The sequence below is a fragment of the Echiichthys vipera genome (genome assembly GCF_963691815.1).
Source record: "Echiichthys vipera genome assembly, chromosome: 20".
NCBI classification, from domain to species: Eukaryota; Metazoa; Chordata; class Actinopteri; order Perciformes; family Trachinidae; genus Echiichthys; species Echiichthys vipera.
In genome coordinates this window covers 19,995,072-20,283,429 of record NC_139845.1, presented here as the reverse complement: position 1 = coordinate 20,283,429, position 288,358 = coordinate 19,995,072, and the positions used below count along the sequence as shown (strand labels likewise).

Below are 288,358 nucleotides of genomic sequence, written 5' to 3'. Positions count from 1 at the left end.
GTTATAAAAAAAACCCTGCAGATACGGCAGTGGTATAGCCACAGTTAATATTCTGTCAAATTACCAACAATAAAAACAGACTTCATGAGGGCCTGACGTCTTGCTGTTTTCCACCAGGGACACAATGGAACATTCCCATCAATGTGTGGGTATGTACTGTCACATTATGTCTCCACTTACCATTCATCATTCATCAATATTTAGGTAAAAAGTACAGAATTATTAGACTTAACCAATATCACCTAGAAGTAAATGTAAGAAAATTAACTTTAAAGGGAACTTGCATGCAGACAGTCATCAGACACTACTGCAAGGTTATGGTATCCTCTTTTTGCAAACTCGGCTTCGACCACATTCACAAGTGAAAAATCAAATGCAAAACAAAGGGACGTGCCTCAGTGCTGCTGCTCAAGTTGAATTTAAAATTGTGGTTCATGACAACAAAACATGCAAAGCTAATAACACACCAACACAAGCTGTGACATTAAAGTGTAATTCCGGCGTAAAACTCATCCCGTGGTCTCTTGCGACACTTGCATACATCAAATAAGCCATCGAGCCAGTTTTTTTCGTGTATGAATTATTTACAGAGATATCCCAGAGAGTCGCTAACAGTGGACTTTACTTTGAGAGGAGCTGGTACAGGGGCCAGTAGGTAAGTCTTTAAGGGCGCGCTCACACTGTCCTTCTGGCCGGGGCCAAAACCGGTTTTGGCCAAGTACCCTAAAGCCCGGGTCATGTTGCGGAAGGACAGTGTGAGTACGCCCTAAAACACTCTTTTAATAAACTCTGGGTTCTCTAACTACGTAGTTGGTGTTTTGTTTTATGTGTAGGGACTCTTCTCATGCTACTGCAGAGGTTTACTGTTTTGAGCAGCATTAGTGGTTGAAAAAGATGTTTTAATGCCTTCACCGTACTGCCCCGAGCTAATCAGTGTTAGCCAGATTTGGCCCCTAGCAGCTGTTACACAAAAAAACTGTCTCCATGGCTTATTTGATGTATGTAAGTGTCGAAAAAGACCATGGGATGATTACAAGCATAGCTGCCTTTTTTAATATTTCATAATCTAGCCTGCAATTTGCTGTTCTGGTAACCATAAGCCAGTATACTGCATGTTCACATGCTAACGTCTTTACTTAAAGTCTGTGATGCCTGAGCTCCCTAAGTCAACCTGACTACTGGCAAATAACAGTGTGAACAGTAAAAATAGTAAATTCCTGTGAATGTGGTCAAAGACAGTCGTTCAGCCCACCGTTGATGTTCAGGGGTGGACAGTCCATTCCTCTCTTCTTCATCAGGTACCGGATGGTCTGGAGTTGGGACATGATCTCGTTCTTTTGATCCTGGGCCACTGTCTTCACACTGAAGAGAAATGAGAAGTGAAAACGATACCTATTGTAATGTGGTGTAAACAACTCAGAGTGCATGCTGTGTTGCTTGCTAATAATTAATGATAATAATAAAGAGGATAGTATAGCTTTACGTGGTGTTAGCCAGGGATATTTCACAACCACAACTTAACAAAAGGCGTGGCGCAGACAAAGGGCGTAAAAAACAAACACTGCTCATTACTCACCAGTTAGTGAGAGGGTCCAGCTGTGTGAGGATGGAATTGAGCATCCTCTCTGTTTGAGCTAGCCTTTGTTCCAGCTCGTTCAACTGGTTCTCTGCACATAAACAAATACGCACACACACACACACACACAAGAGAATAGAAACCCATATCTGAGTTATTCAATATTCACGATAACCAAATATAAGTTGGACCAAAGAAAACACAGACATGCAAACAGGGATCCCAGTGCATACAAGACATACCTGCTTCCACTGATTTTTTTGCTCCTTTTGCAAAGTTGACCTTTTGTACCTGGTCATCTGCTGACTTGATCTGTGAGTTGAGAAGAATGATGCGATACAGATTTTTTGCACTTGTGCCATTCAAAATTGGAAATTATCTAGATGTTGTTTGGCGTTGTACGTATCTTCACTTACCTTCAAAAACTTGTAGGCTGCAAACACTCCCACTCCGATGGCGTAGAGAGGCATCAGTGTGAACACGTAGCCCTTGTTGCTGTTGGATTTGTACTTGTCATTCTTTAGCTCTTGCTCCATCAGCTTCTTCATCTGCTGCATGTTCTCCGTCGTCTGAGATGAACCAGGAGCGTTCGCATTGTTGGACTGACCTCTCACTGCGCCGGGGCCAGAACCTGCTGCTACAAATGCAACATGATGGGGACAAACATGGGGGACGGAGGTGAGGCTTTTTAGAAAAAACTAAGCCTGATCGTGTCCTGAGGAAAGTTTCATAAAAACAAGATCATCAATTAAATCAGGTTCAATTCAGTAATTACGAATTGTTTTCAAGAAATGATCTAGGAAATAAGTGGGTTTAAATTAATCTTACTTAGAGCTGGACGATACGGCCAAAATGCATTTATCCCGAAATACAGTGGGTTCGGAAAGTATTCAGACACCCCAGCAACTGGAGTCATGAAAAAGTGTGTGAAAAGAATGACAATGCAAGGGTGTCTAGGTTCATGTGATGTCATTAAAGCATATCATTGGTTACCACCAGGTTCTAGCATGAATTTAAAGCCCAGTTCAGACCAAAGATTCGCAATGGGACGAAACTGTTTTAGTACATTGCAGTGGTGTGAACTGGCCCGTCTCGGCTGTTGTCGCCCTCAATTCAGCTTGTCAAATCGCCAGCAGCTGGTTTTAGAACGTAACACACGTCACTTGTTCCAACAGACAATTAAGTCTACAGAGAAGCGTTGCCATGGAGATGATGCACCATCTTGCCTCGTCTCACTGGTTTGAACTGGCAGGTTTCAGAACATTGCAGACCTGCACGTTACAAGTAGCTGCAAGTTTCAACTTGTCTCTGTGTAAATCTTTGGTCTGAACAACTTATTTTCAAATTTCAAGACATGCCCAAAGAAAGGGTATGTTGCCATATGGCTGTCACTGTTATTTTGCAGCCATTTGCTAAAATCATTTAAGTTGATTTTTTCCTTATTAATCTAAACACAGCACCCCATTTTGACAGAAAACACAGAATTGTAGACATTTTTGCAAATTTATTTAAAAAAACAAAAACTGAAACATGCCATGGCCATGGGTATTCAGACCCTTTGCTGTGACACCTGTATATTTAACTCAGGTGCTGTCCATTTCTTAATTGGAGTCCAGCACATACCTGTCTATACAAGACCTTACAGTTTACAGTGTTTGGGGATGTTTTCTGCAGCACAAGTTGGGCCTCTTGTATAGCTTCATAGCTGGGTCAATGCAAATGTTTATGTGAACCTCCTTCGGCAACATGTAATACATTCACTGCAATTCTCTTCTAATCAGCTGCAATTTTCATGCAAGACAATGCCCCCTGTTAAACTGCAAAACTGGTGAAGCCGTTCTTAGAAGCTAAGAATATTGTATATTGTAATGTAATATTGTAATATAACAATGAAATGGCCAGCCCAGAGTCCAGATCTAAACCTCATAGAGGATCTCTGGAAAATCCTAGGCAATAAAAGTAATGTCTAAGAAACCCACTCCAGTTAGTGAAGTGTGGAAGAGAGTGAGTCAGAATGGACCAAGATCAAAGCAGAGCAGTGTGAGAAACTAGTGATGCCCTGTGGGCGCAGGTGTGCTGAAGTCATTCAAAGCTGTACACTAGCTCCACACTTCCTGTTCATTTTTGAATCCTAGAGACGAAAACATTCTTGAAATCTTCTCTTCTGACACAATGAACACTGATCTCTCATTTTGATCACTGTTTTTATTTCTCTTTTACTTTTCACAAAATAAAAGCTTTTTGTGCCTTGGTTATTTATATATAATAACGCTAGTACAGCAGTGGTACAGCTGATATTCTATTCAATTCTGAACAATAAAAAAAACAGTATTTCAGAATAAATAAAGTATTTTAAATGTGTTCTCTAATGTTGATCTCCGGTGTATATAGTTTATTGGACTTTAATGGCACTAAATAGCACACGTTGAGGTGTGTGTGTGTGTGTGTGTGTGTGTGTGTGTGTGTGTGTGTGTGTGTGTGTGTGTAAAACAACCTGTCTTGACCATAAACTCTGCATGCGGTCTTCTGTCATGACCTTTATTTTGAGAAACTTGTCAGTGCACGCGATATCTAATGCAAACTGCAGAGACTAGTCCGCTCGAGGCATAACTACTATTACCCAGGAACCATGCTACTGCTGTGTGTCCTTTCTTTCTGCGACAAAAGTGAGCTCTCCCCATAAGGCTCTCCTACCTTTTCTGGTGTAGCGAGGGTCAAATCTAGATTCCTTCGCCCCGGCTCCTCCGCCGACGCCAAACATCCTGGGCAGCACGATGAACGTGAAAAGCACGGCCGTGAAAGCCAGGGCGACTTGTTGTGATGTTGACAAAACCATCCTCTCGTGAACATACAAACAGCACGAGACACCCACCGAAAAGGCTGCAACACCAGCCGCTGAAAGACGTGGCTGAAAAGACGGGAGACGACTGTCAAGCTAACACACAACGAAATATTGCGATATTTGCATGGACTTCGGGATATTTGAGACCGAGAGCCAGACTGTTCTGCTAACAGCTGCTCTGATCCGCTGCAATAACATAACCAGGATTTCCGGGAAACGCGGTTTCAGAATAAAAGCGTCTTCTTTTGGTTTTATGGCGGGTTGTAACGGTTGCAACAGTTGTAACCACGATTGTTACCATAGACATACTGTAATCTCTACAAAATCAATCTATCTCTTTTTATGAGTAGCATTCAGCTGCAGACCCGAAGAACAAGCCCCTGACTTGACACAGAGCCCCTGACTTGACACAGAGCCCCTGACTTGACACAGAGCCCCTGACTTGACACAGAGCCCCTGACTTGACACAGAGCCCCTGACTTGACACAGAGCCCCTGACTTGACACAAGCCCCTGGCTTGACGAAAGTGACGTAATACCAGAAAGTACGCGGGAATTTGAGGCCTGTCACTGTCAAATGATGGAGCTAGTGGAGACGTTTAAAAACAACGTACGCTTTGCTATGTTGATAATGCTGCTAACTACGAGCTAACTAGCAATCTTTGATACGCGGGAATTTGAATGTGGTGCTCCACCTCATCACATCCAGCAATACTAAATCAAGGTTGTCATGTTTTTTCTCCATGAGTATACGAAGAAAGTGGAGGGAGTTAAATATTAGTAACATCAGCTCAGACTTCTGTAACTCTGTTGCAGGAGAACCTGCTCAAAAAATGTAGAAGGTGTATTTTGACTAGCTGGAGAAACAGGGCTTTTATATTTCAGCAGGGTTATGTTAAACCACCTCATCTCCATTTCAACAAAACATTAAAAGCAACTTTTGTTGCAAAGCCACTGCCTTAATAAATGACATGCAAACGGTTATTTTCAGATCAGATGTTTTATGTATTCAGTTATATTTGACCTTTCTAGAGGATGCATCTTTATTGGCAGTCACAGGACTGTTGTGTGGACTGAGACCTGACTGAGGGGAATTGTATGTACTTTTTTCAATAAAGTAAAATAAAAAACTTATTTTTGAAAAAAGGCAATCGATAAAATGATTTCGATAAAATGATTTCAATAAAGTGAAAAGAAAACAAAAACTATTGCGTCACTTCCGTCCAGCCAGCGGCTTGTATCCATAGACATAAAGAGTAGACGCCTCATCGAACGTTGGGCCTATTGGCGCTGACGAGCGGTGGGGCCGCCATCTTGGACCGGTCGCCCGCTCCACTCAGTGTAAGGACAGGACACGGTTCAGCGTATTTTAATATTCACAGTGGGATTAACAGTAATAGAATATTCTGATATATTATATATGTGATGTATGATAGGTGTTTTACAAACACTATAAATATAAACACAACAATAGAAATAATTTATAGAGTATTAATAGGCTATATTTCATACATGAATACATACATCTCTCTCTCACTCTCTCTCTCTCTCTCTCTTTCTCTCTCTCTCACACACACACACACACACACACTCACACACACACAGAGAAAATTAAAATACATATAAATCAAGAGTATCAATACAATTAGGTCAGAGAGAGAGATGACATTTTGGACACATCTAAATACAAGTCAAACAGACACATTTCCATTTAAAGCACTAAAAAAAAAGCAAGAGCCGAACCCTATATGTTTATAAATATTCAGAAATGATCCATGCTCTGCCAGTCGCATAGTCGTGGTAGTGGAGAGGAGAGGGAGCGAGTGTGTGTGTGGTATAAAAATATATATAACATTTAGTTAAATCGATCATTTTCACACTGTTTTGTTCTTGCACAATTACCAATTAGAGTGTAGCTCTATTTATTTATATTTTAATGATGTAGTAATTGTATTTAATGTGCAAACAAAAACACGGGGCATAGTTCAGTAATATCCATTTTAAATTATACAAACCATTTCAGATTTTTCCTTAGTTAAATAAATTTATGATTTTTTTAACTTCTGTGGTACAACTGAACTAAAAAAGCCTGGACTCATCAGTTCTGGTTTACAAACATGTGACGTTCGTCCTGCTTTAAGTGGAGATGTGGAGAACCAAGTAAAAATGTATGGAACATTTTGTTGAGCTGTGAGAATATCGGGCACAGAGTGGAAATACATGTTAAATCTCTAATTCATTCTTTATAATAAAGCCCACATCATGTTGCTCCTGTTTGATGAAACAGTTTAACAGCAAAGGATATTGATCAGATTCTGTCACTTCTCCTTTGATAGTCTAAACTTTAAAAAAAAAAGTGACATGACATGAAAAATTATCTCATAATTCATGTCAATGTCATGTTCAATATTTAAAAAAACAAAACTGAGAATATCTGAGGTGACCTGAGATGAACTGTCTCTGAAGTGTCTTCCTCTCATGAAACCACAGCACATCCTCCGCTGACCTACTGCTGGAAATGTGCAATCCATTTACACTAGACCACATGTACGACAACCCCTCTCCTCCCTGCTTCTCCTTTCATATCTACACAGGCATACACACACACACATCTAAATTAACTAACATTCCCACAGAGGCTAATCTCCACGCCTCTACTGTGACAAGATAATAATAATAAAATAAGGGACAGCAGCTTCTCTGGCAGCTAAATATGTATCTACCTGCCACAGCCTGAGGGACTCACTATAACATTCAAAAATGCATGGATTTATGTATAATTGTTTAAAATTGTACTGTACCGTACTGATTATGAATTGTAATATTGTAATATTAGATTAGAGCAGGAATACGCTGCACAGTGCTCTGGCATCTTGTTCCTTCTGCTGCTCAACTCATAGGCTCAACGAGTCACTCATAGAACTGATCTGGGAGAAGGACCGGTCCAAGATGGCGGCCGCATTTCTCGCGGCCAAACGTTCGATGCGGCGTCTACTCTTTATATGTCTATGCTTGTATCAAGTGAGGGGCTTGTGCTCCGGGGCTGCAGCTGGATAGTATTGCTTTTTATGTCTATGGTTGAAACCAAGTCAGGTGCGCTCATCGTATGCCACCTAGCGTCCAAGAGCGGTACTGCGGCACTCGCCTGTTTGTGTGGCGGTCCTGTGCCCTCATGCACATTCGCCCATTCACTCCCACACATGCGGGGAAGAGGAGATCACCTCCGAAAAAAAGATCTGCATACAAATCGGAAAGCTCATAATTATTTTGAGACCCTCAACTAAAAAACTGTAGGTGGACATCATTTTAGACCCTACCAAAGTCGAGTTATGGGCTGGAGGAGGAGGGTGCGCGGATTAAAAGAGCCGTAGAGAAACACATTCAGCAGCTTAGGTCCTGTCTCCGTAAAGGCCGAGAGGGTTATATTTTTCAAACTTTATTCCATATCACAATTTTCCGTACATTTCAATTTGACATACAATACAAATAAAATTTACAAAAACTCATTTGAGGAAACATTAGCTTGCATTCGAAACAGTACAAGCTTTCAACACATTAACAGGATTAAATAAAATAACCACGGGTTGACATTACAACAAAGGTACTTTAAGCGTGTTAAAATAATACTGGATTGTAACTTAAAGAGCAAGAGACTTCGGCATTGTTTCATATAATTCATTAATAGACTGATTTTCTTCCGATAATACCTTTGTTGTATAGTTTTAATTTCATTTAAAAAAAAGTTTATGTTGGGTTTGCTGTTATTCCATTTATTCTTGTGTATATGATATATTCCCATCATGAGAATTATGTTCACCATTTTGGATAGCTTTTTTGACCGACCATCTATATAAATCATCACTGGAAATTTGTTAAACAAAGAGTTGTTAGTTCCAATAATTAACCATCCATAAACATCTTTCCAGAACATCATTGTAAACGAACAAGAGAAGAATAGGTGTTTGTTGTTTTGCATTCTGTCAAACAGAAAACACACAGACTTACTTCAAGATGAAACCATCATTATAGTTCCAGCAGCATAAATATTGTTTATTAATTAGAACTGAATTTATCTACCTTGCGTGAAACTGGCCATTTAAGATAGCTACAATAAGTCTTTGTTAATGTCACTTCATTATCTGTAATCTTTATTTTCGTTGACTTTTTGATATCTTCAAACCTCAAAACTCTGCAGCACAAAGAAGGATGTAATTGTGGATGCACAAGATTTGTACTACCACTAGTATTGCCTTAACCTTACCACATATTTTATTGCCTAAACCTAATCAACAAAAATTAATTTGTGTGAATTCACAGTGTGACCCAGACTATTAAAAAGTGAAGCCCAGGGATCTGTTATCATTTGAATAGATAACAGCCTTATGAAGCTGCTGGGAGGCGTAGCTGGAATCTTCAAACCAATTACTATGGGCGCACTTACACTGCCCATTCGCACTGTGCCACTGTACCGCACTGTGCCCAAGCAAGCTCCTTGGCTAAAGTCTAGTTTGTTTGACCAGTGTAAGTAAGACTGTACCAAGCCAAGGCACGGCACACTTGCTGGCCGCAGCCTGGTTAAGAGAGGTGGGCTTTTGTAAAGCGCCAATGCACATAGGTTGAAAACACATTGAATTACCATTCATTGAGCCCTTGTCTTTAAACCAAGAGCTCCATCTAGTGGGGTCAACAAATACAACTAATGCTTCATGATGCTTCAATTGGACATCATTACCTTGAAGGCCTATGTTCACTCCATGCTCCACTGCCTGGGCCAACTGTCGGTGTCCAAGCAGCTCCTCCATTAAATCCCGGTGTGGGCAGATTACAGTAATTCTAATCTGATTAGCTCTCCTACAGTGGGAAAGGCCTTCTTTAAATGCTTCCAACGATGGGAAATTTGTTTGATGGTGCGGTTTTGACCTGTTTCGTTCCATTTGTAGGTGACTTTTTAAAAAAAGGCCCGGAATCCCTGGTCTTCCTGCCATTCATGCTCGTAAGAATATTTAGGTCCTTTAATTAACACAAGACATTTCCTCGTTGTCCAGAAATTGGTTGAGTTGCTTCCTGGTTTATTCTATTTCAAGGGCAAAAGACATAAACATCCTCAACTTAATTAACATGATCACAACATACTCATCATTGAAAACATACAGTTCTGTGCTTAACCATTCAAATACAGTCTTGTAACATGTAATTAATGCCCAGTTGCAGTTTCAGGCAATATTTAAGGCCTACGGACACGGGGCAGCCGGTCCCTGGATGATGAGCGATTCAGTCAGCACGATCCAGAGGAGTTGAGGAGTAAGAAGAAAGGAGAGGCTGAAAAATAAGAGGCAAGAAGAATGGCTTTCCTCTAGTTTTAAGCCCAGTTCAGACCAATGATTCACAATGCAACAAAACTGTTTAGAACATGGGTGTCAAAGTGATCCAGTAAAGGGCCGTGTGGCTGCAGGTTTTCATTCCAACCAAGCAAAAACACACCTGACTCGACTTACTCAATCACCTGAACTGTCTTCACACAGTTGATTTGTTGGACCAGGTGTGTTTTTGATTGGTTGGAATGAAAACCTGCAGCCACACGGCCCTTTACTGGATCAGTTTGACACCCATGGTTTAGAACAATGCAGGTAAGAGTAGAAGCAGTGTGAACTGACCCGTCTCGTCTGGACTCAAACCGACTGATGGTGTCGCCAGTGATTTAGCTTGTCAAATCGCAGGCAGCTGGTTTTAGAACGTAACATATGTAACCTGTTGCAACAGCCAGCAGTCAAGTCACTTAAACTGTCATCTGGTTGAAAAGGCCCTTATGGATGGAGGCGCAACAAGTGTGTGTGAGAGAGAGAACAAGAGATGGAGAGAGAGGGTCGAGCGAGCAATACATTAAAGAATGAGAGCAAGCGCTGTAATCCAGAACAAAGCAGTGAATCAGGGAAATAAATGGTATTTAACAATTTCCTCCTGGGATTATAAAAGTATTTCAGATTCAGATTTTGATTTTCGCTGTTTCATCCTGACTAGAAATGCAGCTGTAGCAAGTATCTCACTCTCTCTGTTCTCATTTATATTTTATAATGCTAAAAATTATATCCATCTAGAGAAAAAAAGCCTGAAAAGTCAGATGTTAGAACAGAAGAACAGAGAGGCGTTGCTATGGAGATGATCGTTTCATCTTGTCTCACTGGTGTGAACTGGCAGGTTTCAGAACGTTGCAGACCTGCATGTGGCAAGTAGCTTTACATTAACTTCTCTCCTTCGGCTCTACTGACTTCCTCTCTGTTGCTGACTCAGTGGATTCCTATAACTAGTCCCTGAGCAGTCTTCTGGACCTCCACGCCCCCTTAAAACGAGGTTAGGCTCCTTCTCACGCTCAGCACCCTGGTACACCAGCGAGCTGCAAAAGTTAAAGGCGGCCGGGCTTATCCTTGACCGCCAGCTCAAGGCCTCTGGACTAATTGTTCACATACAGGCATACAGAGAGCTCAAGAAGGCATATGCAGAGGCTCTGAGAGATCCAGGTCCAGGTTTTATTCCAACATCGTCAACAATACCCCTGCATCAATATATGCCCATTCAGAATATTTCCCTCTTGAACGTCCCGGCAGGGCTGAATTCTAGGGACCTATCAGGTTATAAGTTGAATATTCAGAAGAGTGAGTTATTTTTTGTCAACAATTTAATGAGATCACTCCCACAATCCATATTCCCCTTTAAAACAGCTGACAAGGTGTTCAAATATTTGGGGTGTATCACCAGCTCCTTCAAGGACCTTTTCCAAAAGAACTTCTAGTTGCTATTAGATAAAGGCAAGTCAGACTTGTCTAGATGGGCAGGCCTCCCCCTGTCCCTTGCAGGCCGGGTTAATTTTATTGAGATGGTCATTTTACCAAAGTTTCTGTATCTTTTTCAAGTCCTCACAATTTGTCCTAACAAATCATGTTTTACTGGGGCTGCCAGTGGCTGAGCGGTTAGAGCATGTCGCCCCATGTAAAGAGGCTGAAGGTCCTCGAGGCAGCGGCCGTGGGTTTGACTCCACCTGTGGCCCTTTGCTGCATGCCCCCCCCCCTCTCTCACCCCATTTCCTGTCTGTCCTATATAATAAAAGGTTTGGTAAACTGCCCAAAAAAACTTGTTTTTTGAAAAACCTGAAGGGGGACTAGCACTCCCTGATTTCCGCCACTACTTCTGGGCTTGCAACATTAATAAACTTTTCTATTTGCCCGGTCGGTGGAGTTGCAGACGTCTGCCCGCCCTGGGATCATACTGAGATAACATCTTCTTCCTGCTCATTGCACTCTACGATTTGCTCACAGATCCTCATAACTGCCCACAAGGTCTCACCCAATCCGGTTGTCATCAATACCATTCAAATTTGGATCCAGTTTAGGAAGCAGTACAGCTTGCAAAGGGCTTCGATCTTTGCCCCAGTTTTGAGTAACTATGCTTTTCTCCAGTCGTCCACTGACCCTGCATTCCACATATGGTCAGATAAGGGCCTCACAACACTCAATGACCTATATGACGAAGGTGTTCTTGCGTCCTTTGCATTTATGTCAGACAAATACAGCCTGCCTAATAGTCACTTTTTCGGTACCTTCAAATGAGACTTATCCAGATTTGTCCAAAAGCAATACCCACATTTTCCGAACCGCCCCCCTGAAGCTGAGATGGACCAATTTCTGTCTCTCAACTTACAACACAAACGACTGATATCTCATCTCATCTATATCCGCTTATCCGGGGTCAGGTCGCGTGGCAGCAGCTTTAGCAGGGGACCCCAAACTTCCCTTTCCCTGGCCACATTAACCAGCTCTAACTGCCGAGGCGTTCCCAGGCCAGTGTGGAGATATAATCTCTCCACCCAGTCCTGGGTCTTCCCCGAGGCCTCCTCCCAGATGGACGTGCCTGGAACACCTCCCTAGGGAGGTGCCCAGGGGGCATTCTTACTAGATGCCCGAACCACCTCAACTGGCTCCTTTCAATGCAAAGGAGCAGCGGCTCTACTCCGAGTTCCTCACGGATGGCTGAACTTCTCACCCTATCTCTAAGGGAGACTCCAGCCATTCTCATGAGAAAACCCATTTCGGCTGCTTGTACCCGCTACCTCGTTCTTTCGGTCATGACCCAGCTTTCATGAACATAGGTGAGGGTAGGAACGAAGATTGACCGGTAGATCGAGAGCTTTGCCTACCGGCTCAGCTCTCCTTTCTTCACAACGGTGCGGTAAAGCGACTGCAACACCGCCCCCGTTGCTCCAATTCTCCGGCCAAACTCACGCTCCATCCTCCCCTCACTCCTGAACATGATCCAGGGGTACTTGAACTCCTTCACTTGGGGTAAGGACTCATTCCCTACCCGGAGTAAGCAATCCACCGGTTTCCTGCTGATAGCCATGGCCTCAGATTTACAGGTGCTGATCCTCATCCCAGCCATTTCACACTTGGCTGCAAATCGATCCAGTGAGTGTTGAAGGTCACTGACAGACGATGCCATCATGACCACATCATTTGCAAAAAGCAGAGACGAGATCCTCAGCCCACCAAACAGCAACCCCTCCCCACCACGACTACGCCTCGATATCCTGTCCTTGAAAATAACGAACAGGATTAGTGACAAAGCGCACACCTGGCGGAGGCCAACCCCCAACCGGGAACGAATCCGACTTACTGCCGGGGATCCGGGCACAACTCTCGCTTTGGGTGTACAGACATTGGATGGCCCACAGAAATGACCCCCTCACCACAGTATCTCCCGAGGGACCAGGTCATATGCCTTTTCCAGATCCACAAAACACATGTAGACTGGATGAGCATACTCCAAGGCCCCCTCCAGGATCCTTCCGAGAGTGAAGAGCTGGGGCCTCATGTATCAATGTTGCGTACGCACAAAAACGTGGCGTACGCCATTTTCCACGCCAACGTTCAGATGTATCAGAAGTGAAATGACCGTGGAAATGTGCGGTGCGCCACGCAAACTTCATGGCTGGCGTACGCACGTTTCTACAGCTATTGTTTCATTGGCGACACTTAGAGGTGATGCTGGGAAACTGTTAGTTATGTGAAAACAATTCATCCTCAGTGTAATGTGCGCATCAGAGACACATTAATGGAAAATTAACACACACGTGTTTGCAATCATAAGGATGGATATAAAAGCATGCGCAATTTAATGAAAAATGGCATTAACAATGGCAGCCTTGGCCTTGTTAGAAGACATCGCAAAGGGTAATGTCAGCCGTGAGAGGGTGTTTAGAGAGCGGGAAGGTCTGTTGGCAAATGACGACAACTGGCTCATGAGTTGTTTCAGGTTGCCGAGGCCAGTGTTACTGGAGCTGTGCGCGGAGCTGCGGCCAGCTCTAGAACGACACGCAGCCAGGAGCCAGGGGTTGTCCTGTACTACACAGGTGCTGACCACTCTGGGGTTTCTGGCAATGCATGACTCGTTCAATCTAAACAATAGCATGGTTGGTAACAGATTGGAAGCTGGCATGGTGCGCGATGGTGGGCTTCTCGGTGAGTAAATAATTTATCCGTTTAATGCGCCCCCAATTTAAACCAGCACAATGCCCATTTGGACACGCGCATTCAAATATGTGTATTTGTTTTTTTCCTTGGTGAAAAAAGAATGGCAGAGCTATCTTGTCTCCTTGTGTTCAGTATTTGTCTCACTAAACGCGTGCGTAAAGTAAACTTCAGTAGCCACGGCGCACCTCTGCAGTCATTAATATAAGTGTGATCAGTCTTATCAATCCTTGTAATGAAGTTGTTTTGTCCTGTTTGTTTTCCCGCGAACAGTAGTGTGATTTTTATTTATTTATATATATATATATATACATATATATAGAGGGGGTATATATAGGGGGTACCCTCTATATATAGGGGGTAACTATATATATATATATATATAGTTACCCCCTGAGAACGTGGCTTTTGACCCCTCTCACTAACCCCGGCACCGACCAAGAGGGGAGGTACAACGACCACCATTGCCGAACTCGGGCAGTGGTGGAAAGGGCAATTGGCCTATTGAAGGGGCGGTGGCGCTGTCTAGACCGGTAGGGCGGGGTGCTGCTGTACACACCTGAGAAGGTGTGCCGCATCGTGCTGGTCTATGGTGTCCTGCACAACTTGGCACACCGCCATGGCATACCACTGCCAGGGCACAGCCCCCCACCAGAGGAACAGACCCGTCAACCTCGACCCACCCCGTGAAGCGATACGGGCCCAGCAGCGTCTGATTTCAACGATGTAAAGAGGCAAGGACACAATTTACTTTGTAAGTGCATTTATTGCATGATAAATATCTCCCAGTGCATTGACAATTTGATCTGGACGATCACTGACGCCACGGATTGCTCTCACTATTTCCTCCTGTGATTCCAGCACAGCTTGTGAAAGGACACGGCCAGTCGGGCGGACGTCAGTTGGCGTGGAGTCGCCGGGGTGCGTGGTGCTGGAGATGCCAGTGGAGTCACCGGGGCGCGTGGTGCTGGAGGTGCCGGTGGAGACGCCAGGGCGCGTGGTGCTGGAGGTTCCGGCGGAGACGCCAGGGCGCACGGTGCAGAGGGAGGAGCCCTCTCCTGTCTCATCGTCTATTGAGAAATAATAATAAAAAAATGAAGTAATTAAACATGAGTCAATGTGTTTATATCCTAGCAACTTAACGCACGAGCATGTGTAATGTGAGCAGCCTATTGTACGACCAGTATAATGACATTTACACATTTACCTTGAGGATGATCTGTGTCGCCTTCATGGGCCCCCACAACTCCGCTTAGAGTTGTGTCCTCCACAATAGCCGCCACTCTCTGATCAAAAGGGGTTCAGTTCCTCCCCTCCTGTCCCCCCGCCCGTTGCGGTGATACTTCGGCGGTGGGCCGAAATCCTCCGCTTCACCTCCACCTTCACTTCGGACCATTTTTTTTTATTTCAGTGGTTTTGCGCTGCTCCGACCCCACAGCGTTCACTGCCTCACACACACACTCCCACTCAAATGTCTTTTTTTCATGTTTATCCCTCAAAAGAGGCTACCAAATAACACAGCTCTTCGGGTCTCCACTTCATTTAATAAAATTTCGAGCTTAGACTCGTTGAAGTTGCGCTTCTTACCTTTACTCATCGTTTAAATCTGATGGTGCAGAGAGGGAATCCCCGGTGCAGGCCCTATTTACATTGATTTGCATATTTAAATGGGGGCGTGGACAGGGAGGAGTTCAGCACTTCTACATGTGCGCTCAATTCCACGTTGATTGGGATGTACAAAGGAAAAGTGCTTGGATCCATGCGTACGCACACTTTGATACATCTGAATTTTTTTGTGCTTACGCCAGTTTCTGGATTCTAGCGTACACCATGTTTTAGTAAGAAAGCCACGCAAGTCTTAGTACATGAGGCCCCTGGTCTGTTGTTCCACGTCCAGGACGGAATCCACATTGTTCCTCTTCAATCTGAGGTTCGACTATAGGATGAACCCTCCTTTCCAGCACTTTGGAGTAGACTTTGCCAGGGAGGCTGAGTAGTGTGCTACCCCTGTAATTGGCACACACCCTCTGGTCCCCCTTTTTAAACAGAGGAACCACCACCCCAGTCTGCCACACCCTTGCACTGCACTATCCCAGACTTCTACGCAATGTTGAAGAGATGTGTCAACCAAGACAGCCCCTCCAAACCCAAAGCTTTCAGCATTTCTGGACGAATCTCATCAATCCCACGGGCTCAGTTCTCAGTTCAGCGAAATGAGCCAGAAGAAAATTAACCTCCTCTGTCACTGAACTGGCTGCACTGCACATTATTGACTGTGGGTACATCATCCTCGTCATAGTGCAAATCCCTCCCCTCCCAACCCTCGAATAATTTCTGTTATGTGGCAGGACGGTCTCATCTTTGTCACACCCCCCACCCCTCCTTTTTCCATCCACATCAGGTGTGGATTGACGCACTGATTGATGGGCGGCGCTGCGCACCGGCGTGGAAAAGCAGTGCACGTGTTTGAGCCTTTGTGGCGTGGCAGAGTGTGGGGGAGCCCGGTTTGGCGTGGCGGATCATCTTGGCGCACGTTTCCTCTCGTTGCACAACAGGTATGCGCAGCGCTGTCCTCCTTCCAACTGTGGAGTAGTTTGACTACCTCTGATATCTGTCATTTATAATAAGATTGCTCTTCTGAGCACAGTCCCCACTGTATCACCTAAATGTGCACGGGAAAATGAATTGGTGGTAGACATTACTAAGGTCTAGTGGAGGGACATTCTAATACTAGTCCACTCATCTTCGATTTGTGCCAGGCAAGGCCTATCACAGTGGTAGGTGATTAATAGAGCCCATTTCACCAACGCTAAACACATGTTCTGAACATGCACAAAGCTTGCTGAATTTTGGTCTGATATATTCCAAACCCTCAAACTGGCTCTTAACACAAATTTAGAACCAAATCCCCTGACTGCTCTTTTTGGGCTCCCTCATTCTAAAAATCTGCCCATTACTGCGCAACGTGTGAAAATGGCTCTTCTGGAATTACTTAATTCCCAGAAATGTCTATAGAAATTGGCAGTAAGACCATCACTACCTGGAGATTTGTCTAAATACAAACTCACCAGCTTTATCCAGCTCATCTGAACCAAGCTTGCTAGTTGTACCTGTTACAAGACTGAAATCACGAGGGGATTGTGCGTTTCAAGTCCTGGTTCCAGGCTGGAAAAATCTACCCCTGGGTATCATGTCAACAACTCACTCTGGTTCTTAGGTGTCATAGTTGAAGAGCTATCTTTTTTCTAAATGTTTTTGTGTGTGAGTCATATACTGTCTTGTACTTCTCTGTTAAGTACTAAATTATCAGAGAAAGAACTGATAAATACATTAAGTACACTGAAAGCATAGTTGTTGTTTTTTAGCACACTTGAATTAACTTTTGTAGGGAAGCCCTGCCTCTGTGCCTGTAGGCGGGTGCATGTCTAATTACCAACCACCATAGACAGGTAGCATTGCAGTACATCAGCCAGATATGACACAGCTTCATCCTCAGTTACAGATCCGGTTCCACTGCTCCTCCTATGCCTAATAGTTCCAATTACTATTATTGAAAGTCATGAGGCTGAAAACCTTACCATCAGTCAGACCATATCTAAAAAAAAAAAACACGCTCATTAAGACACGTCTATTGAATCTGGGATCAACTTGATATTCTGGATCATTTTCTCAGCTCAGTAGAAGTCTTCTGTGTTGTGTTCACACTGTTTCATTGGTGCACATATTTTTCTCACCCTTTTTGTAAACCGTCAACACAGATCTCATGGAAAGATACAAAACTCTATTGGATTAACTTTGTTGAATAAAAGGAAAACATCTATTCACAACTGATAGAAATGAGTCTTTATTTTGTTTTGTAGATATCCATGGGCTATGTTGCTTTTGTGTTTATTTTATGTTTCTTTATTTGTCTAGAAGGAAGTTAAGGACAGCTACAGGCGAAAGGTGGAGAAGAAGCTAAGGGAGAACAAATGAGGGAGGTCTGGGAAGGTGTGAGGACCATCACAGGTCACAACACAAAGACCAGAGCTACAGCGTGGTTCCGGCGCTGTGTAAAGCGGCAGCCAGCAACAGTTGCTCCCTCTCCTTTCCGCACTTTTTTGCTATTTTATCTTATTTTACTGTCTTTTTATTAGTGCTTTTTCCTTTAAGTCGTCGTGCTAACCTTAGCCAACTATGTCCGTGAACTTTCTTACGTGTTTTTTGTCCGTTTGTCTCATTCTTGGGACTATTTTTGCCGACCGCGTCTCCGTCTGGACACAACAGTGCGGCGGCTCCATTCTTTACACCCGTGAACAGCTGTTGTCGCTAGCACCAACGGCGCTAATGCGGGAGAGGCCTGAAATCCCCACAGAACTGAGGAGAAAGTACAGGGGATGTAAGGCTGGACGTAAACAACGGGAAAAGAAGAGGAGACACAAACCATCTCTCCCTTCCATCACCATGGGAAACGTGAGGTCGCTGGCTAACAAGATGGACGAGCTGGCAGGCCTGGTGAAGACTCAGTGGATGTATCGTGTGAGCAGTGTGCTGTGTTTCACGGAGACATGGCTCCACGAGGACATCCTAGACTCTAACGTAACTGTGGGCGGCTTTCAGACTGTTCGGGCGGACAGGAGTCACCGTGAGAGTGGCAAGAGGAAAGGTGGGGGACTTGCTATTCTTATTAACAACAAGTGGTGTCATCCTGGACACGTGACTGTAAAGGAGCGTGTGTGTAGCCCGGACATTGAGCTGCTTGCCGTGAGTCTGAGGCCATAATATTTGCCGAGGGAGTTTTCACACGTGATCGTTCTGGTTGTTTAAATTCCTCCGACTGCAAATGCGGCGCGAGAGACACTGGACCTGCTGTATGCTAACGTTAAGGAGGCTTACAGCTCCACTGCCCTTCCTCCTCTTGGAAGATCAGACCACAACCTCATTCACCTGCAGCCCCTGTATAAGCCCCAAGTCCAGCGGCGGGAGACTGACGAAGCTTTACAGGGTTGCTTTGAACTCACAGACTGGGATTTGCTCTGTAATTCACATGGGGAGGACCTTGATGATCTCACGGGCTGCATAACAGAGTATATCAATTTCTGTGTGGACAGCGTTGTTCCTACAGTGACTGTACGCTGTTTCCCAAATAACAAGCGTGGGTCACCAGAGACATCAAGGTCCTGCTGAATGAGAAGAAGAGGGCCTTCAGAGACGGGGACAGAGAGCGGATGAGGCAGGTCCAGAGGGAGCTGAAGGAGAGGATTCAACAGGGCAAAGACACCTACAGGAGGAAGCTGGAGCACAAACTCCAGCAGAACAATTTAAAGGACGTGTGGAGCGGCATGAGGAGCATCACTGGCTACAAACCATCTGGTAGCCAGACAGTGGGAGGTGGTACTGAACGTGCAAATGAGCTGAATCTGTTCTTCAACAGATTTGATGAAAGGGCTCTTTCATCAAATCAGTACCAAAGAAGGTGCGTCCCAGCGCCTCCGAAGACTACAGACTGGTGGCGCTGACGTCGCACCTGATGAAGTCCCTGGAGAGGCTGGTTCTTTCACTTCTTCGGCCCCTGGTCAGCTCATCACTGGACCCTCTACAGTTTGCCTACCAGCCAAGTCTAGGTGTGGAGGACGCTATCATCTTCCTGCTCAACCATGCCTGCACCCACCTTGACAGAGCGGGAACCACTGTGAGAATCTTTTTCATGGACTTCTCCAGTGCGTTCGATACCATCCGGCCTGCTCTGCTGGGACGTAAGCTGACGGCGATGCAGGTGGACCTTCCCCTGGTTTCCTGGATTACGGATTACTTGACTGGTGGACCACAGTATGTCAGACTGCAGGACGGAGTGTCTGACACTGTGGTCAGCAGTACTGGAGCTCCACAGGGAACTGTTCTTTCCCCATTTCTGTTCACCCTGTTGTGACGAAGAGCACATCGTCACCAGTTTTGCACACATGGCACCACGCACTTTAGACCGAGTATGAATACAGATGCACTTTAATAATTGCACAGACACTTTAAGAAGAGCAACAGCACTTTATTAGAGATTTGCACAATACATTTTAACACTATTTTTGGATTTGTAGCCATGTGATTGATGTTTGGCGGGTCTTGATCTGGCTGATAGGTGCTGTGTAGGCCACGCAGTTTACCTAGAGCAGAGGGACATGGGGTTAAATGTGCCTATTAAGTTGTTAATTGATCAAACAAGGAGCTAAGTTAAAAATGTATTGTGTTGCTTAATGAGTGTGCAGTGGATAAATCAAGAGTGTTGTGTACTCACCAGTCTTTTGTCTTCCGGGTGTGCAGGCAAAAGGCTTCCCCAGGAAACGGACGCCACTTATATAGTTCCGGGGGCAGCCAAGTGTAAATTGGTGTGGGGGTGGTAAATGTGTGTATTGTATTTTAGTGGAGGTAATATGAAGTGTATTGGTGTATTTTCTCTGTCAGTGGATGTAGAGTAGGATATATATAAGTCACAGATGATGGGGTGCAGATACAGAAATAAAAACAATGGTGGGTTAAAAATGTTTTAGGCCAGGGATCCTGGAGAATGGATTCTTCCAGGGTAATAGGTTGACACCCTATAAATAGGCGCCATTTTGGCAACCTGGGGTTCTCTTTTGTTTGGTGATCGTGATGTGCCTATACGGTTTGCCAAGGGCAATGAATAAAGAATCGCCTTGATGACCCACCTCAAACCTTGCCTATGGATCATTTTTTTGCTGTATCATCCGGCTGTAATTGTCGTCATTCTCACAAGTGGTGTCAGAAGTGGGATCCACGTTACAGTAAATGATGCCAAGGAAGGGGAAGAGCAAGGCCAAGAAGAACCAGATGAGGGGCCAAGCGGGCCAGACACCATGACAGATCCTAAGACAGAAGGCAAGCTGGATGAATTAGCAGGTCTGGTGAAATCACTCATGCGAGCACAAACAGAGAGAGACCACCAAAGAGAGAAAGAGTCCTCTCTTCAAGAACAGCGATGGAGACTCATGCAGTCTCAAGTCTCCCAAATGCAGCAACAAGTAAACATGAGGAGAGAAGAACAAAGAACAGAGCCGGACACTATGGATGGGAGTCGGCACCGACAAATAGATGACGAAAATTATGATTTTGATGACCCAGATGAAATGATGAGCCAGGCAAGTTGGGTTGTCAGACAGAGGGAACCCAAACTACTTCCATTATCTCCAGATGATGACATTGAGCATTTCTTAACAACGTTTGAAAGGATGGCCCAGGTTTGTCACTGGCCTAAAGATGGATGGGCTGTGCGTCTGGTCCCTCTGCTCACTGGCAAAGCACGCAGTGCTTATGTTCTGATGGACATGAAAGAATCTGAAAGATATGAAAAAGTTAAAGCAGCAATTCTGGCAAAATATGAAATTACACCGGATACTTACCGAAGAAGATTCCGGTCCCTCAAGATTGAGTCTGGTGACACTCCAAGAGAGCTGTATGTGCGTCTAAAAGACCTTTTTTGCAAATGGGTTAAGCCAGAGAAATCAACAGTTAAAGAACTAGTAGAGACTATGATACTTGAACAGTACCTCAGGATGGTCCATCCAGAGCTGGAGATCTGGATCAGAGAGCATGACCCCAAGACAGCAGAGGAAGCTGCACGACTGGCCGACGTCTTCACATCAGCCAGAAACGGAAGCCGAGCTGCCACCTTTGGCTGGGAGAACCACCGGGACCATTCAAGTAAGTCCTCTGGGGGTGAACAGGGGTTTGGTCAGCCACGAGGTAGAGGGTTTTCAAGTGATAGGCAGTTTACTCCCCAGGCCACAAGCTATGCTAAAAAGTCTCCCCCCCGAGCCTCGAAAAATGATGTCAGGTGTTACCACTGTAATAGTTTAGGGCACACAAAACCATTTTGTCCGGTCTTGAGCCACACTAAACCATCTTTCCTTTGTTCTGCCCCGAGACCAGCCACAGTAGGTACAGTGAGGGATGCAGGCCGTACAGCCCCAGTTCTGGTCAATGGAAAGCGTGAAGTGGCATTACTTGACTCTGCATGTTTTCAGACTGTGGTTTTGTCAGGTTTAGTCCCCAGAGATAAATGGAGTGAAGACAGATCACGTATAAGCTGTATTCATGGAGATGAGCATGTTTAGAAGAAGAAGAAGAAGAATTCAATTTTCACTCTTATTATCATACATGTTACACACACAGGCCCGAAATACACACATGCACAACCAGGACCTATACATGCAATTGAGGAGAGATGTTAGAGCGAGGGGACTGCCAGTGACCAGCGCCCCGAGCAGTTGGGGGTTCGGTGCCTTGCTCAACAGCACCTCGGCAGTGCCCAGGAGATGAACTGGCACCTCTCCAGCCACCAGTACACGCTCCATATATGGTCCACACAGGGACTTGAACCAGCGACCCTACGGTTCCCAGCCAAGTCACCTATGGACTGAGCTACTGCCGCCCCTACAGCTGAAGTTTATCTGACGGTGGCGGGACAGACTTTTCTGTTGTCTGTGGCATTAGCGCCAACATTGCCATATGCTGTAATTTTAGGCAATGATGTACCCACAATCTATGACCTTATGACCCAGCCAATATGCAAACTTGACAGGAGCAGTGATGGTCAGAGTTCAGTAGCCGATTTCAGTGGGCCACTGAGTGATTCAGTCACGTTGCCTGTAAAACAATGTAATGTCACCACCAGAGCACAGAGGGGAGAGAGGGAGTCCTCAGAGAGCTGCCTTTCTTTGGGGTAGACTGGGAAGCAGGGCCAGTGAAACCTCACAAGTCAAGAGCACAGAGAAGGCAGGAGAAGCTAAAAGGTTCACTTAGACAAGGAGCACAAAGCCCTCCTAAACCACCAGAACTGCTTGATTTTGAGTTTCCCCCAGATCTGAGCTCACTGCAAAAGCAAGATGTGACACTGAAGCACTGGTTTGAAAGGGTGACAGATGTAGAGGGTGTTCAGCAAAATAACCCAAGCTGTTTAGATGATGCCACCTACATGGTGAAGGAGGGTCTTCTCTATCAGAAAAAGGGAAAAACTGAGACTTTAGCGCTGCCACAACAGTTTAGGCAGAGAGTTATGGAGATGGGTCATTCAATTCCATGGGCAGGCCACATGGCTTTCCAGAAAACTCTATACAGGATTGCAAGCCGTTTTGTTTGGCCAGGGATGTACACTCAAGTCTTTCATTTCTGTGCTTCATGTGAAACCTGCCAACTAACCTCTGCTAAAGGAGTCGTACGTGCCCACTTACAGTCGTTACCCATCATTGATACACCCTTTGAGAGGATAGGCATGGACATTGTAGGCCCAATAGAGAAAAGTTCCTCAGGCCACCGTTATATTTTGGTTGTCTGCGACTATGCCACACGGTACCCTGAAGCCTTCCCCCTCAGATCTTTCAAAGCTAGACAAGTAGCAGATTGCCTTGTGCAACTTTTTTCTAGAGTGGGCATACCCAAGGAGATTTTAACAGACTGTGGGACTAATTTTTTGTCCAAACTGTTGCAGCAGGTTTATCAAGTGTTAGGAGTAAAGGGCATTAAGACCACCCCTTACCACCCCCAGACGGATGGACTGGTGGAGCGCTATAACCAGACACTGAAAAACATGCTGCGCAAGTTTGTATCCCACACAGGCTCCGATTGGGACCGCTGGCTGCCATACCTTCTGTTTGCCTACAGAGAGGTCCCACAGGCATCTACAGGTTTCTCTCCGTTTGAACTGTTGTATGGGCGCCAGGTGAGAGGACCACTGGACCTGCTGAAAGACTACTGGGAGAGTTCGAAGCCAGAAGGAGAAAATGTGGTGGCATATGTGGTAAAAATGAGGGAGAGACTGGAGGAGATGACGGCGCTTGCACATGAACACATGGAGTCAGCTCAACGAAACCAGAAGGTGTGGTATGATCAAAAGGCCAGAGAGCGGGTCTTTCACCCAGGTCAAAAAGTGCTGTTACTGCTGCCAACCAGTGAAAGCAAGTTACTGACTAAATGGCATGGGCCATATGAAATCAGCAAACGCATGGGCACGGTCACATATGAACTTTTTATGCACAACAGGTTTAAAAAATATCAGACTTTTCATGTTAACCTGCTTAAGGAGTTCCAGGTGCGTTCAGAGCCTGTGCACCAGCAGCTTTTGGTCCGTGCGGTTCAGGAGGAGGATACTGTTGACAAGTTCTTCCCAGTTACTGCCACAACAGCCGAGGGCCCAGAAGTGGACCTGTCACATCTGTCCCTCACCCGGCAGGCAGAGGTGAAGCCCCTGCTTGACCCAGAGCTCTTCAGAGAGACACCAGGTTTCACCTCACTGGTGCAACATAGGATTCGGCTGAAGGGAGAGGCCCCAGTGCGTCAGAAAAGCTATAGGATTCCTGAGCGGTTGATTCCTCTGCTGCAGAAGGAAATTAAGCTGATGTTGGAGCTGGGAATAATAGAGATTTCCTGCAGTGAGTGGTGCAGTCCCATTGTGTTGGTCCCAAAGAAGGATGGTACACTCCGATTTTGTATTGATTTCAGATACCTGAATACAGTGTCCAACTTTGACCCATACCCAATGCCTCGGATTGATGATCTGGTGGAGCGAGTTGGAAGAGCTCGGTACATCACCAAACTGGACCTCAGCAAGGGCTACTGGCAGGTCGCCTTGGCACCAGATGCCAAGGAGATGACAGCTTTCAGAACACCATTCGGTATGTATCAGTTTAAGGTCATGCCATTTGGTCTCCAGGGGGCGCCAGCCACATTTCAAAGACTAATGGACCATGTTTTGAGGGTTTTGTCTGACTGTGTGGCTGCATATTTGGATGATGTAGTTATCTTCAGCCAATCATGGGAGGAGCATATGGTTCATCTGCAGCAGGTGCTGCAGAAAATAGGGGCAGCCGGCCTCACCATTAACCCTCACAAGTGTGCTGTTGCCCAAAGAGAAGTGGAGTACTTGGGTTACGTCATTGGTTTTGGACAAATTAGACCACAGCTTGGGAAAATGGAGGCCATCCAATCCTTTCCTGTTCCCACTACCAAAAAGAGGTTGAGGGGATTCCTTGGTCTGGTGGGCTGGTATCGTAAGTTTGTGCCTCATTTTGCGGATAAAGCTGTTTTGTTGAATGATCTAACCAAAGCCTCTGCTCCAAACAAGATTCAATGGACTGATGAATGTGACAGAGCCTTCAGGGACCTCAAGGAATCCATCTGCACTCACCCAGTCCTACACAGTCCTGATTTTGAGAAGCCTTTCATCCTGCAGACGGACGCTTCCGGAGTGGGCCTGGGAGCAGTGTTGCTGCAGGAGGTGGAAGGAGAGAGAAGACCCGTGGTGTTTCTAAGTCGGAAGCTGCTGGACAGAGAGACAAGGTACTCTACAGTAGAAAAGGAGTGCTTAGCGATGAAGTGGGCCGTCGACACCCTCAGATATTATCTGCTGGGACGGCACTTCCTCCTGGAAACTGATCATCGGGCTCTACAGTGGCTGCATCGCATGAGGGATGCCAACATGCGCATCGCTGGATGCACTTTAATAATTGCACAGACACTTTAAGAAGAGCAACAGCGCTTTATTAGAGATTTGCACAATACATTTTAATACTATTTTTGGATTTGTAGCCATGTGATTGATGTTTGGCGGGTCTTGATCTGGCTGATAGGTGCTGTGTAGGCCACGCAGTTTACCTAGAGCAGAGGGACATGGGGTTAAATGTGCCTATTAAGTTGTTAATTGATCAAACAAGGAGCTAAGTTAAAAATGTATTGTGTTGCTTAATGAGTGTGCAGTGGATAAATCAAGAGTGTTGTGTACTCACCAGTCTTTTGTCTTCCGGGTGTGCAGGCAAAAGGCTTCCCCAGGAAACGGACGCCACTTATATAGTTCCGGGGGCAGCCAAGTGTAAATTGGTGTGGGGGTGGTAAATGTGTGTATTGTATTTTAGTGGAGGTAATATGAAGTGTATTGGTGTATTTTCTCTGTCAGTGGATGTAGAGTAGGATATATATAAGTCACAGATGATGGGGTGCAGATACAGAAATAAAAACAATGGTGGGTTAAAAATGTTTTAGGCCAGGGATCCTGGAGAATGGATTCTTCCAGGGTAATAGGTTGACACCCTATAAATAGGCGCCATTTTGGCAACCTGGGGTTCTCTTTTGTTTGGTGATCGTGATGTGCCTATACGGTTTGCCAAGGGCAATGAATAAAGAATCGCCTTGATGACCCACCTCAAACCTTGCCTATGGATCATTTTTTTGCTGTATCATCCGGCTGTAATTGTCGTCATTCTCACACCTGTACAGCTCAGACTTTCAGTTCCTCTCTGAGTCCTGCCACCTGCAGAAGTTTGCTGACGATTCTGCAATTGTTGGCTGTGTCAGTGAGGGAAAGGAGGAGGAATACAGGGGTGTTGTGGACTCCTTCGTCGACTGGTGTGCAGCTAATCACCTGATTCTAAACGCCACCAGGACTAAGGAGCTAGTGGTGGATTTCCGCAGGAGTAAATCTGCCCCCACACCCATCTCCATCAACGGCGTGACTGTGGATGTTGTCCAGGATTACAAATACCTTGGAGTATACCTGGACAACAAACTGGACTGGTCCAAGAACACTGAGGCTGTCTACAAGAAGGGCCAGAGTTGTCTCTATTTCCTGAGGAGGCTCCGGTCATTCAATGTATGTAACACCATGCTGCGGATGTTCTACCAGTCAGTGGTAGCCAGTGCCATCTTCTTTGCTGTTGTGTGCTGGGGCAGCAGACTGAGGGCAGCAGACACAAAGAGGATCAGTAAGATCATCAGGAAGGCTGACTCCGTCCTGGGGGTCAAACTGGACTCTTTGGTGGCGGGGTCTGAGAGGCGGATGCTGTCTAAACTGCACAGCACCAGCTGCTGACCTCCAGCAGAAGCACCTTCAGCCACGGACTCATTCTCCCCCGGTGTAATACTGAATGCCGGAGGAAGTCTTTTTTTCCGGCGTTCAATTCATCTCCCCCTGGTCAGGTAAGGAACAGTGGAGACACTGTATCCTGAAAATGTCACTTTGTCACTTTTTATCATCACTGCACCACTTTATTCAGTTGTACCGTCACTTACTTAAGTGAGAAATGCTGCTATACTACACTGTCATTTTATACCACCACTACATCACTTATTTTTGTGGTACTGTAACTTACTGCTGCTACACTTTACACTGTCTCTTTATATCACCACTACATCACTTTATTTATTTATTAATGGTACTGTAACTATCTGCTGCTACATTTACTGTGCTTAGGACATGCTGCTACATTTCACTGTGGTTTACTGTAACTTACTGTAACTTACTTCATTACGAAATGCTGCTACACTCCACTGTGCCATACTGTCACTTAGTTATGTAGGAAATGCTGCTACATTTTTAACATTTTTAACACTTATAACTTATCGCTCCTTCTCACTTATTAGTTTGTACTTATTTCATTTCAATCTGCTGCTAAACTGCACAGCGCGTATTGTTGTGTATTGTATATACCTACGCTTAACCACAATGTCTGTTGCACTCTGTCACACTTAGTTCATTGCTTGATTTATCTGATGTTAGCTTTATTTTGATTTGATTTATGTTTATGCTTATTGTTACTCTGATCCTTTTCCACCTTTGTATTGAAACTGTTGCAAAATAATTTCCCTCGGGATAAATAAAGCTTCTTGAATCTTGAATCTTGAATCTACATGGGGGACAATGGAGAGGGCGAACGAGCTGAATGACTTCTTCATGATTCAACCAGCCAAGAGTTTATTGGATCTCTTATAGTGTATTTTGTATACCTCCCTTGTGTTTTTGTAAGCTGCTGGAAACTTAATTTCCTTGCAGGAGTTCATCCCGAAGGATCATTCTAGAAACCTTCAGTTTAGGTCAGTGAGAGAACTGTTTTAAAAAAGGAAACTTCTGAGTGGATCGATGAGTCATGAGTGCCCCTTATTGAAAATTGGCAATCCACACCTCACACTTAATAAACAGTTAAATTAATACCTTGCCCCTTTCAGTCTCTTAACCTACCATGTTAAGCAAACAGTAATTTGACTCCCTTTTTTCAGTTTGCAGGAAAAAAGTTAACTAAAGAAAACCATCCCTCATCTTCAACCACTTTTCCGGGATCACAGGGGGGCTTGAGGCCATCCAAGATGACATTGGGCGTGAGGCTGGGTACACCCTGGACGCCAGTCTATCGTAGGGTACATATAAATAGACAAGAGACAGACAACCATTGCATTGGAAGCCGGATATGAACCAGGAACCTGCGTTGCTGTGTGGTGACAAGGCTAATCAGCCATCCACCGTACTGCCCTTACTAAACAAACTAAATGTATCCTGGAGATTGTATAAGCCTGCATAACTGGTTCACTTCATCTCAGTTCAGCGAAATGAGCCAGAAGAAAATTAACCTCCTCTGTCACTGAACTGGCTGCACTGCACATTATTGACTGTGGGTACATCATCCTCGTCATAGTGCAAATCCCTCCCCTCCCAACCCTCGAATAATTTCTGTTATGTGGCAGGACGGTCTCATCTTTGTCACACCCCCCACCCTCCCCCCACCCCTCCTTTTTCCATCCACATCAGGTGTGGATTGACGCACTGATTGATGGGCGGCGCTGCGCACCGGCGTGGAAAAGCAGGTGCACGTGTTTGAACCTTTGTGGCGTGGCAGAGTGTGGGGGAGCCCGGTTTGGCGTGGCGGATCATCTTGGCGCACGTTTCCTCTCGTTGCACAACAGGTATGCGCAGCGCTGTCCTCCTTCCAACTGTGGAGTAGTTTGACTACCTCTGATATCTGTCATTTATAATAAGATTGCTCTTCTGAGCACAGTCCCCACTGTATCACCTAAATGTGCACGGGAAAAGGAATTGGGGGTAGACATTACTAAGGTCCAGAGGAGGGACATTCTAATACTAGTCCACTCATCTTCGATTTGTGCCAGGCACGGCGTATTACAGTGGTAGGTGATTAATAGAGCCCATTTCACCAATGCTAAACACATGTTCTGGACATGCTTAAAGCTTGCTGAATTTTGGTCTGATATATTTCAAACCCTCAAACTGGCTCTTAACACAAATTTAGAACCAAATCCCCTGACTGCTCTTTTTGGGCTCCCTCATTCTAAAAATCTGCCCTTACTAAACAAACTAAATGTATCCTGGAGATTGTATAAGCCTGCATAACTGGTTCACTTCATCTCAGTTCAGCGAAATGAGCCAGAAGAAAATTAACCTCCTCTGTCACTGAACTGGCTGCACTGCACATTATTGACTGTGGGTACATCATCCTCGTCATAGTGCAAATCCCTCCCCTCCCAACCCTCGAATAATTTCTGTTATGTGGCAGGACGGTCTCATCTTTGTCACACCCCCCACCCTCCCCCCACCCCTCCTTTTTCCATCCACATCAGGTGTGGATTGACGCACCGATTGATGGGCGGCGCTGCGCACCGGCGTGGAAAAGCAGGTGCACGTGTTTGAGCCTTTGTGGCGTGGCAGAGTGTGGGGGAGCCCGGTTTGGCGTGGCGGATCATCTTGGCGCACGTTTCCTCTCGTTGCACAACAGGTATGCGCAGCGCTGTCCTCCTTCCAACTGTGGAGTAGTTTGACTACCTCTGATATCTGTCATTTATAATAAGGTTGCTCTTCTGAGCACAGTCCCCACTGTATCACCTAAAAGTGCACGGGAAAAGGAATTGGGGGTAGACATTACTAAGGTCCAGAGGAGGGACATTCTAATACTAGTCCACTCAATCTTCGATTTGTGCCAGGCACGGCGTATTACAGTGGTAGGTGATTAATAGAGCCCATTTCACCAATGCTAAACACATGTTCTGGACATGCTTAAAGCTTGCTGAATTTTGGTCTGATATATTTCAAACCCTCAAACTGGCTCTTAACTCAAATTTAGAACCAAATCCCCTGACTGCTCTTTTTGGGCTCCCTCGTTCTAGAAATCTGCCCATTACTGCGCAACGTGTCGTGGTCTTTACCACCCTGCTCACCAGACGTAACATTCTCCTTAAATAGAAACATGTTTCTCCACCAACTCATACCAGTTGGATGCATGACATTTTACAATGTCTAACGTTAGAGAAGTTAAGGTTTTCACAGAGGGGATCTTTGACGGCATTCTACCAAACCTGGAACCCACTGCTGGCTCTTATTAGTAACAGTCTTACTGTTACTCCTGATGATGCTGAGGACACTTCCTAGTGCTTAGAAGGAGAGAGCCCCTAACCCCCCTTTCCCTTTGTTAAGTTTTTTTGTTTTGTTTTGTTTTCCTCCTTCTTGAATTACTTTATTTTTGCTATTTGTTTTAGTTGGTTTTTTTTTTTCTCACTTTACCTATCTACTAATGTATATGTTGTTTGGTTGCTTGGTTGGTTATTGTGACCGGGTCTGACATGGGCTGTTGGGAGGGATGGCAGGATTCGTGCTTGTTTTTTTTGTCTCTTTTCACTTTAAAGCAGACACACTGTATGCCGTAATTGTAAAATATATATATATAACTGGTCAAAGATTATGTAAAGTTTTGGGGTCCTTACTAGGCTTTGGGATTACAGTGATTATACCTTGTTTCATAGTGGAAAGACATGTCAAATTATTAATTATTTCTTTAAACATAAGAGAAAATGGCTCTTCTGGAATTACTTAATTCCCAGAAATGTCTATAGAAATTGGCAGTAAGACCATCACTACCTGGAGATTTGTCTAAATACAAACTCACCAGCTTTATCCAGCTCATCTGAACCAAGCTTGCTAGTTGTACCTGTTACAAGACTGAAATCACGAGGGGATTGTGCGTTTCCAGTCCTGGTTCCAGGCTGGAAAAATCTACCCCTGGGTATCAGGTCAACAACTCTCTCTGGTTCTTAGGTGTCATAGTTGAAGAGCTATCTTTTTTCTAAATGTTTTTGTGTGTGAGTCATATACTGTCATGTACTTCTCTTTTAAGTATTAAATAATCAGAGAAGAACTGATAAATACATTAAGTACACTGAAAGCATTGTTGTTGTTTTTTAGCACACTTGAATTAACTTTTGTAGGGAAGCCCTGCCTCTGTGCCTGTAGGCGGAAGCAGGTCTAATTACCAACCACCACAGACAGGTAGCATTGCAGTACATCAGCCAGATATGACACAGCTTCTTCCTCAGTTACAGATCCGGTTCCACTGCTCCTCCTATGCCTAATAGTTCCAATTACTATTATTGCAAGTCATGAGGCTGAAAACCTTACCATCAGTCAGACCATATCTAAAAAAAAACAAGCTCATTAAGACACGTCTATTGAATCTGGGATCAACTTGATATTCTGGATCATTTTCTCAGCTCAGCAGAAGTCTTCTGTGTTGTGTTCACACTGTTTCATTGGTGCACATATTTTTCTCACCCTTTTTGTAAACCGTCAACACAGATCTCATGGAAAGACACAAAACTCTATTGGTTTAACTTTGTTGAATAAAAGGAAAACATCTATTCACAACTAGAAATAAGTCTTTATTTTGTTTTGTAGATATCCGTAGGCTATGTTGCTTTTGTGTTTATTTTTTGTTTCTTTATTTGTCTAGAAGGAAGTTAAGGACAGCTACAGGAGAAAGCTGGAGAAGAAGCTAAGGGAGAACAAATGAGGGAGGTCTGGGAAGGTGTGAGGACCATCACAGGTCACAACACAAAGACCAGAGCTACAGGGGGGGACAATGGAGAGGGCGAACGAGCTGAATGACTTCTTCATAATTCAAACAACCAAGAGTTTATTGGATCTCTTATAGTGTATTTTGTATACCTCCCTTGTGTTTTTGTAAGCTGCTGGAAACTTAATTTCCTTGCAGGAGTTCATCCCAAAGGATCAATCTAGAAACCTTCAGTTTAGGTCAGTGAGAGAACTGTTTTAAAAAAGGAAACTTCTGAGTGGATCGATGTGTTAAAGCAAATGAGAAAAAACTAAGCAAACAGTAATTTGACTCCCTTTTTTTAGTTTGCAGGAAAAAAGTTAACTAAAGAAAACCATCCCTCATCTTCAACCACTTTTCCCTAACGGGATCACAGGGGGCTTGAGGCGATCCAAGCTGACATTGGGCGTGAGGCTGGGTACACCCTGGACGCCAGTCTATCGTAGGGTACATATAAATAGACAAGAGACAGACAACCATTGCATTGGAAGCCGGATATGAACCAGGAACCTGCGTTGCTGTGTGGTGACAAGGCTAATCAGCCATCCACCGTACTGCCCTTACTAAACAAACTAAATGTATCCTGGAGATTGTATAAGCCTGCATAACTGGTTCACTTCATCTCAGTTCAGCGAAATGAGCCAGAAGAAAATTAACCTCCTCTGTCACTGAACTGGCTGCACTGCACATTATTGACTGTGGGTACATCATCCTCGTCATAGTGCAAATCCCTCCCCTCCCAACCCTCGAATAATTTCTGTTATGTGGCAGGACGGTCTCATCTTTGTCACACCCCCCACCCCTCCTTTTTCCATCCACATCAGGTGTGGATTGACGCACTGATTGATGGGCGGCGCTGCGCACCGGCGTGGAAAAGCAGGTGCACGTGTTTGAGCCTTTGTGGCGTGGCAGAGTGTGGGGGAGCCCGGTTTGGCGTGGCGGATCATCTTGGCGCACGTTTCCTCTCGTTGCACAACAGGTATGCGCAGCGCTGTCCTCCTTCCAACTGTGGAGTAGTTTGACTACCTCTGATATCTGTCATTTATAATAAGATTGCTCTTCTGAGCACAGTCCCCACTGCATCACCTAAAAGTGCACGGGAAAAGGAATTGGGGGTAGACATTACTAAGGTCCAGAGGAGGGACAATCTAATACTAGTCCACTCAATCTTCGATTTGTGCCAGGCACGGCGTATTACAGTGGTAGGTGATTAATAGAGCCCATTTCACCAATGCTAAACACATGTTCTGGACATGCTTAAAGCTTGCTGAATTTTGGTCTGATATATTTCAAACCCTCAAACTGGCTCTTAACACAAATTTAGAACCAAATCCCCTGACCGCTCTTTTTGGGCTCCCTCATTCTAAAAATCTGCCCATTACTGCGCAACGTGTCGTGGTCTTTACCACCCTGCTCACCAGACGTAACATTCTCCTTAAATGGAAACATGTTTCTCCACCAACTCATACCAGTTGGATACATGAAATTTTACAATGTCTAACGTTAGAGAAGTTAAGGTTTTCACAGAGGGGATCTTTGACGGCATTCTACCAAACCTGGAACCCACTGCTGGCTCTTATTAGTAACAGTCTTACTGTTACTCCTGATGATGCTGAGGACACTTCCTAGTGCTTAGGAGAGAGCCCCTAACCCCCCTTTCCCTTTGTTAAGTTTTTTTGTTTTGTTTTGTTTTCCTCCTTCTTGAATTACTTTATTTTTGCTATTTGTTTTAGTTGGGTTTTTTTTCTCACTTTACCTATCTACTAATGTATATGTTGTTTGGTTGCTTGGTTGGTTATTGTGACCGGGTCTGACATGGGCTGTTGGGAGGGATGGCAGGATTCGTGCTTGTTTTTTTTGTCTCTTTTCACTTTAAAGCAGACACACTGTATGCCGTAATTGTAAAATATATATATATAACTGGTCAAAGATTATGTAAAGTTTTGGGGTCCTTACTAGGCTTTGGGATTACAGTGATTATACCTTGTTTCATAGTGGAAGGACATGTCAAATTATTAATTATTTCTTTAAACATAAGAGAAAATGGCTCTTCTGGAATTACTTAATTCCCAGAAATGTCTATAGAAATTGGCAGTAAGACCATCACTACCTGGAGATTTGTCTAAATACAAACTCACCAGCTTTATCCAGCTCATCTGAACCAAGCTTGCTAGTTGTACCTGTTACAAGACTGAACAAGCCTAGTAAGGACTGAACTTCTGTGGGTACATCATCCTCGTCATAGTGCAAATTCCTCCCCTCCCAACACTCAAATAATTTCTGTTATGTGGCAGGACGGTCTCATCTTTGTGCTGTCGCCGTGGGGACCACGTTGCTCCGCTGGAAGCCCTCCTGGGTGTGGTTGTGCGTCCTCGTGGTAAGTCGGCGTTGTCTGCCCTACTCTTTTCCTTCTAACCGCTGCTCGACCCACGGCTAATTGTAACATTCTGTGCCACAGTTTGGATCAGGCAGAAGACGCGTAATAATTCTACCTGGCCTGCTGTGCTTTATTTGGGTTTTTCTAAATTGAGTTTGGGTCCAGCATCCCCCTCACAGAGCTGTCATCAGAGCCCTAATGCTGGGCTCTCTGGGGACTGCTGCAGGGGTTATTGACTTGAGGAGAAGCTTGATTTATTAATTTGTTTATGTTAAGTGTAAATTTGAGTTCTTTGTGTTATTTTTTCATCGTTTTGGTTTAATTGTATTTGATGTAATTGGTTATTTTGGGTTCCTTTTTATAATATTTTTTGTGTGTGTGTGTGTGTGTGTGTGCGTGTGTGAGAGAGATACCAGCCAGACTGTGAGGCCATTTTAATTCTCCCTCTCCCCTTGTGGACAGGTGCTGGAGCTCAGAGCGGCGACCCAATCCCTGGTGGCAGGTTCTTCATTTCTCAGTTGCGTGGGTGTGCAGTGTCACGGGTGATATTATTATTTTTGGTATGTTTCTCCCTCCTCTTTGGTTTCAGGTCAGCATTTTGTAATCGGTCCAGCTTGTCTGCGAGTCCTTTAACAAAAAGTTTGACCACTCGTTGGCTTATCCGTGCGCCGCTACTGCCGGCCAAAGGGTCCTGTCTGCCGCCAGCAACCGACGCACCGACGCACCGACACCCGACGAAGTGTCCACGTTAGTTTCCAAGTCCTCCATTTAAAGTCCGACAGTCCACAAAATGTTGATCAACCCAGTCAAATGTTTTTCCGCTTCAGCAACCAATGCATTGGAATTATGCCCTTGTGTCTTATGTCTGCACACTTTTAGATTTAGATGGCCATCTTTTATTAGTGGTTGCGCTACCTTACCTATTTTTGAAGATTAAGGCTGTGGCCATACGAAGTTCCTTGGTGCCCTCACCGGCGTCTCTGGCCCGCACCTCCTCGCGGTCCTCTGCTCACCAGCATCTCCTCACCGGCGTCCCCTCGGCCGCTCCTCCTCACCAGAGTCTCCAGTCGACAGGTGAGCTGCTGAGACTCAGGTGCTGAAGCGCCGGTCATCACACACAGCCATCATGATGGCCATGGCTCTTTTCCTCGCTTCCCCCACCAAACGCAACGAAAGTCCAACTTCAAACTTTTTCTTCGTGTTTTGACACCAATATCATGACGCGACAAAAGTCCAACTTGAAACTCCAGCAGTTGTTGTCGACTATTCAGACAGCTTTTGACTTTGATTGTAGAAGCTAAGCCAATGCTTTAAACCACTGAGGCATTTCAACAGGAAACCTAATTGACGCGCTTTTACTATACCATGACGGATGAATGAGAGTCCTGTTGAGATGCAAACGAGTCCATTTATTTGACTTCTCATGTCCTCAAAGCAATTTCAGTCAAAAACAACTGGACTGGTTGTTTGTCTAGGAAGACGTTTCACCTCTCATCCAAGAGGCTTCATCAGTTCATGTACGCATCTGACCAGGCTGGGACTGGTCCAACTAACTGGTGTGGAGATCCAAGTATTTAACCTCTCACAAGGCCGATGATGTCACTGGAACCCTTTGTGCTCCAAGTGCCCACGCCCGTCGTTAGAGTGACAGTCGGTGGTGGGCAGTTGGTTTCGACGTCGTTAGTGCTCTATTGAGTCTGAACGACAGTCGTTGGGGTCACCCGGGCCATGTGTGAACAGTTATCCTTTGAGGTTAGATTGTTGAATCTCCTGGGAAGGGACGAAAGGGCGGCATTGTAAATTGGAGATAAGTGGTGTCTCAGACCCCCTCCTCTGTTTAGCGATGGTTTCTCCACTTTAACATAGATGGCTTCTTTTACTCCTCTTTCAAACCATCTGTCCTCTCTGTCCAAGATTTGGACATTGCTGTCATCAAAGGAGTGGGCTTTCTCCTTGAGGTGTAAGTGGACAGCCGAGTCCAGGCCTGAGGAGTTAGCTCTCCTGTGTTGGGCCATGCGTTTATGCAGTGGTTGTTTTGTTTCTCCAATGTAAAGATCTTTGCATTCCTCGTTGCATTGGACAGCATAAACCAGATTGCTTTTGTGGTGGTGTGGTGTTCTGTCCTTCGGATGTACTAGTCTCTGTCTGAGTGTGTTACTGGGTTTGAAATGCACAGGGATGCAGTGTTTGTTGAAAATCCTCCTGAGTTTCTCCGATACCCCAGCCACATATGGGATGACTATGTTGTTTCTCCTGTTATCTTTTTCTTTCTGAACCACTTTGGTTTTCTTTCTGGAGGCAGCTGCCGTTTTAACAAAGGTCCAGCTGGGGTAGCCACAAGTTGTGAGGGCGCCTCTCAGGTGCTTGCGTTCTTCCCCTTGAGACTGTGAGCTAGTGGGTACGTTATCAGCTCTGTGCTGCAGTGTTCTGATAACGCCAAGCTTGTGTTCCAAAGGGTGGTGAGAGTCGAAAAGTAGATATTGATCCGTGTGAGTGGGTTTTCTGTATACCCCTATGTGGAGGCTCCTGTCATTCTCCATATGGACGTCACAGTCCAAGAAGGGCAAGCTGTTGTCTTTAACTTCCTCTCTGGTGAACTTGATGTTTCTGTCCACTGAGTTGATATGTTCAGTAAAAGTTTGCACCTCTTTGGATTTGATATTAACCCATGTGTCGTCCACATATCTGAACCAATGGCTTGGGGTTACTCCTTTGAAGGAGTTCAACGCCTTGCCCTCTACCTCCTCCATGTACAGATTTGCCACAATCGGGGACACTGGTGAACCCATGGCACAGCCGTGTTTCTGTCTGTAAAAAATGCCATTAAACTGGAAATATGTGGTATTCAGGCACAAATCCAGCAGTTGGCAAATGTGGTCTGGTTTGAGATTTGTTCGGTCTTGTAAGGAAATGTCCTGTGTGAGCCGCTCTCTTACCGTGGCCAAGGCCTCCATGGTTGGAATACAGGTGAACAAGGAAGTCACATCGTAGGACACCATGGTTTCATCTGGATCCATTTTTAGGTCTCGGATGAGAGGTGAAACGTCTTCCTAGACAAACAACCAGTCCAGTTGTTTTTGACTGAAATTGCTTTGAGGATAACGATGACCTGGACGAATGAGAACATTCACAGGCTTATTGCACAAGAATTTGGGTCGGAAACCCTGAAAACGGTGCGGGAACATGAAAGGTTGGCTCGGAAAATTGCAGATTACAGAAACCACCTACGGTTCAGTCTGAGATGCAAACAACAAAGGCTTACACCAACTAGCCTATGTTTGAATTCCACTATGAGAGGGCATAGAGTGGAGAAAATCATAGAAAAGGCTCAAAACCAACTCCTCGGTGAGCGAATAAGGCAGGTCAATTTCACCATTGAAGGGCTTAAAGAGAAAGCGGACCTCTCACTCCAGAAACTCACATCAATCCTACCTGTCTCTATCATGGAAAGAGTTGTGGATTTCACCCAGAAAGCCCAACTATCTCAGCACAACAAGAGCAAAGAGAGACAAACCAAGAAATTTCACAATTTGCAATCCCGGGACACTGGCAAAAACACAGAAATACTCACTTGGAGGCAAAAAAATGACTTTCCAGCAAAGGAAGAAACACAAAACCGATGGGTTAAGAATTTGTCGGACAGAGATCTTTCCCACCCAGAGAAGGAGGTCTTAGCCAAGGGCTTGAACTTTGCCATGACACCAAAAGAGGTACCCGTTGTGGAGTTGATTACGGCTACGGAATCAGCTATAAAGAAAAACAACCTTAATGGAACTGAGGCTGAACAGCTAAGGTTGAAAGTGTCAGCAGCGTTGTCCCAGGCTAAGGTCCCCCCATCCAACCTCACCATTGAGGAGAGAAAAGCAGTAACGGCACTGAGCAAAGACCACAGCATCACTATCCTTCCAGCAGACAAGGGTAGATGCACAGTTGTTCTCAATACAACTGATTATCAGGCAAAGATCTCTGCATTACTCAGTGACTCTAACACTTATGAAACTCTGAAACGAGACCCTACCAGCGGTTACAAAAAGAAGGTGATAGAATGTCTACAGCAACTACAAAAAGAAGGAGTCATTAGCAAACCACAGTATTACAGGCTTTACCCCCAGGACTCAACCCCCTGTTTATATGGACTCCCAAAAATCCATAAAGAAGGGGCCCCGCTCAGGCCCATTGTCAGCAGCATAAACTCGGTCACTTATAACATTGCCAAGCATGTTGCCAATATTCTGGCACCACTGGAGGGAAACACCCCACGCCACATCCAAAACTCCATGGACTTTGTGAACAAAGTCCGAGACCTAAAAATGGATCCAGATGAAACCATGGTGTCCTACGATGTGACTTCCTTGTTCACCTGTATTCCAACCATGGAGGCCTTGGCCACGGTAAGAGAGCGGCTCACACAGGACATTTCCTTACAAGACCGAACAAATCTCAAACCAGACCACATTTGCCAACTGCTGGATTTGTGCCTGAATACCACATATTTCCAGTTTAATGGCATTTTTTACAGACAGAAACACGGCTGTGCCATGGGTTCACCAGTGTCCCCGATTGTGGCAAATCTGTACATGGAGGAGGTAGAGGGCAAGGCGTTGAACTCCTTCAAAGGAGTAACCCCAAGCCATTGGTTCAGATATGTGGACGACACATGGGTTAATATCAAATCCAAAGAGGTGCAAACTTTTACTGAACATATCAACTCAGTGGACAGAAACATCAAGTTCACCAGAGAGGAAGTTAAAGACAACAGCTTGCCCTTCTTGGACTGTGACGTCCATATGGAGAATGACAGGAGCCTCCACATAGGGGTATACAGAAAACCCACTCACACGGATCAATATCTACTTTTCGACTCTCACCACCCTTTGGAACACAAGCTTGGCGTTATCAGAACACTGCAGCACAGAGCTGATAACGTACCCACTAGCTCACAGGCTCAAGGGGAAGAACGCAAGCACCTGAGAGGCGCCCTCACAACTTGTGGCTACCCCAGCTGGACCTTTGTTAAAACGGCAGCTGCCTCCAGAAAGAAAACCAAAGTGGTTGAGAAAGAAAAAGATAACAGGAGAAACAACATAGTCATCCCATATGTGGCTGGGGTATCGGAGAAACTCAGGAGGATTTTCAACAAACACTGCATCCCTGTGCATTTCAAACCCAGTAACACACTCAGACAGAGACTAGTACATCCGAAGGACAGAACACCACACCACCACAAAAGCAATCTGGTTTATGCTGTCCAATGCAACGAGGAATGCAAAGATCTTTACATTGGAGAAACAAAACAACCACTGCATAAACGCATGGCCCAACACAGGAGAGCTAACTCCTCAGGCCTGGACTCGGCTGTCCACTTACACCTCAAGGAGAAAGCCCACTCCTTTGATGACAGCAATGTCCAAATCTTGGACAGAGAGGACAGATGGTTTGAAAGAGGAGTAAAAGAAGCCATCTATGTTAAAGTGGAGAAACCATCGCTAAACAGAGGAGGGGGTCTGAGACACCACTTATCTCCAATTTACAATGCCGCCCTTTCGTCCCTTCCCAGGAGATTCAACAATCTAACCTCAAAGGATAACTGTTCACACATGGCCCGGGTGACCCCAACGACTGTCGTTCAGACTCAATAGAGCACTAACGACGTCGAAACCAACTGCCCACCACCGACTGTCACTCTAACGACGGGCGTGGGCACTTGGAGCACAAAGGGTTTCAGTGACATCATCGGCCTTGTGAGAGGTTAAATACTTGGATCTCCACACCAGTTAGTTGGACCAGTCCCAGCCTGGTCAGATGCGTACATGAACTGATGAAGCCTCTTGGATGAGAGGTGAAACGTCTTCCTAGACAAACAACCAGTCCAGTTGTTTTTGACTGAAATTGCTTTGAGGATAACGATGACCTGGACGAATGAGAACATTCACAGGCTTGACTTCTCATGCTTTAAAGCACACATCCACACGGAGCATACTGCACATTGCAGCGTAGCGTAGCGGTCAAAAACTGTTTTTCCTTTCCGGTTGGAAACACCTGACGAGCCCCCAAAGGTTCCTACACTATGTAGGATGACCCGCAAGTTACAATCAGACCATACACACACAACAATTAACATAAATCTGCTCATACAGTCATAGTTTGTGCCAAAAAACAGAACAAAAAAAGCAAGCATATCACAACATGACCTGTTTTATTTCCTACAAGGATGATTTTACCAAGTTTTAGTATGTGTAACACCCGTCTCGTGTACCCATGGGCGGGGCCTGGGTTACTCTTATGATATTCCCTTTGTTTTTAATGCTTATAATTAAAATATGAATTACTTCAATGAACACCTAACAACGATTTGAATGCAAATACTCATTTAGTTATAGGTATTTAGGTTCAAAATAATGAATAAAATAAGAAGTATGAAATAGCACTTGCGTTCAATGAAAAGTACTAATTCCTAAACAGGAATGATACCCATGTTAAGTACTGTTCAGTCACTTGTAAGTATCACATTTATAGCATGAACCATGAGGAAAAACCAATGATATAATGGTCCCATGCACACACGCACACACGCACACACACACACACACACACACACACACACACACACACACACACACACACACACACACACACACACACACACACACACACACACACACACACACACACACACACACACACACACACACACACACACACACACACACACACACACACACACACACACACACACACACACACACACACACACACACACACACACACACACACACACACGTGTTCCACAACAGTCTGTATTTAATCATCCAAAACCCCTGTTTCAGGGCTGTGTCGTTGCTTGGGTGCGTTGGGGCCTAAAACAAACTGGCCGGTTCATTTTCAGTAAGCAAAACAAAATGAAAATAATGTACTGTAAGGGGGGACCGGGTGCAGCAGAATCTCCAGTCCCCTTGCGCCACAGCTCTCACACACGCAGGAGGGATGCAGACTCTTCACAGGAGCTTTGCTTCTCTCTGTAATGCTGTCTAAATGTCCATCTTTCTCTCCTGAATTAAATACACATTCCATGTCCATAAGCTGTAACAGCCCGATTTAGCATGGGCTAAACCAGGGGTAGGCAACCCGTGGCTCCCGGGCCCCATGTGGCTCTTCAGCCTCCTTGTAGTGGGTCCAATAGGTTTTGACAAAAAAAAGTAACATGAATAAAGGTGATTTTTTAATTGAATTTTTAGTTATATATTATTTTATTTTTGTTTATTTTGTTGCACAGTTATTTTTGGGAGTTCAAGATGATACCTAAACATTTAATTTTATAAAAGCTTTTATAATTTGTCAACTTAAATATGCGTTAGATCTACGTCTTTACTTACAGGCAGCTTCTTGACTGTGCCACCCCCGCGGTAAGCTAACCATGAAAAAATTAAAAAAAGAAAAGTCTTAGAAGAAAATAGATAGTTTAATACTGCATGGACTGATGTATATGCCTTCACTGCCACCGATGGATGCTGGCTTACCTGTGTGCTTGATATGTGGCAAAAAATTAGTACACAACAAAAAATGTAACGTTGAAAGACTTTTTCAAATCAAGCACGCATTTGCTGAAAAGTACCCAAGTGAAGTTGAAGGAAAGAGAGCGATTTCTGAACTGCTACGAAAAGCTGAGCAGAGCAAACTTACTTTCAAGAAGTGGATCAAGTCTCCAAACTCAACTACAGCTGCAAGTTTTGTGGCAGCTCAGGAGATCGCAAGGAGGGGGAAGCCATTCACAGACAGAGAATACGTGAAAGAAGCAGGAACATCTATTCTCTGATTTCAAAAATAAAGAGTAAAGTGTTCAGAAAATTAGAGAAATGCCTCTCTCTGCAAAGACCGTCAAGGACAGCAAGCAGATTGATGACATCAATTCAGCCCAGGCATATTCAATCGCAAGTGATGTAAAGGATATTGAGCGGACAGCACTGTTATGCAGATATGTGAACTCTGACGGGGCGCAGGAAGAACTGATTGAACTCATACAGCTAAAAGGCCAAACGCGGGGACAGGACATTTGTGAGGCTGTTGTGAGTTGTCTTAAAGCAAAACAAATAAACACCACTCACCTGTTGTCAGTGTCTATTGATGGGGCACCCAGTATGAGAGGAGCACAGAAGGGATTTGTCAATTTTCTTCAGAAGTCGCCGGATTGAGAGACATTCCCACCTGAATGTGTGGAAGTGATGAACATCGTTATTGAGATGGTGAACAAAATTTTTTAAAACGGGTTAAACCACCGACAGTTTTGTTTATTGTTGGATGAAGTCGACAGCGCATATACAAATCTCTTGCTGCACAACAGAGTTCGGTGGCTGTCCAGAGGAGAGGTGCTGAAACGCTTGGCTGCTTGTCTTGAACACGTGAAAACTTTCTTGGAAAGCAAAGGCATCAGCCATTCCAAACTAGGAGACCTCGATTGGCTGGAGAACTTTTACTTCATGGTGGATATGACAAGTCACTTAAACATGCTGAATAAAAGTCTCCAGGGAAAGGGAAGCCCGGCCCTGCAGATGTTGGAGGATGTTTTGGCATTTGAGTGCAAGATGACAGTCCTGCCAGAGATGTGCAGAGAGGCACGCTCTCTCACTTCCCCTCCCTGAGGGAATTCAAAGAAAGGCACTAGCTACAGTGGCCCTGAGGGGCAAATCACTACAGCAAATAGAAAACCACAACGACAAATCCAAAACCACAACGACAAATCCCAAACCACAACAACAAATCCAAAACCACAATGACAAATCCTAAACCACAACGACAAATCCCAAACCACAACAACAAATCCAAAACCACAATGACAAATCCTAAACCACAACGACAAATCCAAAACCACAACGACAAATCCTAAACCACAACGACAAATCCCAAACCACAACAACAAATCCCAAACCACAACAACAAATCCAAAACCACAACGACAAATCCAAAACCACAACGACAAATCTGAAACCCCAACGACAAATTGGAAATCACAACAACATTAACTTTAACCGGAAAGGGTAGGTCTCTCTGATCAGAGGATGGACCCTCCTGATTGGACAGACGGACTGTCTGTCTTTTAACAGAGAGAGAGAGATGGAAAACCCAGAAACGAGCCTATTTTCAAAGAATGAGTATTTCCGAAGATACTTTCGCTATTATTAAGGATTATTTTTGATGCAGGGCATCCGTACGGCTTGACAGATGATATGTTGTCAACCAACCTAAACATCAGGATGAGTATATAGGACTATGTGGGAAGTACTTCAGCAAAAACACCAGCTGCGCGTTAGCAGATAGCCGAGTAGCTGCCCTGGTCTACGCAGCTCCGTGAGGACGGCACGTCTCACCTCATCTGGATGTGAACAGTCTTCTTCTGTACAACCCTGCTTCTCTCAAACGTGACTTTCATTATGTACCGCTACACTACATGAATGGGGCTGTAACGAACAGCAGGAGAGCGAGGACAGAGAGAGAACTCATTTATTATTTTTACTTTATCACATTTTCTAGACCAAGTGAAGCTAACAAACACTGATGCTGAGTGCCCAGCAGCTTTTAAACCGAGATTTTGTAACAAACCTCATGTTTTATATGAAATGTTGACTTATCTCTGAACTTGCAAATACGACTAAATAGATGAATAGTAACATTAAAAAAGGGTATCCTATAAATAAAAAAGTAAATTTAAGACCATTTTAAAACTGAATCTGTGATATTTTCTGTACTATTTTTTAAGTATGAGATCATCATTACATATATCTACCTTTGAAATGTTTCTCTCATTAACTGTAGATATTGTGTCCATATAACCACGCACTATTATTACACAGCTAGGATGCAGGTCGTCTGCTCGGCCTGTGGCCGGCACAGAAAGCCCTTACCTTCACTAGGTCCATCATCAGGAGACAGTTTCCAGAATGAGGACTTTAGATTATGAAATGTCCCGTTTAGGTGACAGTCTACAAAAATACTCAGTGTCATACTGTATAAAAACATTTTATGCAGTTAAGATCAGCTACAGCATTAATGTTAGGTCTGCATACAGAAGTGAAACTATTTACCTACATCCCAAAATATACAAACTATTCATGTACTTTTATATTCAGAAACTACAGTTGAAACAATAAGAAACATTCTGCAATACAAATGTGCAATAAGTATAACTGCACCAACAAAACTTAAAACACAAGACTGGATCTTTTTGAAATATGAATGTGGATGTGCCAAATGGTCAAAAGTAAAAAAAATGTATCCATTTAAAACCAGAAAGCACTCATTAGATTTGTACGATCCTAAATTAACTATTTTATTATTAGAAAAATGTTTTGATTGATCAAAATACAGAGACAATCATGAGTTATATGGAACATTTTTTCTCAATGTAGTAAAATATGCAAACGTGAATAGTGACAAAGGTAAAAACAAACATCTGGCAATGATTCAGTAAACATTTTTTTTATTCATATGAATTTTAGACTTTGGTCTGACTTTTTCTTGACAAATAATAATCTTAATCAGTAAACTTTCACACTGATGTCCTGTGTTAAACTGCAAATGTTGTGTGAGAGACAGGCTGTCCAGCTGTCCCCGGTGATGTTCTGGATGTGGAAAGGGCAGGCAGCACGGCTCTCTGGTACAGCAGTCTTTGATGATGTGATGATGTGATGAAGACCTCTCTGGGACTCTGTTAGGGCCGACCTGAAGGCTGAGGAATCAAACACATGCTTTTAGATCACATTCAGGGATTCAGCTTCTCCTTGATAGGGCGATCAGACGTCAACATCACTGGTCCATCGACCTCTCACCTGCCATCATGGTTTAAAAGAGAAGAGAAGCCTGGAGAAAAAGCACATAATGCAGTTCACAATGTGATCCTTTGTGAAGAAATACAGAAGTAAAGAAAATATCGTATACCAATCAAATCTAGTATGTAGAACAAAACACATTTTTAAAGGTCACCTCTGTTTTGGTCATATTTACTCATATTTATTTATTCAATACTATATTATTACAAAACAAACAAAACAAGAACAACTGCACTATATCATGTGAATATGTTAATATGTCTATTTCTTCCCTTTTTAAATTTAACTGTATTGCTTATTTTTGGTATTTTTTATCTTTTATCTTATTTTGTATTATGTTGCTGCTGTGACAAACAAATTTCCCCGTCTGCGGGACATTAAAGGTTTTCTGATTCTGATTCTGATAAGGGGATCACTACCACTCTGATAAAACTGTTGTATTAAACACTGACAGTAAATAAATAATGTAGTCAAACACAAGGGCCCTGCAATGAATTCAATATGCATGACGTTTATAATGTGTTTGTTCAAACTGTTATACAGATGATTTAACTTAATTGTTTTTTATGAGTCTGCAGTTGAATTTATATTTAGTTTAAGTCCAGCTTTACTGAGATGAGGTCATCACATTATGTCATTAAGATTATCATATAATATTATCATTGAGGTCAGAGGGACTAGTAGAGTTGTGTCGGGACTGCATTATACTCAGTGGTGTTACTTTACACAGCATCATGTCAGTGGAGTGGATACATCTGTTTACTATAGAACATGTACAGAGAAACAGTTCATGCTAGATAGCAGAGTAAATGCACATGTTTTTGTTCTGAATCTACAACACTAACAGCTCTGTAACTGTAGGTGCATCTGTCCCTACATAAACGTTACCGACAGTCTCTCCATTAAACTTAGAAACTGACGCTAACACACCAACATCGCTGTTAACGTTACGTGCCTGATAGCTCCGTTTTAACTGTCCGTGGGCTGTCTGGGCCCAGGCAATAACAGTCCTTACAACCGTTAATTATAAATACATTAACTGTGCAAACATACCCTCAAACTAACGCTCTGTAACTACACTTCGGGGTTTTAACATTAGCGAACTGATGTTACAGATTTCGCCGGGTTAACCTGTAACGTTAGGTTTGATAAAATCTGATGCTAAACGCTAATGCGGGCTAACAATAGCGTTAGCTTGTTAGCTGGTGTGTTTTGGCTGCTTTACAGCAAGAGTACTAACCACACTTCGGTTCTTATGACTGAAACACTTATGCTGGTGTATACGCCGACAATACGCTGACAAACATAAAGAAATTAAGCTTACGATGCACAGTTCATGTTTCTGTCCAGCTGAATCTTCACGGCCATTGCCATCCCTCCCACCAGGGTGTCGACAGCATCGGAGGCTGAGGAGCTGCTGCACTGAAGGAGGTGCAGCAGCTGTCTGCCTCACATGTGTGTCGGTGTCGGCTTCAATATCTCACTCTGAAACCCGTCATATCACCGGGAAAATCAGAACGCCCTAACGTTACACGGCCATGTAGAGCTGCAGCGGGTTTCCATCGCTCTCTCCATGTTAAAAGACAGACAGTCCGTCTGTCCAATCAGGAGGGTTCATCCTCTGATCAGAGAGACCTACCCTTTCTGGTAAAAGTTAATGTTGTTGTGATTTCCAATTTGTCGTTGTGGTTTTGGGATTTTCGTTGTGGTTTGGGATTTGTTGTTGTGGTTTCAGATTTGTCGTTGTGGTTTTGGATTTGTTGTTGTGGTTTGGGATTTGTCGTTGTGGTTTGAGATTTGTCGTTGTGGTTTGGGATTTGTTGTTGTGGTTTCAGATTTGTCGTTGTGGTTTTGGATTTGACATTGTGGTTTCGGATTTGTCGTTGTGGTTTTTATATTTGCTGTAGTGATTTGCCCCTCAGGGCCACCGTAACGATCACATCAATTGTGATTATTTACACCGTGCCATTTTGGCAATGCAAGCTGCATTTGGATAAAGATTCAGCCAGTTCAGAAAGGAAAAAACACCTTCCCTGTCAAGCCGCTGGACATCGGCCCATCCCTGCTGAACATATCCGCATTCACAGGAGTAAGACAACCCGATCTTGAGATTGAACTGGCCAACATAGCAGATAAAGAATTATGGGTGTCTTAAGTTCAAAAGCCTGAGAGCAGATCTCTAAGAAGTCGCCCGTCAGAAGGCCACTCTCGCTAAAGAGCACAAATGGAGTGATATCGAAAACCCCCTAAACCCGACAAACTTGTGTTTGAAACATGGAGTGCCATTCCCGATACTTACATGAACGTGAAAATGAAAAACTATGCATTTGGAATCCTGTCCGTCTTTGGCTCAACATACTTATGTGGACAAGTTTTCTCAACCATAAACTTCATATAGTGCAAACATCGTGCCCGTCTCACAGATGAGAGCCTACAGTCCTAGGATCTATTTTTTGCAAGAAAGCAAATTGGCACTGATATGTAAGCAGCACTGATTCACATTGAGAGATGAATGTTGTATTTTGATGCCCCTTGTCTAATGACTGATTGGAAGCGCTTATGCACTTGTGTGCAAGTTGTGTTGTTTGCGGGCAAAATTTGCTTTTGGTCCATATTTTAAATGTTTGGCAGAGGTAGAGCCTTTTGAAGGCAATTTGAGTCATTTTGACCATTGATGCCACTGTTTAGGCGTTTGTGTTAACAGTTTTGAAAAATGTGGATTTTGAGTCGACTACTGCGTCAAAGCAATCAAAAAAAACTGTAAACAGGTGAGAACACTAGCATTTAATAAACTATTATTTTCAGGAAAAAAAAAACATTTATTTCAGACCTGAAGCTGATGTAGTTTTTTTCATGTGTGTCACAAACGTTCCTAATGTTATGTTTACTTTTTTAAAGCTGCTAAACTACAGCTACATGTTTTATTTATATTAAAGTGGGGTGTTTTTTATTTTAAAGACTCAAATAGGACTGCAAAGTTCAGTGTTTAATTTCTTTAAAAGGAAGCCTACACATGCACACTGCACTTCTGTTGGATGTATTCTGTTGTTTTAACAGGTAAAACTGAAAAAAGAAATTAAAACGTTTAAAAATGTATAATCTGTGTTATGTTTTGCGGCTCCAGACTATTTTTCTTTAGTGGATAGGGGCCAAAATGGCTCTTTTAATAAAAAAGGTTGCAGACCCCTGGGCTTAACAAACACATTTACAAACAGTAGAGGGTAAGCAAAGCAAAAACGAAGCTAGACTAAAGCTAACGGCTAGCTGTGGTTAGCGATAAAAGTCCGTTGTTCCACTGTACAGCTTAGTCACAGTTTACTAAACACTCATGTGCTCGGGTTTACCTCTCAGCAGTTCACAACAGTTCTCCCGTTCTGCATGCTCCGAACCACAACATGCCGGTTAGACCCGCCCCCTCACCTAAAACTGCTCTGTGATTGGCCAGAGTCACTAAAGCTTCACACATGCCAGTCTTATAAAAGAAGATTAGTGACTGACATCTCTCGAAACAAGTAATCATCATACACCTCAAAACATTATATCAGCATCAACTTACTATTTGTTTATATGCCATGAAATTAAATTACATTAACTTATATTTTTTACAAATGCTTAACTTACATTTTTACCTTGTTCTGTATTTTAACCATATGTATAATATTTGAAACATTTAAATACGCAATGAACTTCTATGAATCATGAATCTGTGGATTGTTTATATATTCTATCATAAAAATACATTCATTATTTTAGCAGGGGCTACATATGTTTTTAGTTATCCTTTTGAAATACTTTACAAAACTGAAGAATTTATATTATTTTTGTGTGCAGGTCTTTCTCTGCCCATGAGCGGTTGTTTCCATGTCAGACCAGCAGTAAGCACTCATACAAGTTCAGACATTCAAAGACCACAACAGCCCTTTTCAAGGTTTCAAGACCCAGAGTCTTGTTTTGATCCTTTTAAACCTCAGAAAGGCTGAAACTGTAAAAAAAATTAAAAAAATAATACCAAATGAAACTTGTGGATAGAAATATCGTCAAAACTACTTCAAGAGTTGAAATACTCAGGAATTCACAATACAGTTGGACTTTCTCAGCACAGCAAAAGTCTGTTTTTGCAAATATGTTCACACTTTTCATGTGGAATTCAAACAGTTTTGGACAGTTTGGGTGTGTTGAACTGAGCCAAAGCCTGAGCCTGAAAGAAGCCACTCAGCCAGTTCCTGTCAAAGACGGTGTTTTTCTTCATTAAATTGTCTGAAAACAACAGTGGTCTGCTACATTTAAAGCACACAGATCTCTACACACACATACACACACACACACACACACAAGCACACGCACACGCACACGCACACGCACACGCACACGCACACACACACACGCACACACACACACCAGGTGGCTCAGTTATAACATAACTTAACTCAGCCTGCATGCACTTCTTTTAAGCCTATATTGTTAAAACGGAGCAGCTAATGTAGGTAATCGAACAACAACTTAGTGAATTTAACCCAAGAATATGATTGACGTTCTCTTGTCCTACACGTGCCCTCAAAAGGGCAGCTAGATGTTTAATGTTGGTTAAGTTGCCATGTTATCACTGTGTGCAGCCCATGCACAGACGATAATAACTTCAATGTTTGTCATGTTTTTATATCAGAGGATGTTGAGTGAACACAAACACAAAAGAACTAGATGGAAAGAAACTGCAAGCCAACATGGGGTTGGGCAGGGGCAGAGTGGGACACAAAAATCCACCGGGACAATTCTAACTGCACCGGCCCACAACGGGCCCAACCCATCCCCTCCACCAGGAGTGTGTGTGTGTGTGTGTGTGTGTGTGTGTGTAAAACTCGTGGTGCAAACCGTGATATGACGACACAGCCCCACTGAGGAGGAACTATGATGAGCTCAGCTCAAATGTTTTGCTAATTAGCAACAATGTCAAAGCTTGAGCTAATCGTTTTCCTGTGAACTCACCTGCATCGCTAGTTGATGCCTGGTTGTTTCGGAATAAATCCGTGATTTTTGACCATTATATCTGTGGTCAAGGAAGTTTTTTATATCTGAATAAAAATAATTAGATTGAGATTGGAGGTTAAGAAAAAATCAGTAGGCTGGATTAATGAGAGTGATCGTGACACTGTAGCAACCATGAGCGAGATGTAAAGACACAACAAGTAGATTATCTGCATCTACGGTCTATAGAGATTTCTGAGATTTTCACAGGAACGTGCTTGATTCTGAAGAGTTTTAACTCAATGGGCCGGTCATGAGCATCACACGGCTGCGCAAGGCAGTCTGCCGGCCAGTTCATTTGAGCTTATTGGCCACCGGCCGACAGGGAAATCTCCCGGTTGTCCCTATAGCCACTCCGCCCCTGGGTTTGGGTATTACAAACTAATGCTGAATGATCACACTTTACACATCCAACCTCATTTTGTCCCCTGTCTCTTTGGATGGTCAAGCAGCATTTCAGGAGATGCAGAAAATCACTTTTGGAACAGCTAACCTTTCTTTGTTGGAAGGTAACAAAATCCACCTACCAGCACCTCTAAAGATCACTGATAACATTTTATATCATGTTTGATTCAATACGAAAACGTGAGTGTAAAAATTACAATTTGTGGCAATGTGCTGGACTATGTCTCGGCTGGGAACAGTGATTTTCTTTACTTAAGCTTTTTAAGAACTTTATATGTATTGAGAGTATTGATTCAACACTATTAAAGATGATGTTATATAATTACGAATACTAAATTAAATGTTAAGTGAGTTATTTATTTGGTTGTGGGTTGAACATGTTTTGTATTTTTTATGTTATATACTGTCTGGTGGAAGTAACAAATTACATTTACATTCTAAAAGTTGTGTTTTGTGTACATAAAAAGCTGTAATTTTACTTTAATTTGAGTACTAATCACTGATAATGGTACACGTTACATCAAACACTCCTGAAAACCTGAATTGAACAAAGGAGGAGGGTAAACCTCCATGGAGGTTAAGCTGAAAGTGTTTGAGAACCTTGAGGAGCGCATTGGCATAGAGAGGCTTAGTAGACTGGTATTATCAGCCCAGTCAGAAAAAAACATTGGCATTGTACGGGGTGAAAGTCTGGAGTGTGTATGACCCAACCATCCACACTGACCTCCTCACTAAGCAGAGTGTGAGGCTTATTTTACTTACTTAACTTCCAAAGTGCTTGCTATCAGTTCAAAGCTCCTTGTTTGTCATACAGATGCTAGAGTGTGCCAAAAACATTTCATATCAGTGTTTCTGTGGTTTGCAGAAAACAAACTTTTTTTCTTTCTGGTAACCAGGCTGTCTCCTAAAAAATACATTGCTATACAACTAAACTGCATTCTTAATTTCCTTTCATAGGAAAGCCACAGACGCACATTGTGAAAATGTGGTCAACGTTGTGAATTGAAAGAAAACGAATTAAAAAAGGAGAGACTTATTTAGAGGGAATAATATTTTAATTACATGGTGCACAATATAGTGAATTGTAAAGAGGCAGTTAAACACCATCAGTAATATATTAAAGCTGAAGTCGTTAACTTTCTGTATATTAAAAAAAAAAATCACATTTGCTGTAACTGTCACTATATCTTGAAAGCACCATGAGACAGATGTCTGATTTCTCTTTCGCTCTACCTGCTGTTCCTGTCTGCTCCTAAAGCCATCTATGTGCTCCTAATTGCATCTATTAGGTTCCACTGAGTCTGGAGAAAAACAACCAATCAGAGCAGTGAAGTCTCTGACGCAGAGTCAATAACTGCTCCGAACTCTAATCAAACTGTGAAACCAGGCAGCGTTGATCAAATCACAATCATTTCTTTACTGTATTGCCTATTGCTTGCATTACGTGTTTTCAGAAACATGTTTGAGTGTACCATTTAGCTGTAAAATGAGAACATTTGTCCTGCGCACAAGCCAACTGGCTGGGAAAACTCTGATTTAACAGCTCAATTGTACATTCAAATATGTTTCCCTATTTCCTGTTTTTCAAAGGGGTCAAGATGTGTCACTGTGTTTGTATTTGAAAATAAAAACAAACCTTTAAAATTATTATAAATAATAATAATTGTCAATAATAATTACAATAATAAGTATGCCTGTTACATAACTTAAGCTACATATACATTTAATACATTATGTAGGTCAAGTAAAGGGCTGCCCCTCCCTAAATGCAGAACATGCGCTGCACATAGGGCGTCATAGTATATTGTGATGGGTGCCTCATATTATGTAAAAATGTGGCGCTACTATACGTGCCACGGTGCCAAGGCTGCGACCATTTCACAAGACCCACAAATAGTTAGATGCGGTGCCCGCAGAAAGGAGGTCCGTCATCTATTGCAGGCATTGCTGCAATGATTGACAGCCAAAAACCGACCAATCACTGCTCAGAACTGGGCACTAGTGATGTTCAAATGAAGCTTCATGAAGCATTTTCATTTTTTACTGAGTTTCTTCCACAAAGGGTTGAAAACACACCGAATCACCATTCATAAAGACCTTTTCTTTAAACCAAGAGCTCCATCTAGTGGGGTCAACAAATCCAACTAGTGCTTCATGAAGCTTTATTTGGACATCACTAGTGAGATCAAGTGGATCGATGGTCACTAAAGTGGTGGATATCACCCACAATGCATTGCAGTTATGCATTTTATGCAAGAAAATACATCCATGGGTAAGTGGCAGGAAAATACATAAAGCTCTGCAATTACTCACCACTAAAGAAAACACTATGCATTAATAAAGGATCTAAAGGTCATAGCTGCATTATTGGACTCATAAATAAAATGCATAATAGATCATCCAAACTGCATCTTCATTTTCTTCTTCAAGACTGCTCTTTTTATGACAACTAAAAAGGATACAATGAGGACATTGCTTTTTCGTTTTCATGCCTTTTTTTCAGTCCATACAGTAATTCAATATGAATTCACAATCCCAAGTGACGCAAGAGGTACGTGAGTGGCCCCTCTTCTTCAGCCCCCAATGTGATACTCATCTAATACGTTAAGGGGCGGTGCGCATGTTTGACGCTGGGCCAAGATAAGGGCTCTCAAGTTTTAAAGACAGGTAAAAGTGACATTCTCCCCTCGACGGGGGTTAGGGGGTGCTTTCATCTGCAATCAGAGATACTGTTCAGCAAACCTCTCTACCAGAGCTTTATATAAGAAACTCACATCCTTTTTTCAGTATAAAACTAATAATATATGTATAAGGCAATTAATGCAAAGATGTACAATTAGTAAACCTGCTTCTATATGTTTTTGGAGTAATCTGTATTTTAAAATAGGAAAAAAACATGGTTATTCCCCAGAGGTGTCTCTGAAATGATTGCACAGCTGTTATCCTGTTTATTCTGTTATTGTAAGATATCTGTTAAATGTTGAGCCTCTCTTCTCCTTTTGTCACATCACAGATGAAACACAGCATTTTTTTTAGGGAATGCTCTTTGAGTCAAACACTGTGGCATGAAATTAGCCTATTTTTAAACAGAAAGTTAGGTATACGACTCAAACTCAAATTTATATATTTATTTATTTTTTGGTATTTTTGAAAATATATTTCCCATCAAAAAGTTGTATGTAATGATCATTTTCTTATTATTAGGTAGATTCTATATGAATACCACTAAATTTGCAAACCAGAAACTTAATTTTATTGATTTCAGTTCTTACTTTAACTCCTACCTTGACACACTAAAGTACTGCCTGAAGCACCAACATCATAGTTAGTGAACCCGGAGTTTATTAGAAGAGCGTTTTAAAGACTGACCTACTGGCCCCTGTAGCAGTATTAGGGGTTTAAAAAGCTGTTTTAATGCGTTCACCATAGTGCCCCGCATTCGGCTGACTCTACGTTTCTCCGTTAATCGTTGTTACACAAAAAAAAAATGTCTCAGTGGCTTATTTAATGAGTGTATTTGCCAAAAAAGACCCTGGGATGATTTTTGACCGGAATTTCACTTTAACAGTGAAACAGTTTCACAGTGATTAAGGGTTTTCATGTGTGTTCCAATTTTTTTTTTTGGAGTATTTCAAGTATATTTAGAGTATTTCGAGGGGGCTGAAAATGCGTTCGAGTGCAACAGTTTTGTGCATGTTTGTGCATCCTAAAGGCCTCAAACATGTTCGTAAAATGAAAATAAAGCAAAAATTCAAGATGGTTGATTTTCTGTTAGGTGAAAAAGAATCAAAAATGTCAATATGTTCTTCAAGATGAGAGCAATGATCTTACCAAATTTCGTGAACATCAGGATAACTTTTTCCTAACCATGGCCTGTGTTTTGGGGTGCTATGAGGGCCACCTGCCACACCAAAGCTCTATTACTGCCGCCCTTTGCAATTCTTGTCACTTCTGACATGTGTGCCAATTTTGGTGGGTTTTCAAGAGTCCCAAGCCCCTCAAAATGCGATTATGTATGACACATAAAGCTGACTTCCTGTTGTCAGTCGTGGCACTATGACTATCACTCAATCAGGGGACACATGAACAGCCAAATAACAGAGCTGACTCTAGCCTGTTTAGTGTATAGTTTAAACAAAGAGGTTTTAATGTTATATAATTATTATAACCTCATTGTTGTTAATATGGGAATATTTTTTATATGTAAAATCATTTTCTCAGATAGGATTTTTTGCTTTTTGTATAGATACTTTACATACTATACTTTCAAACATGTAAACTGTTAAACAGTCAAGCACTGTTAAAGATTTTTAAAAAAGTAATTGTCTTATGTTTCCTTATCATTCATAGTAAACAAAGAACAGGGGACATATCCTAATGGACGTTAGCAATTGGTAATCATTCTATCAAAGTTACCATGCACAGCTTGAAAAATGCACAAAATGTTGATACATGTCATCACTGAGTATAAAGGTGTAGCAGTACAGTTTCCAACCACTTAATAAAAGTAAATAATGCTTCAGTTGTTCAACTGAATAATGCCTCTGCATGTTTTCAAAAAAATGATGCGTCTACAAAATATAAACTGAAATTCCTGGAGAAAGTGAAGGCTTTTGAGTTTAAACAAGTCTTATGTACCCATGTATCTAATTATAAATTTCCTTCTGTATTTTCATTTGAGACACTCGCATAAATATGTTCAGACTTTTTAGGAGGATTTCACACATTTTTGGACAGTTTGGGTGCGTTGAACTGAGCCAAAGCCTGAACCTGGAAGCAGCCATTCAGCCAGTTCCCCTGTCGTAGATGGTGTTTTTATTCATTCAATCGCCCGAGAACAACAGTGGTCTGCTACATTTAAAGTACACAGACCTCTACACACACACACACACACACACACACACACACACACACACACACACACACACACACACACACACACACACACACACACACACACACACAACAACTTTACTCCATGTCGCCGACATCAACAAGCTGCAGTGTTTCAGTGGAATTCATGAATCTGCGGCTGATAAGTGGTTAATGCTCCAAACATCGCAGTGAATTTCAGCCTGCATGCACTTCTTTAAAGCCTATTTTGTTAAAACGGAGCCGCTAATGTTGGTAACAATAACTTAGTGAATTTATTGCAGCTTCTCTCTACTAAGCACACAATAACCAAGCATGAGGACAGAAAAGAGAAAAAAGAGCGAGCATGAATGAATTTAAACCATAATTTTTTGAAGGAATGTGAAAAAAAAAACAAAGCCGAATACTCAAATTGAAAACCGAATATCTACGTTATGATTGAACATCCGGATATCCAGATATTTGATTATTTGGGCCAATCCTTAATGTGAAGTTCTGTGTATTTGACCTGGAAAATCTGAACTAGGGCACTTGCTTTGGTTAAATTCTTTATCGTGTTTTTGGTGAAGAATGAATGCAGTACAAAATCTGTACCATAATGAATAATATAATTATAATAAATATAATAATAATATCATAATATAATATATTACAATATAATATATATATATTAATAATATAATATAATAATAATTTGTCCAGTCAAGGTGCGTACAGTTATGGGTGATAAATGCTCTTATGCTGTGCTTAATTAAAACAGTTGTACTGCATGTCACAGTCGGGTCAGTAAACAACACAACAGCAGCAGGTCATGACTCTCTGTCCCCCTGTATGACTGCAAAACAGCTGCATTGATAACACTCCTTCAAGGACAAAGGGAGACTAAACAAAACACACACCAACATATGATAGAGTGAACTCTGCCTCTCATCTGATCAGACTGTCTGACCCTAGAGATGTGTTGAATGTGTCTGCAGCAATTTTGTTTAAGTAAACATGAATTGTGTTTAGGCTCCAGTAATATCGTTGCATGTACAGTAGATGGATAAGGAAGGACCATATTCGGTTATTCCTAACGTTAGTTTAAGTAAGACAGGAAGTAAGAGGAGTTGGCAAGGCGCTATACGAGGTCACACACTGGTCGACTTTTACAGCTTAATCATAATTCTCCTGGATCGAGTGTCACTGAATGTTTCAATGTAACTCATCAAGTCTCCCGGACCATCCTTTTGTCCAAGTTAGTCAACAATAGGATTTTACCAACAGTTTGTGTGAGAAGTCCACAAAAAGACATCAGCTTGGGTAAGTATAAAATCTTAAAGTTTTCTTTCTTTTTTCTTTTGCCTTAACATGTCTGAGCTTTGACGGAATACAAAAGAATCTGTGTGAAGTTTATAGTTCAGCACTGAACATCGAAAACTCAAGGTAAAATCAGAGACCACAGTATGGAGGCATAAGAGTGCTACGTAGCCAAGCTGATCTCTCCAAAAAGACAGTTTTCAGATGTTCAAACCAATCTAAATTAACAAGGAAATCTAAATCTTAAAGTAATCACGACATAAGCTGAATATGTTCTTTTACATTTGTTGAATGATTGTAAGAGCATGAATAAAAAATAAATAAAAGGCTGGAAGAGTGCTTTAACAAGAGGCTGAAAGAGTGCGTTAGCAGTGATGGGAGTATTTAGATAACCACGCCATTTCTAGTGGTTAATATTTTATCACTACTGGGTCAACTTCGGGTTGAGCTCCACACAGGGACCCGTGGTGAGGGGAGCAATATAAGCTCTATGATTTGCGCTTTAGTGGCTGTCTAAAAAATTAGCCAAAATCTGCACCATTCCTTTTTGTAGAGTATGCTTCCAAAAATTCCATCCAGGCATAATAAAGACTCTGCAGTGGAAGTGTGTTCTTTGGAAATGGGGGCGTCTGTATTGCTACTTGCAGAGATGGACCATGGATTATTGTGTACACAAGATGTTAAAGTTTTGGATTTAGTGGTATTTACCGAATCACCATCGCTGTAATATGAATTCAACATCTAAAGCCTACAAAATGTGGAGACTGTGGATGCTGCTGCAGTGTTTATTGATGTGTATGTCTGTGTGTTGAATGTGTTGCACTTTTTTCAGATGTCTGGTTGAAATGTTGTAGAAAACTATATGTGTCTATGCGTTTAATGTTTTAATAATATGTAAAAAAAATAATAAAATAAAATAAAAAACACAATCTTCTGATACCAAATTTTCTAATAAAAAACACACAGGACCAGGGTGTCCAACCCTGCCCCTGGAGAGCTACTGTTCTGCGTGTTTTAGGTTTCTCTCTGCTCCAACACACCTGATTATAATGATATATAATGATGTGCTCATTATCATGCAGCTCAAGCTTGTCACACATTTGAAAATACCTTAAGTATCTGGTTTGACAAGAAAAATAGCCTAAGGTGTGAACTCAAGGTGTGAAAAAACGTGTTTGTTCTTTCATAAGAGTAGGAAGAGTTTTTGTTTTTTTATCCATCTTAGTGTCAATAGGTGTTTTTACACTGGACAGGCAGACGTTAATTTAGCTGCCTTTTTTGCAGCCTGGTCCGCAAGTTCCCAAGGAGAGCCCATGGTATATTGCCTTAGGACCTTAATGTGTCGGCTCAGACCCTACACTTATTGGCAGCGCGATTTCCATGTAAAAAGAGTTGATACGGGATGGCAGCACAGGCGTGACTTGGGCTGAGGTGTCGATGACGTAAACTGTTGTCCAACCCTCAGCCAGAGTTTTAAAAGCAGAAAACAGTTGATCAACTACAGGGCTAACTTCAGGGCTAACTTGTTCAGATGCATATGTTGTACATCACTGTACGTCCAACTTTGAGCTTCACGTCACGTCACGTTTATGCCTTTTCCAGAAAGCCGTCTTTTGGAAAGGAGTAATAATACGCCTCGGTTTTACATAGACAGGACGTCAAATTCAGCCTTTCCCTGGCCACAAATGTGACACATTTTCTATATAAAAATCCTTACAGATGTGGAAGAACTGGACATTGGGTAGAGACTTTTTTGCCTCCAAGTGAGTATTTCTGTGGTTTTGCCAATATCCCGGGATTGCAAATTGTGAAATTTCTTTGTTTGTCTCTCTTTGCTCTTGTTGTGCTGAGTGGTTGGGCTTTCTGGCTGAAATCCAAAACTCTTTCCATGATAAAAACAGGTAGGATGGATGTCAGTTTCCGTAGTGAGAGGTCCGCTTTCTCTTTAAGCCCTTCAATGGTGAAATTGACTGTCTTATTCGCTCACCAAGGAGTTGGTTTTGAGCCTTTTCTATAATTTTCTCCACTCTATGCCCTCTCATAGTGGAATTCAAACATAGGCTAGTTGGTGTAAGCCTTTGTTGTTTGCATCTCAGACTGAACCGTAGGTGGTTTCTGTAATCTGCAATTTTCCGAGCCAACCTTTCATGTTCCCGCACCATTTTTAGGGTTGCCAACCCAAATTCTTGTGCAATAAGCCTGTGAATGTTCTCATTCATCTAGGTCATTGTTATCCTCAAAGCAATTTCAGTCAAAAGCAACTGGACTGGTTGTTTGAGCTTGTTCATTTTTCATGAATGGTCTAACATGTTTCTGTATCAGGCTCCGAATCACATAACTTGACAGAGGTTTTCCCTTCCCAAACCAGGCCTAAAACTCATGAATCAAAATTCATGACAGTGCTTTGTGTTGCAAGCCAATTTTTAAATGTCTAAGTCAACTGAGTTGAGTTGTTGCTTGAGACTGTATTGAAGCCAGTTTAGGCTGATATCTCAGTTTGCAGTTAATTTTAACAACAGGGACTTTATTGTATTTCTATATTTTGAGTAGTTTAATGGGAAAATGTTACAAGCCATTTAAGTTGATGTTGCAAAATTTAATGTGTATTTTTGGCCACTTTTGATCTGATCAGTCGTCATTTTTGTTCACTGTGGGTGAAAACTTTGGCCAAGATGGCACCAGCTTCATCTGCAACTCACATCTGTTTTGTTTTTTTTAATTTTATGTCAGCCCCACACACACACACACACACACACACACACACACACACACACACACACACACACACACACACACACACACACACACACACACACACACACACACACACACACACACACACACACACTTAATACTCCTATGGGTCGCTTACATCCAATATAATGAGTGGCTGTTGGTGTCTCCTGCTTCTGAGCCTGTTAACAACGTTTATTTATGAGCATTAAATAGCAGCCTCTGCCTGAGGCCCATGTAACACACCTATCGGCACTATCCATGCTAAGATCTGGATGACTGGTGCTTTGCAGTGTGTAAATAGATCTAGTTTCAGAAGCATGTGCCTTATTCACCTACAGGGGAGGTGGTTCAGTGTTAACTTTTCTGTGCTTAAATTTCATCTCAACTCAAAACTGAATTTGTATTTCATCTGGTGTCTATGTAGGTAAAATGACGGGACAAAGAGCGAAGATGTTGCTGTCACTAGACGCGGAAGCAGTCGGCTCACTCAAAGAGGGAGTTAATTTCAAGAAAAGCTCAGAAAATGGAAAATGTTACATCATATACAAGAACAAGAATGATCTAAAAGCATGCAAGAACCAATGCAAACACCAAGGAGGGCTGTTCATCAAAGACATCGAAGACCTGGACGGCAGGTGAGATTGTTCTAGCAAAAGCACAGAGAAGGAATTATGATGTTTGTCATGACTGACAGGCTGCTTTTTTTCCCTAAAGGACGGTTAAATGCACTAAGCACAACTGGAAGTTAAATGTCTCCAACATGAAATATGTGAACCCACCAGACAGCTTCTTGCAGGACGAGCTCGGTAAGTTTGTGTTGTCTGATGTTGTGAGTCTAAAATAAATTACTATTTTTATGTTTGGTCTGTGTATTATGGAGCCCCTTAGGGGTCACATGTGAGACAAATACTACACTGAGTATGGAGTGGACCATTCTACTAAAGCTCGCCAGGGATTTCTGCTTGGCCCTTAGGGTGTATGGCGGTTGATAGCAGCACCATAAGGCAAACACATATAGACTGTATGGTGGGGCCCTTTTGGACAATGAGTCTGTGGGGGTATACTTTACGGGCGTGGTTCATAGTTGTAACTGGTTTTCTTTAACAATGCAGAATTGTAATTGTTTGGCTTATTGTTGTCTTGAAGTTAACCAGGTGGCCCTTGTTGCCATAGCAATGGTTAACTTTCAGGTAACATTAGTGGGCTGAAGGAACATATTCAGAGTGTGTGATCAAACTACATTATATGGATAAAATACATTGTATGCAGTATATTGAAAACCCATAATTAATTTTGATATACTGATATCTATAAATTCTAATGTATTACATTACCTATTTATTTTGAATGGTAATAGCTTGTGTATGTTTGTCATTCACATACAGAAATAGAGATTTTGGATGATGGGGGCCTTCAGTTGATTGAGTTGAGCCCCATCGACCCCTGGCTGGCTGACCCTCGAGAGCCTCTGGAGCTCCAGGAAGGAGAGGTTAAAGTATGTATTCTGCTTTAAGCCTGTGAATGTTCTCATTTTTTATATTATTATATTTAAATCTAAAGCAACTGGATTAGGGAGACGTTTCACCTCTCATCCAAGAGGCTTCATCAGTTCATTTATGCATCTGACCAGACTGGGACTGGTCCAAAAAAGATCCAGGTATTTAACCTCTAGTGCGGGCATGCACAAGGCTGATCATGTCACTGGAAACCTTTGTGCTCCATGTGCCAACGACAGCCGTTGGTTTCGACTATGTTAGTGCTCTACTGGGTTATAACGACAGTAGTTGGAGTCACAGGAGGCCATTTGTCAACAGTTGTTCTTTGAGGTTAGATTGTTGAATCTCCTGGGAAGGGATGAAAGGGCAGCATTGTAAATTGGAGATAAGTGGTGTCTCAGACCTCCTCCTCTGTTAAGGGATGGTTTCTCTACTTTTGCATAGATTGCTTCTTCTACTCCTCTTTCAAACCATCTGTCCTTTCGGTCCAGGATTTGGTCATTGTTGTCCTCAAAGGAGTGGGCTTTCTCCTTGAGATGTAAGTGGACAGCAGAGTCCAGGCCTGAGGAGTTAGCTCTCCTGTGTTGGGTCATGCGTTTATGCAGTGGTTGCTTTGTTTCTCCAATGTAGAGATCTTTGCATTCCTCTTTATTGCAATGTGACAACAAAATAGTGTTACTGTATAACATATAAAATTCATGAATTATTCTGCATTTAAAAGAGAAACACTTTGAATCTCATTGGCTGCACACTAACTTGGGTGTGTTCACCCCCGAAAAGATATAGCCAAGATATTTAAACTGAAAAGGTGTAGTGTTAAACATTTTGTGTACGCAAGCTCTTATGTTATGTTACGTTAGCTATATGCTAACTTAAATAAGGGTAAATTAATTCAATCGTGTGGCTATTCTTGATTTTATAAAATGTTTTTGAACCAAATCGATCAGATAGTGAAACAAGTCATGCAAACAGCGTTCAAGTCAAGGGGGTTTATCGATTTCTGATATGAAATAGTGATACAGTATAACATATAAATTCATGAACGATTCTGCATTTAAAAGAGAAACACTCCTGCCTGACAAATCTTTTTCATGAAAAATCACATCACAGCAAAAGTGATGATTTTATGTGTCCTCATTTGGACTGTCATTACCCTACATGGGAGGAATGGAAGAAAAATTGTACAATTACAAATTACTATAAGTTCTATGCAGCCAAAGTATCGAAACTTTCAACGGACAGAGAAAAAAAAAACTCCAAATGAGTTTTTAAAAGAGGATACTGAGGTTGTCTGTCTGATTCCAAAAGGAAGGTTATCCCACAATTGTAGAGCCCTTTTGGCAAATTGATGACTGCCCTCTGACTCAAGCCTTGCCCCGGGGACAGAGAGCAACAGCTAGCCTGAAGATCTGAGTAAGAATGGGCAAGGCTGCTCATAAGTAAAAACAATAACATTTTTAAATCAACATGGGTAACCAGAAGTGATGTTCATATAAAACTTCATGAAACCTTTTTATTATCTTTGACCCCACTAGATGGAGCTATGTTCAACAAAGGACTGAAAACACACTGAATTACCATTTGAGCCCTTCTCTTTAAACCTCAATCTAGTGGGGTACAGAAATATAACTTATGCTTCATGATGCTTCATTTTGACATCACTAGTAACCAATGCAAATAGGTGAGAATAGAGGAACTATGCTCATATTTCCAAGTTCTTGAAAGTAGCTAGCTGCTGTGTTTTGCAAGCGGATATCAGACCGAATTATCAAGGTAAACTACGTTTCCGTCTTCAGTTTGACTGACATTGGCTGCACAATAACTGGGGTGTGTTCACCCCCGAAAAGACATAGCAAAACGTTTATTTTAACTGAAAGGGTTGGAGTGTTAAACATTTTGTGTCTTATGCTATATTACGTTAGCTATATGCTAACTTGAATAAGTGTTTTTAGAAAATGTTATTGAACCAAATCGATTAGATAGTGAAACAAGTCATGCATACAGCGTTCAAGTCCGAGTCCTGTTAGTTCCTATGAAAGTTGCTCAGTGGCCCATGAAGCCAACATTTGGCCACTATTTCAAATCAGTTTCAAGTCTGGCGCACTTCCTGGGGGTCCGGTAGAAACGGACTAGGCTACAGTGGATCATAGCGACTCCTAGGACCTTGACACGTTTTACTGACTTGGTTGTGATTGGCCAGTGATGTAAACACACAGCTTTACGACAGTGTTAGTTTCGGCCATGGAGCTGATTGGCTAATGACTCGTCTCCTTGCGCTGCTCATTGGTCTGTTTTGTACGCAGCTTCATGTCACAATACCTGATGAATCCATCCACTTTATGAAGTGGGTGGATTCTAACATCTGGACCCAGGCAAGTGTTTTCCACAAGTTGAAGGGGGTTTATCGATTTTGGGGCAGTTCAGCAAAAAGGTGTATATGTGTATATATACACTTTATATATACATATTTATATCAGGTGTTTATGTCTATATTTGTTTAGCATGCTGACTTTGTTACATATGTACATTGGGAGCAACAACAAACTGGAGTCAAATTCCTTGTGTGTGTGCATGTACTTGGCCATTAAAGATAATTCTGAATCTGGAAGAAAATATCTAATATTGACAACGCTCTTGGTTTGACCAATAACTGATTTGGTAATGTTGCTTAAATGTTAAGAAAAGTTAACATTCAAAATAAAAATGACTTCTGGCCTCATGGATGCACAGCAACCCTGAGAAACTAACATCTGTCCTATCCAGTCCCTGTCACCATCACTTCAGTTTTATCATTGATCAACAATAGAAAGATTACTCATCATCCAGGACCTTATATTTGCCCGGCAGGCTGAGAGGGAGGTGAGATTTAATAGATTTCTTGTATTGTCAGCAAAAAACTTAATAACTTGACCCAATGGTAAAATGTAAGAACAGAACAGTAAAGGGCCAAGACTTGACCTTTGAGTAACCCTGCAGGAGATATTTGCATAACTAGAAGAGATATTCCCAGGTGATACAAGAATGTTCTGTCACTCCCATTGGACTTCTACTACTAGTAGAGCAGTCCTAGTCATGCCTATCCAGTTTTTTAGGTAATCAATTCATGAACCATGATAAACTGTTTCAAACTTTACATCAGAAGTAATATTTTATGTGACCTCACTTAGACTGTAGCCACCTCTTATCACAGGTTTTTAGGGTTGTCAGATCTGTCCATTGTGACACGACAGAATTGTGAACTTCCCACCCAGGTGATGTACTTGACCCATGCCTGCATGGAGCTGCAGCTGGGAAAGAGACGGTTCATGTTCGACCCATGGTTGAAGGGTCCTGCATTCGCCAGAGGGTGGTGGCTTCTCCATGAGCCTCCAGCAGACTCCATGGACAGGCTGTGTGCAGCAGATCTCATCTACATCAGCCATATGCACTCTGACCACCTCAGGTAAACTATCTGGTGATAAATAAGATATGTTACCCCCTTTAATAATATCTTTTCATCCATATCACCACAGCAACATTGTGCATTGTCAACTCTTCCCTGCATAGCAGACACCTGACTAACATGTTTTGTCTGTTGAGTTAGGATTCTCAAATATGAGGGCAAATATGAGGGTGTACTCACACTTGACATGATCTGTGCCATGCTTTAAGCTGGATTGTTCCTCCTCCCTTCTCCCCCACGGCCCAGGTCCGGCCTGTACTCACGCTATTCTAAAGATTCGAGCCTCGGCTCGATTGCTTCTTGATTATAAGTCAGCTTGGATTTAAATATTTTCTTCTGACCAAATCTGCAGTAAACACTCCACCTTCACATCAGACCTCCACGAACCCTTCTGCTGCATCTTTTTAAATGTCCGTCACAGGGAACAGTCTCATGTAAATAGACATCAGGACCGCTGTCAATGCTCATGCTCGTACATGTGCAATCGAGCTATGCCACAACTGTGCCATGGCTGGGAAGTGTACTGTGCATGAACTAGACTTATGCTGTGATTCGCATTTGGGCACGATACGGATGGTAAGTATAAGTAGCCCCTTACTAACATTTTCCAAGACTCAGCTGACAATATGATGTTAACACTGCCATTTTTAGCAGAGACCAAATCTTTAGACAAGCCCATGTTATATGAATCCGATGGCAATTTGACATTTGGTCTCACGTATGAATGAGTGCTTGAGTAACTCTAGCATAAAAGTCACAAAATAATTATTTCTTTAGGCCATTAAATATGGCTAAATACCATTACTGATGAAGCCTGTGAGAGAAAATAAAACGTTCATATCTTAAAGCGATAGTCCACCTTTTTGAGAGTGGGGTATAGTCAGTGTATAACCTACAGTAGATGACAGTTAGCATGCTCTTAGTTTAGAGAGGCAGGCTGGAGTACCAAGATGGTAACTAATCAATGTGCTGCACGGAGACAGCAACTTTATGCTTGGGAGACACCTAAAAAAAGACCAAAAGACCAACCTAAAAAAGTTTTAGTGTAAGCCATATTTAGAATATTCTGTCATGAATGGTACTGATAACAACACAGAGAACTGGACCCAAATGCAGACACGGAAACAGAGTCAGGTTATATAAGTACTTAATCAAGTGGCACTCTTGTCTTCGACTGTCATTTACTGTAGGAAATACACTGACTATGGATAAGTACTTCATGCAGCCCCACTTCAAGAAAGCCTAACCATCCCTTTAACTTTTCAAATCGCCCATATTCTCAGCAGTGCTTCCCCCTATTATGCAGCTGGTGACAAATATCACTTATTCACTCTACAAACATTGGTACTCCCACTGTTAATGTCAAGTCTAAACAAAGGGGACATTTTTTTTACCAAATCGCCAAAACTACACACACACACACACTTCTTATTGGTACATGGATGTGTAACCTCATCAATTCCCATCAAAGCTCCGTCCACATTGAACCCAAGCAGAGGTCTAATCAGCCAGAATAACTGAAAACACCTGTGTGGGTGTTCAAAGGCTTGATGTATGGAGAGATGTCAGATTGAGAAAGCTGCCTCATAGGATGGTGCATCAAGAGGCTGGTGTGCCTAATGGTGTTTAGGGAATTTAATTTACTTTTGAGTTTTAAGAGAGCTGACATTTAGACAGTTTGTAAAAGAATGTATAGTGCCCTGCAGCTGATCTGTCCTGTGTCTTTTCCAGTTACCCCACACTGAAAGACTTGTCAGAGAGGAGGCCTGATATCCCCATTTATGTTGGTGACACATCAAGACCGGTCTTTTGGTTAGTAAAGTGATGGAGCTCTGTTTAATCCTTTTACATCTATTATTTTAAAACCGATTATTTCAATATGTTTCAAGTAGCTATTACTCACATGTCCCTTTCTTTGTCTTGATGCAAAAGGTATCTGGAGCAAAGCCAAGTCAAGCTGACCAACATCAATGTTGTTCCCTTTGGTGTCTGGCAAAATGTAACTCACTGCTACTCACATCTGGTCAAAGGGCAATGACAAACAACTCTTTCATGAAATGTGTATTTTGAATATAGACTGTTATTATGAAATGTAATTGAGTTCTGATCCAGTAAAAATCACAGGACTGTAATTAGTCACTAGCCTCTCCCTTGGTCTCCATCAGATTGACGAAGACCTGAGATTCATGATCCTGATGGATGGTGTGCATCCCGAAATGGACACGTGCATCATTGTTGAATATAAAGGTGCATGCTTTTTTTAAATGCTTTTCAATTTTTAAATACCATTACTAGACTTGCGGACTGCTGCTCATAATAACACCAAACTCTGCAGTAGATTGATAAGAGTCCCTACATATTAACTGAAGCAACTTATCTTGCTCTGTCATAAGCATGAGCCTCTCATCCATCAGTATGCTTCCTGATAAGGTTTGTGGCTGTAGTTCAGTAGAAAGTAAATAGTTTCTACATGAAACTGCTCACAGCAGGTTTGTGGATGATCCTCAGTAGCATGGTCATGATTCCTGGAGAGAGACAATGCTGTTGACTTTTTCAAATGTATTGTTTTTGGCGCTTTAAACACAAGAAGAGTGCCATCTAGTTACATTATACTGAAGAGAAGTCAGACAGCTAATATCTACAACTCGGAGCAACTCACACCACAACTGTCTAAACTGATAAATAGCTCTACAGGTAAGAGGAAAATGTAGTTTTGGTGTGGATTGTCTCTTTAAATATTTCAATTGCAGGTCACAAGATCCTGAACACTGTAGACTGCACCAGGCCAAATGGGGGCAGGCTACCGGAGAATGTGGACTTAATGATGAGTGACTTCGCCGGAGGTGCATCTGGATTCCCTATGACCTTCTGTGGAGGGAAATACAGTGGTGAGGCTCACCCCATTGGTTGGGAATTTCACCTCATTGCAAACCAGTGTAAAGTTTGAACATTTGAGTCATCCCAAAAGTAATTTTGTATTTGATAGTTAAGTATATCCATTTACTCTAACTTTCAACTGAAACAGAAAGTTTGAAATTACATTTTTTGAAGTCAGTGAGTAATATAGAGAACAGCACCTTTTATATTATAAATGATCTTTTAATTTCTAAAATGCTGTCATGCTAAATCTTAATGCATAGACGGTACTGTTATTAATTTATTATTCCACATATTCATGTTTACACATTTCTAAAAACGAGAGAATCTTGTAAATAAGCTGAAGATGAATGTTCCCTTTTAAGTGTTGCTGCAGGCAATTCAACTCTGAACTGAACTAAACTGAAATGCAAAGCACAATTCTCTGCCTAGTATGAGTAAAGTACACCCCCTGTCAGGTTTGTGTGGTATGTGCCACACTGCTGACATATAGATGATGGTTTATGTCTGTGTCCAGATTCCTGGAAGGCAGAGTTTATCAAGAACGAAAGGAAGAAGTTGCTGAATTACAAAGCTCTGCTGATAAAGTCCCTGCAGCCGGCGATCTACTGCCCGTTTGCTGGCTATTTTGTGGAGGCTCATCCATCAGACAGGTAGAGATTGTGCAGAGAGGTTGACCAGGATCTGTTTAATATCAATTAATCATAAATAAATTACAGCCAAGGATAAATGGGTTTGAATGGCTTTTATATTTCAATTACAGTTGATGCAGCTGATACGTGTAGCTCTATCAGACTTTGTTAAAAGTTAATATGCAGTTTGTCTATAAAAATTATTTATAATGTGAAGAAGTTGTAATAGCTAGAGAGTAACTACATGCACAAACTTAGCTTAGTTGTATTCTGTCTGTGTGTGTAGATACATTAAGGATACAAATGTGAAGAACAGTGCAGAGGGCCTCAATGCGCTCATCAATAAGCTCGCACCAGACATCAAGACATGGACACCCAAGCCAGGCACTGTGCTGGACCTGGGCCTCGCTCTGAAAGACCCCACTAACAGGTTGACCAGTGTGTGTGTGTGTGTGTGTGTGTGTGTGTGTGTGTGTGTGTGTGTGTGTGTGTGTGTGTGTGTGTGTGTGTGTGTTTTATCTCGTGTCTGACTGGAAATACTTTATTCAGTGAGTACATTACTACAACGTCACTAAGAGAATTGTGTTAACACTTTATAATAATAATAAGTATTATTAATAATAGTCTTTTATGAGCCTTTAATTAATAATAAAATAATTATAAATATTGCGTGGAACAAAAAACATATAACAAATGTGTTGTAAGACAAATCTTTTTAAATCATGAACAAATCATTTGTAAAAGATTTAGAAGTAACAGTGGCGGATCTAGAAAATTGTACATGGCGGTGGCAAAGGTGTGGCAAGTCTTGGCAGGGTGGCATATGTATGCTGCTGTACCACACTTTATATGGAAGGAGAATAAAAACATGACATGGGGTCCAGGGGGAACTGCAGTAGTATCCTTTTCCTCCCTGTCATCTTCATCTGCCTCCTCCTGTCACTCCCTGCCTCTGTCTGCCTCTTTCTGAATGTACAGCCATATATTCATCCCTCACATTCAATACTTATTTTCTTCTTCTCCTTCACTTATTTCTTCAACTCCTTCTGTAGCCTTCTCCTGCTCTGACCCTCCTGGTCTCTCCAGTGTACGGCCTTCTCCATCTTCGGCCCTGGCCGCACGATCGAAAACAACCCTTTTTTTCCCCCTCCGTTCTTGAAAAGTGTTCTGGCTCAAGAAATATCTGCGTCCACCAAAACCAGTGAATCCAGCTGGAAACACTGTAATACACATGCCAGGCCTGGATGTGGCGCTGTAACTGCCACAGAAATACACCAAAAAGGAGAAGAAGAGACGGAGCTCCGCTGTTGTGTAGAATCAGAATACAAACACTTCAGAGTTTGTCGCCGATCTGGCGACTTCCCAAATCCTCCTCCATCCTAGAGAGAAATGTGTCCACTGTTTCTGGTGTTAGTGGAGACTTTTGTGCTGTTTTGGACTCAGATGCACCAATCACTCTGCAGTTAGTGTCCTCAACGAGCAGAGGGTGCTGCTGGGAGCCCCTTCCCCGTCCCAAAGCACTCACAGGCGGGCACTGTCTGGCTACTTTTAAAACCTTCTTGGCAACTTTATTTATAAAAAGCTACTAGCGACCAATTTAGCATCAGAGCATCAAGGAAAAGGGAGAAATATATGGTCGGCCTAATTCATTACCATGCGGCTCAGAGTACAGTTCGGTCTGTAGGTCCGTGTCTCTCTCAACGCAGCAGCACTGTTGTTATGTGACGCCATGGGGTTAGCGCTCTGAGGTGTGGAGATGACAGCGTCATTAACAAAGAATGCGTTGTTGTTGGCCAGACGACCATGCCACGGGGGCCTTCTCAAATATTCCCACTCTGGGACCAGGTTACAGAAAAGACCATTTGTAACGCCGGTGTAGGAGAATGACCTACACGTTTTTTGGCTAGAATTTAGTAGTCGCTGAATTAATTATGAATTAACTTGACTCGTTAAAATTTAGGATTTAATTTACCTCGAAGTAGGGAAGCACACCAAAATAAGACAGGATGTTTATTAAACTTTGGTGAAGGTTTTATACCTTTTAGTAACTTAGAGTAATTGGTTATTTAAATTTTATCAGTCTCGTCTCTAACTCGTTAGTTTGTACCACAGCCATATCAGGGACCATCAATTTCTGCACAGAAGGGAAGACTCTCAAAATGACGTAAAGTTATAAACATTTATTTGGTTTATTAGCAAGGATAATACAGAATAGTGCAATACTGAATAGATGCGTGACAAAGGGTTAAATGTGGATATAAAAAGTTTAAGACCAGACTGATTCAGACCTACGGGGCTGGTTTGTAATATTATTGGCGGACTTAAACTGGCTCTTATTAGCCTGCCAACAGAACTCAGGTCAGAACTTAATTACCACCAATGTTTTTAACCAGGAGTTGTATTAAAAGGCTAACCTTACTTTGCCGTTGATATTAAAGTCGCCCTGGCATCTTACAGTACCGATGCATGTTCCGTAGGTCCGAGTCCCGGTGTTTGGCAGACCTGAGTTCTGGTCTGTAGACTGGGTCGGCTGCGCAGTTGGATCGGCAGGGCATGTCTGCTTCCGTCCCGGCTTGGATTCAGCTCTTCAGGTGGCTGCGGCACAGCACGTGGCTTTTGTTTAGTGGTCAAGGAAGTTCTGACCGGTTCTGTTGTGCTGGTGTTGTACAATGCAATTTGTTGGCCGGACAAAAAGGCAAAGACAGCACGAGGATTTGCGTTTGTAGGAAAACGCCATGTCGTGTGGCCAGGGCCTTCATTTCCCTCCTTCTCTATCTCAATGTGTACTTCTTTTCGTAGCAAGAAATGTTGAATGAAATGAAAGAAAGATGTGAAAAGCATCCTTGTATAACATTACACCTACTGTCAATGTCATGCCTAAACAAGGTGTGTTACAAGGTGTGTAACATTTATCAAATCACCAAAACCACACACATGCACTCAGGCCCTGAAGTTAACTTTTTTGGCCACCAGCCACAGTGGTTTTTTACCAGCCAATTTTTTTGTCCCTAAAATCAAGGTCGGTAACGACTCAGATAATGCACAAGAATGGTTTTTGAACTTGTACAGAATCCACATTAAAGTGCTGTTGAGTTATTAACCAACTTAATCTGATTAATGACTAGAATGACTTACAACTGTGTCTGACCTGGTGTGGCAGGCATTTACAATAGAAAATAACTGAAATAAAAACAGCCAATAATCTCACTGATAGCCTCATTTATTTAGTTAACACCCAACTGCAATCCATTAGTCAATGTTATTTTGTTACTGTAGTGTAATTAGATATCCAGGTTTAACTTTTTTTTATTTATTTTAGATTAACAATATACATTACATTTATAACAAATTACTTATAGGTTTCTGTTGCTTTTCAAGACAAGACATATTTTGACTATTTTGATTGAATAACACTTAGATAAACAACAATAACAATCATAATAATAAACAGAAAACCAAACTACTTACACTGTAATATTGAGGTCAGACACTGATTAAAAACCCTTTCACAGAGCACAGACTGAGGGCTCTGAGGACGTACTCACACTGTCCTGCCGCGACCCAGGCTTTAGGGTACTTGTCCCCCCTCCCTCTCCCCCCGCGCCCCAGCCCCGTTTGTACTCACACTGCCAGGGCCGGCCAATGCTTCTTGCTGTCCATACGCCATCACGCCGTAACACGTCACACGCATTGATGCGTGTGTGGCTTTGTTTACAAATATTTCCACAGACCTCGGAGTTTTTGTGCGTCTTGTCGACTGTTTTTGAATATTTTCATCCGACCAAATCTGCAGTAAACACTCCTCTGCATCACACCACGTGAACCTTTCACCGCCATTGTTGTTGTTGTTAAATGTCCGCGCATGGTCCGTCCTTCTATTTACATGTCCGAACAGGCGGACATAACGCTACTGCCGTAGGGCTCGTGCTCGTGCTTGTACACGTGCGCGCGCTCGTGCTCGTACATGTGCAAACGGCTCCGCTAAAGCACACCTCTTTCAAGCGGGCCGTGGACGGCTGGCTGGCCGCAGTTATGCACGGAACGGGTGCACTCACACTGCTTAAAGGTACTAGGCTTTAGCTGAAAAAACGGTTTTGGCCCCGGCCAGAAGGACAGTGTGAGTACGCCCTGAGTCCCCAAAGAGGAGGAGCAAACACTCCCCTCTGCTTCCTCCACTTGCCATACATACGCCGAACAGTCTCCTCTGTTGTGGCGTCGTACACAAGCCAGTCGCAAACCTTGCCATCCCTTTCCACTTTCCACTTTGTATTAAAACATCTTTTTTTAGTCGCCCCCCCCCTCATCCTCTCTTTGTTCTGTTGCAGCCTGTGGCCCTTTCACGCCAGCAATATGGTGCCACTTTTTTATTTTTCTTCTTCTTCGTCTCGTTTTATATTCTGAAAAACAAAGAAATCGGTGGGTCTTGCTTAGCAACACTAGTCTATCTGATTGGTCAACAACACACAACACTTGCTCAGTGTTATGTTGTCTTATTGGCTACACGCCAACGTGGCGGGTAGATTGACAGTTTTGACAATCACAAAAGTTAACCGCATTTGGCGTGTGGGCGGGTGCCAATTACATGCCCTGCATGCACTAACAGAACATTAACATGTGACTCTGAACACCGAGACAGGTGTTTCCAGTTAATCTGGCTGATTACGTAGATCTCTTCTCAGTGTTTCAGAATGGTATTGGCCTAGTTATTTATTAGAGCGGCTTTTACCATATGAACTCTTTGGAACCCTCACATCCTGTGGTACTTCACCTGTGGAAAAGTCTGCCAGTGGATCTGAGGGCGGCAGAGGGTTTTTAAAATTTGGCTTTTAATTCAATCTTAGTTACTATACTATACTTCATCCCACTATTTTATTCAGTCATTCATTAGTTCTGTTGTATTGTTGATTTTAAATTTTCTTAAAAAAACTCGGAGGAGAGCCGCTGCTCCTTTGCGATGAAAGTAGCCAGTTTAGGTGGTTCGGGCATCTAGTAAGAATGCCCCCTGGGCGCCTCCTTAGGCAGGTGTTCCAGGAACGTCCAGCTGGGAGGAGGCCTCTGGGAAGACCCAGGACTTGGTGGAGAGATAATATCTCCACACTGGCCTAGGAACACCTTGGGATCCCCCAGTTACAGCTGGTTAATGTGGCCCGGGAAAGGGAAGTTCGGGGTGCCCTGCTGGAGCTGCTGCGCCTGAGACCCGACCCCGGATAAGCGGTTGAAGAGTAGATGAGATGAGATGTCTGTCAGTCGTCTGTCCATTTTCTGTTTGTTCTCATTTTATTTGGGGAAGAACTTTGTGTCCCCATTAAGAGTGCTGCAGTGTTGGGAAAGTTCACTTTCTTCATGAACTAGCTTAAAGTTCAGTTCACAAATTTTAAAATGAACTAGTTCATAATTCAAAATTACGAACTAGTTCAAAGTTCTTTTTTTCAATATGTTGCTGCAAGCTATTTTTCAAAATGATTGTAAGGAGGTGCTGAGGCGCGCACTAATGTGCATAACCAAGATGGTGTTAGAGGCTGGTCGGTGCTTCTTAACTAAATCTGTCAAATTTCAGCTTGAAGCTAAAGTGCATCATGGAATCAACCCCCCATAGACTAGGTGGGTGTTACACATTGGTGGTGGTTGAGGGGAGTTTCCCACTTAGTCCATTATTAGTGAATGATGACCCAATGAAAGACGGCAAGACACTGAGACTGGTATCATTTCTAAACCTGAGTGAACATTTATTCTTCATAGATTAACACACGTGGCTTTTAATAAGCCCTATGTTGTGCGGGCAATATGCGTCTCAAATGCACATGACTTCTGCTCACTCTGGGTCTGACTCAGAGGCGGACGCATTGTCTCCATCCTCCCTCTCTCCGGCAAAGCTCGCCTCTCCTGCTCCACTCTCATCTGCCGACTGACTCTCTCCTCTCTGTCTCTCTCTATCCACCTGCTCTGACACTTTCTCTATCCCTCCAGCGCAGCTCGCCTTAACAGCTGTGCTATCTGCATCTGCAGCCTGGCTCCCTCTGACATTCGCACAACGGACATCGGTACAATTGGTCGCTAAAGGATCTAACGTCTGCTTGGGCCCCTCCCAATTCCAGGGCCAACTGTACGGGGGTCCCCCCCTTGACTGCGGACCTGGCTAGCAATGATAATAATTAACATGTTTTTATGCTATAGAATGAATTGAATTAGCTAGCTAGCTACAACTGATAAAATATGCCATAAACAGTTGTCTTATGCTGTGATCACACCGCACGCGATAGAAGCATCAATCATGCGTTTGGAACGTCAATGTAGTTAGGTAGCATCCGGCGGCCTACTCTGTTGTTGTGTTGAACGGGAAGTGATGCTAGTGCTAACCAGGAATCTGAATGCTCAAAAGAACAGAATGAGCTCCCAGATGAGGTGAGTGGATCTTAAAAGAGCCGTTGTGTCTCTGTGAGATCAGGCTGTCAGTGATTTAACCTCCTGAGGGTGCTGACCTGCCTCTGCGGCTCTCCTGTTGATCAGACCGGGATACACTCATGGAATACGCTTTAAATATTTTCAACTGGCACGTTGAATGCAAAGATGGATAGACTTTCACGCCTATTGCGCTGCAGGTAATGCGAATAAAGCCTCAAATCTTGAAAAGTGAAAATACAAAAACATCCAAATGGTTGTACATGTACATACTATACTTTCATTTGAACTGCACATATGAAGACTTGTAAGTTCTTAGTTTCACCTCAATTTTCTGTGACTATATCCTTCACTACATTACCTTACATAGTGAGACCATCACCAATCTTCCAGCCAGTGCCAAAATCTACAAGGACTGTTGGGATTTCGACCTGTATGTGGATGAACTGAACAGTGCCATCAGCTGTGAGATATTTAAACATCAAAGCTGGATCCAGTTTTATTACACTTGGGCAGGCTTTCAAAACTACAACCTTGTTGTGCGGGTAAATATAACTGTCAAGCCAGATCCTCTCTGTTCTTTTGAAACATCTATCGCAGACACTTTTGGCTCTTCATTTGCAGAACCTTTCCTGATTTCCCTTCTACTTTCTGCTATCAAACTAAAAGTCAGTGTGTAGATTGGGAATCCTATACAAATCTATTTTAAAAGGTCAGTTCACCCAAATTACGTAAGTTCTCTCAAAACTTTTAGCTATGCAGATCAGCAGCTTCTGAGTATTCATGTGCCACTCTGAATAGAATGGAAGACATTTGGATGATATTTGTAGTGCTTCAAGCAAAAACGTGAATGAATCAAAGACAATTTCACAAGAACACTTCACTCTAACTGCATTGGGGTGGGAGCATATCTTTCTGAATAGATTCAGAAACCTTATTGTAATTTGGGTGAAGTGACCATTTTTAAAGTGCAAAGTAAAAAGACCAACACAGAACGATGTATTCCCCTCTAAAGGCACTTGACCACAACAGACAAACTCACTGTGAAACTGATTCTTTACCCCCAAATAATGGCCTCGGCACTTGATGACGTGATGCTGGTCTGCAGGTTCAGGTTTTTATCAAAATGTTATTTTGTTTAAAATGAAGTTGGAGATAACTAAGTAGCCTGGAATGGTTTAAAAACAGCTTCCTTTCAGCTTACTTGATTAAACTTGTCCAATATCTGTATGGTATACTTTTCTTTGAAAGTACAGATATTACAAGACTAAGAGTCTACAGACACGCACATCTCTATAAACAGATTTTGCATTTGAATCAGTCTCTTTAGGCAAAAAAAGACTAGATTTGTGTTAGAGAAGCGGTCTGGTTTCTATTTTTTAAAGCTCAGGTGCATGCAGGTAAACAGTCTGTGTCAAAACAAAAGAGGCATTTTAGCCAAAATCAAATCTTGGAACCCACTGGCAATCTTCTGATGAAGATTAAGCTTTTCATTTGCTTTTTGTTATTATTTACCTGCATTCATATTCAGATATCTATTAATAGAGATACCGTCTTTGAACTCCATTCTCATGTCTAAGGACGCACTCACACTGTCTACCCATACCGTGCCCCATGCTTTAGGGTACTTGCCCCCCCCCCCTTCCCCTGCGACCCAGGCCCGCGAATGCTTCTTGCTGTCTATACGTCATCAGGCCATAAAACGTCACACGCATTGATTGACGTCATTGCAATGTGTCTTGTCCAACTGTTTTTAAATATTTTCATCTGACCAAATCTGCAGTAAAAAATCCACCTCCGCATCACACCAAGGTGAACCTTTCACCGCCATTGTTTTAAATGTCCGCGCACGGTCCGTCCGCGCACGGTCCGTCCTTCTTGGCCGGCAAGCGTAACGTGCCTAGGCGCGGTACTGTTGCACTCACACTGGTCAAACGAACTAGACTTTAGCTGTGAAACATCAAAACGTCAAACCCAACGTCAGTGTGAGTGCGCCCTAAAGTTCCAAATCGGATTGTAAACAATGATTAGCTTAATCGTCGCCAGACCGATAGACAATGGGTTCCATGATAGCAGACTTTTATGGCTCTGTGAGCCTGTACTTAGGCACAGCGGTGATTTGAGCTAAATGTTAACAACATCATGCTATCTGCTGATGTTTAGCAGGAATAATGTTTACCATGTTCATCATTTTAGTGTAGCATGTTAGCCTGCTTACTTTTTCTATTTAACACTAACCTAAAGTTATAAAGATTCCTATTCCAGAGACCATAAACATGTGCCAAGAATTCCACTGAAATCTCTGAAAAATTCATTCTGGACTAAAGTGGTGGACCGGCTGATCGATCGACCAACATTGCTAGTCCCAAATCCACACTAGCCATATCATGCAACATTGAGATTTTGAAAGCTATCAATCTGCTCAATTTCTTCATCTCGTCTTTTCTTTCCTTTCAGCTTTGACGGTTTCCTGGCCGCCTTCTTTCAAAAGCCCCAGTCTGTGGGCAGTGAGTTTATTATGAGTTGAAAACTGGTTCTGTTAGTTGACTCTCTTCCTTTCTTTTTCCATATGTCCCAACATGTATATTCAAGGTGATTGAGACGGATGACACATTTGAGTCCCTTAGTGATGGCTATGACTACTTTGTGGACTTCATGGATCTGTCATTCCCCACCGAGAGGCCTGACAGAGAGCACTCCTACATAGAGGTTAGACACTGTAGAGAACCATGCAAACAACACACAACAGTATAATAGAGCTTTTGGAAATATTTATTATTTATATATATAAATATATTATTTATATATATTTACCAGCAAAAAAACATATATATATATATATATAAAAAACAACAATAATAACAAAATGGGTAAAATATCTTACAATCAATCTGATATTCTGTATATTTGGATATTATATGGCTGGCATTATCAAAGCACAAAATTAAAAGAGTCAGATGATACTTTTTGCTTTCCTCTCTAAAGATTAAAAACAGGATTGGGGTGATGAGATACGTGGTGCTGCACGGTCGTCTCTGGGATGATCTGTACATCGGCTTTCAGAACCGCATAAACCGGGACCCGGATGTTTATCACCACAGGTAAATGCACGCACACACACACACACACACACACACACACACGTTTGTACTTGTTATACTTTATTTAAATTATATCAACTACATATAGTGCTCATTCTAAATGAGGAGCTGCAAATATGTAGTTAATATACAGTTTGCCATTTATGTCATAGAGGCCTGGGTTTGAATCCAGCCCTTTATGCTTTTCAGTCTTTCTCTCTTAAAAATACCTTTAAAAAATATGTAGTGCATAAATAAGGATTTATTAATTCTATCAAGGCATTGCTCTCATTTAGATCAGCTCCAAAAGATTCAATTTAGCTGCTTAAAGCATAGTTAACTGCTAATAAATGCATAATGTGTCAGTCCTCATCTTGCCCGTCTTAAAATCTATTGATAAATGTGTTTATGATGCTAGTTTTTCATTTGATCCAAGTTTGCTTAATCATTCTTTGATAATAAGGAACACATAACAGAGATGGAAGAACAATGAACCTCATGTATGAAACATTTGTATGTACCGATTTGGTCTTAAATGTCTACGAACAAATTAAATACTTCTGTGGCATTCATCTGTACTTATTAACTTGCTGTTTGTTCTTGAGCCAATAAGAACAAAAGCTGACATATTATTAATGTGAATATTAATAATTATGATGTAAAAGCAATTTATAAGAAAATTTAATATTTATAAGAAAATAACACTACAGAAAAGATATAAAATGATTTACTTAATCATGTAAGAATTGTGAATGTTTACTCTGGTTAGAGTGTATTCTAAAAAGATTCTAATGTATAAAATTATTCATAAGTCTGCATAATTATTACCTTTCAACATACATCCAACTTTTAATTCACTTAATAACCAGAAACTGATGCACTCACGCAGTGGTGGAGCGCACTCTCATATACTGAAAGAAAGGCTGGTGGCAAAAGGGTGTAAAATAGTCACAATCTGGTGTGTCCTGTACACTATGCATGGTGTCAAATTTAAAGTCAAAGTCAGCTTTATTGTCAATTCTTCACATGAACAAGACATACAAGGAATCGAAATTTCGTTTCTCACTATCCCATGCGTAGACTAGAAAAGACAAAGACAAGACACAATAAGTAAAGTGAAAAGACAAAATGGTAAGTGACACAACATAAATTAACTAAGTGCTATAGTAACAACAATACAATAGTAATAAAAAATAATAATAAAGTGCGGATGGTGGCATAATAGTGCAAAACGATTGATAGCAACAGGTCCATATGTGCAATATGCATAGTCATTCTCTGTGTGTCTGTTATGAGTTCAGAATGTCTCTTGGTGGGAGGATTTTTATCTTCCTGACGTCTTGCTGGGTCGGGCTGAGGGTAGAGAGGGGAGAGAGTTCCGCAGCCTAACAGCCTGGTGGACAAGGCTGTTATTTAGTCTAGTGGTGCGGGAGCGGAGGCTCCTGTACCTCTTTCCAGAGGGCAGGAGGCTGAACAGTTTGTGTGTGGGATGGCTTGGATCGCTCACTATTGTGACCGCTTTCCAGGTGAGGTGGGTGGTTTACAAGTCTTTGAGGGATGGGAGTGGGGCACCAATGATTTCCCCCCGTGTATTCACTATGTGCTGCAGGGTTCTTCTGTTGTCCCGCCCCATACAGTAATACAGCTGGAAATGATGCTCTCAGTGGTGCCTCTGTAGAATGTCATCAGGATGGTTGGTGGAGCACTTAACCTTTTAAGTTCCTGCAGAAAGTAGACATGCTGTTGTGCCTTCTTTGTCAATGATATAGTGTTTGTAGTCCATGACAGGTCCTCACTGATGTGCACCCCCAGTAATTTGGTGCTACTCACTCTCTCCACAGCAGCACCGTCGATGGTTAGTGTTGGGTGGTCGGTGTGGCCTCTCTGGAAGTTAACAACAATCTCCTTTGTCTTGCTGACATTTAGCAGGAGGTTGTTGTTCCTACACCAGGTGGTCAGAAGCTCTACCTCTTTCCTTTAGTGTGTCTCGTCGCCCTTGATGATGAGACCTACCAGAGTTGTGACACTAGAGTTATGAGGTAATTGGTGCTGTAAGTTTGTGTGCAGTCGTGTGTCAATAGGGTGAAGAGCAGAGGACTGAGCATGCAGCCTTGTGGGGCCCTCGTGCTCAGGATGATGGTGCTGGAGGTGTTGTTCCCAACACGTACTGCTTGTGGCCTCTCACTGAGAAAGTCGAGCAGTCAGTTGCAGAGTGAAGTGCTGAGGCCCAGCTTGTCCAGTTTGCAGATGAGCTGTTGTGGTATTACGGTATTGAATGCTGAGCTGAAGTCTATGAACATCATTCTCACATATGAGTCTTTCTGTTCCAGGTGGGTGAGAGCCGGTTGGAGGGCAGAGCAAATTGCATCCTCTGGGGATCGTTTCGCCCTGTATGCAAAGGTGGGAGGGAGGATGGATTTGATGTGTGGTAGTCGTAGCATGATGGGGATGATGTCTTTGGCACAGGTATAATGGTGGCGGATTTGAAAGAAGGGGACAATGGCTTGCTTCAAGGAGGTGTTAAAGATGTTAGTGAAGACATCCTTCAGTTCCTCTGCACATTCTTTCAGCACCCTACCAGGGATGTTGTCTCGGCCTGTTGCTTTCCGGGCGTTGATGGTAGAGTGTGTCTTCTTTACGCTGGCGGCAGACAGGCACAGAGTCTGGTCATGGGGAGGTGACGGGGTTTTCTGTGGGCGAGTGTTGTTTTGTGCATCGAAGCGTGCAAAGAAGCTGTTCAGGTTGTTGAGCAGAAAGGTGTCACTCTCGCAGCTCTTTGGTGCGGGCTTATAGTCTGTGATAGCTTGAATGCCTTGCCATAGGCTCTGTGCATTTTTGCTGTCGTTGAAGTGGGATGCTATTCTGTGTGTGATCCTGTTTTGCTTTTCTGATGCCCCGGGAAAGATTGGCTCTTACTGTTCTCAAGCCAGATTCCTCTCCAGCTCTGAAGGCCTTGTCTCTGGCCCTCAACAGCCTGTGGATGTCCCCCGTCAACCGTGGCTTCTGGTTTGCCCGAGTGACAATGTCCTTGGTGTGGGTCACATCATCAGTGCACTTGGCTATGTAGAATGTAACAGTGTTTGTGTACTCCTCAATGTCTGTGTTGTTGTTGTAAGTGGCTGCCTGTTTGAACATCTCCCAGTCTGTGGTGTCAAAGCAGTCTTGGGGCGCACTCACACTGTCCATCCGTACCGTGCCTAAACAGGTTTTACGGGTAAAGCTTAGTTCGTTTGACCAGTGTGAGTGCAACCGCACCGCGCCTAACTGTGGCCAGCTTGACGGCCACGGGCAGTTTGGGAGAGGTGGGTTTTTGGAGCACAAGCGTGTGCACATTTACGAGCACGAGCACGAGGCACACGGCGGCTCTGACGTCATTTTATGTGCGCCTGTTCGGACATAGAAAGAAAAAAAAAAGAGGGACCATGCGCGGACATTTAAAGCAATGGCGGCGAAGGTTCACGTTGGTGTGATGCGGAGGTGGAGTGTTTACTGTAGATTTGATTGGATGAAAATATTCAAAAACAGTCGGACAAGACGCACAAAAACTCTCAGGTCTATGGAAAGATCTGTAAACAAAGTGACGCATCGCCATGACGTCAATCAATGCGTGTGATGTGACGGCGTGATGACATATGGACAGGCAAGAAGCATTCGCACGAGGCCCAGGTGTGAGTATCAACGGGCCTGGCCAGCAGGGAGAGAGGGAGGGGGGGACAAGTACCCTAAAGCACGGGGCACGGCACGGACGGACAGTGTGAGTGCGCCCTTGAAGAGCTGAGGAGGCTCCCTCTGGCCACACTCTAATCTGCTTCAGAACCTGTTTGGTGGCTTTCACTGTTTGTCTGTATGCTGGCATTAGCATTACAGTGAGGTGGTCAGATAGGCCAATGTGGTGGAGGGGGGTTGGCTTTGTACACTTTTTTGTGTGTGGTGTAGACAAGATCCAAGGTGTTAACTCCCAAGTTAACGTGCTGGTGAAATTTCGGCAGTACAGTCTTGAAATCAGCATGGTTAAAATCTCCTGCGAGGATCATGAAACCAACTGGATGTTCTGTTTGTTGTTCACGGATGGCTTGTTACAGTTCATCAAGTGCAGCGTTACTATCACTGTTGTTGTTATTGGGAGGGATGTAGACTGCAGATAGTAGAATCACAGTCATTTCTTTGGGCAGATAGAAAGGACAACACTTAATGATCTTTAACTCCGCCAGTGGAGAACAGTGTTTGCACACCACCGTCGCCTCCTGGCATCACGCATCTCAGATGTAAACACAGAACCCTTCGCCACGGGTCTTCCTTCCTTCTACAAGGGCTCTGTCCGCTCGGTAGCATGCTAGCTGCTCCAGTTGTACAGCAGAGTCGGGAATGTTGTCATTAAGTCATGTTTCAGTGAATACAAGCACACAGCAGTTACTCGTCGGATGTGGTCCATTTTATTGTCCAATGATCGTACATTTGTCAGGAGGATAGATGGAATGCCTGGGTGAGCTGGAGTAGCCTGGCTCCTACCTCCTACCTCCATGCTTGCCCCTCTTCGTTGTCCTCCAACACCGCTTCCAATGACTCCTTTCTTGGGGAGGGGTAGCAGGCGAGTCCAGTGTGAGAGCAGGCCGACGGAGCAATCCGAGCTCTTTTAGCGTCTCTGTTGTTGTTACCGAAACTTTGCAGATCTTGCTATTTTGGATGTCTAACAAAGCCTGTCGACTGTACTTGTATACCGACGTAGACTGACAAGAAAAACATTCAGACAAACATTGTTTAAACGAACAAAACATTGCATGATCAGGAGAGCGAGAGGTCGTTGCGTCTACATGCGCAGCCATCTTGAGTCCTTGTGACCCCCCTACCCCCACCACCACCTGAAGACATGGGTAACTGTTTTCCATTAACCTGAACACGGACATGGTGTACCCAAATCATTTTATGTTTTTAACATTCAGCAGAATATTTTTTTCATAGTACTATTTATTTTTGAAAAAGCGGATTAAATATGCTGAAGTTTTCTTAAACAAACAAGATAAAGTAAAGTTTGTATCTCTGCAGAAGAAAATATTTTTCCCTTTTTGTTGCCCTCAGGTATTTCTTATTCTTATTAGGCATTTCCATTTCTTTTGGTTCCTTTTCTTCTATCAATTCAATTCAATTCAATTCAATTCAAAAAACTTTATTTGTCCCCGGGGGGCAATTCAGGGCACACAGAGCAGCAAATAACAACAGTGCAATTATACAAAAACATTTTAACCTAACACAAGAATAAAGTGTAAGAGAAGAGTAAGTGTCAGGATGTTAGTGTGTTAGTACAGGTTAGAATAAGTGTCAGGATGTTAGTGTGTTAGTACAGGTAGAATAAGTGTCAGGATGTTAGTGTGTTAGTACAGGTAGAATAAGTGTCAGGATGTTAGTGTGTTAGTACAGGTTAGAATAAGTGTCAGGATGTTAGTGTGTTAGTACAGGTTAGAATAAGTGTCAGGATGTTAGTGTGTTAGTACAGGTAGAATAAGTGTCAGGATGTTAGTGTGTTAGTACAGGTTAAAATAAGTGTCAGGATGTTAGTGTGTTAGTACAGGTTAGAATAAGTGTCAGGATGTTAGTGTGTTAGTACAGGTTAAAATAAGTGTCAGGATGTAAGTGTGTTAGTACAGGTTAGATACGGAGAACATCGTCGGCGTGAGATGTAGAAAGACATGTGTGTATCAGATGTAAGCAGACATGTGAGCGGGTGTATATGATGTAAACAATGTAAACATGCAGTAGACTGTTAAAACAGGTATAAACAGAACTGTAGTGCAGAAAAGATATAAGTGGACAGTGATCGGATTCAGATGAGGTCAGACATGATACATGTGTGTAATGAGCAGACGTAACAGAACTATAGTGTAGTAATAGAGTATAAATATAATATATAACTATAAGCTAGATAATAAAATGATAGTGGTGCATGGCAGGAAAACAGCAGTCTAGTATATGCTAGCTCTGTGTAACAGATGAATACTGAAAAATAAAGTGACCATAGTGCTGTGATGGATACAATATAAGACCTGATAGACAGAATAAAGTGGAGTAGTGCATTAATACCATAAATTAACATAACTAACAGAATCAAGTGGACCAGTTAGAACATAGTAACTATTGTCTAAGTTTAACGTTACCTGTCAAATGTCAGTGACTTGTTGCTTTGTGGTTTGCACACAGTACTCCAGTCTTCTGCCCTTTTATGACTTTATGGGGAGTTTCCCTGAGCTAATTCCACATTGCCTAGCAGGGGAGACTAAATGTGATTCATCAACATACCCAGGAGGCACGTTTCATGAATCCCATGCAGGATTAGAAAAAAATACAAACTTTCATGCATGAGGCCCAATGTTTACTGTTGCTTTGATTAGTAAATGTTCTAAACTTTAATTTGTCCTGTCGTTGTCCAGGTTTTGGAACCACTTCCAAACAGAGCTACCAGTTTGCAGGCCAGACTGGGACCATTTCCTGCAGCAGGAGACTTCCATCCAGGAGCGTGGCACACCACAACAGCAGTCAAAGATATGGAGCTATTGTGTAGTGTTGTGAATATGGATAACTGGTATGTGAAGATCAAGTTATTGATTTTTCTTTCTGTTATGTTTACAACTTCCAGGCCAGCCGGGTAATTCCAACTTCTTTTGATTAGATTGTACTGTCCTAAAGAAGTAAAGAAAAGAATAAATGAAATGATGAGTACATCTGTCTTTAAAGGAACACACAACTAATTTTGGATGTTTTATCATATTTACAACAAACTGGTTTCCATCAATCTGGCATAGTATAAAAATCACATAGTAGAACCCTGGAACTACTGTGAGTCATGTTATCTATCACAGTCTGTCAAGTCAGGTCTAAGTTATTCAGATGAGTGTGCGTTTACGGCTCTCAAGAAGAGACGACGAGGTCGACCAAAGATTTACTGATACAGAAACTAAAGAGATGTGTGCAGTGTCATTCTATGCATTGGAAACAGCAGGTCCTAATAAAAAACACATGACCCCGTGTCCTAACGGCATGCGAACATCAGACTTCACATCAAAGCTCTGTGTCCACACTTAGTCATAGAATGTGTGGAAGAAACTGTAAAATATGCCCCAGGAAAAACAGGTAAATGTTCTGTGCATGAGCGAACAAGTGTCACTTAACAGGCAAGTCATTCAAGTCATCAAGTCACAAATCTTTGATGCTCACGTCAAGTCAAGTCTTTTGTTTTCTGTCAGAACCTGTGTGTGGACCACAATCATTCAAATAACATTCAAGATATGAACTCAATGCGCAAAATAAAAGTATGACACTTCCAGATCAAGTTCACAGTCCAAATGTGAGTTCACGTTTCAGTTCAATGAAAAGCTTCAGTTCGATTCAGTCCAAAAATAAATCAGTTCTCAGTTCAGTTCAAACCCATAGGTGATACTCCTACCGCTCTGGTAGCGAGTCACCATTCGCAGAGGACTTCCTCACTGGAGAAGATGAGTTGATGGTCTGGGTCTGGCTCGCCATCTTGAATCCCGTCTATGCATGTGCACGCCGCACATGGCAGACCAATCCGCGCTCCGACCGAGCTCCAAACCAAGCATAAAACCTGACCTGTGTAACAGGTCATAAATACAAACATAAATCTCTTTAAATCTTCAAATTACACAAATAAATATTTCACAGTCTGAGTTTGTAACATTACTGCTACGGTGCTTTTTCATCTCAAAATGGCGGCGGAGCGGTCTCTTTGAACTCACGGCTCCATCTCACACATCAAATACTGCAAGCGCCTTTCATTTACACAGCATACAGTCACTTTTATGACATTCACAGTCTTCATAAACCCAAAATATTACTGGTAAACAGTACAACATAGTAAAAATGAAAATAAAATCAACACAAGACTCACCAAAACCGGTGTGGCTTAGTACACATAAAATCCCAGTCAGTTCCCGACCAGGCAAGTTCTGTTTTTCCGACTGCAAAATCCACCTTTTCACTCCGTTTTCTGCTTATTGATCTCCACTCATTCGCTCCGATTTCCTCCTCTGCTCCGGTCTCTGCTGCTAGTCCCTTAAAGGGCAGCGATATGAATTTCCTGTCGGCATTCTTTTCATCTTCAACATTAAGTTATTGTTGTATTAACTTTAACTCTGATTAATTCATCTACATTAGATTAACCACGTTTGACTTTTAAACTGATTCATGCAGCTTTTAAAGTACTTATTCTTATTTATACCATATTTTAACATAGTTACAATGTAACTAAAAATGGTATGGTCCTTAATTCATAACAGGTAGCAAACCCTCTATACTGGTACATTTATGTACAGTTCAATCATCCCAAATTAGTCCATTGTTAACTTTATGGAAGATTATGGGGCAATGTTCTGGCTTCAGTGTTTGTAGTAGCATGGAAATGTTAGAACTTACTAATTTAATAATAATTGCATTAATCATAGGATTTGATTTATGTTATTTGAGTGAAGTTTTTATTCGTAAAAGTCCACTTTTACATTAAATGTCTCAACATGTTTTACAGGACCAAAAAATGAAGGGTTGCTGACACGGCAGAAGTTCAAGAAGAATTATAAGAAGACAAGTTTCAGAAGAGTAAAAATTCATCTATTTTATGGGCAGGTGGTTTGTTTTTTCTGTGTTATGATATGTAAACCTCTAAAGTGATGTTTTGGTATAGATTATGTATTAGGTATGATTAGGTTATGATGTGAATGTGCCACTAGTCCATATGTTATAAGTACTGTATGTGGATTTCCATGTTCATCTGCTAAATATGAAAAAGAACATGAATAACAATAATAATGACAGATAACTAAAGTACAACAGCTGACGTGGTGTTTGCTAACTCCCCGTCACCTGTGGTGGTGGTATGGATTATGCACTATACATGATTAGGTGCTGGGTGTGTATGGACCACTCGTCCATCTTTTATAAGTACTATATGTGGTGTTAAGTCTGAGCATATCTTGAGTTTACAGCAGTCGAGGAGGATAATGGGTTGAGTGACATCACAAATTTAACCTGGAAATGAAAAAATAAATTCTTGTCTATTACCATATACTACAATACTTTATTTTGTTGGAAGTCTTGGTGCAAGGCTCGCGTTAATCAAGTGACAGAGATTTACTGTGTACTGCTAATCGATATTTCCACATTTTTGCATACAGTGTCATCCATGAAGTGCACCATATACAGTCACCAAAGCCATGTGACAATAAAGTTACTTACTCTAGATTGTAATGTGCCTTTCTCTTTCCTGTTATCTAAATCACTCCGCTGTTCATTTATTAGAGGCACTTGGGTGTACAGTGGGTTAATCAGAGCATCTTTGCTAAAACAGCTGCTGGCTGAGAAACAAAACTTCAGCTCAGTTGTCATGGTGTATATCAGTCAGACCTAACTTATATTGTTTCTCACCTATATCTGACATACAGAATCTACCATCTACTACCAATCTGGCCCCTAATTAGTAACTAAGTCACACTCAGCTGAATGAAGCACCCTTCATTAAGGGGTTGGCACCAACATCCCTCCCCATGACCAAAACAGTAACTGTCGTAACTACTACAACTACTACTACTAATAATAATAATGATAATACTACTAGTACTAATAATAATAATAATAATACCGGTTACGTTTAGAATAATTTTAACCTTGGTGCTATCTAGGGAAAAAGCTAAGATTTCCATCAGAATCACTGTAATGAAGAATGTGTCAGCAACTGAGGGTGATGCACAATGCACAACAGCAGTAAATGTTATTTTGTGTGCAGTGAGCCTGATGTGTTGTGTGTGTTATTGGGGTGGTGACCTGAATGTTGTAATTGTGCAGCACCATTAATGTGGAGTGCTACTTATTATTTAGTTCCATGTAAAAGTTCTTATTTCAAATGTTGGCCGATTTACGCTCTCATCAACCAATCGAATTGTGGTGTTTACTTCAGAGGATCATAAGACAACAGAGGTCTGCTGTGTGCAGACGGAAAACTGTTTCACTATTTTAATGTGGCAACAGCAGTGCAGATAGCTTCCTTCTTCTGTTCTTACCTTTTATAATAAAAGCTCTAGACACACACTACACAGTTAACTGTTTACCGAAGGGAACTCAGATTTATTCAGAACATTTCTCTTAAAGAAATTTCAATAAAATATCTGACAGTAGTTCAGTGTTAGCTGTTCCTGGTCAGAAATCACAGGAGGAGACACTTTTATTTTGTCTGTCTGGAGTCTCCGAAGCTAACCTCCATCACCTCACTCAGAGGCAGAAACAACACGCGGGACTCCTCCGCGGGTCTTTATTTGTTCTGAAAACTGTAGCTGCTGTAAATTCACATCTTTACACATATCTTGATAAACTTTTTTTCTCTGCTCTGATCGATCTCTCATCCACTGAGAACACATCTCCTTTCACATTTTTGTGTCCTTATTGGTCACGTCCCCGGAGAAGAAGTCTGCGTTGCTCTATCTTTTGAATGACACACCTGCTGATGTTGTCAAAGTTGAACCAGTTCGGACTAAAAAAAAAGCTATTTTCAAGTTTCAGTTTGTAAGAAACTTTTCAGGTTCTGCACCAAGTTATTTTTGATCAAAATGCTCCAGACTTTGGTGCACACTGGAAAGCAAACTGGTCCCTGTCAGTCAAAAAACACTAACAGGGAGAGACAGACAAAGAGGTGCTGGATATGTGACATGGTCAATTAAAGTGTGCATATTTTTTAGCTGCTGTGATTTTATGGATTATTGCATGTTGTGTTGTGTGTTATTTTGCAGTTGTTGTGTTGCTTTTGTGTTTAGGATCCCTGTCCATTCAGGCCTCTCCCTCTTCCTTTTGTGTAGGTTTGTCTTTCCAACATGTTTGTCTGTCGGAGCTGGTAGACGTGGTTTCGCCCAGCTGTGGCTCATTCCCTCATCAACGCCTGCAGGATAAAAAGCCAGATGTTGCTCATATCCGGCGCCAGACTGTTTACGCATTTAGAATAGAATAGAATAGAATAGAATTACTTTAATGATCCCAGACTGGGAAATTTTGTAACAGCAGTAGTGGGTCAGCAAACTTTGTACATAACATGAATAGAATCCAATATATGTATACAGCACAGTTTGCTATAAATAACAAACATTAATAATATATACAACAAAATATGCAAAATATACTATAACAATAATACTATGTACAAAACAAACTAAAAAAAACAGTAGAGAGAGCAGAGTTCTCTGTCAGGCAGAGGTGAGAGAGTTATTATAAAAAGTGATGGATTGTGGCAGGAAAGATTTCCTGAATCTGTTGCTACGACAGCGAAGCTGAAGCAGCCTTCTGGAGAAGGTGCTCCGCTGTCTGACCAGTGTGAGTTGGAGAGGGTGGAGAGGATTATCCATGATGGACAACCGTTTTTTCAGTGTCCTTCTCTCCACCACAGCCTCCAGAGTGTCCTGTTTGCAGCCAATCACAGAGCCAGCCTTCCTGATCAGTTTGTTGAGTCTGTTGGTGTCGCTGGCTCCGATGCTGCTTCCCCAACAAACCACAGCAAAGAAAAGTACACTGGCCACCACAGACTGATCAAAGATCTCCAACATCTTGCTGCACACGTTGAAGGATCTCAGCCTCCTCAGGAAGTAAAGTCTGCTCATCCCCTTATTGTAAACAGCTTCAGTGTTAGATTTCCAGTCCAGTCTGTGGTCGATGGTAACACCCAGGTACTTGTAATCCTCCACCGCCTCCACATCCTTTCCCAGAATGCACATATTTACGTGGTATCGTGTCTCTCTTGGTTCGGCTCCCATTTACCAATGCTTGTTTTCTCGAACCGTGTGTCTTTGTTCTTCGTTGATTGTTTTTTTTTTTTTTGTTTTTTTTTAGTTTCCCGAGATCCTGCTTCCCTGTCTGAACCCTCGCCTGCTTGTCTACCACCTGTTCGTGTTTTTCCCCTGATTCCCGCATTTGCTTCACCTGCACCTGCACCTGGACCCCATTTCGTTTTTCCCCGTTCCCTGGACACTGTTTATTTATTGTTTTGTTAATAATCACTCGTTTACATTTTACTCTGTGTCCATGTCTGCATTTGGGTCCCGCTCCCCAGAGTTATTCCCCGCACCGTTCGTTGTATTTGATGACCCCACTAGATGGAGCTCTTGGTTTAAAGAAAAGGGCTCAATGAATGGCGATTGAGGGTGTTTTCAACCCATTGTTGAACAGAGAGCTCCATCTAGTGGGAATCACTACTCTTCAGGCAATTCCTGATACCTCATAATTCTCATTTGCTCTAAAATGCACTGTGAGATCTAAAGTCTTTTATAGACAGGTCTGTGCCTTTCCTAAGTCCAGTAAATTGAATTTTTCAATTTTAGCTGGACTCCAATAATGAGCAGCAAAGGGTCTGAATATTTTTGGCCATGAGACACTTCGTTTTTTGTAAATTTGCAATAAATCTACAATTCTCTGTTTTTCTGTCAAAATTGGGTGCTGTTTGTACATTGAAGGGAAAAAAAATCTTAAATGGTTTTAGCAAATGGCTGCAAATGAACAAAGAGTGATAACATTAATGAAGTATGAATACCTAACCTAAGACCTAACCTGCAAGACAATGCCAGACCACATGCTGTATGTATTACAACAGCATGGCTCTGTAGTAAGAGAGTCCAGGTGCTAAACTGGCCTGCCTGCAGTCCAGACTTGTCATCTATTGAAAATGCTTGCCACAGGTCTGTATAGGCTGTTGATGTATTCCTCATCAGATCTCAACCTGCAGAGTCAGTCGCAATGGGAACAAGAATTAACTGTTTCAAACACCTCTGCAGAGTGAAAGTCATAAATTCATATTTTCACATGTTGTATCATGTTTATTTCTCTTACGTAACTGTTTTTTTCCCTGTGTCTGAGCGAGCAGCTCTTATTGACTTTTCTACTCACATTCAATGCAGCTCAGGAGCTTTTTTTCCTAAAATGATATAACTCATTTTCTCCCAGGGGTCTTTAAAAAAGAATACAATCAAGAAAGCTTTCGATCACAGGTCAATCTCTGGAGCCTATGAATTTTGGATCTAACACAGGTTTACCTAGTTTCCCTTATACAAAGATTCACAATTTGATAATGGTATTTTTATATAGTTTTACTTATTCATGATTAGATTATAGAATTACTATTATTTTACCTTTATTTTGTTTATCTATATTTTGATATAGAGAAAAGTACACAAATGGGTCTTGACAAACATACATACATACATAAACATACACTACATTTAGTATGTATAAGAAAAAAAGAGGAAGTTAGGGAAAATCAAGCTAACAAAGAATAACAAGCATCTACATATCTACAAGATATTTGGACATTTCCAGTACTTGAAAATGAATATATTCTACAAATAATTTGTCAACAAAAAAATTTAGGAAAGAAAATTGACAACCGGGCCTAGAATTTGATACAGTGGAGATCAAAATTAGAGAACAAATTATAAATACTTTATTTATTCTGAAATACTGACGTAGGAAACATTGCCCCATATGTCATCAAAAAAATGGGGACACAATTTGTGATGACGCCCCTAGATGCCAGTCTGATCAGAAATCCCTGATGCCTTATCAGACGTCTCATCTCTCTCCCTCCCTGCACCACTCTCATCCTTTGACCTTTTAGGTGAAGCTGAAACGCCCTGAAGAGTGAACAAAATGACGTCAAGGTCATTAAATGAAGAACCATGTAAGACTTATTTATGTTAGACAAACGGATGCTGTCGATAAGGGAAATTTATCCGTTAACTAATGGAGAAAAGATTTTTATAAGAGATAAGTTTATTGCACCCTGAATCTAACTCAAGACCCCGCATTTCCTCACTGAAACCTTTGACACTTTTTTACAGCTCAGAGAAACCCACAGACAACCTTCTCTGATAAGAAGAGACAGAGACTCCCACTTTAATATGTTCTTAAAGAAAACTATTATAGGAAGTATAAACTGTTGTAATGTGTATATTATTCATCTGTAAAGAAATTTGTGTTGTTTGGTCGTTCTAGGATCAAGATTGACAGAGTTCCAGAAATGTGGTGATATTTAACATGATCATGTAAGTATTGACATTAAGGATCCAGCAAGGAATAATTTCTAAGTTTGTCCCAGTCTGTATGCATGTATCATTCAGTCATACATTCATTCATACCGCATATTATCATTGAGGATTTTATTTTAACACATTATCAAAATACATTTAGACTAATATCAAAGAATGATTATTTTGACATATGAGAATGTTATTTGATGTTATTGTGTCACTGACACTTCCACAGGATTAATTAACTGGGAGAAAGCTAACATTATGTGGTAATGTATGTGTATTCACTGTAGGATCAGAAGAAAACTGATCCTTGTCTTTGGAGACAAAAGAAAGAAGGAGTTTCTCCCACTTTAGGCGGGAAAATGAATGCATCTCATTATCCAGGCCCCACCTTTGGACTTACAGATAGCAGACCCAAGCTGTCTACTCAGATATCTAGAATATTTCCTCAGATGGTTTCCTCAGACTTCTCGCTTTTCACTTCTTAGTCTTGTTTATTGTATAGTCTTTTATTTTGTAACATCTATCTATCTATTTTTATAAGTTACTTTCTGCCTGTCTTTGTATTAGCAAAGTTCCGTGTTTTATTTGATAAATAACATTTTATCAATCAGTCAAACTTAATTTTAAGTTATGTGCTCGTGTTTTTGAGAACATGCTTATTTTATCTTAGCCTGAGAAATCAGGCTTTAGTCACCAGTGCGAAGTTATCCTTTAAAGTTTATATCAAAATCCAGTATTCACCAGGAGCTTGAAAGTGACTACCTGACTCTCTCATCCACCTAACTCGAAGCTGTTGAAGCTGTTGAAGCTGAAGACTCAGCCACCACATTATCCTTCCCCCTCTTGTGCTGGATCAGCAGGTCAGCTTGTGGTTATGATTGTACATTCAGGCCAGGAAAACAAGAGGGTTATGGTCAGTGTACACAATAACCGGAGACACGGTGGAACCGAGGTACACATGAAAATGCTGGAGAGCCAGGAGCATTGCCAGGGTCTTCTTTTCAAGAGTTGAATAATGCAGCTGATGACACTTGAACTTCGCAGAGAAGTAACAGACTGGATGACATATTGCCTTCTTATCTTTCTGCAGCAGAACATCACCGGCTCCAGATGCACTCGCATCTACTTCCAACAGGAAGGGTTCAGAGAAGTCAGGAGCCACTAGAACAGGAGCACTCGCATCTACTTCCAACAGAGTAGGGATTTTTCTGCATTTTTCTGATTTTTCTGCATCAAAAGCATGCTGACATTCCTCAGTCCAGACCATAAGGCACAGCAGGACTGCAAAGCTTGATGAGGGGTGCAGCTAAAATAGAAAAGTTCTTGCGAAAACATCTGTAATAGCCAGATAACCAGTTCCCCGACCCACCTCCTTCCCCAGATACGTGACAGTAGCTTTCCTGAACTCACATTTGGCGAGGGTGAGGTTCGGGCATATTGTAAGGATGCCCCCTGGATTCGCTAAGGAGGTGTTCCAAGTACAGGGCCTTTGGGAAGACCCAGGACTAGGTGGAGAGATTATATCTTCACACTTGCTTGGAAAAACCTTGGGATCACCCAGTTGGAGCTGGTTAATGTGGTCACTTTGACCATCTGCACAAAGTTAGGCACAGTTTTCTTTTGGCTGCTGCTCTTGGATAAAAGTTGGTATTCGATTAAATTCTGAATAAAACATTTATCTGTTAAATTTAAGGCAAATTAGTTCCCCTAGTGTAGCGTATAAACTCCTGTTAGTTTAACGACTCAGGTCGTCCCTGAATTTCCATCCTCAGACCTCTGTTTCCTGGTTATTAATGAATGTTGCATTATTCTTGAATCTCTCTGTATTGTTATTCTTACTTCATAAATGTATATCATATTGCTTTAAGAGTGTTCTGTCCCTGAAGAGTCTCTGGTATCTGCTTTTTAAAATGATGATTGAGTTTCAGATTGAGATTGATAATAGCTAAAGTTTCATAACATTCTCTAGAAATCCGCATGGTGTACAAGGGCATTTTAAATTCTTAAAATGTATTCATAATTAATAAGGTGATTAATTTATTTAAATCTTAATAAGTGTAGTTCTACACATCTTTTTAAACTGTGTGATCTTTAACTTTGTTATATTCCTTCATTCTGTCCATTCCACAAAATCACACATATCGAATCCCCATTCTTCCCCCCAATCAAACATATCTAGCTGCCCTTTTGAGGGCATGTGTAGGACAAGAGTACATCAATCATATTCTTGATAATGGGAGGTTGAGGGTGGAGGCTGTGTGGCAGGTGGTGGGCAACGACCATCTCCCAGGCATCAATCCAATGAACATTCAGTCCTTTGAACATGGCTCTTAGTACCTTATCACGCTGCAGTGAAAACCAGTCGCTGTTGGTAATTGTTTCATAAAGTGCCAAAAATTTGGGGTTCCCGGTCCGTATGATCACCAGCGTGCCTGGAGCTCTGTCCAGCAGCCGCACCACCGCCCTGCGGATCCTCTGCAGCCTCCGGATGTAGACCTCAATGGGGAAAGTGCTGAAGTGAGACCAGACGCCAAGAACTACGACAGTGTTGGTGCCTCCATTTAAGCCATCCAATTCATTGGCAATGTAAATAATGTCACTGGCTGATATAGGGGCTATACGGATAGGTGGAGCATGCGCGTGGAATGTCACCAAGATGTTGTTTGCATAGTCTAAAGCCATGAAAGGTCCAGTGTTCCTCCGACTGTGCAGGTTAAACTCCTTCAGATCTAAACATATTACAGAAGGAACAGATTAAGCTGCAGAATTAACAAAAAACAACTACTTTTAATTTCCAGAAATCCTGGTGGATCAGGTACCTGGTAGTGCTTCATCGAGGAATTCAAACCATTGCCTGATGGTGGAGTCTCCATACATACGGACCACCTTGCCTTTCAGACACTGACTGATGGTAGAGGAGGTGTTGAATTGGTGAACTGTGGTGCCATCAAGTGCTCCCCACACTCCCTGGTAGTAATAACCAGAGGGTCCAGACTTCACACTGCTATTTTTTACCTCTGATTCACCTGAGAGGAAGTTAAAGAACAAAGGTGGGTTTATTTCATGGTTTTCTTTAATCAATCAATCATGGAAAATCATATGAAATACAGTTTGAGTGTGGTCCTCTCAGTTGATTTAATGTATGCATTAAGACAGTAATAATGAGTACATACTGTATGTTGGGAACAGGTGGGGGCAGGTTCGGTTATTAGAAATTGCCAAAGATACTTATACATTTTTAATAACAAATATCTAAACTCATTTAGAATAACGAGGGGACAGTGCATTCAGTATAAAAAGTGTTAAAATGTTAATATCGAAGGAACATTTACATTTATGAAGTGATTGCTATACACAGACACACAATACTCTTTGAAGTAATAAAGGAGTTTATTACACTTTTATACACGTGGTGTAGTGGTTGTTGGTTGGTGTAGTGTTTAGCAGTGCTAACTTAACACTGCTGTCTCATAGCAAGACGGTTCCGGGTTAGAACCCAGGTTGGGGCAATTTTGTTTGCGGCATCCTCCCATAGTCCAAAGACATGCAAGTCCTGGCAAAAGTTTACCCTGCCTCTCGCCCAGTATCAGCTGGGATCAGCTCAAACCACCGAATACAGAATATAGATGTTTTACAGCTGAACAAACAGATGTCTATCACTATTCCATAAAAGGGATAGTGTTTTGATATTTCACCTCCTTCCTCTCCATCCTGTGGGCCCACCACTCACAGGAGGAACCACTTGGGTCGGGTGCGCTGCTCTTGGGACGTGGAATGTCACCTCTCTGTCGGGGGAGGAGCCGGAGCTTGTGCGGGAGTTGGAGCGCTACCAGTCAGATCTGGTGGGGCTTACCTCCACACACAGTCCGAGCGCTTGTGGGGATACTCACAAACCCCCGGCTGAGCGCCGCTGTGTTGGAGTTCACCCCGATGGGCGAGAGGGTCGCCTCCTCACGCCTGCGAGTGGTATGGGGGAAAACTCTGACTGTTGTTTGTGCATATGCACAGTTCAGAGTATTCGGCCTTCTTGGAGACCCTGAATGGAGTCCTGCACGGGGCTCCGGTAGGGGACTCCATAGTTCTCCTTGGAGACTTCAAAGCCCACGTGGGCAATGATGGAGACACATGGAGAGGCGTGATTGGGAGGAACTGCCTCCCTGATCTAAATCCGAGTGGTCGTAAGTTATTAGACTTCTGTGCTAGTCACGGATTATCTATAACTAACACCATGTTCAAACATAAGGATGCTCATAAGTGCAAGTGGTACCAGAGCACCCTAGGCAAAGGTTGATGATTGATTTTGTAATCGTATCATCTGATATGTTTTGGACACTCGAGTAAAGAGAGGGGCAGAGCTGTCAACTGATCACCATCTGGTGATGAGTTGGATCAGAAGATGGGGGAAGATTCTTGACAGACCAGGTAAACCCAAACGAGTAGTGCGTGTGAACTGGGAACGTCTGGAGGAGGCCCCTGTCTGAGAGATCTTCAACTCACACTTCCGGCGGAGCTTTTCTGGCATCCCTGTGGAGGTTGGGGGCATTGAACCGGAGTGGCAGACCGGGGTGGTGGTTCCTCTGTTTAAAAAGGGGGACCAGAGGGTGTGTGCCAATTACAGGGGTATCACACTACTCAGCCTCTCTGGTAAAGTCTACACTAAGTGCTGGAAAGGAGGGTTCATCCTATAGTCGAACCTCAGATTGAAGAGGAACAATGTGGATTCCGTCCTGGACGTGGAACAACAGACCAGCTCTTCATTCGCGCAAGGATCCTGAAAGGGGGCCTGGGAGCATGCTCATCCAGTCTCCATGTGTTTTGTTGATCTGGAGGAGGCATATGATCGGGTCCCTCGGGAGATACTGTGGGAGGTGCTGCGGGAGTATGGGGTGAGGGGGTCACTTCTGTGGGCCATCCAATCTCTGTACACCCAAAGCAAGCGCTGTGTCCGGATCCTCGGCAGTAAGTCTGATTCGTCCCCGGTGGGGGTTGGCCTCCGCCAGGGGTGCGCTCTGTCACCATCGGCTTTTTGCAGATGATGTGGTCCTGATGGCATCGTCGGTCAGTGACCTTCAGCACTCACTGGAACGGTTCGCAGCCGAGTGTGAAACGGCTGGGATGAGGATCAGCACCTCTAAATCTGAGGCCATGGCTCTCAGCAGGAAACCGTTGGATTGCTTACTCCAGGTAGGGAATGAGTCCTTACCCCAAGTGAAGGAGTTCAAGTACCTCGGGATCATGTTCACGAGTGAGGGGACGATGGAGCGTGAGTTTGGCTGGAGAATCGGAGCAACGGGGGCGGTGTTGCAGTCGCTCTACCGCACCGTTTTGACGAAAAGAGAGCTGAGCCGGAAGGCAAAGCTCTCGATCTACTGGTCAGTCTTCGTTCCTACCCTCACCTATGGTCATGAAAGCTGGGTCATGACTGAAAGAACGAGGTCATGGGTACAAGCGTCCGAAATGGGTTTTCTCAGGAGGGTGGCTGGAGTTTCCCTTAGAGATAGGGTGAGAAGTTCAGCCATCCGTGAGTAACTCGGAGTAGAGTCGCTGCTCCTTTGCGTTGAAAGGAGCCAGTTGAGGTGGTTCGGGCATCTAGTAAGGATGCCCCCTGGACGCCTCCCTAGGGAGGTGTTCCAGGCACACCCAGCTGGGAGGAGGCCTTGGGAAAGACCCAGGACTAGGGGGAGAGATTATATCTCCACGCTGGCCTGGGAACGCCTTGGGATCCACCAGTTAGAGCTAGTTAATGTGGCCCGGGAAAGGGAAGTTTGGGGTCCCCTGCTAAAGCTGCTGCCCCCGTGACCCGACCCCGGATAAGCGGATGAAGATGAGATGAGATGAGATGAGACAAAGACAACATTTCAATGAAATTGTTTTTGAAAATGATATCCTCATTAAGAACAGGACAGGATCATGTTTCCACACTGTTGCATCAACTCTTCTTTTAAAAACACTCTGTAAGCGTTATTTGACATTTTATAATCCAAACATTTAAGTGGATGACAAGTCTGGACTTGACTACAGAGCCATGCTGTTGTAATATGTTTGGCGTTGTCTTGCTGAAATAAGCAAGGCCTTCAGTGAAAAAGACAGAATTTACTTGGCTGCATATGTTGCTTAAAACCTGTATTACCAACATTAATTGTGCCTTTACAAATGTGCAGGTGACCTATACCATGTGCACTAATGGACCCCACACCTTTACGGATTCTGGCTTTTGAACTGTGTAATGATAACAAGCTGGATGGACCCTCATCCCTTTAGTCCACTTCTTGCACCTCACCAGCAATGAGGATGAAAGGAGATCCAATGTGTCAATGAATCCGGGCAAGTGGCCTCCCTTTTCAACTCCAGGCAAACAAGGTGGAAATGCAGGACCAGCAGGACACACTGGGGCAGGTGATACACATTGGCTAACACTTGTACTCTAACCTGTCTGACAAAGAGATCTCAGCCTTGAATGAACTTTCTATCAATCAAGGTATCATCATTCGTCCAGTGGACAAAGGACTTGCTGTGGTTGTGTTGTCCAAGAACAAATGTATTGAAAAGGCCTGTCACCATTTTGACATCACCAATACTACGAGACTATATAAAAATCCCCTGTTGACATGAGAAAATGTTTTGATGCTCTACTGAAAAAGGCACATGATGAGAGCTGTATCAATGATAATCAATGTGGTTTCTTAAAGGTTAAACATCCTGTTATTGCAACCTTTTACCTGCTAATAAAAGTACACATGGGGGCCTATGGGCAACCCTCCTGATCATACTATCATATCACATAATGGTACCTTAAAGCAGTTCACACGTGTTAAAACAGTTAAGTTTCTATAATCTTCGGTCTTAACTGGGCTCTTGTTTTTCTCCAAGTTATGCTTTTGAACTTGTGGTGAAAGGAACATGTTTTAAATACAGTTCACCTATTCCATCATTGTATTACTTGGTATGGCCGTTACATTGATGATGCGTCTTTTATGGCAGTGAGACTCAACTAGAATACCATAAATATTTGAAATCCATAAATCACAACAGTAAGCTATCTACTGACTATTCTGAGGACAGAATACATTTTTGGGATCTAAGTATTTTTAAGGGATTGAGGGGAAGCTACACTCTTCAGGAAGAGTACCTCTTGAAATGCAATTATCAAAGTGGACTCTTTCCACTAACCACTTTTTTGTCACCGTGTATAGCACACATGCCAAATAAATCAAACGCATAGGAGAGATTATAGAGTACTTCTCCATTGAAATAAGAAAACGGCACTGAAGTCTTTTTTTTTTATCATTTTCTCGAAAAACCATACCATGATGTCAGGTATGTTTTGAAGGGAAACCGTTTCCAATGACGGTTCTCAGATGATTCTGTCTAACAAACCATCTGACAATGGGTCAGGTTAAGTATAAAGTGACTCAATGAACATCTGTCCTTACTCCTGAAAGACTAGATACACGCCTAACAGGCGGTGCAACGTTCATTAATTACTTTTGCCGAATGCTCCATGCTCCCATCACTCTACCTGCCTGTTTTAAACATTAGTTTTGAATTATCACCATCATTATAGGCAGTAGTGGCAGAAGTGAAAATAATACATTACCTTCTTTTTTTGGTAACACAGTGACATTGGCAGGCCCTGAAGCCTGAATGTAGACTTTCATGTTGACACCACTGAAGAAAAGCACACATTAAACATAAATACAAAAAAGGAAGATACAAATCTGGAATCATTTTGTGAAGCAAAAACAAAAAAAAACATTTGTTAGCAACTAACAGGTGAACATAGCAGAACATTAACACACATATTTCCCTGTGGAGTTGTTGGAGACCTAGTGTGAGTCACCAGATGTAGACTGTTGGGATAAAGTCTGCCATTTCAGGTCTGGCTATGTGAGACTAGTGGAGACCAAACAAGAGCTAAAACGAGAATGAATATCAGACTTAAATTACAACTGCCTTTAACACAACTCCAAATGAATGTTAATGTCCACATCTAATGGATGTTGCAATCATACTTCAAAGTATATAAGGGGATATGTGTCAATGTCATGAGACAGATTACTGTGCAAATGAAGCATCTTTAAGTTTTTTAAAATACCACATTGAAAATAAAATGCATGGATTTGCAGTAAAACATGAACAAATCACAGAAAACACTTTTCAGTTTTCTGTATAATAAAAGTAAACTGGTAGACAACTAGATTGTTTTGTTTTTGTATTTTCTCAGACTCAACTCCTCTGAGATTCAATCATACATGAACTAACTAGTAAAGCCTGGATGTACGCATTTATCAGGAATCACAATCAATGCCAGTTGTGTCTCTTTACTTCCTCACTTTTTAAAGAGCTTCACCTCCTTGATCTTGAGGGTGCATTTTGTCGTTAGGTGGTTGATCCTAGCATCACAGCTCAGGTTCTTTGGTTTGTAGCAGAACCAAGGCTCGCCTGTACGGAGGTCAGTGTAGTTGCAAAGTGGCTGAGTTTGACGTAAGCAGACGTTACAGATGGTAGTTTGAGAGAGTGAGCCTGAGCGGAAGAGACTCTTGAAGTTAATCCTGTCAGGGTGTTCGCTGGTCAACCTGTTCAGTACTGTGACAGCCTCACTAGAGTGAACCAGCATCACCTGATTGGACAGAGAACCAGAGTTTCCACTAAATCCAATAATGTTCATTCATATCAAGAAAGACAAAGTGAAAACTACTTGGTGCTGTAAGCGCAAGCTTTGGAGAGGTACTAGAGTTCTCTCTTTTAGCCTTTCCTAAAACAAAAACCGTAACATGTACAAACTGAGATCTATCTGATAAATAATACTTAAAGGAGCTAAATGTGGTTCCTTTCAAAGCCAATTAGATGCTCCCTGTCTCTGTAGCAGGATGTGATGGTCAATAGTGTCGAAGGCAGCACTAAAATCTAGTTAAACAAGTACAGAGACAAGTCCTTTGTCTGAAGCTATTAGAAGGTCGTTAGTAATTTTGACCAGTGCTGTCTCAGTGCTATGATTCATTCTAAATCCTGACTGGAAGTCCTCAAATAACTCATCACTATGTAAAAAGTCACACAGCTGATTGGCGACTAATTTCTCGAAGATTTTAGACAGAAAAGGAAGGTTAGCTATAGGTCTATAGTCCGCTCGAATCTCTGGATCAAGACTGGTCTATATTCTTTTTGACTTTTTTGCCAAACTTAGTGAGATTCCTCTAATTTAGAGTAACGCCATTTATTTTCCAATTTTCGCGATACTTGTTATAAGTTTCAGGTTTGTGAGTTATATAACTTCCCCTGTTTAATTAGCTTCTTTTTTAAACGAGCAACAGAGTCAAGTGTTGTTCGTAGTGAGCCTGAAACACTGTCAACAAGGTCATAAATTTCAGAGAAACTTAGGTTAGTACAAGAATCTTGAATATAAGGATAAGGCATTCAAATAAATGCAGATGGAATTGCTTTCTTTAATTTACTTACAGCACTATCAGAAACTTTTTAGTGTAGAAACTTTTGCCCAGAGGTGAGTAGTCCTGTAATATGAATTCAAAAGTTATTAAATAGTGGTCTGATAAAATAGGATTCTGTGGAAAAACTAGTAAGTCTTTAATTTTCACACCATAAGCCAAAACAAGGTTGAGGGTGTGAGTAAAACAGTGAGTAGGTTTATGTACACTCTGACTAAAACCAATCGAATCTAATAGAGAGATAAACGCATTGCTAAGGCTATTATCCATGTCCACGTGAATTTTAATATCTCCTACATTGAATACTTTATCAGATTTAAGGACTAAATTTGACAGAAACTCTGAGAATTCAGACAGAAATTCAGAGTATGGCCCAGGAGCATGGTACACTATAACAAGTATTATTGGCTGCACAGTTTTCCAGGTTGAATGTGAAAGACAAAGAACAAGAGTTTCAAATGAATTATAATTTAGTTTAGGTTTAGGGTTGATTAATAAGCCTGAGTCATAAATAGCTGCAACGCCTCCTCCTCGGCCACTGCCCCGAGGAATATGGGTATTATTATGACTGGGAGGAGTGGATTCATTTAGGCTAACATATTCTTCATGACACAGACAGGTTTCCGTCAGAAAGAGTAAATCAATATGGTTGTCTGATATCAGATCATTTACTAATACAGCTTTAGATGGCAGAGATCTGATGTTTAAAAGTCCAAATTTTTTTGGGGGGATTTTGTTGCATTATCTCAGATTTTTCAAGTTTTTCTGTATTGCTCCTCTTCTGTTAATTTTCAAAAAAGTGCTCCACAGGGAGTGCAGAGAGGTGTGTAAGATTGCAACCCTGCTTCCTGTGTGTCTGAGGTAGGGGCAGCACAGAGAGGTGTATTAAACTGTGACTCTGCATCCTGATCCCAACACTGGGTTGTTGTCAGGAGGTGGTGGTAGTGGAGGACCGGACAGTCAGGTCAGTGTAGATGGATAAAAGTCTTGACACCTTCGGGTGCAGGCCGTCATGTTTAAAAAGACCGGGTCTGTTTAAAAAGATTCAAAGTTGTCCACAAATGGAATACTTTTCCCCAGGCAGTATCATTTAAGCCACAGGTGCAGCTGGCGGAGGCAGCTGGTTATGATGTCACCAAAACGCGGCGGGGGAAGCAGCCAGAAATAATAAGTCGCTTCCCCGTGTCTAGCAGGCGGTTCACCATGGACCTGAAGTCCTGCTTGAGGACCTCGGACTGGTGGTTCTCTATAAAGTTGGTACCAGCCTGCAGGACCAGCGTGGCGGCCGAGCTGTGCAAACACAGCCGGAGGGTGGAGGGCGGCAGAAGGTCTGGCTGCGTACCAGCACAGAGGGAATGCGCTGTTCCACGGGCTGCCTGGAGGTGCGCCAGCCTGCGACTGCTCCTAACCGAGACTGAACCTCGTCTCATTCTTGCTTGTTAACGACTGAGCCTTTCAGGGGTGCTTCATTCTTATTCTTTATACCCAATCATGACACTCACTTGTTTCCATTAACCTGTTCATCTGTGGAATGTTCTAAAACAGTGTTTTTATGAGCATTATTCCACTCTGTCTTTTGTTGTCCCAGTTTTTTTGTAATGTGTTGCAGGCATGAAATTCAAAATTAGTTTATATTTGCAAATCAATTTCAAAATTCTATATTTTGTCTTTGTAGAGCATTCAATTGAATAAAGATTGGAAAGGATGTATATATCATTGTTTTCTACTTTCAAATTTGGGGAATAACCCCATGGAGAACTGAATACGAGGCATGGGCAAGAGTAGTTAATTCCAAGTTTGAGGGATCGCATCAATTCCACAAGGGCCAATTGACCACTTTTTTTTCCAAATCCGTTTTAGAGTGCAACGGAATAGTGATGCACAGCAATACAGCCTAACCAACACCTAATGCCACCGTAGTCAATGGGGGAATTTTTGGGTCTATGTAGATCACAAATAAATCATAGAGTGTGGTCTGTATCTACTCTGTAAAGTGTCCTGAGATAACTTTTGTTATGATTTGGCACTGTAAATAAAATTTAATTTAATATATTAATATTAAAATGTTCTTTGGGTGTGGTTTTATACAAGATCACATATGCACTTTTATTATATTTATATTGTTTATATGTGAAATGGAAACTAAACTAAACTTAAAAAAACTTTTGCGGCGCAACAGCCAGCACTGAGATTTTAAGAGCCACACACTTCCTCTAAAAGCTCATTTCTGTTCTTTTAGAAGCATTCAGATACCTGGTTAGCACTAGTGTAGCTACTCATTTAGTACAACAGCAGAGCTGCAGCTAGCTAGCAGCCTCAGTCTGGCTAAAGGCAGCTACGTCCATTGCGTCCGGTCTGCAGCTTTCATATATCTTCCTAGTGATGTCCAAATTAAGCTTGTCTGAAGCATAGTAATGGTGAATCTGCTAACATGAATAAACATTTTTAAAAGTAACGTTAATCTTACTTTAATACATTCCCTTCCTGTTTGTCTGTCACTTCAGCAACCGTCCTCGTTAAACCGAACAGCGGCGCTCGGTGAAGTGGCGTTAACAACTGGCTGTTTTCGGCTTAGGCACTGAATCATTGATGTTGTGCTGTTGTGGTAGAACAGTTGTAGGTTGCAGTGGGAACATTGCACCTTTTTGGCTTCTTTTTTTATGTGTGAAATGATTCCAAACTCATTCTCTGCCTTTTTTGGATGTAGTGGTGTGCATCCGCAAAAACAGTCCGTGTGGAACAGTGATCCCTGCGCTGAACAGGCCGCATAACGTGCAAGATAAGAATGAAACGAATCATAGAGGCAGAGATTTTGCCTCGATAAACTTTTGCAATCAAGCCCTAATAACAATGCAATGCAACAATGGGACTTCTGGACTCTGGTCTAATTGGGGCCCTACAGGACAATCTCATTTAACATGATAGTCTATTTAGCATTACCTCAACATGTGCGTCTCCTTCCCACAGTAAAGAGAATAGAGCAGAGTAGCTGCCATTGAGATGATCCACCACTTGCCCAACCACACCTGCACCAAGCTTCTGGTTGTACAGCCGGGCGAGTAAGAAGTCCCCCCCAGACTTCTTGGGATGGCCCTGGAAGTCAGACATGTTGATCATAACATGAAGCTGATCCCCTACGTGCCACTGTCCTCCTCCCCTCCTTGAAAGAATGGTGAAGGAGCTGTGAGCTGGATGACTTGTCCGCCCCAGGGAAAGAGGAGATGGCAAAAGTGGAGTTTCAGGCCAAGCAATGGAGTCTAGTAGGAGGTGTTCCTCCAGTGCATCATTAGGGGCCGGTAGCTGGAAGGGGCAGAAGCCTTGATGCCTGTCAGGGCCAGTGGAAACAGTCTGGACGATGATGGTGGAGTTTACTTTATGCTGAGACTGACAAGGGGTTAAGAGAGATGAGAACAAAGATGCATCAAACAAATGTACTGAGAGCAAATTAACTTCTTCTAGTTCTAATGAACACCTCACTTCCGGGGACCAAGCAATAATCCCACTCCAATTGGACACATGCTTGAAAGGGGCACTGCCCTAGTAAAGCAAGAGGGTCAAGAATGAAGGTTTTATACTCCCCCAAAGCACCAAATGATTTGGGGTATCAATAAGAACTGTTAATCTTTAAGCTGCAGGATTTATTTTTTCAAACTTGACCTTCAGGTCCTTACTCTGTTAACATTTACCCATAGACACAATTCTTTACACAAGTAAATAATCTTAATGTGATTGAATTTGAAGATGTTCTTGTGCATTCACTGAAATTCATGTTTTGGGATATAGAGGCTGTTTCAAGACTGATGATTTGCCATGGCTGAAAGATGCATTGGATTTTGATGCATACACATTGGACTGAATCACACTAAAGGGACATAATGCTTTAGTCTTTTCACAAACTCCACTGATGAGAGAATCAAAGTAAAAATGGTAAACTACAGACATTGTGGAGAGTTTAAAACATGACATGTTTATTTTGTCACAATATGATTAAAGTTTACTGTTGCTCATTGCGCACATATAGAATTGATAGAAAACATATGTTCCCACAGCCTTTTGTTCCCACAGCCCTATGTTCCCACAGCCTTACGTTCCCACAGCCCTATGTTCCCACAGCCTTTTGTTCCTACAGCCCTTTGTTCCCACAGCCTTATGTTCCTACAGCCCTATGATCCCAAAGCCCTATGTTCCCACAGCCTTATGTTCCCACAGCCCTATGTTCCCACAGCCTTATGTTCCCACAGCCCTATGTTCCCACAGCCTTTTGTTCCCACAGGCCTATGTTCCCACAGCCTTATGTTCCCACAGCCCTATGTTCCCACGGCCTTATGTTCCCACAGCCCTTTGTTCCCACAGCCTTATGTTCCCACAGCCCTATGTTCCCACAGCTTTGTCCCCACAATCCTATGTTCCCACAGCCCTATGTTCCCACACCCTTATGTTCCCACAGCCCTGCATTCCCACAGCCTTATGTTCCCACAGCCTTATGTTCCCACAACCGTATGTTCCCACAGTCCTATGTTCCCACATTTGAGATTGATCACACAGTGTGACAGATTGGGAATACTTTTTAACCCTAACCCTAACATAGAGCCTAATTTTGAAAAGAAATCTTATGATGTAGGAATGTAGGGCTGTGGGACCTAATTTTTAGTGGGAAAAAAATGTTAGAAATGTGGGAACATAGGGCTTTGGGAACAAAGGAATGAACCTGTGACAGCCAACCTCAAGTTAGGCAGAAAAACAATAGTATTGGGAGTAGAAATCTGACACTGAAGGAATGTGAGAGTTGGAAAAAGAGCAGTCAGATAGCATAACCTGAGTAGGGAGGGTTTTTTTTCTATTTCAGAAATATGTGGCTGATTAGAGAATCGCCCCTGCACCACCAGTGAACATGAGAATGTGTGGGCGTGTGTCTGTGTGTATTCAAGAGTGTGTGTGTGTGTGTGTGTGTGTGTGTGTGTGTGTGTGTGTGTGTGTGTGTGTGTGTGTGTGTGTGTGTGTGTGTTAGTGTATGTGTGGGATGGACAAGACCTAATTGTGATGATGATGCAAAAGACCTCCTCCTTAGAACATACATACATACTGCTCATTGTTGCTGCACCCTCCTTCTGAGATGCTTTGATGTAGCTCCTATCTAATTTAAGCTCCTCTGTTCCTTGTTTTATACAAAACACGATCAACTTGTTGTAGTAGGCTTGGGCTCTCATATTAGGTAGTAATTAAAGCAGCAAATACTAAAGCTTTGTCTGCGGCTGGCATGTAGCTACATGTAAACAGCAGCATGTTCTACCAGGATATCTCCAGATAGAGATATAAACTGGGTACAGCCTTTAAGTGGGCCCACTAAAATCAAGTTCTCACCTCCAGAATGCCCATGTTACGTAGAACAAAGAGTAGCACAGCCACAGCCAGAAAGAGGAAACAGACACTGTACTTCTTTCTAACACTCCATCTGGCCTCTGGGACAGTCTTCATCTCTGGCTGCAGCAAGGGCCCACTTCCTCTGGTAGTGGATTAAAAGCTATTAAAAAAAAAAAACAAAGGGGTAAGTGACACCTTATCATGCTAAATAATATTACTTGCTAAAATTCAGTTTAGATAAAATGATAATAATAGTGTGATGTGTCTGTGTAATGGCCACAGCAATGGTCACACAAACATCTTAAAAAGTGGAAACCATACCTTGATTTCTTTTGCTCATGCAGTTTATCTTGTTGAGATATCATATAATTTCTCGGATTCGTTATTCATATATGGTGTTTGTACAAATAATTTACAGGACACATTGATTTTGTTTCACATACACATTATTTATTTAGTGTGAGAGTATCAAGGTTTTGTAGCATGCACATTCAGTTACTTTTGTACAGTCTATTCTTTCTAAACTTTTTCATTGAGCTCCTTCGTGTCTGAGATTCTGCACTCCTGGGCAAAAGGGTGACACCCAGAGCAAGAGTTGTTTTATCAAGTTTTAAAGAAGAGGTGGAACAATTGGACTCTACCACTCCTCACAATGTCATGGGGTCCTTCCTGCTGCCGTCTCGAAGTGGAGCCGGACCAAACACGCATCTGGAGGAATTTAGCATTAAGCCTGAACTCTAAGTTTATTTATCCTATGATGGGAAACTTATAATGATTGTAAGATCATTACAAGTTTCCCATCTCATATGAACATGCCGTTGCTCTCTAATATTAAAATAATTAATTATCATTGTGAATCAGTATCAGAAATATTTTAATAATCCCAGGGGGAAATTATTAGTGACTGATAACATCACAAGTGATACAAATAATTATTCATTGATCCTAGTCTCTGAGGCTGTCCGCAGAGTCAGTGTTAATTAAAAAAAAGGACATGCAGATCAAGGTTTCATTCAGAGTGTAAGAATATTTGAATGTGAGTGCAAATACTGCAGTTCAAAGAAATTATGCATAGAAATTACTAATTAACAAATTATCTAAATTACTATTTAACATTAGATAGTCCTGGGTTATCAACTAATATCCAACCAGGAAGCTGAAGCTAAAATATTCCTTCAGATATAACACAAGCTTCCTATTTTCACTTCACAATCAGGCACACTATCAAGTTATGTGCCATTTTGTTTTAATTGAGTCATTTTTATTAATTCTCAACACTTTTCAGCAGTGGCAAACACTTTGCGGTAATGCACACTAGGTGGCAGCTGCGCAGCACTGATGTCGTTCTTTCTGGCAGGCATTTAGCTCCTCAAAAAAAAAGGGAATAACATCATGATATGTGATTCCTTTTCTTTTCTTTTGATGGTGGTGTCTGAAACTTTTATCTGTTAACATAGATAAGCCCATGAGCTTTGTTTATTCCTAACTGTTATCCTGTACAAGTTTAAAGCTGTGATGTTACTGTACAGTTGAAATGAGGGAGGCATGACCACAATGGCCGCTTTACTAGTTCTGGGGGGAACGTGGGTCTTGTTTCAATGTCAATGTAGATGCTAAACTGTTTATAATGTTTAATGCATATTATTAGTTGAGACTGATGTAACCCATGTTAAAATATGGTATAAATAAGAATAAGTACTTTAAAAGCTGCATAAATAAGTTTAAAAGTCAAACGTGATTAATTTAATGTAAATTAATTAATCAGAGTTAAAGTTAATACAACAATAACTTAATGTTGAAGATGAAAATAATGCCGACAGGAAGTTCATATCGCTGCCCTTTAAGGGACTAGCAGCAGAGACCGGAGCAGAGGAGGAAATCGGAGCGAATGAGTGGAGATCAATAAGCAGAAAACGGAGTGAAAAAGTGGATTTTGCAGTCGGAAAAACAGAATTTGCCTGGTCGGGAACTGACGGGATTTCATGTGTACTAAGCCACACCGGTTTTGGTGAGTCTTGTGTTGATTTTATTTTCATTTTTACTATGTTGTACCTTTTTTTTCCCTGGCGAGAGCTAACGCTAAAAAGTAGCTGTTTATAAGGAAATGCTCCGTCATAAACTGTTTACCAGTAATATTTTGGGTTTATGAAGACTGTGAATGTCATAAAAGTGACTGTATGCTGTGTAAATGAAAGGCGCTTGCAGTATTTGATGTGTGAGACGGAGCCGTGAGTTCAAAGAGACCGCTCCGCCGCCATTTTGAGATGAAAAAGCAACGTAGCAGTAATGTTACAAACTCAGAGACTGTGAAATATTTATTTGTGTAATTTGAAGATTTAAAGAGATTTATGTTTGTATTTATGACCTGTTACACAGGTCAGGTTTTATGCTTGGTTTGGAGCTCGGTCGGAGCGAGGATTGGTCTGCCGTGTGCGGCGTGCACATGCATAGACGGGATTCAAGATGGCGAGCCAGAACCAGACCATCAACTCATCTTCTCCATCGCATCAGTGAGGAAGTCTTCTGCGAATGGTGACTCGCTACCAGAGCGGTAGGAGTATCAGATATGGGTTTGAACTGAACTGAGAACTGATTTATTTTTGGACTGAATCGAACTGAAGCTTTTCATTGAACTGAAACGTGAACTCACATTTGGACTGTGAACTTGATCTGGAAGTGTCATACTTTTATTTTGAGTTCATATTTTGAATGTTATTTGAATGATTGTGGTCCACTATGACCTGATTGTGTAATTGAAGGTATTTTCTTACCTGTAAAAGAAAGGGAAAAAGAGTTAACTCAAGAAGAAAAAATAGTAATTCTAAATTCAGAAAAGACCGCTCTAATTAACTTAAATTAGCCTGACTTAAATAAACAGGTGAACTAAAGACCCAAAAGAAAAAGTGAAATACTTTTTTTGTTATACTCAACTCAATTTCAGGAACCTGCAGGATATTTTATTTTATGTACTGTTTTGTATGTGTTTTTGAATCCAGTAAATTACCAGCATTTTATATTTTAAGCAACGGCCTCTGGTGTAATTATTTTGCTCCCCACTCCTTAGAACGTAGAACTGGTCCAGTGGCGCAGTTTGTAGTGTGACACCGGTGCTACACTGACAACTTATGTTGCCAATGCTAAATAACTTTTGCTGTTAGTTCGTAATGTGCCTGGGTGTGAAGCAGCCACATTATGAATGTCTAAAGGTTTAAATAATTACAATCTGAGTTTCTTTTTTTTCCTCTCACCTCGTTGTGAGCAGATGAAAAATGATCCAGGTCGTCAGGTGGGGATCCAGGATCCTGCAGCAGTGGAGCAAATCTGTTCTCCAGTTGTACACATTGTTGTTGGGTAGGTTTGTTGTTATTCCTCCCTTTGGCAGCTGTCCGGGGCTCTGTCAGCAGGGGTTGATGAGACGCTATGCCGGGAGGGTAGAGCAGGCCAGCCAGTCGCATCACAAATCCCAATGCCCTGGGCACTGCCTGTTAGTCTCCCACGCGTTCCCCAGGGAGAGGATTTACTATTAGGCTTAGCACCAATAGAGTTCTAGCAAGAACTTGTGGATTTATTACCTTGTACATGGTTCTCCTGTATCTTCGTAGTGATAAAACTAGCCGTGTGTTAGAATTTTCTTGTCCACTGTTTTGGGGCCATGGTAAAGTTGTATCATTCCCACATTGTCCATTTACTTCTAACCTGTGGATTTTGGTTTCCAGTACTGCAATCTTCTGGAGAAGTTTGTGGTAGTCGTCTTCAGAAAAGGGAGGCATCTTGCTGCTAATTAGCTTTGGCTCTGTTTCACTGCAGGCTTTTGCTATGGGTCGGCCTAGGTTGAGCAGTACTCAGGTCGCACAAATATTTACGTAATTATGGCAGTAGTCTTTTATCCACAAAAAGTGTATAGTCCCATTGATTTATCAGTATACAGGAGCCACTCTACGTAATTTAACTTAGAAGAAAGCATGAATATCAGCACAGAATTGCAAGCAGAGGCGAGAGCAGAGACAAAAGTGCCTGAACTGCGAGAAAGCCGCAAGAAAACTGGGAAGACTATTACTGATAAGAGCTAGCAGTGGGTCCCAGGTTTGGTGAAATGCCGTCAAAGATCCCCTCTGTTAAAACCTTAACTTCTCTAACCGTAGACATTGTAAAATGTCACGTACCCAACTGTTATGAGTCGGTGGAGAAACCGGTTTCCATTCAAGGAGAATGTTACGTCTGGTGAGCAGGGTGGTAAAGGCCACGACACGTTAATGGGCAGATTTTTAGAATGAGGGAGCCCAAAAAGAGCAGTCAGGGGATTTGGTTCCAAATTTGTGTTAAGAGCCAGTTTTAGGGTTTGAAATATATCAGACCGAAATTCAGCAAGCTTTAAGCATGTCCAGAACATGTGTGCGTGGTCGACTGAGTTTACGTGCACCACTGTGACTAGGGTATATCTTAGCCAGTTTGTGAAAGCTCTATAAATGGGCTCTATTAATCACCTACCACTGTAATAGGCCCTGACTGACACAAATCAAGGTTGAATGGACCAGTTTTAAAATGTCCCTCCACTGGACCTCAGTAACGTCTACCCCCAAATAATTTACCTGTGCACTTTTAGGTGATACAGTGGGGACTGGGATCAGAAGAGGAATCTTATTATAAATGACAGACATCAGTCATTTGTGTTGTACGTTGAGAGACAGGAATTGGTCCATCTCATCTTCACGGAGGTGGTTCTGAAAATGTGGGAATTGCTTTTATCGAAAAATAGGCAGGCTGTTTTTGTACGACATAGGTGCAAAGGATGCAAAACACCTTCCTCATACAGGTCATCAAGCATTTTGAGGCCCTTATCCAACCATATGCGAAACATAGGATCTGTTCAGGAAGGGAGAAATGCATAATTGTTTAAAACTTGGGCACGGGTTGAAGCCCTGTTAGAGCCGTGCTGCTTCCTGAACTGGATCCAGATTTTAATGGTATTGGTGATGACCATTTTAGGTGAAGCCTTATGGGCAATTATTGGGAGCTGTGAGCAAATCGTGTGCAAAGAGCAGTAAGCAGATGTTATCTTAGTATGAGCCCAGGGTGGGCAGACGTCTGCAACTTAAACGCAGAGCCAATATAAAAGTTTCTTAATGTTGTAGGCCCAGAAGTCGTGGCGGAAATTAGGGAGTTCCAGTCCCCCTTCAGGTTTAGGGATTTGAAGAATATGTTTTTTGATACGGGATGGTTTATTCGGCCAAATAAAGGCGTTAAGTTGTTGGGCTAGATAAGCAAAAAAGACAGGGGGAGGGCCACCCATCTAGACAAGTCCGACTTATCTAGATGGGTGGCACTCCCCCTGTCCCTTGCAGGAGCGAGAGTCAACACTCCTCTACTCCATCTCAGCCAAACCGGAAAACCCCCTATCAACTGAACTTTTGTATAATGTCTTGTGTATTTTAAATTAAACCTTCAGAACATTGATGGACTAAAGCCAGCATGGTCTCACTTTGTTCTCTATGTGCTCATAACTCTTTTAGAATCAAATCACTACAAGATCAAGCCAGTTGAATGTTCCAAAACATAACCAAAACCAAACTGATCATATGGTTTTAACTGCATGTAAATCTAAATCAACAAAATAAATCCAACATATCCAGTAACTACAGTGAAAGTACGAAGTACAATATTTTGCTTTGAAATATCGTGGAGCAGAAGTAAAGTGTAGCATAACATAGAGGTACGTTAAGTTTTCACTCTTTAATGAATAAGAGGAGGTGAACGATAGTGGTGGGCTGGTGGCCAGGCAGGAGCTGAAAACGCACCAACCTAACTTTTAGCTTTGCCCTCATCTGCACCATCCAAACCAGCAAAAAAGAACCAGGATCTTACTCGTTCCACCAATGCAACATATTGGCAGACACATGCAGACTTTACAGCGTTATCTGTAATTGTAGTATGCAGTACGCTGCAATTATATTTTTCCTCTTAGTCCGCCAATTCACATCATATTAGCACTATATTACCAGCTGGCCGATTAACTGCACCATATGAACGAACCAACAGCGAAGGATAAAGCTTCACAAACACAAGGAAAACTGCTTGCTGACCTGTTAACCATTCTTCTCGCTGGCAAAGTGCAGCTGAACCTGGGGCCTGATTCTGCACACTGCTGCACATTCAGCAGTAATGATCTCCAATCAAGGTAATATCCCTCAACCGGGACTTTCATCCCGAAACTCACAATACACCTTAAAATTGGTCTTTTCCAAACTATCCAACATTCCAAAATCATCTGGGATCCGCACACTAAACCAAGAGGCCTCCTCAGTTGGAAAGCGTTTTTTCCGACGCAAATCTAGGCTTTCTGTGTTTATCTGAGACATGGCTGACCATATCGTGGCCTGTTGCATCATTTACAATGCCCTGCTAAAATGTTTTTAGAAAGAATAAAATATAAAGGAAGGGTCGGTGGGCTGCTAACGTATGTGAAAGATGACATTAAATGTAAACAAATTGACCTGGTGTGCACAAATGACAATGAATGTATTGCCTTAACCATTACCCTTTCCCAGCAAATGCCATTTAACGTGATTGGAGTATACATACCCCCATCATCCGACGTTAAGTTTTATAAATATTTTAAAATCCTGCTTAAGGAATTAAATACAAAGAATGTATAGTTCAAGGGGATTTTACTCTGAACTTAATCAGGAAAAGACACTAGTAAAAAGCTTAAGGCACTTACAATTTGAATGAACTCAATTAATAGATATACCTACTAGGCATGAGCGAGTACAGCATTATCTGTATCTGTTTACCATATGACTTATCTGTATCCGTATCCGTACTCGGAATGGTTGCGGCCTAACCCGGAAAGGGGTTGAGATTTTTTGAAATGGTAAGGGCTTTAACCAGTATGTTATTTTTAGCATGCAATTGATATGGTTGATCAGAAATAGTTCTCTCTCTCTCTGTGTGTGTGTGTGTGTGTGTGTGTGTGTGTGTGTGTGTGTGTGTGTGTGTGTGTGTGTGTGTGTGTGTGTGTGTGTGTGTGTGTGTGTGTGTGTGTGTGTGTGTGTGTGTGTGTGTGTGTGTGTGTGTGTGTGTGTGTGTGTGTGTGTGTGTGTGTGTGTGTGTGTGTGTGTGTGTGTGTGTGTGTGTGTGTGTGTGTGTGTGTGTGTGTGTGTGTGTGTGGCGCTCCAACATATCACAGATGCAGACACAGTCCGATAATGAGGATTTTTCATGTAATCCGAGATATTACTCGTATTCGGCAATAGTGCGTTATCCGCTGACGCTCGTTTACTCCGCTACCCGAGTATCCGGCTCATCTCATACTACTAGAATGACAGATATCTCAAAGACTCAAACCTATCTCATTTTCAGTAATAAGTCTGAGAGAATCACTAAATAATTTAATCTCTTTACTTGTCTGCCAGATCACAATATGATGCTTATTGCTAGTTAATGAACAAAAAACAGGTTTATGTATTAAAAAGACACCAATAAGCACTCCCATGGAATTGGACAACAAGATATGAACACATTTAAAGAAGAACTAGGCCGGGTTGATTGTAAATGAACAGCAGCAATGATACAAATTTTGATGTGCCTGTCTGACACTCAACATCAGCAAAATGTATGTATTTTTATAATTAAAAAAATGGAATTCAGCCCGATATCATAGTTAAGGGAGAAAGGATCCAGACTCTGTCACGTTTTAAATATTTGGGAATAAAAGTTGACTCACAGTTGTCACTTAAAAACGTGTGAAACAGGTTTGTAAAATTGTTAAATTCCAACAACACTTGCTCTACTACAGACACTGGACAAAAAGCAATCACATTATCACCATTGTGTCTTTTTCTGATGTTAGTTTAGTAAAATAATCAATGATTTAGCCGCTCCTCTATTAAATGAGTTTTTATTCCTGTTAGAGCCTCTAAGTGTTGGAACTCAGTACCAAGAGAGATTAGAGAGTGGAACCGCTTTGCTGGTTTTAAATGCAAGATAAAAATCCAAGTTAAAATCATCATCATGTTCTCATCATTAGTTATAAACTCAGACAGTTGATTTTACATGTGATGTTGTGTAGTTCTGTCATAAATGTTGGTCCTATGTTATAATTTTAGTGTTCGTATTGTTGCCAAGCTGATACTTTTTAATTCTGTGGAATTGTATTGTTGTTGTAGTGGCGTCTTCATGTCGTTGCTTTTATTATTGTTCCTGTGGCATTTTAAATGTTGTGAAATTGTGTTGTTGTAGTTGCTGTATGTGGTTTACTATTGTGTAATAGCGTGATGTTTTTTATATTCTAGTGTTAGGGACTACAGCTGAAAATTAGCTGCTAACTCTGGTACTGCTAAGCAGTTGTGCATCGTCCCTGTCAAATAAGCTAATAAAATAAAAAATTAATAAAAACATATCATGTGTCTTACCTCAGCAGGGATCAGAACAGTGATGCAGCAAGTGTCCCTTGTTCTTGTTTGGTATATAAAGTTAATTGTGACTGGCATGACTCAGAACATCTTCAGGTGTGGTCTGAAGGTGGGGTGACAAGCATTCATGGTGTACTAAAAAAATAATCAATGGATCATTTCAGAAGTGGACAGGTTCAACCAGTTCTGTAAGTGAGGGAAAATGTTCATCACTTCTGCAACTCAAACTGTCTGTGCGGAAGTTAGAAGACTATCGGAGTTAACAGCAAGACAGTATTTGATCAAAAGCGTGCGGGGGGGGGAGGGGGGGTTATCCACAATGTAAAGTGTAAAGTATTTTTAATAAAACTGCAATCACAAATTATGAAATTAAGATGGACCAGATCTATCCTGCTTTGTGGTAGCCTGAGCGTCTGTCATTCAATCTGACTGCATCTTCCCAGTAGGATTGGGTATAGTTTGGGTTTTTCTGGTACCTGTGCTAAAATACAAAATAATATAGATGCTTTTAAAATTAAAAAGAAACAACGGCCAACAGCATTAAAGAACAGCTTCTTTATAGAAGCCCTTTAAAGTTGAAATGGATAAATCTTTATCTTTTTATTTCTAAGTTTCTTCTTCTGATACTTCTTTTTGTTATCAGACTTTTATTATTAGGGCTCGAGCACCAACAAAGTCGTTGGAGAGGGACCTATAGTTTTAGCAGGAATTGTCGTTTGTTATTATTATTATTATTCTGACAATAGGATTGCCTTTTTGGGGGGCTATTGTCAGGATCCCAGTCCTGCCAGGCCTACCTTTCTACCTTCTATTGCTTGTTTTGTCTCCCCCTGTCTGTTTTGACCTGCATGTGTCTTCTCTCTCTGTGTTGCATGTCTGGACCTGGAAGGTGTGGTTCTGCCCAGCTGTTGCTGATTCCCCTAATCACTGCCTGCAGTATAAAGAGCCAGATGTGGGACACACTCGGTGCCAGACCCTTTTCCTCATTTACGTCATATCTCATACCTCATTACACACCCAAAAAACATTTAAATATTAATATACAGCATAAAAAATAAAAACAAATACAAAACAATCAAATTAAACTTTTCAACTTGTGATATGGACTGGATGGAAGCGTGGATACTTGTGCTTTGACTTAAGTATTGTTTTCAAGTACTTTATACAAGACTGCTCCACAGCTTGACTGATCATTAACAGAATGCAAATGCAAATTTGAGAACGTTTGTGTAAAAAACAAGTATTAAAGTTGTGGTTGTGAAAAAATATATCCTTAAAGCGTAACTTTGACTGTTTTGATTCAGATGAAGCATTAGGTGTTGGGTAGGCTGTATTGCTGTATTGCTGTGCATTAGTATTACTGCAGGAAGATGCGTTGCTTTCTGAAAACAATTTGGAAAAAACGAGTACTGGATTGGCCCTTGAGGAATTGATGTGATACCTGATCTTGGAATAATTAACTATTCCTGTTATCTGGTTCTCTATGGGGTTATTTCCTAAATCTGCAATCCCACTTCCAATGAAGTTGGGACGTGGTGTAAAATGTAAATAAAAACAGAAAGCAATGATATGAAAATCCTTTCCAACCTATATTCAATTGAATACACTCCGAAGACAAGATATAGAATTTTGAATTTGCAAATGTTCACTGATTTTTAATGTGATGCCTGCAACACATTCCATTAACGCTGGGACAGAGGCAACAAAAACTGTGAAAGTTGAATAATGAACATTCCACAGGTGAACAGGTTAAATAGAAACAGGTGAGGGTCATGATTTGGTATAAAAGGAGCATCCCTGAAAGGCTCAGTCGTTAAAAAGCAAGAATGTGATGAGGTTCAGAACTCTGTGAACTACTGTGTGAGCAAATAATCCAAGACTTGAAAAACGTTTCTCAACGTACTACAGCCAGGGATTAAGGTATTTTATCATCTACAGTCCATAATATCCAGTGTTGGGCACATTACTTTAAAAATAATTAGTTACAGTTAACAATTACTTCTCCCAAAAAGTACCTGAATTAGTTGCTGAGTTACAAATTATAAAAGTAACTAGTTACGATGGAAAGTAACAATCACTTTACTTTCAAGGAAATTTTTAAAATGCTCAGATGTGTCAAAGAATTTGGACCCCACCTCCACCCTTCTTAAACAGAACTTAAAATACATGTGCAAGTTCAAATATTCATGATAAATCTGAATATTATAATGAAATGGACACATCATAAATGATTACCAGTGTACACAAATCTTAAATATTTTAATGTTTCTGTGGGACAAAGTGAGACTAGCATCCAACCAAATTGCATTTATTGTTGTAGATATAATAATAACTATGTTTAAATCGTGCAGAAATAAAAATAACACAATAGATGTTTTGAAAACATTGATATTAAATTGTGAGGCCCAGGTGGGAATGAGGACTCAGATGCGAAGGTTCGCGCACAGGAACGTGGCACAGAACAAAAGTCACAAACAAAAAAATCACTCCGCACAGGAGGAACAAAACAAAATTCGCCAGTAATAAAACAAAGTACAAAATAAAGACGCTTCGTCCAGGAGGAAAAAACAAAAAGCAAAGTGAACAATATGAATAATTAAATAAGGACGCTCCAACCAGGAGGGAAAAACGATGGAAAAACGAGAATTCAAAAACGCTACACTTACTTTGACAAAACAAGAAATACTATCACCAGAACATGGAAACAATAAACTCGAGGGCATGAACAAATCTGTAGGAACAGACGCTGGACACATTTGACACAAGGTAGAAAATCATCTGGCACGGAACAGGGGGAAAGACATGGACTTTATACCCATGAGGGGAGGGGAACCACAGGTGGAAACAATCGGGAATCAGGGAATGACGTCAGACTGGTGACACGAGAGGAAGGGCAAGTGACCTTTCAAAATAAAACAGGAAATGCACAAGACAAAAACCCAAAGACAGGACAGACCTCACCGCGGCGTGACATAAATAAATTATATTGAGAGAAGTCGCAATGGAATTGCTTGACACAGACGTGGAGAAACACTTTTGTACAGGGCATAATGTGCATTTCATGTATGCATTCATTCCTTAAATTCCAGGTAAGGAAAATTATTTGCTTCTAATGCCATTTACTTCCAGTTAAAGAAGTTTACTTTGGGATTACCTGGGTTTGCTGATTCTGTTGCTCTTTCACTGACTTTTGTCATGTGTTTGAAACTGCGCCTGCTTTCGATTTTGTGAAAACAACACCTGCCTAACTCTGCCTCTAAATGGTTTACCGTGAAATATTACTCTACCACAGCCAATCCTCATTTGTGGTTGCCTCGCCCCATTAAAAAACAAATCTTCGCCTCTTGCCTTAGAGATTTAGATAAAAAACAGCTTCAATTAGCTAATAATTATAGTAATGCGCCACATTTTTGCGGTAACAGTTATAGCGTTATAATGACGGGAAGAGTAATCAATTAGATTACTCGTAACTGACATAAGTAAAGCCATTTGTAACATCATTAATCCTGCTTAATGAATTAAATACAAAGAAAGAATGAATAGTTCAAGGTGATTTTAATCTGAATTTAATCAGGAAAAGACACTGGTAAAAAGTTTAAGGCACTTACAAATTGAAGTAAAAACAAACCTGAAACTATAGAAACTTAAAAGTTAAAGGAAAAGATCCACGAGTCTGAGTGAGGGAGAGACAGATTGTGTGTGTGAAGCTGAGGGGAACGCAGCAGGCCAGCGGCGCTGTGACAAACATATCACAGATGCAGACACAGTCCGATAATGAGGATTTTCATTCAATCCGAGGTATTACTCGTATATTACTCGTATTCGGCAATAGTGCGTTGTCCGCTGACACTCGATTACTCCGCTACCCGAGTATCCGGCTCATCTCATACTACTAGAATGACAGATATCTCAAAGACTCGAACTTATCTCATTTTCAGTAATATGTCTGAGAGAATCACTAAATAATTTAATCTCTTTACTTGTCTGCCAGATCACAATATGATGCTTGTTGCTAGTTAATGAACAAAAAACAGGTTTATGTATTAAAAAGACACCAATAAGCACTCCCATGGAATTGGACAACAAGATATGAACACATTTAAAGAAGAACTAGGCCGGGTTGATTGGAAATGAACAGCAGCAATGATACAAATTTTGATGTGCCTGTCTGACACTCAACATCAGCAAAATGTATGTATTTTTATAATTAAAAAAATGGAATTCAGCCCGATATCATAGTTAAGGGAGAAAGGATCCAGACTCTGTCACGTTTTAAATATTTGGGAATAAAAGTTGACTCACAGTTGTCACTTAAAAACGTGTGAAACAGGTTTGTAAAATTGTTAAATTCCAACAACACTTGCTCTACTACAGACACTGGACAAAAAGCAATCACATTATCACCATTGTGTCTTTTTCTGATGTTAGTTTAGTAAAGTAATCAATGATTTAGCCGCTCCTCTATTAAATGAGTTTTTATTCCTGTTAGAGCCTCTAAGTGTTGGAACTCAGTACCAAGAGAGATTAGAGAGTGGAACCGCTTTGCTGGTTTTAAATGCAAGATAAAAATCCAAGTTAAAATCATCATCATGTTCTCATCATTAGTTATAAACTCAGACAGTTGATTTTACATGTGATGTTGTGTAGTTCTGTCATAAATGTTGGTCCTATGTTATAATTTTAGTGTTCGTATTGTTGCCAAGCTGATACTTTTTAATTCTGTGGAATTGTATTGTTGTTGTAGTGGCGTCTTCATGTCGTTGCTTTTATTATTGTTCCTGTGGCATTTTAAATGTTGTGAAATTGTGTTGTTGTAGTTGCTGTATGTGGTTTACTATTGTGTAATAGCGTGATGTTTTTTATATTCTAGTGTTAGGGACTACAGCTGAAAATTAGCTGCTAACTCTGGTACTGCTAAGCAGTTGTGCATCGTCCCTGTCAAATAAGCTAATAAAATAAAAAAATAATAAAAACATATCATGTGTCTTACCTCAGCAGGGATCAGAACAGTGATGCAGCAAGTGTCCCTTGTTCTTGTTTGGTATATAAAGTTAATTGTGACCGGCATGACTCAGAACATTTTCAGGTGTGGTCTGAAGGTGGGGTGACAAGCATTCATGGTGTACTAAAAAAATAATCAATGGATCATTTCAGAAGTGGACAGGTTCAACCAGTTCTGTAAGTGAGGGAAAATGTTCATCACTTCTGCAACTCAAACTGTCTGTGTGGCAGTTAGAAGACTATCGGAGTTAACAGCGAGACAGTGTTTGATCAAAAGCGTGCGGGGGGGGGGGGGTTATCCACAATGTAAAGTGTAAAGTATTTCCAATAAAACTGCAGTCACAAATTATGAAATTAAGATGGACCAGATCTATCCTGCTTTGTGGTAGCCTGAGCGTCTGTCATTCAATCTGACTGCATCTTCCCAGTAGGATTGGGTATAGTTTGGGTTTTTCTGGTACCTGTGCTAAAATACAAAATAATATAGATGCTTTTAAAATAAAAAGAAACAACGGCCAACAGCATTAAAGAACAGCTTCTTTATAGAAGCCCTTTAAAGTTGAAATGGATAAATCTTTATCTTTTTATTTCTAAGTTTCTTCTTCTGATACTTCTTTTTGTTATCAGACTTTTATTATTAGGGCTCGAGCACCAACAAAGTCGTTGGAGAGGGACCTATAGTTTTAGCAGGAATTGTCGTTTGTTATTATTATTATTATTCTGACAATAGGATTGCCTTTTTGGGGGGCTATTGTCAGGATCCCAGTCCTGCCAGGCCTACCTTTCTACCTTCTATTGCTTGGTTTGTCTCCCCCTGTCTGTTTTGACCTGCATGTGTCTTCTCTCTCTGTGTTGCATGTCTGGACCTGGAAGGTGTGGTTCTGCCCAGCTGTTGCTGATTCCCCTAATCACTGCCTGCAGTATAAAGAGCCAGATGTGGGACACACTCGGCGCCAGACCCTTTTCCTCATTTACGTCATATCTCATACCTCATTACACACCCAAAAAACATTTAAATATTAATATACAGCATAAAAAATAAAAACAAATACAAAACAATCAAATTAAACTTTTCAACTTGTGATATGGACTGGATGGAAGCGTGGATACTTGTGCTTTGACTTAAGTATTGTTTTCAAGTACTTTATACAAGACTGCTCCACAGCTTGACTGATCATTAACAGAATGCAAATGCAAATTTGAGAACGTTTGTGTAAAAAACAAGTATTAAAGTTGTGGTTGTGAAAAAATATATCCTTAAAGCGTAACTTTGACTGTTTTGATTCAGATGAAGCATTAGGTGTTGGGTAGGCTGTATTGCTGTATTGCTGTGCATTAGTATTACTGCAGGAAGATGCGTTGCTTTCTGAAAACGATTTGGAAAAAACGAGTACTGGATTGGCCCTTGAGGAATTGATGTGATACCTGGATCTTGGAATAATTAACTATTCCTGTTATCTGGTTCTCTATGGGGTTATTTCCTAAATCTGCAATCCCACTTCCAATGAAGTTGGGACGTGGTGTAAAATGTAAATAAAAACAGAAAGCAATGATATGAAAATCCTTTCCAACCTATATTCAATTGAATACACTCCGAAGACAAGATATAGAATTTTGAATTTGCAAATGTTCACTGATTTTTAATGTGATGCCTGCAACACATTCCATTAACGCTGGGACAGAGGCAACAAAAACTGTGAAAGTTGAATAATGCTCAAAAAACGCTGATTTGGAACATTCCACAGGTGAACAGGTTAAATAGAAACAGGTGAGGGTCATGATTTGGTATAAAAGGAGCATCCCTGAAAGGCTCAGTCGTTAAAAAGCAAGAATGTGATGAGGTTCAGAACTCTGTGAACTACTGTGTGAGCAAATAATCCAAGACTTTAAAAATGTTTCTCAGCGTACTACAGCCAGGGATTAAGGTATTTTATCATCTACAGTCCATAATATCCAGTGTTGGGCACATTACTTTAAAAATAATTAGTTACAGTTAACAATTACTTCTCCCAAAAAGTACCTGAATTAGTTGCTGAGTTACAAATTATAAAAGTAACTAGTTACGATGGAAAGTAACAATCACTTTACTTTCAAGGAAATTTTTAAAATGCTCAGATGTGTCAAAGAATTTGGACCCCACCTCCACCCTTCTTAAACAGAACTTAAAATACATGTGCAAGTTCAAATATTCATGATAAATCTGAATATTATAATGAAATGGACACATCATAAATGATTACCAGTGTACACAAATCTTAAATATTTTAATGTTTCTGTGGGACAAAGTGAGACTAGCATCCAACCAAATTGCATTTATTGTTGTAGATATAATAATAACTATGTTTAAATCGTGCGGAAATAAAAATAACACAATAGATGTTTTGAAAACATTGATATTAAATTGTGAGGCCCAGGTGGGAATGAGGACTCAGATGCGGAGGTTCGCGTTCCAGGAGGAAAAAACAAAAAGCAAAGTGAACAAAATAACTAATTAAATAAGGACGCTCCAACCAGGAGGGAAAAACGATGGAAAAACGAGAATTCAAAAACGCTACACTTACTTTGACAAAACAAGAAATACTATCACCAGAACATGGAAACAATAAACTCGAGGGCATGAACAAGACTGTAGGAACAGACGCTGGATACATTTGACACAAGGTAGAAAATCATCTGGCACGGAACAGGGGGAAAGACATGGACTTTATACCCATGAGGGGAGGGGAACCACAGGTGGAAACAATCGGGAATCAGGGAATGACGTCAGACTGGTGACACGAGAGGAAGGGCAAGTGACCTTTCAAAATAAAACAGGAAATGCACAAGACAAAAACCCAAAGACAGGACAGACCTCACCGCGGCGTGACATAAATAAATTATATTGAGAGAAGTCGCAATGGAATTGCTTGACACAGACGTGGAGAGACACGTTAGTACAGGGCATAATGTGCATTTCACATGCATTCATTCCTTTATTTTCAGGTAAGGAAAAGTAATTGCTTCTAATGTATATACTTCCAGTTAAATAAGTTTACTTTGGGATTACCTGGGTTTGCTGATTCTGTTGCTCTTTCACTGACTTTTGTCATGTGTTTGAAACTGCGCCTGCTTTCGATTTTGTGAAAACAACACCTGCCTAACTCTGCCTCTAAATGGTTTACCGTGAAATATTACTCTACCACAGCCAATCCTCATTTGTGGTTGCCTCGCCCCATTAAAAAACAAATCTTCGCCTCTTGGCTTAGGGCTTTAGATAAAATCAGCTTCAATTAGCTAATAATTATAGTAATGCGCCAATGTTGTGAAATTGTGTTGTTGTAGTTGCTGTATGTGGTTTACTATTGTGTAATAGCGTGATGTTTTTTATATTCTAGTGTTAGGGACTACAGCTGAAAATTAGCATATAGCTAACTCTGGTACTGCTAAGCAGTTGTGCATTGTCCCTGTCAAATAAGCTAATAAAATAAAAAATAAATAAAAACATATCATGTGTCTTACCTCAGCAGAGATCAGAACAGTGATGCGATGTTCATCAGATCCTTTATCTTGCTGGTGCAACAAGTGTCCCTTGTTCTTGTTTGGTATGTAAAGTTAATTGTGACCGGCATGACTCATCATTTTCAGGTGTGGTCTGAAGGTGGGGTGACCAGCATTCATGGTGTGCTAAAAGATAATCCTATGGATCTTTTCAGAAGTAGACAGGTTCAACCAGTTCTGTAAGTGAGGGAAAATGTTCATCACTTCTGCAACTCGAACTGTCTGTGTGGCAGTTAGAAGACTATCGGAGTTAACAGCGAGACAGTGTTTGCGTAGACCAAAAGCAGGGGGGGTGAAGAATTAAAAATCAATGTGTGAAGTATCATAATCATGTGTTAGTGTGTGTATTAGTAATGATTAATGAGAGTGTGATAATCAATGATTGAAGAATTAATAATCATGTGTTAGCGTGTGCATTAGTAATGATTAATAAGAATGTGATAGTATGTGCCTCTGCTATTATTTGACCAGGCTCAAGCTTTTCTGCTTTCTCCAAAAGCACACAAACTTTTGACTCACAGAAACTTTTGGCAGTCAGTCGAGGTCATAAAGACAATGAACTAGCCATGTTGCAAATATGCACCTGGCAACTAGGTTGAGATTAGGAGAATTGTACGTGCTGTGCTTCCTTGACAGATAAAGAATAAGACTCCTGCTATACAGAGGATACTCTGTCGCGCAGGGAGGAAGATGGAGGCTGGAGCAACTGCTACTTCTGAAATACACATATGCACGCACAAGCAGACACATAACCATGCCTTTGTAACAAGTTTATATGCTGGAGCAGATAGAATAGAGATCAGGAACTTCTTGACTCTGATCACGGGTACTGTGTTGTACACAGTTACTCTAGATAGAGAATAGAACATTTCTCCAGACGTCTGTATCATCTGATGTCCTCCTGCTAATAAATGCCTGCTGGCGCACTAAACTGCCAACGACTCTGCTGACTCCAGGAAGCCTCCTGTAGAATTTGAATTACGCAATATATACTCTATGAGGTCCTTCTGATTTGCCTTAAGTATAGTGTGTAAAATTCCTACAGGGGTGACCCACAATGTAAAGTGTAAAGTGTTTCCAATAAAACTGCAGTCACAAAGTATGAAATTAAGAAGGACCAGATCTATCCTGCTTTGTGGTAGCCTGAGCGTCCGTCATTCAATCTGACTGCATCTTCCCAGTAGGATTGGGTATAGTTTGGGTTTTTCCGGTACCTGTGCTAAAATAAAGAATAATATAGATGCTTTTAAAATAAAAAGAAACAACGGCCAACAGCATTAAAGAACAGTTAAAGTTAAAGAACTTCTTGGCAACTTTATTAAAAAAAACTACTTGTGACCAATTTAGCAACATATTCAGACCATTAGGGAAAAGGGTGAAATATATGGTCGGCCTAATTCATTCCCATGCATGTGGCTCAGAGTACAGTTCAGTATATAGTCTATAGGTCCTTGTCTCTCCTCTTGCAGCAGCACTGTTGTTGTTGTTATGTGACGCCATGGGATAAGAGGTCCGAGGTGGGGAGATGACGGCATTGTTTAACAAAGCAGTAGGTTTCACCGTCCAGACGACAACTCCACGGGGGGCGTTTTCAAATCTTCCCACTCTGGGACCAGGTTACAAAAAATACTGTTTTCAGGCTCTGATAACGCCGCCTGCGTGTGGATGGTCGGCCAAAACGATACTAAAGTTGTGAGGTTACAGATAAACGCGTTTCCGTGTGGACGGGCCCTAACACTCCTTCTCAGCAGCACAGGTGTGACTCCGACATGCGGCTCTGTGTTTCAGTTCCAGCCATGTTCTACGTGTTTTATCCATATTTCTGTAGTTATTCCCTCACCTTCACATACCGCATACACAGGAAACGTGGCTCAGATCTTAGCCCTTAGACTATGGATGACTTTTGCTGTTGATGATCTTCAGGTTATTTTTTTAAGTTATTTTGCAAATGTCATTCAGCTACTAAATCATGTGTACTCTCCTCACACTACAGAGGCAGGGTTATTTCAACAACTGTGGGATGTTTGTGTTGATGGTAAGATAATGGGCGTTGAGTACATATTGATTTTGGCGTATCGGTTTACTGGTGCATTATGTCTTCTCTTTTCAAAAATATTATCCTTTGGAGTTTGTTGTTTTTATTCTTATAATAAAAATAAACCACTTCTCTTAATTTACAGTACGCAATGTACATTGTAATGGATGGAAATGGGACTTTGTTGAGGTATGTATAAATAAGTAATTATATCATCACTAGTAGATGCAAGGTTTTTTTTTTTACACTGCTGATTTTTGATTTTGGTTAACCTGTTTGACTTAATTTCTTGTCGTCACTCAAACATGATGCAACTAAGGCGATGGTGGGGCCTCGTTCTCCGTAAGAACTTCCCCGTGCCGTAAACAATTGTTTCACTGCAACAGACTTACCAGAATAGACTTTGAAACATTGTAAGTATGGAATGTTTGCTATCTACTCACCAAGGTCTGCAGAGGATTTTTTGCAAAGTAGAAAGAGTCGATGCTAAGAAAAAAGCTACAGGTAGGTGTCATATAATGTGTGGTATTGTCTTAAACCAAGTGTTAAAGACTATTGTCTTACCAACCTCCCACCACTATTGAAAGACGTCTCCCTAAAAAGGTCTCGAGTTGCCACATCCAGTTCTTAAGGATCAGGTACTGTGTAGACTCTTAGTAAGGTGAACGTTTGTACACTGATCCTTATCATTTGGGAGATCTCATTGATTGTATTTGACTGCCACTTCCCGATTTAATTGTATCTCATCATAATTATACAAGTTGTAGCCTACTCCATTGCTGACCTCTTGCACTACTTTTATTATTCCCTTAAATTACTTGACGTTTCAGAAGCTTCATTTGGACAGCACTATCTTCTTCTTCTACTTCTTGAATTTGCGGCACACTTGACATCAGAGAGGGAGGAGCTCAACGTGGTAGGTGTCAAGCACTTCTTCTGTTTACTCCACTCTCCAGTCTGGAGCTGCCGCGCCCCAGGTATGGGCGCCCATGCAGCCCTCCGGCCAGCTTGGGTTTCCCCATAGACTGTATTAAAAAGGTTTCTCCCCGCTTCCTCTTCGTCCCTCAATTCTACTTCTGAATAAAAAAGGGTTTTATAGGCTACCTGGGTCTGCCACCCCTGTGGCTCGTTTCACTGTTTAGTGTAGAGTTCAGGGTCAGTGCTTAAAACAGAAAGACTACATGCAAACATACATACATACTGGCAGATAAATTAACACAAAAGGAACACAACCACTGCAAAATAACACAGAACACAACATGCAATAATCAATAAACAATAAAATCACAGCAGCAAAAATAAATAACTGAACTAAAACTGAACATGTCACATATCCAGGACCTCTTTGCCTGTCTCTCCCTGTTCGTCTTTTTTTGACTGACAGGCAACGGTTTGCTTTCCAGTGTGCACCAAAGTCTGGAGCATTTTGATCAAAAATAACTTTTGTTCCAAACTGAAACTTGAACATAGCTTTTTTTTTTTTGTCCGAACTGGTTCAACCCTGACAACATCAGCAGGTGTGTTCTCAGTGGATGAGAGATCGATCAGAGCAGAGGAGAATTAAAGTTTATCAAGATATGTGTGAAGATATCAAGGGAATGTACAGCAGCTACAGTTTTCAGAACAAATAAAGACCCATGGAGGAGTCCCGCGTGTTGTTTCTGCTGCTGAGTGAAGTGATGGAGGTTAGCACCGGAGACTCCAGACAGACAAAATGAAAGTGTCTCCTCCTGTGATTTCTGACCAGGAACAGCTAACACTGAACTACTGTCAGATATTTTATTGAAATTTCTTTAAGAGAAATGCTCTGAATGAATCTGACTTCCCTTCGGTAAACAGTTAACTGTGTAGTGTGTGTCTAGAGCTTTTATCATAAAAGGTAAGAACGGAAGAAGGAAGCTATCTGCACTGCTGTTGCCAAATTAAAATAGTGAAACAGTTTTCCGTCTGCACACAGCAGACCTCTGTTGTCTTATGATCCTCTGAAGTAAACACCACAATTCGATTGGTTGATGAGAGCGTAAATCGGCCAACATTTGAAATAAGAACTTTTACATGGAACTAAATAATAAGCAGCACTCCACATTAATGGTGCTGCATTATGGCAAATTTCAGGCTCACTGTGTACTATATTACATTTACTGCTGTTGTGCATTGTGCATCACCCTCAGTTGCCGACACATTCTTCATTACAATGATACAATGATTTATATTCTTATTTTTGATAGAGAATATTTTATTATTATCATTATTATTATTATTATTTACTAATTATTTATTAGTTACAGTTTTGGAAGGTGGAAACCCTTAATGAAGGGTGCTTCATTCAGCTGAGTGTGACTCAGTTATTAAATAGGGGCCAGATTGGTAGTAGATGGTAGATTCTGTATGTCAGATATAGGTGTGAAACAATATAAGTTAGGTCTGACTGATATACACCATGACAACTGAGCTGAAGTTTTGTTTCTCAGCCAGCAGCTGTTTTAGCAAACATGCTCTGATTCACCCACTGTACACCCAAGTGCCTCTAATAAATGAACAGCGGAGTGATTTAGATAACAGGAAAGACAAAGGCACATTACAATCTAGAGTAAGTAACTTTATTGTCACATGGCTTCGGTTGACTGCATAAGGTACACTTCATGGATGACACTGTATGCAAAAATGTGGAAATATCGATTAGCAGTACACAGTAAATCTCTTTCACTTGATTAACGCGGGCCTTGCACCAAGACTTCCAACAAAATAAAGTATTGTAGTATATGGTAATAGACAAGAATTTATTTTTTCATTTCCAGGTTAAATTTGTGATGTCACTCAACCCATTATCCTCCTCGACTGCTGTAAACTCAAGATATGCTCAGACTAAACACCACATACAGTACTTATAAAAGATGGACGAGTGGTCCATACACACCCAGCACCTAATCATGTATAGTGCATAATCCATACTACCACCACAGGTGACGGGGAGTTAGCAAACACCACGTCAGCTGTTGTACTTGTATACTTGTTATACATACAGATGAACATGGAAATCCACATACAGTACTTATAACACATGGACTAGTGGCACATTCACATCATAACCTAATCATACCTAATACATAATCTATACCAACACATCACTTTAGAGGTTTACATATCATAACACAGAAAAAAACAAACCACCTGCCCATAAAATAGATGAATTTTTACTCTTCTGAAACTTGTCTTCTTATAATTCTTCTTGAACTTCTGCCGTGTCAGCAACCCTTAATTTTTTGGTCCTGTAAAGCCTGTTGAGACATTTAATGTAAAAGTGGACTTTTACGAATAAAAACTTCACTCAAATAACATAAATCAAATCGTATGATTAATGCAATTATTATTAAATTAGTAAGTTCTAACATTTACATGCTACTACAAACACTGAAGCCAGAACATTGCCCCATAATCTTTTTACTTATCCATAAAGTTAACAATCGACTAATTTGGGATGATTGAACTGTACATAAATGTACCAGTATGGAGGGTTTGCTACCTGTTATGCATTAAGGACCATACCATTTTTAGTTCCAATGTAACTATGTAACCAGAGATGTGGACTTGAGACTGAGACTTGTGACTCAAATCACAGTTTTGATGACTTGAAACTTGAGCTAACAGATAATAAAAGACTTGACTTGCCGTAAACATCAAAAATTTGTGACTTAATGACTTGAATGACTTGCCTGTTAAGTGACACTTGTTCGCTCATGCACAGAACATTTACCTGTTTTTCCTGGGGCATATTTTACAGTTTCTTCCACACATTCTATGACTAAGTGTGGACACAGAGCTTTGATGTGAAGTCTGATGTTTGCATGCCGTTAGGACACGGGGTCATGTGTTTTTTATTAGGACCTGCTGTTCAGACGCATAGAATGACACTGCACGCATCTCTCCAGTTTCTGTATCAGTAAATCTTTGGTCGACCTCGTCGTCTCTTCTTGAGAGCCGTAAACGCACACTCATCTGAATTACTTAGACCTGACTTGACAGACTGTGATAGATAACATGACTCACAGTAGTTCCAGGGTTCTACTATGTGATTTTTATACTATGCCAGATTGATGGAAACCAGTTTGTTGTAAATATGATAAAACATCCAAAATTAGTTGTGTGTTCCTTTAAAGACAAATTTACTCATTATTTCATTTATTCTTTTCTTTACTTCTTTATGACAGTACAATCTAATCAAAAGAAGTTGGAATTACCCGGCTGGCCTTGAAGTTGTAAACATAACAGAAATAAAAATCAATAACTTGATCTTCACATACCAGTTATCCATATTCACAACACAACACAATAGCTCCATATCTTTGACTGCTGTTGTGGTGTGCCATGCTCCTGGATGGAAGTCTCCTGCTGCAGGAAATGGTCCCAGTCTGGCCTGCAAACTGGTAGCTCTGTTTGGAAGTGGTTCCAAAAACCTGGACACCGACAGGACAAATTAAAGTTTAGAACATTTACTAATCAAAGCAACAGTAAACTTTGGGCCTCATGCATGAATGTTTGTATTTTTTCTTATATTTGTGCTCGCACAAAGCAGAGGAGGAAAATAAGAAAATCCTGCATGGGATTCATGAAACGTGCACAGACAGACAATCTGTTCTTACCCTCCTGAGTATGTTGATGAATCACATTTGATCTTAAATTCCTATTCTAGGCAATGTGGAGTTAGCTTAGGGAAACTCCCCATGAAGTCATATAAGGGCAGCAGACTGGAGTACTGTGTGCAAACCACAAAGCAACAAGTCACTGACATTTGATATTTAACGTTCAACTTAGACAAGAGAAGAAAAGGAAGCAAAAGAAATGGAAATGCCTAATAAGCATAAGAAATACCTGAGGGCAACAAAAAGGGAAAAATATTTTCTTCTGCAGAGATACAAACTTTACTTTATGTTGTTTGTTTAAGAAAACTCTTCATCATATTTAATCCGCTTTTTCAAAAATGAATAGTACTATGAAAAAAATATTCTTCTTAATGTTAAAAACATAAAATGATTTGGGTTTCAACACCATGTCCGTATTCAGGTTCATGGAAAACCGTCATCCAAGTCTTCAGGTGGTGGTGGGTGTAGTGGGGTCTCACCATGATGCATAATGTGTCGAACACACCAGCTTGTGACTATTTCACACCCTTTTTCAGGTGTGTTTTAGAGCATGCCACCTGCCACCAGCCTTTCTTTCAGTATACTGAGAGTGCGCTCCACCACTGAAGGAGTTCATCAGTTTCTGGTTATCACGTGAACTAAAGGTTGGATGTATGTTGAAAGGTAATAATTATGCAGACTTATGAATAATTTTATACATTAGAATATTTAAAAAAAAACACTAATCAGTGTAAACATGTTTCATACATAAGGCCCATTGTGTTCATTGTTCCTCCATCTCTGTTATGTGTTCCTTATTATCGAAGAATGATTTAGCAAAATTGGATCAAATGAAAAACTAGCATCATAAACACATTTATCAATAGATTTTAAGACGGGCAAGATGAGGACTGACACATTATGCATTTATTAGCAGTTAACTATGCTTTAAGCAGCTAAATTGAATCTTTTGGAGCTGATCTAAACGAGAGCAATGCCTTGATAGAATTAATAAATCCTAATTTATGCACTAAACATTTTTTAAAGGTATTTTTAAGAGAGAAAGACTGAAAAGCATAAAGGGCAGGATTCAAACCCAGGCCTCTATGACATAAATGGCAAACTGTATATATTAACTACATATTTGCAGCTCCTCATTTAGAATGAGCACTTTATGTGGTTGATATAATTCAAATAAGGTAACACAAGTACAAACATCTGTGCGTGCGTGTGTGTGTGTGTGTGTGTGTGTGTGTGTGCTATATTTACCTATGGTGGTAAATATCCGGGTCCCGGCTTATGCGGTTCTGGAAGCCGTAGTACAGATCATCCCAGAGACGACCGTGCAGCACCACGTATCTCATCACCCCAATCCTGTTTTTAATCTTTAGAGAGGAAAGCAAAAAGTATCATCTGACTCTTTTAATTTTGTGCTTTGACAATGTCAGCCATATAATATCCAAATATACAGAATATCAGATTGATTGTAAGATATTTTACCCATCTTGTTATTATTTTCTAATATATGATCTTTTGCTGGTAAATATATATAAATAATATTTATATATATATAAATAATAAATATTTCCAAAAGCTCTATTATACTGTTGTGTGTTGTTTGCATGGTTCACTACAGTGTCTCACCTCTATGTAGGAGTGTTCTCTGTCAGGCCTCTCGGTGGGGAATGACAGATCCATGAAGTCCACAAAGTAGTCATAGCCATCACTAAGGGGTTCAAATGCGTCATCCGTCTCAATCACCTTGAATATACATGTTGGGACATATGGAAAAAGAAAGGAAGAGAGTCAACTAACCGAACCAGTTTTCAACTCATAATAAACTCACTGCCCACAGACTGGGGCTTTTGAAAGAAGGCGGCCAGGAAACCGTCAAAGCTGAAAGGAAAGAAAAGACGAGATGAAGAAATTGAGCAGATTGATAGCTTTTAAAATCTCAATGTTGCATGATATGGCTAGTTTGGATTTGGGACTAGCAATGTTGGTCAATCGATCAGCCGGTCCACCACTTTAGTCCAGAATGAATTTTTCAGAGATTTCAGTGGAATTCTTGGCACATGTTTATGGTCTCTGGAGGAGGAATCTTTATAACTTTAGGTTGGTGTTAAATAGAAAATGTAAGCAGGCTAACATGCTACACTAAAATGATGAACATGGTAAACATTATTCCTGCTAAACATCAGCAGAAAACATGATGTTGTTAACATTTAGCTCAAATCACGGCTGTGCCTAAGTACAGGCTCACAGAGCCGTAAAAGTCTGCTATCATGGAACCCATTGTCTATCGGTCTGGCGATGATTTAGCTAATCATTGTTTATAATCCGATTAGGAACTTAAGACATGAGAATGGCGTTGGAGTTGAAAGACGGTATCTCTATTAATAGATAACTGAATATGAATGCAGGTAAATAATAACAAAAAGCAAATGAAAAGCTTAATCTTCATCAGAAGATTGCCAGTTGGTTCCAAGATTTTATTTTGGCTAAAATGCCTCTTTGTTTTGACACAGACTGTTTACCTGCATGCACTTGAGCTTTAAAAAATAGAAACCAGACCGCTTCTCTAACACAAATCTAGTCTTTTTTGCCTAAAGACTCTGCTTCATATGCAAAATCTGTTTATAGAGATGTGCGTGTTTGTAGACTCTTAGTCTTGTAATATCTGTACTTTCAAAGAAAGGTATACCATACAGATATTGCACAAGTTTAATCAAGGAAGCTGAAAGGAAGCTGTTTTTAAACCATTCCAGGCTACTTAGTTATCTCCAACTTCATTTTAAACAAAATAACATTTTGATAAAAACCTGAACCTGCAGACCAGCATCACGTCATCAAGTGCCGAGGCCATTATTTGGGGGTAAAGAATCAGTTTCACAGTGAGTTTGTCTGTTGTGGTCAAGTGCCTTTAGAGGGGAATACATCGTTCTGTGTTGGTCTTTTTACTTTGCACTTTAAAAATGGTCACTTCACCCAAATTACAATAAGTTTTCTGAATCTATTCAGAAAGATATGCTCCCACCCCAATGCAGTTAGAGTGAAGTGTTCTTGTGAAATTGTCTTTGATTCATTCACGTTTTTTCTTGAAGCATTACAAATATCATCCAAATGTCTTCCATGCTATTCAGAGTGGCACATGAATACTCAGAAGCTGCTGATCTGCAAAGGTCAAAGGCTGGAATTGAAGTGGCGATGTTGTTTTTAAAGCAGGCCAGGACTCTCACACGCCACAACTCTTCAGTAGAACAAAGTACCAGAACAAAGTTTGTGCTACCAAAGGTCCGCCCACATTAATATGCTACAGTGGTCGGGAGAGGTTCTGGAAATGAAGAGCCAAAAGAGAGGATCTGGCTTGTCAATTATATTTACCCGCACAACAAGGTTGTAGTTTTGAAAGCCTGCCCAAGTGTAATAAAACTGGATCCAGCTGTGATGTTTAAATATCTCACAGCTGATGGCACTGTTCAGTTCATCCACATACAGGTCGAAATCCCAACAGTCCTTGTAGATTTTGGCACTGGCTGGAAGATTGGTGATGGTCTCACTATGTAAGGTAATGTAGTGAAGGAAATAGTCACAGAAAATTGAGGTGAAACTTAGAACTAACAAGTCTTCATATGTGCAGTTCAAATGACAATATAGTATGTACATTTATTACCATTTGGATGTTTTTGTATTTTCACCACCATTCCTCGTAGATTTGAGGATCACCCAGAATCCCTTGCCATTACTATTTACTTGTGATGTTCAAATGAAGCTTCATGAAGCATTTTTATTCTTTCCACTAGAAAGAGCTCTGTTCAGGGTTAAAAACAAATTGAATCACCATTCATTGAGCCCTTTTCTTTAAACCAAGAGCTCCATCTAGTGGGTTCAACAAATAATAATAGAAATAATAATAATAATAATAATAATGCTTCATGAAGCTTCATTTTGACATCAATAATATTTACTACTCAATATAGGAAAACATTTACAACATCAGGTGGTGTAGTCGGCCTTTTTAGCAGTCTTTAACCTGAATCTTATTAACTATGTCTCACAACACTGAACATTGTACTCACCAACCTTTCACTACATGTTACAGTATATATTTGTTTCTGTTGCTACGTCCGTGAAACTTTCTATTCTCACGTGGCTCTCATGGCTTCCCACGGCTCTGGTAGATTCGCCACTCAAAACATTGTAGTTTTTTTTTTTTTTTTCATTTACTTCAGGTAGACAAAACTTCCCCTAATGCTGCAATCACACCGCATGTGATAGAAGTGATAGAAGCAGCATGATTACATACAAAGTCAATCTACAGATGCCATTTGAACGTAGGTGGCGAGTTCCTCGCTTTACGTACGTTACGCGATAGGTGCGAAAATCGATCGATCTTTGCGTCGAACGTGACAGTTGAAAATATTCAAAGCGTATCCCATGAGTGTATAGCGGTCTGATAGACAGGAGAGCCGCAGAGGCAGGTCAGCACCCACAGTTACAGAGATTAAATCACAGCTGATCTCACTGCAACACAACAGCTCTATAAAGATCCACACACCTCATCTGGGAGCTCATTCTGTTCTTCTGAGCATTCAGATCCCTGGTTAGCATCACTACCCGTTCAACACAAAAACAGAGTAGGCTGAGCCTGGGGCTAGCTGCAGCTAGCCGCCAGGTGCTACCTAACTACATTGACGCTCCAAACACATGATTGCGTTTGGAGCGTGATCACACCGTATCGCATACGGTTTGATCACAGCATAAGACGACTGTTTATGGCATATTTTATTAGCTGAAGCTAGCTAGCTAATTCAATTCATTCTAAAGTGTAAAAACTGGTTATTGCTAGGCAGGCCCGCGGTCAAGGGGGGGACACCTGTACAGTTGTTCAAGGGCCCTGGAGGTGGTAGGGGCCCAAGCTTTTTCTCCAAAGGTCTCCTTGGCCCCTGCCACCTCAAGGGTGATTACCATTACTCAAAAAAGAATAAAACATAAGATCCTTTAGCGACCAATTGTACCAATGTCCGTTGTACGAATGTCAGAGGGAGCCAGGCTGCAGATGCAGATAGCACAGCTGTTAAGGCGAGCTGCGCTGGAGGGATAGAGAAAGTGTCAGAGCTGGTGGATAGAGAGAGACAGAGAGGAGAGAGTCAGTCGGCAGATGAGAGCGGAGCAGGAGAGGCGAGCTGTGCCGGAGAGAGGGAGGAGGGAGACAATGCGTCCGCCTCTGAGTCAGACCCAGAGTGAGCATAAGTCATGTGCATTTGAGCCGAATATTGCCCGCACAACATAGGGCCTAATTAAAGCCACGTGTGTTAATCTATGAAGAATAAATGTTCACTCAGGTTTAGAAATGATACCAGTCTCAGTGTGTTGCCGTCTTTCATTGGGTCATCATTCACTAATAATGGACTAAGTGGGAAACTCCCCTCAACCACCACCAATGTGTAACACCCACCTAGTCTATGGGGGGTTGATTCCATGATGCACTTTAGCTTCAAGCTGAAATTTGACAGATTTAGTTAAGAAGCACCGACCAGCCTCTAACACCATCTTGGTTATGCACATTAGTGCGCGCCTCAGCACCTCCTTACAATCATTTTGAAAAATAGCTTGCAGCAACATATTGAAAAAAAGAACTTTGAACTAGTTCGTATTTTGAATTATGAACAATGAACTGAACTAGTTCATTTTAAAATTTGTGAACTGAACTTTAAACTAGTTCATGTAGAACATAACACTGCAGCACTATCCGGCTGTTAAGTCTGACGTGACACCCTTTCAAAATATGATTTTTCGGGTCCAACCGCTCCGTTGAAACAAAACAGACACAACAGCCGAACATGTGAACAATTATGATCACCTCTTTTGTCTTTCATCGATAAGAAAGAGGTAAAATGACAATTATGTTGTTTTCAGATAAGTTTAAACAACGGGGAACACAGCGTTCGGTGTTGTAGAAATACGAGGCCCGGAACGTGTGCGTTACGTCACAACTTAACAGCCGGATTCATGGCAACACAAAGTGCTTCACCAAAACAAACAGAAAATGGACAGACAACTGACAGACATCTCATCTCATCTCATCTCATCTTCAGCCTCTTATCCAGGGTCGGGTCGCGGGGGCAGCAGCTCTAAAACTTCCCTTCCCTCTCTCCAAACTTCCCTTTCCCGGGCCACATTAACCAGCTCTAACTGGGGGATCCCGAGGCGTTCCCAGGCCAGTGTGGAGATATTATCTTCCCAGAGGCCTCCTCCCGGTTGGACTTGCCTGGATCACAGCAACACAATGAGACTGCCCAGGGGGCATTCTTACTAGATTATCCGGAACCACTTCAACTTTCAACGCAAAGGAGCAGCGGCTCTACTCCGAGTTCCTCAGGGATGACTGAACTTCTCATCCTATCTCCAAGGGACACTCCAGCCACTCTCCTGAGAAAACCCATTTCAGCCGCTTCTACCCGCGACCTTGTTCTTTCTGTCATGACCCAGCTTTCATGACCATAGGTGAGGGTAGGAACGAAGATTGACCTGTAGATCTTTGCCTTCCGGCTCAGCTCTCTTTTCTTTACAACGTTGTGGTAGAGCGACTGCAACAATTGAAAGACAGAGCAGCAAATTATTTTAAGAAAATTAAAAGTCTTCAATACAACAGAACTAATGAATGACTGAATAAAATAGTAGGATGAAGTATAGTACAGTGAATAAGACTGAATTAAAAGCCAAATTTTAAAAACCCTCTGCTGCCCTCAGATCCACCGGCAGACTTTTCCACAGGTGAAGTGCCAGAGGATGTGAGGGTCCCAAAGGGTTCATATGGTAAAAGCCGCTCTAATAAATAACTAGGCCAATACCATTCTCTTAACACAATTAAGAGCTCTAAAACCCAATACAAGGTTTTTAATAATAATGGATTGGATCTATATAGCGCCTTCCTCAGTACTCATTGATTCTGAAGCAAACAGGTGGCCGGTGCAGAAACGTGAAAATTGGCTTAATGTGGGCTCTCTTTCTGGTTCTTGTTAAAATCTGTGCAGCTAAATTCTGCAACAGTTGTAGGAGATCTGCGCTCTTTTCAGGGAAGAAGAGCGTTGCAGTAATTGATTCTGGAAGTAATAAAAGCATAAGTGTCTCTGTACTGGCTTGAGAGAGAGAGAGACACGGTCTGACTTTGGCGATATCTTTCAAATGATAAATCCCATTTAAATAGTGTTTCTATTGTGTGGTTCAAAACTCAGCTCAGAATCGAATATGACACCTAGGGTTTTTACTTTGATACAGCAACTTTTTAGCAACTTGAGCACATTGGGGGCCAAATCCGGCCGGCAATTTGCCGTGAATCTGTCTGAATACGACGACCAGGCCGGTAAAAGGAAGCCAAATGCTGTCCAGTGTAAAAACACTTTAGGGTTACTGATTTATTTAGTTGCCACACAAACATTACAGATGCCCTTCCTCAGTGTGCTAGAGATCTAATCAGCCATATCAACCTAGCCATGGTTGAAGCACAAAGTTCACAGGAAAAGTGACCTTTTATTTGTTTACTGTTCTCTTTATACGTTCATGACTGATTATCGCGTGATCTGATGTTTGTTGGAATTGGACACTGTGACACACTGAGAAGAGATCTACGTAATCAGCCAGATTAACTGGAAACACCTGTTTCGGTGTTCAGAGTCACATGTAAATGTTCTGTTAGTGCATGCAGGGCATGAAATTGGCACCCGCCCACACGCGTAATGCGGTAAACTTTTGTGATTGCCAAAACTGTCAATCTACCGCCACGTTGGCGTGTAGCCAATAAGACAACATAACACTAAGCAAGTGACGCCACAACAGAGGAGACTGTTCGGCGTATGTATGGCAAGTGGAGGAAGCAGAGGGGAGTGTCTGCTCCTCCTCTTTGAGGACTCAGAGTCCTCAGTCTGTGCTCTGTGAAAGGGTTTTTAATCAGTGTCTGACCTCGATATTACAGAGTAAGTAGTTTGGTTTTCTGTTTATTATTATGATTGTTATTGTTGTTTATCTAAGTGAAATTCAGTCAAAATAGTCAAAATAGTCAAAATATGTCTTGTCTTGAAAAGCAACAGAAACGTATAAGTAATTTGTTATAAATGTAATGTATATTGTTAATCTAAAATAAAAAACTCCGGTATTGTACCATTCTCCGGTAGCCTGCCCCCATTTGGCCTGGTGCAGTCTACAGTGTTCAGGATCTTGTGACCTGCAATTGAAATATTTTAAAAGAGACAATCCACACCAAAACTACATTTTCCTCTTACCAGTAGAGCTATTTATCAGTTCAGACAGTTGTGAGTTGCTCGGTGTTGAAGATATTGGCTGTAGATATGTCTGACTTCTTTATAATATAATAGAACTAGATAGGACTCTTGTGTAGTGCTCAAAGCACCATACATTTGAAAAAGTCAACAGCAATGTCTCTTTCCAAAAATCATGACTTTGCTACACTGACCTGTTGTGAGCAGTTTCATGTAGAAACTATTTACTTTCTACTGAACTTCAGCCACAAACCTTATCAGGAAGCATACTGATGGATGAGAGGCTCATGCTTTATCACAGCGCAAGATGAAAACTTTCCTCGGTTGAACTGTAATGTTGCATCGGTTACCTATAAACTAATCTCTACAAGCTAGCCATGTTGGACCAAAAGCCTCTTGTGGATGTATACACTCAGTGTGTCGTTAAGTGAAAAGAAAATTGTATGGAAGTTAATCTGTCATCGGATTTTGAAATTAATAAGCCACTGAATAAAACATCTGGGAACGCAGAAAAAATCTATATTCTACAACACACCTAGGTCTAACGGTTATTAAACCACTGACAAGCTTCAGCTGCTTTAAACGAGCAGAGCATTCAAATCAGGTGTGTCAGCGGAGAGAAACCTAAAACATGCAGGGCAGTGGCCCTCCAGTAGTGGGGTCCCCCACCCCTGGATTAGATGATACGTGATACTATGAGTGACAACTTCACATGACAGTGCTTCCATGAGTATCGCGTCATAAAAACGTCACATTTCTGAGGAGTTTCTGGTGAAAAGTTAAGTTTACAGTCTGAATGAGTCAGACTGAAACACTGACTCCAGCAGCAGGTGTCTGTCAGCTCCCGGCTCCCACTGGTGGTAGCTATAGCTGCAGATAGACACAGCTGCTCGGGTTACTTTCATCAGCAGGAACCTGTGTGTGTTTCCCCTTTGAATATGATTTACAATGTTATCATATTCCATGTAGAAAAACATAACAAGTACCACTGGTGACAGTACCCAGGGCAGCTGCGTTTATCTATGGCTGCTGTCTGGTTCGATGCTCTACTCATCAGGAGCCGATCTGCTCCTTACCAGAGCAGTTAGCAGCTACAGGGGTCTCCCCCTGGAGCTGCAACTGCAGTTTAAGGTGGTGGTCTGACTTTAAACATCACTTTAAATCAGGAAGTAACCAGTGTATCACTAAAGCATAGATTATTACTGTTGTGATTGGTTCTGGACAGTCTCTCCCTCTCCTCTTTAATCGTTGTTTTTTGTCTCCCTCTGTCTGTGTTTTTCTGTATGTGCTTTCTTTCTGTTTTCTGGTTTGAGTTTGTTTTCTTTGCAGGTGATTCTTGTTGGCACTAATCACCTGCCAATCTGGATATCAATCCGGTACTGAGCCTCACTCAGTGCCGGATCATCCCCTCTACTTACCCTGATGTCTCCCTGTGTACCTGTTCCTCTTGTGTCCATTCATCTCGTCAGTTTGTATCTAGTTCTTTTTGTTTTTCCTTTGTGTTAGTGCACCTTTTTATAAATAAGTTTCATTAAATTTGTTAATACCGTCTCCTGAGTTCTGTCTCTGCATTTGGGTCCCCTCCTCTGTCGTCACACATGACGATTGCATTTATATTTCCATAGTATGTGGTTGAATTAGCAAAATAGCTACTTTTGCTGCTGAATTTGGCCTATTGAATTTTTTTACATTGAATTTTTTAACAAAGAGTTAAATTCCGATGCTAAACATTAGGACACATAATTCCAATTCATAAATATTCAGTGCTAGAACTTCAATTACTTTTAATTTCAAGATCAGATTTACTTCCATAAAATTGTTCCTACATGAATCTGTTCACAACAAGTCTGTGGATTATCTTGAGTAACAGATCATGATTTCTGGAAAGAAAAGTTTTTGAGTTGTATAATGTATTTTTGTTGTTTTGAGCACTACAAGCCAAGTGCAATCTAGTTCCATTATATACAGAGAAGGCAGAAGTCCCTATGGTGGATATCTCCAACACTGGCCTTGTCATGGCTAAGGAACCAGAGGGGCGCTGGTTCAAATCCCACATCTGGACCAAGTATGTAGGTGGACTGGTTGCTGGAGAGGTGTCAGTTCAATTCTTGGGAGAGCTACTGCCCTGCATTTTTTAGGTTTCTCCCTGCCCCAACACACCTGACACTATTGATTATCAAACCTGTGACAAGCTTTGGAATTGGACACTGTTATCTTGAACAGTACTAGTGGTTAAAAAAGCTGTTTGAACGTGTTCACTGTGCTGCCCCAAGCTTATCAGTATTAGATGCATTCAGCTGTTAGCGACTGTCCGACATATCTGCGTTAATAGTTGTTACACAAAAAAATTGTCTCGATGGCCTTTTTGAAGATTTGCCGAAAAAAGACCCCGGTATGATTTTACGCCGGAATTTCACCTCAGTAATCCAATCATATTTATTCATATTTATTTAAGTCATCAACAATATTTAAAAAATTAAAAGCATTAAAACATGCACCTTTATATTCAACAATGATGCATGTGTCCATTTCGGGATGCACACCATCCATCAGGATCATGAATCTCAGGTCTTCGTCAATCTGATGGAGACCAAGGGAGAGGATAGTGACTATTTACAGTACTGTGATTTTTACTGGTCCAGATCTCAAGTACATTTCATTATAACAGTCTATATTCAAAATACACATTTCATGAAAGAGTTGTTTGTCATTGCCCTTTGACCAGATGTGAGAAGCAGTGAGTTGCATTTTGCCAGACACCAAAGGGAACAACATTGATGTTGGTCAGCTTGACTTGGCTTTGCTCCAGATACCTTTTGCATCAAGACAAAGAAAGGGACATGTGAGTAATAGCTACTTGAAATATATTGAAATAATCGGTTTTAAAATAATAGATGTAAAAGGATTAAACAGAGCTCCATCACTTTACTAACCAAAAGACCGGTCTTGATGTGTCACCAACATAAATGGGGATATCAGGCCTCCTCTCTGACAAGTCTTTCAGTGTGGGGTAACTGGAAAAGACACAGGACAGATCAGCTGCAGGGAACTATACATTCTTTTACAAACTGTCTAAATGTCAACTCTCTTAAGTCAAAACTCAAAAGTAAATTAAATTCCCTAAACACCATTAGGCACACCAGCCTCTTGATGCACCATCCTATGAGGCAGCTTTCTCAATCTGACATCTCTCCATACATCAAAGCCTTTGAACACCCACACAGGTGTTTTCAGTTACTCTGGCTGATTAGACCTCTGCTTGGGTTCAATGTGGATGGAGCTTTCATGGGAATTGATGAGGTCACATATCCGTGTACCATTAAGAATGATAAAGCTGTCATTTGTGCTTCCTTAACAGGTCTAACAAAGCTAACAGGAGACTGAGGAAGATTTTCCCCCTAAATTCCACTGAGCGTGTGTATGCCATGTTCTGGCAGCACCGTGCCTTCCTGAGCAAGTCATTAGCCATTTCAGTCAGTGCTTGTGGTTACACCAGGCACACAGGGGTGTAGGTGCAACCGGCACCCAAAGCCTGGCTGCCTTTGTCTCTGAAACAAAGCCCTGCCATGCCTTCTCCCCCACAAATCACACCCAGGTGTGATTCTCCAAGGGACCCCCAAACCGTTCATTGGCTGACTTGACCTCTGGCGATGACATCACCAGGGCCTATATTAAGTGTAACACACAACCTGCACTTCCTCTTTTCTCTCGGCCTCTCTTCCTTCGCACTCAACTCAACGCGCTCCTGCGGATCCAGGAGACCAGCTGCCCGCTGTCCCCTCGGCCCTGGACCTGGCCTATGGCGTAGGATCACCAGCAAAGGTTAACCAACCGGTTATCCTTAACTGAGCATAGCAAAGAGCAATCTGAGCTTCCTCTTTTGCCTAAGAGCAACAACCAAGACAAGAACCTTTCTTCAACCAGCCACTGGCATCAAGCAACGCAAAACATCTCCCATCTCATGGACTGGTAACTAATCACCAACTGGGCATTACTACATGTTATAGGACTTCATGAACGGCTAGATACAGTTGTAACTTTGTCATAACCTGAATAAGAATTGAGATCTCCAGGTTGCAGGCCTTGGTGTAACTTAAATGTTCACACCTTCTCTGCAAGGGTCCAAGCCCCCACCTCTCCTCTTTGTTTTACACACACACACACACACACACACACACACACACACACACACACACACACACACACACACACACACACATTTGCTGTTAGCTTTAGTTAGTTTATTGTCTGTTTTGTTTGTTGCATTTATTAATTTGTTAATAAATGTTTGTGTTTACCATATGTCTGTTTTTTCAATATTACACAAAGATGAATGAGCCTCTACTAAGAAAAGAACTTTTAAATCCTTCAACTGATTAAACTATGACATTTATCGGTGTTCAACCCTTAATTAGTAGTTTAATATATTTAATGAGAATTTAATATTAGTTGTCACTCCGTCTATGACTGTGGTGCCCCAAGGAACTCTGGTTTGACTAGAATCATTTTTAATATTATCTTTGATAATTATTGGTGATTACTAATATTTACTTGATTAACGATAAGTTTATTGAGAATACTCAATCTCATAATCTGAACGTGAGTCAAGACCCTACATTTAATTGGTTCTCCGTGTGAAGTTTTTAATAAATTAAAGTTATTAATTTTTAGTAATTTTTCTTTATTAATTTACTTTATCAAATATTTCATTTGATAATCACACTATTGATCCAATTTAAACCTAAAGTACCTACAGTGGCATGTCTAAGAAATGTCCATGTCTACCTACAGTAGATGACAGTAGAAGACAAGAGTACCAACACAGAAGCTGCTGTAGATGGGGGGAATATTCTAAATATGGCTTACACTAAAACTATTTTTAGGTGTCTCCCATGCATTAAGTTGCTGCCTCCATCCACTGCAGCAAATTGATTAGTTACCATCTTGGTACTCCAGTCTGCCTCTCTAAACTAAGAGCATGCTAACTGTCATCTACTGTAGGTTATACACGGACTATACCCCACTCTCAAAAAGCTGGACTATCACTTTAAGATATGAAGTGTTTTATGTTCTCTCACAGACTTCATCAGTAGTTGTATTAAGTTGCCTTATTTAATGGCCTAAAGAAAGAATTACTTTGTGACTTTTATGTTAGAGTTATTCAAGCACTTATTCACACATGAGACCAAATGTCAAATTGCCATCGGATTCATATAACATGGGCTTGTCTAAAGATTTGGTCTCTGCTAAAAATGGCAGTGTTAACATCATATTGTCAGCTGAGTCTTGGAAAATGTCACTAAGGGGCTATTTATACTTACCATCCGTACTGTGCCCAAAAACGATTCACAGAACAAGAGTAGTTCAAGCACAGTACACTTCCCGGCCATGGCACAGTTGTGGCATAGCTCGATTGCACATGTACGAGCATGAGCATTGACAGCGGTCCTGATGTCTATTTATATGAGACTGTTCACTGTAACCGACATGTGTGTTTACTGCAGATTTGGTCAGATGAAAATATTCAAAAACAGTTGGACAAAACAAAAACTCTGAGGGGTGAGGACGTATAAGCAAGGAGCAATTGAGCCGAGGCCTGGACTCTAGAATAGTGTGAGTACAGGCCGGACCTGAGCTGCGAGGGAGGAGGGAGGAGGAACAATCCAGCTTAAAGCATGGCACGGATCATATGAGCCAAGTGTGAGTACACCCTCATATATGAGGTTCCTAACTCAACAGAAAAGACATGTTAGTCAGGTGTCTGCTTTGCAGGGAAGAGTTGACAATACACAATGTTGCTGTGGTGATATGGATGAAAAGATATTATTAAAGGGGGCAACATAACTTATTTATCACCAGATAGTTTACCTGAGGTGGTCAGAGTGCATATGGCTGATGTAGATGAGATCTGCTGCACACAGCCTGTCCATGGAGTCTGCTGGAGGTTCATGGAGATGCCACCACCCTCTGGCGAATGCAGGACCCTTCAACCATGGGTCGAACATGAACCGCCTCTTTCCCAGCTGCAGCTCCATGCAGGCATGGGTCAAGTACGTCACCTGGGTGGGAAGTTCACAATTCTGTCGTGCCACAATGGACAGATCTTACAACCCTAAAAACCTTTGATAAGAGGTGGCTACAGTCCAAGTGAGGTCTCATAAAATCATCACTTCTGATGTGAAGTTTGAAACAGTTTATCATGGTTAACTAAAAAACTGGAGAAGTCCAATGGGAGTGACAGAACATTCTTGTATCATCTGGGAATATCTCTTCTAGTTATACAAATATCTTCTGCAGGGTTACTCAAAGGTCAATTCTTGGTCCTTTACTGTTCTGTACTTACATGTTACCATTGGGTCAAGTTATTAAGTTTTTTGCTGACAATACAAGAATTGATTCATAAATCTATTAAATCTCACCTCCCTCTCAGCCTGCCGGGCAAATATAAGGTCCTGGATGATGAGTAATGTTTCAAATGTTGAACAATGATAAAACTGAAGTGATGGTGACAGGGACTGGATAGGACAGATGTTAGTTTCTCAGGGTTGCTGCGCACCCATGAGACCAGAAGCCATTTTTAATTATAATGTTAACTTTTCTAAAAATTTTAGCAAACCATTACCAAATCAGTTATTGGTCAAATCAAAAACGTTGTCAATATTAGATATTTTCTTCCAGAATCAGATTTATCTTTAATGGCCAAGTACATGTACAGACACAAGGAATTTGACTCCAGTTTGTTGTTGCTCCCAATGTACATATGTAACAAAGTCAGCATGCTAAACAAAGATAGACATAAACATCTGATATAAATATTTATATATAAAGTATATATATAAATTTACACATTTTTGCTGGACTGCCCCAGAAATCGATAAACCCCCTTCAACTTGTGGAAAACACTTGCCTGGGTCCAGATGTTAGAATCCACCCACTTCATAAAGTGGATGGATTCATCAGGTATTGTGACATGAAGCTGCCATTTCTTGGCATACAAAACAGACCAATGAGCAGCGCAGGGAGACTGGTCATTAGCCAATCAGCTCCATGGACGGGAATAACACTGTTGTAAAGCTGTGTGTTTACATCACTGGCCAATCACAACCAAGTTAATGAAACGTGTCTAGGTCATAGGGGTCGCTATGATCCACTGTAGCCTAGTCCGTTTCTACCGGACCCCCAGGAAGCGTGTGCTTCTTGAGCCACTTAGCAACTTTCATAGGAACTAACAGGACTCCGACTTGAACGCTGTATGCATGACTTGTTTCACTATCTGATCGATTTGGTTCAAAAACATTTTATAAAATCAAGAATAGCCACACGATTGAATTAATTTACCCTTATTCAAGTTAGCATATAGCTAACGTAACATAACATAAGAGCTTGCGTACACAAAATGTTTAACACTACACCTTTTCAGTTTAAATATCTTCTGAGCTTTTCTTGAAATTAACTCCCTCTTTGAGTGAGCCGACTGCTTCAGCATCTAGTGACAGCAACATCTTCGCTCTTTGTCCCGTCATTTTTACCTACATAGACACCAGATGAAATACAAATTCAGTTCTGAGTTGAGCTGAAATTTAAGCACAGAAAAGTTAGCACTGAACCACCTCCCCTGTAGGTGAATAAGGCACATGCTTCTGAAACTAGATATATTTAAACACTGCAAAGCACCAGTCATCCAGATCTTAGCGTGGATTGTGCCGATATGTGTGTAACATGAGCCTCAGGGAGATGCTGCTATTTAAAGGTAAAGTTTAAATTGATTTGAATATCGTTAACAATTAATTCACTCATTAACAGTATTGGTAATAATGTTAAAGAGGTCCTATTATGTTAGTTTTCAGAATCATATTTGTATTATATGCGTCATCTACAAAAGGTTTACATGCTTCAATCTTTAAAAAGCACATTATATTTCTCATATTGTCCATTGCTGCAGCACCCATGCAGCATCTCTGTGTGAAAGGCTCTGTCTGAGTTTCAAGTGACACCAACAGCCACTCAGTATCTTGGATGGAAACAATCCATAGGAGTATTAAGTGTGTGTGTGTGTGTGTGTGTGTGTGTGTGTGTGTGTGTGTGTGTGTGTGTGTGTGTGTGTGTGTGTGTGTGTGTGTGTGTGTGTGTGTGTGTGTGTGTTTTATCAGCCTGCACAATGAGTTCCAGATCTGAAGGCTAACATCTGAGAGACGGGAGAGAAGAGAGTATGAGGGGCCTGAATTAAAAAAACAATTTGTTCATTAGACTTGTATTGAGCCCATGGACCAAGATAAATGTGGGGCTGACATAAAAAAAAAAACAGATGTGAAGTGCAGACGAAGCTTGTGCCATCTTGGCCAAAGTTTTCACCCACAGTGAACAATAAAGACGACCAATCAGATCAAAAGTGGCCAAAAATACACATTAAATTTTGCAACATCAACTTAAATGGCTTGTAACATTTTCCCATTAAACTACTCAAAATATAGAAATAAAATAAAGTCCCTGTTGTTAAAATTAACTGCAAACTGAGATATCAGCCTAAACTGGCTTCAATACAGTCTCAAGCAACAACTCAACTCAGTTGACTTAGACATTTAAAAATTGGCTTGCAACACAAAGGACTGTCATGAATTTTGATTCATGAGTTTTAGGCCTGGTTTGGGAAGGGAAAACCTCTGCCAAGTTATGTGATTCGGAGCCTGATACAGAAACATTCATGAAAAATGAACAAGCTCAAATCATTACTGCCCTTACAGACCCTAACCCAATGTCCAGTTCTTCCACATCTGTAGAGATTTTCATATAGAAAATGTGTCACATTTGTGGCCATGGAAAGGCTGCAATTTGACGTCCTGTCTATGTGAAACCGAGGCGTATTATTACTCCTTTCCAAAAGACGGCTTTCTGAGGTAGGCATAAACGTGATGTGAAGTGAAGGTCAAAGTTGGACGTACAGTTATGTACAACATATGTGTCTGAAGAAGTTAGCCCTGTGGTCTGATAAGTCAGGACTTTCTCTGCCGTGGTGATCAGAATCTCAAGGATTTCACAGGCTTTCCTGTTGCTCATCACGTCAGTCTCTTGTTCCTGTGGTGAACTGTTTCCTGCTTTCACCTTCACATCATCGACACCTCTGCCCAAGTCACACCTGTGATGCCGACCCGTATCAACTCTCTTTACATTGAAATCAAGCTGCCAATGAGTGTAGGGTCTGAGCCGACACATTAGGGTCCAAAATCAGGCTGGCAATATACTTTGGGCTGTCTGAAATTGCAGACCAGGCTGCAAAAAAGGCAGCTAAATTACCGTCTTCCTGTCCAGTGCAAAAACACCGAATGACACTAAGATGGATAAAAAAACAGAAACTCTTTCTACTCTTATGAAAGAACAAACAAGTTTTTTCACACCTTGAGTTCACACCTTTTCGACCAACCCAGACCTAGTGCTGTACTGGTGCTGGTTCACTGTTGGTTCAACTTGGGACACTTCTCAGAACCTGTTTTCAACAGGCTACAGAGCCTAATGCCCACTTGAAGCAGAACAGCAATATACTTTTATATACATGTTTATGTTTGCTTGCCGAGTTGTTAATAATTCTAAAAACTTAACTTCTGTTAATCTGTTACTTACTTACTTTATTACTTAATCTGTTGATTAAGCATACTTAAAAAGACGTGTCTCTTTAGAAAAGTTGTTGATTTTGACAAAAAAAAAGTACTAAAATACACAAATTTTAAAATCACAACATTTGTGCCGGTTCAAGACCAGCAGAGAGTTGGTTCCACTGTGGAACCAGCTTTCCTGACGAGAGCCGGTTCTTTGGCTGTCGAAAAAGGAAGAACCGGTTCAAGATTGGGCACCGGCTCTGAACCAGCCCTCAAAATGTCTTGGTCGAAAAGGGGTATGGTTGTGCCTGCAGAGTAATGTGAGCAAGTAGCTCCTGGACTCTCAGCTTGGGGCTGTGTTCTTGTGTCTTTTACTAGCAAATGTGGTATAGCAGATTGACCTTTTGTTTTTCATGTTTACATTTTTCATTTATTTTAGTTTATTCTGTTACAGCTTAATTGTAAGCCTCTACCTTGGACTCGTTTTTTTTTTTTTTTTTTTTTTTTTTACATATTTGCAGCATGGACATTAAAACATTAAACACACAGACACATATTGTTTTCTACAATATTTCAACAAGACATCTAAAAAAAGTGCAACATATTCAACACACAGACATACACATCAATAAACACTGCAGCAGCATCCACAGTCTCCACATTAGGCTTTAGATGTTGAATTCATATTACAGCTGTGGTGATTCGGTAAATACCGCTAAATCCAAAACTTTAACATCTTGTGTACACAATAATCCATGGTCCATCTCTGCAAGTAGCAATACAGACGCCCCCATTTCCAAAGAACACACTTCCACTGCAGAGTCTTTATTATGCCTGGATGGAATTTTTGGAAGCATACTCTACAAAAAGGAATGGTGCAGATTTTGTTCTAATTTTTTAGACAGCCACTAGAGCGCAAATCATAGAGCTTATATTGCACCCCTCACCACGGGTCCCTGTGTGGAGCTCAACCCGAAGTTGACCCAGTAGTGATAAAATAATAACCACTAGAAATGGCGTGGTTATCTAAATACTCCCATCACTGCTAAGGCACTCTTTCAGCCTCTTGTTAAAGCACTCTTCCAGCCTTTTATTCATTTTTTATTCATGCTCTTACAATCATTCAACAAATGTAAAAGAACACATTCAGCTTATGTCTTGATTACTTTTAGGTCTTGATTTCCTTGTTAATTTAGATTGGTTTGAACATCTGAAAACTGTCTTTTTGGAGAGATCAGCTTGGTTACGTAGCACTCTTATGCCTCCATACTGTGGTCTCTGGTTTTACCTTGAGTTTTCGATGTTCAGTGCTGAACTATAAACTTCACACAGATTCTTTTGTATTCCGTCAAAGCTCAGACATGTTAAGGCAAAAGAAAAAAGAAGGAAAACTTTAAGATTTATACATACCCAAGCTGATGTCTTTTTGTGGACTTCTCACACAAACTGTTGGTAAAATCTTATTGTTGACTAACTTGGAGAAAAGGATGGTCCGGGAGACTTGATGACTTATGCTGAACCATTTATTGACACTAGATCCAGGAGAATTATGATTAAGCTGTAAAAGTCGACCAGTGTGTGACCTCGTATAGCGCCATGCCAACTCCTCTTACTTCCTGTCTTACTTAAACTAACGTTAGGAATAACCGAATATGGTCCTTCCTTATCCATCTACTGTACATGCAACGATATTACTGGAGCCTAAACACAATTCATGTTTACTTAAACAAAATTGCTGCAGACACATTCAACACATCTCTAGGGTCAGACAGTCTGATCAGATGAGAGGCAGAGTTCACTCTATCATATGTTGGTGTGTGTTGTGTTTAGTCTCCCATTGTCCTTGAAGGAGTCTTATCAATGCAGCTGTTTTGCAGTCATACAGGGGGACAGAGAGTCATGACCTGCTGCTGTTGTGTTGTTTACTGACCCGACTGTGACATGCAGTACAACTGTTTTAATTAAGCACAGCATAAGAGCATTTATCACCCATAACTGTACGCACCTTGACTGGACAAATTATTATTATATTATATTATTAATATATATATATATATTATATGATAATATATTATATTATGATATTATTATTATATTTATTATAAGTATATTATTCATTATGGTACAGATTTTGTACTGCATTCATTCTTCACCAAAAACACGATAAAGAATTTAACCAAAGCAAGTGCCCTAGTTCAGATTTTCCAGGTCAAATACACAGAACTTCACATTAAGGATTGGCCCAAATTATCAAACATCTGGATATCCGGATGTTCAATCATAACGTAGATATTCGGTTTTCAATTTGAGTATTCGGCTTTGTTTTTCTTTTCACATTCCTTCAAAAAATAATGGTTTAAATTCATTCATGCTCGCTCTTTTTTCTCTTTTCTGTCCTCATGCTTGGTTATTGTGTGCTTAGTAGAGAGAAGCTGCAATAAATTCACTAAGTTATTGTTCCCAACATTAGCTGCTCCGTTTTAACAAAATAGGCTTTAAAGAAGTGCATGCAGGCTGAAATTCACTGCGATTTTTGGAGCATTAACCACTTATCAGCCGCAGATTCATGAATTCCACTGAAACACTGCAGCTTGTTGATGTCGGCGAAATGGAGTAAAGTTGTTGTGTGTGTGTGTGTGTGTGTGTGTGTGTGTGTGTGTGTGTGTGTGTGTGTGTGTGTGTGTGTGTGTGTGTGTGTAGAGGTCTGTGTACTTTAAATGTAGCAGACCACTGTTGTTCTCGGGCGATTGAATGAATTAAAACACCATCCACGACAGGGGAACTGGCTGAATGGCTGCTTCCAGGTTCAGGCTTTGGCTCAGTTCAACGCACCCAAACTGTCCAAAAATATGTGAAATCCTCCTAAAAAGTGTGAACATATTTATGCGAGTGTCTCAAATGAAAATACAGAAGGAAATTTATAATTAGATACATTGGTACATAAGACTTGTTTAAACTCAGAAGCCTTCACTTTCTCCAGGAATTTCAGTTTATATTTTGTAGACGCATCATTTTTTTGAAAACATGCAGAGGCATTATTCAGTTGAACAACTGAAGCATTATTTACTTTTATTATGTGATGGAAACTATACTGCTACACCTTTATACTCAGTGATGACATGAATCAACATTTTGTGCATTTTTCAAGCTGTGCATGGTAACTTTGATAGAATGATTACCAATTGCTAACGTCCATTAGGATATGTCCCCTGTTCTTTGTTTACTATGAATGATAAGGAAACATAAGACAATTACTTTTTTAAAAATCTTTAACAGTGCTTGACTGTTTAACAGTTTACATGTTTGAAAGTATAGTATGTAAAGTATCTATACAAAAAGCAAAAAATCCTATCTGAGAAAATGATTTTACATATAAAAAATATTCCCATATTAACAACAATGAGGTTATAATAATTATATAACATTAAAACCTCTTTGTTTAAACTATACACTAAACAGGCTAGAGTCAGCTCTGTTATTTGGCTGTTCATGTATCCCCTGATTGAGTGATAGTCATAGTGCCACGACTGACAACAGGAAGTCAGCTTTATGTGTCATACATCATCGCATTTTGAGGGGCTTGGGATTCTTGAAAACTCACCAAAATTGGCACACATGTCAGAAGTGACAAGAATTGCAAAGGGCGGCAGTAATAGAGCTTTGGTGTGGCCAGTGGCCCTCATAGCGCCCCAAAACACAGGCCATGGTTAGGAAAAAGTTATCCTGATGTTCACGAAATTTGGTAAGATAATTGCTCTCATCTTGAAGAACATATTGACATTTTTGATTTATTTTCGCCTTACAAAAAAAACGACCATCTTGAATTTTGTGCTTTATTTTCATTTTACGAACATGTTTGAGTCCTTTAGGATGCACAAAAATGCACAAAACTGTTGCACTTGAACACATTTTCAGCCCCCTCGAAATACCGAAAAAATTGGAACACACATGAAAACCCTTAACATTAAACACTGTGAAAATATACAGTGATTTGGTTCATGTGTGTTAAAGTGAAATTCCGGTGTAAAATCATCCCAGGGTCTTTTTTGGCAAATACACTCATCAAATAAGCCACTGAGACATTTTTTTTTGTGTAACAACAATTAACGGAGAAACGTAGAGTCAGCCGAATGCGGGGCACTATGGTGAATGTATTAAAACAGCTTTTTAAACCACTAATACTGCTCAAAATAACACCAAACCTCTGCAGTAGCATGATCAGAATTTTTACACATTAACCAAAGCATCAATGGGCTCCTTCCTTTGGATTGCATTTGGTAATTGACTTGAATGGACTTTACTATGAGAGGAGCTGGTACAGGGGCCAATAGGTAAGTCTTTAAAACGCTCTTCTAATAAACTCCGGGTTCACTAACTATGATGTTGGTGCTTCAGGCAGTACTTTAGTGTGTCAAGGTAGGAGTTAAAGTAAGAACTGAAATCAATAAAATTAAGTTTCTGGTTTGCAAATTTAGTGGTATTCATATAGAATCTACCTAATAATAAGAAAATGATCATTACATACAACTTTTTGATGGGAAATATATTTTCAAAAATACCAAAAAATAAATAAATAAAATTTGAGTTTGAGTCGTATACCTAACTTTCTGTTTAAAAATAGGCTAATTTCATGCCACAGTGTTTGACTCAAAGAGCATTCCCTAAAAAAATGCTGTGTTTCATCTGTGATGTGACAAAAGGAGAAGAGAGGCTCAACATTTAACAGATATCTTACAATAACAGAATAAACAGGATAACAGCTGTGCAATCATTTCAGAGACACCTCTGGGGAATAACCATGTTTTTTTCCTATTTTAAAATACAATGCATCTTTGCATTAATTGCCTTATACATATATTATTAGTTTTATACTGAAAAAAGGATGTGAGTTTCTTATATAAAGCTCTGGTAGAGAGGTTTGCTGAACAGTATCTCTGATTGCAGATGAAAGCACCCCCGTCCCCCGTCGAGGGGAGAATGTCACTTTTACCTGTCTTTAAAACTTGAGAGCCCTTATCTTGGCCCAGCGTCAAACATGCGCACCGCCCCTTAACGTATTAGATGAGTATCACATTGGGGGCTGAAGAAGAGGGGCCACTCCGGACCTCTTGCGTCACTTGGGATTGTGAATTCATATTGAATTATGGACTGAAAAAAAGGCATGAAAACGAAAAAGCAATGTCCTCATTGTTTCCTTTTTAGTTGTCATGAAATGAGCAGTCTTGAAGAAAATGAAGATGCAGTTTGGATGATCTAATATGAATTTTATTTATGAGTCCAATAATGCAGCTATGACCTTTAGATCCTTTATTAATGCATAGTGTTTTCTTTAGTGGTGAGTAATTGCAGAGCTTTATGTATTTTCCTGCCACTTACCCATGGATGTATTTTCTTGCATAAAATGCATAACTGCAATGCATTGTGGGTGATATCCACCACTGTAGTGACCATCGATCCGCTCGATCTCACTAGTGATGTCCAAATAAAGCTTCATGAAGCACTAGTTGGATTTGTTGACCCCACTAGATGGAGCTCTTGGTTTAAAGAAAAGGTCTTTATGAATGGTGATTCGGTGTGTTTTCAACCCTTTGTGGAAGAAAAAATGCAAATGCTTCATGAAGCTTCATTTGAACATCACTAGTGCCCAGTTCTGAGCAGTGATTGGTCGGTTTTTGGCTGTCAATCGTTGCAGCAATGCCTGCAATAGATGACGGACCTCCTTTCTGCGGGCACCGCATCTAACCATTTGTGGGTCTTGTGAAATGGTCGCAGCCTTGTTACGGTGGCACGTATAGTAGCGCCACATTTTTACATAATATGAGGCACCCATCACAATATACTATGACGCCCTATGTGCAGCGCATGTTCTGCATTTAGGGAGGGGCAGCCCTTTACTTGACCTACATAACGTATTAAACGTATATGTAGCTTAAGTTATGTAACAGGCATACTTATTATTGTAATAATTATTGACAGTTATTATTATTTATAATTATTTTAAAGGTTTGTTTTTATTTTCAAATACAAACAACACAGTGACACATCTTGACCCCTTTGAAAAACAGGAAATAGGGAAACATATTTGAATGTACAATTGAGCTGTTAAATCAGAGTTTTCCCAGCCAGTTGGCTTGTGCGCAGGACAAATGTTCTCATTTTACAGCTAAATGGTACACTCAAACATGTTTCTGAAAACACGTAATGCAAGCAATAGGCAATACAGTAAAGAAATGATTGTGATTTGATCAACGCTGCCTGGTTTCACAGTTTGATTGGAGTTCGGAGCAGTTATTGACTCTGCGTCAGAGACTTCACTGCTCTGATTGGTTGTTTTTCTCCAGACTCAGTGGAACCTAGCAGATGCAATTAGGAGCACATAGATGGCTTTAGGAGCAGACAGGAACAGCAGGTAGAGCGAAAGAGAAATCAGACATCTGTCTCATGGTGCTTTCAAGATATAGTGACAGTTACAGCAAATGTGATTTTTTTTTTTTAATATACAGAAAGTTAACGACTTCAGCTTTAATATATTACTGATGGTGTTTAACTGCCTCTTTACAATTCACTATATTGTGCACCATGTAATTAAAATATTATTCCCTCTAAATAAGTCTCTCCTTTTTTAATTCGTTTTCTTTCAATTCACAACGTTGACCACATTTTCACAATGTGCGTCTGTGGCTTTCCTATGAAAGGAAATTAAGAATGCAGTTTAGTTGTATAGCAATGTATTTTTTAGGAGACAGCCTGGTTACCAGAAAGAAAAAAAGTTTGTTTTCTGCAAACCACAGAAACACTGATATGAAATGTTTTTGGCACACTCTAGCATCTGTATGACAAACAAGCAGCTTTGAACTGATAGCAAGCACTTTGGAAGTCAAGTGACGGAGTAAAACAAGCCTCACACTCTGCTTAGTGAGGAGGTCAGTGTGGATGGTTGGGTCATACACACTCCAGACTTTCACCCCGTACAATGCCAATATTTTTATCTGAGTGGGCTGATAATACCAGTCTACTAAGCCTCTCTATGCCAGTGCGCTCCTCAAGGTTCTCAAACACTTTCAGCTTAACCTCCATGGAGGTTTACCCTCCTCCTTTGTTCAATTCAGGTTTTCAGGAGCGTTTGATGTAACGTGTACCATTATCAGTGATTAGTACTCAAATTAAAGTAAAATTACAGCTTTTTATGTACACAAAACACAACTTTTAGAATGTAAATGTAATTTGTTACTTCCACCAGACAGTATATAACATAAAAAATACAAAACATGTTCAACCCACAACCAAATAAATAACTCACTTAACATTTAATTTAGTATTCGTAATTATATAACATCATCTTTAATAGTGTTGAATCAATACTCTCAATACATATAAAGTTCTTAAAAAGCTTAAGTAAAGAAAATCACTGTTCCCAGCCGAGACATAGTCCAGCACATTGCCACAAATTGTAATTTTTACACTCACGTTTTCGTATTGAATCAAACATGATATAAAATGTTATCAGTGATCTTTAGAGGTGCTGGTAGGTGGATTTTGTTACCTTCCAACAAAGAAAGGTTAGCTGTTCCAAAAGTGATTTTCTGCATCTCCTGAAATGCTGCTTGACCATGCAAAGAGACGGGGGAAAAATGAGGTTGGTGTGTAAAGTGTGATCATTCAGCATTACTTTGTAATACCCAAACCCAGGGGCGGAGTGGCTATAGGGACAACAGGGAGATTTCCCGGTCGGCCGGTGGCCAATAAGCTCAAATGAACTGGCCGGCAGACTGCCTTGCGCAGCCGTGTGATGCTCATGTCCGGCCCATTGAGTTAAAACTCTTCAGAATCAAGCACGTTCCTGTGAAAATCTCAGAAATCTCTATAGACCGTAGATGCAGATAATCTACTTGTTGTGTCTTTACATCACGCTCATGGTTGCTACAGTGTCACGATCACTCTCATTAATCCAGCCTACTGATTTTTTCTTAACCTCCAATCTCAATCTAATTATTTTTATTCAGATATAAAAAACTTCCTTGACCACAGATATAATGGTCAAAAATCACGGATTTATTCCGAAACAACCAGGCATCAACTAGCGATGCAGGTGAGTTCACAGGAAAACGATTAGCTCAAGCTTTGACATTGTTGATAATTAGCAAAACATTTGAGCTGAGCTCATCATAGTTCCTCCTCAGTGGGGCTGTGTCGTCATATCACGGTTTGCACCACGAGTTTTACACACACACACACACACACACACTCCTGGTGGAGGGGATGGGTTGGGCCCGTTGTGGGCCGGTGCAGTTAGAATTGTCCCGGTGGATTTTTGTGTCCCACTCTGCCCCTGCCCATCCCCATGTTGGCTTGCAGTTTCTTTCCATCTAGTTCTTTTGTGTTTGTGTTCACTCAACATCCTCTGATATAAAAACATGACAAACATTGAAGTTATTATCGTCTGTGCATGGGCTGCACACAGTGATAACATGGCAACTTAACTAACATTAAACATCTAGCTGCTCTTTTGAGGGCACGTGTAGGACAAGAGAACGTCAATCATATTCTTGATAATGGGAGGTTGAGGGTGGAGGCTGTGTGGCAGGTGGTGGGCAACGACCATCTCCCAGGCATCAACCAGATGAACATTCAGTCCTTTGAACATGGCTCTGAGCACCTTATCAATTCGCAGTGAGTACCAGTCGCTGTGGATTAAAACCTCATTAAGCCTCAGAGTTTTGGGGTTCCCGGTCCGTATCACGACCAGCGTGCGTGGAGCTCTGTCCAGCAGCCGCACCACTGCCCTGCGGATGCTCTGCAGCCTCCGGATGTAGACCTCAATGGGGAAAGTGCTGAAATGAGCCCAGATGCCAAAAACTACGACAGTGTTGGTGCCTCCATTTAAGCCATCTAATTCATTGGCAATGTAACGAAGCTCACTGGTTAGTTGGGGAGTAAAGCTGAGAGGGGGGGCGTGGCAGCGGAACGTCACCAAGATGTTGTTTGCATGGTCTAAAGCCATTAGAGGTCCAACTTTCATCGGACTGTGCAGGTTAAACCACTTCAGCTCTAAAAGTATTTCAGAGGGAACAGATTAAGCTGCAGAATTAACAAAAAACAAGAACTTTTCATTTCCAGAAATCCATGTGGATCAGGTACCTGGTAGTGCTGCATTGAGGAATTCAAACCACTGTCTGACGGTGGAGTCTCCATACATGTGGACCACCTTGCCTTTCAGACACTGACTGATGGTAGAGGAGGTGCTGAACTGGCGAACTGTGGTGCCATCTAGTGCTCGCCACTCACCCTGGTAGTAATAGCCAGAGGGTCCAGACTTCACACTGCTATTTTTTACCTCTGGTTCACCTGAGAGGAAGTTAAAGGACATGGGTCAGGCTTTTTCCATTGTTTTGTTATCTACAACAAATCCCATGACAAGATATATGTAGTAATAAGAATGCCCACAAGGTGGCGCAGTTGGTGGAGAGAACCAGAATCCACACATGATGTGAGTATTGTTGATGTTTTCGGGGTCCTACTACTGGGATGTGTGTTGATGTGTATCCTACCTGCAATTCTCCAGTTTAATATTATTATTATTATTATTATTATTATTATTGGCAGTTGTAGCTGTAGTACATTTCATACTTTACCTTCCTCTTTTGGCACCACGGTGACATTGACGGGTCCCGAAGGCCGAATGTAGACTTTTATGTTGACACCACTGAAGAAAAGCACACATAACAAAATATCTCTTACACACACTACAACATTAACAACATAAAAAAACAAGAAAGGAGGAAAAACATAATTTCATGAAGTTAAAACAAGAAAAACTACTTACTACAAACAACTTCAAAATTCACAAAACTGAGCTTCACAAAATCCATTTATGAGTTAATACAGTATCCAACTGACATGCTGTCTCTCGGAGGCTGTAGAAGGCTAAGTAACACCAGATTTAGGCTACATCTTGGTGAGGGAAAACTGGCATGGCCATTTTTTAAAGGAACATTTTCATAAAAAGCCATGGGTCCAATGGTTTTGTAATGTGCAAGATGTCACTCACAGTGCTGAACCCACATTTAATTATCACCTGATTTTGCAGTTCTCTCAGCTCTACATAACGCTGTAGCATCTTTCAGCTCATTGTGTTGTTTCTACAACCCATGATGATGTAAGGAACTACAGCTTTAACATGTACAAACTGATCTATAAATAAAACTTAAACCAGCTTACTGCGCTTCCTTTAATGCTAATTAGATTCTCCGGTCTCTGTCACAGGATGTGATGTTCAATAGTGTCAAAAGCAGCACTTCGATCTAGTAAAACAAGTACAGAGACAAGTCGTTGGTCTGAAGCTATTAGTCATTAGTCATTTTCATCAATGTCTGTCACAATGCTATGATTCATTGTTCAAGTCCTCAAATAACCCATGATTATGTAAGAAGTCATACAACTTATGGCATCTATTTTCTCGAGAATCCTAGAGAGAAAGGGAAGGTTAGGTATAGGCCAAAACTTCAAAAGCAGGTGATGGATTTTATCTCTAATAGTTAGAATTTTATCATTAATGAAGCTCATGAAGTCATTACTACTGAGGGTTAGAGGAATACATGGGTAAATAGAGGTGTGGCTCAAGGGTGTGGTTAAAAGGGTGAGTAGGTTTATGTTCATAGTTATGAATATAACCAATCAAAACTTATAGTGAGATAAACGCAGTACTAAGGCTATCATTACCAACGTCCTACAGTGCTCACTATCAGATTTAAGGAAACTCTGCGGAATCAGATCGAAATTCAGAGTACGGACCAGGAGTACAGTACACTATAACAAACAGAGTTGTCTGTATTGTTTTCCAAGTTGCATTTGAAAGACTAAGAACAAGACTTTCAAATGAATTAAATTAAGTTAAGGTTTAGGGTTGAGTCAAAGGCCTGATTCATAAATGGATGCAACTCCTCCTTCTCGCCACTGCCTTGGGGAATATGAGTATTAATCATAGACTGCATAAAAAAATGGAGGTAGCCCCTCTGCCTGAGACCGTTCTCTCTACTTGATCCAATCATATTTGCCTCTGGGAGCTGCCATCTTGTCAGACTTTGACTCCTCCTCTTTTCCTCTTACCAAAAAAGGGCATTGATGTGACGTTGGGGGGAGGGAGATACGTCCATCTAGCTGACGTATACAGAATTAGCCTCATTAGCTCACCTTAGCTCCACCATCTGGGAGCTAGGCTTACACTAGATAAACGCGAATGGGAGTCACTGTTGAGATTTTCCATGGGAATGGGAGTCTTTTTTAAAATTTATTTTGTGATGGGAACAGGATTTTTTTAGAGGGTAGAGACTGACACGGCACTCCGTGTCTATAGAAGAGATTACACCAGCTCCGGGAGTAAAGTGCAGGCAGTCAGCATTTATGATCTATGATTTAAACTGATATTCAACAACGTACTATGCCAATAGACTGTAAAACACAGACTCTCACGGCCTTAATCCTCTCAGTACTCCAGATTAGCATCTAGTGTATGTGCCATAGATAGTAGGCTGTATTGCAAGTCATGGTGCAAGAGCGGCCTTAACTAGGTTTAATTATGCTGTGAAAACGGCCTATTTAACATGGGGGTCAATGAGAAACTGCTCTATTGGGCAAACTACTCCTAATGGATACTCTGAGAACTGCAGTTTTTGACACTTCCATACTGGAACTAGGAAGTCGCTATGGTAGGGGCTTTGTATTAATGTGACTGGGAGGAGTGGATTATTTTAGGCCAACGTATTATTCATGACACAATACTATTTATTACTACTTTTGTACTATTTGTACTAGGTAGTTCATTCTGAAAGGAGTCACTAAGTATGTTATTAGGCCTCCGCGTGGCCGTAGACTTTGTTTCTCTATTCATTCAATCACCAGAAAACAACTGTAACACACACAGAGACCAGTCTACACACACCAGATGCACGACACATACGCCCTGGCATTATGTGATACCCTGTTTTTTTTTTCAACAGCAAAATATCAAAGTACTTTAGTTCTCGTAGCTCACTTATACTAGAAGTCCAACAGCATGAGAGCCAAGTCGCCATCGGTGGTGGTGCTTCATGAAGCATTAGTTGGACTTGTTGACCCCACTAGATGGAGCTCTTGATTTAAAGAAAAGGGCTCAATGAATGGTGGTTTAGTGTGTTTTCAACCCTTTGTTGAACAGAGAACTCCATCTAGTGGAGAAATAATGATAAATAATGAAAATGGTTCATGAAGCTTCATTTGAACATCATGAGTGAATCCCTCTTCCTCCTTTAGGTGACTGAACACTGGGCCAGTATTGATCGTTGGGGCCAGATTACACACCAGATTACATCTCCTGACACCAACTGTGGTGTTTTTGATTTTACTTCAGAATAAAATCAGCTGTTCCTTGAGGAGTCAACTCCTAGTAGTGCATGGTAACACAAAGAATTCACCATGGTTAGAAAGATGCTTTCAAAAGAGCTCTGGGATAAAGTAGTGGATAGGCACAAGTTAGGAGAAGGATCTAAAAAGATTTCAAAGGCTTTAACTATCCCTCTGAGGACCGTTCAGAGTATTGTCCAGAAGTGGAAGGCATGTCAAGTCTTAATGGCAGAGGTTGGTCGATCTGTGCATGTGACAACAATTTCACAAGTCCTACATGTATGGTAGGGTGGCGAGAAAGAAGCCTCTACTGAAAAACGTCAAACTGAGTCTCATAAAAAAAAAAAATTGAAGATTCTGATGCCATGTGGCAAATGGTTATAGGGTCAGATGAGACCAAAAATGAAATTTTTGGGCTGAATTCCAAGCGCTGCAATGTTTGGTGAGAAAACAAACACAGCACACCACCCACAACACCCGTACCCTACAGTGAAGCCTGGTGGTGGCAGCATTATATTGTGGGCTACTTTCTCTTCAGCAGGGACTGGGCAGTTGGTCAGGATCGAAGGGAATGGATGCTGCCAAGTACCACCAAATTCTTGAGGAAAACCTGCGGCCCTCTGTTAGACACTTCAAGATGAGCAGGTGTGTCACCTTCCAGCATGACAACGACCCAAAACACATCGTCATAAAAACAACACAGTGGCTAAAGGACAGGAAGGTGAATGTCCTAGAGTGGCCTAGTCAGAGCCCTTATCTAAATCCTACAGAACATCTGTGGATGGACTTGAAGAGTGCAGTCCATCACCGCTCACCACACGATTTGACTGAACTTGAACAGTTCTGCAGGAAGAATGGGGAAATATTTTCCAATCTAGGTGCACAAAGCTGCTAGAGACATATCCAAACAGACTGATGGCTGTAATTAAAGCAAAAGGTGCCTCCACAAAGGATTACAGCTGGGGAGCCCTGGTCAAGACGATGTGCTGCAGTTTAAACCGAGCATCAGAATGGGGAAGAAAGGTGATTGAAGTGACTTTGAACATGGCATGGTTGTTGGTGCCAGACTGGCTAGTCTGAGTATTTTAGAAACTGCTGATCTACTGGGATTTTTATGCAGAACCATCTCTAGGGTTTACAGAGAATGGTCCGAAAAAGAGAAAATATCCATTGAGTGGCCGTTCTGTAGGTATGTTTTGGGTCATTGTCATGCTGGAAGGTGACACACCTGCTCATTTTCTGTAGTTCTGAAAGTGCAAATGCCTCGTTGATGCCAGAGGTCAGAGGAGAATGGCCAGACTGGTTGGAGCTGATAGAAAGGCAAAAGTAACTCAAATCACCACTCGTTACAACCGAGAAATGCAGGAGAGCATCTTTGAACACACAACACCACCTACTTTCTAGCAGATAGGTAACAGCAGCTGAAGACCACACTGACACTTTATTAAGCACCAGGTGCACCAGTCCTGCCTCTTTGCTCCCTCACCTTTGAAAGAGCATTGTCTCGTTGTGATTGAGGACCTCTTTGGGCTGGACTTTTTCTTGAATCTTGGCGTGGTCGGTCCTAGCGTCACAGCTCAGGTTCTTTGGTTTGTAGCAGAACCAAGGCTCGCCTGTACGGAGGTCAGTGTAGTTGCACAGTGGCTGAGTTGGACGTAGGCAGACGTTACAGTTGGTAGTTTCAAAGTGTGAGCCTGAGCGAAAGAGACTCCTGAATTGAGTCCTGTCAGGCCTTTCGCTGGTCAGCCTGTTCAGTACTGTGACAGCCTCACTAGAGTGAACCAGCAACACCTGATTGGACAGAGAACCAGAGTTTCCACTAAAATCTACAATTTGTTTGTAGAAAAGAGCTTTTATCTGAAATGAAAAAGACTCAATGTTTCTTAAATGACTGATATTTTTAAGGGGCAAATCTGCAAAGGTTATCATTACAAAAGCACATGTGAATAGGCGGGGCTTAGTGAACAATCATTTAGAGGATAGGTTTCAGATAGAGTGCCTACAATCGCATTTAACTTGATAGTCTATTTAGCATTACCTCAACCTGCGCGTCTCCTTCCCACAGTAAAGAGAATAGAGCAGAGTAGCTGCCATTGAGATGATCCACCACTTGCCCAACCACACCTGCATCAAGCTTCTGGTTGTGCAGCCGGGCGAGTAAGAAGTCCCCCCCAGACTTCTTGGGACGGCCCTGGAAGTCAAACATGTTGATTATAACATGCAGCTGATCCCCTACGTGCCACTGTCCTCCTCCCCTCCTTGAAAGAATGGTGAAGGTGCTGTGAGCTGGATGACTTGTCTTCTCCGGGGGAAGAGGAGATGGCAAAAGTGGAGTTTCAGGCCAAGCAATGGAGTCTAGTAGGAGGTGTTCCTCCAGTGCGTCCTTAGGGGTCAGTGGCTGGAAGGTGCAGAAGCCTTGATGCATGTCAGGGCCAGTGGAAACAGTCTGGACGATGATTATGGAGTTTGCCCAATGCTGAAACTGGCAAGGGGTTGAGAGTTGTGATGTTCAAATGAAGCTTTATTAAGCATTTACATTATTTTCTGAGTCCACTAGATGGAGCTCTCTGGTCAACAAAGGGTTAAAATACATTGAATAACCATTCATTGAGCCCTTTTCTTTAAACCAAGAGCTCCATCTAGTGGGGTCAACAAATCCAACTAATGCTTCATAAAGCTTTATTTGGACATCACTGCTTGAGAGAGATGGTGACAGCGATTTAACAGACAGATGCACTGAAAGCAAATTAACTAAATAGAACTATAAAGCAAGTATGTGTGTCTTTCCATTTTCCTTCACATATCTTGAGAATCATTCATGTGATCACACTTGGAAGTGTATTGCTGGGGAACCATTGACGTGCTTTGTGTCAAATTTGGTGCAGTTTGACCAGACTTTACATTTTGGACAGTAACCCTTAAATCATAATTCTCAGAAACACATTTTCCTGGATTATATGGGTTATATCCTATAGATATACATCACCCCCTTTTGTTATTTTCCACAGTTTTATGTGTAGATATGATGTCAGCATAGCTATGACAAATATGGTGCTCATAGAATGCCAAATTGCTCAAAATTACATCAGACTGGAAAAACTGTGACAGCTCTTATCTTATATATGCTGGTGTTCTTGACAAAAAAAATCTCTAAAGAGTGATGTCAGGGATGCAAGTATTATTGTTGATTAAGTATTTTTGAGATTTTATTTGTTCTGCACTTCACCATGACTTGTGGTGTCAGCCTTTGTTTAAAAAATATATTTGCTATTTTTCAGAAAAGATGCTCTTTTGTTCACAGAATAGACCATATTTGGGTGCTGCTGAGCCATAAATGAATGAGCCACCTATTTTAATGTCTGACATATTTTTCAACGGGGTAATTTTATTTAACACAATTAACAATTTTTTGCGCCAGTTTTAAGTAAAGACAAACAAAGGTGGCTCTTTTAGTTCATTTGTAATAACTGCTAATGGTAAAGGACTTCAAAGAATGAACATAGATTTTTCTTGTTAATAAATACATTTGGGAGCAATTTTTAACTTTAGTTTTCATCCTTGCATTAGAGTAATAGCATTTAATGTTTTAATGTTACTGTACATTGTGAATATTGCACTGAAGCTTGATTTGAAGGAAATCCTGAATCAAATTGAAATCGCAATATCTGCCAGAAAAAAAAACAATTGGATCTTTTCCTAAAATTGTGCAGCCCTATCAGCAAGTGAAGTGCAGGATTATAGTGTAATTCCAGCGCAAAAACATTGCATGGTCTTTTTCTGCACTTATATACATCAAATAAGCTATTGATTTTTTCACGTATCAACTATTAATGGAGATATCCGGTAGAGTCGCTTAGAGCCGGACGCTTATTAGCTCAGGGCATTTAGATGAACGCATTAAAACGGCTTTTTTTGTATTAGGTAAGTCTTTCCAAACACTCTTTTAATAAACTCTGGGTTCACTAACTATACTATAATTTAATGCATTTTTTCTCGAAGGCTTATTTGATGTGCTGAAAAAGACCATGGGATGATTTGCATTTTTGATAATTTTAAGGGGATAAAACCATTTAACTATACTTGAATATAAACAGGGTACACGCTTTAAGTGGGACCACTAAAATCAAGTTCTCACCTCCAGAATGCCCATGTTACGTAGAACAAAGAGTAGCACAGCCACAGCCAGAAAGAGGAAACAGGCACTGTACTTCATTCTTACACTCCATCTGGCCTTCGGGACAGTCTTCATCTCTGGCTGCAGCAAGGGCCCACTTCCTCTGGTAGTGGATTCAAAACTATTAAAAAAAAAGCAAAGGGGTAAGTGACACCTTATCATGCTAAAGAATATTACTTGCTAAAATTCAGTTTAGATAAAATGATAATAATAGTGTGATGTGTCTGTGTAATGGCCACAGCAATGGTCACACAAACATCTTAAAAAGTGGAAACCATACCTTGCTTTCTTTTGCTCATGCAGTTTATCTTAAGTTGAGATATCATATAATTTCTCGGATACTTTATACATATATGGTGTTTGGACAAATAATTTACAGGACACATTGATTTTGTTTCACATACACATCATTTATTTAGTGTGACAGTATCAAGGTTTTGTAGCGTGCACATTCAGTTACTTTTGTACAGTCTATTCTTTCTAAACTTTTCTTTCATTGAGCTCCTTCGTGTCTGAGATTCTGCACTCCTGGGCAAAAGGGTGACACCCAGAGCAAGAGTTGTTTTATAGAAGAGGTGGAACAATTGGACTCCACCACTCCTCACAATGTCATGGGGTCCTTCCTGCTGCTGTCTGGAAATGGAGCCGGACCGAACACGCATCAGGAGGAATTTAGCATTAAGCCTGAACTCTAAGTTAATTTATCCTATGATGGGAAACTTATAATGATTGTAAGATCATTACAAGTTTCCCATCTCATATGAACATGCCGTTGCTCTCTAATATTAAAATAATTAATCATCGTTGTGAATCAGTATCAGAAATATTTCAATAATCCCAGGGGGAAATTATTAGTGACTGATCACATCACAAGTGATAAAAACAATTATTCATTGATCCTAGTCTCTGAGGCTGTCCGCAGAGTCAGTGTTAATTAAAAAAGGACATGCAGATCAAGGTTTCATTCAGAGTGTAAGAATATTTGAATGTGAGTGCAAATACTGCAGTGCAAAGAAATTATGCATAAAAATGACTAATTAACAAATTATCTAAATTACTATTTAACATTAGATAGTCCTGGGTTATCAACTAATATCCAACCAGGAAGCTGAAGCTAAAATATTCCTTCAGATATAACACTAGTTTCCTATTTTCACTTATCAATCAGGCACATTATCAAGTTATGTGCCATTTTGTTTTAATTGAGTCATTTTATTAATTCTCAACACTTTTCAGCAGTGGCAAACACTTTGCGGTAATGCACACTAGGTGGCAGCTGCGCAGCACTGATGTCGTTCTTTCTGGCAGGCATTTAGCTCCTCAAAAAAAAGGGAATAACATCCTGATATGTGAATCCTTTTCTTTTCTTTTGATGGTGTCTGAAACTTTTATCTGTTGACATAGATAAGCCCATGAGCTTTGTTTATTCCTAACTGTTATCCCGTACAAGTTTAAAGCTGTGATGTTACTGTACAGTTGAAATGAGGGAGGCATGACCATAATGGCCGCTTTACTAGTTCTGGGGGAAGCGTGGGTCTTGTTTTCAATGTCATGTAGATGTTAAACTGTTTATAATGTTTAATGCATATTATTAGTTGAGACTGTCAACTTATGTTGCCAATGCTAAATAACTTTTTGCTGTTAGTTCGTAATGTGCCTGGGTAGGAAGCAGACACATTATGAATGTCTAAAGGTTTAAATAATTACAATAATTAAAAACATGGAGAAGGGAGCTTAGCCAAAAGCACCGAACTTTGGTGACCCAAGGATTCCCTTGCTGCTCCGTTTACTGTGAGACAGCTCGGTAACTGAACCCATAGTACCGGAAAAGTAAGGAATTGGCTCTTTGTCATCGCCTCTGGTTAATGTTGCAGTACCAGGATTCTGATCAAAGTTCTGTCTGATAATTAAAGCTAATTTAAGACCCTCCAGTATAACGTATAGAATAGCCTACCATTAGTTTTAGACGATTCAGGCCGTCTTAAATTAGCAACACTTAGATCTTCCTTAACTCATCTATCCCTATTTAACTCAATATTGCATTATTCTTGTGTTATCCTTATCATTTAATTAAAAAAATGTTAGAGTCTTCTGGTCGGAACACCGTCAAGATGGCCGCATAGCGAGGGAGCTCCAGGTTGAACCACAGCAATTCGAGTAATATCCCTATATAAACAAAACAAATCTCACCTCATCTCATCTCATCTTCATCCGCTTATCCGGGGTCGGGTCGCAAGGGCAGCAGCTTTAGCAGGGGACCCCAAACTTCCCTTTACCGGGCCACATTAACCAGCTCTATCTTGGGGATCCCGAGGCGTTCCCAGGCCAGTGTGGAGATATAAACTCTCCACCTAGTCCTGGGTCTTCCCCGAGGCCTCCTCCCAGCTGGACGTGCCTGGAACACCTCCCTAGGGAGGCGCCCAGGGGGCATCCTTATTAGATGCCCGAACCACCTCAACTGGCTAGAGAAGGGGGATAAGAAGCACTATCACCTATTTGAGCAGTAAACGTTGTCTGGAGACAGGTGGGAGAGAAAGACGGAGCGGTTTCAGTTAAATATAAACAACCAAGATTGTGCTTGATAATGAAATCATTGATTAAAAATGTTTTCCTGTCAAAGACCTGATATTTAATAAGACTAGATTTAGTGTGTTGGCAACATTATTATCTTCCCCGTGATTTAGGATTGGCTGTGACTGACGAGGGAAGGATGCTAGATTTGATACATTTTCAGAATGACCTGGGGTTTTTTTTGCTTAGCCTTTTTCGATTACTTATCAAGACTTGAACTGAAGAAGCTATTGACTTGGGCCCTGACTTCTTCTTGAAAAAGCCATGAGTACAGTTCGTCCTGTAGTCTGAGCCCAGCACATATGAGTTGGAGCTTGCTGTATTTTGTACACAAGTCACTAAACGTGCTGTACTGTTGTTATCAGGCTGTTGAGACAGAGGATGATTCTGTCGTCGAGGTGGGGGTGGTGCATGATGTGTCTTTGGTGATTTGGCCAGAACTGGACTTAGAGCAAGTGATGGGAGAGGTGACAGTGGGGGAGGTTGCAGTGAGTAATTTGAGAGATGGACTCTAGGAATCGGGCGGGGTGTAAAATTTGTCCCAGCAGTAATCAGTTGTTTCATGTGATCAGTGAACTCCAAGAGAGGGGAGGAGGTGGACAGAGTGGGTGTAGAGAAGGTGGAGCTGGATAGGGGGCGGGAGACTTTTTCTCCTCGCTGATCATGTTCCAAGCTCTCTTCCTGCCAAGGCTTTGTTTTAGCTTCGTCATGTTTTGATTCCTCCTGTTTCATGTCCTTGGCAGAGGGAACAGATGAGTGACGTAGGAGATAAATCTATCTGCTTTAAAAAGGTGTCTGCGGTCCCAAAAAAGTTCAAATTGTCAATAAAAAGAACTGAGCTTACGGCAGATGCAGCTGAAAGCCATGTGTTAAGACTCAGAAGTCTTGAGAATTTCTCAACTCCTTTTCCAACCGGCAGCAGAGGCCCATTGATGGACACTTCAACAGCTGACTGTGTTTAGCAGATAAATAAAGTCTTGCTTTAGTACTTCAGACTGCTGTTTCACAACATCGTTTGACCCTATGTGCAATACAATGCGCTTAACCGTTTGGTGCTCCTTTACGAAAGCCATGATTTTCTTGTTCATGTCAGATACCATGTCCTTAGGAAATCAAAGGATTTTGGTGTTCTTACTGCCAAAATTTCTCCTTTTTATCTCACAGAGTCACCCACAATCAGAGTTTCATGCCCAGGCATTAGCTTTCTCTGTGGCCTTTCTGAGTTTCTTTTTGCTCTTACCTCGTTGTGAGCAGATGAAAAATGATCCAGGTCGTCAGATGGGGATCCAGGATCCTGCAGCAGTGGAGCAAATCTGTTCTCCAGTTGTACACATTGTTGTTGGGGAGGTTTGTTGTTATTTCTCCCTTTGGCAGCTGTCTGGGGCTCTGTCAGCAGGGGTTGATGAGGCGCTATGCCGGGAGGGTAGAGCAGGCCAGCCGGTCGCATCACAAATCCCAATGCCCTGGACTCTGCCTGTTAGTCTCCCACGCGTTCCCCAGGGAGAGGATTTACTATTAGGCTTAGCACCAATAGAGTTCTAGCAAGAACTTGTGGATTTATTACCTTGTACATGGTTCTCCTGTATCTTCGTAGTGATAAAACTAGCCGTGTGTTAGAATTTTCTTGTCCACTGTTTTGGGGACCATGGTAAAGTTGTATCATTCCCACATTGTCCATTAACTTCTAACCTGTGGATTTAGGTTTCCAGTACTGCAATCTTCTGGAGAAGTTTGTGGTAGTCGTCTTCAGAAAAGGGAGGCATCTTGCTGCTAATTAGCTTTGGATCTGTTTCACTGCAGGCTTTTGCTATGGGTCGGCCTAGGTTGAGCAGTACTCAGGTCGCACAAATATTTACGTAATTATGGCAGTAGTCTTCTATCCACAAAAAGTGTATAGTCCCATTGATTTATCGGTATACAGGAGCCACTGCTCGTAATTCACTTAGAAGAAAGCATGAATATCAGCACAGAATTGCAAGCAGAGGCGAGAGCAGAGAAAAAAGTGCCTGAACTGCAAGAAAGCCGGAAGAAAAGTGGGAAGACTATTACTAATAAGAGCCAGCAGTGGGTCCCAGGTTTGGTGAAATGCCGTCAAAGATCCCCTCTGTGAAAACCTTAACTTCTCTAACCGTAGACATTGTAAAATGTCACGTATCCAACTGTTATGAGTCGGTGGAGAAACCGGTTTCCATTCAAGGAAAATGTTACGTCTGGTGAGCAGGGTGGTAAAGGCCACGACACGTTGTGCAGTAATGGGCAGATTTTTAGAATGAGGGAGTCCAAAAAGAGCAGTCAGGGGATTTGGTTCCAAATTTGTGTTAAGAGCCAGTTTGAGGGTTTGAAATATATCAGACCGAAATTCAGCAAGCTCGGCTACGTCCAGAACATGTGTGCGTGGTCGGCTGAGTCTACGTGCATCACTGTGACTAGGGTATATCTTAGCCAGTTTCTGAAAGCTCTATAAATGGGCTCTATTAATCACCTACCACTGTAATAGGCCCTGCCTGGCACAAATCAAGGTTGAATGGACCAGTTTTAAAATGTCCCTCCACTGGACCTCAGTAACGTCTACCCCCAAATCAAATATCAGTCATTTGTGTTGTATGTTGAGAGACAGGAATTGGTCCATCTCATCTTCACGGAGGTGGTTCTGAAAATGTGGGAATTGCTTTTATCGAAAAATAGGCAGGCTGTATTTGTCCGACATAGGTGCAAAGGATGCAAAACACCTTCCTCATACAGGTCATCAATCCAGTTCATATCCGGCGCTGTGTAAAGCGGCAGCCAGCAACAGTTGCTCCCTCTCCTTTCCGCACTTTTTTGCTATTTTATCTTATTTTACTGTTTTTTTTATTAGTGCTTTTTCCTGTAAGTCGTCGTGCTAACCTTAGCCTAAACTTAACCTTAGTTTGTTAACTTTCTTACGTGTTTTTTGTCCGTTTGTCTCATTCTTGGGACTATTTTTGCCGACCGCGTCTCCGTCTAGACGCAACAATGGCGGTTCCATTGTTTAGACCCGTGAACAGCTGTTGTCGCTAGCACCAACGGCGCTAATGCGGGAGAGGCCTGAAATCCCCACAGAACTGAGAAGAAAGTACAGGGGATGTAAGGCTGGACGTAGACACCGGGAAAAGAAGAGGAGTTACAAACCATCTCTCCCTTCCATCACCATGGGGAACGTGAGGTCGCTGGCTAATAAGATGGACGAGATGGCGGGCCTGGTGAAGACTCAGTGGATGTATCGTGTGAGCAGTGTGCTGTGTTTCACAGAGACATGGCTCCACGAGGACATCCCGGACTCTAACGTAACTGTGGACGGCTTTCAGACTGTTCGGGCGGACAGGAGTCACCGTAAGAGTGGCAAGAGAAAAGGTGGGGGACTTGCTATTCTTATTAACAACAAGTGGTGTCATCCTGGACACGTTACTGTAAAGGAGCGTGTGTGTAGCCCGGACATTGAGCTGCTTGCCGTGAGTCTTTGGCCTTACTACCTGCCGAGGGAGTTTTCACACCTGATCGTTCTGGTTGTTCACATTCCTCCAACTGCAAACGCGACGCGCGCGAGTGACGTCATCCACACCGTCGTCGCGGGCCTTCAGACATGGCACCCAGACGCATTCATTGCAATATCTGGGGACTTCAACCACATCACTCTGGCTGCAACACTGCCCACTTTCAAGCAGTTTGTGGACTGTCCCACAAGGGAAAACAAGACACTGGACCTGCTGTATGCTAACGTTAAGGAGGCTTACAGCTCCACTGCCCTTCCTCCTCTTGGAAGATCAGACCACAACCTCATCCACCTGCAGCCCCTGTATAAGCCCCAAGTCCAGCGGCGGGAGACTGACGAAGCTTTACAGGGTTGCTTTGAACTCACAGACTGGGATTTGCTCTGTAATTCACATGGGGAGGACCTTGATGATCTCATGGACTGCATAACAGGATACATCAATTTCTGTGTGGACAGCGTTGTTCCTACAGTGACTGTACGCTGTTTCCCAAATAACAAGCCGTGGGTCACCAGAGACATCAAGGTCCTGCTGAATGCGAAGAAGAGGGCCTTCAGATTAGGGGACAGAGAGCAGATGAGACAGGTCCAGAGGGAGCTTAAGGAGAGGATCCAACAGGGCAAAGACACCTACAGGAGGAAGCTGTGGCGGGGACATGTGGAGCGGCATGAGGAGCATCACTGGCTACAAACCATCTGGTAGCCAGACAGTAGGAGGTGGTACTGAACGTGCCAATGAGCTGAATCTGTTCTTCAACAGATTTGATGAAAAGGCTCTGGACCACCCCCCCACGGCTCCTCCACAACCATCCACCTCCAAACCTCCAACCCTGCTGACACCTCCCCCTCAATTCCTTCCGGATTTTGCCCTACCTGTCCCCTCCCCCCCGCCATCACCTCTCTCCACCCCCACAAACACACACAGCAGGTAGACCTTCACTGCAGAGCAGGTGAGGAAGGAGCTGTGCAGACTCCGCCCAGGCAAGGCGGCAGGTCCCGACGGTGTCAGCCCGAGGGTCCTCAAAACATGTGCGATCCAGCTGTGTGGAGTCCTGCAGTACATCTATAACCTCAGCCTGAGTCTTGAGAAGGTCCCTGTGCTGTGGAAGACATCCTGCCTGGTACCAGTACCAAAGAAGGTGCGTCCCAGCACTTCTGAAGACTACAGACCAGTGGCGCTGACGTCGCACCTGATGAAGTCCCTGGAGAGGCTGGTCCTTTCACTTCTTCGGCCCCTGGTCAGCTCATCACTGGACCCTCTACAGTTTGCCTACCAGCCGAGACTAGGAGTGGAGGACGCTATCATCTTCCTGCTCAACCGTGCCTTCGCCCACCTGGACAGACTGGGAACCACAGTGAGAATCTTGTTCATGGACTTCTCCAGTGCGTTCAATACCATCCGGCCTGCTCTGCTGGGACGAAAGCTGACGGCGATGCAGGAGGAACCCTCCCCTGGTTTCCTGGATTACGGATTACTTGACGGGTCGACCAAAGTATGTCAGACTGCAGGATGGAGTGTCTGACACTGTGGTCAGCAGCACTGGAGCTCCACAGGGTACTGTTCTTTCCCCATTTCTGTTCACCTTGTAAACCTCAGACTTTCAGTTCCTCTCTGAGTCCTGCCACCTGCAGAAGTTTGCTGACGATTCTGCAATTGTTGGCTGTGTCAGTGAGGGGAAGGAGGAGGAGTACAGGGGCGTTGTGGACTCCTTCGTCGACTGGTGTGCAGCTAATCACCTGATTCTAAACGCCACCAAGACTAAGGAGCTAGTGGTGGATTTCCGCAGCAGTATACCTGGACAACAAACTGTACTGGTCCAAGAACACTGAGGCTGTTTACAAGAAGGGCCAGAGTCGTCTCTATTTCCTGAGGAGGCTCCGGTCATTCAATGTTTGTAACACCATGCTGAGGATGTTCTATCAGTCGGTGGTAGCCAGTGCCATCTTCTTTGCTGTTGTGTGCTGGGGCAGCAGACTGAGGGCAGCAGACGCCAAGAGGATCGGTAAGATCGTCAGGAAGGCTGGCTCCGTCCTGGGGGTCAATCTGGACTCTTTGGTGCTGGTGTCTGAGAGGCGGATGCTGTCTAAACTGCACAACTCTCACCCTCTCCACCATCTGCTGACTTCCAGCAGAAGCACCTTCAGTCATAGACTCATTCTCCCCCGGTGTAATACTGAATGCCGGAGGAAGTCTTTTCTTCCGGCGGCCATCAAACTTCATAATTATACTCCCCCGGACAGGTAAGGAACAGTGGAGACACTGTATCCTGAAAATGTCACTTTGTCACTTTATATCATCACTGCACCACTTTATTCAGTTGTACTGTCACTTACTTCAGTAAGAAATGCTGCTATACTACACTGTCACTTTATACCACCACTACATCACTTATTTTGTGGTACTGTAACTTACTGCTGCTACACTTTACACTGTCTCTTTATATCACCACTACATCACTTTATTTATTTATTTAATGGTACTGTAATTATCTGCTGCTACACTTACTGTGCTTTAGGACATGCTGCTACATTTCACTGAGGTTTACTGTAACTTACTGTAACTTACTTCAGTACGAAATGCTGCTACACTCCACTGTGCCATACTGTCACTTAGTTCTGTAGGAAATACTGCTGCATTTTTAACACTTATAACTTATCGCTCCTTCTCACTTATTTAGTTTGTACTTATTTCATTTCAATCTGTTGCTAAACTGCACAGTGCGTATTGTTGTATATTGTATATACCTACGCTTAACCACGATGTCTGTTGCACTCTGTCACACTTAGTTCATTGCTTGATTTATTTTCCGTTAGCTTTATTTTGATTTGATTTATGTTAATGCTTATTGTTACTCTGACCCTTTCCCACCTTTTGTATTGAAACTGTTGCAAAATAATTTCCCTCGGGATAAATAAAGCTTCTTGAATCTTATATCTTGAATCTTGAATGAATCTTGAGTTCTAGTCCCCCTTCAGGTTTAGGGATTTGAAGAATATGTTTTTTGATACGGGATGGTTTATTCGGCCAAATAAAGGCGTTAAGTTGTTGGGCTAGATAAGCAAAAAAGACAGGGGGAGGGCCACCCATCTAGACAAGTCCGACTTATCTAGATGGGTGGCACTCCCCCTGTCCCTTGCAGGAGCGAGAATCAACACTCCTCTACTCCATCTCAGCCAAACCGGAAAACCCCCTATCAACTGAACTTTTGTATAATGTCTTGTGTATTTTGATTATACCTTCAGAACATTGATGGACTAAAGCCAGCATGGTCTCACTTTGTTCTCTATGTGCTCATAACTCAGAATCAAATCACTACAGGATCAAGCCAGTTGAATGTTCCAAAACATAACCAAAACCAAACTGATCATATGGTTTTAACTGCATGTAAATCTAAATCAACAAAATAAATCCAACATATCCAGTAACTACAGTGAAAGTACGAAGTACAATATTTTGCTTTGAAATATCGTGGAGCAGAAGTAAAGTGTAGCATAACATAGAGGTACGTTAAGTTTTCACTCTCTAATGAATAAGAGGAGGTGAACGATAGTGGTGGGCTGGTGGCCAGGCAGGAGCTGAAAACGCACCAACCAAACTTTTAGCTTTGCCCTCATCTGCACCATCCAAACCAGCAAAAAAGAACCAGGATCTTACTCGTTCCACCAATGCCACATATTGGCAGACACATGCAGACTTTACAGGGTTATCTGTAATTGTAGTATGCAGTACTCTGCAATTATATTTTTCCTCTTAGTCCGCCAATTCACATCATTTTAGCACTATATTACCAGCTGGCCGATAAACTGCACCATATGAACGAACCAACAGCGAAGGATAAAGCTTCACAAACACAAGGAAAACTGCTTGCTGACCTGTTAAAAACCATTCATCTCGCTGGCAAAGTGCAGCTGAACCTGGGGCCTGATTCCGCACACTGCTGCACATTCAGCAGTAATGATCTCCAATCAAGGTAATATCCCTCAACCGGGACTTTCATCCCGAAACTCACAATACACCTTAAAATTGGTCTTTTCCAAACTATCCAACATTCCAAAATCATCTGGGATCCGCACACTAAACCAAGAGGCCTCCTCAGTTGGAAAGCGTTTTTTCCGACGCAAATCTAGGCTTTCTGTGTTTATCTGAGACATGGCTGACCATATCGTGGCCTGTTGCATCATTTACAATGCCCTGCTAAAATGTTTTTAGAAAGAATAAAATATAAAGGAAGGGTCGGTGGGCTGCTAACGTATGTGAAAGATGACATTAAATGTAAACAAATTGACCTGGTGTGCACAAATGACAATGAATGTATTGCCATAACCATTACCCTTTCCCAGCAAATGCCATTTAATGTGATTGGTGTATACATACCCCCATCATCCGACGTTAAGTTTTATAAATATTTTAAAATCCTGCTTAAGGAATTAAATACAAAGAATGTATAGTTCAAGGGGATTTTACTCTGAACTTAATCAGGAAAAGACACTAGTAAAAAGCTTAAGGCACTTACAATTTGAATGAACTCAATTAATAGATGTACCTACTAGGCATGAGCGAGTACAGCATTAACTGTATCTGTATCTCTTTACCATATGAATTATCTGTATCCGTATCCGTACTCGGAATGGTTGTGGCCTAACCCGGAAAGGGGTTGAGATGTTTTAAAAAGTAAGGGCTTTAACCAGTATGTTATTTTTAGCATGCAATTGATATGGTTAATCAGAAATAGTATATTTGTTGCTGGTTAGAAAACTATTTACAGGTGAGCATCAGCATTGAGCTTCAGATCAATGGTTTTGATCACAACAGCAAACAAACTATTTACACAAGTTTACAACAGATGAATGTAATGAACAAGAGTTCTCATACTCAATATCGTGTGTGTGTGTGTGTGTGTGTGTGTGTGTGTATGTGTGTGTGTGTGTGTGTGTGTGTGTGTGTGTGTGAAGCTGAGCGGTGCTCCAACATATCGCAGACACAGTCTGATAATGAGGATTTTTCATGTAATCCCAGGTATTACTCGTATATTACTCATATTCGGCAATAGTGCGTTATCCGCTGACACTCGATTGCTCCGCTACCTGAGTATCCGGCTCATCTCATACTACTAGAATGACAGATATCTCAAAGACTCAAACTTATCTCATTTTCAGTAATAAGTCTGAGAGAATCACTTAATCATTTAATCTCTTTACTTGCCCGCCAGATCACAATATGATGCTTATTGCTAGTTAATGAACAAAAAACAGGTTTATGTGTTAAAAAGACACCAATAAGCACTCCCATGGAATTGGACAACAAGATATGAACACATTTAAAGAAGAACTAGGCCGGGTTGATTGGAAATGAACAGAAGCAATGATAAAAATTCTGATGTGCCTGTCTGACACTCAACATCAGTTGATTCACAATTCAAACAATTCAAACAATTCAGCCCGATATCATAGTTAAGGGAGAAAGGATCCAGACTCTGTCACGTTTTGAATATTTGGGAATAAAAGTTGACTCACAGTTGTCACTTAAAAACGTGTGAAACAGGTGTGTAAAATTGTTAAATTCCAACAACACTTGCTCTACTACAGACACTGGACAAAAAGCAATCACATTATCACCATTGTGTCTTTTTCTGATGATAGTTTAGTAAAGTACTCGATGATTTAGCCGCTCCTCTATTAAATGAGTTTTTATTCCTGCGTCCAGATAGTGTTTGGAACACTAGGACCACCAATAGAGGTGACTGTACAGTACTGCACAGATCTACAGAGTTTGGCAAAGTGTTCTCTGTTAGAGCCTCTAAGTGTTGGAACTCAGTACCAAGAGAGATAAGAGAGTGGAACCGCTTTGCTGGTTTTAAATGCAAGATAAAAATCCAAGTTAAAATCATCTTCATGTTCTCATCATTAGTTATAAACTCAGACAGTTGATTTTACATGTGATGTTGTGTAGTTTTGTTATAAATGTGGGACTATGTTCTAATTTTATAATAGGTATTGTTGCCAAGCTGATATTTTTTAATTATGTGGAATTGTATTGTTGTTGTAGTGGCGTCTTCATGTCGGTGCTTTTATTATTGTTCCTGTGACATTTTAAATGTTGTGAAATTGTGTTGTTGTAGTTGCTGTATGTGGTTTACTATTGTGTAATAGTGTGATGTTTTTTATATTCTAGTGTTAGGGACTACAGCTGAAAATTAGCTTTTAGCTAACTCTGGTACTGCTAAGCAGTTGTGCATTGTCCCTGTCAAATAAGCTAATAAAATAAAAAATTAATAAAAACATATCATGTGTCTTACCTCAGCAGAGATCAAAACAGTGATGGGATGTTCATGTGATCCTTTATCTTGCTGGTGCAGCATGTCCCTTGTTCTTGTTTGGTATGTAACGTACATTGTGAGCTGCATGACTCAAAACAAGTTTCAGTTGTGGTCTGAAGGTGGAGTGACCAGCATTCATGGTGTACTAAAAAAATAATCAATGGATCATTTCAGAAGTGGACAGGTTCAACCAGTTCTGTAAGTGAGGGAAAATGTTCATCACTTCTGCAACTCAAACTGTCTGTGTGGAAGTTAGAAGACTATCGGAGTTAACAGCGAGACAGTGTTTGATCAAAAGCGTGCGGGGGGGAGGGGGGGTTTAATCACAATGTAAAGTGTAAAGTATTTTTAATAAAACTGCAATCACAAATTATGAAATTAAGATGGACCAGATCTATCCTGCCCTGTGGTAGCCTGAGCGTCCGCCATTCAATCTGACCGCATCTTCCCAGTAGGATTGGGTATAGTTTGGGTTTTTCTGGTACCTGTGCTAAAATAAAAAATAATATAGATGCTTTTAAAATTAAAAAGAAACAACGGCCAACAGCATTTAAGAACAGCTTCTTTATAGAAGCACTTTAAAGTTGAAATGGATAAATCTTTATCTTTTTATTTATAAGTTTCTTCTTCTGATACTTCTTTTTGTTATCAGACTTTTATTATTAGGGCTCGAGCACCAACAAAGTTGTTGGAGAGGGACCTATTGTTTTAGCAGGAATTGTCGTTTGTTATTATTATTATTATTCTGGCAAATGAATTGCCTTTTTGGTGGCTATTGTCAGGATCACAGTCCTGCCAGACCTACCTTTCTTCCTTCTATTGCTTGGTTTGTCTCCCCCTGTCTGCTTTTCCCTGCATGTGTCTTCTCTCTCTGTGTTGCATGTCTGAACCTGGAAGGTGTGGTTCTGCCCAGCTGTTGCTGATTCCCCTAATCACTGCCTGCAGTATAAAGAGCCAGATGTGGGACACACTTGGCGCCAGACCCTTTTCCTCATTTACGTCATATCTCATACCTCATTACACACCCAAAAAACATTTCAATATTAATATACAGCATAAAAAATAAAAACAAATACAAAACAATCAAATTAAACTTTTCAACTTGTGTTATGGACTGGATGGAAGCGTGGATAATTGTGCTTTGACTTAAGTATTGTTTTCAAGTACTTTATACAAGACTGCTCCACAGCTTGACTGATCATTAACAGAATGCAAATGCAAATTTGAGAACGTTTGTGTAAAAAATAAGTATTAAAGTTGTGGTTAAAAAAATATATCCTTAAAGCGTAACTTTGACTGTTTTGATTGAGATGAAGCGTTAGGTGTTGGGTAGGCTGTATTGCTGTGCATTAGTATTCCTGCAGGAAGATGCGTTGCTTTCTGAAAACAATTTGGAAAAAACGAGTACTGGATTGGCCCTTGAGGAATTGATGTGATCCCTCGATCTTGGAATAATTAACTATTCCTGTTATCTGGTTCTCTATGGGGTTATTTCCTAAATCTGCAATCCCAGTTCCAATGAAGTTGGGACGTGGTGTAAAATGTAAATAAAAACAGAAAGCAATGATATGAAAATCCTTTCCAACCTATATTCAATTGAATACACTCCGAAGACAAGATATAGAATTTTGAATTTGCAAATGTTCACTGATTTTTAATGTGATGCCTGCAACACATTCCATTAACGCTGTGACAGAGGCAACAAAAACTGTGAAAGTTGAATAATGCTCAAAAAACGCTGATTTGGAACATTCCACAGGTGAACAGGTTAAATAGAAACAGGTGAGGGTCATGATTTGGTATAAAAGGAGCATCCCTGAAAGGCTCAGTCGTTAATAAGCAAGAATGTGATGAGGTTCAGGACTTTGTGAACTTCTGTGTGAGCAAATAATCCAAGACTTTAAAAATGTTTCTCAACGTACAACAGCCAGGGATTAAGGTATTTTATCATCTACAGTCCATAATATCCAGTGTTGGGCACATTACTTTAAAAATAATTAGTTACAGTCACCAATTACTTCTCCCAAAAAGTACCTGAATTAGTTGCTGAGTTACAAATTATAAAAGTAACTAGTTACTATGGAAAGTAACAATCACTTTACTTTCAAGGACATTTTTAAAATGCTCAGATGTGTCAAAGAATTTGGACCCCACCTCCACCCTTCTTAAACAGAACTTAAAATACATGTGCAAGTTCAAATATTCATGATAAATCTGAATATTTTAATGAAATGGACACATCATAAATGATTACCAGTGTACACAAATCTTAAATATTTTAATGTTTCTGTGGGACAAAGTGAGACTAGCATCCAACCAAATTGCATTTATTGTTGTAGATATAATAACTATGTTTAAATCGTGCGGAAATAAAAATAACACAATAGATGTTTTGAAAACATTGATATTAAATTGTGAGGCCCAGGTGGGAATGAGGACTCAGATGCGGAGGTTCGCGCACAGGAACGTGGCACAGAACAAAAGTCACAAACAAAAAAATCACTCCGCACAGGAGGAACAAAACAAAATTCGCCAGTAATAAAACAAAGTACAAAATAAAGACTTTTCGTCCAGGAGGAAAAAACAAAAAGCAAAGTGAACAATATGAATAATTAAATAAGGACGCTCCAACCAGGAGGGAAAAACGATGGAAAAACGAGAATTCAAAAACGCTACACTTACTTTGACAAAACAAGAAATACTATCACCAGAACATGGAAACAATAAACTCGAGGGCATGAACAAGACTGTAGGAACAGACGCTGGATACATTTGACACAAGGTAGAAAATCATCTGGCACGGAACAGGGGGAAAGACATGGACTTTATACACATGAGGGGAGGGGAACCACAGGTGGAAACAATCGGGAATCAGGGAATGACGTCAGACTGGTGACACGAGAGGAAGGGCAAGTGACCTTTCAAAATAAAACAGGAAATGCACAAGACAAAAACCCAAAGACAGGACAGACCTCACCGCGGCGTGACATAAATAAATTATATTGAGAGAAGTCGCAATGGAATTGCTTGACACAGACGTGGAGAGACACGTTAGTACAGGGCATAATGTGCATTTCACATGCATTCATTCCTTTATTTTCAGGTAAGGAAAAGTAATTGCTTCTAATGTATATACTTCCAGTTAAAGAAGGCTACTTTGGGATTACCTGGGTTTGCTGATTCTGTTGCTCTTTCACTGACTTTTGTCATGTGTTTGAAACTGCGCCTGCTTTCGATTTTGTGAAAACAACACCTGCCTAACTCTGCCTCTAAATGGTTTACCGTGAAATATTACTCTACCACAGCCAATCCTCATTTGTGGTTGCCTCACCCATTAAAACAAATCTTCGCCTCTTGGCTTAGGGCTTTAGATAAAATCAGCTTCAATTAGCTAATAATTATAGTAATGCGCCAATGTTGTGAAATTGTGTTGTTGTAGTTGCTGTATGTGGTTTACTATTGTGTAATAGTCTGATGTTTTTTATATTCTAGTGTTAGGGACTACAGCTGAAAATTAGCATATAGCTAACTCTGGTACTGCTAAGCAGTTGTGCATTGTCCCTGTCAAATAAGCTAATAAAATAAAAAATAAATAAAAACATATCATGTGTCTTACCTCAGCAGAGATCAGAACAGTGATGCGATGTTCATCAGATCCTTTATCTTGCTGGTGCAACAAGTGTCCCTTGTTCTTGTTTGGTATGTAAAGTTAATTGTGACCGGCATGACTCATCATTTTCAGGTGTGGTCTGAAGGTGGGGTGACAAGCATTCATGGTGTGCTAAAAGATAATCCTATGGATCTTTTCAGAAGTAGACAGGTTCAACCAGTTCTGTAAGTGAGGGAAAATGTTCATCACTTCTGCAACTCGAACTGTCTGTGCGGAAGTTAGAAGACTATCGGAGTTAACAGCGAGACAGTGTTTGCGTAGACCAAAAGCAGGGGGGGTGAAGAATTAAAAATCAATGTGTGAAGTATCATAATCATGTGTTAGTGTGTGTATTAGTAATGATTAATGAGAGTGTGATAATCAATGATTGAAGAATTAATAATCATGTGTTAGCGTGTGCATTAGTAATGATTAATAAGAATGTGATAGTATGTGCCTCTGCTATTATTTGACCAGGCTCAAGCTTTTCTGCTTTCTCCAAAAGCACACAAACTTTTGACTCACAGAAACTTTTGGCAGTCAGTCGAGGTCATAAAGACAATGAACTAGCCATGTTGCAAATATGCACCTGGCAACTAGGTTGAGATTAGGAGAATTGTACGTGCTGTGCTTCCTTGACAGATAAAGAATAAGACTCCTGCTATACAGAGGATACTCTGTCGCTCAGGGAGGAAGATGGAGGCTGGAGCAACTGCTACTTCTGAAATACACATATGCAAGCAGACACATAACCACGCCTTTGTAACAAGTTTATATGCTGGAGCAGATAGAATAGAGATCAGGAACTTCTTGACTCTGATCACGGGTACTGTGTTGTACACAGTTACTCTAGATAGAGAATAGAACATTTCTCCAGACGTCTGTATCATCTGATGTCCTCCTGCTAATAAATGCCTGCTGGCGCACTAAACTGCCAACGACTCTGCTGACTCCAGGAAGCCTCCTGTAGAATTTGAATTACGCAATATATACTCTATGAGGTCCTTCTGATTTGCCTTAAGTATTGTGTGTAAAATTCCTACAGGGGTGACCCACAATGTAAAGTGTAAAGTATTTCCAATAAAACTGCAGTCACAAAGTATGAAATTAAGAAGGACCAGATCTATCCTGCTTTGTGGTAGCCTGAGCGTCCGTCATTCAATCTGACTGCATCTTCCCAGTAGGATTGGGTATAGTTTGGGTTTTTCCGGTACCTTTGCTAAAATATAGAATAATATAGATGCTTTTAAAATAAAAAGAAACAACGGCCAACAGCATTAAAGAACAGTTAAAGTTAAAGAACTTCTTGGCAACTTTATTAAAAAAAACTACTTGTGACCAATTTAGCAACATATTCAGACCATTAGGGAAAAGGGTGAAATATATGGTCGGCCTAATTCATTCCCATGCATGTGGCTCAGAGTACAGTTCAGTATATAGTCTATAGGTCCTTGGCTCTCCTCTTGCAGCAGCACTGTTATTGTTATGTGACGCCATGGGATTAGAGGTCCGAGGTGGGGAGATGACGGCATTGTTTAACGAAGCAGTAGGTTTCACCGTCCAGACGACAACTCCACGGGGGGCGTTTTCAAATCTTCCCACTCTGGGACCAGGTTACAAAAAATACTGTTTTCAGGCTCTGATAACGCCGCCTGCGTGTGGATGGTCGGCCAAAACGATACTAAAGTTGTGAGGTTACAGATAAACGCGTCTCTGTGTGGACGGGCCCTAACACTCCTTCTCAGCAGCACAGGTGTGACTCCGACATGCGGCTCTGTGTTTCAGTTCCAGCCATGTTCTACGTGTTTTATCCATATTTCTGTAGTTATTCCCTCACCTTCACATACCGCATACACAGGAAACTAGGCTCAGATCTTAGCCCTTAGACTATGGATGACTTTTGCTGTTGATGATCTTCAGGTTATTTTTTTAAGTTATTTTGCAAATGTCATTCAGCTACTAAATCATGTGTACTCTCCTCACACTACCGAGGCAGGGTTATTTCAACAACTGTGGGATGTTTGTGTTGATGGTAAGATAATGGGCGTTGAGTACATATTGATTTTGGCGTATCGGTTTACTGGTGCATTATGTCTTCTCTTTTCAAAAATATTATCCTTTGGAGTTTGTTGTTTTTATTCTTATAATAAAAATAAACCACTTCTCTTAATTTACAGTACGCAATTTACATTGTAATGGATGGAAATGGGACTTTGTTGAGGTATGTATAAATAAGTAATTATATCATCACTAGTAGATGCAAGGTTTTTTTTTTTACACTGCTGATTTTTGATTTTGGTTAACCTGTTTGACTTAATTTCTTGTCGTCACTCAAACATGATGCAACTAAGGCGATGGTGGGGCCTCGTTCTCCGTAAGAACTTCCCCGTGCCGTAAACAATTGTTTCACTGCAACAGACTTGCCAGAATAGACTTTGGAACATTGTAAGTATGGAATGTTTGCTATCTACTCACCAAGGTCTGCAGAGGAGCTTTTGCAAAGTAGAAAGAGTCGATGGTCTGAAGGTGGGGTGACAAGCATTCATGGTGTGCTAAAAGATAATCCTATGGATCTTTTCAGAAGTAGACAGGTTCAACCAGTTCTGTAAGTGAGGGAAAATGTTCATCACTTCTGCAACTCGAACTGTCTGTGCGGAAGTTAGAAGACTATCGGAGTTAACAGCGAGACAGTGTTTGCGTAGACCAAAAGCAGGGGGGGTGAAGAATTAAAAATCAATGTGTGAAGTATCATAATCATGTGTTAGTGTGTGTATTAGTAATGATTAATTAGAGTGTGATAATCAATGATTGAAGAATTAATAATCATGTGTTAGCGTGTGCATTAGTAATGATTAATAAGAATGTGATAGTATGTGCCTCTGCTATTATTTGACCAGGCTCAAGCTTTTCTGCTTTCTCCAAAAGCACACAAACTTTTGACTCACAGAAACTTTTGGCAGTCAGTCGAGGTCACAAAGACAATGAACTAGCCATGTTGCAAATATGCACCTGGCAACTAGGTTGAGATCAGGATAATTGTACTTGCTGTGCTTCCTTGACAGATAAAGAATAAGACTCCTGCTATACAGAGGATACTCCGACGCGCAGGGAGGAAGATGGAGGCTGGAGCAACTGCTACTTCTGAAATACACATATGCACGCACAAGCGGACACATAACCACGCCTTTGTAACAAGTTTATATGCTGGAGCAGATAGAATAGAGATCAGGAACTTCTTGACTCTGATCACGGGTACTGTGTTGTACACAGTTACTCTAGATAGAGAATAGAACATTTCTCCAGACGTCTGTATCATCTGATGTCCTCCTGCTAATAAATGCCTGCTGGCGCACTAAACTTCCAACGACTCTGCTGACTCCAGGAAGCCTCCTGTAGAATTTGAATTACGTAATATATACTCTATGAGGTCCTTCTGATTTGCCTTAAGTATTGTGTGTAAAATTCCTACAGGGGTGACCCACAATGTAAAGTGTAAAGTATTTCCAATAAAACTGCAGTCACAAAGTATGAAATTAAGAAGGACCAGATCTATCCTGCTTTGTGGTAGCCTGAGCGTCCGTCATTCAATCTGACTGCATCTTCCCAGTAGGATTGGGTATAGTTTGGGTTTTTCCGGTACCTGTGCTAAAATAAAGAATAATATAGATGCTTTTAAAATAAAAAGAAACAACGGCCAACAGCATTAAAGAACAGTTAAAGTTAAAGAACTTCTTGGCAACTTTATTAAAAAAAACTACTTGTGACCAATTTAGCAACATATTCAGACCATTAGGGAAAAGGGTGAAATATATGGTCGGCCTAATTCATTCCCATGCATGTGGCTCAGAGTACAGTTCAGTATATAGTCTATAGGTCCTTGTCTCTCCTCTTGCAGCAGCACTGTTGTTGTTGTTATGTGACGCCATGGGATTAGAGGTCCGAGGTGGGGAGATGACGGCATTGTTTAACGAAGCAGTAGGTTTCACCGTCCAGACGACAACTCCACGGGGGGCGTTTTCAAATCTTCCCACTCTGGGACCAGGTTACAAAAAATACTGTTTTCAGGCTCTGATAACGCCGCCTGCGTGTGGATGGTCGGCCAAAACGATACTAAAGTTGTGAGGTTACAGATAAACGCGTCTCTGTGTGGACGGGCCCTAACACTCCTTCTCAGCAGCACAGGTGTGACTCCGACATGCGGCTCTGTGTTTCAGTTCCAGCCATGTTCTACGTGTTTTATCCATATTTCTGTAGTTATTCCCTAACCTTCACATACCGCATACACAGGAAACGTGGCTCAGATCTTAGCCCTTAGACTATGGATGACTTTTGCTGTTGATGATCTTCAGGTTATTTTTTTAAGTTATTTTGCAAATGTCATTCAGCTACTAAATCACGTGTACTCTCCTCACACTACCGAGGCAGGGTTATTTCAACAACTGTGGGATGTTTGTGTTGATGGTAAGATAATGGGCGTTGAGTACATATTGATTTTGGCGTATCGGTTTACTGGTGCATTATGTCTTCTCTTTTCAAAAATATTATCCTTTGGAGTTTGTTGTTTTTATTCTTATAATAAAAATAAACCACTTCTCTTAATTTACAGTACGCAATGTACATTGTAATGGATGGAAATGGGACTTTGTTGAGGTCTGTATAAATAAGTAATTATATCATCACTAGTAGATGCAAGTTTTTTTTTAACACTGCTGATTTTTGATTTTGGTTAACCTGTTTGACTTAATTTCTTGTCGTCACTCAAACATGATGCAACTAAGGCGATGGTGGGGCCTCGTTCTCCTTAAGAACTTCCCCATGCCGTAAACAATTGTTTCACTTCAACAGACTTACCAGAATAGACTTTGAAACATTGTAAGTATGGAATGTTTGCTATCTACTCACCAAGGTCTGCAGAGGAGCTTTTGCAAAGTAGAAAGAGTCGATGCTAAGAAAAAAGCTACAGGTAGGTGTCATATAATGTGTGGTATTGTCTTAAACCAAGTGTTAAAGACTATTGTCTTACCAACCTCCCACCACTATTGAAAGACGTCTCCCTAAAAAGGTCTCGAGTTGCCACATCCAGTTCTTAAGGATCAGGTACTGTGTAGACTCTTAGTAAGGTGAACGTTTGTACACTGATCCTTATCATTTGGGAGATCTCATTGATTGTATTTGACTGCCACTTCCCGATTTAATTGTATCTCATCATAATTATACAAGTTGTAGCCTACTCCATTGCTGACCTCTTGCACTACTTTTATTATTCCCTTAAATTACTTGACGTTTCAGAAGCTTCATTTGGACAGCACTATCTTCTTCTTCTACTTCTTGAATTTGCGGCACACTTGACATCAGAGAGGGAGGAGCTCAACGTGGTAGGTGTCAAGCACTTCTTCTGTTTACTCCACTCTCCAGTCTGGAGCTGCCGCGCCCCAGGTATGGGCGCCCATGCAGCCCTCCGGCCAGCTTGGGTTTCCCCATAGACTGTATTAAAAAGGTTTCTCCCCGCTTCCTCTTCGTCCCTTAACTCTACTTCTGAATAAAAAAGGGTTTTATAGGCTACCTGGGTCTGCCACCCCTGTGGCTCGTTTCACTGTTTAGTGTAGAGTTCAGGGTCAGTGCTTAAAACAGAAAGACTACATGCAAACATACATACATACTGGCAGATAAATTAACACAAAAGGAACACAACCACTGCAAAATAACACAGAACACAACATGCAATAATCAATTAACAATAAAATCACAGCAGCAAAAAAAATAAATATGCACACTAAAACTGAACATGTCACATATCCAGGACCTCTTTGTCTGTCTCTCCCTGTTCGTCTTTTTTTGATTGACAGGCAACGGTTTGCTTTCCAGTGTGCACCAAAGTCTGGAGCATTTTGATCAAAAATAACTTTTGTTCCAAACTGAAACTTGAACATAGCTTTTTTTTTTTTGTCCGAACTGGTTCAACCCTGACAACATCAGCAGGTGTGTTCTCAGTGGATGAGAGATCGATCAGAGCAGAGGAGAATTAAAGTTTATCAAGATATGTGTGAAGATATCAAGGGAATGTACAGCAGCTACAGTTTTCAGAACAAATAAAGACCCGCGGAGGAGTCCCGCGTGTTGTTTCTGCTGCTGAGTGAAGTGATGGAGGTTAGCTCCAGACTCCAGACTGACAAAATAAAAGTGTCTCCTCCTGTGATTTCTGACCAGGAACAGCTAACACTGAACTACTGTCAGATATTTTATTGAAATTTCTTTAAGAGAAATGCTCTGAATGAATCTGACTTCCCTTCGGTAAACAGTTAACTGTGTAGTGTGTGTCTAGAGCTTTTATCATAAAAGGTAAGAACGGAAGAAGGAAGCTATCTGCACTGCTGTTGCCAAATTAAAATAGTGAAACAGTTTTCCGTCTGCACACAGCAGACCTCTGTTGTCTTATGATCCTCTGAAGTAAACACCACAATTCGATTGGTTGATGAGAGCGTAAATCGGCCAACATTTGAAATAAGAACTTTTACATGGAACTAAATAATAAGCAGCACTCCACATTAATGGTGCTGCATTATGGCAAATTTCAGGCTCACTGTGTACTATATTACATTTACTGCTGTTGTGCATTGTGCATCACCCTCAGTTGCCGACACATTCTTCATTACAATGATACAATGATTTATATTCTTATTTTTGATAGAGAATATTTTATTATTATCATTATTATTATTATTATTTACTAATTATTTATTAGTTACAGTTTTGGAAGGTGGAAACCCTTAATGAAGGGTGCTTCATTCAGCTGAGTGTGACTCAGTTATTAAATAGGGGCCAGATTGGTAGTAGATGGTAGATTCTGTATGTCAGATATAGGTGTGAAACAATATAAGTTAGGTCTGACTGATATACACCATGACAACTGAGCTGAAGTTTTGTTTCTCAGCCAGCAGCTGTTTTAGCAAACATGCTCTGATTAACCCACTGTACACCCAAATGCCGCTAATAAATGAACAGCGGAGTGATTTAGATAACAGGAAAGACACAGGCACATTACAATCTAGAGTAAGTAACTTTATTGTCACATGGCTTTGGTGACTGCATAAGGTACACTTCATGGATGACACTGTATGCAAAAATGTGGAAATATCGATTAGCAGTACACAGTAAATCTCTGTCACTTGATTAACGCGGGCCTTGCACCAAGACTTCCAACAAAATAAAGTATTCTAGTATATGGTAATAGACAAGAATTTATTTTTTCATTTCCAGGTTAAATTTGTGATGTCACTCAACCCATTATCCTCCTCGACTGCTGTAAACTCAAGATATGCTCAGACTTAACACCACATATAGTACTTATAAAAGATGGACGAGTGGTCCATACACACCCAGCACCTAATCATGTATAGTGCATAATCCATACCACCACCACAGGTGACGGGGAGTTAGCAAACACCACGTCAGCTGTTGTACTTTAGTTATTTGTCATTATTATTGTTATTCATGTTCTTTTTCATATTTAGCAGATGAACATGGAAATCCACATACAGTACTTATAACACATGGACTAGTGGCACATTCACATCATAACCTAATCATACCTAATACATAATCTATACCAAAACATCACTTTAGAGGTTTACATATCATAACACAGAAAAAACAAACCACCTGCCCATAAAATAGATGAATTTTTACTCTTCTGAAACTTGTCTTCTTATAATTCTTCTTGAACTTCTGCCGTGTCAGCAACCCTTCATTTTTTGGTCCTGTAAAGCCTGTTGAGACATTTAATGTAAAAGTGGACTATTACAAATAAAAACTTCACTCAAATAACATAAATCAAATCCTATGATTAATGCAATTATCAAAGTTCTAATATTTCCATGCTACTACAAACACTGAAGCCAGAACATTGCCCCATAGTTTTTTACTAATCCATAAAGTTAACAATGGACTAATTTGGGATGATTGAACTGTACATAAATGTACCAGTATGGAGGGTTTGCTACCTGTTATGCATTAAGGACCATACCATTTTTAGTTACATTGTAACTATGTAACCAGAGATGTGGACTTGAGAATGAGACTTGTGACTCAAATCACAGTTTTGATGACTTGAAACTTGAGCTAACAGATAATAAAAGACTTGACTTGCCGTGAACATCAAAAATTTGTGACTTAATGACTTGAATGACTTGCCTGTTAAGTGACACTTGTTCGCTCATGCACAGAACATTTACCTGTTTTTCCTGGGGCATATTTTACAGTTTCTACCACACATTCTATGACTAAGTGTGGACACAGAGCTTTGATGTGAAGTCTGATGTTCGCATGCCGTTAGGACACGGGGTCATGTGTTTTTTATTAGGACCTGCTGTTCAGACGCATAGAATGACACTGCACACATCTCTCCAGTTTCTGTATCAGTAAATCTTTGGTCGACCTCGTCGTCTCTTCTTGAGAGCCGTAAACGCACACTCATCTGAATTACTTAGACCTGACTTGACAGACTGTGATAGATAACATGACTCACGGTAGTTCGAGGGTTCTACTATGTGATTTTTATACTATGCCAGATTGATGGAAACCAGTTTGTTGTAAATATGATAAAACATCCAAAATTAGTTGTGTGTTCCTTTAAAGACAAATTTACTCATTATTTCATTTATTCTTTTCTTTACTTCTTTATGTCAGTACAATCTAATCAAAAGAAGTTGGAATTACCCGGCTGGCCTGGAAGTTGTAAACCAAACAAAGACAAATCAATTACTTAATCTTCACATACCAGTTATCCATATTCACAACACTACACAATAGCTCCATATCTTTGACTGCTGTTGTGGTGTGCCACGCTCCTGGATGGAAGTCTCCTGCTGCAGGAAATGGTCCCAGTCTGGCCTGCAAACTGGTAGCTCTGTTTGGAAGTGGTTCCAAAACCTGGACACCGACAGGACAAATTAAAGTTTAGAACATTTACTAATCAAAGCAACAGTAAACATTGGGCCTCATGCATGAATGTTTGTATTTTTTCTTATATTTGTGCTCGCACAAAGCAGAGGAGGAAAATAAGAAAATCCTGCATGGGATTCATTAAACGTGCACAGACAGACAATCTGTTCTTACCCTCCTGAGTATGTTGATGAATCACATTTGATCTTAAATTCCTATTCTAGGCAATGTGGAGTTAGCTTAGGGAAACTCCCCATGAAGTCATATAAGGGCAGCAGACTGGAGTACTGTGTGCAAACCACAAAGCAACAAGTCACTGACATTTGACAGGTAACGTTCAACTTAGACAAGAGAAGAAAAGGAAGCAAAAGAAATGAAAATGCCTAATAAGGATAAGAAATACCTGAGGGCAACAAAAAGGGAAAAATATTTTCTTCTGCAGAGATACAAACTTTACTTTATGTTGTTTGTTTAAGAAAACTCTTCATCATATTTAATCCGCTTTTTCAAAAATGAATAGTACTATGAAAAAAATATTCTTCTTAATGTTAAAAACATAAAATGATTTGGGTTTCAACACCATGTCCGTGTTCAGGTTCATGGAAAACCGTCATCCAAGTCTTCAGGTGGTGGTGGGTGTAGTGGGGTCACACCATGATGCATAATGTGCAGAACACACCAGATTGTGACTATTTCACACCCTTTTTAAGGTGTGTTTCAGAGCATGCCACCTGTCACCAGCCTTTCTTTCAGTATACTGAGAGTGCGCTCCACCACTGAAGGAGTTCATCAGTTTCTGGTTATCACGTGAACTAAAGGTTGGATGTATGTTGAAAGGTAATAATTATGCAGACTTGTGAATAATTTTATACATTAGAATATTTAAAAAAAACACTCTAATCAGTGTAAACATGTTTCATACATGAGGCCCATTGTGTTCATTGTTCTTCCATCTCTGTCATGTGTTCCTTATTATCGAAGAATGATTTAGCAAAATTGGATCAAATGAAAAACTAGCATCATAAACACATTTATCAATAGATTTTAAGACGGGCAAGATGAGGACTGACACATTATGCATTTATTAGCAGTTAACTATGCTTTAAGCAGCTAAATTGAATCTTTTGGAGCTGATCTAAACGAGAGCAATGCCTTGATAGTATTAATAAATCCTTATTTATGCACTAAACATTTTTTAAAGGTATTTTTAAGAGAGAAAGACTGAAATGCATAAAGGGCTGGATTCAAACCCAGGCCTCTATGACCATAAATGGCAAACTGTATATATTAACTACATATTTGCAGCTCCTCATTTAGAATGAGCACTTTATGTGGTTGATATAATTCAAATAAGGTAACACAAGTACAAACATCTGTGCGTGCGTGCGTGCGTGCGTGCGTGCGTGCGTGCGTGCGTGTGTGTGTGTGTGTGTGTGTGTGTGCTATATTTACCTATGGTGGTAAATATCCGGGTCCCGGCTTATGCGGTTCTGGAAGCCGTAGTACAGATCATCCCAGAGACGACCGTGCAGCACCACGTATCTCATCACCCCAATCCTGTTTTTAATCTTTAGAGAGGAAAGCAAAAAGTATCATCTGACTCTTTTAATTTTGTGCTTTGACAATGCCTGCCATATAATATCCAAATATACAGAATATCAGATTGATTGTAAGATATTTTACCCATCTTGTTATTATTTTCTAATATATGATCTTTTGCTGGTAAATATATATAAATAATATTTATATATATATAAATAATAAATATTTCCAAAAGCTCTATTATACTGTTGTGTGTTGTTTGCATGGTTCTCTACAGTGTCTCACCTCTATGTAGGAGTGTTCTCTGTCAGGCCTCTCGGTGGGGAATGACAGATCCATGAAGTCCACAAAGTAGTCATAGCCATCACTAAGGGGTTCAAATGCGTCATCCGTCTCAATCACCTTGAATATACATGTTGGGACATATGGAAAAAGAAAGGAAGAGAGTCAACTAACCGAACCAGTTTTCAACTCATCATAAACTCACTGCCCACAGACTGGGGCTTTTGAAAGAAGGCGGCCAGGAAACCGTCAAAGCTGAAAGGAAAGAAAAGACGAGATGAAGAAATTGAGCAGATTGATAGCTTTCAAAATCTCAATGTTGCATGATATGGCTAGTTTGGATTTGGGACTAGCAATGTTGGTCGATCGATCAGCCGGTCCACCACTTTAGTCCAGAATGAATTTTTCAGAGATTTCAGTGGAATTCTTGGCACATGTTTATGGTCTCTGGAGGAGGACTCTTTATAACTTTAGGTTAGTGTTTAATAGAAAATGTAAGCAGGCTAATATGCTACACTAAAATGGTGAACATGGTAAACATTATTCCTGCTAAACATCAGCAGAAAACATGATGTTGTTAACATTTAGCTCAAATCACGGCTGTGCCTAAGTACAGGCTCACAGAGCCGTAAAAGTCTGCTATCATGGAACCCATTGTCTATCGGTCTGGCGATGATTTAGCTAATCATTGTTTATAATCCGATTAGGAACTTAAGACATGAGAATGGCGTTGGAGTTGAAAGACGGTATCTCTATTAATAGATATCTGAATATGAATGCATATAAATAATAACAAAAAGCAAATGAAAAGCTTAATCCTTATCAGAAGATTGCCAGTTGGTTCCAAGATTTGATTTTGGCTAAAATGCCTCTTTGTTTTGACACAGACTGTTTACCTGCATGCACTTGAGCTTTAAAAAATAGAAACCAGACCGCTTCTCTAACACAAATCTAGTCTTTTTTGCCTAAAGACTCTGCTTCATATGCAAAATCTGTTTATAGAGATGTGCGTGTTTGTAGACTCTTAGTCTTGTAATATCTGTACTTTCAAAGAAAAGTATACCATACAGATATTGCACAAGTTTAATCAAGGAAGCTGAAAGGAAGCTGTTTTTAAACCATTCCAGGCTACTTAGTTATCTCCAACTTCATTTTAAACAAAATAACATTTTGATAAAAACCTGAACCTGCAGACCAACATCACGTCATCAAGTGCCGAGGCCATTATTTGGGGGTAAAGAATCAGTTTCACAGTGAGTTTGTCTGTTGTGGTCAAGTGCCTTTAGAGGGGAATACATCGTTCTGTGTTGGTCTTTTTACTTTGCACTTTAAAAATGGTCACTTCACCCAAATTACAATAAGGTTTCTGAATCTATTCAGAAAGATATGCTCCCACCCCAATGCAGTTAGAGTGAAGTGTTCTTGTGAAATTGTCTTTGATTCATTCACATACGTTTTTTCTTGAAGCACTGCAAATATCATCCAAATGTCTTCCATGCTATTCAGAGTGGCACATGAATACTCAGAAGCTGCTGATCTGCAAAGGTCAAAGGCTGGAATTGAAGTGGCGATGTTGTTTTTAAAGCAGGCCAGGACTCTCACACTCCACAACTCTTCAGTAGAACAAAGTACCAGAACAAAGTTTGTGCTACCAAAGGTCCGCCCACATTAATATGCTACAGTGGTCGGGAGAGGTTCTGGAAATGAAGAGCCAAAAGAGAGGATCTGGCTTGTCAATTATATTAACCCGCACAACAAGGTTGTAGTTTTGAAAGCCTGCCCAAGTGTAATAAAACTGGATCCAGCTGTGATGTTTAAATATCTCACAGCTGATGGCACTGTTCAGTTCATCCACATACAGGTCGAAATCCCAACAGTCCTTGTAGATTTTGGCACTGGCTGGAAGATTGGTGATGGTCTCACTATGTAAGGTAATGTAGTGAAGGAAATAGTCACAGAAAATTGAGGTGAAACTTAGAACTTACAAGTCTTCATATGTGCAGTTCAAATGACAGTATAGTATGTACATTTATTACCATTTGGATGTTTTTGTATTTTCACCACCATTCCTCGTAGATTTGAGGATCACCCAGAATCCCTTGCCATTACTATTTACTTGTGATGTTCAAATGAAGCTTCATGAAGCATTTTTATTCTTTCCACTAGATAGAGCTCTGTTCAGGGTTAAAAACAAATTGAATCACCATTCATTGAGCCCTTTTCTTTAAACCAAGAGCTCCATCTAGTGGGTTCAACAAATAATAATAAAAATAATAATAATAATAATAATAATGCTTCATGAAGCTTCATTTTGACATCAATAATATTTACTACTCAATATAGGAAAACATTTACAACATCAGGTGGTGTAGTCGGCCTTTTTAGCAGTCTTTAACCTGAATCTTATTAACTATGTTTCACAACACTTAACATTGTACTCACCAACCTTTCACTACATGTTACAGTACATATTTGTTTCTGTTGCTACGTCCGTCAAACTTTCTATTCTCACGTGGCTCTCATGGCTTCCCATGGCTCTGGTAGATTCGCCACTCAAAACATTGTAGTTTTTTTTTTTTTTTTCATTTATTTCAGGTAGACAAAACTTCCCCTAATGCTGCAATCACACCGCATGTGATAGAAGTGATAGAAGCAGCATGATTACATACAAAGTCAATCTACAGATGCGATTTGAACGTAGGTGGCGAGTTCCTCGCTTTACGTACGTTACGCGATAGGTGCGAAAATCGATCGATCTTTGCGTCGAACGTGACAGTTGAAAATATTCAAAGCGTATCCCATGAGTGTATAGCGGTCTGATAGACAGGAGAGCCGCAGAGGCAGGTCAGCACCCACAGTTACGGAGATTAAATCACAGCTGATCTCACTGCAACACAACAGCTCTATAAAGATCCACACACCTCATCTGGGAGCTCATTCTGTTCTTCTGAGCATTCAGATCCCTGGTTAGCATCACTACCCGTTCAACACAAAAACAGAGTAGGCTGAGCCTGGGGCTAGCTGCAGCTAGCCGCCAGGTGCTACCTAACTACATTGACGCTCCAAACACATGATTGCGTTTGGAGCGTGATCACACCGTATCGCATACGGTTTGATCACAGCATAAGACGACTGTTTATGGCATATTTTATTAGCTGAAGCTAGCTAGCTAATTCAATTCATTCTAAAGTGTAAAAACTGGTTATTGCTAGGCAGGCCCGCGGTCAAGGGGGGGACACCTGTACAGTTGTTCAAGGGCCCTGGAGGTGGTAGGGGCCCAAGCTTTTTCTCCAAAGGTCTCCTTGGCCCCTGCCACCTCAAGGGTGATTACCATTACTCAAAAAAGAATAAAACATAAGATCCTTTAGCGACCAATTGTACCAATGTCCGTTGTACGAATGTCAGAGGGAGCCAGGCTGTAGATGCAGATAGCACAGCTGTTAAGGCGAGCTGCGCTGGAGGGATAGAGAAAGTGTCAGAGCTGGTGGATAGAGAGAGACAGAGAGGAGAGAGTCAGTCGGCAGATGAGAGCGGAGCAGGAGAGACGAGCTGTGCCGGAGAGAGGGAGGAGGGAGACAATGCGTCCGCCTCTGAGTCAGACCCAGAGTGAGCAGAAGTCATGTGCATTTGAGCCGAATATTGCCCGCACAACATAGGGCCTAATTAAAGCCACGTGTGTTAATCTATGAAGAATAAATGTTCAGTCAGGTTTAGGAATGATACCAGTCTCAGTGTGTTGCCGTCTTTCATTGGGTCATCATTCACTAATAATGGACTAAGTGGGAAACTCCCCTCAACCACCACCAATGTGTAACACCCACCTAGTCTATGGGGGGTTGATTCCATGATGCACTTTAGCTTCAAGCTGAAATTTGACAGATTTAGTTAAGAAGCACCGACCAGCCTCTAACACCATCTTGGTTATGCACATTAGTGCGCGCCTCAGCACCTCCTTACAATCATTTTGAAAAATAGCTTGCAGCAACATATTGAAAAAAAGAACTTTGAACTAGTTCGTATTTTGAATTATGAACAATGAACTGAACTAGTTCATTTTAAAATTTGTGAACTGAACTTTAAACTAGTTCATGTAGAACATAACACTGCAGCACTATCCGGCTGTTAAGTCTGACGTGACACCCTTTCAAAATACGATTTTTCGGGTCCAACCGCTCCGTTGAAACAAAACAGACACAACAGCCGAACATGTGAACAATTATGATCACCTCTTTTGTCTTTCATCGATAAGAAAGAGGTAAAATGACAATTATGTTGTTTTCAGATAAGTTTAAACAACGGGGAACACAGCGTTCGGTGTTGTAGAAATACGAGGCCCGGAACGGCTTGGACCCGGAAATCATATTTTGAGAGGGCGTTACGTCACAACTTAACAGCCGGATTCATGGCAACACAAAGCGCTTCACCAAAACAAACAGAAAATGGACAGACGACTGACAGACATCTCATCTCATCTCATCTTCAGCCTCTTATCCAGGGTCGGGTCGCGGGGGCAGCAGCTCTAAAACTTCCCTTCCCTCTCTCCAAACTTCCCTTTCCCGGGCCACATTAACCAGCTCTAACTGGGGGATCCCGAGGCGTTCCCAGGCCAGTGTGGAGATATTATCTCTCCACCTAGTCCTGGGTATTCCCAGAGGCCTCCTCCCGGTTGGACTTGCCTGGATCACAGCAACACAATGAGACTGCCCAGGGGGCATTCTTACTAGATTATCCGGAACCACTTCAACTTTCAACGCAAAGGAGCAGCGGCTCTACTCCGAGTTCCTCAGGGATGACTGAACTTCTCACCATATCTCCAAGGGACACTCCAGCCACTCTCCTGAGAAAACCCATTTCAGCCGCTTCTACCCGCGACCTTGTTCTTTCTGTCATGACCCAGCTTTCATGACCATAGGTGAGGGTAGGAACGAAGATTGACCTGTAGATCTTTGCCTTCCGGCTCAGCTCTCTTTTCAAATTATTAGCAAATTATTTTAAGAAAATTAAAAATCTTCAATACAACAGAACTAATGAATGACTGAATAAAATAGTAGGATGAAGTATAGTACAGTGAATAAGACTGAATTAAAAGCCAAATTTTAAAAACCCTCTGCCGCCCTCAGATCCACTGGCAGACTTTTCCACAGGTGAAGTGCCAGAGGATGTGAGGGTCCCTAAGGGTTCATATGGTAAAAGCCGCTCTAATAAATAACTAGGCCAATACCATTTTCTTAACACAATTAAGAGCTCTAAAACCCAATACAAGGTTTTTAATAATAATGGATTGGATCTATATAGCGCCTTCCTCAGTACTCATTGATTCTGAAGCAAACAGGTGGCCGGTGCAGAAACGTGAAAATTGGCTTAATGTGGGCTCTCTTTCTGGTTCTTGTTAAAATCTGTGCAGCTAAATTCTGCAACAGTTGTAGGAGATCTGCGCTCTTTTCAGGGAAGAAGAGCGTTGCAGTAATTGATTCTGGAAGTAATAAAAGCATAAGTGTCTCTGTACTGGCTTGAGAGAGAGAGAGACACGGTCTGACTTTGGCGATATCTTTCAAATGATAAATCCCATTTAAATAGTGTTTCTATTGTGTGGTTCAAAACTCAGCTCAGAATCGAATATGACACCTAGGGTTTTTACTTTGATACAGCAACTTTTTAGCAACTTGAGCACATTGGGGGCTAAATCCGGCCGGCAATTTGCCGTGAATCTGTCTGAATACGACGACCAGGCCGGTAAAAGGAAGCCAAATGCTGTCCAGTGTAAAAACACTTTAGGGTTACTGATTTATTTAGTTGCCACACAAACATTACAGATGCCCTTTCTCAGTGTGCTAGAGATCTAATCAGCCATATCAACCTAGCCATGGTTGAAGCACAAAGTTCACAGGAAAAGTGACCTTTTATTTGTTTACTGTTCCCTTTATACATTCATGACTGATTATCGCGTGATCTGATGTTTGTTGGAATTGGACACTGTGACACACTGAGAAGAGATCTACGTAATCAGCCAGATTAACTGGAAACACCTGTCTCGGTGTTCAGAGTCACATGTAAATGTTCTGTTAGTGCATGCAGGGCATGAAATTGGCACCCGCCCACACGCGTAATGCGGTAAACTTTTGTGATTGCCAAAACTGTCAATCTACCGCCACGTTGGCGTGTAGCCAATAAGACAACATAACACTAAGCAAGTGACGCCACAACAGAGGAGACTGTTCGGCGTATGTATGGCAAGTGGAGGAAGCAGAGGGGAGTGTCTGCTCCTCCTCTTTGAGGACTCAGAGCCCTCAGTCTGTGCTCTGTGAAAGGGTTTTTAATCAGTGTCTGACCTCGATATTACAGAGTAAGTAGTTTGGTTTTCTGTTTATTATTATGATTGTTATTGTTGTTTATCTAAGTGAAATTCAGTCAAAATAGTCAAAATATGTCTTGTCTTGAAAAGCAACAGAAACGTATAAGTAATTTGTTATAAATGTAATGTATATTGTTAATCTAAAATAAAAAACTCCGGTATTGTACCATTCTCCGATAGCCTGCCCCCATTTGGCCTGGTGCAGTCTACAGTGTTCAGGATCTTGTGACCTGCAATTGAAATATTTTAAAAGAGACAGTTCACACCAAAACTACATTTTCCTCTTACCAGTAGAGCTATTTATCAGTTGTGAGTTGCTCGGTGTTGAAGATATTGGCTGTAGATATGTCTGACTTCTTTATAATATAATAGAACTAGATAGGACTCTTGTGTAGTGCTCAAAGCGCTATACATTTGAAAAAGGTAACAGCAATATCTCTTTCCAAAAATCATGACTTTGCTACACTGAACTGTTGTGAGCAGTTTCATGTAGAAACTATTTACTTTCTACTGAACTTCAGCCACAAACCTTATCAGGAAGCATACTGATGGATGAGAGGCTCATGCTTTATCACAGCGCAAGATGAAAACTGTCCTCGGTTGAACTGTAATGTTGCATCGGTTACCTATAAACTAATCTCTACAAGCTAGCCATGTTGGACCAAAAGCCTCTTGTGGATGTATACACTCAGTGTGTCGTTAAGTGAAAAGAAAATTGTATGGAAGTTAATCTGTCATCGGATTTTGAAATTAATAAGCCACTGAATAAAACATCTGGGAACGCAGAAAAAAATCTATATTCTAGATCATTCTTGTGATTAGATCAGGGGTGGGGAACCCATGCACCTGGAGGGCCACTGTCCTGCATATTTTAGGTTTCTCCCTGCTCTAACACACCTAGGTCTAACGGTTATTAAACCACTGACAAGCTTCAGCTGCTTTAAACGAGCAGAGCATTCAAATCAGGTGTGTCAGCGGAGAGAAACTTAAAACATGCAGGGCAGTGGCCCTCCAGTAGTGGGGTCCCCCACCCCTGGATTAGATATGTGATACTATGGGTGACAACTTCACATGACAGTGCTTCCATGAGTATCGCGTCATAAAAACGTCACATTTCTGAGGAGTTTCTGGTGAAAAGTTAAGTTTACAGTCTGAATGAGTCAGACTGAAACACTACCTCCAGCAGCAGGTGTCTGTCAGCTCCCAGCTCCCACTGGTGGTAGCTACAGCTGCAGATAGACACAGCTGCTCGGGTTACTTTCATCAGCAGGAACCTGTGTGTGTTTCCCCTTTGAATATGATTTACAATGTTATCATATTCCATGTAGAAACATAACGAGTACCACTGGTGACAGTACCCAGGGCAGCTGCGTTTATCTATGGCTGCTGTCTGGTTCGATGCTCTACTCATCAGGAGCCGATCTGCTCCTTACCAGAGCAGTTAGCAGCTACAGGGGTCTCCCGCTGGAGCTGCAACTGCAGTTTAAGGTGGTGGTCTGTTTTCTTCAGTTTGACTGACTTTAAACATCACTTTAAATCAGGAAGTAACCAGTGTATCACTAAAGCATCGATTATTACTGTTGTGATTGGTTCTGGACAGTCTCTCCCTCTCCTCTTTAATCATTGTTTTTCGTCTCCCTCTGTCTGTGTTTTTCTGTATGTGCTTTCTTTCTGTTTTCTGGTTTGAGTTTGTTTTCCTTGCAGGTGATTCTTGTTGGCACTAATCACCTGCCACTCTGTATATCAATCCGGTACTGAGCCTCACTCAGTGCCGGATCATACCCTCTACTTACCCTGATGTCTCCCTGTGTACCGGTTCCTCTTGTGTCCATTCATCTCGTCAGTTTGTATCTAGTTCTTTGTGTTTTTCCTTTGTGTTAGTGCACCTTTTTGTAAATAAGTTTTATTAAATTTGTTAATACCGTCTCCTGAGTTCTGTCTCTGCATTTGGGTCCCCTCCTCCGTCGTCACACATGACAATTGCATTTATATTTCCATAGTATGTGGTTGAATTAGCAAAATAGCTACTTTTGCAGCAGAATTTGGCCTATTGAATTGTTTAACATTGAATTTTTTAACAAAGAGTTAAATTCAGATGCTAAACATTAAGACATATACTTCCAATACATAAATATTCAGTGCTAGAACTTCAATTACTTTTAATTTCAAGATCAGATTTACTTCCATAAAATTGTTCCTACATGAATCTGTTCACAACAAGTCTGTGGATTATCTTGAGTAACAGATCATGATTCCTGGAAAGAAAAGTTGTTGAGTTGTATAATGTATTTTTGTTGTTTTGAGCACTACAAGCCAAGTGCAATCTAGTTCCATTATATACAGAGAAGGCAGAAGTCGCTATGGTGGATATCTCCAACACTGGCCTTGGCATGGCTAAAGAACCAGAGGGGCGCTGGTTCAAATCCCACATCTGGACCAAGTATGTAGGTGGACTGGTTGCTAGAGAGGTGTCAGTTCAATTCTTGGTAGAGCTACTGCCCTGCATTTTTTAGGTTTCTCCCTGCTCCAACACACCTGACACTAATGATTATCAAACCTGTGACAGGCTTCAGCTGCTTGATAACAAGCACATCATTAGACTCAGTTGTGTTAGAGCACGGAGAAACCTAAAACATGCAGGGCAGTAGCTCTCCAGGAGCAGGATTGGGCACCCTTGTTCTACAGGGAACAGGAAAAATATATATATATTTGAATTGGGGTGGAATGTCCCTGGCCCCATTTTCCGGCGTAAAATCACCCTAGGGTCTTTTTCAGCAAATACACTTATCAAATAAGTCATCAAGACGAATTTTTTTGTCTAACGACTATTAACGGAGATATCCCGGACAGTTGCTAACAATCGCTAACAGCAGAATGCGACTAAAATTGATTAGCACGGGGCAGCAGGATGAACGCATTAAAACCGCTAACCACTAATACTGCTCAAAATAACCCCAAACCTCTGCAGTAGCATAAGAGTCCTTACACATAAAAGCACCAATTGGCTCCTTGTTTTTGGATTGCATTTGGTAATTGACTTGAATGGACTTTACTATGAGAGGAGCTGGTACCTAGGACAGCAGGTAATCTCTTTAAAAAAACTTTTAATAAACTCTGGGTTCACTAACTATGTTGTTGGTGCTTCTGTTGATGTGTGAGGACTCTTAGCATGCTTCTGCAGAAGTTTGGTGTTATCTTGAACAGTACTAGTGGTTAAAAAAGCCGTTTGAACATGTTCACTTTGCTGCCCCAAGAATATCAGTATTAGATGCATTCGGCTGTTAGCGACTGTCCGACATATCTGCGTTAATAGTTGTTACACAAAAAAATTGTCTCGATGGCCTTTTTGAAGATTTGCCCAAAAAAGACCCTGGTATGATTTTACGCCGGAATTTCACTTCAGTAATCCAATCATATTTATTTATATTTATTTAAGTCATCAACTCTAGTGATATTTAAAAAATGAAAAGCATTAAAAATAGCATGCACCTTTGTATTCAACAATGATGCATGTGTCCATTTCTGTGTGCACACCATCCATCAGGATCATGAATCTCAGGTCTTCGTCAATCTGATGGGAGTCCAAGGGAGAGGATAGTGACTATTTACAGTACTGTGATTTTTACTGGTCCAGATCTCAAGTACATTTCATAATAACAGTCTATATTCAAAATACACATTTCATGAAAGAGTTGTTTGTCATTGCCCTTTGACCAGATGTGAGAAGCAGTGAGTTGCATTTTGCCAGACACCAAAGGGAACAACATTGATGTTGGTCAGCTTGACTTGGCTTTGCTCCAGATACCTTTTGCATCAAGACAAAGAAAGGGACATGTGAGTAATAGCTACTTGAAATATATTGAAATAATCGGTTTTAAAATAATAGATGTAAAAGGATTAAACAGAGCTCCATCACTTTACTAACCAAAAGACCGGTCTTGATGTGTCACCAACATAAATGGGGATATCAGGCCTCCTCTCTGACAAGTCTTTCAGTGTGGGGTAACTGGAAAAGACACAGGACAGATCAGCTGCAGGGCACTATACATTCTTTTACAAACTGTCTAAATGTCAACTCTCTTAAGTCAAAACTCAAAAGTAAATTAAATTCCCTAAACACCATTAGGCACACCAGCCTCTTGATGCACCATCCTATGAGGCAGCTTTCTCAATCTGACATCTCTCCATACATCAAAGCCTTTGAACACCCACACAGGTGTTTTCAGTTACTCTGGCTGATTAGACCTCTGCTTGGGTTCAATGTGGACGGAGCTTTCATGGGAATTGATGAGGTCACATATCCATGTACCATTAAGAATGATAAAGCTGTAATTTGTGCTTCCTTAACAGGTCTAACAAAGCTAACAGGAGACTGAGGAAGATTTTCCCCCTAAATTCCACTGAGCGTGTGTATGCCATGTTCTGGCAGCACCGTGCCTTCCTGAGCAAGTCATTAGCCATTTCAGTCAGTGCTTGTGGTTACACCAGGCACACAGGGGTGTAGGTGCAACCGGCACCCAAAGCCTGGCTGCCTTTGTCTCTGAAACAAAGCCCTGCCATGCCTTCTCCCCCACAAATCACACCCAGGTGTGATTCTCCAAGGGACCCCCAAACCGTTCATTGGCTGACTTGACCTCTGGCGATGACATCACCAGGGATTATATAAAGTGTAGCACACAACCTGCACTTCCTCTTTTCTCTCGGCCTCTCTTCCTTCGCACTCAACTCAACGCGCTCCTGCGGATCCAGGAGACCAGCTGCCCGCTGTCCCCTCGGCCCTGGACCTGGCCTATGGCGTAGGATCACCAGCAAAGGTTAACCAACCGGTTATCCTTAACTGAGCATAGCAAAGAGCAATCTGAGCTTCCTCTTTTGCCTAAGAGCAACCACCAAGACAAGAACCTTTCTTCAACCAGCCACTGGCATCAAGCAACGCAAAACATCTCCCATCTCATGGACTGGTTACTAATCACCAACTGGGCATTACTACATGTTATAGGACTTCATGAACGGCTAGATACAATTGTAACTTTGTCATAACCTGAATAAGAATTGAGATCTCCAGGTTGCAGGCCTTGGTGTAACTTAAATGTTCACACCTTCTCTGCAGGGGTCCAAGCCCCCACCTCTCCTCTTTGTTTTACACACACACACACACACACACACACACACACACACACACACACACATTTGCTGTTAGCTTTAGTTAGTTTATTGTCTGTTTTGTTTGTTGCATTTATTAATTTGTTAATAAATGTTTGTGTTTACCATATGTCTGTTTTTTCAATATTACACAAAGATGAATGAGCCTCTACTAAGAAAAGAACTTTTAAATCCTTCAACTGATTAAACTATGACATTTATCGGTGTTCAACCCTTAATTAGTAGTTTAATATATTTAATGAGACTTTAATATTAGTTGTCACTCCGTCTATGACTGTGGTGCCCCGAGGAACTCTGGTTTGACTAGAATCATTTTTAATATTATCTTTGATAATTATTGGTGATTACTAATATTTACTTGATTAACGATAAGTTTATTGAGAATACTCAATCTCATAATCTGAACGTGAGTCAAGACCCTACATTTAATTGGTTCTCCGTGTGAAGTTTTTAATAAATTAAAGTTATTAATTTTTAGTAATTTTTCTTTATTAATTTTCTTTATCAAATATTTCATTTGATAATCACACTATTGATCCAATTTAAACCTAAAGTACCTACAGTGGCATGTCTAAGAAATGTCCATGACTGTACAGGTTATCGATTGATCTCATGTTAGTTGTAATTCAGGCTGACACTGTTATAAGAAGTTTGTAATCACGTTTTTAAACTGCATGTAAACGCAAGTATTACCTACAGTAGATGACAGTAGAAGACAAGAGTACCAACACAGAAGCTGCTGTAGATGGGGGGAATATTCTAAATATGGCTTACACTAAAACTTTTTTTAGGTGTCTCCCATGCATTAAGTTGCTGCCTCCATCCACTGCAGCACATTGATTAGTTACCATCTTGGTACTCCAGTCTGCCTCTCTAAACTAAGAGCATGCTAACTGTCATCTACTGTAGGTTATACACGGACTATACCCCACTCTCAAAAAGCTGGACTATCGCTTTAAGATATGAAGTGTTTTATGTTCTCTCACAGACTTCATCAGTTGTTGTATTAAGTTGCCTTATTTAATGGCCTAAAGAAAGAATTACTTTGTGACTTTTATGTTAGAGTTATTCAAGCACTTATTCACACATGAGACCAAATGTCAAATTGCCATCGGATTCATATAACATGGGCTTGTCTAAAGATTTGGTCTCTGCTAAAAATGGCAGTGTTAACATCATATTGTCAGCTGAGTCTTGGAAAATGTCAGTAAGGGGCTATTTATACTTAACATCCGTACTGTGCCCAAAAACGATTCACAGAACAAGAGTAGTTCAAGCACAGTACACTTCCCGGCCATGGCACAGTTGTGGCATAGCTCGATTGCACATGTACGAGCATGAGCATTGACAGCGGTCCTGATGTCTATTTATATGAGACTGTTCACTGTAACCGACATGTGTGTTTACTGCAGATTTGGTCAGATGAAAATATTCAAAAACAGTTGGACAAAACAAAAACTCTGAGGGGTGATGACGTATAAGCAAGGAGCAATTGAGCCGAGGCCCGGACTCTAGAATAGTGTGAATATAGGCCGGACCTGAGCTGCGAGGGAGGAGGGAGGAGGAACAATCCAGCTTAAAGCATGGCACGGATCATATGAGCCAAGTGTGAGTACACCCTCATATATGAGGTTCCTAACTAAACAGAAAAGACATGTTAGTCAGGTGGGAAGAGTTGACAATACACAATGTTGCTGTGGTGATATGGATGAAAAGATATTATTAAAGGGGGCAACATAACTTATTTATCACCAGATAGTTTACCTGAGGTGGTCAGAGTGCATATGGCTGATGTAGATGAGATCTGCTGCACACAGCCTGTCCATGGAGTCTGCTGGAGGCTCATGGAGAAGCCACCACCCTCTGGCGAATGCAGGACCCTTCAACCATGGGTCGAACATGAACCGCCTCATTCCCAGCTGCAGCTCCATGCATGCATGGGTCAAGTACGTCACCTGGGTGGGAAGTTCACAATTCTGTCGTGCCACAATGGACAGATCTTACAACCCTAAAAACCTGTGATAAGAGGTGGCTACAGTCCAAGTGAGGTCTCATAAAATCATCACTTCTGATGTGAAGTTTGAAACAGTTTATCATGGTTAACTAAAAAACTGGAAAAGTCCAATGGGAGTGACAGAACATTCTTGTATCATCTGGGAATATCTCCTCTAGTTATACAAATATCTTCTGCAGGGTTACTCAAAGGTCAATTATTGGTCCTTTACTGTTCTGTAGTAACATGTTACCATTGGGTCAAGTTATTAAGTTTTTTGCTGACAATACAAGAATTGATTCATAAATCTATTAAATCTCACCTCCCTCTCAGCCTGCCGGGCAAATATAAGGTCCTGGATGACGAGTAATGTTTCAAATGTTGAACAATGATAAAACTGAAGTGATGGTGACAGGGACTGGATAGGACAGATGTTAGTTTCTCAGGGTTGCTGCGCACCCATGAGACCAGAAGCCATTTTTAATTATAATGTTAACTTTTCTAAACATTTTAGCAAACCATTACCAAATCAGTTATTGGTCAAATCAAAAACGTTGTCAATATTAGATATTTTCTTCCAGAATCAGATTTATCTTTAATGGCCAAGTACATGTACAGACACAAGGGATTTGACTCCAGTTTGTTGTTGCTCCCAATGTACATATGTAACAAAGTCAGCATGCTAAACAAAGATAGACATAAACATCTGATATAAATATTTATATATAAAGTATATATATAAATTTACACATTTTTGCTGGACTGCCCAAGAAATCGATAAACCCCCTTCAACTTGTGGAAAACACTTGCCTGGGTCCAGATGTTAGAATCAGGTTCATCATCAGGTATTGTGACATGAAGCTGCCATTTCTTGGCATACAAAACAGACCAATGAGCAGCGCAGGGAGACTAGTCATTAGCCAATCAGCTCCATGGACGGGAATAACACTGTTGTAAAGCTGTGTGTTTACATCACTGGCCAATCACAACCAAGTTAATGAAACGTGTCTAGGTCATAGGGGTCGCTATGATCCACTGTAGCCTAGTCCGTTTCTACCGGACCCCCAGGAAGCGTGTGCTTCTTGAGCCACTTAGCAACTTTCATAGGAACTAACAGGACTCCGACTTGAACGCTGTATGCATGACTTGTTTCACTATCTGATCGATTTGGTTCAAAAACATTTTATAAAATCAAGAATAGCCACACGATTGAATTAATTTACCCTTATTCAAGTTAGCATATAGCTAACGTAACATAACATAAGAGCTTGCGTACACAAAATCTTTAACACTACACCTTTTCAGTTTAAATATCTTGGCTATATCTTTTCGGGGGTGAACACACCCAAGTTAGTGTGCAGCCAATGAAAGTCAAAGTGTTTCTCTTTTAAATGCAGAATAATTCATGAATTTGATAAATGTTATACAGTAACACTATTTTGTTGTCACATTGCAATAAAGAGGAATGCAAAGATCTCTACACTGGAGAAACAAAGCAACCACTGCATAAACGCATGGCCCAACACAGGAGAGCTAACTCCTCAGGCCTGGACTCTGCTGTCCACTTACATCTCAAGGAGAAAGCCCACTCCTTTGAGGACAACAATGTCCAAATCCTGGACAGAGAGGACAGATGGTTTGAAAGAGGAGTAAAAGAAGCCATCTATGCAAAAGTAGAGAAGCCATCGCTAATCAGAGGAGGAGGTCTGAGACACCACTTATCTCCAATTTAAAATGCTGCCCTTTCATCCCTTCCCAGGAGATTCAACAATCTAACCTCAAAGAACAACTGTTGACAAATGGCCTCCTGTGACTCCAACTACTGTCGTTATAACCCAGTAGAGCACTAACATAATCAAAACCAACGGCTGTCCTTGGCACATGGAGCACAAAGGTTTCCAGTTACATGATCAGCCTTGTGCATGCCTGCACTAGAGGTTAAATACCTGGATCTTTTTTGGACCAGTCCCAGTCTGGTCAGTTGCATAAATGAACTGATGGTGCCTCTGGGATGAGAGGTTAAACGTCTTCCAAGTCCAGTTGCTTTAGACTTAAATTTATTTGGGGATAATGATGACCTGCAGAAATGAGAACATTCACAGGCTTATAGCAGAATACATACTTTCACCTCTCCTTCCTGGAGCTCCAGAGGTTCTCGAGGGTCAGCCAGCCAGGGGTCGACGGGGCTCAACTCAATCAACTGAAGGCCCCCATCATCCAAAATCTCTACTTCTGTATGTGAATGACAAACATACACAAGCTATTACCATTCAAAATCAATAGTTATTGTAATTACATTAGAAATGATGGATATCAGTATATCAAAATGAATTATGGTTTTCAATATACTGCATACAATGTATTTTATCCATATAATGTAGTTTGATCACACACTCTGATTATGTTCCTTCAGCCCACTAAGGTTGCCCGAATGTTTACCATTGCTATGGCAACAAGGGCCAGCTGGTTAGCTTCAAGACAACAATAAGCTATACAATTGCAATTCTGCATTTTATTATAATAGTCCACTCCATACTCAGTGTAGTATTTGTCTCACATGTGACCCCAGAGGGGCTCCATAATACACAGACCAAACATAAAAATAGTAATTTATTTTAGACTCACAACATCAGACAACACAAACTTACCGAGCTCGTCCTGCAAGAAGCTGTCTGGTGGGTTCACATATTTCATGTTGGAGACATTTAACTTCCAGTTGTGCTTAGTGCATTTAACCGTCCTTTAGGGAAAAAAAGCAGCCTGTCAGTCATGACAAACATCATAATTCCTTCTCTGTGCTTTTGCTAGAACAATCTCACCTGCCGTCCAAGTCTTCGATGTCTTTGATGAACAGCCCTCCTTGGTGTTTGCATTGGTTCTTGCATGCTTTTAGATCATTCTTGTTCTTATATATGATGTAACATTTTCTTTCTTCTGAGCTTTTCTTGAAATTAACTCCCTCTTTGAGTTAGCCGACTGCTTCAGCGTCTAGTGACAGCAACATCTTCGCTCTTTGTCCCGTCATTTTTACCTACATAGACACCAGATGAAATACAAATTCAGTTCTGAGTTGAGCTGAAATTTAAGCACAGAAAAGTTAGCACTGAACCACCTCCCCTGTAGGTGAATAAGGCACATGCTTCTGAAACTAGATATATTTAAACACTGCAAAGCACCAGTCATCCAGATCTTAGCGTGGGTTGTGCCGATATGTGTGTTACATGAGCCTCAGGGAGATGCTGCTATTTAAAGGTAAAGTTTAAATTGATTTGAATATCGTTAACAATTAATTCACTCATTAACAGTATTGGTAAAAATGTTAAAGAGGTCCTATTATGCTAGTTTTCAGAATCATATTTGTATTATATGCGTCATCTACAAAAGGTTTACATGCTTCGATCTTTAAAAAGCACATTATATTTCTCATATTGTCCATTGCTGCAGCACCCTCCAGCATCTCTGTGTGAAAGGCTCTGTCTGAGTTTCAAGTGACACCAACAGCCACTCAGTATCTTGGATGGAAACAATCCATAGGAGTATTAAGTGTGTGTGTGTGTGTGTGTGTGTGTGTGTGTATGTGTGTGTGTGTGTGTGTGTGTGTGTGTGTGTGTGTGTGTGTGTGTGTGTGTGTGTGTGTGTGTGTGTGTGTGTGTGTGTGTGTGTGTGTGTGTGTGTGTGTGTGTGTGTGTGTGTTTTATCAGCCTGCACAATGAGTTCCAGATCTGAAGGCTAACATCTGAGAGACGGGAGAGAAGAGAGTATGATGGGCCTGAATTATAAAAACAATTTGTTCATTAGACTTGTATTCAGCCCATGGACCAAGATAAATGTGGGGCTGACATAAAAAAAACAAACAGATGTGAAGTGCAGATGAAGCTTGTGCCATCTTGGCCAAAGTTTTCACCCACAGTGAACAATAAAGACGACCAATCAGATCAAAAGTGGCCAAAAATACACATTAAATTTTGCAACATCAACTTAAATGGCTTGTAACATTTTCCCATTAAACTACTCAAAATATAGAAATAAAATAAAGTCCCTGTTGTTAAAATTAACTGCAAACTGAGATATCAGCCTAAACTGGCTTCAATACAGTCTCAAGCAACAACTCAACTCAGTTGACTTAGACATTTAAAAATTGGCTTGCAACACAAAGCACTGTCATGAATTTTGATTCATGAGTTTTGACCTGGTTTGGGAAGGCCCTTACAGACTCTAACCCAATGTCCAGTTCTTCCACATCTGTAGAGATTTTCATATAGAAAATGTGTCACATTTGTGGCTATGGAAAGGCTGCAATTTGACGTCCTGTCTATGTGAAACCGAGGCGTATTATTACTCCTTTCCAAAAGACGGCTTTCTGAGGTAGGCATAAACGTGATGTGAAGTGAAGGCCAAAGTTGGACGTACAGTGATGTACAACATATGTGTCTGAAGAAGTTAGCCCTGTGGTCTGATAAGTCAGGACTTTCTCTGCCGTGGTGATCAGAATCTCAAGGATTTCACAGGCTTTCCTGTTGCTCATCACGTCAGTCTCTTGTTCCTGTGGTGAACTGTTTCCTGCTTTCACCTTCACATCATCGACACCTCTGCCCAAGTCACACCTGTGATGCCGACCCGTATCAACTCTCTTTACATTGAAATCGAGCTGCCAATGAGTGTAGGGTCTGAGCCGACACATTAGGGTCCAAAATCAGGCTGGCAATATACTTTGGGCTGTCTGAAATTGCGGACCAGGCTGCAAAAAAGGCAGCTAAATTACCGTCTGCCTATCCAGTGCAAAAACACCGAATGACACTAAGATGGATAAAAAAACAGAAACTCTTTCTACTCTTATGAAAGAACAAACAAGTTTTTTTCACACCTTGAGTTCACACCTTTTCGACCAACCCAGACCTAGTGCTGTACTGGTGCTGGTTCACTGTTGGTTCAACTTGGGACACTTCTCAGAACCTGTTTTCCACAGGCTACAGAGCCTAATGCCCACTTGAAGCAGAACAGCAATATACTTTTATATACATGTTTATGTTTGCTTGCCGAGTTGTTAATAATTCTAAAAACTTAACTTCTGTTAATCTGTTACTTACTTACTTTCTTACTTAATCTGTTGATTAAGCATACTTAAAAAGACGTGTCTCTTTAGAAAAGATGTTGATTTTGACAAAAAAAAAGTACTAAAATACACAAATTTTAAAATCACAACATTTGTGCCGGTTCAAGACCAGCAGAGAGTTGGTTCCACTGTGGAACCAGCTTTCTTGACGAGAGCCGGTTCTTTGGCTGTCGAAAAAGGATGAACCGGTTCAAGATTGGGCACCGGCTCTGAACCAGCCCTCAAAATGTCTTGGTCGAAAAGGGGTATGGTTGTGCCTGCAGAGTAATGTGAGCAAGTAGCTCCTGGGCTCTCAGCTTGGGGCTGTGTTCTTGTGTCTTTTACTAGCAAATGTGGTATAGCAGATTGACCTTTTGTTTTTCATGTTTACATTTTTCATTTTATTTTTGTTTATTCTGTTACAGCTTAATTGTAAGCCTCTACCTTGGACTCGTTTTTTTTTTTTTTTTTTTTTTTTTTACATATTTGCAGCATGGACATTAAAACATTAAACACACAGACACATATTGTTTTCTACAATATTTAAACAAGACATCTAAAAAAAGTGCAACATATTCAACACACAGACATACACATCAATAAACACTGCAGCAGCATCCACAGTCTCCACATTAGGCTTTAGATGTTGAATTCATATTACAGTAATGGTGATTCGGTAAATACCACTAAATCCAAAACTTTAACATCTTGTGTACACAATAATCCATGGTCCATCTCTGCAAGTAGCAATACAGACGCCCCCATTTCCAAAGAACACACTTCCACTGCAGAGTCTTTATTATGCCTGGATAGAATTTTTGGAAGCATCCTCTCCAAAAAGGAATGGTGCAGATTTTGTTCTAATTTTTTAGACAGCCACTAGAGCGCAAATCATAGAGCTTATATTGCACCCCTCACCACGGGTCCCTGTGTGGAGCTCAACCCGAAGTTGACCCAGTAGTGATAAAATAATAACCACTAGAAATGGCGTGGTTATCTAAATACTCCCATCACTGCTAGCGCACTCTTTCAGCCTCTTGTTAAGGCACTCTTCCAGCCTTTTATTCATTTTTTATTCATGCTCTTACAATCATTCAACAAATGTAAAAGAACACATTCAGCTTATGTCTTGATTACTTTTAGGTCTTGATTTCCTTGTTATATTAGATTGGTTTGAACATCTGAAAACTGTCTTTTTGGAGAGATCAGCTTGGCTACGTAGCACTCTTATGCCTCCATACAGTGGTCTCTCACTTTACCTTGAGACGATGTTCAGTGCCAAACTATAAACTTCACACAGATTATTTTGTATTCCGTCAAAGCTCAGACATGTTAAGGCAAAAGAAAAAAGAAAGAAAACTTTAAGATTTTATACTTACCCAAGCTGATGTCTTTTTGTGGACTTCTCACACAAACTGTTGGTAAAATCCTATTGTTGACTAACTTGGAGAAAAGGATGGTCCGGGAGACTTGATGAGTTACATTGAAACATTCAGTGACACTCGATCCAGGAGAATTATGATTAAGCTCTAAAAGTCGACCAGTGTGTGACCTCGTATAGCGCCATGCCAACTCCTCTTACTTCCTGTCTTACTTAAGCTAACGTTAGGAATAACCGAATATGGTCCTTCCTTATCCATCTACTGTACATGCAACGATATTACTGGAGCCTAAACACAATTCATGTTTACTTAAACAAAATTGCTGCAGACACATTCAACACATCTCTAGGGTCAGACAGTCTGATCAGATGAGAGGCAGAGTTCACTCTATCATATGTTGGTGTGTGTTGTGTTTAGTCTCCCTTTGTCCTTGAAGGAGTGTTATCAATGCAGCTGTTTTGCAGTCATACAGGGGGACAGAGAGTCATGACCTGCTGCTGTTGTGTTGTTTACTGACCCGACTTTGACATGCAGTACAACTGTTTTAATTAAGCACAGCATAAGAGCATTTATCACCCATAACTGTACGCACCTTGACTGGACAAATTATTATTATATTATATTATTAATATATATATATTATATTATAATATATTATATTCTGATATTATTATTATATTTATTATAATTATATTATTCATTATGGTACAGATTTTGTACTGCATTCATTCTTCACCAAAAACACGATAAAGAATTTAACCAAAGCAAGTGCCCTAGTTCAGATTTTCCAGGTCAAATACACAGAACTTCACATTAAGGATTGGCCCAAATAATCAAATATCTGGATATCCGGATATTCAATCATAACGTAGATATTCGGTTTTCAATTTGAGTATTCGGCTTTGTTTTTTTTTTCACATTCCTTCAAAAAATAATGGTTTAAATTCATTCATGCTCGCTCTTTTTTCTCTTTTCTGTCCTCATGCTTGGTTATTGTGTGCTTAGTAGAGAGAAGCTGCAATAAATTCACTAAGTTATTGTTACCAACATTAGCTGCTCCGTTTTAACAAAATAGGCTTTAAAGAAGTGCATGCAGGCTGAAATTCACTGCGATGTTTGGAGCATTAACCACTTACAAGCCGCAGATTCATGAATTCCACTGAAACACTGCAGCTTGTTGATGTTGGCGACATGGAGTAAAGTTGTTGTGTGTGTGTGTGTGTGTGTGTGTGTGTGTGTGTGTGTGTGTGTGTGTGTGTGTGTGTGTGTGTGTGTGTGTGTAGAGGTCTGTGTACTTTAAATGTCGCAGACCACTGTTGTTCTCGGGCGATTGAATGAATTAAAACACCATCTACGACAGGGGAACTGGCTGAATGGCTGCTTCCAGGTTCAGGCTTTGGCTCAGTTCAACGCACCCAAACTGTCCAAAAATGTGTGAAATCCTCATAAAAAGTGTGAACATATTTATGCGAGTGTCTCAAATGAAAATACAGAAGGAAATTTATAATTAGATACATGGGTACATAAGACTTGTTTAAACTCAAAAGCCTTCACTTTCTCCAGGAATTTCAGTTTATATTTTGTAGACGCATCATTTTTTTGAAAACATGCAGAGGCATTATTCATTTGAACAACTGAAGCATTATTTACTTTTATTATGTGATTGGAAACTATACTGCTACACCTTTATACTCAGTGATGACATGTATCAACATTTTGTGCATTTTTCAAGCTGTGCATGGTAACTTTGATAGAATGATTACCAATTGCTAACGTCCATTAGGATATGTCCCCTGTTCTTTGTTTACTATGAATGATAAGGAAACATAAGACAATTACTTTTTTTAAAATCTTTAACAGTGCTTGACTGTTTAACAGTTTACATGTTTGAAAGTATAGTATGTAAAGTATCTATATAAAAAGCAAAAAATCCTATCTGAGAAAATGATTTTACATATAAAAAATATTCCCATATTAACAACAATGAGGTTATAATAATTATATAACATTAAAACCTCTTTGTTTAAACTATACACTAAACAGGCTAGAGTCAGCTCTGTTATTTGGCTGTTTATGTGTCCCCTGATTGAGTGATAGTCATAGTGCCACGGCTGACAACAGGAAGTCAGCTTTATGTGTCATACATCATCGCATTTTGAGGGGCTTGGGATTCTTGAAAACTCACCAAAATTGGCACACAGGTCAGAAGTGACAAGAATTGCAAAGGTCGGCAGTAATAGAGCTTTGGTGTGGCCAGTGGCCCTCATAGCGCCCCAAAACACAGGCCATGGTTAGGAAAAAGTTATCCTGATGTTCACGAAATTTGGTAAGATAATTGCTCTCATCTTGAAGAACATATTGACATTTTCGATTTATTTTCGCCTTACAAAAAAACAGACCATCTTGAATTTTGTGCTTTATTTTCATTTTACGAACATGTTTGAGTCCTTTAGGATGCACAAAAATGCACAAAACTGTTGCACTTGAACACATTTTCAGCCCCCTCGAAATACCGAAAAAATTGGAACACACATGAAAACCATTAAACACTGTGAAAATATACAGTGATTTGGTTCATGTGTGTTAAAGTGAAATTCCGGTGTAAAATCATCCCAGGGTCTTTTTTGGCAAATACACTCATCAAATAAGCCACTGAGACATTTTTTTTTGTGTAACAACAATTAACGGAGAAACGTAGAGTCAGCCGAATGCGGGGCACTATGGTGAATGTATTAAAACAGCTTTTTAAACCACTAATACTGCTCAAAATAACACCAAACCTCTGCAGTAGCATGATCAGAATTTTTACACATTAACCAAAGCATCAATGGGCTCCTTCCTTTGGATTGCATTTGGTAATTGACTTGAATGGACTTTACTATGAGAGGAGCTGGTACAGGGGCCAATAGGTAAGTCTTTAAAACGCTCTTCTAATAAACTCTGGGTTCACTAACTATGATGTTGGTGCTTCAGGCAGTACTTTAGTGTGTCAAGGTAGGAGTTAAAGTAAGAACTGAAATCAATAAAATTAAGTTTCTGGTTTGCAAATTTAGTGGTATTCATATAGAATCTACCTAATAATAAGAAAATGATCATTACATACAACTTTTTGATGGGAAATATATTTTCAAAAATACCAAAAAATAAATAAATAAAATTTGAGTTTGAGTCGTATACCTAACTTTCTGTTTAAAAATAGGCTAATTTCATGCCACAGTGTTTGACTCAAAGAGCATTCCCTAAAAAAATGCTGTGTTTCATCTGTGATGTGACAAAAGGAGCAGAGAGGCTCAACATTTAACAGATATCTTACAATAACAGAATAAACAGGATAACAGCTGTGCAATCATTTCAGAGACACCTCTGGGGAATAACCATGTTTTTTTCCTATTTTAAAATACAATGCATCTTTGCATTAATTGCCTTATACATATATTATTAGTTTTATACTGAAAAAAGGATGTGAGTTTCTTATATAAAGCTCTGGTAGAGAGGTTTGCTGAACAGTATCTCTGATTGCAGATGAAAGCACCCCCGTCCCCCGTCGAGGGGAGAATGTCACTTTTACCTGTCTTTAAAACTTGAGAGCCCTTATCTTGGCCCAGCGTCAAACATGCGCACCGCCCCTTAACGTATTAGATGAGTATCACATTGGGGGCTGAAGAAGAGGGGCCACTCCGGACCTCTTGCGTCACTTGGGATTGTGAATTCATATTGAATTATGGACTGAAAAAAAGGCATGAAAATGAAAAAGCAATGTCCTCATTGTTTCCTTTTTAGTTGTCATGAAATGAGCAGTCTTGAAGAAGAAAATGAAGATGCAGTTTGGATGATCTAATATGAATTTTATTTCCAATAATGCAGCTATGACCTTTAGATCCTTTATTAATGCATAGTGTTTTCTTTAGTGGTGAGTAATTGCAGAGCTTTATGTATTTTCCTGCCACTTACCCATGGATGTATTTTCTTGCATAAAATGCATAACTGCAATGCATTGTGGGTGATATCCACCACTGTAGTGACCATCGATCCGCTCGATCTCACTAGTGATGTCCAAATAAAGCTTCATGAAGCACTAGTTGGATTTGTTGACCCCACTAGATGGAGCTCTTGGTTTAAAGAAAAGGTCTTTATGAATGGTGATTCGGTGTGTTTTCAACCCTTTGTGGAAGAAAAAATGCAAATGCTTCATGAAGCTTCATTTGAACATCACTAGTGCCCAGTTCTGAGCAGTGATTGGTCGGTTTTTGGCTGTCAATCGTTGCAGCAATGCCTGCAATAGATGACGGACCTCCTTTCTGCGGGCACCGCATCTAACCATTTGTGGGTCTTGTGAAATGGTCGCAGCCTTGTTACGGTGGCACGTATAGTAGCGCCACATTTTTACATAATATGAGGCACCCATCACAATATACTATGACGCCCTATGTGCAGCGCATGTTCTGCATTTAGGGAGGGGCAGCCCTTTACTTGACCTACATAATGTATTAAATGTATATGTAGCTTAAGTTATGTAACAGGCATACTTATTATTGTAATTATTATTGACAATTATTATTATTTATAATAATTTTAAAGGTTTGTTTTTATTTTCAAATACAAACAACACAGTGACACATCTTGACCCCTTTAAAAAATAGGAAATAGGGAAACATATTTGAATGTACAATTGAGCTGTAAAATCAGAGTTTTCGCAGCCAGTTGGCTTGTGCGCAGGACAAATGTTCTCATTTTACAGCTAAATGGTACACTCAAACATGTTTCTGAAAACACGTAATGCAAGCAATAGGCAATACAGTAAAGAAATGATTGTGATTTGATCAACGCTGCCTGGTTTCACAGTTTGATTGGAGTTCGGAGCAGTTATTGACTCTGCGTCAGAGACTTCACTGCTCTGATTGGTTGTTTTTCTCCAGACTCAGTGGAACCTAGCAGATGCAATTAGGAGCACATAGATGGCTTTAGGAGCAGACAGGAACAGCAGGTAGAGCGAAAGAGAAATCAGACATCTGTCTCATGGTGCTTTCAAGATATAGTGACAGTTACAGCAAATGTGATTTTTTTTTTTTAATATACAGAAAGTTAACGACTTCAGCTTTAATATATTACTGATGGTGTTTAACTGCCTCTTTACAATTCACTATATTGTGCACCATGTAATTAAAATATTATTCCCTCTAAATAAGTCTCTCCTTTTTTAATTCGTTTTCTTTCAATTCACAACGTTGACCACATTTTCACAATGTGCGTCTGTGGCTTTCCTATGAAAGGAAATTAAGAATGCAGTTTAGTTGTATAGCAATGTATTTTTTAGGAGACAGCCTGGTTACCAGAAAGAAAAAAAGTTTGTTTTCTGCAAACCACAGAAACACTGATATGAAATGTTTTGGGCACACTCTAGCATCTGTATGACAAACTAGGAGCTTTGAACTGATAGCAAGCACTTTGGAAGTCAAGTGACGGAGTAAAACAAGCCTCACACTCTGCTTAGTGAGGAGGTCAGTGTGGATGGTTGGGTCATACACACTCCAGACTTTCACCCCGTACAATGCCAATATTTTTATCTGACTGGGCTGATAATACCAGTCTACTAAGCCTCTCTATGCCAGTGCGCTCCTCAAGGTTCTCAAACACTTTCAGCTTAACCTCCATGGAGGTTTACCCTCCTCCTTTGTTCAATTCAGGTTTTCAGGAGTGTTTGATGTAACGTGTACCATTATCAGTGATTAGTACTCAAATTAAAGTAAAATTACAGCTTTTTATGTACACAAAACACAACTTTTAGAATGTAAATGTAATTTGTTACTTCCACCAGACAGTATATAACATAAAAAATACAAAACATGTTCAACCCACAACCAAATAAATAACTCACTTAACATTTAATTTAGTATTCGTAATTATATAACATCATCTTTAATAGTGTTGAATCAATACTCTCAATACATATAAAGTTCTTAAAAAGCTTAAGTAAAGAAAATCACTGTTCCCAGCCGAGACATAGTCCAGCACATTGCCACAAATTGTAATTTTTACACTCACGTTTTCGCATTGAATCAAACATGATATAAAATGTTATCAGTGATCTTTAGAGGTGCTGGTAGGTGGATTTTGTTACCTTCCAACAAAGAAAGGTTAGCTGTTCCAAAAGTGATTTTCTGCATCTCCTGAAATGCTGCTTGACCATGCAAAGAGACGGGGGAGAAATGAGGTTGGATCTGTAAAGTGTGATCATTCAGCATTACTTTGTAATACCCAAACCCAGGGGCGGAGTGGCTATAGGGACAACCGGGAGATTTCCCTGTCGGCCGGTGGCCAATAAGCTCAAATGAACTGGCCGGCAGACTGCCTTGCGCAGCCGTGTGATGCTCATGTCCGGCCCATTGAGTTAAAACTCTTCAGAATCAAGCACGTTCCTGTGAAAATCTCAGAAATCTCTATAGACCGTAGATGCAGATAATCTACTTGTTGTGTCTTTACATCTCGCTCATGGTTGCTACAGTGTCACGATCACTCTCATTAATCCAGCCTACTGATTTTTTCTTAACCTCCAATCTCAATCTAATTATTTTTATTCAGATATAAAAAACTTCCTTGACCACAGATATAATGGTCAAAAATCACGGATTTATTCCGAAACAACCAGGCATCAACTAGCGATGCAGGTGAGTTCACAGGAAAACGATTAGCTCAAGCTTTGACATTGTTGATAATTAGCAAAACATTTGAGCTGAGCTCATCATAGTTCCTCCTCAGTGGGGCTGTGTCGTCATATCACGGTTTGCACCACGAGTTTTACACACACACACACACACACACTCCTGGTGGAGGGGATGGGTTGGGCCCGTTGTGGGCCGGTGCAGTTAGAATTGTCCCGGTGGATTTTTGTGTCCCACTCTGCCCCTGCCCAACCCCATGTTGGCTTGCAGTTTCTTTCCATCTAGTTCTTTTGTGTTTGTGTTCACTCAACATCCTCTGATATAAAAACATGACAAACATTGAAGTTATTATCGTCTGTGCATGGGCTGCACACAGTGATAACATGGCAACTTAACTAACATTAAACATCTAGCTGCTCTTTTGAGGGCACGTGTAGGACAAGAGAACATCAATCATATTCTTGATAATGGGAGGTTGAGGGTGGAGGCTGTGTGGCAGGTGGTGGGCAACGACCATCTCCCAGGCATCAACCAGATGAACATTCAGTCCTTTGAACATGGCTCTGAGCACCTTATCAATTCGCAGTGAGTACCAGTCGCTGTGGATTAAAACCTCATTAAGCCTCAGAGTTTTGGGGTTCCCGGTCCGTATCACGACCAGCGTGCCTGGAGCTCTGTCCAGCAGCCGCACCACTGCCCTGCGGATGCTCTGCAGCCTCCGGATGTAGACCTCAATGGGGAAAGTGCTGAAATGAGCCCAGATGCCAAAAACTACGACAGTGTTGGTGCCTCCATTTAAGCCATCTAATTCATTGGCAATGTAACGAAGCTCACTGGTTAGTTGGGGAGTAAAACTGAGAGGGGGGGCGTGGCAGCGGAACGTCACCAAGATGTTGTTTGCATGGTCTAAAGCCATTAGAGGTCCAACTTTCATCGGACTGTGCAGGTTAAACCACTTCAGCTCTAAAAGTATTACAGAGGGACAGATTAAGCTGCAGAATTAACAAAAAACAAGAACTTTTCATTTCCAGAAATCCATGTGGATCAGGTACCTGGTAGTGCTGCATTGAGGAATTCAAACCACTGTCTGACGGTGGAGTCTCCATACATGTGGACCACCTTGCCTTTCAGACACTGACTGATGGTAGAGGAGGTGCTGAACTGGCGAACTGTGGTGCCATCTAGTGCTCGCCACTCACCCTGGTAGTAATAGCCAGAGGGTCCAGACTTCACACTGCTATTTTTTACCTCTGGTTCACCTGAGAGGAAGTTAAAGGACATGGGTCAGGCTTTTTCCATTGTTTTGTTATCTACAACAAATCCCATGACAAGATATATGTGGTAATAAGAATGCCCACAAGGTGGCGCAGTTGGTGGAGAGAACCAGAATCCACACATGATGTGAGTATTGTTGATGTTTTCGGGGTCCTACTACTGGGATGTGTGTTGATGTGTATCCTACCTGCAATTCTCCAGTTTAATATTATTATTATTATTATTATTATTATTGGCAGTTGTAGCTGTAGTACATTTCATACTTTACCTTCCTCTTTTGGCACCACGGTGACATTGACGGGTCCCGAAGGCCGAATGTAGACTTTTATGTTGACACCACTGAAGAAAAGCACACATAACAAAATATCTCTTACACACACTACAACATTAACAACATAAAAAAACAAGAAAGGAGGAAAAACATAATTTCATGAAGTTAAAACAAGAAAAACTACTTACTACAAACAACTTCAAAATTCACAAAACTGAGCTTCACAAAATCCATTTATGAGTTAATACAGTATCCAACTGACATGCTGTCTCTCGGAGGCTGTAGAAGGCTAAGTAACACCAGATTTAGGCTACATCTTGGTGAGGGAAAACTGGCATGGCCATTTTTTGAAGGAACATTTTCATAAAAAGCCATGGGTCCAATGGTTTTGTAATGTGCAAGATGTCACTCACAGTGCTGAACCCACATTTAATTATCACCTGATTTTGCAGTTCTCTCAGCTCCACAGAACGCTGTAGCATCTTTCAGCTCATTGTGTTGTTTCTACAACCCATGATGATGTAAGGGACTACAGCTTTAACATGTACAAACTGATCTATAAATAAAACTTAAACCAGCTTACTGCGCTTCCTTTAATGCTAATTAGATTCTCCGGTCTCTGTCACAGGATGTGATGTTCAATAGTGTCAAAAGCAGCACTTCGATCTAGTAAAACAAGTACAGAGACAAGTCGTTGGTCTGAAGCTATTAGTCATTAGTCATTTTCATCAATGTCTGTCACAATGCTATGATTCATTGTTCAAGTCCTCAAATAACCCATGATTATGTAAGAAGTCATACAACTTATGGCATCTATTTTCTCGAGGATCCTAGAGAGAAAGGGAAGGTTAGGTATAGGCCAAAACTTCAAAAGCAGGTGATGGATTTTATCTCTAATAGTTAGAATTTTATCATTAATGAAGCTCATGAAGTCATTACTACTGAGGGTTAGAGGAATACATGGGTAAATAGAGGTGTGGCTCAAGGGTGTGGTTAAAAGGGTGAGTAGGTTTATGTTCATAGTTATGAATATAACCAATCAAAACTTATAGTGAGATAAACGCAGTACTAAGGCTATCATTACCAACGTCCTACAGTGCTCACTATCAGATTTAAGGAAACTCTGCGGAATCAGATCGAAATTCAGAGTACGGACCAGGAGTACAGTACACTATAACAAACAGAGTTGTCTGTATTGTTTTCCAAGTTGCATTTGAAAGACTAAGAACAAGACTTTCAAATGAATTAAATTAAGTTAAGGTTTAGGGTTGAGTCAAAGGCCTGATTCATAAATGGATGCAACTCCTCCTTCTCGCCACTGCCTTGGGGAATATGAGTATTAATCATAGACTGCATAAAAAAATGGAGGTAGCCCCTCTGCCTGAGACCGTTCTCTCTACTTGATCCAATCATATTTGCCTCTGGGAGCTGCCATCTTGTCAGACTTTGACTCCTCCTCTTTTCCTCTTACCAAAAAAGGGCATTGATGTGACGTTGGGGGGAGGGAGATACGTCCATCTAGCTGACGTATACAGAATTAGCCTCATTAGCTCACCTTAGCTCCACCATCTGGGAGCTAGGCTTACACTAGATAAACGCGAATGGGAGTCACTGTTGAGATTTTCCATGGGAATGGGAGTCTTTTTTTAAATTTATTTTGTGATGGGAACAGGATTTTTTTAGAGGGTAGAGACTGACACGGCACTCCGTGTCTCTAGCAGAGATTACACCAGCTCCGGGAGTAAAGTGCAGGCAGTCAGCATTTATGATCTATGATTTAAACTGATATTCAACAACGTACTATGCCAATAGACTGTAAAACACAGACTCTCACGGCCTTAATCCTCTCAGTACTCCAGATTAGCATCTAGTGTATGTGCCATAGATAGTAGGCTGTATTGCAAGTCATGGTGCAAGAGCGGCCTTAACTAGGTTTAATTATGCTGTGAAAACGGCCTATTTAACATGGGGGTCAATGAGAAACTGCTCTATTGGGCAAACTACTCCTAATGGATACTCTGAGAACTGCAGTTTTTGACACTTCCATACTGGAACTAGGAAGTCGCTATGGTAGGGGCTTTGTATTAATGTGACTGGGAGGAGTGGATTATTTTAGGCCAACGTATTATTCATGACACAATACTATTTATTACTACTTTTGTACTATTTGTACTAGGTAGTTCATTCTGAAAGGAGTCACTAAGTATGTTATTAGGCCTCCGCGTGGCCGTAGACTTTGTTTCTCTATTCATTCAATCACCAGAAAACAACTGTAACACACACAGAGACCAGTCTACACACACCAGATGCACGACACATACGCCCTGGCATTATGTGATACCCTGTTTTTTTTTTCAACAGCAAAATATCAAAGTACTTTAGTTCTCGTAGCTCACTTATACTAGAAGTCCAACAGCATGAGAGCCAAGTCGCCATCGGTGGTGGTGCTTCATGAAGCATTAGTTGGACTTGTTGACCCCACTAGATGGAGCTCTTGATTTAAAGAAAAGGGCTCAATGAATGGTGGTTTAGTGTGTTTTCAACCCTTTGTTGAACAGAGAACTCCATCTAGTGGAGAAATAATGATAAATAATGAAAATGGTTCATGAAGCTTCATTTGAACATCATGAGTGAATCCCTCTTCCTCCTTTAGGTGACTGAACACTGGGCCAGTATTGATCGTTGGGGCCAGATTACACACCAGATTACATCTCCTGACATCAACTGTGGTGTTTTTGATTTTACTTCAGAATAAAATCAGCTGTTCCTTGAGGAGTCAACTCCTAGTAGTGCATGGTAACACAAAGAATTCACCATGGTTAGAAAGATGCTTTCAAAAGAGCTCTGGGATAAAGTAGTGGATAGGCACAAGTTAGGAGAAGGATCTAAAAAGATTTCAAAGGCTTTAACTATCCCTCTGAGGACCGTTCAGAGTATTGTCCAGAAGTGGAAGGCATGTCAAGTCTTAATGGCAGAGGTTGGTCGATCTGTGCATGTGACAACAATTTCACAAGTCCTACATGTATGGTAGGGTGGCGAGAAAGAAGCCTCTACTGAAAAACGTCAAACTGAGTCTCATAAAAAAAAAAAATTGAAGATTCTGATGCCATGTGGCAAATGGTTATAGGGTCAGATGAGACCAAAAATGAAATTTTTGGGCTGAATTCCAAGCGCTGCAATGTTTGGTGAGAAAACAAACACAGCACACCACCCACAACACCCGTACCCTACAGTGAAGCCTGGTGGTGGCAGCATTATATTGTGGGCTACTTTCTCTTCAGCAGGGACTGGGCAGTTGGTCAGGATCGAAGGGAATGGATGCTGCCAAGTACCACCAAATTCTTGAGGAAAACCTGCGGCCCTCTGTTAGACACTTCAAGATGAGCAGGTGTGTCACCTTCCAGCATGACAACGACCCAAAACACATCGTCATAAAAACAACACAGTGGCTAAAGGATAGGAAGGTGAATGTCCTAGAGTGGCCTAGTCAGAGCCCTTATCTAAATCCTACAGAACATCTCTGGATGGACTTGAAGAGTGCAGTCCATCACCGCTCACCACACGATTTGACTGAACTTGAACAGTTCTGCAGGAAGAATGGGGAAATATTTTCCAATCTAGGTGCACAAAGCTGCTAGAGACATATCCAAACAGACTGATGGCTGTAATTAAAGCAAAAGGTGCCTCCACAAAGGATTACAGCTGGGGAGCCCTGGTCAAGACGATGTGCTGCAGTTTAAACCGAGCATCAGAATGGGGAAGAAAGGTGATTGAAGTGACTTTGAACATGGCATGGTTGTTGGTGCCAGACTGGCTAGTCTGAGTATTTTAGAAACTGCTGATCTACTGGGATTTTTATGCAGAACCATCTCTAGGGTTTACAGAGAATGGTCCGAAAAAGAGAAAATATCCATTGAGTGGCCGTTCTGTAGGTGTGTTTTGGGTCATTGTCATGCTGGAAGGTGACACACCTGCTCATTTTCTGTAGTTCTGAAGGTGCAAATGCCTCGTTGATGCCAGAGGTCAGAGGAGAATGGCCAGACTGGTTGGAGCTGATAGAAAGGCAAAAGTAACTCAAATCACCACTCGTTACAACCGAGAAATGCAGGAGAGCATCTTTGAACACACAACACCACCTACTTTCTAGCAGATAGGTAACAGCAGCTGAAGACCACACTGACACTTTATTAAGCACCAGGTGCACCAGTCCTGCCTCTTTGCTCCCTCACCTTTGAAAGAGCATTGTCTCGTTGTGATTGAGGACCTCTTTGGGCTGGACTTTTTCTTGAATCTTGGCGTGGTCGGTCCTAGCGTCACAGCTCAGGTTCTTTGGTTTGTAGCAGAACCAAGGCTCGCCTGTACGGAGGTCAGTGTAGTTGCACAGTGGCTGAGTTGGACGTAGGCAGACGTTACAGTTGGTAGTTTCAAAGTGTGAGCCTGAGCGAAAGAGACTCCTGAATTGAGTCCTGTCAGGCCTTTCGCTGGTCAGCCTGTTCAGTACTGTGACAGCCTCACTAGAGTGAACCAGCAACACCTGATTGGACAGAGAACCAGAGTTTCCACTAAAATCTACAATTTGTTTGTAGAAAAGAGCTTTTATCTGAAATGAAAAAGACTCAATGTTTCTTAAATGACTGATATTTTTAAGGGGCAAATCTGCAAAGGTTATCATTACAAAAGCACATGTGAATAGGCGGGGCTTAGTGAACAATCATTTAGAGGATAGGTTTCAGATAGAGTGCCTACAATCGCATTTAACTTGATAGTCTATTTAGCATTACCTCTACCTGCGCGTCTCCTTCCCACAGTAAAGAGAATAGAGCAGAGTAGCTGCCATTGAGATGATCCACCAGGGCCAGTGGAAACAGTCTGGACGATGATTATGGAGTTTGCCCAATGCTGAAACTGGCAAGGGGTTGAGAGTTGTGATGTTCAAATGAAGCTTTATTAAGCATTTACATTATTTTCTGAGTCCACTAGATGGAGCTCTCTGGTCAACAAAGGGTTAAAATACATTGAATAACCATTCATTGAGCCCTTTTCTTTAAACCAAGAGCTCCATCTAGTGGGGTCAACAAATCCAACTAATGCTTCATAAAGCTTTATTTGGACATCACTGCTTGAGAGAGATGGTGACAGCGATTTAACAGACAGATGCACTGAAAGCAAATTAACTAAATAGAACTATAAAGCAAGTATGTGTGTCTTTCCATTTTCCTTTACACATCTTGAGAATCATTCATGTGATCACACTTGGAAGTGTATTGCTGGGGAACCATTGACGTGCTTTGTGTCAAATTTGGTGCAGTTTGACCAGACTTTACATTTTGGACAGTAACCCTTAAATCATAATTCTCAGAAACACATTTTCCTGGATTATATGGGTTATATCCTATGGATATAAATCACGGCCTTTTGCTATTTCCCACAGTTTTATGTGTAGATATTATGTCAGCATAGCTATGACGAATATGGTGCTCATAGAATGCCAAATTGCTCAAAATTACATCAGACTGGAAAAACTGTGACAGCTCTTATCATCTTATACATGCAAGTATTATTGTTGAAGTATTTCTGAGATTTTATTTGTTCTGCACTTCACCATGACTTGTGGTGTCAGCCTTTGTTTAAAAAATATATTTGCTATTTTTCAGAAAAGATGCTCTTTTGTTCACAGAATAGACCATATTTGGGTGCTGCTGAGCCATAAATGAATGAGCCACCTATTTTAATGTCTGACATATTTTTCAACGGGGTAATTTTATTTAACACAATTAACAATTTTTTGCGCCAGTTTTAAGTAAAGACAAACAAAGGTGGCTCTTTTAGTTCATTTGTAATAACTGCTAATGGTAAAGGACTTCAAAGAATGAACATAGATGTTTCTTGTTAATAAATACATTTGGGAGCAATTTTTAACTTTAGTTTTCATCCTTGCATTAGAGTAATAGCATTTAATGTTTTAATGTTACTGTACATTGTGAATATTGCACTGAAGCTTGATTTGAAGGAAATCCTGAATCAAATTGAAATCGCAATATCTGCCAGAAAAAAAAACAATTGGATCTTTTCCTAAAATTGTGCAGCCCTATCAGCAAGTGAAGTGCAGGATTATAGTGTAATTCCAGCGCAAAAACATTGCATGGTCTTTTTCTGCACTTATATACATCAAATAAGCTATTGATTTTTTCACGTATCAACTATTAATGGAGATATCCGGTAGAGTCGCTTAGAGCCGGACGCTTATTAGCTCAGGGCATTTAGATGAACGCATTAAAACGGCTTTTTTTGTATTAGGTAAGTCTTTCCAAACACTCTTTTAATAAACTCTGGGTTCACTAACTATACTATAATTTAATGCATTTTTTCTCGAAGGCTTATTTGATGTGCTGAAAAAGACCATGGGATGATTTGCATTTTTGATAATTTTAAGGGGATAAAACCATTTAACTATACTTGAATATAAACAGGGTACACGCTTTAAGTGGGACCACTAAAATCAAGTTCTCACCTCCAGAATGCCCATGTTACGTAGAACAAAGAGTAGCACAGCCACAGCCAGAAAGAGGAAACAGGCACTGTACTTCATTCTTACACTCCATCTGGCCTTCGGGACAGTCTTCATCTCTGGCTGCAGCAAGGGCCCACTTCCTCTGGTAGTGGATTAAAAACTATTTTAAAAAAAAAGCAAAGGGGTAAGTGACACCTTATCATGCTAAAGAATATTACTTGCTAAAATTCAGTTTAGATAAAATGATAATAATAGTGTGATGTGTCTGTGTAATGGCCACAGCCATGGGCACACAAACATCTTAAAAAGTGGTAACCACACCTTGCTTTCTTTTGCTCATGCAGTTTATCTTAAGTTGAGATATCATATAATTTCTCGGATACTTTATACATATATGGTGTTTGGACAAATAATTTACAGGACACATTGATTTTGTTTCACATACACATCATTTATTTAGTGTGACAGTATCAAGGTTTTGTAGCATGCACATTCAGTTACTTTTGTACAGTCTATTCTTTCTAAACTTTTCTTTCATTGAACTCCTTCGTGTCTGAGATTCTGCACTCCTGGGCAAAAGGGTGACACCCAGAGCAAGAGTTGTTTTATAGAAGAGGTGGAACAATTGGACTCTACCACTCCTCACAATGTCATGGGGTCCTTCCTGCTGCTGTCTGGAAATGGAGCCGGACCGAACACGCATCAGGAGGAATTTAGCATTAAGCCTGAACTCTAAGTTAATTTATCCTATGATGGGAAACTTATAATGATTGTAAGATCATTACAAGTTTCCCATCTCAAATGAACATGCCGTTGCTCTCTAATATTAAAATAATTAATCATCGTTGTGAATCAGTATCAGAAATATTTCAATAATCCCAGGGGGAAATTATTAGTGACTGATCACATCACAAGTGATAAAAACAATTATTCATTGATCCTAGTCTCTGAGGCTGTCCGCAGAGTCAGTGTTAATAAAAAAAGGACATGCAGATCAAGGTTTCATTCAGAGTGTAAGAATATTTGAATGTGAGTGCAAATACTGCAGTGCAAAGAAATTATGCATAAAAATGACTAATTAACAAATTATCTAAATTACTATTTAACATTAGATAGTCCTGGGTTATCAACTAATATCCAACCAGGAAGCTGAAGCTAAAATATTCCTTCAGATATAACACTAGTTTCCTATTTTCACTTATCAATCAGGCACACTATCAAGTTATGTGCCATTTTGTTTTAATTGAGTCATTTTATTAATTCTCAACACTTTTCAGCAGTGGCAAACACTTTGCGGTAATGCACACTAGGTGGCAGCTGCGCAGCACTGATGTCGTTCTTTCTGGCAGGCATTTAGCTCCTCAAAAAAAAGGGAATAACATCCTGATATGTGAATCCTTTTCTTTTCTTTTGATGGTGTCTGAAACTTTTATCTGTTGACATAGATAAGCCCATGAGCTTTGTTTATTCCTAACTGTTATCCCGTACAAGTTTAAAGCTGTGATGTTACTGTACAGTTGAAATGAGGGAGGCATGACCATAATGGCCGCTTTACTAGTTCTGGGGGAAGCGTGGGTCTTGTTTTCAATGTCATGTAGATGTTAAACTGTTTATAATGTTTAATGCATATTATTAGTTGAGACTGTCAACTTATGTTGCCAATGCTAAATAACTTTTTGCTGTTAGTTCGTAATGTGCCTGGGTAGGAAGCAGACACATTATGAATGTCTAAAGGTTTAAATAATTACAATAATTAAAAACATGGAGAAGGGAGCTTAGCCAAAAGCACCGAACTTTGGTGACCCAAGGATTCCCTTGCTGCTCCGTTTACTGTGAGACAGCTCGGTAACTGAACCCATAGTACCGGAAAAGTAAGGAATTGGCTCTTTGTCATCGCCTCTGGTTAATGTTGCAGTACCAGGATTCTGATCAAAGTTCTGTCTGATAATTAAAGCTAATTTAAGACCCTCCAGTATAACGTATAGAATAGCCTACCATTAGTTTTAGACGATTCAGGCCGTCTTAAATTAGCAACACTTAGATCTTCCTTAACTCATCTATCCCTATTTAACTCAATATTGCATTATTCTTGTGTTATCCTTATCATTTAATTAAAAAAATGTTAGAGTCTTCTGGTCGGAACACCGTCAAGATGGCCGCATAGCGAGGGAGCTCCAGGTTGAACCACAGCAATTCGAGTAATATCCCTATATAAACAAAACAAATCTCACCTCATCTCATCTCATCTTCATCCGCTTATCCGGGGTCGGGTCGCAAGGGCAGCAGCTTTAGCAGGGGACCCCAAACTTCCCTTTACCGGGCCACATTAACCAGCTCTATCTTGGGGATCCCGAGGCGTTCCCAGGCCAGTGTGGAGATATAAACTCTCCACCTAGTCCTGGGTCTTCCCCGAGGCCTCCTCCCAGCTGGACGTGCCTGGAACACCTCCCTAGGGAGGCGCCCAGGGGGCATCCTTATTAGATGCCCGAACCACCTCAACTGGCTAGAGAAGGGGGATAAGAAGCACTATCACCTATTTGAGCAGTAAACGTTGTCTGGAGACAGGTGGGAGAGAAAGACGGAGCGGTTTCAGTTAAATATAAACAACCAAGATTGTGCTTGATAATGAAATCATTGATTAAAAATGTTTTCCTGTCAAAGACCTGATATTTAATAAGACTAGATTTAGTGTGTTAGCAACATTATTATCTTCCCCGTGATTTAGGATTGGCTGTGACTGACGAGGGAAGGATGCTAGATTTGATACATTTTCAGAATGACCTGGGGTTTTTTTTGCTTAGCCTTTTTCGATTACTTATCAAGACTTGAACTGAAGAAGCTATTGACTTGGGCCCTGACTTCTTCTTGAAAAAGCCATGAGTACAGTTCGTCCTGTAGTCTGAGCCCAGCACATATGAGTTGGAGCTTGCTGTATTTTGTACACAAGTCACTAAACGTGCTGTACTGTTGTTATCAGGCTGTTGAGACAGAGGATGATTCTGTCGTCGAGGTGGGGGTGGTGCATGATGTGTCTTTGGTGATTTGGCCAAAACTGGACTTAGAGCAAGTGATGGGAGAGGTGACAGTGGGGGAGGTTGCAGTGAGTAATTTGAGAGATGGACTCTAGGAATCGGGCGGGGTGTAAAATTTGTCCCAGCAGTAATCAGTTGTTTCATGTGATCAGTGAACTCCAGGAGAGGGGAGGAGGTGGACAGAGTGGGTGTAGAGAAGGTGGAGCTGGATAGGGGGCGGGAGACTTTTTCTCCTCGCTGATCATGTTCCAAGCTCTCTTCCTGCCAAGGCTTTGTTTTAGCTTCGTCATGTTTTGATTCCTCCTGTTTCATGTCCTTGGCAGAGGGAGCAGATGAGTGACGTAGGAGATAAATCTATCTGCTTTAAAAAGGTGTCTGCGGTCCCAAAAAAGTTCAAATTGTCAATAAAAAGAACTGAGCTTACGGCAGATGCAGCTGAAAGCCATGTGTTAAGACTCAGAAGTCTTGAGAATTTCTCAACTCCTTTTCCAACCGGCAGCAGAGGCCCATTGATGGACACTTCAACAGCTGACTGTGTTTAGCAGATAAATAAAGTCTTGCTTTAGTACTTCAGACTGCTGTTTCACAACATCGTTTGACCCTATGTGCAATACAATGCGCTTAACCGTTTGGTGCTCCTTTACGAAAGCCATGATTTTCTTGTTCATGTCAGATACCATGTCCTTAGGAAATCAAAGAATTTTGGTGTTCTTACTGCCAAAATTTCTCCTTTTTATCTCGCAGAGTCACCCACAATCAGAGTTTCATGCCCAGGCATTAGCTTTCTCTGTGGCCTTTCTGAGTTTCTTTTTGCTCTTACCTCGTTGTGAGCAGATGAAAAATGATCCAGGTCGTCAGATGGGGATCCAGGATCCTGCAGCAGTGGAGCAAATCTGTTCTCCAGTTGTACACATTGTTGTTGGGGAGGTTTGTTGTTATTTCTCCCTTTGGCAGCAGGGGTTGATGAGGCGCTATGCCGGGAGGGTAGAGCAGGCCAGCCGGTCGCATCACAAATCCCAATGCCCTGGACTCTGCCTGTTAGTCTCCCACGCGTTCCCCAGGGAGAGGATTTACTATTAGGCTTAGCACCAATAGAGTTCTAGCAAGAACTTGTGGATTTATTACCTTGTACATGGTTCTCCTGTTTCTTCGTAGTGATAAAACTAGCCGTGTGTTAGAATTTTCTTGTCCACTGTTTTGGGGACCATGGTAAAGTTGTATCATTCCCACATTGTCCATTAACTTCTAACCTGTGGATTTAGGTTTCCAGTACTGCAATCTTCTGGAGAAGTTTGTGGTAGTCGTCTTCAGAAAAGGGAGGCATCTTGCTGCTAATTAGCTTTGGATCTGTTTCACTGCAGGCTTTTGCTATGGGTCGGCCTAGGTTGAGCAGTACTCAGGTCGCACAAATATTTACGTAATTATGGCAGTAGTCTTCTATCCACAAAAAGTGTATAGTCCCATTGATTTATCGGTATACAGGAGCCACTGCTCGTAATTCACTTAGAAGAAAGCATGAATATCAGCACAGAATTGCAAGCAGAGGCGAGAGCAGAGAAAAAAGTGCCTGAACTGCAAGAAAGCCGGAAGAAAAGTGGGAAGACTATTACTAATAAGAGCCAGCAGTGGGTCCCAGGTTTGGTGAAATGCCGTCAAAGATCCCCTCTGTGAAAACCTTAACTTCTCTAACCGTAGACATTGTAAAATGTCACGTATCCAACTGTTATGAGTCGGTGGAGAAACCTTTTTCCATTCAAGGAAAATGTTACGTCTGGTGAGCAGGGTGGTAAAGGCCACGACACGTTGTGCAGTAATGGGCAGATTTTTAGAATGAGGGAGTCCAAAAAGAGCAGTCAGGGGATTTGGTTCCAAATTTGTGTTAAGAGCCAGTTTGAGGGTTTGAAATATATCAGACCGAAATTCAGCAAGCTCGGCTACGTCCAGAACATGTGTGCGTGGTCGGCTGAGTCTACGTGCATCACTGTGACTAGGGTATATCTTAGCCAGTTTGTGAAAGCTCTATAAATGGGCTCTATTAATCACCTACCACTGTAATAGGCCCTGCCTGACACAAATCAAGGTTGAATGGACCAGTTTTAAAATGTCCCTCCACTGGACCTCAGTAACGTCTACCCCCAAATCAAATATCAGTCATTTGTGTTGTATGTTGAGAGACAGGAATTGGTCCATCTCATCTTCACGGAGGTGGTTCTGAAAATGTGGGAATTGCTTTTATCGAAAAATAGGCAGGCTGTATTTGTCCGACATAGGTGCAAAGGATGCAAAACACCTTCCTCATACAGGTCATCAATCCAGTTCATATCCGGCGCTGTGTAAAGCGGCAGCCAGCAACAGTTGCTCCCTCTCCTTTCCGCACTTTTTTGCTATTTTATCTTATTTTACTGTTTTTTTTATTAGTGCTTTTTCCTGTAAATCGTCGTGCTAACCTTAGCCTAAACTTAACCTTAGTTTGTTAACTTTCTTACGTGTTTTTTGTCCGTTTGTCTCATTCTTGGGACTATTTTTGCCGACCGCGTCTCCGTCTGGACGCAACAATGGCGGTTCCATTGTTTAGACCCGTGAACAGCTGTTGTCGCTAGCACCAACGGCGCTAATGCGGGAGAGGCCTGAAATCCCCACAGAACTCAGAAGAAAGTACAGGGGATGTAAGGCTGGACGTAGACACCGGGAAAAGAAGAGGAGATACAAACCATCTCTCCCTTCCATCACCATGGGGAACGTGAGGTCGCTGGCTAATAAGATGGACGAGATGGCGGGCCTGGTGAAGACTCAGTGGATGTATCGTGTGAGCAGTGTGCTGTGTTTCACAGAGACATGGCTCCACGAGGACATCCCTGACTCTAACGTAACTGTGGACGGCTTTCAGACTGTTCGGGCGGACAGGAGTCACCGTAAGAGTGGCAAGAGAAAAGGTGGGGGACTTGCTATTCTTATTAACAACAAGTGGTGTCATCCTGGACACGTTACTGTAAAGGAGCGTGTGTGTAGCCCGGACATTGAGCTGCTTGCCGTGAGTCTTTGGCCTTACTACCTGCCGAGGGAGTTTTCACACCTGATCGTTCTGGTTGTTCACATTCCTCCAACTGCAAACGCGGCGCGCGCGAGTGACGTCATCCACACCGTCGTCGCGGGCCTTCAGACATGGCACCCAGACGCATTCATTGCAATATCTGGGGACTTCAACCACATCACTCTGGCTGCAACACTGCCCACTTTCAAGCAGTTTGTGGACTGTCCCACAAGGGAAAACAAGACACTGGACCTGCTGTATGCTAACGTTAAGGAGGCTTACAGCTCCACTGCCCTTCCTCCTCTTGGAAGATCAGACCACAACCTCATCCACCTGCAGCCCCTGTATAAGCCCCAAGTCCAGCGGCGGGAGACTGACGAAGCTTTACAGGGTTGCTTTGAACTCACAGACTGGGATTTGCTCTGTAATTCACATGGGGAGGACCTTGATGATCTCACGGACTGCATAACAGGATACATCAATTTCTGTGTGGACAGCGTTGTTCCTACAGTGACTGTACGCTGTTTCCCAAATAACAAGCCGTGGGTCACCAGAGACATCAAGGTCCTGCTGAATGCGAAGAAGAGGGCCTTCAGATTAGGGGACAGAGAGCAGATGAGACAGGTCCAGAGGGAGCTTAAGGAGAGGATCCAACAGGGCAAAGACACCTACAGGAGGAAGCTGTGGCGGGGACATGTGGAGCGGCATGAGGAGCATCACTGGCTACAAACCATCTGGTAGCCAGACAGTAGGAGGTGGTACTGAACGTGCCAATGAGCTGAATCTGTTCTTCAACAGATTTGATGAAAAGGCTCTGGACCACCACCCCACGGCTCCTCCACAACCATCCACCTCCAAACCTCCAACCCTGCTGACACCTCCCCCTCAATTCCTTCCTGATTTTGCCCTACCTGTCCCCTCCCCCCCGCCATCACCTCTCTCCACCCCCACAAACACACACAGCAGGTAGACCTTCACTGCAGAGCAGGTGAGGAAGGAGCTGTGCAGACTCCGCCCAGGCAAGGCAGCAGGTCCCGACGGTGTCAGCCCGAGGGTCCTCAAAACATGTGCGATCCAGCTGTGTGGAGTCCTGCAGTACATCTACAACCTCAGCCTGAGTCTTGAGAAGGTCCCTGTGCTGTGGAAGACATCCTGCCTGGTACCAGTACCAAAGAAGGTGCGTCCCAGCACTTCTGAAGACTACAGACCAGTGGCGCTGACGTCGCACCTGATGAAGTCCCTGGAGAGGCTGGTCCTTTCACTTCTTCGGCCCCTGGTCAGCTCATCACTGGACCCTCTACAGTTTGCCTACCAGCCGAGACTAGGAGTGGAGGACGCTATCATCTTCCTGCTCAACCGTGCCTTCGCCCACCTGGACAGACTGGGAACCACAGTGAGAATCTTGTTCATGGACTTCTCCAGTGCGTTCAATACCATCCGGCCTGCTCTGCTGGGACGAAAGCTGACGGCGATGCAGGAGGAACCCTCCCCTGGTTTCCTGGATTACGGATTACTTGACGGGTCGACCAAAGTATGTCAGACTGCAGGATGGAGTGTCTGACACTGTGGTCAGCAGCACTGGAGCTCCACAGGGTACTGTTCTTTCCCCATTTCTGTTCACCTTGTAAACCTCAGACTTTCAGTTCCTCTCTGAGTCCTGCCACCTGCAGAAGTTTGCTGACGATTCTGCAATTGTTGGCTGTGTCAGTGAGGGGAAGGAGGAGGAGTACAGGGGCGTTGTGGACTCCTTCGTCGACTGGTGTGCAGCTAATCACCTGATTCTAAACGCCACCAAGACTAAGGAGCTAGTGGTGGATTTCCGCAGCAGTATACCTGGACAACAAACTGTACTGGTCCAAGAACACTGAGGCTGTTTACAAGAAGGGCCAGAGTCGTCTCTATTTCCTGAGGAGGCTCCGGTCATTCAATGTTTGTAACACCATGCTGAGGATGTTCTATCAGTCGGTGGTAGCCAGTGCCATCTTCTTTGCTGTTGTGTGCTGGGGCAGCAGACTGAGGGCAGCAGACGCCAAGAGGATCGGTAAGATCGTCAGGAAGGCTGGCTCCGTCCTGGGGTTCAATCTGGACTCTTTGGTGCTGGTGTCTGAGAGGCGGATGCTGTCTAAACTGCACAACTCTCACCCTCTCCACCATCTGCTGACTTCCAGCAGAAGCACCTTCAGTCATAGACTCATTCTCCCCCGGTGTAATACTGAACGCCGGAGGAAGTCTTTTCTTCCGGCGGCCATCAAACTTCATAATTATACTCCCCCGGACAGGTAAGGAACAGTGGAGACACTGTATCCTGAAAATGTCACTTTGTCACTTTATATCATCACTGCACCACTTTATTCAGTTGTACTGTCACTTACTTCAGTAAGAAATGCTGCTATACTACACTGTCACTTTATACCACCACTACATCACTTATTTTGTGGTACTGTAACTTACTGCTGCTACACTTTACACTGTCTCTTTATATCACCACTACATCACTTTATTTATTTATTTAATGGTACTGTAATTATCTGCTGCTACACTTACTGTGCTTTAGGACATGCTGCTACATTTCACTGAGGTTTACTGTAACTTACTGTAACTTACTTCAGTACGAAATGCTGCTACACTCCACTGTGCCATACTGTCACTTAGTTCTGTAGGAAATGCTGCTACATTTTTAACACTTATAACTTATCGCTCCTTCTCACTTATTTAGTTTGTACTTATTTCATTTCAATCTGTTGCTAAACTGCACAGTGCGTATTGTTGTATATTGTATATACCTACGCTTAACCACGATGTCTGTTGCACTCTGTCACACTTAGTTCATTGCTTGATTTATTTTCCGTTAGCTTTTATTTGGATTTGATTTATGTTAATGCTTATTGTTACTCTGACCCTTTCCCACCTTTTGTATTGAAACTGTTGCAAAATAATTTCCCTCGGGATAAATAAAGCTTCTTGAATCTTATATCTTGAATCTTGAATGAATCTTGAGTTCTAGTCCCCCTTCAGGTTTAGGGATTTGAAGAATATGTTTTTTGATACGGGATGGTTTATTCGGCCAAATAAAGGCGTTAAGTTGTTGGGCTAGATAAGCAAAAAAGACAGGGGGAGGGCCACCCATCTAGACAAGTCCGACTTATCTAGATGGGTGGCACTCCCCCTGTCCCTTGCAGGAGCGAGAATCAACACTCCTCTACTCCATCTCAGCCAAACCGGAAAACCCCCTATCAACTGAACTTTTGTATAATGTCTTGTGTATTTTGATTATACCTTCAGAACATTGATGGACTAAAGCCAGCATGGTCTCACTTTGTTCCCTATGTGCTCATAACTCAGAATCAAATCACTACAGGATCAAGCCAGTTGAATGTTCCAAAACATAACCAAAACCAAACTGATCATATGGTTTTAACTGCATGTAAATCTAAATCAACAAAATAAATCCAACATATCCAGTAACTACAGTGAAAGTACGAAGTACAATATTTTGCTTTGAAATATCGTGGAGCAGAAGTAAAGTGTAGCATAACATAGAGGTACGTTAAGTTTTCACTCTCTAATGAATAAGAGGAGGTGAACGATAGTGGTGGGCTGGTGGCCAGGCAGGAGCTGAAAACGCACCAACCAAACTTTTAGCTTTGCCCTCATCTGCACCATCCAAACCAGCAAAAAAGAACCAGGATCTTACTCGTTCCACCAATGCCACATATTGGCAGACACATGCAGACTTTACAGGGTTATCTGTAATTGTAGTATGCAGTACTCTGCAATTATATTTTTCCTCTTAGTCCGCCAATTCACATCATTTTAGCACTATATTACCAGCTGGCCGATAAACTGCACCATATGAACGAACCAACAGCGAAGGATAAAGCTTCACAAACACAAGGAAAACTGCTTGCTGACCTGTTAAAAACCATTCATCTCGCTGGCAAAGTGCAGCTGAACCTGGGGCCTGATTCCGCACACTGCTGCACATTCAGCAGTAATGATCTCCAATCAAGGTAATATCCCTCAACCGGGACTTTCATCCCGAAACTCACAATACATGGGCGGCTGTGGCTTGGTGGCAGAGTGGGTCGTCCTCTGTTCGAGAGATTGGTGGTTCGATCCCCATCTCCCCCCGGTCCACATGTCGAAGTGTCCTTGGGCAAGACACTGAACCCTGAATTGCTCCCCGTGCTGCGCATGGGTGTGTAAATGTGGTGTGAATGGTCAGATTAGATGGTATGTAGATGTCCACTGCCATCAGTGTGAATGTCTGTGTGAATGGGTGATTGTGACAGACACTGTGAAGCGCCTTGAGTAGTCAGATGACTAGAAAGGCGCTATATAAGTACAAGTCCATTTACCATTTACCATTTACACCTTAAAATTGGTCTTTTCCAAACTATCCAACATTCCAAAATCATCTGGGATCCGCACACTAAACCAAGAGGCCTCCTCAGTTGGAAAGCGTTTTTTCCGACGCAAATCTAGGCTTTCTGTGTTTATCTGAGACATGGCTGACCATATCGTGGCCTGTTGCATCATTTACAATGCCCTGCTAAAATGTTTTTAGAAAGAATAAAATATAAAGGAAGGGTCGGTGGGCTGCTAACGTATGTGAAAGATGACATTAAATGTAAACAAATTGACCTGGTGTGCACAAATGACAATGAATGTATTGCCATAACCATTACCCTTTCCCAGCAAATGCCATTTAATGTGATTGGAGTATACATACCCCCATCATCCGACGTTAAGTTTTATAAATATTTAAAAATCCTGCTTAAGGAATTAAATACAAAGAATGTATAGTTCAAGGGGATTTTACTCTGAACTTAATCAGGAAAAGACACTAGTAAAAAGCTTAAGGCACTTACAATTTGAATGAACTCAATAATAGATGTACCTACTAGGCATGAGCGAGTACAGCATTAACTGTATCTGTATCTGTTTACCATATGAATTATCTGTATCCGTATCCGTACTCGGAATGGTTGTGGCCTAACCCGGAAAGGGGTTGAGATGTTTTAAAAAGTAAGGGCTTTAACCAGTATGTTATTTTTAGCATGCAATTGATATGGTTAATCAGAAATAGTATATTTGTTGCTGGTTAGAAAACTATTTACAGGTGAGCATCAGCATTGAGCTTCAGATCAATGGTTTTGATCACAACAGCAAACAAACTATTTACACAAGTTTACAACAGATGAATGTAATGAACAAGAGTTCTCATACTCAATATCGTGTGTGTGTGTGTGTGTGTGTGTGTGTGTGTGTGTGTGTGTATGTGTGTGTGTGTGTGTGTGTGTGTGTGTGTGAAGCTGAGCGGTGCTCCAACATATCGCAGATGCAGACACAGTCCGATAATGAGGATTTTTAATGTAATCCCAGGTATTACTCGTATATTACTCATATTCGGCAATAGTGCGTTATCCGCTGACACTCGATTGCTCCGCTACCTGAGTATCCGGCTCATCTCATACTACTAGAATGACAGATATCTCAAAGACTCGAACTTATCTCATTTTCAGTAATAAGTCTGAGAGAATCACTTAATCATTTAATCTCTTTACTTGTCTGCCAGATCACAATATGATGCTTATTGCTAGTTAATGAACAAAAAACAGGTTTATGTATTAAAAAGACACCAATAAGCACTCCCATGGAATTGGAAAACAAGATATGAACACATTTAAAGAAGAACTAGGCCGGGTTGATTGGAAATGAACAGAAGCAATGATAAAAATTCTGATGTGCCTGTCTGACACTCAACATCAGTTGATTCACAATTCAAACAATTCAAACAATTCAGCCCGATATCATAGTTAAGGGAGAAAGGATCCAGACTCTGTCACGTTTTGAATATTTGGGAATAAAAGTTGACTCACAGTTGTCACTTAAAAACGTGTGAAACAGGTGTGTAAAATTGTTAAATTCCAACAACACTTGCTCTACTACAGACACTGGACAAAAAGCAATCACATTATCACCATTGTGTCTTTTTCTGATGTTAGTTTAGTAAAGTAATCAATGATTTAGCCGCTCCTCTATTAAATGAGTTTTTATTCCTGCGTCCAGATAGTGTTTGGAACACTAGGACCACCAATAGAGGTGTATGTACAGTACTGCACAGATCTACAGAGTTTGGCAAAGTGTTCTCTGTTAGAGCCTCTAAGTGTTGGAACTCAGTACCAAGAGAGATAAGGGAGTGGAACCGCTTTGCTGGTTTTAAATGCAAGATAAAAATCCAAGTTAAAATCATCTTCATGTTCTCATCATTAGTTATAAACTCAGACAGTTGATTTTACATGTGATGTTGTGTAGTTTTGTTATAAATGTGGGACTATGTTCTAATTTTATAATAGGTATTGTTGCCAAGCTGATATTTTTTAATTATGTGGAATTGTATTGTTGTTGTACTGGCGTCTTCATGTCGGTGCTTTTATTATTGTTCCTGTGACATTTTAAATGTTGTGAAATTGTGTTGTTGTAGTTGCTGTATGTGGTTTACTATTTTGTAATAGTGTGATGTTTTTTATATTCTAGTGTTAGGGACTACAGCTGAAAATTAGCATATAACTAACTCTGGTACTGCTAAGCAGTTGTGCATCGTCCCTGTCAAATAAGCTAATAAAATAAAAAATTAATAAAAACATATCATGTGTCTTACCTCAGCAGAGATCAAAACAGTGATGGGATGTTCATGTGATCCTTTATCTTGCTGGTGCAGCATGTCCCTTGTTCTTGTTTGGTATGTAACGTACATTGTGAGCTGCATGACTCAAAACAAGTTTCAGTTGTGGTCTGAAGGTGGAGTGACCAGCATTCATGGTGTACTAAAAAAATAATCCATGGATCATTTCAGAAGTGGACAGGTTCAACCAGTTCTGTAAGTGAGGGAAAATGTTCATCACTTCTGCAACTCAAACTGTCTGTGTGGCAGTTAGAAGACTATCGGAGTTAACAGCGAGACAGTGTTTGATCAAAAGCGTGCGGGGGGGAGGGGGGGTTTAATCACAATGTAAAGTGTAAAGTATTTTTAATAAGCTGCAATCACAAATTATGAAATTAAGATGGACCAGATCTATCCTGCCCTGTGGTAGCCTGAGCGTCTGTCATTCAATCTGACCGCATCTTCCCAGTAGGATTGGGTATAGTTTGGGTTTTTCTGGTACCTGTGCTAAAATACAAAATAATATACATGCTTTTAAAATTAAAAAGAAACAACGGCCAACAGCATTAAAGAACAGCTTCTTTATAGAAGCACTTTAAAGTTGAAATGGATAAATCTATTAAAATCGATCTATTTTTATTTATAAGTTTCTTCTTCTGATACTTCCTTTTGTTATCAGACATATTACTAAAAACTTTGGGATTGCCTGGGTTCGCTAATTCTGTTTCTCTTTTGTCGTGTGTTTGAAACTGCGCCTGCTTTCAATTTTGTGAAAAAAACACCTGCCTAACTCTGCCTTGAAAATGTGAAATATTACTCTACCACAGCCAATCCTCATTTGTGGTTGCCTCGCCCCATTAAAACAAATCTTCGCCTCTTGGCTTAGAGATTTAGATAAAATCAGCTTCAATTAGCTAATAATTATATTAATGAACGACATTTTTGCGGTAACAGTGGCGTTGACTGCTGGAGCCTTGCACAGTGCTGGAGCCTTGCACTGGGCCTTAAAAGAGAGGGGACCTAAGATGCTGAATGTGTTTCACTACGGCTCTTTTTTGCAGACCACCTTCCTCCTCCTGCCCATAACTCAAATTTGGTAGGGTCTAAAATTTTGTCCACCTACATTTTCTTAATTATGACCCTTTTTTGCTGGTATCCAGGAATTATTTTTATCCCTGCATGTATATGAGTGAATGGGCAAACATGCTTCTGGGTTAAGGACAGGGACACAAACAGGCGAGTGCTGCAGTATCGGAGTAGGCGGAGCTAGGGCAGGACATATGGGGAAGCTATGGGACAAAAAACAACAACAGTTAACCTCAGTCAGGCAGATACATAGGCCTATGTTATTGCTGATGTTCATCAAACTGAGATGTCGCGGCAGAATAATTAGATTAATTATCTACTCATTTTGCTTTTGTAGCCCAGAAGTAATTATTATTTAGAAGCCTAATAAATTAATTATCTTATCTCAATGAAGCAACAGTCGCCGTGGGGCCTTTGTATCGTATTTGTCAACAATTTCCTCTGGTTTAATCCTTTTATTGTACGATCGAAAACAACCATTTTTTCCCCCGTCGATCTTAAAAAGTTTTTCCATCCACACAGCCTCGAAAGAAATGTGTCCACACGAGACCAGTGAAACCAGCTAAAAACGCTGTAGTACCACAGAAATACCCCAACAACGGAGAAGAATAGACAAATTGAGAGCTGTAAAAAAACACCAGAGAATTTCACCTGACCGAGCAGCTGCTGCTGTTGTGAGCCCCTTCCCCGTCCCAAAGCACTCACAGGTGGGCAATGTCTCGCTACTTTTTGAGACCTTTTTGGCAACTTTATTAAAAAAAAATTCTTCTGACCAATTTAGCAACATATTCAGACCATTAGGGAAAAGGGTGAAATATATGGTCGGCCTAATTCATTCCCATGCATGTGGCTCAGAGTACAGTTCAGTATATAGTCTATAGGTCCTTGTCTCTCCTCTTGCAGCAGCACTGTTGTTGTTGTTATGTGACGCCATGGGATAAGAGGTCCGAAGTGGGGAGATGACGGCATTGTTTAACGAAGCAGTAGGTTTCACCGTCCAGACGACAACTCCACGGGGGGCGTTTTCAAATCTTCCCACTCTGGGACCAGGTTACAAAAAATACTGTTTTCAGGCTCTGATAACGCCGCCTGCGTGTGGATGGTCGGCCAAAACGATACTAAAGTTGTGAGGTTACAGATAAACGCGTCTCTGTGTGGACGGGCCCTAATACTCCTTCTCAGCAGCACAGGTGTGACTCCGACATGCGGCTGTGTTTCAGTTCCAGCCATGTTCTACGTGTTTTATCCATATTTCTGTAGTTATTCCCTCACCTTCACATACCGCATACACAGGAAACGTGGCTCAGATCTTAGCCCTTAGACTATGGATGACTTTTGCTGTTGATGATCTTCAGGTTATTTTTTAAAGTTATTTTGCAAATGTCATTCAGCTACTAAATCATGTGTACTCTCCTCACACTACCGAGGCAGGGTTATTTCAACAACTGTGGGATGTTTGTGTTGATGGTAAGATAATGGGCGTTGAGTACATATTGATTTTGGCGTATCGGTTTACTGGTGCATTATGTCTTCTCTTTTCAAAAATATTATCCTTTGGAGTTTGTTGTTTTTATTCTTATAATAAAAATAAACCACTTCTCTTAATTTACAGTACGCAATGTACATTGTAATGGATGGAAATGGGACTTTGTTGAGGTCTGTATAAATAAGTAATTATATCATCACTAGTAGATGCAAGGTTTTTTTTTTTACACTGCTGATTTTTGATTTTGGTTAACCTGTTTGACTTAATTTCTTGTCGTCACTCAAACATGATGCAACTAAGGCGATGGTGGGGCCTCGTTCTCCGTAAGAACTTCCCCATGCCGTAAACAATTGTTTCACTGCAACAGACTTACCAGAATAGACTTTGAAACATTGTAAGTATGGAATGTTTGCTATCTACTCACCAAGGTCTGCAGAGGAGCTTTTGCAAAGTAGAAAGAGTCGATGCTAAGAAAAAAGCTACAGGTAGGTGTCATATAATGTGTGGTATTGTCTTAAACCAAGTGTTAAAGACTATTGTCTTACCAACCTCCCACCACTATTGAAAGACGTCTCCCTAAAAAGGTCTTGAGTTGCCACATCCAGTTCTTAAGGATCAGGTACTGTGTAGACTCTTAGTAAGGTGAACGTTTGTACACTGATCCTTATCATTTGGGAGATCTCATTGATTCTATTTGACTGCCACTTCCCGATTTAATTGTATCTCATCATAATTATACAAGTTGTAGCCTACTCCATTGCTGACCTCTTGCACTACTTTTATTATTCCCTTAAATTACTTGACGTTTCAGGAGCTTCATTTGGACAGCACTATCTTCTTCTTCTACTTCTTGAATTTGCGGCACACGTGACATCAGAGAGGGAGAAGCTCAACCCGGGAGGTGTCAAGCAATTCTTCTGTTTACTCCACTCTCCAGTCTGGAGCTGCCGCGCCCCAGGTATGGGCGCCCATGCAGCCCTCCGGCCAGCTTGGGTTTCCCCATAGACTGTATTAAAAAGGTTTCTCCCCGCTTCCTCTTCGTCCCTTAACTCTACTTCTGAATAAAAAAGGGTTTTATAGGCTACCTGGGTCTGCCACCCCTGTGGCTCGTTTCACTGTTTACTGTACAGTTCAGGGTCAGTGCTTAAATGCAAACATACAAACATACTTGCAGATAAATTAACACAAAAGGAACACAACCACTGCAAAATAACACAGAACACAACATGCAATAATCAATTAACAATAAAATCACAGCAGCAAAAATAAATATGCACACTAAAACTGAACATGTCACATATCCAGGACCTCTTTGTCTGTCTCTCCCTGTTCGTCTTTTTTGACTGACAGGCAACGGTTTGCTTTCCAGTGTGCACCAAAGTCTGGAGCATTTCTATCAAAAATAACTTTTGTTCCAAACTGAAACTTGAACATAGCTTTTTTATTTTTTTGTCGGAACTGGTTCAACCCTGACAACATCAGCAGGTGTGTTCTCAGTGAATGAGAGATCGATCAGAGCAGAGGAGAATTAAAGTTTATCAAGATATGTGTGAAGATATCAAGGGAATGTACAGCAGCTACAGTTTTCACAACAAATAAAGACCTGCAGAGGAGTCCCGCGTGTTGTTTCTGCTGCTGAGTGAAGTGATGGAGGTTAGCTCCAGACTCCAGACTGACAAAATAAAAGTGTCTCCTCCTGTGATTTCTGACCAGGAACGACTAACACTTAACTACTATCAGATATTTTATTGAAATTTCTTTAAGAGAAATGCTTTGAATGAATTCCCTTCGGTAAACAGTTAACTGTGTAGTGTGTGTCTAGAGCTTTTATTATAAAAGGTAGGAAAAGAGGAAGGAAGCTATCTGCACTGCTGTTGCCAAATTAAAATAGTGAAACAGTTTTCCGTCTGCACACAGCAGACCTGGTGCTGCATTATGGCAAATTTCAGGCTCACTGTGTACTATATTACACTTACTGCTGTGGTGCATTGTGCATCACCCTCAGTTGCCGACACATTCCTCATTACAATGATTCTGATGGAAATGTTAGCTTGTTCCCTAGATAGCACCAAGGTTGAAATAATTCTCAACAGAACCCGTTCAAGAACCCATTCTCTGTCAGTCGAAAAACGTGATATTCAAAGGAAGCTTCATGAACCATTTTCATTATTTCTCCACTACATGGAGCTCTCTGTTCAACAAAGGGTTGAAAACACACACCGAAGAAGCTTTGGAGTAAGTTTCCTTTATGTATTAATATTCTTATTTTTGATAGAGAGAATATTTTATTATTATCATCATTATTAGTTACTAATTAGTTATTAGTTACGGTTTTGGAAGGTGGAAACCCTTAATGAAGGGGGCTTCATTCAGCTGAGTGTGACTCAGTTACTAATTAGGGGCCAGATTGGTAGTAGATGGTAGATTCTGTATGTCAGATATAGGTGAGAAACAATATAAGTTAGGTCTGACTGATATACACCATGACAACTGAGCTGAAGTTTTGTTTCTCAGCCAGCAGCTGTTTTAGCAAACATGCTCTGATTAACCCACTGTACACCCAAATGCCGCTAATAAATGAACAGCGGAGTGATTTAGATAACAGGAAAGACAAAGGCACATTACAATCTAGAGTAAGTAACTTTATTGTCACATGGCTTTGGTGACTGCATAAGGTACACTTCATGGATGACACTGTATGCAAAAATGTGGAAATTTCGATTAGCAGTGCACAGTAAATCTCTGTCACTTGATTAACGCGGGCCTTGCACCAAGACTTCCAACAAAATAAAGTATTGTAGTATATGGTAATAGACAAGAATTTATTTTTTCATTTCCAGGTTAAATTTGTGATGTCACTCAACCCATTATCCTCCTCGACTGCTGTAAACTCAAGATATGCTCAGACTTAACACCACATATAGTACTTATAAAAGATGGACGAGTGGTCCATACACACCCAGCACCTAATCATGTATAGTGCATAATCCATACCACCACCACAGGTGACGGGGAGTTAGCAAACACCACGTCAGCTGTTGTACTTTAGATATTTGTCATTATTATTGTTATTCATGTTCTTTTTCATATTTAGCAGATGAACATGGAAATCCACATACAGTACTTATACCACATGGACTAGTGGCACATTCACATCATAACCTAATCATACCTAATACATAATCTATACCAAAACATCACTTTAGAGGTTTACATATCATAACACAGAAAAAACAAACCACCTGCCCATAAAATAGATGAATTTTTACTCTTCTGAAACTTGTCTTCTTATAATTCTTCTTGAACTTCTGCCGTGTCAGCAACCCTTCATTTTTTGGTCCTGTAAAGCCTGTTGAGACATTTAATGTAAAAGTGGACTTTTACAAATAAAAACTTCACTCAAATAACATAAATCAAATCCTATGATTAATGCAATTATCAAAGTTATATTTATATAATATTTCCATGCTACTACAAACACTGAAGCCAGAACATTGCCCCATAGTTTTTTACTAATCCATAAAGTTAACAATCGACTAATTTGGGATGATTGAACTGTACATAAATGTACCAGTATGGAGGGTTTGCTACCTGTTATGCATTAAGGACCATACCATTTTTAGTTACATTGTAACTATGTAACCAGAGATGTGGACTTGAGACTGAGACTTGTGACTCAAATCACAGTTTTGATGACTTGAAACTTGAGCTAACAGATAATAAAAGACTTGACTTGCCGTGAACATCAAAAATTTGTGACTTAATGACTTGAATGACTTGCCTGTTAAGTGACACTTGTTCGCTCATGCACAGAACATTTACCTGTTTTTCCTGGGGCATATTTTACAGTTTCTACCACACATTCTATGACTAAGTGTGGACACAGAGCTTTGATGTGAAGTCTGATGTTCGCATGCCGTTAGGACACGGGGTCATGTGTTTTTTATTAGGACCTGCTGTTCAGACGCATAGAATGACACTGCACACATCTCTCCAGTTTCTGTATCAGTAAATCTTTGGTCGACCTCGTCGTCTCTTCTTGAGAGCCGTAAACGCACACTCATCTGAATTACTTAGACCTGACTTGACAGACTGTGATAGATAACATGACTCACGGTAGTTCCAGGGTTCTACTATGTGATTTTTATACTATGCCAGATTGATGGAAACCAGTTTGTTGTAAATATGATAAAACATCCAAAATTAGTTGTGTGTTCCTTTAAAGACAAATGTACTCATTATTTCATTTATTCTTTTCTTTACTTCTTTATGACAGTACAATCTAATCAAAAGAAGCTGTAATTACCCGGCTGGCCTGGAAGTTGTAAACCAAACAAAGACAAATCAATTACTTAATCTTCACATACCAGTTATCCATATTCACAACACAACACAATAGCTCCATATCTTTGACTGCTGTTGTGGTGTGCCACGCTCCTGGATGGAAGTCTCCTGCTGCAGGAAATGGTCCCAGTCTGGCCTGCAAACTGGTAGCTCTGTTTGGAAGTGGTTCCAAAACCTGGACACCGACAGGACAAATTAAAGTTTAGAACATTTACTAATCAAAGCAACAGTAAACATTGGGCCTCATGCATGAATGTTTGTATTTTTTCTTATATTTGTGCTCGCACAAAGCAGAGGAGGAAAATAAGAAAATCCTGCATGGGATTCATTAAACGTGCACAGACAGACAATCTGTTCTTACCCTCCTGAGTATGTTGATGAATCACATTTGATCTTAAATTCCTATTCTAGGCAATGTGGAGTTAGCTTAGGGAAACTCCCCATGAAGTCATATAAGGGCAGCAGACTGGAGTACTGTGTGCAAACCACAAAGCAACAAGTCACTGACATTTGACAGGTAACGTTCAACTTAGACAAGAGAAGAAAAGGAAGCAAAAGAAATGAAAATGCCTAATAAGCATAAGAAATACCTGAGGGCAACAAAAAGGGAAAAATATTTTCTTCTGCAGAGATGCAAACTTAACTTTATGATGTTTGTTTAAGAAAACTTGAGCATATTTAATCCACTTTTTCATAAATTAATGGTACTAGGAAAAAAATATTCTGCTTAATTTTAAAAACATAAAATGATTTGGGTTTCAACACCATGTCCATGTTCAGGTTCATGGAAAACCGTCATCCAAGTCCTCAGGTGGTAATGGGTGTAGTGGGGTCACACCATGATGCATAATGTACAGAACACACCAGCTTGTGACTATTTCACACCCTTTTTAAGGTGTGTTTAAGAGCATGCCACCTGTCACCAGCCTTTCTTTCAGTATACTGAGAGTGCGCTCCACCACTGAAGGAGTTCATCAGTTTCTGGTTATCACGTGAACTGAAGGTTGGATGTATGTTGAAAGGTAATAATTATGCAGACTTATGAATAATTTTATACATTAGAATATTTAAAAAAAACACTCTAATCAGTGTAAACATGTTTCATACATGAGGCCCATTGTGTTCATTGTTCTTCCATCTCTGTTATGTGTTCCTTATTATCGAAGAATGATTTAGCAAAATTGGATCAAATGAAAAACTAGCATCATAAACACATTTATCAATAGATGTTCAGACAGGCAAGATGAGGACTGACACATTATGCATTTATTAGCAGTTAACTATGCTTTAAGCAGCTAAATTGAATCTTTTGGAGCAGATCTAAACAAGAGCAATGCCTTGATAGAATTAATAAATCCTAATTTATGCACTGAACATTTTTTAAAGGTATTTTAAGAGAGAAAGACTGAAATGCATTAAGGGCTGGATTCAAACCCAGGCCTCTATGACATAAATGGCAAACTGTATATATTAACTACATATTTGCAGCTCCTCATTTAGAATGAGCACTATATGTGGTTGATATAATTCAAATAAGGTAACACAAGTACAAACATGTGCGTGTGTGTGTGTGTGTGTGTGTGTGTGTGCGTGTGTGCGTGCGTGCGTGCGTGCGTGCGTGCGTGCGTGCGTGCGTGTGTGTGTGTGTGTGCATTTACCTATGGTGGTAAATATCCGGGTCCCGGCTTATGCGGTTCTGGAAGCCGTAGTACAGATCATCCCAGAGACGACCGTGCAGCACCACGTATCTCATCACCCCAATCCTGTTTTTAATCTTTAGAGAGGAAAGCAAAAAGTATCATCTGACTCTTTTAATTTTGTGCTTTGACAATGCCAGCCATATAATATCCAAATATACAGAATATCAGATTGATTGTAAGATATTTTACCCATGTTGTTATTATTTTTTCATATATTATCTTTTGCTGGTAAATATATATAAATAATATATATATGTATTAAATATTTCCAAAAGCTCTGTTATACTGTTGTGTGTTGTTTGCATGGTTCTCTACAGTGTCTCACCTCTATGTAGGAGTGCTCTCTGTCAGGCCTCTCGGTGGGGAATGACAGATCCATGAAGTCCACAAAGTAGTCATAGCCATCACTAAGGGGTTCAAATGCGTCATCCGTCTCAATCACCTTGAATATACATGTTGGGACATATGGAAAAAGAAAGGAAGAGAGTCAACTAACAGAACCAGTTTTTAACTCATAATAAACTCACTGCCCACAGACTGGGGCTTTTGAAAGAAGGCGGCCAGGAAACCGTCAAAGCTGAAAGGAAAGAAAAGACGAGATTAAGAAATTGAGCAGATTGATAGCTTTTAAAATCTCAATGTTGCATGATATGGCTAGTGTGGATTTTGGACTAGCAATTTCGGTCGATCGATCAGCCGGTCCACCACTTTAGTCCAGAATGAATTTTTCAGAGATTTCAGTGGAATTCTTGGCACATGTTTATGGTCTCTGGAGGAGGACTCTTTATAACTTTAGGTTGGTGTTAAATAGAAAATGTAAGCAGGCTAATATGCTACACTAAAATGGTGAACATTGTAAACATTATTCCCGCTAAACATCAGCAGAAAACATGATGTTGTTAACATTTAGCTCAAATCATCGCTGTGCCTAGGTACAGCCTCACAGAGCTATAAAAGTCTGCTATCATGGAACCCATTGTCTATCGGTCTGGCGACGATTAAGCTAATCATTGTTTACAATCCGATTAGGAACTTAAGACATGAGAATGGCGTTGGAGTTCAAAGACGGTATCTCTCTTAATAGATATCTGAATATGAATGCATATAAATAATAACAAAAAGCAAATGAAAAGCTTAATCTTCATCAGAAGATTGCCAGTGGGTTCCAAGATTTGATTTTGGCTAAAATGCCTCTTTGTTTGACTGTTTACCTGCATGCACCTGAGCTTTAAAAAATAGAAACCAGACCGCTTCTGTAACACAAATCTAGTCTTTTTTGCCTAAAGACTCTGCTTCATATGCAAAATCTGTTTATAGAGATGTCTGTAGACTCTTAGTCTTGTAATATCTGTACTTTCAAAGAAAAGTATACCATACAGATATTGCACAAGTTTAATCAAGGAAGCTGAAAGGAAGCTGTTTTTAAACCATTCCAGGCTACTTAGTTATCTCCAACTTCATTTTAAACAAAATAACATTTTGATAAAAACCTGAACCTGCAGACCAGCATCACGTCATCAAGTGCCGAGGCCATTATTTGGGGGTAAAGAATCAGTTTCATAGTGAGTTTGTCTGTTCCGGTCAACTGCCTTTAGAGGGGAATAAATCGTTCTGTGTTGGTCTTTTTACTTTGCACTTTAAAAATGGTCACTTCACCCAAATTACAATAAGCTTTCTGAATGTATTCAGAACGATATGCTCCCACCCCAATGCAGTTAGAGTGAAGTGTTCTTGTGAAATTGTCTTTGATTCATTCACATACGTTTTTGCTTGACGCACTGCAAATATCATCCAAATGTCTTCCATTCTATTCAGGGTGGCACATGAATACTCAGAAGCTGCTGATCTGTATAGCTAAAAGTTTTGAGAGAACTTACGTAATTTGGGTGAACTGACCTTTTAAAATAGAATTGTATAGGATCCCCAATCTACACACTGATTTTTTTTTTGATAGCAGGAAGTAGAAGGGTGACAGGAAATGAGGGGAGAGGAAGGGATGACATGCAAAGGTCACAGGCTGGAATTGAACTGGCGATGTTGTTTTTAAAGCAGGCCAGGACTCTTCCACGCCACAACTCTTAAGTAGAACAAAGTACCAGAACAAAGTTTGTGCTACCAAAGGTCCGCCCACATTAATATGCTACAGTGATCGGGAGAGGTTCTGCAAATGAAGAGCCAAAAGAGAGGATCTGGCTTGTCAATTATATTTACCCGCACAACAAGGTTGTAGTTTTGAAAGCCTGCCCAAGTGTAATAAAACTGGATCCAGCTTTGATGATTAAATATCTCACAGCTGATGGCACTGTTCAGTTCATCCACATACAGGTCGAAATCCCAACAGTCCTTGTAGATTTTGGCACTGACTGGAAGATTGGTGATGGTCTCACTATGTAAGGTAATTTAGTGAAGAAAATAGTCACAGAAAATTGAGGTGAAACTTAGAACTCTTAGAACTTAGAAGTCTTCATATGTGCAGTTGAAATGACAGTATAGTATGTACATTTATTACCATATGGATTTTTATCCATCTAGTGGGCTCAACACATAATAATAATAATAATAATGCTTCATGAGGGTTCATTTTCACATCAATACTATTTACTACTCAATATAGGAAAACATTTACAACATCAGGTGGTGTAGTCGGCCCTTTTAGCAGTCTTTAACCTGAATCTTATTAACTATGTTTCACAACACTGAACATTGTACTCACCAACCTTTCACTACATGTTACAGTACATATTTGTTTCTGTTGCTACGTCCGTCAAACTTTCTATTCTAACATGGCTCTCATGGCTTCCCATGGCTCTGGTAGATTCGCCACTCAAAACATTGTAGTTTTTGTTTTTTTATTGATTTCAGGTAGACAAAACTTCCCCTACTGCTGCAATCACACCGCATGTGATAGAAGTGATAGAAGCAGCATGATTACATACAAAGTCAATCTATAGACGCGAAGTGGTGCGTTCCTCGCTTTACTTGCGTTACGCGATACTTTACTTTACTTTGCGTCCAACGTGCCAGTTGAAAATATTTAAAGCGTATCCCATGAGTGTATAGCGGTCTGATCTTCAGGAGAGCCGCAGAGGCAGGTCAGCACCCTCAGCTACGGAGGTTAAATCACAGCTGATCTCACTGCAACACAACGGCTCTTTAAAGATCCACACACCTCATCTGGGAGCTAATTCTGTTCTTCTGATCATTCAGATCCCTGGTTAGCACTAGCATCACTTCCCGTTCAACACAACAACAGAGTAGGCTCAGCCTGGGGCTAGCTGCAGCTAGCTGTACAGTTGTTCAAGGGCCCTGGAGGTGGTAGGGGCCCAAGCAGACTGTTTCTTTCTCCAAAGGTCTCCTTGGCCCCTGCCACCTAAAACGTTAGATCCGTTAGCGACCAATTGTACCAATGTCCGTTGTACGAATGTCAGAGGGAGCCAGGCTGCAGATGCAGATAGCGCAGCTGTTAAGCACGAGCTGTGCCAGAGAGAGGGAGGATGGAGACAATGCGTCTGCCTCTGAGTCAGACCCAGAGTGAGCAGAAGTCATGTGCATTTGAGCCGAACTTTGCCCGCACAACATAGGGCCTAATTAAAGCCACGTGTGTTAATCTATGAAGAATAAATGTTCACTCAGGTTTAGGAATGATACCAGTCTCAGTGTGTTGATGTCTTTCATTGGGTCATCATTCACTAACAATGGACTAAGGGGGAAACTCCAATGTGTAACACCCACCTAGTCTATGGGGGGTTTATTCCATGATGCACTTTAGCTTCAAGCTGAAATTTGACAGATTTAATTAACACCATCTTGGTTATGCACATTAGTTCGTGCCTCAGCACCTCCTTACAATCATTTAGATAATAGCTTGCAGCAACATATTGAAAAAAAGAACTTTGAACTAGTTCATAATTTTGACTCATGAACTATGAACTGAACTAGTTCATTTTAAAATTTGTGAACTGAACTTTAAGCTAGTTCATGAAGAAAGTGAACTTTCCCAACACTGCAGCACTCTTAATGGCAACACAAAGTTCTTCACCAAATAAAAATGAAAACAAGCAGAAAATGGACAGACGACTGACAGACATCTCATCTCATCTCCTCTTCAACCGCTTATCCGGGGTCGGGTCTCAGGCGCAGCAGCTCCAGCAGGGGACCCCAAACTTCCCTTTCCCGGGGCCACATTAACCAGCTCTAACTGGGGGATCCCGAGGTGTTCCCAGGCCAGTGTGGAGATATAATCTCTCCACCTAGTCCTAGTCCAGCCGGACGTTCCTGGAACACCTCCCTAGGGAGGCGCCCAGGGGGCATTCTTACTAGATGCCCGAACCATCTCAACTGGCTCCTTTCAACGCAAAGGAGCAGCGGCTCTACTCCGAGTTCCTCACGGATGACTGAACTTCTCTTCCCTATGTCTAAGGGAAACTCCAGCCACCCTCCTGAGAAAACCCATTTCGGCCGCTTGTACCCGCGACCTTGTTCTTTCTGTCATGACCCAGCTTTCATGACCATAGGTGAGGGTAGGAACGAAGATTGAGCGGTAGATTGAAAGCTTTGCCTTCCGGCTCAGCTCTCTTTTGGTCAAAACGGTGCGGTAGAGCGACTGCAACAATTGACAGACAGAGCAACAAATTATTTTAAGAAAATTAAAAAGTAAAGTAAGTATTGATTCTGAAGCAAACAGGTGGCCGGTGCAGAGACTTTAAAAATGGCTTAATGTGGGCTCACTTCCTGGTTCTTGTTAAAATCTGTGCAGCAAAACAGTTGTAGGAGAGCTGCGCTCTTTTCAGGGAAGAAGAACGTTGCAGTATTCTGGAAGTAAAGTTGCCAAGAAGGTCGCAAAAAGTAGCGAGACAGTGCTCGCCTGTGAGTGCTTTAGGACGGGGAAGGGGCTCACAGCAGCACCCACCGCTCAGTAAGGACACTAACTGCAGAGTGATTGGTGCATCAGAGTCCAAAACAGCACAAAAGTCTCCACTAACACCAGAAACACTGGACAGATTTCTCTCTAGGATGAATGAGGATTTGGGAAGTCGCCAGATTTGGTGACAAACTCTCAGGTATTTGTATTCTGATTCTACACAACAGCTGAGCTCCGTCTCTTCTTCTCTGTTGTTAGTGTATTTCTGTGGCAGTTACAGCGCCACATCCAGGCCTGGCATGTGTATTACAGTGTTTTCAGCCTGTTTCACTGGTTTCGTGTGGACCCAGATATTTCTTTTCAAGAAAAAAAGGTTGTTTTTCGATCGTGTGGCCAGGGCCGAAGATGGAGAAGGCCGTACACTGGAGAGACCAGGAGGGTCAGAGCAGGAGAAGGCCACAGAAGGAGTTGAAGAAATAAGTGAAGAAGAAGAAGAAAAGAAATATTGAATGTGAGGGATGAATATGAGGCTGTACATTCAGAAAGAGGCAGACAGAGGCAGGGAGTGACAGGAGGAGGCAGATGAAGATGACAGGGAGGAAAAGGATACTACTGCAGTTCCCCCTGGACCCCATGTCATGTTTTTATTCTCCTTCCATATAAAGTGTGGTACAGCAGCATTTACATATGGGGATCCTGCGTACCACCCTCCTATGCCACCCTGCCAAGACTTGCCACACCTTTGCCACCACCATGTACAATTTTCTAGATCCGCCACTGTTACTTCTAAATCTTTTACAAATTATTTGTTCATGATTTAAAAAGGTTTATCTTACAACACATTTGTTATATGTTTTTTGTTCCATGCAATATTTATGATTATTTCATTATTAATTAAAGGCTCATAAAAGACTATTATTAATTATACTTATTATTATTATTATTAAGTGTTAACACAATTCTCTTAGTGACCCTTCAGGGACGTTGTAGTAATGTACTCACTTTATAAAGTATTTCCAGTCAGACACGAGATAACACACACACACACACACACACACACACACACACACACACACACACACACACACACACACACACACACACACACACACACACACACACACACACACACACACACACACACACACACACACACACACGCACACGCACGCACGCACGCACACACACACACAGTTAGTGGGGTCTTTCAGAGCGAGGCCCAGGTCCAGCACAGTGCCTGGCTTGGGTGTCCATGTCTTGATGTCTGGTGCGAGCTTATTGATGAGCGCATTGAGGCCCTCTGCACTGTTCTTCACATTTGTATCCTTAATGTATCTACACACACAGACAGAGTACAACTAAGCTAAGTTTGTGCATGTAGTTACTCTCTAGCTTTTACAACTTCTTCATATTATAAATTCTTTTTAAAGACAAACTGCATATTAACTTTTAACAAAGTCTGATAGAGCTACATGTATCAGCTGCATCAACTGTAATTGAAATATAAAAGCCATTCAAACCCATTCATCCTTGGCTGTAATTTATTTATCATTAATTGATATTAAACAGATCCTGGTCAACTTCTCTGCACAATCTCTACCTGTCTGATGGATGAGCCTCCACAAAATAGCCAGCAAACGGGCAGTAGATCGCCGGCTGCAGGGACTTTATCAGCAGAGCTTTGTAATTCAGCAACTTCTTCCTTTCGTTCTTGATAAACTCTGCCTTCCAGGAATCTGGACACAGACATAAACCATCATCTTTATGTCAGCAGTGTGGCACATACCACACAAACCTGACAGGGGGTGTACTTTACTCATACTAGGCAGAGAATTTTGCTTTGCATTTCAGTTTAGTTCAGTTCAGAGTTGAATTGCCTGCAGCAACACTTAAAAGGGAACATTCATCTTCAGCTTATTTATAAAATTCTCTCAAAATTAGCATGACAGCCTTTCAGAAATCAAAAGTAAAAGAACATTTATAATATAAAATGAGTCATGATGCCATGACATCCCTTCTCTCTCCTTTTGTTTCTGTGTGTGTCTCCCTGTGTCTGTTTTTTCCTGCATATGTCACCCTTTTTCTATGTATGTGTGACCTGGAAACATGGTTATTTCAGGCAGGCTGCTCCTGGTTGATCTCATTAGCACTAATCACCTCCCTTCCTGTATATGAAGACGGACCTGAGACTCATTTGTGGCCAGATTGTTTCACCAGCAAGAGCGGTAGTGTGCTGTGGACTTATGCTACCTATGCTATGTTTTTTTTCTTTGTGAATCGTTAATAATTTCTCCTGTGCTCTTTTGCTTCAATCTCCAGTTTACCTGTCAACCTGCCTGCCTTCCTGCTATCAGCCTGTGTTTTCCCTGTGGCCATCGCCTTCGGCTCGCAAATTGTTAGTCGGAGGACGCCCTTACCACATGGAGAGACAAACCTACAGCGTTTCTTCACCAACACTGGGCACGCTCTGGAGAGCGCTTCACCACTCACTAGACTCCACTCCGTTTCCCCTCGTTCACTGTGCACTTTTTGTCTGAAGTAAGCGTTATTAAATTGATTGAGTTTGTCTGCATTTCGGTCCCAGTTTCCCTGTTTTCCAGTCGCCGTTCATGACAGAAGGTGCTGTTATCCATATTGCTCGCTGACTTCAAATTAAATTTCAAACTTTCTTCATTTCAAAATTTGAGTGAACGGATATACTTAACTATCAAATACAAAATTACTTTTGGGATGACTCAAAGATTCAAACTTGGTTACACTAGTGACAGTCCTCACCGCTGTATTTCCCTCCACAGAAGGTCACAGGGAATCCAGATGCACCTCCAGCGAAGTCACTCATCATTAAGTCCACATTCTCCGGTAGCCTGCCTCCATTTGGCCTGGTGCAGTCTACAGTGTTCAGGATCTTGTGACCTGCAATTGAAATATTTTAAAAGAGACAGTTCACACCAAAACTACATTTTCCTCTTACCAGTAGAGCTATTTATCAGTTGTGAGTTGCTCGGTGTTGAAGATATTGGCTGTAGATATGTCTGACTTCTTTATAATATAATAGAACTAGATGGGACTCTTGTGTAGTGCTCAAAGCACCATACATTTGAAAAAGGTAACAGCAATGTCTCTTTCCAGAAATCATGACTATGCTACACTGAACTGTTGTGAGCAGTTTCATGTAGAAACTATTTACTTTCTACTGAACTACAACCACAAACCTTATCAGGAAGCATACTGATGGATGAGAGGCTCATGCTTTATCACAGCGCAAGATGAAAACTTTCCTCGGTTGAACTGTAATGTTGCATCGGTTACCTATAAACTAATCTCTACAAGCTAGCCATGTTGGACCAAAAGCCTCTTGTGGATGTATACACTCAGTGTGTCGTTAAGTGAAAAGAAAATTGTATGGAAGTTAATCTGTCATCGGATTTTGAAATTAATAAGCCACTGAATAAAACATCTGGGAACTCAGAAAAAAATCTATATTCTAGATCATTCTTGTGATTAGATCATGGGTGGGGAACCCATGCACCTGGAGGGCCACAGTCCTGCATATTTTAGGTTTCTCCCTGCTCTAACACACCTAGGTCTAACGGTTATTAAACCACTGACAAGCTTCAGCTGCTTTAAACGAGCAGAGCATTCAAATCAGGTGTGTCAGCGGAGAGAAACCTAAAACATGCAGGGCAGTGGCCCTCCAGTAGTGGGGTCCCCCACCCCTGGATTAGATATGTGATACTAAGGGTGACAACTTCACATGACAGTGCTTCCATGACTAACGTGTCATAAAAACGTCACATTTCTGAGGAGTTTCTGGTGAAAAGTTAAGTTTACAGTCTGAATGAGTCAGACTGAAACACTACCTCCAGCAGCAGGTGTCTGTCAGCTCCCGGCTCCCACTGGTGGTAGCTACAGCTGCAGATAGACACAGCTGCTCGGGTTACTTTCATCAGCAGGAACCTGTGTGTGTTTCCCCTTTGAATATGATTTACAATGTTATCATATTCCATGTAGAAAAACATAACGAGTACCACTGGTGACAGTACCCAGGGCAGCTGCGTTTATCTATGGCTGCTGTCTGGTTCGATGCTCTACTCATCAGGAGCCGATCTGCTCCTTACCAGAGCAGTTAGCAGCTACAGGGGTCTCCCGCTGGAGCTGCAACTGCAGTTTAAGGTGGTGGTCTGTTTTCCTCAGTTTGACTGACTTTAAACATCACTTTAAATCAGGAAGTAACCAGTGTATTACTAAAGCATCGATTATTACTGTTGTGATTGGTTCTGGACAGTCTCTCCCTCTCCTCTTTAATCATTGTTTTTTGTCTCCCTCTGTCTGTGTTTTTCTGTATGTGCTTTCTTTCTGTTTTGAGTTTGTTTTCCTTGCAGGTGATTCTTGTTGGCACTAATCACCTGCCACTCTGGATATCAATCCGGTACTGAGCCTCACTCAGTGCCGGATCATCCCCTCTACTTACCCTGATGTCTCCCTGTGTACCGGTTCCTCTTGTGTCCATTCATCTCGTCAGTTTGTATCTAGTTCTTTTTGTTTTTCCTTTGTGTTAGTGCACCTTTTTGTAAATAAGTTTTATTAAATTAGTTAATACCGTCTCCTGAGTTCTGTCTCTGCATTTGGGTCCCCTCCTCTGTCGTCACACATGACGATTGCATTTATATTTCCATAGTATGTGGTTGAATTAGCAAAATAGCTACTTTTGCAGCAGAATTTGGCCTATTGAACTGTTTAACATTGAATTTTTTAACAAAGAGTTAAATTCAGATGCTAAACATTAAGACACATACTTCCAATACATAAATATTCAGTGCTAGAACTTCAATTACTTTTAATTTCAAGATCAGATTTACTTCCATAAAATTGTTCCTACATGAATCTGTTCACAACAAGTCTGTGGATTATCTTGAGTAACAGATCATGATTCCTGGAAAGAAAAGTTGTTGAGTTGTAGAATGTATTTCTGTTGTTTTGAGCACTACAAGCCAAGTGCAATCTAGTTCCATTATATACAGAGAAGGCAGAAGTCCCTATGGTGGATATCTCCAACACTGGCCTTGGCATGGCTAAAGAACCAGAGGGGCGCTGGTTCAAATCCCACATCTGGACCAAGTATGTAGGTGGACTGGTTGCTAGAGAGGTGTCAGTTCAATTCTTGGTAGAGCTACTGCCCTGCATTTTTTAGGTTTCTCCCTGCTCCAACACACCTAACACTAATGATCATCAAACCTGTGACAGGCTTCAGCTGCTTGATAACAAGCACATCATTAGACTCAGGTGTGTTAGAGCACGGAGAAACCTAAAACATGCAGGGCAGTAGCTCTCCAGGAGCAGGATTGGGCACCCTTGTTCTACAGGGAAGAGGAAAAATATATATATATTTGAATTGGGGTGGAATGTCCCTGGCCCCATTTTCCGGCGTAAAATCACCCTAGGGTCTTTTTCAGCAAATACACTTATCAAATAAGTCATCAAGACGAATTTTTTTGTCTAACGACTATTAACGGAGATATCCCGGACAGTTGCTAACAATCGCTAACAGCAGAATGCGACTAAAATTGATTAGCACGGGGCAGCAGGATGAACGCATTAAAACCGCTAACCACTCATACTGCTCAAAATAACCCCAAACCTCTGCAGTAGCATAAGAGTCCTTACACATAAAAGCACCAATTGGCTCCTTGTTTTTGGATTGCATTTGGTAATTGACTTGAATGGACTTTACTATGAGAGGAGCTGGTACCTAGGACAGCAGGTAATCTCTTTAAAAAAACTTTTAATAAACTCTGGGTTCACTAACTATGTTGTTGGTGCTTCTGTTGATGTGTGAGGACTCTTAGCATGCTTCTGCAGAAGTTTGGTGTTATCTTGAACAGTACTAGTGGTTAAAAAAGCCGTTTGAACATGTTCACTTTGCTGCCCCAAGAATATCAGTATTAGATGCATTCGGCTGTTAGCGACTGTCCGACATATCTGCGTTAATAGTTGTTACACAAAAAAATTGTCTCGATGGCCTTTTTGAAGATTTGCCCAAAAAAGACCCTGGTATGATTTTACGCCGGAATTTCACTTCAGTAATCCAATCATATTTATTTATATTTATTTAAGTCATCAACTCTAGTGATATTTAAAAAATGAAAAGCATTAAAAATAGCATGCACCTTTGTATTCAACAATGATGCATGTGTCCATTTCTGTGTGCACACCATCCATCAGGATCATGAATCTCAGGTCTTCGTCAATCTGATGGGAGTCCAAGGGAGAGGATAGTGACTATTTACAGTACTGTGATTTTTACTGGTCCAGATCTCAAGTACATTTCATAATAACAGTCTATATTCAAAATACACATTTCATGAAAGAGTTGTTTGTCATTGCCCTTTGACCAGATGTGAGAAGCAGTGAGTTGCATTTTGCCAGACACCAAAGGGAACAACATTGATGTTGGTCAGCTTGACTTGGCTTTGCTCCAGATACCTTTTGCATCAAGACAAAGAAAGGGACATGTGAGTAATAGCTACTTGAAATATATTGAAATAATCGGTTTTAAAATAATAGATGTAAAAGGATTAAACAGAGCTCCATCACTTTACTAACCAAAAGACCGGTCTTGATGTGTCACCAACATAAATGGGGATATCAGGCCTCCTCTCTGACAAGTCTTTCAGTGTGGGGTAACTGGAAAAGACACAGGACAGATCAGCTGCAGGGCACTATACATTCTTTTACAAACTGTCTAAATGTCAACTCTCTTAAGTCAAAACTCAAAAGTAAATTAAATTCCCTAAATACCATTAGGCACACCAGCCTCTTGATGCACCATCCTATGAGGCAGCTTTCTCAATCTGACATCTCTCCATACATCAAAGCCTTTGAACACCCACACAGGTGTTTTCAGTTACTCTGGCTGATTAGACCTCTGCTTGGGTTCAATGTGGACGGAGCTTTCATGGGAATTGATGAGGTCACATATCCATGTACCATTAAGAATGATAAAGCTGTAATTTGTGCTTCCTTAACAGGTCTAACAAAGCTAACAGGAGACTGAGGAAGATTTTCCCCCTAAATTCCACTGAGCGTGTGTATGCCATGTTCTGGCAGCACCGTGCCTTCCTGAGCAAGTCATTAGCCATTTCAGTCAGTGCTTGTGGTTACACCAGGCACACAGGGGTGTAGGTGCAACCGGCACCCAAAGCCTGGCTGCCTTTGTCTCTGAAACAAAGCCCTGCCATGCCTTCTCCCCCACAAATCACACCCAGGTGTGATTCTCCAAGGGACCCCCAAACCGTTCATTGGCTGACTTGACCTCTGGCGATGACATCACCAGGGATTATATAAAGTGTAGCACACAACCTGCACTTCCTCTTTTCTCTCGGCCTCTCTTCCTTCGCACTCAACTCAACGCGCTCCTGCGGATCCAGGAGACCAGCTGCCCGCTGTCCCCTCGGCCCTGGACCTGGCCTATGGCGTAGGATCACCAGCAAAGGTTAACCAACCGGTTATCCTTAACTGAGCATAGCAAAGAGCAATCTGAGCTTCCTCTTTTGCCTAAGAGCAACCACCAAGACAAGAACCTTTCTTCAACCAGCCACTGGCATCAAGCAACGCAAAACATCTCCCATCTCATGGACTGGTTACTAATCACCAACTGGGCATTACTACATGTTATAGGACTTCATGAACGGCTAGATACAATTGTAACTTTGTCATAACCTGAATAAGAATTGAGATCTCCAGGTTGCAGGCCTTGGTGTAACTTAAATGTTCACACCTTCTCTGCAGGGGTCCAAGCCCCCACCTCTCCTCTTTGTTTTACACACACACACACACACACACACACACACACACACACACACACACACACACACACACATTTGCTGTTAGCTTTAGTTAGTTTATTGTCTGTTTTGTTTGTTGCATTTATTAATTTGTTAATAAATGTTTGTGTTTACCATATGTCTGTTTTTTCAATATTACACAAAGATGAATGAGCCTCTACTAAGAAAAGAACTTTTAAATCCTTCAACTGATTAAACTATGACATTTATCGGTGTTCAACCCTTAATTAGTAGTTTAATATATTTAATGAGACTTTAATATTAGTTGTCACTCCGTCTATGACTGTGGTGCCCCGAGGAACTCTGGTTTGACTAGAATCATTTTTAATATTATCTTTGATAATTATTGGTGATTACTAATATTTACTTGATTAACGATAAGTTTATTGAGAATACTCAATCTCATAATCTGAACGTGAGTCAAGACCCTACATTTAATTGGTTCTCCGTGTGAAGTTTTTAATAAATTAAAGTTATTAATTTTTAGTAATTTTTCTTTATTAATTTTCTTTATCAAATATTTCATTTGATAATCACACTATTGATCCAATTTAAACCTAAAGTACCTACAGTGGCATGTCTAAGAAATGTCCATGACTGTACAGGTTATCGATTGATCTCATGTTAGTTGTAATTCAGGCTGACACTGTTATAAGAAGTTTGTAATCACGTTTTTAAACTGCATGTAAACGCAAGTATTACCTACAGTAGATGACAGTAGAAGACAAGAGTACCAACACAGAAGCTGCTGTAAATGGGGGGAATATTCTAAATATGGCTTACACTAAAACTTTTTTTAGGTGTCTCCCATGCATTAAGTTGCTGCCTCCATCCACTGCAGCACATTGATTAGTTACCATCTTGGTACTCCAGTCTGCCTCTCTAAACTAAGAGCATGCTAACTGTCATCTACTGTAGGTTATACACGGACTATACCCCACTCTCAAAAAGCTGGACTATCGCTTTAAGATATGAAGTGTTTTATGTTCTCTCACAGACTTCATCAGTTGTTGTATTAAGTTGCCTTATTTAATGGCCTAAAGAAAGAATTACTTTGTGACTTTTATGTTAGAGTTATTCAAGCACTTATTCACACATGAGACCAAATGTCAAATTGCCATCGGATTCATATAACATGGGCTTGTCTAAAGATTTGGTCTCTGCTAAAAATGGCAGTGTTAACATCATATTGTCAGCTGAGTCTTGGAAAATGTCAGTAAGGGGCTATTTATACTTAACATCCGTACTGTGCCCAAAAACGATTCACAGAACAAGAGTAGTTCAAGCACAGTACACTTCCCGGCCATGGCACAGTTGTGGCATAGCTCGATTGCACATGTACGAGCATGAGCATTGACAGCGGTCCTGATGTCTATTTATATGAGACTGTTCACTGTAACCGACATGTGTGTTTACTGCAGATTTGGTCAGATGAAAATATTCAAAAACAGTTGGACAAAACAAAAACTCTGAGGGGTGATGACGTATAAGCAAGGAGCAATTGAGCCGAGGCCCGGACTCTAGAATAGTGTGAATATAGGCCGGACCTGAGCTGCGAGGGAGGAGGGAGGAGGAACAATCCAGCTTAAAGCATGGCACGGATCATATGAGCCAAGTGTGAGTACACCCTCATATATGAGGTTCCTAACTAAACAGAAAAGACATGTTAGTCAGGTGGGAAGAGTTGACAATACACAATGTTGCTGTGGTGATATGGATGAAAAGATATTATTAAAGGGGGCAACATAACTTATTTATCACCAGATAGTTTACCTGAGGTGGTCAGAGTGCATATGGCTGATGTAGATGAGATCTGCTGCACACAGCCTGTCCATGGAGTCTGCTGGAGGTTCTCGGAGATGCCACCACCCTCTGGCGAATGCAGGACCCTTCAACCATGGGTCGAACATGAACCGCCTCTTTCCCAGCTGCAGCTCCATGCATGCATGGGTCAAGTACGTCACCTGGGTGGGAAGTTCACAATTCTGTCGTGCCACAATGGACAGATCTGAAAACCCTAAAAACCTGTGATAAGAGGTGGCTACAGTCCAAGTGAGGTCTCATAAAATCATCACTTCTGATGTGAAGTTTGAAACAGTTTATCATGGTTAACTAAAAAACTGGAGAAGTCCAATGGGAGTGACAGAACATTCTTGTATCATCTGGGAATATCTCTTCTAGTTATACAAATATCTTCTGCAGGGTTACTCAAAGGTCAATTATTGGTCCTTTACTGTTCTGTAGTAACATGTTACCATTGGGTCAAGTTATTAAGTTTTTTGCTGACAATACAAGAATTGATTCATAAATCTATTAAATCTCACCTCCCTCTCAGCCTGCCGGGCAAATATAAGGTCCTGGATGAAGAGTAATGTTTCAAATGTTGAACAATGATAAAACTGAAGTGATGGTGACAGGGACTGGATAGGACAGATGTTAGTTTCTCAGGGTTGCTGCGCACCCATGAGACCAGAAGCCATTTTTAATTATAATGTTAACTTTTCTAAACATTTTAGCAAACCATTACCAAATCAGTTATTGGTCAAATCAAAAACGTTGTCAATATTAGATATTTTCTTCCAGAATCAGATTTATCTTTAATGGCCAAGTACATGTACAGACACAAGGGATTTGACTCCAGTTTGTTGTTGCTCCCAATGTACATATGTAACAAAGTCAGCATGCTAAACAAAGATAGACATAAACATCTGATATAAATATTTATATATAAAGTATATATATAAATTTACACATTTTTGCTGGACTGCCCAAGAAATCGATAAACCCCCTTCAACTTGTGGAAAACACTTGCCTGGGTCCAGATGTTAGAATCAGGTTCATCATCAGGTATTGTGACATGAAGCTGCCATTTCTTGGCATACAAAACAGACCAATGAGCAGCGCAGGGAGACTAGTCATTAGCCAATCAGCTCCATGGACGGGAATAACACTGTTGTAAAGCTGTGTGTTTACATCACTGGCCAATCACAACCAAGTTAATGAAACGTGTCTAGGTCATAGGGGTCGCTATGATCCACTGTAGCCTAGTCCGTTTCTACCGGACCCCCAGGAAGCGTGTGCTTCTTGAGCCACTTAGCAACTTTCATAGGAACTAACAGGACTCCGACTTGAACGCTGTATGCATGACTTGTTTCACTATCTGATCGATTTGGTTCAAAAACATTTTATAAAATCAAGAATAGCCACACGATTGAATTAATTTACCCTTATTCAAGTTAGCATATAGCTAACGTAACATAACATAAGAGCTTGCGTACACAAAATCTTTAACACTACACCTTTTCAGTTTAAATATCTTGGCTATATCTTTTCGGGGGTGAACACACCCAAGTTAGTGTGCAGCCAATGAAAGTCAAAGTGTTTCTCTTTTAAATGCAGAATAATTCATGAATTTGATAAATGTTATACAGTAACACTATTTTGTTGTCACATTGCAATAAAGAGGAATGCAAAGATCTCTACACTGGAGAAACAAAGCAACCACTGCATAAACGCATGGCCCAACACAGGAGAGCTAACTCCTCAGGCCTGGACTCTGCTGTCCACTTACATCTCAAGGAGAAAGCCCACTCCTTTGAGGACAACAATGTCCAAATCCTGGACAGAGAGGACAGATGGTTTGAAAGAGGAGTAAAAGAAGCCATCTATGCAAAAGTAGAGAAGCCATCGCTAATCAGAGGAGGAGGTCTGAGACACCACTTATCTCCAATTTAAAATGCTGCCCTTTCATCCCTTCCCAGGAGATTCAACAATCTAACCTCAAAGAACAACTGTTGACAAATGGCCTCCTGTGACTCCAACTACTGTCGTTATAACCCAGTAGAGCACTAACATAATCAAAACCAACGGCTGTCCTTGGCACATGGAGCACAAAGGTTTCCAGTTACATGATCAGCCTTGTGCATGCCTGCACTAGAGGTTAAATACCTGGATCTTTTTTGGACCAGTCCCAGTCTGGTCAGTTGCATAAATGAACTGATGGTGCCTCTTGGATGAGAGGTTAAACGTCTTCCAAGTCCAGTTGCTTTAGACTTAAATTTATTTGGGGATAATGATGACCTGCAGAAATGAGAACATTCACAGGCTTATAGCAGAATACATACTTTCACCTCTCCTTCCTGGAGCTCCAGAGGTTCTCGAGGGTCAGCCAGCCAGGGGTCGACGGGGCTCAACTCAATCAACTGAAGGCCCCCATCATCCAAAATCTCTACTTCTGTATGTGAATGACAAACATACACAAGCTATTACCATTCAAAATCAATAGTTATTGTAATTACATTAGAAATGATGGATATCAGTATATCAAAATGAATTATGGTTTTCAATATACTGCATACAATGTATTTTATCCATATAATGTAGTTTGATCACACACTCTGAATATGTTCCTTCAGCCCACTAAGGTTGCCCGAATGTTTACCATTGCTATGGCAACAAGGGCCAGCTGGTTAGCTTCAAGACAACAATAAGCTATACAATTGCAATTCTGCATTTTATTATAATAGTCCACTCCATACTCAGTGTAGTATTTGTCTCACATGTGACCCCAGAGGGGCTCCATAATACACAGACCAAACATAAAAATAGTAATTTATTTTAGACTCACAACATCAGACAACACAAACTTACCGAGCTCGTCCTGCAAGAAGCTGTCTGGTGGGTTCACATATTTCATGTTGGAGACATTTAACTTCCAGTTGTGCTTAGTGCATTTAACCGTCCTTTAGGGAAAAAAAGCAGCCTGTCAGTCATGACAAACATCATAATTCCTTCTCTGTGCTTTTGCTAGAACAATCTCACCTGCCGTCCAAGTCTTCGATGTCTTTGATGAACAGCCCTCCTTGGTGTTTGCATTGGTTCTTGCATGCTTTTAGATCATTCTTGTTCTTATATATGATGTAACATTTTCTTTCTTCTGAGCTTTTCTTGAAATTAACTCCCTCTTTGAGTGAGCCGACTGCTTCACCATCTAGTGACAGCAACATCTTCGCTCTTTGTCCCGTCATTTTTACCTACATAGACACCAGATGAAATACAAATTCAGTTCTGAGTTGAGCTGAAATTTAAGCACAGAAAAGTTAGCACTGAACCACCTCCCCTGTAGGTGAATAAGGCACATGCTTCTGAAACTAGATATATTTAAACACTGCAAAGCACCAGTCATCCAGATCTTAGCGTGGGTTGTGCCGATATGTGTGTTACATGAGCCTCAGGGAGATGCTGCTATTTAAAGGTAAAGTTTAAATTGATTTGAATATCGTTAACAATTAATTCACTCATTAACAGTATTGGTAAAAATGTTAAAGAGGTCCTATTATGCTAGTTTTCAGAATCATATTTGTATTATATGCGTCATCTACAAAAGGTTTACATGCTTCGATCTTTAAAAAGCACATTATATTTCTCATATTGTCCATTGCTGCAGCACCCTCCAGCATCTCTGTGTGAAAGGCTCTGTCTGAGTTTCAAGTGACACCAACAGCCACTCAGTATCTTGGATGGAAACAATCCATAGGAGTATTAAGTGTGTGTGTGTGTGTGTGTGTGTGTGTGTATGTATGTGTGTGTGTGTGTGTGTGTGTGTGTGTGTGTGTGTGTGTGTGTGTGTGTGTGTGTGTGTGTGTGTGTGTGTGTGTGTGTGTGTGTGTGTGTGTGTGTGTGTGTGTGTGTGTTTTATCAGCCTGCACAATGAGTTCCAGATCTGAAGGCTAACATCTGAGAGACGGGAGAGAAGAGAGTATGATGGGCCTGAATTATAAAAACAATTTGGTCATTAGACTTGTATTGAGCCCATGGACCAAGATAAATGTGGGGCTGACATAAAAAAAACAAACAGATGTGAAGTGCAGATGAAGCTTGTGCCATCTTGGCCAAAGTTTTCACCCACAGTGAACAATAAAGACGACCAATCAGATCAAAAGTGGCCAAAAATACACATTAAATTTTGCAACATCAACTTAAATGGCTTGTAACATTTTCCCATTAAACTACTCAAAATATAGAAATAAAATAAAGTCCCTGTTGTTAAAATTAACTGCAAACTGAGATATCAGCCTAAACTGGCTTCAATACAGTCTCAAGCAACAACTCAACTCAGTTGACTTAGACATTTAAAAATTGGCTTGCAACACAAAGCACTGTCATGAATTTTGATTCATGAGTTTTGACCTGGTTTGGGAAGGCCCTTACAGACTCTAACCCAATGTCCAGTTCTTCCACATCTGTAGAGATTTTCATATAGAAAATGTGTCACATTTGTGGCTATGGAAAGGCTGCAATTTGACGTCCTGTCTATGTGAAACCGAGGCGTATTATTACTCCTTTCCAAAAGACGGCTTTCTGAGGTAGGCATAAACGTGATGTGAAGTGAAGGTCAAAGTTGGACGTACAGTGATGTACAACATATGTGTCTGAAGAAGTTAGCCCTGTGGTCTGATAAGTCAGGACTTTCTCTGCCGTGGTGATCAGAATCTCAAGGATTTCACAGGCTTTCCTGTTGCTCATCACGTCAGTCTCTTGTTCCTGTGGTGAACTGTTTCCTGCTTTCACCTTCACATCATCGACACCTCTGCCCAAGTCACACCTGTGATGCCGACCCGTATCAACTCTCTTTACATTGAAATCGAGCTGCCAATGAGTGTAGGGTCTGAGCCGACACATTAGGGTCCAAAATCAGGCTGGCAATATACTTTGGGCTGTCTGAAATTGCGGACCAGGCTGCAAAAAAGGCAGCTAAATTACTGTCTGCCTATCCAGTGCAAAAACACCGAATGACACTAAGATGGATAAAAAAACAGAAACTCTTTCTACTCTTATGAAAGAACAAACAAGTTTTTTTCACACCTTGAGTTCACACCTTTTCGACCAACCCAGACCTAGTGCTGTACTGGTGCTGGTTCACTGTTGGTTCAACTTGGGACACTTCTCAGAACCTGTTTTCCACAGGCTACAGAGCCTAATGCCCACTTGAAGCAGAACAGCAATATACTTTTATATACATGTTTATGTTTGCTTGCCGAGTTGTTAATAATTCTAAAAACTTAACTTCTGTTAATCTGTTACTTACTTACTTTCTTACTTAATCTGTTGATTAAGCATACTTAAAAAGACGTGTCTCTTTAGAAAAGATGTTGATTTTGACAAAAAAAAAGTACTAAAATACACAAATTTTAAAATCACAACATTTGTGCCGGTTCAAGACCAGCAGAGAGTTGGTTCCACTGTGGAACCAGCTTTCTTGACGAGAGCCGGTTCTTTGGCTGTCGAAAAAGGATGAACCGGTTCAAGATTGGGCACCGGCTCTGAACCAGCCCTCAAAATGTCTTGGTCGAAAAGGGGTATGGTTGTGCCTGCAGAGTAATGTGAGCAAGTAGCTCCTGGGCTCTCAGCTTGGGGCTGTGTTCTTGTGTCTTTTACTAGCAAATGTGGTATAGCAGATTGACCTTTTGTTTTTCATGTTTACATTTTTCATTTTATTTTTGTTTATTCTGTTACAGCTTAATTGTAAGCCTCTACCTTGGACTCGTTTTTTTTTTTTTTTTTTTTTTTTTACATATTTGCAGCATGGACATTAAAACATTAAACACACAGACACATATTGTTTTCTACAATATTTAAACAAGACATCTAAAAAAAGTGCAACATATTCAACACACAGACATACACATCAATAAACACTGCAGCAGCATCCACAGTCTCCACATTAGGCTTTAGATGTTGAATTCATATTACAGTGATGGTGATTCGGTAAATACCACTAAATCCAAAACTTTAACATCTTGTGTATACAATAATCCATGGTCCATCTCTGCAAGTAGCAATACAGACGCCCCCATTTCCAAAGAACACACTTCCACTGCAGAGTCTTTATTATGCCTGGATAGAATTTTTGGAAGCATCCTCTCCAAAAAGGAATGGTGCAGATTTTGTTCTAATTTTTTACACAGCCACTAGAGCGCAAATCATAGAGCTTATATTGCACCCCTCACCACGGGTCCCTGTGTGGAGCTCAACCCGAAGTTGACCCAGTAGTGATAAAATATTAACCACTAGAAATGGCGTGGTTATCTAAATACTCCCATCACTGCTAGCGCACTCTTTCAGCCTCTTGTTAAGGCACTCTTCCAGCCTTTTATTCATTTTTTATTCATGCTCTTACAATCATTCAACAAATGTAAAAGAACACATTCAGCTTATGTCTTGATTACTTTTAGGTCTTGATTTCCTTGTTATATTAGATTGGTTTGAACATCTGAAAACTGTCTTTTTGGAGAGATCAGCTTGGTTACGTAGCACTCTTATGCCTCCATACTGTGGTCTCTGATTTTACCTTGAGTTTTCGATGTTCAGTGCTGAACTATAAACTTCACACAGATTATTTTGTATTCCGTCAAAGCTCAGACATGTTAAGGCAAAAGAAAAAAGAAGGAAAACTTTAAGATTTATACTTACCCAAGCTGATGTCTTTTTGTGGACTTCTCACACAAACTGTTGGTAAAATCTTATTGTTGACTAACTTGGAGAAAAGGATGGTCCGGGAGACTTGATGACTTATGCTGAACCATTTATTGACACTCGATCCAGGAGAATTATGATTAAGCTGTAAAAGTCGACCAGTGTGTGACCTCGTATAGCGCCATGCCAACTCCTCTTACTTCCTGTCTTACTTAAACTAACGTTAGGAATAACCGAATATGGTCCTCCCTTATCCATCTACTGTACATGCAACGATATTACTGGAGCCTAAACACAATTCATGTTTACTTAAACAAAATTGCTGCAGACACATTCAACACATCTCTAGGGTCAGACAGTCTGATCAGATGAGAGGCAGAGTTCACTCTATCATATGTTGGTGTGTGTTGTGTTTAGTCTCCCTTTGTCCTTGAAGGAGTGTTATCAATGCAGCTGTTTTGCAGTCATACAGGGGGACAGAGAGTCATGACCTGCTGCTGTTGTGTTGTTTACTGACCCAACTTTGACATGCAGTACAACTGTTTTAATTAAGCACAGCATAAGAGCATTTATCACCCATAACTGTACGCACCTTGACTGGACAAATTATTATTATATTATATTATTAATATATATATATTATATTATAATATATTATATTATGATATTATTATTATATTTATTATAATTATATTATTCATTATGGTACAGATTTTGTACTGCATTCATTCTTCACCAAAAACACGATAAAGAATTTAACCAAAGCAAGTGCCCTAGTTCAGATTTTCCAGGTCAAATACACAGAACTTCACATTAAGGATTGGCCCAAATAATCAAATATCTGGATATCCGGATATTCAATCATAACGTAGATATTCGGTTTTCAATTTGAGTATTCGGATTTGGTTTTTTTTTCACATTCCTTCAAAAAATAATGGTTTAAATTCATTCATGCTCGCTCTTTTTTCTCTTTTCTGTCCTCATGCTTGGTTATTGTGTGCTTAGTAGAGAGAAGCTGCAATAAATTCACTAAGTTATTGTTACCAACATTAGCTGCTCCGTTTTAACAAAATAGGCTTTAAAGAAGTGCATGCAGGCTGAAATTCACTGCGATGTTTGGAGCATTAACCACTTACAAGCCGCAGATTCATGAATTCCACTGAAACACTGCAGCTTGTTGATGTTGGCGACATGGAGTAAAGTTGTTGTGTGTGTGTGTGTGTGTGTGTGTGTGTGTGTGTGTGTGTGTGTGTGTGTGTGTGTGTGTGTGTGTGTGTGTGTGTGTGTGTGTGTGTGTGTGTGTGTGTGTGTGTAGAGGTCTGTGTACTTTAAATGTCGCAGACCACTGTTGTTCTCGGGCGATTGAATGAATTAAAACACCATCTACGACAGGGGAACTGGCTGAATGGCTGCTTCCAGGTTCAGGCTTTGGCTCAGTTCAACGCACCCAAACTGTCCAAAAATGTGTGAAATCCTCATAAAAAGTGTGAACATATTTATGCGAGTGTCTCAAATGAAAATACAGAAGGAAATTTATAATTAGATACATGGGTACATAAGACTTGTTTAAACTCAAAAGCCTTCACTTTCTCCAGGAATTTCAGTTTATATTTTGTAGACGCATCATTTTTTTGAAAACATGCAGAGGCATTATTCAGTTGAACAACTGAAGCATTATTTACTTTTATTATGTGATTGGAAACTATACTGCTACACCTTTATACTCAGTGATGACATGTATCAACATTTTGTGCATTTTTCAAGCTGTGCATGGTAACTTTGATAGAATGATTACCAATTGCTAACGTCCATTAGGATATGTCCCCTGTTCTTTGTTTACTATGAATGATAAGGAAACATAAGACAATTACTTTTTTTAAAATCTTTAACAGTGCTTGACTGTTTAACAGTTTACATGTTTGAAAGTATAGTATGTTAAGTATCTATATAAAAAGCAAAAAATCCTATCTGAGAAAATGATTTTACATATAAAAAATATTCCCATATTAACAACAATGAGGTTATAATAATTATATAACATTAAAACCTCTTTGTTTAAACTATACACTAAACAGGCTAGAGTCAGCTCTGTTATTTGGCTGTTCATGTATCCCCTGATTGAGTGATAGTCATAGTGCCACGACTGACAACAGGAAGTCAGCTTTATGTGTCATACATAATCGCATTTTGAGGGGCTTGGGATTCTTGAAAACTCACCAAAATTGGCACACAGGTCAGAAGTGACAAGAATTGCAAAGGTCGGCAGTAATAGAGCTTTGGTGTGGCCAGTGGCCCTCATAGCGCCCCAAAACACAGGCCATGGTTAGGAAAAAGTTATCCTGATGTTCACGAAATTTGGTAAGATAATTGCTCTCATCTTGAAGAACATATTGACATTTTCGATTTATTTTCGCCTTACAAAAAAAACGACCATCTTGAATTTTGTGCTTTATTTTCATTTTACGAACATGTTTGAGTCCTTTAGGATGCACAAAAATGCACAAAACTGTTGCACTTGAACACATTTTCAGCCCCCTCGAAATACCGAAAAAATTGGAACACACATGAAAACCATTAAACACTGTGAAAATATACAGTGATTTGGTTCATGTGTGTTAAAGTGAAATTCCGGTGTAAAATCATCCCAGGGTCTTTTTTGGCAAATACACTCATCAAATAAGCCACTGAGACATTTTTTTTTGTGTAACAACAATTAACGGAGAAACGTAGAGTCAGCCGAATGCGGGGCACTATGGTGAATGTATTAAAACAGCTTTTTAAACCACTAATACTGCTCAAAATAACACCAAACCTCTGCAGTAGCATGATCAGAATTTTTACACATTAACCAAAGCATCAATGGGCTCCTTCCTTTGGATTGCATTTGGTAATTGACTTGAATGGACTTTACTATGAGAGGAGCTGGTACAGGGGCCAATAGGTAAGTCTTTAAAACGCTCTTCTAATAAACTCCGGGTTCACTAACTATGATGTTGGTGCTTCAGGCAGTACTTTAGTGTGTCAAGGTAGGAGTTAAAGTAAGAACTGAAATCAATAAAATTAAGTTTCTGGTTTGCAAATTTAGTGGTATTCATATAGAATCTACCTAATAATAAGAAAATGATCATTACATACAACTTTTTGATGGGAAATATATTTTCAAAAATAAATAAATAAAATTTGAGTTTGAGTCGTATACCTAACTTTCTGTTTAAAAATAGGCTAATTTCATGCCACAGTGTTTGACTCAAAGAGCATTCCCTAAAAAAATGCTGTGTTTCATCTGTGATGTGACAAAAGGAGCAGAGAGGCTCAACATTTAACAGATATCTTACAATAACAGAATAAACAGGATAACAGCTGTGCAATCATTTCAGAGACACCTCTGGGGAATAACCATGTTTTTTTCCTATTTTAAAATACAATGCATCTTTGCATTAATTGCCTTATACATATATTATTAGTTTTATACTGAAAAAAGGATGTGAGTTTCTTATATAAAGCTCTGGTAGAGAGGTTTGCTGAACAGTATCTCTGATTGCAGATGAAAGCACCCCCGTCCCCCGTCGAGGGGAGAATGTCACTTTTACCTGTCTTTAAAACTTGAGAGCCCTTATCTTGGCCCAGCGTCAAACATGCGCACCGCCCCTTAACGTATTAGATGAGTATCACATTGGGGGCTGAAGAAGAGGGGCCACTCCGGACCTCTTGCGTCACTTGGGATTGTGAATTCATATTGAATTATGGACTGAAAAAAAGGCATGAAAATGAAAAAGCAATGTCCTCATTGTTTCCTTTTTAGTTGTCATGAAATGAGCAGTCTTGAAGAAGAAAATGAAGATGCAGTTTGGATGATCTAATATGAATTTTATTTCCAATAATGCAGCTATGACCTTTAGATCCTTTATTAATGCATAGTGTTTTCTTTAGTGGTGAGTAATTGCAGAGCTTTATGTATTTTCCTGCCACTTACCCATGGATGTATTTTCTTGCATAAAATGCATAACTGCAATGCATTGTGGGTGATATCCACCACTGTAGTGACCATCGATCCGCTCGATCTCACTAGTGATGTCCAAATAAAGCTTCATGAAGCACTAGTTGGATTTGTTGACCCCACTAGATGGAGCTCTTGGTTTAAAGAAAAGGTCTTTATGAATGGTGATTCGGTGTGTTTTCAACCCTTTGTGGAAGAAAAAATGCAAATGCTTCATGAAGCTTCATTTGAACATCACTAGTGCCCAGTTCTGAGCAGTGATTGGTCGGTTTTTGGCTGTCAATCGTTGCAGCAATGCCTGCAATAGATGACGGACCTCCTTTCTGCGGGCACCGCATCTAACCATTTGTGGGTCTTGTGAAATGGTCGCAGCCTTGTTACGGTGGCACGTATAGTAGCGCCACATTTTTACATAATATGAGGCACCCATCACAATATACTATGACGCCCTATGTGCAGCGCATGTTCTGCATTTAGGGAGGGGCAGCCCTTTACTTGACCTACATAATGTATTAAATGTATATGTAGCTTAAGTTATGTAACAGGTATACTTATTATTGTAATTATTATTGACAATTATTATTATTTATAATAATTTTAAAGGTTTGTTTTTATTTTCAAATACAAACAACACAGTGACACATCTTGACCCCTTTAAAAAATAGGAAATAGGGAAACATATTTGAATGTACAATTGAGCTGTAAAATCAGAGTTTTCGCAGCCAGTTGGCTTGTGCGCAGGACAAATGTTCTCATTTTACAGCTAAATGGTACACTCAAACATGTTTCTGAAAACACGTAATGCAAGCAATAGGCAATACAGTAAAGAAATGATTGTGATTTGATCAACGCTGCCTGGTTTCACAGTTTGATTGGAGTTCGGAGCAGTTATTGACTCTGCGTCAGAGACTTCACTGCTCTGATTGGTTGTTTTTCTCCAGACTCAGTGGAACCTAGCAGATGCAATTAGGAGCACATAGATGGCTTTAGGAGCAGACAGGAACAGCAGGTAGAGCGAAAGAGAAATCAGACATCTGTCTCATGGTGCTTTCAAGATATAGTGACAGTTACAGCAAATGTGATTTTTTTTTTTTAATATACAGAAAGTTAACGACTTCAGCTTTAATATATTACTGATGGTGTTTAACTGCCTCTTTACAATTCACTATATTGTGCACCATGTAATTAATATATTATTCCCTCTAAATAAGTCTCTCCTTTTTTAATTCGTTTTCTTTCAATTCACAACGTTGACCACATTTTCACAATGTGCGTCTGTGGCTTTCCTATGAAAGGAAATTAAGAATGCAGTTTAGTTGTATAGCAATGTATTTTTTAGGAGACAGCCTGGTTACCAGAAAGAAAAAAAGTTTGTTTTCTGCAAACCACAGAAACACTGATATGAAATGTTTTTGGCACACTCTAGCATCTGTATGACAAACTAGGAGCTTTGAACTGATAGCAAGCACTTTGGAAGTCAAGTGACGGAGTAAAACAAGCCTCACACTCTGCTTAGTGAGGAGGTCAGTGTGGATGGTTGGGTCATACACACTCCAGACTTTCACCCCGTACAATGCCAATATTTTTATCTGACTGGGCTGATAATACCAGTCTACTAAGCCTCTCTATGCCAGTGCGCTCCTCAAGGTTCTCAAACACTTTCAGCTTAACCTCCATGGAGGTTTACCCTCCTCCTTTGTTCAATTCAGGTTTTCAGGAGTGTTTGATGTAACGTGTACCATTATCAGTGATTAGTACTCAAATTAAAGTAAAATTACAGCTTTTTATGTACACAAAACACAACTTTTAGAATGTAAATGTAATTTGTTACTTCCACCAGACAGTATATAACATAAAAAATACAAAACATGTTCAACCCACAACCAAATAAATAACTCACTTAACATTTAATTTAGTATTCGTAATTATATAACATCATCTTTAATAGTGTTGAATCAATACTCTCAGTACATATAAAGTTCTTAAAAAGCTTAAGTAAAGAAAATCACTGTTCCCAGCCGAGACATAGTCCAGCACATTGCCACAAATTGTAATTTTTACACTCACGTTTTCGCATTGAATCAAACATGATATAAAATGTTATCAGTGATCTTTAGAGGTGCTGGTAGGTGGATTTTGTTACCTTCCAACAAAGAAAGGTTAGCTGTTCCAAAAGTGATTTTCTGCATCTCCTGAAATGCTGCTTGACCATGCAAAGAGACGGGGGAGAAATGAGGTTGGATCTGTAAAGTGTGATCATTCAGCATTACTTTGTAATACCCAAACCCAGGGGCGGAGTGGCTATAGGGACAACCGGGAGATTTCCCTGTCGGCCGGTGGCCAATAAGCTCAAATGAACTGGCCGGCAGACTGCCTTGCGCAGCCGTGTGATGCTCATGTCCGGCCCATTGAGTTAAAACTCTTCAGAATCAAGCACGTTCCTGTGAAAATCTCAGAAATCTCTATAGACCGTAGATGCAGATAATCTACTTGTTGTGCCTTTACATCTCGCTCATGGTTGCTACAGTGTCACGATCACTCTCATTAATCCAGCCTACTGATTTTTTCTTAACCTCCAATCTCAATCTAATTATTTTTATTCAGATATAAAAAACTTCCTTGACCACAGATATAATGGTCAAAAATCACGGATTTATTCCGAAACAACCAGGCATCAACTAGCGATGCAGGTGAGTTCACAGGAAAACGATTAGCTCAAGCTTTGACATTGTTGATAATTAGCAAAACATTTGAGCTGAGCTCATCATAGTTCCTCCTCAGTGGGGCTGTGTCGTCATATCACGGTTTGCACCACGAGTTTTACACACACACACACACACACACTCCTGGTGGAGGGGATGGGTTGGGCCCGTTGTGGGCCGGTGCAGTTAGAATTGTCCCGGTGGATTTTTGTGTCCCACTCTGCCCCTGCCCAACCCCATGTTGGCTTGCAGTTTCTTTCCATCTAGTTCTTTTGTGTTTGTGTTCACTCAACATCCTCTGATATAAAAACATGACAAACATTGAAGTTATTATCGTCTGTGCATGGGCTGCACACAGTGATAACATGGCAACTTAACTAACATTAAACATCTAGCTGCTCTTTTGAGGGCACGTGTAGGACAAGAGAACGTCAATCATATTCTTGATAATGGGAGGTTGAGGGTGGAGGCTGTGTGGCAGGTGGTGGGCAACGACCATCTCCCAGGCATCAACCAGATGAACATTCAGTCCTTTGAACATGGCTCTGAGCACCTTATCAATTCGCAGTGAGTACCAGTCGCTGTGGATTAAAACCTCATTAAGCCTCAGAGTTTTGGGGTTCCCGGTCCGTATCACGACCAGCGTGCCTGGAGCTCTGTCCAGCAGCCGCACCACTGCCCTGCGGATGCTCTGCAGCCTCCGGATGTAGACCTCAATGGGGAAAGTGCTGAAATGAGCCCAGATGCCAAAAACTACGACAGTGTTGGTGCCTCCATTTAAGCCATCTAATTCATTGGCAATGTAACGAAGCTCACTGGTTAGTTGGGGAGTAAAACTGAGAGGGGGGGCGTGGCAGCGGAACGTCACCAAGATGTTGTTTGCATGGTCTAAAGCCATTAGAGGTCCAACTTTCATCGGACTGTGCAGGTTAAACCACTTCAGCTCTAAAAGTATTACAGAGGGACAGATTAAGCTGCAGAATTAACAAAAAACAAGAACTTTTCATTTCCAGAAATCCATGTGGATCAGGTACCTGGTAGTGCTGCATTGAGGAATTCAAACCACTGTCTGACGGTGGAGTCTCCATACATGTGGACCACCTTGCCTTTCAGACACTGACTGATGGTAGAGGAGGTGCTGAACTGGCGAACTGTGGTGCCATCTAGTGCTCGCCACTCACCCTGGTAGTAATAGCCAGAGGGTCCAGACTTCACACTGCTATTTTTTACCTCTGGTTCACCTGAGAGGAAGTTAAAGGACATGGGTCAGGCTTTTTCCATTGTTTTGTTATCTACAACAAATCCCATGACAAGATATATGTGGTAATAAGAATGCCCACAAGGTGGCGCAGTTGGTGGAGAGAACCAGAATCCACACATGATGTGAGTATTGTTGATGTTTTCGGGGTCCTACTACTGGGATGTGTGTTGATGTGTATCCTACCTGCAATTCTCCAGTTTAATATTATTATTATTATTATTATTATTATTGGCAGTTGTAGCTGTAGTACATTTCATACTTTACCTTCCTCTTTTGGCACCACGGTGACATTGACGGGTCCCGAAGGCCGAATGTAGACTTTTATGTTGACACCACTGAAGAAAAGCACACATAACAAAATATCTCTTACACACACTACAACATTAACAACATAAAAAAACAAGAAAGGAGGAAAAACATAATTTCATGAAGTTAAAACAAGAAAAACTACTTACTACAAACAACTTCAAAATTCACAAAACTGAGCTTCACAAAATCCATTTATGAGTTAATACAGTATCCAACTGACATGCTGTCTCTCGGAGGCTGTAGAAGGCTAAGTAACACCAGATTTAGGCTACATCTTGGTGAGGGAAAACTGGCATGGCCATTTTTTGAAGGAACATTTTCATAAAAAGCCATGGGTCCAATGGTTTTGTAATGTGCAAGATGTCACTCACAGTGCTGAACCCACATTTAATCATCACCTGATTTTGCAGTTCTCTCAGCTCCACAGAACGCTGTAGCATCTTTCAGCTCATTGTGTTGTTTCTACAACCCATGATGATGTAAGGAACTACAGCTTTAACATGTACAAACTGATCTATAAATAAAACTTAAACCAGCTTACTGCGCTTCCTTTAATGCTAATTAGATTCTCCGGTCTCTGTCACAGGATGTGATGTTCAATAGTGTCAAAAGCAGCACTTCGATCTAGTAAAACAAGTACAGAGACAAGTCGTTGGTCTGAAGCTATTAGTCATTAGTCATTTTCATCAATGTCTGTCACAATGCTATGATTCATTGTTCAAGTCCTCAAATAACCCATGATTATGTAAGAAGTCATACAACTTATGGCATCTATTTTCTCGAGGATCCTAGAGAGAAAGGGAAGGTTAGGTATAGGCCAAAACTTCAAAAGCAGGTGATGGATTTTATCTCTAATAGTTAGAATTTTATCATTAATGAAGCTCATGAAGTCATTACTACTGAGGGTTAGAGGAATACATGGGTAAATAGAGGTGTGGCTCAAGGGTGTGGTTAAAAGGGTGAGTAGGTTTATGTTCATAGTTATGAATATAACCAATCAAAACTTATAGTGAGATAAACGCAGTACTAAGGCTATCATTACCAACGTCCTACAGTGCTCACTATCAGATTTAAGGAAACTCTGCGGAATCAGATCGAAATTCAGAGTACGGACCAGGAGTACAGTACACTATAACAAACAGAGTTGTCTGTATTGTTTTCCAAGTTGCATTTGAAAGACTAAGAACAAGACTTTCAAATGAATTAAATTAAGTTAAGGTTTAGGGTTGAGTCAAAGGCCTGATTCATAAATGGATGCAACTCCTCCTCGCCACTGCCTTGGGGAATATGAGTATTAATCATAGACTGCATAAAAAAATGGAGGTAGCCCCTCTGCCTGAGACCGTTCTCTCTACTTGATCCAATCATATTTGCCTCTGGGAGCTGCCATCTTGTCAGACTTTGACTCCTCCTCTTTTCCTCTTACCAAAAAAGGGCATTGATGTGACGTTGGGGGGAGGGAGATACGTCCATCTAGCTGACGTATACAGAATTAGCCTCATTAGCTCACCTTAGCTCCACCATCTGGGAGCTAGGCTTACACTAGATAAACGCGAATGGGAGTCACTGTTGAGATTTTCCATGGGAATGGGAGTCTTTTTTTAAATTTATTTTGTGATGGGAACAGGATTTTTTTAGAGGGTAGAGACTGACACGGCACTCCGTGTCTCTAGCAGAGATTACACCAGCTCCGGGAGTAAAGTGCAGGCAGTCAGCATTTATGATCTATGATTTAAACTGATATTCAACAACGTACTATGCCAATAGACTGTAAAACACAGACTCTCACGGCCTTAATCCTCTCAGTACTCCAGATTAGCATCTAGTGTATGTGCCATAGATAGTAGGCTGTATTGCAAGTCATGGTGCAAGAGCGGCCTTAACTAGGTTTAATTATGCTGTGAAAACGGCCTATTTAACATGGGGGTCAATGAGAAACTGCTCTATTGGGCAAACTACTCCTAATGGATACTCTGAGAACTGCAGTTTTTGACACTTCCATACTGGAACTAGGAAGTCGCTATGGTAGGGGCTTTGTATTAATGTGACTGGGAGGAGTGGATTATTTTAGGCCAACGTATTATTCATGACACAATGCTATTTATTACTACTTTTGTACTATTTGTACTAGGTAGTTCATTCTGAAAGGAGTCACTAAGTATGTTATTAGGCCTCCGCGTGGCCGTAGACTTTGTTTCTCTATTCATTCAATCACCAGAAAACAACTGTAACACACACAGAGACCAGTCTACACACACCAGATGCACGACACATACGCCCTGGCATTATGTGATACCCTGTTTTTTTTTTCAACAGCAAAATATCAAAGTACTTTAGTTCTCGTAGCTCACTTATACTAGAAGTCCAACAGCATGAGAGCCAAGTCGCCATCGGTGGTGGTGCTTCATGAAGCATTAGTTGGACTTGTTGACCCCACTAGATGGAGCTCTTGATTTAAAGAAAAGGGCTCAATGAATGGTGGTTTAGTGTGTTTTCAACCCTTTGTTGAACAGAGAACTCCATCTAGTGGAGAAATAATGATAAATAATGAAAATGGTTCATGAAGCTTCATTTGAACATCATGAGTGAATCCCTCTTCCTCCTTTAGGTGACTGAACACTGGGCCAGTATTGATCGTTGGGGCCAGATTACACACCAGATTACATCTCCTGACATCAACTGTGGTGTTTTTGATTTTACTTCAGAATAAAATCAGCTGTTCCTTGAGGAGTCAACTCCTAGTAGTGCATGGTAACACAAAGAATTCACCATGGTTAGAAAGATGCTTTCAAAAGAGCTCTGGGATAAAGTAGTGGATAGGCACAAGTTAGGAGAAGGATCTAAAAAGATTTCAAAGGCTTTAACTATCCCTCTGAGGACCGTTCAGAGTATTGTCCAGAAGTGGAAGGCATGTCAAGTCTTAATGGCAGAGGTTGGTCGATCTGTGCATGTGACAACAATTTCACAAGTCCTACATGTATGGTAGGGTGGCGAGAAAGAAGCCTCTACTGAAAAACGTCAAACTGAGTCTCATAAAACAAAAAAAATTGAAGATTCTGATGCCATGTGGCAAATGGTTATAGGGTCAGATGAGACCAAAAATGAAATTTTTGGGCTGAATTCCAAGCGCTGCAATGTTTGGTGAGAAAACAAACACAGCACACCACCCACAACACCCGTACCCTACAGTGAAGCCTGGTGGTGGCAGCATTATATTGTGGGCTACTTTCTCTTCAGCAGGGACTGGGCAGTTGGTCAGGATCGAAGGGAATGGATGCTGCCAAGTACCACCAAATTCTTGAGGAAAACCTGCGGCCCTCTGTTAGACACTTCAAGATGAGCAGGTGTGTCACCTTCCAGCATGACAACGACCCAAAACACATCGTCATAAAAACAACACAGTGGCTAAAGGACAGGAAGGTGAATGTCCTAGAGTGGCCTAGTCAGAGCCCTTATCTAAATCCTACAGAACATCTCTGGATGGACTTGAAGAGTGCAGTCCATCACCGCTCACCACACGATTTGACTGAACTTGAACAGTTCTGCAGGAAGAATGGGGAAATATTTTCCAATCTAGGTGCACAAAGCTGCTAGAGACATATCCAAACAGACTGATGGCTGTAATTAAAGCAAAAGGTGCCTCCACAAAGGATTACAGCTGGGGAGCCCTGGTCAAGACGATGTGCTGCAGTTTAAACCGAGCATCAGAATGGGGAAGAAAGGTGATTGAAGTGACTTTGAACATGGCATGGTTGTTGGTGCCAGACTGGCTAGTCTGAGTATTTTAGAAACTGCTGATCTACTGGGATTTTTATGCAGAACCATCTCTAGGGTTTACAGAGAATGGTCCGAAAAAGAGAAAATATCCATTGAGTGGCCGTTCTGTAGGTGTGTTTTGGGTCATTGTCATGCTGGAAGGTGACACACCTGCTCATTTTCTGTAGTTCTGAAGGTGCAAATGCCTCGTTGATGCCAGAGGTCAGAGGAGAATGGCCAGACTGGTTGGAGCTGATAGAAAGGCAAAAGTAACTCAAATCACCACTCGTTACAACCGAGAAATGCAGGAGAGCATCTTTGAACACACAACACCACCTACTTTCTAGCAGATAGGTAACAGCAGCTGAAGACCACACTGACACTTTATTAAGCACCAGGTGCACCAGTCCTGCCTCTTTGCTCCCTCACCTTTGAAAGAGCATTGTCTCGTTGTGATTGAGGACCTCTTTGGGCTGGACTTTTTCTTGAATCTTGGCGTGGTCGGTCCTAGCGTCACAGCTCAGGTTCTTTGGTTTGTAGCAGAACCAAGGCTCGCCTGTACGGAGGTCAGTGTAGTTGCACAGTGGCTGAGTTGGACGTAGGCAGACGTTACAGTTGGTAGTTTCAAAGTGTGAGCCTGAGCGAAAGAGACTCCTGAATTGAGTCCTGTCAGGCCTTTCGCTGGTCAGCCTGTTCAGTACTGTGACAGCCTCACTAGAGTGAACCAGCAACACCTGATTGGACAGAGAACCAGAGTTTCCACTAAAATCTACAATTTGTTTGTAGAAAAGAGCTTTTATCTGAAATGAAAAAGACTCAATGTTTCTTAAATGACTGATATTTTTAAGGGGCAAATCTGCAAAGGTTATCATTACAAAAGCACATGTGAATAGGCGGGGCTTAGTGAACAATCATTTAGAGGATAGGTTTCAGATAGAGTGCCTACAATCGCATTTAACTTGATAGTCTATTTAGCATTACCTCAACCTGCGCGTCTCCTTCCCACAGTAAAGAGAATAGAGCAGAGTAGCTGCCATTGAGATGATCCACCACTTGCCCAACCACACCTGCACCAAGCTTTTGGTTGTGCAGCCGGGCGAGTAAGAAGTCCCCCCCAGACTTCTTGGGACGGCCCTGGAAGTCAAACATGTTGATTATAACATGCAGCTGATCCCCTACGTGCCACTGTCCTCCTCCCCTCCTTGAAAGAATGGTGAAGGTGCTGTGAGCTGGATGACTTGTCTTCTCCGGGGGAAGAGGAGATGGCAAAAGTGGAGTTTCAGGCCAAGCAATGGAGTCTAGTAGGAGGTGTTCCTCCAGTGCGTCCTTAGGGGTCAGTGGCTGGAAGGTGCAGAAGCCTTGATGCATGTCAGGGCCAGTGGAAACAGTCTGGACGATGATTATGGAGTTTGCCCAATGCTGAAACTGGCAAGGGGTTGAGAGTTGTGATGTTCAAATGAAGCTTTATTAAGCATTTACATTATTTTCTGAGTCCACTAGATGGAGCTCTCTGGTCAACAAAGGGTTAAAATACATTGAATAACCATTCATTGAGCCCTTTTCTTTAAACCAAGAGCTCCATCTAGTGGGGTCAACAAATCCAACTAATGCTTCATAAAGCTTTATTTGGACATCACTGCTTGAGAGAGATGGTGACAGCGATTTAACAGACAGATGCACTGAAAGCAAATTAACTAAATAGAACTATAAAGCAAGTATGTGTGTCTTTCCATTTTCCTTTACACATCTTGAGAATCATTCATGTGATCACACTTGGAAGTGTATTGCTGGGGAACCATTGACGTGCTTTGTGTCAAATTTGGTGCAGTTTGACCAGACTTTACATTTTGGACAGTAACCCTTAAATCATAATTCTCAGAAACACATTTTCCTGGATTATATGGGTTATATCCTATGGATATAAATCACGGCCTTTTGCTATTTCCCACAGTTTTATGTGTAGATATTATGTCAGCATAGCTATGACGAATATGGTGCTCATAGAATGCCAAATTGCTCAAAATTACATCAGACTGGAAAAACTGTGACAGCTCTTATCATCTTATACATGCAAGTACTATTGTTGAAGTATTTCTGAGATTTTATTTGTTCTGCACTTCACCATGACTTGTGGTGTCAGCCTTTGTTTAAAAAATATATTTGCTATTTTTCAGAAAAGATGCTCTTTTGTTCACAGAATAGACCATATTTGGGTGCTGCTGAGCCATAAATGAATGAGCCACCTATTTTAATGTCTGACATATTTTTCAACGGGGTAATTTTATTTAACACAATTAACAATTTTTTGCGCCAGTTTTAAGTAAAGACAAACAAAGGTGGCTCTTTTAGTTCATTTGTAATAACTGCTAATGGTAAAGGACTTCAAAGAATGAACATAGATGTTTCTTGTTAATAAATACATTTGGGAGCAATTTTTAACTTTAGTTTTCATCCTTGCATTAGAGTAATAGCATTTAATGTTTTAATGTTACTGTACATTGTGAATATTGCACTGAAGCTTGATTTGAAGGAAATCCTGAATCAAATTGAAATCGCAATATCTGCCAGAAAAAAAAACAATTGGATCTTTTCCTAAAATTGTGCAGCCCTATCAGCAAGTGAAGTGCAGGATTATAGTGTAATTCCAGCGCAAAAACATTGCATGGTCTTTTTCTGCACTTATATACATCAAATAAGCTATTGATTTTTTCACGTATCAACTATTAATGGAGATATCCGGTAGAGTCGCTTAGAGCCGGACGCTTATTAGCTCAGGGCATTTAGATGAACGCATTAAAACGGCTTTTTTTGTATTAGGTAAGTCTTTCCAAACACTCTTTTAATAAACTCTGGGTTCACTAACTATACTATAATTTAATGCATTTTTTCTCGAAGGCTTATTTGATGTGCTGAAAAAGACCATGGGATGATTTGCATTTTTGATAATTTTAAGGGGATAAAACCATTTAACTATACTTGAATATAAACAGGGTACACGCTTTAAGTGGGACCACTAAAATCAAGTTCTCACCTCCAGAATGCCCATGTTACGTAGAACAAAGAGTAGCACAGCCACAGCCAGAAAGAGGAAACAGGCACTGTACTTCATTCTTACACTCCATCTGGCCTTCGGGACAGTCTTCATCTCTGGCTGCAGCAAGGGCCCACTTCCTCTGGTAGTGGATTAAAAACTATTTAAAAAAAAAGCAAAGGGGTAAGTGACACCTTATCATGCTAAAGAATATTACTTGCTAAAATTCAGTTTAGATAAAATGATAATAATAGTGTGATGTGTCTGTGTAATGGCCACAGCCATGGGCACACAAACATCTTAAAAAGTGGTAACCACACCTTGCTTTCTTTTGCTCATGCAGTTTATCTTAAGTTGAGATATCATATAATTTCTCGGATACTTTATACATATATGGTGTTTGGACAAATAATTTACAGGACACATTGATTTTGTTTCACATACACATCATTTATTTAGTGTGACAGTATCAAGGTTTTGTAGCGTGCACATTCAGTTACTTTTGTACAGTCTATTCTTTCTAAACTCTTTCATTGAGCTCCTTCGTGTCTGAGATTCTGCACTCCTGGGCAAAAGGGTGACACCCAGAGCAAGAGTTGTTTTATAGAAGAGGTGGAACAATTGGACTCTACCACTCCTCACAATGTCATGGGGTCCTTCCTGCTGCTGTCTGGAAATGGAGCCGGACCGAACACGCATCAGGAGGAATTTAGCATTAAGCCTGAACTCTAAGTTAATTTATCCTATGATGGGAAACTTATAATGATTGTAAGATCATTACAAGTTTCCCATCTCATATGAACATGCCGTTGCTCTCTAATATTAAAATAATTAATCATCGTTGTGAATCAGTATCAGAAATATTTCAATAATCCCAGGGGGAAATTATTAGTGACTGATCACATCACAAGTGATAAAAACAATTATTCATTGATCCTAGTCTCTGAGGCTGTCCGCAGAGTCAGTGTTAATAAAAAAAGGACATGCAGATCAAGGTTTCATTCAGAGTGTAAGAATATTTGAATGTGAGTGCAAATACTGCAGTGCAAAGAAATTATGCATAAAAATGACTAATTAACAAATTATATAAATTACTATTTAACATTAGATAGTCCTGGGTTATCAACTAATATCCAACCAGGAAGCTGAAGCTAAAATATTCCTTCAGATATAACACAAGTTTCCTATTTTCACTTATCAATCAGGCACATTATCAAGTTATGTGCCATTTTGTTTTAATTGAGTCATTTTATTAATTCTCAACACTTTTCAGCAGTGGCAAACACTTTGCGGTAATGCACACTAGGTGGCAGCTGCGCAGCACTGATGTCGTTCTTTCTGGCAGGCATTTAGCTCCTCAAAAAAAAGGGAATAACATCCTGATATGTGAATCCTTTTCTTTTCTTTTGATGGTGTCTGAAACTTTTATCTGTTGACATAGATAAGCCCATGAGCTTTGTTTATTCCTAACTGTTATCCCGTACAAGTTTAAAGCTGTGATGTTACTGTACAGTTGAAATGAGGGAGGCATGACCATAATGGCCGCTTTACTAGTTCTGGGGGAAGCGTGGGTCTTGTTTTCAATGTCATGTAGATGTTAAACTGTTTATAATGTTTAATGCATATTATTAGTTGAGACTGTCAACTTATGTTGCCAATGCTAAATAACTTTTTGCTGTTAGTTCGTAATGTGCCTGGGTAGGAAGCAGACACATTATGAATGTCTAAAGGTTTAAATAATTACAATAATTAAAAACATGGAGAAGGGAGCTTAGCCAAAAGCACCGAACTTTGGTGACCCAAGGATTCCCTTGCTGCTCCGTTTACTGTGAGACAGCTCGGTAACTGAACCCATAGTACCGGAAAAGTAAGGAATTGGCTCTTTGTCATCGCCTCTGGTTAATGTTGCAGTACCAGGATTCTGATCAAAGTTCTGTCTGATAATTAAAGCTAATTTAAGACCCTCCAGTATAACGTATAGAATAGCCTACCATTAGTTTTAGACGATTCAGGCCGTCTTAAATTAGCAACACTTAGATCTTCCTTAACTCATCTATCCCTATTTAACTCAATATTGCATTATTCTTGTGTTATCCTTATCATTTAATTAAAAAAATGTTAGAGTCTTCTGGCCGGAACACCGTCAAGATGGCCGCATAGCGAGGGAGCTCCAGGTTGAACCACAGCAATTCGAGTAATATCCCTATATAAACAAAACAAATCTCACCTCATCTCATCTCATCTTCATCCGCTTATCCGGGGTCGGGTCGCAAGGACAGCAGCTTTAGCAGGGGACCCCAAACTTCCCTTTACCGGGCCACATTAACCAGCTCTATCTTGGGGATCCCGAGGCGTTCCCAGGCCAGTGTGGAGATATAAACTCTCCACCTAGTCCTGGGTCTTCCCCGAGGCCTCCTCCCAGCTGGACGTGCCTGGAACACCTCCCTAGGGAGGCGCCCAGGGGGCATCCTTATTAGATGCCCGAACCACCTCAACTGGCTAGAGAAGGGGGATAAGAAGCACTATCACCTATTTGAGCAGTAAACGTTGTCTGGAGACAGGTGGGAGAGAAAGACGGAGCGGTTTCAGTTAAATATAAACAACCAAGATTGTGCTTGATAATGAAATCATTGATTAAAAATGTTTTCCTGTCAAAGACCTGATATTTAATAAGACTAGATTTAGTGTGTTAGCAACATTATTATCTTCCCCGTGATTTAGGATTGGCTGTGACTGACGAGGGAAGGATGCTAGATTTGATACATTTTCAGAATGACCTGGGTTTTTTTTTGCTTAGCCTTTTTCGATTACTTATCAAGACTTGAACTGAAGAAGCTATTGACTTGGGCCCTGACTTCTTCTTGAAAAAGCCATGAGTACAGTTCGTCCTGTAGTCTGAGCCCAGCACATTTGAGTTGGAGCTTGCTGTATTTTGTACACAAGTCACTAAACGTGCTGTACTGTTGTTATCAGGCTGTTGAGACAGAGGATGATTCTGTCGTCGAGGTGGGGGTGGTGCATGATGTGTCTTTGGTGATTTGGCCAGAACTGGACTTAGAGCAAGTGATGGGAGAGGTGACAGTGGGGGAGGTTGCAGTGAGTAATTTGAGAGATGGACTCTAGGAATCGGGCGGGGTGTAAAATTTGTCCCAGCAGTAATCAGTTGTTTCATGTGATCAGTGAACTCCAAGAGAGGGGAGGAGGTGGACAGAGTGGGTGTAGAGAAGGTGGAGCTGGATAGGGGGCGGGAGACTTTTTCTCCTCGCTGATCATGTTCCAAGCTCTCTTCCTGCCAAGGCTTTGTTTTAGCTTCGTCATGTTTTGATTCCTCCTGTTTCATGTCCTTGGCAGAGGGAACAGATGAGTGACGTAGGAGATAAATCTATCTGCTTTAAAAAGGTGTCTGCGGTCCCAAAAAAGTTCAAATTGTCAATAAAAAGAACTGAGCTTACGGCAGATGCAGCTGAAAGCCATGTGTTAAGACTCAGAAGTCTTGAGAATTTCTCAACTCCTTTTCCAACCGGCAGCAGAGGCCCATTGATGGACACTTCAACAGCTGACTGTGTTTAGCAGATAAATAAAGTCTTGCTTTAGTACTTCAGACTGCTGTTTCACAACATCGTTTGACCCTATGTGCAATACAATGCGCTTAACCGTTTGGTGCTCCTTTACGAAAGCCATGATTTTCTTGTTCATGTCAGATACCATGTCCTTAGGAAATCAAAGGATTTTGGAGTTCTTACTGCCAAAATTTCTCCTTTTTATCTCGCAGAGTCACCCACAATCAGAGTTTCATGCCCAGGCATTAGCTTTCTCTGTGGCCTTTCTGAGTTTCTTTTTGCTCTTACCTCGTTGTGAGCAGATGAAAAATGATCCAGGTCGTCAGATGGGGATCCAGGATCCTGCAGCAGTGGAGCAAATCTGTTCTCCAGTTGTACACATTGTTGTTGGGGAGGTTTGTTGTTATTTCTCCCTTTGGCAGCTGTCTGGGGCTCTGTCAGCAGGGGTTGATGAGGCGCTATGCCGGGAGGGTAGAGCAGGCCAGCCGGTCGCATCACAAATCCCAATGCCCTGGACTCTGCCTGTTAGTCTCCCACGCGTTCCCCAGGGAGAGGATTTACTATTAGGCTTAGCACCAATAGAGTTCTAGCAAGAACTTGTGGATTTATTACCTTGTACATGGTTCTCCTGTATCTTCGTAGTGATAAAACTAGCCGTGTGTTAGAATTTTCTTGTCCACTGTTTTGGGGACCATGGTAAAGTTGTATCATTCCCACATTGTCCATTAACTTCTAACCTGTGGATTTAGGTTTCCAGTACTGCAATCTTCTGGAGAAGTTTGTGGTAGTCGTCTTCAGACAAGGGAGGCATCTTGCTGCTAATTAGCTTTGGATCTGTTTCACTGCAGGCTTTTGCTATGGGTTCGGCCTAGGTTGAGCAGTACTCAGGTCATTTACGTAATTATGGCAGTAGTCTTCTATCCACAAAAAGTGTATAGTCCCATTGATTTATCGGTATACAGGAGCCACTGCTCGTAATTCACTTAGAAGAAAGCATGAATATCAGCACAGAATTGCAAGCAGAGGCGAGAGCAGAGAAAAAAGTGCCTGAACTGCAAGAAAGCCGGAAGAAAAGTGGGAAGACTATTACTAATAAGAGCCAGCAGTGGGTCCCAGGTTTGGTGAAATGCCGTCAAAGATCCCCTCTGTGAAAACCTTAACTTCTCTAACCGTAGACATTGTAAAATGTCACGTATCCAACTGTTATGAGTCGGTGGAGAAACCTGTTTCCATTCAAGGAAAATGTTACGTCTGGTGAGCAGGGTGGTAAAGGCCACGACACGTTGTGCAGTAATGGGCAGATTTTTAGAATGAGGGAGTCCAAAAAGAGCAGTCAGGGGATTTGGTTCCAAATTTGTGTTAAGAGCCAGTTTGAGGGTTTGAAATATATCAGACCGAAATTCAGCAAGCTCGGCTACGTCCAGAACATGTGTGCGTGGTCGGCTGAGTCTACGTGCATCACTGTGACTAGGGTATATCTTAGCCAGTTTGTGAAAGCTCTATAAATGGGCTCTATTAATCACCTACCACTGTAATAGGCCCTGCCTGGCACAAATCAAGGTTGAATGGACCAGTTTTAAAATGTCCCTCCACTGGACCTCAGTAACGTCTACCCCCAAATATCAGTCATTTGTGCTGTATGTTGAGAGACAGGAATTGGTCTCATCTTCACGGAGGTGGTTCTGAAAATGTGGGAATTGCTTTTATCGAAAAATAGGCAGGCTGTATTTGTCCGACATAGGTGCAAAGGATGCAAAACACCTTCCTCATACAGG

The 288,358-nt window shown here is 41.1% G+C and overlaps 8 protein-coding genes and 1 pseudogene across 12 annotated transcripts in view; 1 reads left to right on the top strand and 8 right to left on the bottom strand.

The window, feature by feature from the left end:
• The window catches only part of LOC310962750 (uncharacterized protein), a 5,857-nt gene extending 1,266 nt beyond the window's left edge, over positions 1 to 4,591 (bottom strand). Inside the window, exons 1-5 of the mRNA XM_083935307.1 lie at positions 4,271 to 4,591; positions 1,993 to 2,213; positions 1,819 to 1,888; positions 1,577 to 1,667; positions 1,253 to 1,362 (exon numbers count right to left, since the gene is read on the bottom strand). Coding sequence (XP_083791433.1) covers positions 1,253 to 1,362; positions 1,577 to 1,667; positions 1,819 to 1,888; positions 1,993 to 2,213; positions 4,271 to 4,412 — 634 coding nt within the window. The 5' untranslated portion in view covers positions 4,413 to 4,591. The remainder of the gene's footprint in view (positions 1 to 1,252; positions 1,363 to 1,576; positions 1,668 to 1,818; positions 1,889 to 1,992; positions 2,214 to 4,270) is intronic.
• Positions 4,592 to 59,543: 54,952 nt separating this feature from the next.
• Positions 59,544 to 83,601, top strand: LOC310962605 (cytidine monophosphate-N-acetylneuraminic acid hydroxylase-like; the record flags this gene model as incomplete). Its single annotated transcript, XM_083935110.1, has 14 exons — positions 59,544 to 59,749; positions 59,829 to 59,920; positions 60,500 to 60,609; positions 63,862 to 64,052; positions 65,784 to 65,864; positions 65,985 to 66,051; positions 66,218 to 66,299; positions 66,803 to 66,940; positions 67,447 to 67,582; positions 67,848 to 67,991; positions 74,331 to 74,505; positions 76,553 to 76,669; positions 76,946 to 77,061; positions 83,463 to 83,601. The coding sequence occupies 14 exons, from the start codon at positions 59,544 to 59,546 to the stop codon at positions 83,599 to 83,601; spliced, it is 1,794 nt and encodes a 597-aa protein (XP_083791236.1).
• A 6,601-nt stretch (positions 83,602 to 90,202) lies between these two features.
• Positions 90,203 to 122,936, bottom strand: LOC310963022 (NXPE family member 3-like). Of its 2 annotated transcripts, none has more exons than XM_083935655.1 (7): positions 122,821 to 122,936; positions 105,911 to 106,070; positions 103,490 to 103,933; positions 99,440 to 99,726; positions 98,704 to 98,774; positions 93,926 to 94,132; positions 90,203 to 93,835 (listed from the first exon to the last, which is right to left on the bottom strand). In XM_083935655.1, the coding sequence occupies exons 2-7, from the start codon at positions 106,022 to 106,024 to the stop codon at positions 93,282 to 93,284; spliced, it is 1,677 nt and encodes a 558-aa protein (XP_083791781.1). In that variant the 5' UTR covers positions 106,025 to 106,070; positions 122,821 to 122,936; the 3' UTR covers positions 90,203 to 93,281. The 2 variants fall into 2 exon arrangements, with proteins under 2 accessions (XP_083791781.1, XP_083791782.1); XM_083935656.1 differs by lacking the exon at positions 122,821 to 122,936 and adding an exon at positions 114,322 to 114,375.
• A 6,272-nt stretch (positions 122,937 to 129,208) lies between these two features.
• LOC310962604 (cytidine monophosphate-N-acetylneuraminic acid hydroxylase-like) lies at positions 129,209 to 207,276 on the bottom strand (annotated as a pseudogene). Its single transcript has 13 exons — positions 207,071 to 207,276; positions 206,900 to 206,991; positions 206,374 to 206,483; positions 143,661 to 143,851; positions 140,726 to 140,806; positions 140,539 to 140,605; positions 140,291 to 140,372; positions 137,675 to 137,737; positions 134,072 to 134,126; positions 132,898 to 133,072; positions 131,158 to 131,274; positions 130,783 to 130,898; positions 129,209 to 129,348 (listed from the first exon to the last, which is right to left on the bottom strand). The product of its transcript is annotated as a cytidine monophosphate-N-acetylneuraminic acid hydroxylase-like (transcript).
• Positions 154,385 to 180,044, bottom strand: LOC310963021 (NXPE family member 3-like). Of its 2 annotated transcripts, none has more exons than XM_083935653.1 (7): positions 179,947 to 180,044; positions 163,896 to 164,055; positions 161,799 to 162,242; positions 161,247 to 161,551; positions 157,015 to 157,085; positions 156,521 to 156,727; positions 154,385 to 156,430 (listed from the first exon to the last, which is right to left on the bottom strand). In XM_083935653.1, exons 2-7 carry the CDS (start codon positions 164,007 to 164,009, stop codon positions 155,877 to 155,879), a joined length of 1,695 nt encoding a protein of 564 aa, XP_083791779.1. In that variant the 5' UTR covers positions 164,010 to 164,055; positions 179,947 to 180,044; the 3' UTR covers positions 154,385 to 155,876. The 2 variants fall into 2 exon arrangements, with proteins under 2 accessions (XP_083791779.1, XP_083791780.1); XM_083935654.1 differs by lacking the exon at positions 179,947 to 180,044 and adding an exon at positions 176,310 to 176,476.
• Positions 187,639 to 194,077, bottom strand: LOC310962529 (cytidine monophosphate-N-acetylneuraminic acid hydroxylase-like; the record flags this gene model as incomplete). Its single annotated transcript, XM_083935034.1, has 6 exons — positions 187,639 to 187,745; positions 188,756 to 188,907; positions 190,372 to 190,487; positions 190,747 to 190,863; positions 192,491 to 192,665; positions 193,989 to 194,077. 5 exons carry the CDS (start codon positions 194,075 to 194,077, stop codon positions 188,769 to 188,771), a joined length of 636 nt encoding a protein of 211 aa, XP_083791160.1. The 3' UTR covers positions 187,639 to 187,745; positions 188,756 to 188,768.
• An 8,959-nt stretch (positions 207,277 to 216,235) lies between the features above and the next one.
• LOC310962603 (NXPE family member 3-like) lies at positions 216,236 to 229,481 on the bottom strand (the record flags this gene model as incomplete). Its single annotated transcript, XM_083935109.1, has 6 exons — positions 216,236 to 218,347; positions 218,437 to 218,643; positions 218,928 to 218,998; positions 223,160 to 223,464; positions 223,712 to 223,799; positions 229,294 to 229,481. The coding sequence occupies 6 exons, from the start codon at positions 229,479 to 229,481 to the stop codon at positions 217,794 to 217,796; spliced, it is 1,413 nt and encodes a 470-aa protein (XP_083791235.1). The 3' UTR covers positions 216,236 to 217,793.
• A 15,642-nt stretch (positions 229,482 to 245,123) lies between these two features.
• Positions 245,124 to 264,519, bottom strand: LOC310962602 (cytidine monophosphate-N-acetylneuraminic acid hydroxylase-like; the record flags this gene model as incomplete). Its single annotated transcript, XM_083935108.1, has 14 exons — positions 245,124 to 245,262; positions 246,746 to 246,861; positions 247,113 to 247,229; positions 248,999 to 249,173; positions 252,837 to 252,983; positions 253,249 to 253,384; positions 254,424 to 254,561; positions 257,816 to 257,897; positions 258,065 to 258,131; positions 258,252 to 258,332; positions 261,266 to 261,456; positions 263,617 to 263,726; positions 264,143 to 264,234; positions 264,314 to 264,519. The coding sequence occupies 14 exons, from the start codon at positions 264,517 to 264,519 to the stop codon at positions 245,124 to 245,126; spliced, it is 1,797 nt and encodes a 598-aa protein (XP_083791234.1).
• A 9,463-nt stretch (positions 264,520 to 273,982) lies between these two features.
• The window catches only part of LOC310962764 (NXPE family member 3-like), a 21,790-nt gene continuing 7,414 nt past the window's right edge, over positions 273,983 to 288,358 (bottom strand). Inside the window, exons 2-7 of one of the 2 annotated variants that reach the window (XM_083935327.1) lie at positions 283,024 to 283,183; positions 280,974 to 281,417; positions 280,422 to 280,726; positions 276,192 to 276,262; positions 275,701 to 275,907; positions 273,983 to 275,611 (exon numbers count right to left, since the gene is read on the bottom strand). In XM_083935327.1, the coding sequence (XP_083791453.1) occupies positions 275,058 to 275,611; positions 275,701 to 275,907; positions 276,192 to 276,262; positions 280,422 to 280,726; positions 280,974 to 281,417; positions 283,024 to 283,137 (1,695 nt within the window). In that variant the 5' untranslated portion in view covers positions 283,138 to 283,183 and the 3' untranslated portion in view covers positions 273,983 to 275,057. The remainder of the gene's footprint in view (positions 275,612 to 275,700; positions 275,908 to 276,191; positions 276,263 to 280,421; positions 280,727 to 280,973; positions 281,418 to 283,023; positions 283,184 to 288,358) is intronic. The other variant, XM_083935328.1, reaches the window with a different exon arrangement.

What these genes read in the sequence shown, in the direction of transcription:
- LOC310963022 (XM_083935655.1), bottom strand. Translation starts at nt 106,024, where the DNA reads ATGAAGACTGTCCCAGAGGCCAGATGGAGTGTTAGAAAGAAGTACAGT. An exon ending in GTAACATGGGCATTCTGGAG is followed by an intron (nt 103,934 to 105,910) that starts GTGAGAACTTGA and finishes ACCCCTTGTCAG; the next exon opens with TCTCAGCATAAAGTAAACTC. An exon ending in GAGGTGAAGCTCTTTAAAAA is followed by an intron (nt 98,775 to 99,439) that starts GTGAGGAAGTAA and finishes GCTTTTCTTCAG; the next exon opens with TGGTGTCAACATGAAAGTCT.
- LOC310963021 (XM_083935653.1), bottom strand. Translation starts at nt 164,009, where the DNA reads ATGAAGACTGTCCCGAAGGCCAGATGGAGTGTAAGAATGAAGTACAGT. An exon ending in GAGACAATGCTCTTTCAAAG is followed by an intron (nt 157,086 to 161,246) that starts GTGAGGGAGCAA and finishes GCTTTTCTTCAG; the next exon opens with TGGTGTCAACATAAAAGTCT. An exon ending in CCTCAATGCAGCACTACCAG is followed by an intron (nt 156,431 to 156,520) that starts GTACCTGATCCA and finishes AAATACTTTTAG; the next exon opens with AGCTGAAGTGGTTTAACCTG.